Source organism: Vidua chalybeata, chromosome 18, assembly GCF_026979565.1.
Source record: "Vidua chalybeata isolate OUT-0048 chromosome 18, bVidCha1 merged haplotype, whole genome shotgun sequence".
In the NCBI taxonomy this organism is placed as follows: domain Eukaryota; kingdom Metazoa; phylum Chordata; class Aves; order Passeriformes; family Viduidae; genus Vidua; species Vidua chalybeata.
Genome location: NC_071547.1, coordinates 10,296,405 through 10,551,145, shown reverse-complemented (window position 1 = coordinate 10,551,145; position 254,741 = coordinate 10,296,405). Strand labels below are relative to the sequence as shown.

General features: G+C 52.7%; 11 protein-coding genes and 1 long non-coding RNA gene across 23 annotated transcripts; 4 read left to right on the top strand and 8 right to left on the bottom strand.

Moving 5' to 3' along the window:
- Positions 1–78,595: 78,595 nt before the first annotated feature.
- Positions 78,596–81,805, bottom strand: LOC128797264 (uncharacterized). Its single transcript, XR_008434080.1, has 3 exons — positions 81,753–81,805; positions 81,158–81,257; positions 78,596–79,340 (listed from the first exon to the last, which is right to left on the bottom strand). It is a non-coding gene; the product is annotated as an uncharacterized LOC128797264 (long non-coding RNA).
- A 427-nt stretch (positions 81,806–82,232) lies between these two features.
- On the top strand, positions 82,233–89,993 carry LHX5 (LIM homeobox 5). Of its 3 annotated transcripts, none has more exons than XM_053959703.1 (6): positions 82,233–82,828; positions 84,535–84,758; positions 85,436–85,489; positions 85,966–86,243; positions 87,352–87,517; positions 88,522–89,993. In XM_053959703.1, the coding sequence occupies exons 1-6, from the start codon at positions 82,656–82,658 to the stop codon at positions 88,887–88,889; spliced, it is 1,263 nt and encodes a 420-aa protein (XP_053815678.1). In that variant the 5' UTR covers positions 82,233–82,655; the 3' UTR covers positions 88,890–89,993. The 3 variants fall into 3 exon arrangements, with proteins under 3 accessions (XP_053815678.1, XP_053815677.1, XP_053815679.1); XM_053959702.1 differs by having other exon boundaries at positions 85,304–85,489; XM_053959704.1 differs by lacking the exon at positions 85,436–85,489.
- Positions 89,994–90,674: 681 nt separating this feature from the next.
- SDSL (serine dehydratase like) lies at positions 90,675–96,070 on the bottom strand. Of its 4 annotated transcripts, none has more exons than XM_053959706.1 (9): positions 95,916–96,070; positions 95,098–95,468; positions 94,657–94,842; positions 94,514–94,553; positions 94,285–94,424; positions 93,947–94,035; positions 93,642–93,869; positions 93,436–93,560; positions 90,675–93,330 (listed from the first exon to the last, which is right to left on the bottom strand). In XM_053959706.1, exons 2-9 carry the CDS (start codon positions 95,245–95,247, stop codon positions 93,137–93,139), a joined length of 1,152 nt encoding a protein of 383 aa, XP_053815681.1. In that variant the 5' UTR covers positions 95,248–95,468; positions 95,916–96,070; the 3' UTR covers positions 90,675–93,136. The 4 variants fall into 4 exon arrangements, with proteins under 4 accessions (XP_053815681.1, XP_053815682.1, XP_053815683.1 ...); XM_053959707.1 differs by having other exon boundaries at positions 95,098–95,276; XM_053959708.1 differs by having other exon boundaries at positions 95,098–95,144; positions 95,916–96,067.
- A 1,529-nt stretch (positions 96,071–97,599) lies between these two features.
- Positions 97,600–101,995, bottom strand: PLBD2 (phospholipase B domain containing 2). The gene is made up of 12 exons (XM_053959840.1): positions 101,731–101,995; positions 101,478–101,571; positions 101,235–101,393; positions 100,730–100,830; positions 100,117–100,331; positions 99,954–100,048; positions 99,723–99,883; positions 99,093–99,188; positions 98,734–98,805; positions 98,482–98,634; positions 98,218–98,380; positions 97,600–98,120 (listed from the first exon to the last, which is right to left on the bottom strand). The coding sequence occupies exons 1-12, from the start codon at positions 101,931–101,933 to the stop codon at positions 97,953–97,955; spliced, it is 1,680 nt and encodes a 559-aa protein (XP_053815815.1). The 5' UTR covers positions 101,934–101,995; the 3' UTR covers positions 97,600–97,952.
- Positions 101,996–102,993: 998 nt separating this feature from the next.
- SLC8B1 (solute carrier family 8 member B1) lies at positions 102,994–108,904 on the top strand. The gene is made up of 15 exons (XM_053959191.1): positions 102,994–103,683; positions 104,150–104,302; positions 104,386–104,438; positions 104,543–104,601; positions 104,840–104,944; positions 105,037–105,204; positions 105,304–105,411; positions 105,494–105,550; positions 105,760–105,890; positions 106,065–106,206; positions 106,588–106,709; positions 106,886–107,039; positions 107,126–107,206; positions 107,681–107,745; positions 107,829–108,904. Exons 1-15 carry the CDS (start codon positions 103,546–103,548, stop codon positions 108,024–108,026), a joined length of 1,734 nt encoding a protein of 577 aa, XP_053815166.1. The 5' UTR covers positions 102,994–103,545; the 3' UTR covers positions 108,027–108,904.
- Positions 108,905–109,687: 783 nt separating this feature from the next.
- TPCN1 (two pore segment channel 1) lies at positions 109,688–150,399 on the bottom strand. Of its 2 annotated transcripts, none has more exons than XM_053959190.1 (26): positions 149,892–150,399; positions 133,001–133,125; positions 130,407–130,583; positions 129,438–129,551; positions 129,078–129,208; positions 127,777–127,865; positions 127,170–127,204; positions 126,556–126,614; positions 125,725–125,824; positions 124,697–124,813; positions 123,718–123,842; positions 122,485–122,533; positions 122,222–122,285; positions 121,381–121,425; positions 120,653–120,709; positions 120,509–120,562; positions 120,087–120,159; positions 119,796–119,903; positions 118,532–118,603; positions 117,648–117,737; positions 116,842–116,957; positions 116,145–116,191; positions 115,574–115,727; positions 114,141–114,277; positions 113,343–113,423; positions 109,688–112,301 (listed from the first exon to the last, which is right to left on the bottom strand). In XM_053959190.1, exons 1-26 carry the CDS (start codon positions 150,001–150,003, stop codon positions 112,179–112,181), a joined length of 2,454 nt encoding a protein of 817 aa, XP_053815165.1. In that variant the 5' UTR covers positions 150,004–150,399; the 3' UTR covers positions 109,688–112,178. The 2 variants fall into 2 exon arrangements, with proteins under 2 accessions (XP_053815165.1, XP_053815164.1); XM_053959189.1 differs by lacking the exon at positions 149,892–150,399 and adding an exon at positions 135,759–136,211.
- A 712-nt stretch (positions 150,400–151,111) lies between these two features.
- On the top strand, positions 151,112–160,784 carry DDX54 (DEAD-box helicase 54). Of its 2 annotated transcripts, none has more exons than XM_053959490.1 (20): positions 151,112–151,690; positions 155,741–155,876; positions 155,963–156,033; positions 156,116–156,301; positions 156,390–156,439; positions 156,548–156,589; positions 156,833–156,928; positions 157,038–157,159; positions 157,323–157,384; positions 157,511–157,642; positions 157,896–158,106; positions 158,395–158,529; positions 158,760–158,981; positions 159,070–159,143; positions 159,275–159,472; positions 159,634–159,779; positions 159,855–159,968; positions 160,055–160,159; positions 160,322–160,425; positions 160,503–160,784. In XM_053959490.1, exons 2-20 carry the CDS (start codon positions 155,822–155,824, stop codon positions 160,724–160,726), a joined length of 2,349 nt encoding a protein of 782 aa, XP_053815465.1. In that variant the 5' UTR covers positions 151,112–151,690; positions 155,741–155,821; the 3' UTR covers positions 160,727–160,784. The 2 variants fall into 2 exon arrangements, with proteins under 2 accessions (XP_053815465.1, XP_053815464.1); XM_053959489.1 differs by lacking the exon at positions 151,112–151,690 and adding an exon at positions 155,296–155,365.
- RITA1 (RBPJ interacting and tubulin associated 1) lies at positions 152,045–155,242 on the bottom strand. The gene is made up of 3 exons (XM_053959664.1): positions 155,022–155,242; positions 153,977–154,855; positions 152,045–153,549 (listed from the first exon to the last, which is right to left on the bottom strand). The coding sequence occupies exons 1-2, from the start codon at positions 155,240–155,242 to the stop codon at positions 154,321–154,323; spliced, it is 756 nt and encodes a 251-aa protein (XP_053815639.1). The 3' UTR covers positions 152,045–153,549; positions 153,977–154,320.
- Positions 160,785–160,872: 88 nt separating the features above from the next.
- CFAP73 (cilia and flagella associated protein 73) lies at positions 160,873–163,547 on the bottom strand. 2 transcript variants are annotated; one of them, XM_053959491.1, is made up of 7 exons: positions 163,262–163,547; positions 162,616–162,751; positions 162,375–162,479; positions 162,107–162,307; positions 161,795–162,016; positions 161,366–161,524; positions 160,873–161,270 (listed from the first exon to the last, which is right to left on the bottom strand). In XM_053959491.1, the coding sequence occupies exons 1-7, from the start codon at positions 163,318–163,320 to the stop codon at positions 161,181–161,183; spliced, it is 972 nt and encodes a 323-aa protein (XP_053815466.1). In that variant the 5' UTR covers positions 163,321–163,547; the 3' UTR covers positions 160,873–161,180. The 2 variants fall into 2 exon arrangements, with proteins under 2 accessions (XP_053815466.1, XP_053815467.1); XM_053959492.1 differs by having other exon boundaries at positions 160,873–161,252.
- A 400-nt stretch (positions 163,548–163,947) lies between these two features.
- VSIG10 (V-set and immunoglobulin domain containing 10) lies at positions 163,948–171,488 on the bottom strand. Its single transcript, XM_053959662.1, has 9 exons — positions 171,470–171,488; positions 169,910–170,164; positions 169,412–169,696; positions 166,447–166,728; positions 165,402–165,695; positions 165,194–165,304; positions 164,920–164,932; positions 164,647–164,807; positions 163,948–164,530 (listed from the first exon to the last, which is right to left on the bottom strand). The coding sequence occupies exons 1-9, from the start codon at positions 171,486–171,488 to the stop codon at positions 164,442–164,444; spliced, it is 1,509 nt and encodes a 502-aa protein (XP_053815637.1). The 3' UTR covers positions 163,948–164,441.
- Positions 171,489–171,492: 4 nt separating this feature from the next.
- On the top strand, positions 171,493–174,435 carry PEBP1 (phosphatidylethanolamine binding protein 1). Of its 2 annotated transcripts, XM_053959861.1 has the most exons (6): positions 171,493–171,633; positions 171,750–171,875; positions 172,084–172,295; positions 172,611–172,720; positions 173,316–173,416; positions 173,620–174,435. In XM_053959861.1, exons 3-6 carry the CDS (start codon positions 172,161–172,163, stop codon positions 173,835–173,837), a joined length of 564 nt encoding a protein of 187 aa, XP_053815836.1. In that variant the 5' UTR covers positions 171,493–171,633; positions 171,750–171,875; positions 172,084–172,160; the 3' UTR covers positions 173,838–174,435. The 2 variants fall into 2 exon arrangements, with proteins under 2 accessions (XP_053815836.1, XP_053815837.1); XM_053959862.1 differs by lacking the exon at positions 171,750–171,875.
- Positions 174,436–175,367: 932 nt separating this feature from the next.
- Positions 175,368–252,838, bottom strand: TAOK3 (TAO kinase 3). Of its 3 annotated transcripts, XM_053959859.1 has the most exons (22): positions 247,565–247,632; positions 244,050–244,117; positions 219,292–219,381; positions 217,890–218,100; positions 215,657–215,728; positions 214,676–214,777; positions 214,351–214,396; positions 213,623–213,719; positions 211,637–211,750; positions 210,306–210,397; positions 208,302–208,395; positions 206,822–206,903; positions 204,228–204,395; positions 201,255–201,461; positions 193,387–193,521; positions 184,763–184,999; positions 183,892–184,020; positions 182,995–183,198; positions 180,148–180,387; positions 178,848–179,060; positions 178,309–178,491; positions 175,368–176,885 (listed from the first exon to the last, which is right to left on the bottom strand). In XM_053959859.1, the coding sequence occupies exons 4-22, from the start codon at positions 218,007–218,009 to the stop codon at positions 176,724–176,726; spliced, it is 2,697 nt and encodes an 898-aa protein (XP_053815834.1). In that variant the 5' UTR covers positions 218,010–218,100; positions 219,292–219,381; positions 244,050–244,117; positions 247,565–247,632; the 3' UTR covers positions 175,368–176,723. The 3 variants fall into 3 exon arrangements, with proteins under 3 accessions (XP_053815834.1, XP_053815833.1, XP_053815835.1); XM_053959858.1 differs by lacking the exons at positions 244,050–244,117; positions 247,565–247,632 and adding an exon at positions 252,686–252,838; XM_053959860.1 differs by lacking the exon at positions 244,050–244,117.
- Positions 252,839–254,741: the final 1,903 nt, after the last annotated feature.

The following is a 254,741-nucleotide window of genomic DNA, read 5'->3' as shown; positions in this document are numbered from 1 at the left end:
GCCAACTTCGTGGAGCTCGGGAAGGCAGCATTGCTCCAGCTCCTCGATTCTCTTGGAAGCCACGGTGCTTCCTTCTGTCTCCCAGCCCTTGTTTTGTCTCTGTTCCCATCTCCTCTTGCATACACCGTTCGAGTGCCTCTCACCTGTTTATTTCCTCTAATGGCATCAGGCTACAAGTGGCTGAACAGTTAAAATGAACACCATCACCATGGGTTTCTCTTTTTTTTCTTTCCCCTTGCATCCACTCTGGAAATGGGGATTTTTTTTCTCTCCTCTAGCTGCATTCCCCAGGGATTGAGCCTGTCCCTTTCCCTCTGTCCCCTTCTGAAAGAATGTCAACCGAACTCCAGGAATGCAGAGAGGTCTGGAAATGCAGAGCTCTTAAAATGGGATGCTCCTGTGCTTTTGGGGTGCCCGGAGGGAGCAGACCCTTTGATGTCTTCACCAAATGGAGCTGGGGGAGCAGTGCTGGGGCCGGGTGCCCACCCCTCCTGCAGAGAGACAGCTCTCCTTCAGAACAGGGAATCAAACGGGGTTTTGAGGGAAGGGAAGGGGTTGTGTGGACCCCACCTACTGCTTGGTGCTCCCAGTGTTTTCCTGGCTTTCCTCGAAATCCCCCACCTCCCATCCTGCTGGGATGGAGGTGCTGTGCTCCCGTGAGCCATGGGAGCCACCGGGATTCTGGTTCTGGGAGCACTGAGTGGGCACAGAAATCAGCTCCTGGCTGGGCTCTGGGGTGTTTTGGGGGACAAAGGTTGGGGGGTTCAGGCTGGATGGGTGCTGGCAGAGGCTGCTGTGACCCCGAGCTTTCCCTGCAGCATTATATAAATCCATATCCACATATTCCAGCTGCCTGAGTGATTAATGCAGCTCAGCCCCTCCAAGTTTATTGCTCAGAAGTTCAGACCAGCTTCAGACCCCAAAAAATGTTGGTTTCCCCTCTCTGAACTGTTTTTCTCTGGTGCTGGCAACCAGCAACTGCAACATCCCAAATCTCGTGAGGAGGGTGAGGGAGCTTCCTCCTCAATCCAGGCTGAATGAGGGAAAAACAAATGAGATTGCAAACAAACCTCTCTTAATGTATGGGGTTAATAGAAACATCTCTGCTGGATTTGAAGGAAGCAGATAACATTGCCAGGACTCAATGTGAATAAAGTCCCCTTTCTGCTGTCCCTTCCTTCTCCCCACTGTCCCCAAACAAACCATGAGTGACTCCACAGCTACAAGACTTTAACACACTCAGAATGAAGTGATTCCTGAGGCAGAGCGTGTTTGGGAGAGGTGGGAGCCGCTGGAGGAGATCCAGCCCCTCCAGCCGGGTCTGCCTGACCCAGCTCGGGCTGCAGGGCAGAATCTGGTGCCAGGGCTTGGGGATCATGCCCAAGGTGGCAGCTGCTGGCCTTCCATGGCATCCCAGGCAGGCAGGAGCCCCTCACCGTGCCCTGGGGCTGGCTTGGGCATGGCTGTGGGGTGGTGCTGCACGCTGCACAGCAGGGACAGGGAAATCTCCCACTCTGCTGCTGGGATAAATGGGATTTGGGGGGATCTGGATGGTGCCGTGGGGGGTTCCCCACAACCTGAGCTCATAGTCCCCGTGTCCCCTCAGCCCAGACCCTGCACCCCATCTCTTCATCCATGCCCAGCCCTGGCGCTCCCAGCTGCAGGGTGGGCTGGAGCTGGGGCTGCTCCGAGCTATTCGTGCCTCGGGCCGCCCTGGCTGGGCGTGCTGCATCCCCATCCTCCCCCACGGCTCTGCTTTCCTGCTTCTTCCCTCACAGCTGCTTTCTCCTTCTGCTCCTGCTCCCCTCTCGCTCCCTCCACTCTGCCTCAGAGACACACATAACTCTCCCGTGAAATATATACAGTGTAAATATATAAAAAGCCGGCGTTTGCCTGCTGCTTATGTATTCATGAAATAGTAAATAAATTTTATGGGATAATGTGAAGGCTGCCAGGGAGCAGGAGGATGAAAACTAACCCCTAATGAGGCTCCGTGTCAGTTTGGCACACTCGGGATCGATCTGCCGCTTCCATTTAGCGCCCGAGCGTGGGTGGGGGGAGGAGGCGCTTCCCCGGCGTGGCCTCGGCAGCGGCGCCGCGGTGACGGCCACGGGGTCACGGGCTCGGCGGGGCAGGACGGGCCGGGGCTGCGGGTGCGCTCCGGGGGTGTCGGGCTGGCTCAGGGGGAGCTTTGGGAGCGCGCAAAACGGTGGGGGAGAAGCGTTCCTGGGGAGGGGATGCTCAGGCCGGCTTGGGGAGAGATGTGGGGGCAGAGGCAGGCAGGGATGCAGGAAGGGATGCAGGAAGGGATGCAGGAAAGGATGCAGGAAGGGATGCAGGAAGGGATGCAGGAAGGGATGAAGGAAAGGATGCAGGAAGGGATGCAGGAAGGGATGAAGGAAAGGATGCAGGAAGGGATGCAGGAAGGGATGCAGGGATGCAGCAGATATTAATGCAGGGATGCAGCAGAGATTAATACAGGGGTTCAGGGATGCAGCAGGGATGCAGACAGGGATGCAGGGATGCAGGGATGCAGCAGGGATGCAGACAGGGATGCAGGGATGCATGCAGGGATTAAGACAGGGATGCAGCAGGGATGCAGCAGGGATGCAGACAGGGATGCAGGGATGCATGCAGGGATTAAGACAGGGATTCAGGGATGCAGCAGGGATGCAGCAGGGATTCAGGGATGCATGCAGGCATCCCTGCACAGGCTTCCAGGCCGCAGAGAGGGCACTGCCCTCAGCAGGCAGGAGAGGAGCTCTGGGGTGCCAGCGTGAGGAGGGGCTGCAGAGCTGGGCACAGCCGAGGGAGAGCCAAAGTGCAGCTCCCCTGCCAAGGCTCCAGCCCAGCTCAGGAGGGGCTGGGCTCCATCCTTCCACTGAGACCCTCCCGGGGGAAAAGGCAGCTCCTGGGGCCTGCCCAGGGCTGAGCAGAGCTGGGGTTCTTCCCTGCAATCCTCCCCAGGGAGCAGCAGCTCCAGCAGGGATGGAGGAGGGTGATGGCTGCCCCAGTCACGTGGAGATCCCCTCGATCCCATTCTCTCCTCCCAGGAGGAATAGTGGGGACACAGGGTGTGGGGAGCACTGGAAGGGTTGGGGTTTGGGAGGACCCACAAAAGCCAGTGAGACCCTGGGCACCCCAGAGCCCTGTGGGGCTCAGCCTTCCCACAGGAACTGCCCTGTGTTGGAAGGGCTGTGGGTGCAGCCCACAGGATTTGCCCCAGTGCTGGGTCTCCCAGCCCTACCTGCTGCAGCAGGGGATGGTTTGGGGTTATTTGGGGTATGATACAGCTTTTCCTTTAATTCAGTGTTTGAGGAATAGGGTCATACATAACAGGGGGAAAGCAGGAAAAACGAGTGTGTGCTTCCAAACACCTGGGGATGTGGGAATCATCGGGCACACCAGAGAAGCTCCCTCACCCAGGGAGGGATTTTAGGATTTTTGTAGCTAAAAACCCAGCCTGGGTTGGAAAGGAAGCCGAAATGTTGGTCTGGTTAATACTCAGAGTCAGCTGCAGGTCAGCAAAGTGGGAACACCACACCAGGCACTGGGCTAGGGCTGCATCTTTCCAGGCATCCCTGAAAATTTAGGGCTTCATACAGAGAACAGCCAAAGCACCTGATGGAATACCAGAGGGGATGAGAGATATTTACACACATAAATACATTGAAGTTTTATCCTCTTTGGTGTGCCCAGTTTGAAGGCACCTCCTGGTGCAGCGTGGGGGAGTCCAGCAGTGCTGTGGGATGCAGGATGCTGCTGCTGCTGCTGCAATTTTGGCTTTGGATGGGTTTCCCATCAAGGAGCTGAGGAAAAGCAGACAGAGATGCAGGGACTTGGGTGAAGCAGCAGCTTTTCCCCTCCATCATCACCCTGCCAGCGTCCTCACAGAGCTGCCCCACGCAAGGCACAGGGCTTTGGAAAGTCACAATATTTGGGGTATTTACCGTGCTGTTTTATTCCCAATTACCATCCTCACCCGGAGGAGAGCTGGAGCCTGCATCTCCGATGTTTCTGCGCCTTGTGGGGAGCTGCAAACAGGACCGAGCTCAGCCCCAGCCCCTCTCCCGCAGCCCCCGCGGCTCCCACGGGGCGGGACGAGCTCCGGGTGCCGCTGGCTCCCCTCAGCATCCGGCTCCCAGCCCTCCCCTCCCTCCCGCGCCGCCTCCTCCCTCCCTCCCTCCTTCCCCCCTCGTATTTTTTTTTATGGACGGAATGAGATGGAGAAGTAAAAATTATTAACCCCGAGGTCAGCGCTGGCTGCCTCATTCCTCTCTAGCTTCAAGCACTTTCTCCCTCATCTGTTTCACAGACAGCGATGTTCGGCTCAACACATTTGCATATACTTATTGCATTTTTTTTAGTCTTTATCTATTTATTTATTTTTAAAGAGACAGAGCTGCTCCTGCCTCTTCTTTTTTTTTTTTTTTTTTCCCTCCTGTGAGTTTTCTCCAGCCGCTCTTCGGGATTTGATTCAGGCACAGCTCGCTGAGGGAGGCAGGGGAGTGCAGGACCTGCAGGGATGCTGGGCTTGGCTCTCCTCCTCCCACCTTGATTTCACCGCTGTTTTTTCCACGTTTTCCCTAGAAAATGGCTGAGTTGTCCCTCTTGGCTGCTGAGGGAGCAGGAGCAGGGTGGAGGATGGCCAGAGGGATGGATCCATCTTGCTCTTCATGGCCATGCTTGCCCCTGGAGAAGCGATGGGGAAGGGCCCCAGGAAGCTCCTGGTGGTCCAAAGGAGGGTGGAGATGGAAACTGCTCACCATTCCAAGGCCGTTCCTGGGCTTTTCTTGGATGCCATGGCCAAGCACAGCTGGCTCCTCCAAAGTCATCAGCACGTGGCAAAACCTGGACCCTCATTTAGGAGGCAGCAGCCTCAGGCTCAGCATGCTCCTCCTCTTCACCACAGCAAAGCTTCTCCCATCAACCCCAAGGAATACCAGGGAGGGGGGAAGGAAAAAATAAATAAAAAATTGGGATTGTTACAGCTTAAGCTCAGCATCTCCCCAAAAATCCCTCGCAGATATCCATAATGGTCCGGCAGCTATTAGAGGCGTGGGAAGGAGGGAAGGGAAGGAAATGAATGCCGGGTGAAAAGAGAAATTCATAGCCCAGCTGATACGCCATGATAAATAATTATGAGTTATTAATTTTAAATTACATCTTTAATGCGTTGCATGATTTTAATTCCCACCACAGTATTAATACAGGGACTGTGGGTTTGATTAATTTAAAGCGGAACAGAAAGGTGTCAATTCCCAGCGCTGCCAGCGACCTCACGGGGCTGCACGGGGAGGGCCCTTATTCCCTTTATTCCCTTTATTGTGGGATGAGTGTTGGGATGGCTACTCCTGCGCTGTGGGGTGGGTAGGAATAGTCCAAACCAGGGGGTGATTTGTGGGGTGGACAACAGCAAGGTGTTTAAGAGCCCGCAGCTGCTTTATTTCAGGGGGAACCCATGAGGGAAGAGCATCACAGGAGAGCTGGGAGCACCCATCCTGCTTCCCAGGTGGGTGAAAACCACCAGAAACCCTCCCTCAACCGCTGCATCCCAAATCCACCCCGCCAAAAACCAGGGACCGGCATGACCAAAACCCACTGGGTGCCTCCACCCTCCCCCCCACCTCAGACACCCCCTCTGCCGGGGCCAGGAAGCTGCTCCAAGTTTGCTTTGTGAGTAAACTTCCCCTAAGTGTGACAATCGCTTTAGCTCCCCAGCGAGGATTTACCGGGCTTCTGTTATCTCTTTGAAAGTCGGAGTTCTCCAAATGGCCATGAGAGAGCAGCCGGAGAGGTCAGAGCCAGTTAGGCTGCACAGCCGTTCAAAGCCCCCTTCCAAGCGGCATTAAAGACGGGATTAAGTCTAAGAGGGTTATGGAGGGAGGAGTAAACCAGCCTTGTCCTGCACACAGCGCCGAGATAAGGCTCTGTTCTCTAGGTGTGAATTCCCGCGTGTGCAAGCCCAGGCAGTCCGGGCTTTGCGGCAGAAATTGGAGGGATAATTCCGGAGGCGGGGGGATCAAGCGGGAGCCGAGGCTGGGCTGGGGTGGTGCCGCCACAGCCGCCCCACTATTTATAGGATTGCTTAATCCGGGCGGCCGCGGCACGAGCAGCCTCCTTTCCCTCTTGTTGGGCACAGGGATGGGGGCATGGATGTGGGGGCACACCATCCTGCCTCCGAAGGGAAGGCTGGGGATGGGTTTGGAGTCACGGCTGGGTTGGGTGCTGTCCTGAAGCACCACACGATCCTGAAGGATCTTCTTCTCCTGGAGCATCACGTCATCCTGCTGCATCCCGATGGCCAACACCTCTGTGGGGTCACACAGTGCCCCAGCGTGGGGGGTTTCACTCCCTTTCCCCCTTCTCAGGGCTGGAACTGGGTTTGGAAAGGCTTCCCACGTCCTCCTGCACCTTCCCAGGTGGTGGAGCCTGATGTAGCTCCTTGTGCTCTGCCCAAGAGGAGACACAACCCTGAAATCCCCAGGGAAGGGGGGCTTGTTTGGGATGGGATGGGGTGGGATGGGATGGGTTTGATGGGATGGGATGGGATGGGATGGGATGGGATGGGATGGGATGGGATGGGGCTGGGATGGGATGGGATGGGGCTGGAGCACCACTTGTGTTTTCCCTCCCAGCCCCTCAAAGCAGTCATGGGAAGGCCCAGCCTAGGGGGATGCTCCTCATCAAGCACCCTCCAAGGACAGTGGGCTCCTTCCCTGTGGGTTCCATCCACGTCTTGCTTCGCCACCCTCCGTGTGTTTCCCAGCCCCAGGAGCTGCTGCCGGCAGAGGGAGCAGGACCTGAGCGGGATTTGAGCCTTTCCCAAGTACAGCGTTTGCATTTTCCCTTTTTTGGCTGGGTCCCGAGGCCGCTCTCGGAAGAGCCAGGTGCCAGAGCTCTGTCTGCATGCTCAGAGCCTGTTCAATTAAACAGTTCAGGGAATTAACTGCGTGCCACGAGCTGCAGCAAACCCGCTCGCAGCCAGGGACGGCTGGATTTGCTCCTCGCCAAAAAAAACCTCGGAAAACAACGCTAATAAAGAAGGATAACCGAGTCCCTGCCTGCTGCACGGAGCCTTTTCTTTCTTCTTCTGCCTCGCTTCCTTTCTTTCCCCAGCTGGGAGGGCTCTGTGGTCAGGATGCTGCTCCCCCGGGAGATGACCGGGATGGGGATGCCCGGGGCTGTGGATGCCAAGGGCTGGAGCCTCCCTTTCCTCAGAGCCCAGGAGGGATTTGCCAGGCCTGGCAGGCGGGAGCGCTCCAGGCTCAGCTGGGAGCCCAGCCCAAGGTCAAGCCTGGCTGGGTCTGTCCCAAGGCAGGCAGAGCTCAGCTCTCCGAGGCCAAGCATTCGGGTTTTGCCTTCCCAAATGGTGTTTGGAGCATCTCCCGGGTGGCTTCATGCCCTGACTGCTCATGCCCCTGTCCCAGCACTTGGCCCCCACTCTCTCCTCACTCCTGATTTTTCTGTCCTGCATCTCCCATTGCTCTTCCCTGTGCCAGGCAGGGCTGGCTGCTCCTACTGCCCATCCCAAGGTTTTGGGCACACAGAGCATCCCCACCCTGCCTATTCCCAGCACATGAACAGAACTGGTTTTTTTCCAAGGGAACTCAGAGGCACCTTTCTACTTAAGTTTTCTCTCCAAAGACAAAAAATGACATTTTGAGTGATGGGTGGGAGCATTCCCACACCCACAAATCTCACTGAGAGGATTTTCCTGGGCAGGTTTTCCTTGGCACTGCCATGGGATGCAGTGATGGAGGCCCACTGGCTCCACACCCACCTTGTGATGCCCTTTCGCTGCATCCAGGGGCTTTTTATGCTCCCTCTCCCATGCTCAGATAAGGATCTCCAAGCATTTTGGGTTGAAGGGACCGGTGCAGCTCTCTGATTGCTTCCAGGCCTCCAAGCCCTGGATTTGGGATCTCTCCCCGCCTGGCCGGAGTGGGCTCCCTCCCCAGGCCTCTGTCAGCAGGAAGATGTAGAGCAATCACAGCTCTGTGCTGCAAATATTAATTATCCACTAACTGCTCTCCAGGCAGCCATTAGATCTCAGCTCTCCGACAGCTGTTCCCAGCCCGAGGGATGCTCCGGAGGGGGAGCAGCCGGGAGGTGGCGGGGGGCTGCCACGGGAGGGGTCCCCACGCTGCTGTGTCCCCAAGGCTGGCTGAGCCACTGAGGGCAGGGGGGATTTGGGTGCTGGCACTTTTCTTTCTGTGTGAAATATTCCCATTCCAGCGTTTTGAGGGTTCGTTCTTCCCGTCAGCTTTCCAGCCCTGCCCCAGGAGGATGAGGAGGATTTGCTGTCACAAGGAATTTCCCCTTTCCTCTTGTTTCATCTCACTGGATAGGGTGAGATCTCTCTGTGATCACTTGAGACCTCCTCATCCTCTGGCTCATTTTCCAGATGTTTTTTGGTCGGTCCCTCCTTCCAGCACGTGCTCCCACTCCCACCCTTTCCCTGGTGCATCACAAACCTCTTCCATGTTCCTACTTCTTGGGCAACTCCAGCACTTTTCCCCACTGATCCCCCAGGGTGGGAAGCTGTTGGCCACAGTCAGGGTGAGGCCACACCAAAGGGGAGCTGCCCACGGCCCCCCAGTGCCCCTGGAGCCCCCCAGCCCCAAACCCTCCATCACCTCACAGGTTTTGGCCCTGATTGCACCAAGGAGCTGCAAAGGAGGGTGGAAATTCCTCAGCATCCTCATTTTGGGATGAGAGGCATTGCCCAAGCCTTAGTGGGGCACACCGAGCTCCCAGGGCTCAGCAGGATGCACGCCCAGGGATGATCCCACCATGGATCCCATATCCCTCTTTCCACCCATCTTCCACAAGCAGAGACACCAATAAGGAGCTCGTTAACGAAATAAATGAGTGAGGTGGGCCCGTGCTCATATAAATCTCTCTGAGAGAGCGTTCAGACATTCCATATTTGAGCTGGCCATCATTTAAATTACTGCTCTGCCTCCCCTCAGCCCGGCCCCTTATTATCAGGGGTTTCATGCTCAGGGCTTAATTGCAATCGCTGGCGAGCTCCCCCTCCAAGCTCTCGTCAGGAATTAGCTGCTTCTCCTGCCCTCTCATTATCCACCCAACCCAGGGGGCTCCAGAGCCAGCCAGGGAGAAGGGCTGGGTGCTTCCCAAGGGGTTTTCTGGGCTCCAGGGAAGAGCCCCTTAGCATGGGAGCTGCCAGGAGAGCTCCAAATAATTCTATATACTTGAATGTTTCCCTGCAATTGCCCAGGGAGCACCTGGGAATGCCTGGAGGAGCTGTTGGAAGCAGGAGATGTCTTCTAAGAGAAGCTGAGCTGTGGGGATGGCTTCCACCTTCCTCTTCTCACTGTTTATCTCCTGACCTGGGTGTCCCACTGCCATCTCCCTTCCTGACCTACCAGAGACAGAAATTGTCACCCCAGAGTTGGAGTTGTCCCATCCCTGGAAGTGTTCAAGGAACGGGCTTGGAGCAAGCTGGGACAGTGGAAGGGGGATGGAACAAGATGGGCTTGAAGGTCCCTTCCAACCCAAAGCCTTCCATGGCTCTGTGATTCTGGGACTTTTTCCCCTCAAAAAGGAGGCAGAGAAAGGGGAAGAGGTTGGGAAGCACCAGGCTGGGAGCAAGGACCACCTGCTGGAAGGAGGGAGATGGGACCAAAAGGAAGCAAAATTTTCCCTCTCTGGAAAATGAGCCAGAGGATGAGGGGCCTGCAAGGGATCACAGCAAGATTTTGTGACCCTGGGAAGGTGAGATTGTTGAGCAAGCCAGGATGGAAAGCAGGAAAATTATGAGAAAAGGTTAAAAAAAATAGTTAGGGAATAATACATATATGAAAAAATACTCTGTGTGTTCATCTCTTGAGGGGGAGGATCCCAAAAGAGCTCATAAATTCAGGCCAGCTTTGTCAAGGGCTCCAGTGCAGCATGGAAAAAATCTGTGAAACCCCAGAAAAAGGCGAATGTTTTGGGTTTGGACGTTTTCCAGTGGAAATATTTGCCCACCTTGTTGCACCACCAGAGGTTTCCTTTACCAAACTTGCCTCTAACCCAACCCAAATCCCCCCAGGCCCCAGCAGCGATTTTTGCGTGTCCTGCAGAGCCCAGGGGAGCAGAGCCTCGTGCCGAGCGCCAAGCCCAAGGCCAGCCAGGTGGCAGAGGGCACAAGGGCGATGCCAGGGGAGCCTGGGGTGGGCAGGGGGTCCCAAGGATGCTGATCCCAGCTCGCCAGAGCCTGGCACGGGGGAAGGCATCAGTAATTGGCAGCGTGGGCTCGGCTGCCCTTTCGGTGGCATCGTGTTTAATTGCACTGGCTGCCGGTTCAGGGGAAGAGCTGCTCGGGGGCCTTATCTCTGCTTTCACCATTTTTCTTTCTGGGAAATGAAGTTAAAAATCCCTTCACAGCAGCTCCAGCGGAAAAAAAATTAGTCCCATATCACTATTTAACATGCACTGCTAAAAACTAGATAAACACAGGCCGTCACTTGGAGATTAGCTCCTCACATGACTAAATGATTTATTTAGAAGATTCCTTCTTTTCTCTCCCGCTCCCTTTCTCTCTCTCGCTCTCCCCTTTCCTTGGCTAAGAACATATTAATCAGAAATTAGAGGCAGGCTGAGGGATGGAGAACAGGCTGACAAAGAGCAAACAGGGGAAAGGGGGAAAGGGGAGCAGGGGCTGAAGGAAGGAAGGATGTGAAGAAGGTAGGGGTGAAAATGGGATGCAGGAAGGAGGCAAATAATGGAAAAAGAAGGAAATTTGAGAGAGGGGAAAGAGGACTTGGGAAGAAACAGGGACGGGGTGGGGACCAAGTAGGGAAGAGGGGGCTGCTGCAAAGGTGAAAGGGTGGAGGGCAGGAATGAAAGCGAGGGAAAAATGTATAGAGGGAGGGGGGAAAGAGCCCTAATTGTGTGCGGCAGGAATGCGCAGGGCTTAGCCCGCGCCCCGGGGGACTCCTGGCCCTGAATGATTAAGGTACTTATCAGGCAGGGAGCTCCGGAGGGGCACGGAGCAGCCCCCCGCCCCTCCGAGCCCCCCTGCCGGCCGGGGCCGGGGGGATTTGCGCCCCCAGCCCCGCTCCCCGCTCCAGGTGCTGGCGATAAGAGCATCCCTGCGCAGCCCTGGCCGCCTTGCTGCCTCCCCGCTCAGCCCCGGGGAGCCCGGCGGCCGCGGCTGCTCGCCGGGGATTTGCGAGAGGGGGATAAAGGGAGAAACAACCCCGGCAGGATTAAAGGGGAGGGGTCTCTGCTGGGATAGGTGCTGTGCAGTGTCCCTTTTCTTTTATCCACACAGATAACCAGGCCCGCAGGCTGAGGCCTACAACGATAAGGAGATTAGGAGGATTGGCTCATTTGTAGTGAGATCCTCCAGCAGGGATATTGGGCTCTCTATAGACCCACCAGAAGGTTATCTAAATAGGCTAGACTTGAACTAACCCCGAGCCGGGCCCTGGGGGAGCTCCCGGGACAAAGCAGGGCCGGCTGGCAGCGAGGGACACGGGCCAGAGCCGTGCCAGGGCCGTGGGGTGGGTGGGCAAGGGGATGCTGGCATTGCCCAGGGGTTTCCACGCGGCCGCTCCGCGCTTCAGTCGCACCCCTGGCTCTTCCCTGCGGCCCAAAGGGCACTCTGGGGTGCTCCAGGAATGGTGCCTAAGTGTTTGTCACCGGGCTGGGATGCTGGGAGAACGGGAATCCCCATCCCCGGGCACTGGGAGGAGCTGACGTGGTCACCTGGCCACGCACAGCCCTGGCACTGCCGCGGCTCTGCCCAGCCCACGCCACGCCCGGTGCCCGGAGTGCCCAGCACCTTTGGCCCCAAACCTGGCCCTGGGGGTCGTTATTGATTTTTCTGTCAGGCTGAGCACCAGCGAGATGGGGATCGGAGTTCAATCCAACATGTACAAAAATAGGACTTCACATTTTTTATATAAATTAACCAAATCTTGTATAAGCTGAATGGATAAGAATAAAAGGTCTTGCATTTCCTACACATCAAACAGGATAAATTCTTGGAAGACTGGGAATATTGTCTGCAGCAAGGGACCCAAACCTCTCAGCAAACCACTCCTCACTCAGCTTTATCCTGCTCAAGTGGAAAGACAAAACCACATTTTCCTGCTTTCAGCCTTCCAATTCCACTCCCAACTTGGACAAGCCAGCCTTTGAGCAGCACCCATGGAGGAAACTGAAATAAAATAAGTATTTCACACACTGGATGTTATTAGCAAAGGCCACTCTGGAAATTTGGGGTTTAGGTACTTAGCAGACAACTTTGGATGGTTCAGTAATTTAACTTCCTTTAAAATTTCAGCAGCAAATATGTGCAGCTATCTTTTTATATATGTATTTAAAATTGTACATATACATTTAATTTCAGTGTGAATAGATTATACTAACTTCAGGCTTTAACATAGGTTTACCATAATGTTAACTTTAATTTTAATTCAATTAAGTTTTTAAGGCAAATGTAATTCATTTAAATTAAAAACCCAGCTTCAATGAAAAATCAGGTTTTAATTATAGTATCCACCTTTTCATTTTTTTTTTTTAATTGATTTTGATCCCCCACTTTGCTCAGAATTATAAGCAACTGTCCTCGAGCATCACGGGGGTGGCTGTGGTCTCTGGGGTCAGTCACCAGTCAGAGCCAGGCCAGCCTCAAGAGCCTGTCCACCACCTCCACTGGCTGCACCTCCTGCAGTTCCACAGCCAAATGGGAGAGGAGGAGCAGGGATTGCAGTGATCCAGCCTGGCCTTGGGCACTGCCAGGGATCCAGGGGCAGCCCCAGCTCCTCTGGGCACCCTGTGCCAGGGCCTGCCCTCCCTCCCAGCTGCCTTCCCAATATCCCATCCATCCCTGCCCTCTGGCAGTGGGAGCCATTCCCTGTGTGCTGTCCCTCCATCCCTTGTCCCCAGTCCCTCTCCAGCTCTCCTGGAGCCCCTTCAGGCCCTGCAAGGGGCTCTGAGCTCTCCCTGGAGCCTTCTTCTCTCCAGGTGAGCACCCCCAGCTCTCCCAGCCTGTCTCCAGGGGGGCTCCAGCCCTGGGAGCAGCTCCGTGGCCGCCTCTGGCCTGGCTCCAGCAGCTGCAGGTCCCTCCTGTGCTGTCCCCGGGCTGGGGCAGCTCTGCAGGTGGGGTCTCACCTGGGCAGGGCAGAGCGGCAGAATTCCCTTCCCTGCTGCCCAGGCTGTGGGATCAGCGCAGCACAGGGCAGGACTGATGGGATGGTGACCCCCAGGACTGATGGCATGGTGACCCCCAGGACTGGTGGGATGGTGACCCCCAGGACTGGTGGGATGGTGACCCCCAGGACTGATGGCATGGTGACCCCCAGGACTGGTGGGATGGTGACCCCCAGGACTGATGGCATGGTGACCCCCAGGACTGACGGGATGGTGACTCCCAGGACTGGTGGAATGGTGACTCCCAGGACTGGTGGAATGGTGACCCCCAGGATTGGTGGGATGGTGACCCCCAGGACTGGTGGGATGGTGACCCCCAGGACTGACGGGATGGTGACCCCCAGGATTGATGGCATGGTGACCCCCAGGATTGGTGGGATGGTGACCCCCAGGACTGATGGGAAGGTGACCCCCAGGATTGGAGTGCTGCCGGAGCTGGCACAGGCGCTGTGGAGCGGAGCTGTGCCCCCAGCACCCCCTGGCAGCGCGGGCAGCACCGGAGGGCCCGGGCAGAGATCCCTGCCCGCCCGACAGCTGCCCTGCCGGTGCTTATCTGCACTTCTGACTCCAGGAGCCCGCTGAGGATCTTCTTCCATGCACACCAGGCCTTGCCATTCCTCCCACGGCGTTTTCCCTTCCCTCCTCCCCTGGCCGCCCCAGCCGGGAGCGCAGCGCTGCTCGGGCCGCCTGACAGCTCCGCACGCAGCCTCCTCCCTCCTCCCCCCGCCGCTCGCTCCTCTTCCCTCCTTCCCCCTTTTTTACACCGATTTTTTTTTTTTCCTTTACACTCCTTTCTCCTTCCTCTTTATTTTATCTCGATTTGCCACAAATCTGTCCCTCTCCAGAGCAGCTGCCATCTTTGTTCTGGGCCATTATCAGCGGCGGCGCACGGCCGGGCCGCGCTGGCGAGCAGACAATTGCTGACTAATAGACTGTCTGAGAGCCTTTGTGAGGGGTGGCCCGGGCGGATCTGTCACCGTGTCCTGTCACCCGTGCCGCCCTGACACCCGGCGAGAGGGCTGGGAATGGGGAAAAAAATAGGAGGTGGAGGAGGGATGGATAGAAGGGGGAGGAGGAAATGAAGGAGGAGAAGGAGAAGGAGAAGGAGAAGGAGAAGGAGAAGGAGAAGGAGAAGGAGAAGGAGAAGGAGAAGGAGAAGGAGAAGGAGAAGGAGAAGGAGAAGGAGAAGGAGAAGGAGAAGGAGAAGGAGAAGGAGAAGGAGAAGGAGAAAAAGAAGAAGAAGAAGAAGAAGAAGAAGAAGAAGAAGAAGAAGAAGAAGAAGAAGAAGAAGAAGAAGAAGAAGAAGAAGAAGAAGAAGAAGAAGAAGAAGAAGAAGAAATGAAGAAGGAAATAAAGGGAAAGAAGGAGAAAAAAGAAGAAAGAACAAGATCAAAAGGGGAGGGAGAAGGAAAGAAGAAAGGAAAAAGAGAAGAAAACCAAAGAAAGAAAAAGAAAGGGGGGGGGGAAGAAAGGGGGGGGGGAAGAAGAGCAAGAAGATCAAAAGAAAAGGGGGTGGGGAAAGAAGGGGAAAAAAAAGAAGGAAATGAAGAAGATCCAGGTAAAAGGAAGAAAGAAGAAAACAAAAGGAGGAAAAAAAGAAGGGAAAAAATCTTCTCTGAGAAGCTAGTGGAAAGTGAAGGGAAAAGAAGCAGTGGGGCAAAGAAAGAAAGGGGAAAGTAAAAAGAAGGAAAATTTTAAAAGGAAAATAGAAGAAGAAAAAAATAATAAAGCAAGAGGGGGAAAGGAAGGAAAACGACGGAAGATAAGGGGGCAACGAAGAAAAAAGAGAGAAGACAATTCTAAAAGGGCAGAGGGAGAGAAGGGAAAAAAGGAAAAAATGAAAAAAAAAGCAAGACAGAAGAAAGCAGAGTAAAAGGGGCAAAGGGGCAGAGCCCGGGCGGGCTTTGGACGCTCCGGGACAGGCGGGCACAGCTCGGGCCGCGCTCCCCGCTCCCTGTGCCGGGCCGGCGGGGGCGGCGCTGGGACATCCCGCTCCCGATGGATGCCAAGGGGGGGTGGCGCTGGGACATCCCGCTCCCGATGGATGCCAAGGGCGGGGGGGGCGCTGGGACATCCCGCTCCCGATGGATGCCAAGGGCGGGGGTGGCGCTGGGACATCCCGCTCCCGATGGATGCCAAGGGCGGGGGTGGCGCTGGGACATCCCGCTCCCGATGGATGCCAAGGGCGGGGGGTGGCGCTGGGACATCCCGCTCCCGATGGATGCCAAGGGCGGGGGGGGCGCTGGGACATCCCGCTCCCGATGGATGCCAAGGGCGGGGGTGGCGCTGGGACATCCCGCTCCCGATGGATGCCAAGGGCGGGGGTGGCGCTGGGACATCCCGCTCCCGATGGATGCCAAGGGGGGGTGGCGCTGGGACATCCCGCTCCCGATGGATGCCAGGGGCTGCACCGGGCTCTCTCCATGCCAGGGGCTCTTTTCTCCCCTCCGAGGCAGCTGCCGTGGGTGGGAGCCAGCCCAGGCTGCTGGGGGCCCCAGCTTTTGTGGGGCCCAGGCTGCTGAGCTGGGCTGAGGTGGCCGGAGTGGTGTCACCCCACAATTTTCCAGTGTCCTCCCTGGCTCCCACCTCCTGCCAGCCTTTGAGCCCGTCAGCTCCTCGGCCAGCGCAGGGGGCAGGGCTGATGCCCCGGTTTCAGCCGTGCTGAGGCTCAGCAACCCCCCGGGCAGTGCTCGGGTGACATCCAGGGAGGGCAGCGGGTGCCAAGGGCAGCAAAGGGCAATCCGAGTGCTCCTGGGGGTGCTGGGGGGGTCTGCGCCTGCCCTGGAGTGGGGTGATCCCAGTGCCCACAGTGATCCCAGGCTGGGAACGCGGCCCCAGTGCCCGGTGTAAAGTGTTGTGGCAGAGGAGCGGCGAGGACCCTCCTCCAGCAGCACCTGGGGGTGCTCAGGGGCTGAACCCCACCCTCGATGGGGTGATGTCCCGAGCCTGTGCCACATTCTGCCATGGGAACGTGGCACGGGAGCCCCACTGGTGCCCCCAGGATCCCCCCAGTGCCCCAGCTGTTCCCTGTGCCGGAGATCCCGAGCAGGGTGAGGAGGAGACAACCTTTTGGGCTGAATTCTTTAAAGTTTGGGGTTTCAATTCCCTCCCTCACCCCAAGGGCCCATGAAAGGAGCAGTTCAGTGCCGACACCAGCCCCGTGAGAGGGACGCTGCCTGCAGGGAGGGAGCGGCACGGGACAGAGGGGACACGGCAGGGCTGGCAGGACACGGTGGGGACAGAGGGGACACGGCAGGGCTGGCAGGACACGGTGGGGACAGAGGGGACACGGCAGGGCTGGCAGGACACGGTGGGGACAGAGGGGACACGGCACCCGGGAGAGCTCCGGCGCTCCCTGCGGGATGCATCCTGCGGGATGCGCCGGGGCCAGGCGGGAGCGGCGAACGGCAGAGGGGGCTGCAGGTCAGGAGGAGCGGGGACACGGCAGGGACACGGCAGGGACACCGCTGGGGACAGGCACGGAGCCGCTCAGGGCTGCCAGGCCGTGGAGAGGAGGGGGCTGGATCTACCCCGGGCATCCGGGGGGCACGGAGGGCACCAGAATCCCGGGATGCAGTGGCAGCGCTGCCACTCCTCGCTGCAAAACGCTGCCATCTGTCCCCCACGGCTTCGCCAGAGTCGAGCTGGACCCCAAAAAGCAGCAGGGTGGTGGGAGGCAGGCCGGGGAGGCAGCTTGATGCCGAGCATTGCTGCTCCGAGCGTGTGCACACAAGGTGAGAGCAGCTGAATCGGTGATTTCCCCAGCGGGTTTTGCTCCCGCTTGCTGCAAAGTTGTGAACAAAATGACCGGCCATGCATTGAACGGGCTTACATCGCTCTCCATATGGAAATGAAGATAATCCAAGTCTCAGCTTTGTGTTCTCCAGGAGGGAGCAGGGAGGGAGCGGGGGCCGGGGGGATGGGGCAGGCTGGGAGCTGGGGGATGTATCCCGAACCTCCCTCCCTCCCTCCTCAGCCAGCCTTCATCCGAGCCAGCACTGCCGCACTGGGGTGGCAAAGACTTTTTGGGGACGCATCAGCACCAGTTCCCAGCGCCTGGCCAGCCCCACTTAAAGCTAAGCTGGACCGTGCACACAGTTAAATGCGAGCCTCCTGTCCTGACATCCCCTTGGAACATTTAGTTGCATAATTCAGCTGGTCTCTCCCTCTCACACACACACATCCCACCCACCCACGCCTATTTGTTCCAAATAATAACAAAGAAGGATTATTCTCCCTAAACAAAGTCTTGCTAATTAGAGAGACTTTTTTATTTGTCACTTGTAAAACCCTTGAAGTGCTGTTAACAACTCGTTTAACAAAGGCAGAAAAAACCCAATGAGCAAATAAATAAATTATTTGGGGTTACATCCGAAATGAAATCGTCCTTCACTGGGCAGTTTTTGAGGCTGTGGTTTGTGTGTTTGCCTCTGGATGGTGGCTGGAGAGGACGGCATCCTGCAGTGTTGTGTTGGTTTATGCACTTTGCCATTTGTGTGGCTTGGTTTCAGCTCAGTTCCTCTCTTTTGGGTCTCTTTTTGTTGCACAAACCTACAGGAACACACCAGTGACATCAGCAAGAGCTGCTGGATCGGCCTCGAGGGGTCGGAGGGGGTCCAGGGGATGGGAGGTCAGGATCCTGCCCTGCCTCTGTGTATTTCTGATCTGTGTCACATCTTTTATTTCCCTTGGCCACCCCACAGGTGCCACGGAGACCCTCAGTGGCACCAAGAATGCTGAATGCCCACGCGGCAGGGGTCAGGGATGGGGACATCCTGCCGTGGTGGGAGTGTCCTCACTGCGGGATGCGGCTGCAAGGTGGGCACGAGAGGTGAGCACCTGGCTGGGCGACCTGCCCCAGCAGCAGGGAGAGCTCTGCCCTGCAGCAGCCATTCCCCGGGGCACTGGGGTGCTGCACTTCCAGCGTCACCCCAAAAAATCCTGTGCATTCGGCAGCTTTTCCCCGGCAGCAGGTCCCGGTGGGAGCACGTCCTCAGCATGAGCTTTTCCCACCTTCCTGCGTGGATAAAATGCACATCCCGGCTTAGCTCGATGTCTTGGCTCCCCCTGTAGCCGGTGGAGAGAGAGGCACCCCCAGCCCCCCCCCGGCCGGGGGTGCCCGCTGCCAGCCAGCTCAGCCAGGGCTTCCCCGTGCCCTGCCAGCCCGGCTCCTGCCCCGCGGCTCCTCTGCTGCCACCAGCTCGGGCTGCACCCCAAACCCCTCATCTGGGGGCTCCCTCTGCCCGCCCCAGCACGGAGACACCTCCTTGGGGAGGGGAGCTGCAAGCGAGGGGAGCACACTGTGGGGGTGGCTGTGCGCCTCAAACAGGGCCAGGGACAGCGCCGTGCCAGAAATCCCCCACGGCGCGGCTGAGGGGCAGTCCTGCCGCCGCAGGTGCCGGTGCCACGCTCGGGGAGCCTTGGCAGGATGGCAGGGACACGGAGCTGGCTGGAAATGGGGACAGCCTCTCGATCACACCACGCCGCGCTGGCAAATTGCCGTGACTTAACAAATTCCCGCTGCCGAGCTGAGCTGTGGAAATCGCTCCAGTGCACGTTCCCAGCCCCCTGCACATGTGCAGGCAGCGCTTTTTGCTTAAGCCACATTTTCCTGCGCCGCTTGCAAGGTGCCCGAGGGGTCACCTGGCTGCAGGGGATGGCGGTCAGTGGTTCCCCAGGCAATGCCACCTCCCTCAGGAGCCAGGACCTGGCAGCCCCTGCACCCCTGGGGACGCCCCAGCCTCGGCGTGGGCTTCAGCTGAATCCCATCCCCATCCCCATCCCCATCCCATCCCATCCCATCCCATCCCATCCCATCCCCATCCCCATCCCCATCCCATCCATCCCATCCCATCCCATCCCATCCCATCCCATCCCATCCCATCCCATCCCATCCCATCCCCATCCCATCCCATCCCATCCCATCCCATCCATCCCATCCCATCCCCATCCCCATCCCCATCCCCATCCCATCCCATCCCATCCCATCCCATCCCATCCCATCCCATCCATCCCATCCCATCCCCATCCCCATCCCATCCCCATCCCCATCCCATCCCCATCCCCATCCCATCCCATCCCATCCCATCCCCATCCCATCCCATCCCATCCCATCCCATCCCATCCCATCCCATCCCATCTCATCCCCATCCCCATCCCCATCCCCATCCCATCCCCATCCCATCCCCATCCCCATCCCCATCCCATCCCATCCCATCCCCATCCCCATCCCCATCCCGTCCCATCCCATCCCATCCCCAGGGAGCTGTGTCCAGCCTGGCAACCCCCTCACCCTCCCCAGGCATTTGGGATTTTCCAGGATCACTTTGTGCCTCATGTGATAACACAGCAAAGCTTTGTAGTAGATCATGGGGTTTGGAGCAGAATCCCTCCTCCCCATCCTGAGTTTTATTTCCTGTGGGATTGTCCCGTGGGATGAGATCTGCCCACACGGGATGGGCTGCGCCTTTCTGTCCTTCCCCAGAAGAAAAGGGGACAAAATCGAGCTGAGCATGAGACTTTACCCAGGGCTGTGGCAGCTTTTGTGGCCTGAGCAATCCCCATGGAAAATCCCCGTCCCTCAGCAGGGAGCTCGTACCACTCCGTGACCCCACACACCCAGGGCCGGGAGGGGACTGACAAATGACCTGGGACAAGAGTGTCAGAGATACTGATAAAAGCCATTTGTACACGTTCCTGAGCCCGTGGGCACGGCAGGATCGCTCTCAGTCATTCCCACTGAGCTTGGGATGGAAGGAGAAGGGGATTTGTGTCCAACAAAACCCAGAATTAATGGGATGAGTTTCCAGAAATTAAGAGAAATGGACCAGCTCCTCCTCCAAGGGCTGAGCTCTGGGGGCAGCAGTGCTCAACCCCTCCTGTCACCCTGACTTTGGGGACACGAGTGGCAGGGCCAGGCTGGCACCTGCAGGCAGGAGGGGGCAGGTTTTGCAGAGGAGGGGGAGAGCTGGTGGCTCTGAGGTCTGGGCCACGCTGTGACAGCGTGGGTGTGCGCTCAGCCCTGCTGCAAAAATCAAGGCTGGCTGGTTAATTAAAGACTTGGGCCCCGAGATCTGCTTATTCAGGTCTGTGGTAGCACTGCCATAAAATTGTCACGCCCCATTTCCCGGCAGGGACTGAGGCAGCTCCTGGAGGAGCCGCTGGCCTCGTGTGGAAGGGGCTCCTCTGATCCCCGGGGTCATTTCTCATGTGCTGCAGCATCACAAGCAGCTTTCCTCCTGGACAAGCTCAGCAACAGCTTTTACCCTCTCCGGGCGGACTTCAAAGTCTGATTTTGGGCATCCATCCTTCCCTCCATCCCTCCATCCATTTGTGAGGAGAAAGCAGCCAGAAAACCTTGGAGCTGGCCGTGATCTCCTCTCAGCACACCCAAAAACGCCACATACAAACACAACCCCCCGTGGGATGTGCCCACCGCTGAGCGGCACCCAGAGCTGGGGAGCTCTGGCTCCTCATGCACCCCAAACCAGGGCGTTTTCACCCAAATCCGCCTCGTTCCTGCAGAAGCAGGCAGCTCCCTCTTCCTGGGCATCCCCGTCAGCATCCCAGCCCCTCATTCCTCGGCTCCAGAGCCGCCCCCAGCCCCGCTCCGCACCACATGGCCCCGGGAGGGGCGATTTGGGGTGGGGGAGAGCAGAGCAGGGGAGGTGGGGGGTGGCTGGGGGGGGTTGCCATGTATGCTTTTTATTTCAGTAATTCTTTTATCTTGTTCTCACACCCTGAACAGTATAAGCGTTCATCAAAGTAATTGACGTGGATGAAATTAGCGCTTCCTGCTATGTCGGACAGATAAACTTTGCTGAATATTGATTTTGCACAAAGAAAATGACATGTGCTTGGTCCTCACCCTTTATCTGGACGGAGCAGGGAGATGCTGGGGGAGGCAGGGGGGAAGGAGGCGAGCCTCCGCTGGAGAAGCATCCATAAGAATTACTTTTATCTCTTCTTCCACGAGAAGACAACAGAAGATAAGGCTGGGAGACAGTGGGGAGGGAGGTGAGGGGGGGGGATAAGGGAGAGGAGCCCAGCAGAGACCTCCGCCGTGGGCTGGGCGCCGAGCTGGAAGGGGCTGGGGGCTCTTTGTGCGTGGCTGCCCTGGCGGGCGCAGGATTTGGAGGAGATAATCGAGCTTTTCAGGGATGGGAGACGCCGGGGAAGAGCAGAGAGAAGCGCGGGGTTGTCTTTCCCCTCCGCAGACGCCTCCGCGGTGTGTGAGAGGGCTGGGGCTGTCCTCGGGGGGCAGCGGGGTTCTCCTGGAGCAGGGGCAGCTCCCTCGGGGTGGGACACCCTGAGGGACATCGGAGGGGGAGGTGACAGCCCCTCCGTGCCCCTTGGGCTGGGTCTGCAGTGCTTGGGAACGCTGGGAATGGTGGGAACACCTCCAGTGGGAGCAGGGGGGCTGTGGGGAGGGAAGAGAAACCCACGTGTGGGCAGGGAGCGCTGGAATTTGGAGCCACTGAAAAGCAAAGCACCTCTGCTTGATCCCATCCTTCTGCTTCCCTCTGCCAGGGGTCACCCAAAAAAAACACCCCAAAAGGTCCCTCTGCTCCCTCAGGGACCAGCCTCGGCACAGCAGAGCCACATCCAGCCCTGAGGTTCTGGGGAAAGGTGCTGCGGGGAACAAAGCTTTGCTTTCCCAAAGAAAGGGGCAAAGGTGGCCTTGGAGAAGCACGTGGGATATCTCACGGGGTGAACAACAAACCAGCCTTTGATTTTTTTTCAAAGGCTTCAGGGAAATTCATTCATGCCCCTCGGAGGAGGCAGCCAGGGCCACCCGCTGCCAGGCTGCAGCTCCCGGGGGCACCACCTGCCAGTGGCACCCCAGGGCTGCTTCTGCAGAGTCTGGCACCCCTGGCAGCAGAACCTGGCTCGGGAAGTGCTCGGGGCACTCAGGGAAATGTCCAAAATCTCAGAGAGCCGTGAGGATGGGTGTGGGGAAGGAGAGCCTGGGCAAGGAGCAGCTCCTGTTCCCTGTGGGCACCACTGGGGATTTTATAGCTCATTTGTGGATGTTTTATACAGAAAGGCTGAAACAGGGGCATAGAGAAAGTGATTATCCTGAATTTCCCACCTCTGAGTAGAGCTGGGCATGGAGCAGAAGGCAGGGGGGAGAGGGAGAGGCCAGGATTTTGGGGGGAATTCACCCCTTCCCTGAGCACATCCACCCCCATGTGGAGCCATGAGTAGAGCTGAACATTTTGGTTCAGTACTGAGGGGAAAGTGTGGCTCAGATGAGCTTCCCTGGGTGCTGGCGGCAGGTTCTTCACTTTGATTTGCTGAGAGGTGGTGGTGTGAAGCTCCAGCAAACCCCTCTCCCTCAGCAGCTTTGCAGAGGACAGGTTCTTCCTGTACAAGGTCCCCTTGGCCTTTAATTATTTTCTGCAAGCTAAACCACAGGTGCTGGAATCTTTTCCAGACATTTCCAAGGACCTGGGCTCAGCACCTCCTCACACTGAGCTGAAAAATCTGTGTTTAATGGCTAAAAATCCAGTGTCAGTGGTGGCCTGGGGATTCCCCAGGTGGAGCTGAACCCCCCAAAGACCCTGAGACCTTCCTTCAGTCTGGCTGTGCTGGTGAAATTCTCTGCTGGGTCAACACCACCCCCCAGCTCCCCCGTTCCCCCAAATCCTGCTGGGGGGCGGTTCAGATCTTGCCAGTGCAGAGCCAATAAAATCGAGTGGTTGGTGTCCCAAACCACTAAAAATGAATCTCTAAAACGCCGTGGGGATGAGCCGGCCCAAGCCAGCACTCATTTAACCTCCCACCATGCCAAGGGCAGCTCAGGTCACCAGCAGAGCACCCAGCTCCTTCAGTTTTCCTGGGAATACCCACACCCGACCCCGTACCACAGATCACCTTCCATCTGGGGAATAAGGAGCTGTGACTGTTTCCCCAGGGTGATGTTCTCCATTTAAACCCTTTGCACCAGCAGAGAATCCACACTCCTGGTGGATTTGTTCTGCTTCCCACTTCCCATGGGAGGTTTCCTCCATCCCTGGGAAAAGGGAAGCTGGGTTTCATCTCAGCTGGATCATTACAATTTCTGACTTCTCTTTTTTTTTTATTTTTCCCCCTCCCTGGATATATTAGGCCTTGGGAAAAAGAATAAAAAATGCAGCCTTTGGTTGCCGCCTGTATTTTCTAGACACAGTGCCCTGACATTGAGAGCAAACAGTTATTAAATAAACGCATTGTTAGGCATGCTTTTAGTCCTGACACCTCTGGTAAATCTGCATTTATTATTTAGTGAATTAAGTGGTTTTAAATCAAGTTATAATCGGTGGGTGCCCTTGTGCTGGGTATTTTATATCCTCCTGTGCATGCTTTGTTTGCAATTTCTGTACTATTTCTTCAGGTGCATCATATATTTTCCTTGAAATAGCATCACACACTGCTCGTGTGGGTCCCCAGCTTCCCAGGAATGCTCCTGCCATTAACAGTTTGATGTCCAGCCCTGTCCCTTGTCCCTGTCCCTGTCCTCCCCTCCCATCCAGGCCTATCCCATGAAAAGAGACCTTTGTAAAATCCCCTTGATTGCTCAGTTTCATTGGCAGCTGCCCAGTTTGTGGGCTCACAGCTTGGAGAGGTTTTCCTGCAGGAGACAGAGGATGCTCAGGGATGCTCATGGACCCCAGGACAGGTGACCCCATGGCTCGTGATGCAAAGGGGAGGTGTCACCTGGCACCAGCCCGGCTGAGCCTGACCTCAGCAGCCCTTTGGGTCTCTCACTCCACTTCTGTTGAGAAGGTGCTGGGGAGCAGAAGCTCAGTGAGAACTGGGTCACTTCAAGCTCAGGGTGATGTTTTGGCCCCCTCAGCAGCACCACAAAGGCCACCTGCCACCCTGCCCATGTATGAGGTCCCTCCTGCCTCCTTGGGCTGGAGGATTTTTCTCTCCCACATGCCCAGCAGCGATGTGGCTTCCCAAGGAAGGGGACACTCCTGCTGGAGGGCTCTGTCCCCTCCAAGCCTGTCCCAGTGTCCCTGGGAAATGCCAAGCACAGCTGAGGAGGAAAGAGCTCCCAGCTGCCCTGTGCTCCCTCCATCCCATCGCTCCCCAGGCTGCAGCCACCCCTCCTGTCCCATCCCTACATCCTGAGATCCTCCCCAGTTCAGGCTGGAGCTGCACCTTCAGCACCAGGTCCTGCCCAGAGGTGCCCTGCAGCCAGAGCTGGGCCAAGCACTGCAGCTCCTGCCGTGGCCCTTCCAGCCTGAGAGCACCGGGCATCCACCTCTCCAGGGGGTGGGGTGTCCATCTCTCCATGGCGTGGTCATCTCCAGCTGCCCAGGATGTTGTCATGTCCATCTCTCCATGGTGTGCTCACCTCCATCTCTCCATGACATGGTGACCTTCATCTCCCTATGGTGTGGTCACTCCCATCTCTCTGTGGTGGGGTGACCCACATTTCTCCATGGTGTGGCCGCCTCCATCTCTCCATGGTGTGATGATCCCCAATTCTCCATGACGTGGTCACCTCCATTTTCCATGGTATGTTCACCTCCATCTCTCCATGGTGTGTTCACCTCCATTTTCCATGCTGTGGTCACCCCCATCTCCCCATGACATGGTGACCCCCATCTCTCCATGGTATGTTCACCTCCATCTCTCCATGACATGGTGACCCCCATCTCTCCATGGTGTGGTCACCTCCATCTCTCCATGACATGGTGACCCCCATCTCTCCATGGTGTGGTCACCTCCATCTCTCCATGGAGTGATGACCCCCATCTCTCCATGGTATGTTCACCTCCATCTCTCCATGGTGTGTTCACCTCCATTTTCCATGCTGTGGTCACCTCCATCTCTCCATGGTGTGGTCACCTCCATCTCTCCATGGAGTGATGACCCCCATCTCTCCATGGTGTGCTCACCTCCATCTCTCCATGTCCTCCTCTGGCCTGGAATGGTCAGGACAGAGCCTGGACACATCACCCAGCATGGCACCACCCTCTGCGCCCAGGATCAGGTGTAAGAATCATCTCACCCAACTTTCTGGTGTCCTTAGTGAGCTACCAAACCCTGACCTAGCTGAGCCCTGCTTTACAACCCCACCCGTGGTGTTGCTTGACTCACAAATGTGCAGAGGAAAGGGCTTGACCCAAACCCCATCATTTTCCAGGCTGATTTCCCAGCAGCCCGGCAGGAAACCCTGCCCTGCCTCCCCTCCTGGGCCCTGCCATTGCCCAGGTGCTGCTCTTCCTCCCCTCTGTCCTGGCACCCAGCTCAGCCCCACCTTGGGCGTGCTCCTGGTGCCTGTGCCCACACGCTGCCCCTCCTCATCCTACCCTGGGGTTGCTGCATCCCATCCTCCCCCCACGACCTCCCTCCCTCCCCGTCCCCCTCTGCGCCTGTTTTCCCATTTATCTCCTTTGCCTGGTGAATATACATAAATATGAGCAACTGTGTCTGCCAGTGACCTTACCTGCCCTGACTAAATTCATGTAGTGTCTGTGAAGATAATTCGAAAGCCATAAGAAGATAATAAAAAAAGAAAGATAAAAAAAAAAAAAAAGAAAAAAGAAAAAAAAGGGCAAGCATTGTGGTTTGTATTCTCTTATCTAACCTTCTGCAGGCCCCGGGTGGGAGTGCAGTCCCTCGCTATTTAAAGGGATGCTGCAGTTGGGAACTGCACGAGGCAGCTGCTCACAGGGAGAGGGATGGCACAGCCACGGGTGCCACCAGAGACAGGGCTGGTCAGGTCCTTGTCCTCCCTGCAGCGCTCATGGTGTCCCTCTGGGTGGGGAGGGGAAATCCTACTGCCAGCAAAATCCCTCCAGGAATATCAGCCTGGCCTGATCCTTCCCCGTACCCAAATCTAAGGGGACATCCCAGCAGGGAAGCCCATGGAGGCAGCAAATAGATGTAGCACCCCCAGCTGTTACAAAGACCGAGCTTGGAAAGAGAAAAAACACATCTCTGGGTGTGATTTTTATGGGATTTTTCATCTAAAAATCCCGCTGCAGCTGAAGGCAGGAGAGGGCATTGATTGCAGGGACAGAGGGAATTATCGCAGGCGTCATCGCAGCGGTGTCATCTCGGAGCAGAAGGGCTTGTCAGATAGACGGGAGCCAAAATGATCCCTGGGAACAAAATACAGCAACGAGACCCCGAGGAGATAAAGCAGCAGGCTGGAGAGAGAAATCCTGAGATTTCCCCAGCTCCAAGGAACGCTGCAATCTCTGAAATCGCTTCCCCATGGAATTAAAGCTCTGCTGTCTGAGCTGTGCTGGGCCTGGCTGTGCCCATCCTGCCCTGTCCTTGAAGGCACGAGGCTCACATCAAAACCAACCCAAGCAACCCCCAAATCCCTCAGAACTTTGCCCAAAACTTTGGGTTTTTTCCCCCCCTGAGCTTTGTGCCTTTGCGCTGCTGAGATCTAACCATGATAAGCCAAACCATCACGGAATAAAAAACTTTGGAAGAAACAAAATAAAACCTCAGTGTGCAAATAAAATGTGTGGTTAACGGGGTCACCACAGCTCTGGGTCTTGGTCTAGCAGGCCTCAGCCGTCAGGAGCAGAGGGATGCTTGCAAGGAGCCAGGTGCTCATCCTACGATGCTGAAGCATCCAGAGCTCCCTGGGTGAAGCTTCTCCCTTGGTCTGAGCTGCTGCTGCAAACCCCAATTCCTGGAGCAAGAGGAGGTGGGGGAACACAAAGCTCCCTCTCCTCACCCAGGCAGCAGGTAGCACCTGACAGAGAAGATCCTGATGGGAAAAGGAACAGGGACAGCCCCGGGCAGCGAGGTGAGGGACACCCAGCCGGGGGACACGGGCACATCCCCCGTCCCCGCGCCCACCCCCGGACACGGCGGGGCCTTTCTGCCGCCTTTGTTCGGCGGCTCCGGAGTGGTGTCGCCACAAAGGCGGAGGTGAAAGGGGTTAATTCGGGGGACAGAGGTAGGATGTGAAGATGCAGAGCGGGACAATGGGCCGCCTTCCTCTTTTGTCAGCACGGCCATTGTGCCGCGTGTGAAAAATGAAATCTGTTTCATTTTCCTCCCAGATGCGATCGGGCGCCTCTATTTAGAAGCCATCAAAAAAAGCAATCCAAGTGCTCCCGGGGGTGGGGGGAGATCCAGGGGGGAGCGGGCCTGCCAGACACGGGTGTGCCCCACCCCACAACTGCCTTCCTTTTTCTTTATTTGTTTATTTATTTATTTGGCGTTTAACATTAATTTGGATTTAACCCACTCCCTGCCTCCGGTGCTGAAGTGGCTGAAACAATGCTGGAAGTCAGCAGGGCGAGGTCTGGGGAAGCACCAGGGGCTGGCAGGAGCAGGGCAGAGAGGTTGGGATGAGCCCAGCTCCCAGCTCTCCATGCTCATCCCGTGGCTGTCACTCTGGATGTCCCACCTTGTCCCCACCCTCAGTGCCCCTCTATTTTTGCAGCTCCGGAGCAACTGATAATCAAAAATTCCCCTTCATCCTTGCAGAAGCAGATGAAAGTGGAAGGAAACCCAGTCCCACTGCTCTCTCCCCCCTCCTGTCTCTCCCCAAACCAATCCCTGGGTTTGCTACCAACGTGAGAAATTTTCACCTCCAGAGAAGGTGTGAAACTTGGCAGTTTTGTTCCCTCCAAAGGGAATTACAGCCCTTGCAGAATGCAAACAAACAAACAAATGCAAATTAACCAGGAAAAGCACGAGGGTTTTTTTTTCAATACACGTTTTAACATTTGCCTCAAATTAACAAATCCAGCTGGAAACTCTCGAGTTGTATTTTTTTCCCATCCAAATCCACAGCTGGTTGTCCCTTGAGATGCTACTGTGGGTGACACTCACCTGGCAGCAGGGGAGGAATTTGGGTGGTGGGCAGAGCAATCCCTGAACCCCAATCTGCTCCAAGAATCAGCCCCCCAATAAAACACAAAAAAACCAGAAGGGAAGGTGGGCAGAGCACGGGCAAAGCAAGGGATGCTGGAGAGGGGAGCTGGAGTCACCATCCTCCTGCTGCTGGGAGCTCCCTCCTGCTCAGAGCAGCCATCTGAGACCAAATGGACTCTTTCCAGCCATGCCAGGGGGCACTGCCAGCTCTCCCCTGCGTCCCCCAGGGTCCCATCCCCTTTGGCCGGGCATGGCCTTGTGGACAGGACCGTGCTGGTCATCTTTTCTGCACAGCCACCCTGGCCAGCCCCATCCCTGGTGTGGTTTGGGATCTTCCCCTGCCACTGGGTGATGAGGGACACTGGGCTGGGGTCAGGGCTGGTGGCAGCTCTGTGAGGGGCAGGTTTGGTAGCCAGGACGCCTCCAAATGTCCTTTCAGGTCTGTAGTCACCGTGTCAGTGTGGTGATGGGTAGGGAGGGAGGCTCTGTGGGGGTGACAGACATGCCCAGGGCTGTGCAGGGATCCTGGGGGATCCTGTCCAGGGATGCTGGAGCAAAGAACAGGATTTATCTGCTGCTGGGGCCACCGGGCCTCTCAGCAGCTTCAGTCCTAGTCAGGGGACACATGTCCTGCTCCTCATGCCATGCCCAGACACCCACGGACACTCTGCAGCCACCACAGGCACAGTTTGGGGCTGGAGGGTCACCAGAGGATGTGACTCAGATCCAGCCTGCGACAGCAGGTGGGACTGGAGGGAGGGAGCACAGGCCAGGACCATCCTCCTCCTCTCCTCCTCCCTGGCTCTTTGTGCCAGAGCCGGGCAGATGGGTGTCCCTGCCAGCTCGGTGGCCACAGCCCCCTCCAAGCCCGGCTTCATCTGCCAGCCAATAACCCCGTGCTCCCCCGCACCTCGGCATTGTGCCCCACACGTGTCCCAGCCTTCTGGCAGCCCCGGGCCGGCTCCATCCCCTCGGCATCCCGGGATAGGCGGCGGCCGGGACCCCGCGGCCGGGGGAAGGCAGGATGGCAACTTGGCGGAGAGACCGTGGGTGTCAGATCACATAAATCAAGCTCTGGAGCCTTCCTATTTAACACACTCTTCCCCTTCGAGTTGTCAGTGAAACCGTTAATTAATTAGCTAATCCCGCAATGAAGTGGATTCTAAATGGATCTCCCCTCCCTTCCCCCCATTTAGGTAATTACTGCTGAGGGAGCTTTTGTCAGAGTAATTTTCCAGCAGGGACAGCCCCGGCTGGCGGAGGGAGATGAATTTAAAGAGGGGGGGAAATAATAATGCAGGAGGGGGGATAAAGGAGGGCTCCTCCTGCAGGGCAGTGCACTTTGGAGCCACAGCAGGGCCAGGACACCTCTGCCCTGGCCTCTCCTGGCCGAGGAGGTGACCAGCACAGGACATGTCCAGCACCCACGTGTGGGAGACAGCAGGAGAAGGTCATCCCAGCCTGCTCCAGGCTGCTCCCACACTGGTGCCACTGCACCAGCCCAGCTTCTCTTTGCTCACACACGGGCTCCATCCTCTCCCTGCCTCCCCCAGGACATGTGCAGGCTCTAGACAATATCAGAGTGCTCCATCCAAGGCCACTGAATGGCACTCTGAACAACCTGGTCCGGTGGGAGATGTCCGTGGCCATGGCAGGAGGGGTGAAACAAGATGATCTTCATGGTCCTTTCCACCCCAAAGCTCTCCATGACTTCCTGATCCCTGCAATGACAGTGGTAAAGTCCCTGCAGGCTTCCCACACCTGTCACACCAGGTCACACCAGGTCACACCAGGTCACACCTGCCTGTCCCCCCTCACCCAGCACCTCCCAGCTACACCTTAAGCCCCTCTCAAGAGCTCCCCACAAGAACCTGGGCAGTAGGAACGAAGGAAAAACCCCAAAGCCTCCAAGGGGGTTTCTTTTCCAAGCCAAGCAAAATGGGGATGAGGCTTCCATGGCCGAGCAGAGGAACCAGCCAGGAGGCCTTAGCCCAACAATAAATGTTGGACATTTATTTCAGAGTCAAGGCACCAAAATGGCACTGGCACATCAGGAGCAGCACTTCTCCTTCACATCTTGCTCTTTCCGTGCCCCTGCACAGCTCCAAGTCCTTTTTTGTTTCTCACTATGTCAAGCAAAGTTTCTGAGTGAAGATTTTTCAAAGGCACGCCGGGTTTTAGATCCTCAGCTTCGTGTCCCCAAGTTGAGCTGTGTCCAACAGAGATAGGGCAGGAGTGGTGCCAGCTGCCTGCTGCAGCCCAGCCGCCTTTGAACTGCCAGGCTCTGCTCCGAGCCGTGCTCCAAATCAAAGGATCCTGCTGCAAAATCACAGCTCGCCTCTCATGTGGGGGCAGAGAAATCTCTGGGTGCTGACAAATCCCACAAAGCTGCACATCCGCCCTCCCCCAGCCCATTCCCGACCTCCAGGCACCCGGGGAAGACTGATGGCTGGCAGGAATAAGAGTCTTGGGGATTTCTCCCTCACCCTAAAAATCTCCCTGGAGTATTTCTGTGTGCTGAGCTGAGGGAAAAGGGTGAGAGCCCCTTCCAGTGGGTACCAGAGCTTCCAAGGAGAGTTTGCTCCTCACTACAGGAAAATCCGTTCACTGAAGGGAGGTTGTTCGGATTTAACAGGTGCCTGCAGCCTGTCTGTAGGGCAAACATTCCCTTCCCTTCAAGAGGTTCCCTGAGCAGCCAGCCTGCACCTGGCAAAGAGAGTCACAATTTCCATCCTTTCCCACATACTGATTTCCCCAGGGACGCAGAGCAGCCACATCTCCTTTTGGAAGCTCGCTTTATCCAACCAGGCTCCCAGAAGAACCTAATTACTACCCAAAATGACCTGAGAGAAGCATAGGTGGTGAAGGCAGAACTCCTCTTTCTGACTTTGGGGGCGCAACCAATAGGGTGGTACAGCTAAAAGTGTTTTAATACCCTGTTTTCCTAAGGTTGTCCCCAAGTACAGCTGGGGGGAAACAGGGATGCAGCTCTGCAGTTTGTCATGGCTTAGTTCTGCTGGTGGTGCAGGATTTCCCATCCTTTCATATGGATTCTTCTCTTCCAGCTGCCTGCAAAGTCTGGCAGGGCCAGCTCTGTTTCTCTTCCCAAGGAATAGATTAAACCTCAGCATTTCATTCTAGATACCAAAAATGAAATTAAAAATAACATCCCAGGACAGCCTGGAGAAATGCTGGAGGTAGCCTGGGCACAGGAGCTGCTCTGGGGTGTTCTGGTCCAGTAGTGCTGAGGACCCCAGAGATGCTTGGGAGGGGATCAGGAGGCTCTGGAAGATCTTTTATAAGTTGTCGTAGAAAATTTGGGTGTTTTCAGAGTTAAGGCCAGGACATCTGAGAGGCTGAGCAGGACACAGTGGGGTGGTCACTCAGATTTGGGCTGTAAAATCAAAAACTAAAACAAGGCAAGGGCTTGACACTGCGCTCAAGGGATGCTGTCCTGGGCAGCAGCATGGATGAGACGGTGTGAAGGGCACTGCTGACTCCTGCTCGGAAATGTCACCCAAAACCCCACCCCAAACCTCACCCCGAACTGCAGCTGGGCCAGAAGTGCCTCTGTGGAAGGGTTGCTCCCACCAGGACAACAGGAGGAGAGTGAAACCCAGCCCAGTTGTTCTCCATCCTCCAGCCGCAGTGCCAGAGGCTGTGCCTGGTTTTAATAACCTGCATCTCCCCTCTGCCTCCTGACAGAACCGAGGGCGCTCAGCCGCAAAATGAGCGCCCAGGGCTGAACCCGGAGGGGCATTGGGAGCCAGCAGAGAGGCAGAGCAGCCTGGAGCTGCTCCGTGGCACCGCTGCCGTGCCCACCGCGGCTGTCCCTCCCTCGGGGGCAGCCCGCTGTCCCTCGCTGCCGGTGCCCGGCCCCGCTCCGCTAAATCCGCGCTCGCTCCGCCAAATCAGCGCTGCCAGCCGCGCTCCGGTAAATCCGCACTGCCAGCCCCGGTGCTCCTGCCCCGCTCCGGTAAATGGCTCTGCCAGCCCCGCTCCGGTAAATCTGCACTGCCAGCCCCGGTGCTCCTGCCCCGCTCCGGTAAATGGCACTGCCAGCCCCGCTCCGGTAAATGGCACTGCCAGCCCCGCTCCGGTAAATGGCTCTGCCAGCCCCGCTCCGGTAAATAGCTCTGCCAGCCCCGGCGCTCCTGCCCCGCTCCGGTAAATCTGCACTGCCAGCCCCGGCGCTCCTGCCCCGCTCCGGTAAATGGCTCTGCCAGCCCCGGTGCTCCAGCCCCGCTCCGGTAAATGGCTCTGCCAGCCCCGGTGCTCCTGCCCCGCTCCGGTAAATGGTTCTGCCATTCCCGCTCCAGTAAATGGCTCTGCCAGCCCCGGTGCTCCTGCCCCGCTGCCGGGCAGCTGGCGCGGGCAGAGGTCCAAGGTCAGTCAGTGTTTGATGGGCCTCCTGCGAGGAGCTGTGCTGAAAGGCGGCTGCACAGGAGGCCAGAAGGGAGCACATGTCACCGCCCGGGCTCCGGGCTGGTTTCGGTGACACGGGAATGCTTCCCGTGCTTCCCGTCGCTTTCCCAGAGCCATCTCCCTTTCCAGCAGCGTGGCAGGGACTGCTGTGGCTTCAGCACCCGTGTGCCTGTGACTCGAGTGTGGGTGACACACACCTGGGTGCCCCTGGCACGAGGTCCTGCCAGGACAAAGGAACTGCTGCCCTCCACACAGCTGCGACCACAGAGCCAAGCAAACCCAAATCAGGATCGGCCCTGGCTCTGACTGGGGTCTCCTGTACTGATTTAGACCCAAGCAGGTGAAGGCAAAGGTCTGTGCACACTGATAGCACTGTGATCAGGAGAAACACAGTGAAAACACAGCCCCAGGACCATCATGGTCCTTCACATCCCGTGTCCAAGCACAGCTGGAGCCAGGCAGCCGTGACACCTTATCACTGGGAAAACACATTTCCAAGCCACAAACGGCAATTAGAGGTCAATGGTTGGACTTGGTGATCTTAGAGGGCTTTTCCAACCTTGAAGATTCTCTGATTTCAGCAGAATGGCCTCACTGCCATCCCAAAATGAAAAGGGTCTGACTCTGACTCAAATTTAACATTTTAGAGTTGCTGAAGCATTTTGGCACCTGAGTGTCCCCTGTTAAATATACTGCATTTCATTACCATTGCCTCTTCATTACCACAACTGTTACAGCCTGTAGTGCCTCCACACAGCTACTGGTGACTCTTCTGTGTAAAACAATGTCTGGGGAACTTGGTGATTTCAGGTTGGTTTCCTGTGTCTGGCAGTTTGATAACTTCAAACAGCCACTCTTTTATCGGGCACCTTCCAGTCAAGCAAGAAAACCTTTTCCCACTGCCGCAGCCAAGGGCTCAGGGTTGTGTCCTTACCAGGGCCACTGGTTACAAAGAACCATCCAAATTTAAAAAAGGCTTCTGAGCCCTATCAGAGCTGAAGTCTCACTCACTCCTCTGCAAAACCTCTCCAAAGGGAAAAAGGAGCCACCTCTGCCTCTGTCCCACAGCAGCCCCCCTCCATAACCTGGCTCTTGACCCGTCTCATGGCCAAACCCACAGGGAATCAGGGCTGTGCTCACCCTGATCAGCTGCCTGGAGCCTGGGAGACAGCCCAGGAGAGCACTGCCCAGGCTTGTGCTTTGCCACGTTTCTGAGGGCTGGCAGCAGAGGAGAGCTTGGCTGCAGGGGAGGCTGCTCCATCACCGGCCCACCCTGTGCACCTCAGCTCCCGGATTTCGGGGGAAGAAAGGAAGAACGGGGGATGTGGGGAGAGCAGAGGGCTGGTGCTGAGCTGCACGTCTGGGGGTGAAGCAGCAGGGAGAGGAGGCCTTTGGGGACGTGGGATGCGAGGTTTGCTCTTGCAGACTGAATCAAATGTTGGGAAGCTGGTGAATTAGCTCTGTTTGCTGAGCAAACGCTGCCAGGGAGGGATAGGCAGAGCAAGAGTGTTTAAGCACACAGTCCTTTATTTGCTAGCAAACATCTCCAGCTCCTCCTCTCCCTCCCCTGCTCCTCTGCATGCCTTCCCCAGCTTGTGCTCCAAAGAGGCTGGATGATGCCTTCCAAGAGGAGGAGGAGGAGGGGGGAGATTCCCCTGGGAGAAGCAGTTTCTTTCACCAAGGCACCTGCACCAGAGCAGCCAAGGGGAGAGTGGTGGCTTGTGCTCGGAACATTTTGTCCAAAATAAATGATTCAATACACTTGTGTTCAGCATGACTTCTCGGGGCTGTGTTTTCCACCTCAAACGAGGGCTGAGCTCTGGATGGAGACACTGAGGGTGCTGCAGGACACCAGGCAGCCACAGGGACTTGGGTGAAGCTGGCACTGCTAAAGACTTGGGGCTCAGCTGCAGAATCTCCCCTTGACAGTCAGGAGTGGATGGGGTTTTTTGGCCTCCATTGGGTTCTGATGCTGATCTCAAATCCCTCTCCCAGCTGCAGTTCCAGTGGGAGAAGGAAGTGAGCTGTTCTGGAGCTGCTGTGGGAATATGCCCTTGTCCCTTGGCTAGAAGCAGCTGTGCCAAACTGAAGTGCCAGGTCCTCTGTTGTGCCGGGCCCATGCCCAGGTACAAGATGAGAAATGTCATCTCTCTGTCACTGGGACTGGCAGGTGAGGGTGGGGCTGCACAAGAAGAATCTGGAGGAAGAGGTGAAGGCACCAGAGAGGTGAATTCTACCTCAGGGCCAGGGGCTGATCAGCATTCAGCTCAGAGGGAGCTGCCGAAAGTGCTTTCCTTGAGATGTTCATCATTCCATCTGCTCTGGAGTGCCTGCACAGAGTGTGATCTTCAGCCATCCCCGGCTGGGCTCCACCAGCCCCTGTCTTGTGTGCACAGACCTGAGCCTGCAGCTGATGGGCTGAGAGCACCACTGGCAGCTCCAGAGTGACCTCAGCCAGACCCTTGTCCTGCTGCCTGGGACTTCTGATGGGTTTTCCTCAAGGAAGAGGAGAAAAGATGGAACCTGTGCTGTCCATCATTTTCTGGCTCCTAAGCAAGCCCAGACACATCTCTGGAAATTCTGGCTGCCCATTCACCCTGAAATTCCTCCCAGTTACCTCACGATGTCCCACATCCCCCCACTCCTGGGTGTTCCTAAACCTCCTCCCACATTCCTCAGGCCTCCCCACCACGCTCCAGCCTGCTCCAGCCTTTGGCCAACAAGCACGTGGCACAAATCATCCTCCAGCTCCTGCAAAAACGCTGGGGCCAGTTGCCACCTCCATTCATAAAACATCCCCCTGCCACCAGCAACTGCTGGACCAGCTTTTATGGAGCAATCTTAATGTTCATTCACCCTTTGAAGGCCAGGTGCTTGGACAGCAGCTGTGCTCCACACGCTGCTGCCTGAATTACTCCTGGCTGGCAACGTGCGAATCATTCATTATTAAACTGCTCATGTGCTCGGCCCGAGGCTTAATCCAGTGCCACCACCGTGGATACAGGAGAAATCCAGCCATCTGGAAAAGCAGGAACAGCCTTTGTGCCTGCCTCGGCCAGCACTGCCACTGCCACTGCACTGCCACCACTCATGGTGGTGGTGGTGGCAGCTTTAATGTGCCTCCAAGGGAAAGCTGTGCCCTGGCACCTCCCGTGGTGCTGCCCTGATTTTTAAAAGTGTTAAGTTTTCTTTTATAGCTCTTTTGAAAGTTTTTAAAGTTCGCATAAAACTTCTTCAGCCTTGTGATCTGATTACATATTTCTACTGGAGTTCTCACGCACTGTTCAAGTAAATAATGATTGTTTTGCCTTCTTCTCTGTGGGAGGAGAGAATTGATGGGCTGTTGGTTTGACCAGTGTGGTTGGAGAGGTGGTAATTCCATCCTCCAATCCACAGTCACCTCTGGAATTCTATAAATATCAGATGCTCGAATAAAAGGCTCTCTCTTTTGGCCTTTGAACTTACCAGGAGTTTGTGTACTTACTTCGTGTCCAATAGCGGCACCGTGGCACACCGGAGGAGGGCCATTAGAGATGGAAATACACCAAATGAGGTTTCTGGAGGTGTAGCTTGGTGGTGGTGGCCAATCCTCAGTGCAGAAGTGGAGCGGTGCTGGTTTGCACCGCCCGGCAGCTCGGCCCAGCGTTGGGAGCTTTGTCTGGGATTAGTGGGAGGAATTGTTGGGGAGGGGAAGAGCCTCATGACCCTGTGCTGGCTAATGCTTTGCTTTTCTCTGGTGGATGCTGCTGTTGGGAGCTGGATCTAATCAGTCATTGCAGGAAATGCCTCGGCTTCTCCTGCTCGGAGGGGAAGGGAGGAGTTAACCCAGGCCAAGGTGGGAACAAACCCTCTTGTGAAAGCAGGTCCTGGTCCATCATTTGCTCTGCAAAGGAGCACGTGCCCAGGCACACCAAACCATCCCAGCAGGCTTGGACAGGCCACAGAGCTCCCTCAGCACAACATCCACAGTGCTCTGACTGTCCCAGGCAGCACCAGCCACACCCTGAGGGGGCAAAAAGGAGCAGGGAGAAGGAATCTTCCCTGTGCCTCATCACTGCTCTGGCAGGGGAAGGGGCGACAGGAACCTTCTGACCCCCAGGCAAAGGGGAGCTCAAAGCACGGCCCTACAACAGCCCCAGGCACAACCAGGGTGTGAACCAGACCCAGGCTCCACCCGGGGGCAGGGGAGAAGCTGCTTAGAATAGATCCAAGGTCGATGCAGGAGGAAGAACCAGAGACAGGCAGACCTACAACACAGTCCAGGGAGGAAACAAAGGCACAGGGACATCCTTAAGTGGAGCTCCTGGGCCTTGGGCAGAGGTGGGTGACCCCAGTGAGGCTGGTTAGAGCAAGGAAGGGTAGGCAGTGCTCTTGGGGCCCTGTGAAGGCTCACCTCTGCATCCTCACTCCCTCCCCATCAGGTATCAACTCAACAAAGATATGACCCCCACCATGAGATCTTTTCAGTTGGTCCCTGGCCTTATCCCCTTTTCTCTTCTTTTCTTGCAGGGCAGCACATTGAAGGGGTCTGCTCTTTCAGGGCAGAGGGCTTGGCTTGCAGAGGGAGCTCAGCACTGCCATGTAGCCCACAGTGAGATGAGCACTGCAGGAACCCCTGGCCCCTTGTGTGCGTGACATCCCTGTTTGCAGGATCCCTCCTCACAGCCCATGGTGGTCACTCCAGGTCTCTCTGCCCAAGTCTGTGTCTCTCACTGTATTTATTAGCTGGTTGGGACTAATCAGCTAAAAACCCTGAGTCCATTCAGTGCTGGGGCCGTGTCTCCAGGCTGAGCTGCTCAGCTGAGCTCTGACAGCAGGCATTGGTGGCTTTCACTCAGAGCTGCTGAGCACGGCCTGTTTCGCTCCAAACACCGTGGTGGTGCTCAGTGCTCAGACAGCCCCAGGAGCTCCTCCCCATGAGGATGCCTTTGGTTCAGTGCAATGCATTCAGCATTACAGGCAAGCCCAAGGCTCTGATTTACTCCGAGGTCAAAAGGTGGGACAGGAGAAGAGGAAGGAATTTATCACCTCCTGTGCAGAACCAGCACTGGGAAATCTCTCCCTGTGCTCCATCACCTGCAGTGCACAGCTGGCCATAAAGGCACATCTCCCTTTCTGTGCTGGAGCAATGCCCTCCAGCACCAGGGCACAGCACACACGTGTTTTGGTGGCCTGTCTAACACCTTTACAGGTCTGAATCATGGCATGGTTTGGGATGGGACAGATCCTAAAGCTCATCCAGCTCCAAACTCCTGCCATGGACAGGGAAACCTCCCGCTAGGTCAGGGTGCTCAGAGCCCCACACAGCCTGGCCTTGTCAGTCTGCTCTTCCTCCTCTCCCTGTGCCTCCTCCAGGCTTTCCTGATGCCTCCACCAGTCCCAGCTTCCCAGGCAGAGCTGGAAGAAGGGAGCAGTGACTGGAAGGTGAGCAGGGACAGCGCAGCTCAGAGAACTGCTCCACAAACACCAGGTCTGGTCCAAATGTTTTTGCTGCTGACTGGCTGTTTGCAGATCTAGTGCCGGTTTAGAGCACTGGTTTTCACCAGACTCAGGTACAGCTCAGAGAGAAGCCCACTGGGAGTGGGTAGAACACTCCACTGCCCCTGGGAAGCAGTGCAGGAGCTCACCCCCACTGGTGGATGAATCCCTTCCCCTGTTCCAGGCTTTCTATCTCCAGGAGAGCCAGCTGGGTCTGGCAGCAGGAGCATCCCCCGTCCCTGAGCAGAGCCGTGGGCCAGGATGGGGAACTGCTCCTTCTGCAGAGAGCTCAGCATGGTCACTGCTCTTATCAGCTACTGGAGGCTGATAGCCAGTGACCCCAGCCACAGAGATCACGCCTGAGGCTTCCTGTGGATAAACCCCTGTGGGCTGAAAGGGCGAATGCAGCAGAATCAGTCTGTTTGCTGTTCTTGTTTCCAGCTGAAGCTCCTGGGACTAAATCATGGGCAAATGAGCCCTTCTGATCCCAGAGAGCTGGTGAATGAGAGCCTGGGCATTCCCACCCTGAGCTGGCAGCACCTTCCCTGAGCTTTGCAGAGGGTGCTTCACAGCTGCTGCCCCCCTGCAGGCAAGTCTCTCCTGGCTAAAGGTGGCAGAAGACCGACCTCCTCCTCAGTGCCCAGTGCCTGGGGGGCCTCTGCTCTGCTGGCCTGTGTGCCTGTGCAGGCACACCCACCCCGGGTCTGTGGTGGAGTCTCCAGCCCATCCTTGTGTCCTGGGGACACTTCCCAGCTCCAGCAGCCCTTGGACAGCCCTTGGTGTGAGACCTGTCTGCATCCTCCAAGGCTGCCTGGCTCCTCAGCCCTTTCCTCCTGAAGGACTTTGCCATGTGCCCTGCACCTGGAGCTGAGCAGACTGTGGATAAAGCTTCCTGGGATCAAAACCCACATCACAAAAAGTCAGGGAGAGCCCCCGAAGCCCTCCAGGGTGGCTCAGGTGTGTCCAGATGCACACACACACACTCTGCTCCCCGTCTCCTCTCCCTCCTCCTGCTCCTTCTCCCTCTTTCATCCTTCTGAAAGGAAACCTGATGGTTTCTGGGCTTTGTTGGTGGCTAGGAGGACACTGGATAAAGAGTCTGAGAAAGTGAAAGAGGGTGCACAGGGCTGCAGGAGGAGAAGGAGGGCAGAGCAGGAGAAGGAGGGATTCTCGGTATCTACAAGGGAATTAAGGCGCTTTTACCAGAGTGAAGAAATCAGCTAAAGAATGGCAGGCGAACAAAAGCAGCAAGGCTATGGACAAGTCGCTCTGAATAGATCCAGATCCCCTTAAGTTTGTAACACCCCCTGCACACTTCTTTTTTCCCCTTCCCCCCCTTAAGCCTCTGCTCCTCACTCCTTCCAAGAACAAATGCGGAGCAAGGGGAAAGAAAAAGAGAGAAAAAAAAAAAACCCACACCACCACAAGGGAGGGGAGGAATGGAAGAAAGCTAAAAAAAATCAAATAAAATAAAAGGTAATCCTCAGCCACTTTGCCCCTCTGGGGGCTGCTCTGGGCCAGATTAAAGGTCCGGTGTGAAACCATTCTGCTATTCAGATGCGATAAGCAGGATTTACAAGCAAAGAGAAAGAGAGAAAAGAATGGGCGAGAGGAGAAAAGGAGAATTATTTGTGTCTCTTAATACTTGTTAAGCACTTCTCTTTTGCTAGACCAGACAAGACACAGCTATGCTCAAAGTCCGTGCACAATCCTGCCCGCTTGTCCAACACCCCCCTCTCCCTCCCTCCTGCCCTCCACTTTCTTTGCTCTCCCCCTACCCCCCTCCAAAGCAAGCAGGCAACACTTTGTTGCTACTGAGCTGAAATTGGTCTCCTCTCCGCGCGGCACACAAAGAGAATGGCAATTAACCTTCCTGTTCCCTGGTGACAGCGATCTAATCAGGGCTGCGCCCAGGCACTGCCAGCGGCCCCAAGGCAGCGCCTTTGTGCGGGGCGGGGAGCGGGGAGGGGGCTCCGGGCACGGGCCGGGCGCTGCCAGCCTGGATTGTGCCAGGCTTGGCTGGGAAGAGAAGGATCCAGCACTCGGTGGCTGCTGTGGGTGAGAATGGGGGTCAGCAAGCTCCCCCAGAAATCAGAACCCTCCTCTCCGGCCTCTTGGAGCAGGCCACAGATGCGCTCCAAAGGCTGGAGCAACTCTCGGCCAAAAATTCCGACAGAACCGGGGCTCAGCCTGGAGGAGAAAAGGAGATCTCGGTGCCTGAAGGGCTCCAAGAGAGCTGGGAACAAACTTCAGCAACAGGACGAGGGGTTGTGGTTTTAAACTAAAAGAAGGGAGATTCAGGAGAGACGTAAGGAAGAGTTTTTTTGTGCTGAGGGTGATAAGCGCTGGAGTGGTGGCAGATGCTCCATCCCTGGGAACACTCAAAGTCACTCATGGGGCTCTCAGCAGCTGATGGTTGGTCTGGGTGGCCTTCAGAGCACACTTCCAACCCAAACCACTCCTTGATTCCATGAAATTAGGTGCAGAAAGCCAGCGCAGACCTGGGTTGCCCCAGTTGTTGGTGGCCCACTGGAGGCAGAGGCAGCAGCACGAGGCTCCACAGGCACTGCAGGAGGTGTCAGGGGGGACCTGGTGAACCCCAGCTACAGCCGGGACCATCTGAGTGGTCCAGGTGGTCCTGAGGTCCAAAACCAGAGTGTTTGGCCTCTCCTCAGCGCTGCTGCTCATGGGAGATGAATCAATCCTCGCTGCCTCTCCACGTTCCTGGGAATTGGATGATGGGAGAACAATCCGTGTGGGAGGAAGGAGGGAAAGGCCAGCCCAGCCTCCCACCACCAGCACTCTTCTCTGGAAGAAGAAGGTGCTTCACAGGCAAGAACTGCATGCTGAGACCCGCAAACAAAATCCTTGGGTTTAAAACTTCTATAGAGGCTTTTTCCTTTCCTTTCCTCTCCTTTTTTTTTTTTTTTTAAGTCGAAACTAGGGTTGTTTGAAAAGCCACAACCATCCTTTACAAAAGAACCACTATTCACCAGTGACACTTTTCAGCAATACTCCTCCACTCCATGCTTTTTTCCATTTTTGTGAGGACTGGGGATGAGGAACAGCCAGTGCATTACAAAACCACCAAGATGTAAGTGCTGGGTTTGTGCTGCATTTGAGGGGGAAAACATGAACCTCCTGAAGGTCACTCAAAACCAGAGAAATGTCTTATTTCCTTTTTTTAAACCTCTGAAAAATCTCTCTAGTGACCAGCTCTCTAATTGTGACAATGAATGAGGCAGAGGTCTCTGGATCAGCCTTTTGCTTTCTGATTAGCCTTACCTTAGATCCCAGCAAAGAAGGAAAATGATAGTGAATTGTCCTTTTGCAGGCAAAAAAAAAAAAAAAAATCCACCGACCCAATAAATACCACCACTACCACCTCAAAAAAAAAAAAACCAAAAAAAAAAAAAAAAAAAAAAAAAAAACCAAAAAAAACCACCTCAATTCACTTTTTTTCCTTCTCTTGTTAGTTCTAAGAAAAAAAAAAAATCTTGAAACTGTTGCTAAACCAGCTCTTCCTCATGTATTAGAACTAAATTTTCCTTCTGTGGCCAAGCAGAAGACCTGCACCTACAGCTTGAGGACAAGCTGATGGGTGATGGATATTGGATATTCCAGCTTGGAGATTTGGAGGACAAGCTGATGGGTGATGGATATTGGATATTCCAACTTGGAGATTTGGAGGACAAGCTGATGGGTGATGGATATTGGATATTCCAGCTTGGAGATTTGGCATCATTGCCCATCCCACCCACCTAGGAAATCTTGTCCATAAAAACCAATTCCTGATAATCTTTGTCAGGTGGAGCTTAAAGTTTGGAGCCTTCTGGTGGCGAGGGCTCCTCTGTCTGTCCTCTCCAAGGCCTGGCACACCTCAATGACAGCTCCAACCCAAAAAGGTGCCAACAGCTGGAGTTTCCTAACTTGTTTAGAGGCCTCCCTGCTCCCTCAGAGCGGATTGAGGGAATTCTTCCCCCGAGCTCAGCCAGGACCGACCATTCGGGAGGGGATCGAGCCGCTGCTCTGCCTCTCTGCTCCGCAGCGCTCCGGGGGATGATTGCATCCACCTCCGAGAGACGGGCACAAACATCTCAATTACACCTGGGGAGGAGCATCGTTGAGCCTAAATTGATTCAAACACAGGCAATTAAAGCAAAACTCGGCCCCCCGCTGGGACGCCGAGGCGCGGCTTATTTTGAGCTCATAACCACCACAAAAATAACCAGTACAGGGCAGGGTGGCACCGCTGCCCCCGAGCCGGGTTAAGCTGTCGGGGGGGATGTCCGACCCTCCCCCGCAGGCTCTCGGGGCGCGGAGGGGCCGTTCAGCACCATGGCCAGCGGCGGGGCTCTTCCCTGTCCTTGTCCTTCCCTCTCCTTCCCTCTCCCTGCCCGTTCCCTGCCCTCTCCTTCCCTCTCCCTGCCCTTTCTTTGCCCTCTTTCTGCCCCCTCCCTGCCCTCTCCCTGCTCTCTCCCTGCCCGTTCCCTACTCGTTCCTTGCCCTCTCTCTTCCCGCTCCCTGCCCTCTCCCTTTCCCTGCCCATTCTCTGCCCTCTCCCTGCCCTCTCTCTCCCTGCCCGTTCCTTGACTTCTCTCTGCCCATTCCCTGTCCTTTCCCTACCCTCTCCCTCTCCCTGCCCTCTCCCCACGCTCTCCCTGCCCTCTCCCTTTCCCTGCCCTCTCCCTCTCCCTGCCCTCTCCCTTTCCCTGTACATTCCCTGCCCATTCCCTGCCCTCTCCCATTCCCTGCCCATTCTCTTCCCTCTCCCTGTCCATTTCCCTGCCCATTCCCTGCCCTCTCCCTGCCCTCTCTCTCCCTGCCCGTTCCTTGACTTCTCCCTGCCCATTCCCTGCCCTTTCCCTACCCTTTCCCTGCCCGCTCCCTCTCCCTGCCCTCTCCCTGCCCTCTCCCTTTCCCCGTACATTCCCTGCCCATTCCCTGCCCTCTCCCTGTCCTCTCCCATTCCCTGCCCATTCCCTGCCCTCTCCCTGTCCTCTCCCATTCCCTGCCCATTCCCTGCCCATTCCCTGCCCTCTCCCTGCCCTCTCCCATTCCCTGCCCATTCCCTGCCCTCTCCCTGCCCTCTCCCTGCCCTCTCCGTGCCCTCTCCGTGCCCGCCGAGCCCAGCGCTGCCCACAAGGCACGCTGCTCGTCCTGCTGCACCCCGAGCCAGCGGCGCTCCCAGCGCGGCTCCTGCGGAGTTTCCTCCATAAAGGCTGAGGTCATTGGGATCGTTCTGCCTGGAGGAGACCAAGGAGAGACTCACCGAGGGCTGCAGCTTCCTCGGGGGGGCAATGGAGGGACTGCTCCCATCTCTGCTCCCTGTGAGCCGGGACAGGGCCCAGGGAAGGGCTGGAGCTGTGCCAGGGCAGGTTTAGGTTGGAGATCAGGAAAGGTTCTTCCCCCAGAGGGTGCTGGGCACTGCCCAGGGAATGGGCACAGCCCCGAGGCTGCCAGAGCTCCAAGGGCATTTGGAAAACACCCCCAGGGATGCCCAGGATGGGATTGCTGTGCAGGAACAGGGGTTGGACTCCATGATCCCTGTGGGGCCCTTCCCACTCAGGATACCCCGTGGTTCTGTGATCCCTCCGTCCCATCCCAGCGTCATGGCCAGGGCTTGCTGAATGCTGCTCTCCGAGGGTGTTCCTCCATCCTGGGCCGGGTGGAGATTGGGTGGATCCCCAAATCACCAGATCAAAGGCTGGGGCTGGGAGGGACCACTGGGGGTCACCGACCCACCGCCCTTTGCTAAGCAGAGCCCCCAGAGCACCGCACTCAGAACTGTGTCCCCACACCTCTGGACAAGGAGACTCCGCCAATCCCTCTGGACAACCTGAAGGAATTCTGAGGGAATTCTCCCCAGCGTTCAGGTGGAACTTCAGTTTCAGTTCCTGCACCACCGAGCAGAGCCTGGTCCATCCTCTTGTCACAGACACCCATAGGATCCCCTCCCAGCCTTCCCTGCTCCAGGATCGGATCAGCGTTGCTCTGTGTAGAGAGCAAACAAGAAGCATCAATTAGCAGTAATTACCACCCCCTCCCCATAACTTAAGAGGCTAATATTAGCCTTCATTTTTAAGAAAGGTAATTTGACGACCATAAATTACAATTATAAAAACTTCATTAGAGTCGGTAGCAATCCATCCACCATTGTTCTAATTACACACTGTAGGAGTAATGAATGCTAATGGTTTAATGTACAATAATTACCACAATTGAAAAATAATAATAATACAGAACAACCTCAGTTACCCAAATGTCATGGGGGACGTGGAATGGGTTGGGGTAATCGTGGTTTCAGATAATTGAGGGGCTCTTCAGCGTGATTAATAGGTGGTGTGACCTCTGGGTGGGGAATGAGGAGTTTTAAATGAATGCAGCGTGGTCAAGTGAGGGAAGGCACCGTGCAGGGAGGAAAAATCAGGCATCTTCTCTCTTAGCTGGGATTTCACTGGACATTTTCGACTTGAAGTAAATTCACTGGGTTTGCAACTGAACTGTGCCACCTCCTGAAAATTTCTGGGCGTGGTTGGCAGGGTTTTAAAGCAGAAATTCGGGACCATGTTCGAAATGATGGGCAGAGCACAATTCCAGCCCCTTGCAGCACAGAGACCACAGTGGATGTAGGTTTCTCCAGGTGGGATGGGGCTTGAGGAGGTCTGTAATCCAACCCTTTGTCCAAAGCAAGCCCAGCACTGGATTCAGACCAGGTTTTGCAGGCATTTGTCTATAACTTCCAAGGATGGGGATCCCACAGTTGCCTTTGGCCCCTGTTCCACTGCTCATTTATTCTCATGGTGAATTTTATTTCCTTGTATCCCATCAGATCCTCTTGGAGCAGCCCAGGCTCAGGCATCAATTCCCACAGCCCTTTAGCCAGCCCTGGTTTTGTAAGACACCCCTGGAGGCTGAAAGAAGATCCCATCCGTGTCCCAGGGACTGATTAGGAACAATGAATTCTTGATGCGCTTCCTCTTTAATAGCATCCTAATTTATAAAAACGCAGATAATATATCAATGGAAATTAACTTCACACTTTCCTTACCCTGGCAGGTTGAGCTGCAGGTGAGTGCAATGTAATTAAGAAATTAAAAGGTAATTTCCACATATGCTTTCTGCTAATCTAACTCGGCAATCATTTAATTTACAGCAGGGGGACTGGCAAGGAGGGAAGCCAAAATAAATAAGATAATAGTGGGTTTAATCGCTCCGTGGAACGGAGAAGGAGTCGAGAAGTGTCTGTGTGGAGCCACAGGGAGAGGTGAGGTGACCCTGCCGGTGCTGCTGATTGAAAGCCAGGCTTGCTTTTAATTTCACTTCCCAGAGTTCAAACTCTGAGCCACCCAAGTTTTCTGATTTCTAAAATTAATTTTTAAAAAGTTAGTTTTACATTTCCTCTTCAAATTTTCTATTTTGTTCTATTTCTATTTTAATTGTGGAAACAATTAATTGTTTCCACAGCACCTGACAATTTTGACTTCAAGATCTCCACAGAAGAGCAAAAACTATTTTTTTTTCTGCATCATTGAATCCTTTTCCATTCCCAGCAGCTGAGGTGTACAGAGCAGTTAACAAGGAGTAGCCTTGCACTGGGAAACCCCTGGGGAAACTGAGGCACGGATTGACCAAACACATTTTCTCAGTGGCTTCAGCCCCCAGCACTGCTCACAGCCAGCGGTTCCCCTCCCTGGCCCCTCCATCCCGCACCTCGCTGTGCCCCGGGGAGGATGCAGGGATGCAGGGGAGAGGATTTGGGCTGGAACACCTGGAGCCATGCATGCCACAGCCACCTCAATGGAGGCAGCAGCTCCAGCCGCGGGGCCTCAGCAGGGGATGCTCCTCGTGGAACTCCGGCTTTTTGTTCCCAAACCTGAGCTGGGCAGGGGGGCTCCTTCCCACCCCCCTGCTTGAGCCCGTCCCCTCCTCCACCCCCTGCGCCCCTCCGTGCAGGAGCTGAGCTGCTTCCTCTCATTCCCTGGGGTCCCAGGAGCATTCAAATGGGAGCTTAATCCTCCAGAGATGTGGGGACACGGGATTAGCGGTGGTCCTGGAGAGAGGAGGCCCAGCTCCCCTCCCAGCAACCGCACCACGGTCCCAGACCCTCCTGGAGCCCCTGTCCTGGGACAGCAGCATGGCACGGACCAAGGGACCTGTGCCTCCGTGCCAGGAGGGCTTTGGTGGCTGCTGTGCCACCCCCGAATGGGGCTGCATTAGCCCCTCTCAATAATTTATCTGATGAGTTGCAGCCTGCTTTGGCCGAATGAATTATTCCCCAAGCAGAGGGAGGTTATATTTGTACTCTTCAGGCAGCTCTAGAAATGGTCAAATAATATTTGCCCAGCAAATTGTTAAACGGCAATTCCTCTGTCACTCAGCGAGTAAATTATTCACTGAGCATTTGTTTACCTGGGGCCGGGGCTCCCTGCCTGCCTCTGCCCTGTCCGTGCCCAGCCTGTGCCCTGCCTGTGCCCTGTCCGTGCCCTGTCTGTGTCCTGCCTGTGCCCAACCTGTGCCCAGCCTGTGCCCTGTCCGTGCCCTGTCTGTGTCCTGCCTGCTCCCTGCCTGTCCCTGCCTGTCCCTGGAGCAGGAGGGCACCTGAGCCAAGAGGCAAAGGGCTGCACATCTGCCTGCACCCCTGAAACCTGGCCAGAGTCTGTGCTTCCTTGGGAATGGGGATGGGGATGGGGAAGAGCTTCTGGGAAGCATGTCCAGAACTGGACAATGCCTTCAATGGCCCCTCCATTCCATCTCACTTTCTCCCCCTTTTTCTCCCCCTTTTTCTCCCCCTTTTTCTCCCCCTTTTTCTCCCCCTTTTTCCCTTCCCTTTTTCCCTTCCCTTTTTCCCTTCCCTTCCTCCCTTTCTCCTGACTTTCAATTTTCACCTCTTCTGCTGCTCCCCACTTCCCCTTCCCCTTCCATTTCCCTCTTCCCTTCCCTCCACACACACACACACACAGGTTCCCAGCACACCGGGCTCTGTGTGGGCTCTATTTCCCCTGCATGGCCTGGGACAGCCTGGCCTCTCCAGCCAATAATTCACTGATTGGAAAATGTTCCAGGGGCTGAGGAAGGAGAGGCAGGAGCAGGGAGCCGAGGGGAGGGGGAGCCAGGAGGGATGAGATGGGAGTTCTCAAACTGCGAGCCCTAATACCAAGCATGTGGCCATATATTATTTTAATAAAGCCAGCACATCCTGCGCTCACGACAGCTGCTCTTCCCTTTCTCTCATCCTGCGAATCTCATTTATTCCTCATTAGCAAAATCACCTGTTTGTCAAATAGGGACAGAGCTGGAAGACATTAAATTGTGTGAGGGCTGCCAGGGGCCTGCGGAGCGCAGGGAGGAGCGGGAGGAGGAGATCCAGTGCACAGATTGAAGCCAGCACTGCACGAAGATCTCTTGAAGGTTGAGATGGAAACGAGGATTTGGGGAAGTGGATTATCCAGCAGCTTCAAGCACTCTCATTTGCTTTTCCCTCTGCCTGCTCTCAGCATCCTGGGGAATGCTGTGCCCAGCACCTGTGTGCAGGGGGGTTCAGTGCACCCACTCTGTGCTCACCCATCACCTCTGGAGCAGCAAACAATTTAAACCCATGGTCACCCACCAGCAAACAATTTTCCCTTTCAGAAGAGGTCAGGCACAAAATTTCTGAATCACCATTATTGGTTTGGGTTTTCTCTAAATTGAGCAAAGGCACTGGTGGGACCGACCTGTTCTCTCTGAGAACCGGGGTTTTGATGAATCAGGATTTTCCACTAACATTATAAAAAAAAGTCCCTGGACTGCACTAAATTAAGTGTCTGTCTCCCCCCCGGCCTGGCAATGGAGCCTTTTTCTGCTGGTTTTGCAGCTTACTCGCTGCTTTTCCTAATGCCAGCCCCAGCTTTTCGCTTTATCAGTTGAGTGACACGAGGAGAAACAGCTGGCTGCAAACCAAGCTTTCTGGTTTGCTGAAATTCTCCCTGTTTTGGGGAGATTTGGAGGTTTTGGTTCAAATTGGATCCCACCCAACCATGTGTATGGGAAAGATACAGGGGGAAACTTGGGGAGAACAGGGAGATTTCAGATCCCAGCCCTCCTGCATGGTTTGGGTGTTCCTGGGCCCTCCTTGCCAAATGCCAGAGGACAGCAGCTCCTGTGACTTCAGCCTCTTCAGGAAGGCCTGAGACTCCACATTTTTCCCAGGAGGCTCCGTTGCACTTTGGAAAACTCCAGCTGGCGTGGGAGGGTTTGATCCCAGCACTGCGATGAGTTCAGGGATGTGCTGTGGGAAGCACAAGGGCTGGCCAGGGGACATCTGCTAACTGCAGTCCTCTGTCCCCCGGTGAGGTGGGCCTGTCTGGGGTCTGCAGTGGGCATCACCAGCTCTCAGGATGGTCATTTTTAAACTTGAGGGGAAATAGGGATTAGGAGGTGAAGGAGAGGACATTGTCTGTGCACCATTTTTCTACTTCTTTTTTGTGTACTACTCTCTTTGCTCCTCTTTTTTTTTTTTCTCTTGTTCTGACCATCCCTCCATCCTCTCTTCATCATCATCATCATATTTTTTTTCTCACATTTCTTTTCCCCAGCACACTTTCCTCTACTTCCTCCCCATTTTCCACCCTTTTCCCCATCCAGCTCCTCTCCCCACCTCTTCATCTTCCCCCTGCTGTCGAATCCTTCCTCTTGGCACATCTCCCCATCTCTATCTCACAACCTCTTTCCACCTTGGGGGACACGTGTGGGGACACCCAGTGTCCCAGCCTGGTGGCCCACAAGTCCTGGAGCCTCAAGCCCAGCTCACTCCACATCTCAGTCCTTTGGGGGAAGCTTTGTGAGCCGCCTCCAGGCTGCCTGCAGGACAGGGGTGACAACAGCGGCCCCCTCCCAGCTTCCAGCTGCCTTTAATGCACCTTGCAGAGCAGGAGAGGCAGAACCTGCCTGTGCATGAATCCAGAGGTGGATGTGCTGCCTCACATCCAGAGGGATCATCCCACAGCCCCTCATCCCCTCCAGCCACTCTGCCCCGGGTGCCAGCGGTGTCCCTGCTCTGCAGAGCAGCCCCACGTCCCCCGTCCCCACCCGCGTGGCGATGCCACCGTGTCCCCCCGCCCTCGGCCCCCCCTTCCCTCCTCTCTCTCTCTCTCTGAAAGTCATCAGGCCTAGCGAGGTCTTCTCCCACTTATGCAGCTCATGAATATTTAACAGCATCTGCTCTGGAGGCGATAAAGCCTACCAATCCTTGACAAATATGGCCTAATCTTTTCAATTTCGGGGTGCAAATATTCCTTCAGAGTCCTGTTTGTCACCTAGATTAATGACTCTGGCTCCCATAAGCCTTTGGTGCTAATTCAAGTGGTGGCTGCGCGGCCGGCGCATGGCGAGGGATGCCGGGACACATCTGAAGGAGAGATTACTCACTCGAGGGCCCTTCGCTGCAGGTTTTGTTCCTCCGGTGCCGGCGGGGACCGGGAGGGGGGGGTCTGCCTGTTTGTTTGTTTGTTCCTCTCCGTAGCTCCTGAATATCCGCCCTGGATCCGGCGTGGTCCAGGGGGACGGAGCCGTGGGGAGGGGAGGGGGGTGGCTCCCAGTTCCCGCTGATTTCCCCCGTGGATGGGCTGTGGCAGGAGCCACGGGCTTGCCCCCAGTCCTGGCTCCTCATTGTCTGAGACCTGCTGCAAACAGCAGCTACCAGGCCGCCCAGCTGGCTCCGGGACTGGGCTCCGAGGGGAGCTCCATCACAGGGGTGTAGGGCACAGCCTGGGGGTGTAGGGTACAGTGTGGGGTGTAGGGTACAGTGTGGGGTGTAGGGTACAGTGTGGGGTGTAGGGTACAGTGTGAATGTGTAGGGTACAGTGTGGGGTGTAGGGTACAGTGTAGGGGTGTAGGGCACAGCCTGGGGGTGTAGGGTACAGTGTGGGGTGTAGGGTACAGTGTGGGGTGTAGGGTACAGTGTGGGGTGTAGGGTACAGTGTGGGGGTGTAGGGCACAGTATGAATGTGTAGGGTACAGTGTAGGGGTGTAGGGCACAGCGTGGGGGTGTAGGGTACAGTGTGAATGTGTAGGGTACAGTGTGGGGTGTAGGGTACAGTGTGGGGTGTAGGGTACAGCCTGGGGGTGTAGGGTACAGTGTGGGGTGTAGGGCACAGTGTGGGGTGTAGGGTACAGTGTGGGGGTGTAGGGTACAGCCTGGGGGTGTAGGGTACAGTGTGGGGTGTAGGGTACAGTGTGGGGTGTAGGGCACAGTGTGGGGTGTAGGGTACAGTGTGGGGGTGTAGGGCACAGCCTGGGGGTGTAGGGTACAGTGTGGGGTGTAGGGTACAGTGTGAGAGTGTAGGGTACAGCGTGGGGGTGTAGGGTACAGTGTGGGGTGTAGGGTACAGTGTGGGGTGTAGGGTACAGTGTGGGGTGTAGGGTACAGTGTAGGGGTGTAGGGCACAGCCTGGGGGTGTAGGGTACAGTGTGGGGTGTAGGGTACAGTGTGGGGTGTAGGGTACAGTGTGAATGTGTAGGGTACAGTGTGGGGTGTAGGGCACAGCGTGAGGGTGTAGGGTACAGTGTGGGGGTGTAGGGTACAATGTGAGAGTGTAGGGTACAGCGTGGGGGTGTAGGGTACAGTATGAATGTGTAGGGTACAGTGTGGGGTTATAGGGTACAGCCTGGGGGTGTAGGGTACAGTGTGGGGTGTAGGGTACAGTGTAGGGGTGTAGGGCACAGCCTGGGGTTGTAGGGTACAGTGTGGGGTGTAGGGTACAGTGTGGGGGTGTAGGGCACAGCCTGGGGGTGTAGGGTACAGTGTGGGGTTGTAGGGTACAGCCTGGGGGTGTAAGGCACAGCCTGGGGGTGTAGGGTACAGTGTGAGAGTGTAGGGTACAGCGTGGCAGTGTAGGGTACAGTGTGGGGGTGTAGCGCACAGCCTGGGGGTGTAGGGTACAGTGTGAGGGTGTAGGGTACAGTGTGGGGGTGTAGCGCACAGCCTGGGATACAACAGCCAGAGGGAAGAGGGAAATCTTTCTCCCGCCCGTTCCAGGACCGCTCCTCACATGCTGGTGCTGCCCAGGGCCGATGTGGGCTGTGGGCCGGGCAGTGCTCAGCTCTGGGCCGGGGTCCGGAGGTTTTGGCCGGGATCTGGCCGGGGCTGGAGCTCTCGGAGCCGCAGCAGTCCCAGACGAGACCAGCAGCATCCCAGGCACCTCCGGCACCCGCTGCTGGTGTTTGTTCGTTCCTGATCACGAGAGAAAAGTACCGAGGGGAGCGAGCAGAGCGGGGTGGGAGGGGCTGGAAATCAATGCCGGAGCTGATCAGCGCTATTGACAACTTGGCCGAGGCGCTGGAGGCTCCCGTTGCCTGTCCCCGTGCCCGCAGGGGCTGTCCCCATCACCGGGGCTGCTGCAGGGACGCGCCCAGCCCGGCTCAGCGCAGCCACGCGTCAGCAAAGGCATTAACGGCGGCCAGAAATCGAAGATTTGTTATTATCCAGCAGGGGAACAATGGCCTGGCTGGGTGTATCCATCACCACTCCGGCCCTCGGGGCTGGAATACGTTGAGATTGCAGGTTATTTATTTATAGTGGGAGATGGGGGATGGCACAGAAGAAGGAGTTTGCTCCTCTGTGCTCCACCCAGATCTGTCCAAGGGTTCTGGGGATGCCCTGGCTGATGGCAGATGGAGGTCCTGGGCTTTGGAGCATCCTTCAGGTGAAGAGGGGAAAGAAATGTCGAGATCTACTGGAAATTAGCAGGTGAAACTCCCAGCACCATCAGTTTGTGTTGCAAGGAAGCTCCGTGGGATGTGAGACTCTTGGTCAGCAGGTCCAGAGAAACCTCTGGTCCTCTTGATGCAAAATTATTCATTAAATTCTCTCTAATGGAAGTATCTAAGCAGGTCCAGTCTGGAGGGTGTGAAACCTTTAAGGTTCTCGTAAATATAATTTTTTTGGCTCTGAATAAGTATTGGTAAGGGTAGAACACCCCAAAACTGACAGCTCAGCTCTGCACCAGGGACCTGATGTTGCCCTGAAAAATGACCTGACTTGGGTGGAGGAATGAAGAGATGAAGAGATTGAACCAAAAGCCTTTTTCCAATGGTGGCAGCAATCCTGGGTGTACACAGGAAAACGATGCTGAGTAAAATGTCCTTGCTGCTGCTAGATGGGAAAAACTTCCTCCTGATACAGGGAACTGCAAAGCACGGTGAATATTTACAGCTCGTGAGCAGTAAGGCTTTATTTTTAGTTTTGTTTCACATTTCTGTAGCAGAAAATGCTTCCTCAGCCAGAGAAAAATACAATTGTGGATGAAATGAAAGTGTGAAAACTTTTTTCTTTTTTGCAAGCAATAATCAGAAAAAATGCTACTTTCACTGGTTAGAAACAGAAGCAAGACTTCTGAACTTTCTGAACAAAGCAAAAGAAAATTGTTTCCACCTCAAAATACTTTGGGAGAAAAAAAAAAAACAAACCCTTCAAGCCTTGTTTCCCAGCTCAGCTCCTCATTTGGGCTTTGCAGCCGATGGTTCTTGTTTTTCCTCGGCTGATCCCACCCCTGCTACCGATGGAGGCTCCGTGCTGGGAATTCAGGGCAGCGTTTGCAGCCCCAGCTCGTGGGGGTCGAGCTCCCCAAACCCCCCGAGTGCCCATCCCAAGGGCCGGGAGGGGGGTGCAGCCACCCCGGCTCCCAGCACAGCCCAAGCCCAGGGGCTCGATGGAGTTTGGGATTGAACGGGGAGGGATGGGGGCCACCACAGGCAGCACCAGCAGCTCCAATGGAAACTGGAAAGACCGGCTCAGCGGAATAAAATCTCACTGCAATGCAAGGGGATGGTCCAAGCAGTGCTTCCTCCACCTCATCCCCTTCCCTACCCCCACCATCCACCCTTGTCCTTGGGGGAAAACCAGAAACATCACGGCGGCCTCTGGAATTTGCCCCGCACGCTGCCCTGCCGCGGTCCCTGTGCAGGGAGCGGGGATCTGCCCTGCCCTGCACCCACCCCTGTCCGTGCCCCATGCCCGGTGCGGGGACCGCGTGCTGGGCACCATCCCACAGCCGCCTGTGCTGGCATGTGCGCGCTGCTTCCCGCTGCTCCCTGCCCCCTCGCCTTCTATTTTTTCCCTCTGAACGGTCTCCAAACGCCTTTGTAACGCCGCGGCATCGTTAGGGCCCTCCTCAACCGGGGCGGGGCGGGGGAGAGCGGCTCATTAGCCGGCCGCTTTGAAGTGGGCTGTGTTTGGGGTTCATTTGTGTGCCGGCAGAAGGGAAACCTCTGTGTTTCAAGGATGTTTTTCTGGAGGGGCTTCCTGGAAACATAACAAACATGACCCCGAGGAGCGCTCCGCAGCCCGCGGAGGCGGCGGGAGGCGCAGCGCGGGGCTGCGCTCGCCACAAAGGCAGCGCCCTGCCGGCACCAGCGCGGCCGGGCTCCCGTGGACAGCACCGAAGCTGGCACGGAGCGAGGTGATTTGTCGCACAAGCCACCTCTGTCTGAGGGATGCAGAATTCGTGGCTCAGCCCCGCATCCTCCCGCCCCACCCGTGCCCAAAGGCCATCTCCTTCCGAGCCCCCGACGTGGGCAGGGATGGCACTCACGAGATCAGCCTTGCCTCGGACACTTCCAGAGGTCACAAATCAGCACAAAGAGGTGCCAGGTCGGGCCCCTGCTCTGTGCCACAGATCCTGACTGTGGCAGAGCCAGGTGACTCCTGAGAGGCCATCGCCTCCCCCGCCTTCAAGTCTAAGGAATCCTGAGCTTTGGGGTGTTCGGAGGGATCTCAAAAGGCATCCCCAAGGTTCTCTGCCTGCTTGCTGCCCTGCGAGGATGAAGGATGGATACCTCCATCCCTCCCCAGCCAGCAGCTGCCCTCAGGGCACGGCTGGTGGGAATTTCCAGGAGAGGAAGAAGCAACCCTTGATAAACGGCACATGGATGGCTGTACCACCTCCCTCACCCGCTGTGCCTCCCCTTCTCCGCCTGCTTCTCCCTGGCTCCGTCTTGCTCTGCCTCCCCTTGTCCCCCCGCCTCTCCCGCGGCGCTGCCGGTGACAGGGAGCAGGGCAGAAAGACGGATGGGAGTGACACGCGAGCTCCAGCGTGACCGCCGCCTGATGCATGGGCAGCCGTCACTGGGTGCTCGTCCCGGGTGCCACAGATGACGGCCTGACCTCCTCTGCCGAGGGGTCAAGGAGGTTTGAAGGGCAGCGTGGCTTCCCTCGGCGAGGAAAACAGTCCCCTGTGTTTTGTCCGTGCTCCCGCCGGCACCTGGAGCACCTCGGTGGTGGTTTAGAGCATTGTCGCTGTGCTGAGCTCCTCATTTCTGCCAGCAGAGCAGCAAAGAGTCATCCCAGATCTCCTCCTCCTCCTGCACTGACAGCCCTGAGGGAGCGCTGGAGCTCCGACAAGGCTCTGTCAGCACCGGCATCCCAAATTCAGAGCACGGCAAAAGCCAGAGCTGACAGGTGGAGAGCTCTTCCATCCTCGGCATCCCTGCTGAGGTCCCTCTCTGTCACCTCCACCGGGCTGAGGTGTCTCAGGGCAGCCTGACAGCAGAGCAAGCCCTGCCAGAGCCACCAAGCTCCCTGGATCCTGGATCCTGGAGCTGCTGGACTGGCACAGAGGACCACCGTGGGCTTGTGGAGTCACCTGATGGGGAAATGATTTCATCCTTGGGATGGATCTCTGGGGGTCACCTGCCTTCGACTTCCCCAAGGCAAACCTGACCAAAGCCTTCAGCTTCTCCTTCGGCTCAAGTCTGTAGCACTGCATTTCCAGGATGCAAGGGAATTCCTCTGGTATTTTGTCACATCCTTTGGGTTGAAGATCCAGGGGGCTCCAGCCTGGGAAATATTGTCAGATAAATCCACTGTTCTTCAGACTGCTGTCTCAGGATGGCTGGGAAATTCAGTTCAAAGCCACAGACTCCTGTTACATTTAGCAAAGCAGCTTGCCTAAATAAATGTGTTTTTAACAGAGATACCACACTGGAGAAGTTGGATCATTTCAACTTGATGTTTTCAACTGAAGTGAAACAAATTCAGATCTTTCATTTTCCTTTGATGAAAGAGTAAAAACACTTTAAAAAATAGCATGACCTGCTTTATTTTTAACCAATATTTTCAGTCAACTCAAATAAAAGAAGAAAAAAAAAAAAAAAAACATGTTGAGGGGGGGGAATGAATTTTTTTCCCCCAATAAACCAGCCAAGATCAGCCAGGAACGGGGAATTTGTTGTGCCAGGTCCTGTTGCTTCCAAGGAAGCTCAGGGGGAGGTACAGAGGTGACAGGCCTGGGTGGGGGCCCTGCCCAGCCATGGCCATAAACCCAAAGCAGTGTGTGCAGTGAGCAGGTTGTGCGAGCTGGCTCTGCCTCCTCCCCAGGCTGTAATCCTGCCAGGAGGAGTGCTTGGAAAAGAGCAAGGAAGGAACAGCCATCCAAGGCTGGACAGATGCGGCCAGTTGGCAGCAGCCACTAAATTAGCAGCCAATTTCCCGTGCACAACCTGGGGACCTGGGCTTTCAGCTGAGCACATTAAGGCTGGAGCCCCTTTTAATTGCTGTAGATCTTAACATGTGTCCCTCAACTCTGGGGTCCCTGACAGCCAGGACAAAGGCAGCTCTGAGAGCGGGGGAAAAGCTGTCACCTGCTTTATTTAGGGTCTTGCTCCAGACCTGGCGCAGTTGGGGTGGGCAGATTCAGGGTTTGGGGCTGATTTCTCTCCTACCCCAGCACCATCCCTGCATTTCCAACTCCATGGATGCCAAGAGTTGAGGAGAAGGCAGGAGTTAAGCAAGGCTGGGGGTCAGCAGGGATGCGGCGAGGCCGGGATGTGCCGCCGGTGCTCGAGGCAGGACACTGAGCTGAGAAAGCTGAGAGACCCTTAGCAGGTCCTGTCAGCCTTATTCACACCTTATCAGATGGGGGAAGCCCAAAGGGCTGTGAGGGAGGTAATTAATCTTGGTCTCGAGCAGAAAGGCTCCTGGAAAGGAGGGGGGAGGTCAAAATGAGGCACGGTTTGAGGAGAGATGGGAACTTGGCGAACGCTTGAATGCTTTTTTTGCCCTTAATGTGAAGTTCACCCCAGATCTGAAGACACCTTTGTACTTCCCCCCCGATTTAATTTGGATTTTTATTTAGGATCATCAGTTTCTCCTCACCATAAAACACATCATCATCACTGTAAAGCACTTTTATGACACCTTTATCTGATTATCTGAAAGCACTTAATCAGCATTAACTCATTAAGCTTCCCCAGGCCGTGGTGGGAGGGAGGGAGGAAGGGGTTGGTGCCAGCAGCGAGCATCCCTTGGTCCTCACCTGCACAAGAATTCCAGAGGGAATTCCCTGCTTTCCCCCACGGATGGAGGCTGAGGTGGGCAGACACAAGGGCTGCTTGGTGGGCCCACTTGCAGCACCTTTCAGGGGTCAAAGGAAAACCGCCACACAGAGATTTTCAGAATCCCTAAAGAGGTGCTAGGAGTGGTCCTTGAGATGGAATTGGGGTTTGCCCACTGACACTTGTCCCAAAACAATGCAGAGGGTCTCAGAAGATAACACAGAGAGTCTCTGTCTGCAGAGCAGGACAGAGTTGGTTAAACAACCTCCCCCAACTCACGTGTTTGTGGCAAAAATGAAAATGTCGGAGGAAATACCCGTTTGTTTTGTGTCAGCAAAGAACCAATCTCACCTGGGGAGCTGTGGAACTTGCTGAGCCCTTGCAGTCACTGGATTTGGCCCTGAGGATGAAGGCCTTGAGCATCCCACCCTCAGCAGGCTTTTGTGGAGGGGGCAGTGGGTGTGGGATGCTGCCAGCCCCCTCACATGGACACCTGGAACCCCTCCGGGAACATACCAGGACAAGGCCACCCCTACCCACAGCAGCAGCCCTCAGTTGTTCAGGGATGGCCATTCCCGGGCTTCCACGGCAAATTAGACCCCTGGAAAGGGGTGGTGGGCAGGGCTGCCCATCTGCTCCTGGTTTTGTCCCTCAATTAGGGCTCATTTCCCGCGTGCTCACTGTGGTTCATTGGTTTCCGCTTCACGTTCCGCGTGGTTTGCAGACACCACCACAGAGCAGCTCTGGGCTGTCTCCAGAGAGCTTTTGCCTCTGGATTCTGGCCATCCTTTTTTCCCCCCACCTTTTCTTCCCTCCTCTTTCCCAACTGTTTTTGCCCCCCAGGCTCATTCAGACAGCACTGCCCTGGGCCAGCTCAAAGAGGAGACCCTGACCAAGCGTGCCAGGTGCTCCAGGATGCCAGGGATGCACCAGCAGCACCCCCCCACCCTTCATTTCACCCCCAGTGTGCTCTCAGACAATTCCAGACCTCTCTGCAGAACCTCCTCTGCCCCCAGGGCGCTGCTTCTCCCCCACAGCCATGTCTCCCTGGCTGGCAAAGCCACAGTTCTCTGCCATTTGCTCCTGATCCAAATCATTCCTCCCTCCTTGCTGCTGAGCTCCAGCAATCCCATCAGGGATTTTCCCTGCACATGTGGAGCAGCTCCTTGCCCACGCCCAGGGAAGGTGGCACAGCCCACGTGGACCTTCAGGGTGGCTGGGCTGCCCCTGAGATCCCCCCAGGTCCCTCTCAATTCCAGAGTGCCCAAATCCTCTGCGCTTTTCTCCAGCAGAAACTTGATGCAAACATCTCTCCTCAAGTCCAGGGCAGCAGGGATGAGGGGAAAACGCTGCTAGGAATGACACAGGACAGGAAACCCAGAGCCCAGCAAGGTTAGAGGGTTTGGGGTGAGAAGAAGGGGTTAAGATCAGCCATTTCTGAGGGGAAAAACATTTGCATCTGGACTCAGAGGGGCGGCTGGGTTTTGACTTTTGGCCTAACTGAATAACATGGGACTGGATTACAAGTCCAGCTTTCATGTCCTGGGAAAATCTGCCTGAGTTTGTGGGAGGGAATGAAGGTAGATGGGAAAAAAAACCCAGATCCTGGTGATGGAAGGACTTTGGGTGCATGGCTGTGCCCCCCATCCACCCAAGGGAGTGGGATGCCAAGGACCCAGCTCTGCCAGGCTACTTGTGCTGGGAACTGCCCCTGGGTGAGCTTGGGGACAAGTGGGGGGGTCTCCCACCCAGCCCCAGCTGGCAAAGCTGATGGGGAGCAGGAAAATGGTCTGGGGGCTTTGCCCTCCTCGGGTCACTGCTGCCAGGGGCCTTGGGGGCCACGGAGAGGTTTGGGTACCCGTCCCACAGACCTCATAGAGAGTCAAAGCACCCCTTTGTCCCCCCCAGATCAAACCATTAGAGATTATTTGGTTCATATAAAATAGATTTTAAAGCCACCTTGGCATGTCTGTGGGTTAAGTCTGTGTTAGGGAGCAGAAGTTCATGAAGGGATCTCCTCCCTATTTGAGCTCTTATCCTGACTTTTCCTTGGCTATCTGGATGGTGGTGCTGCTCCATTCCATCCAGGCATTTTTACCTCCCAAAAATATCATTATTTCATTCCCTTTCCTGCTGTGTGCAGCTCTCAATGGCCAAGCAGTTCTTTGACTGATAAAAAAAAAAAAAAAAAAAAAAAAAAAAAAAAAAAAAAAAAAGTTGAGCATCAGTCAGTAAATCAGCAGCAAGAGAAATGCTGAATCGTTAAATCTTACACTGGAACCTATTTTAGCTGGCTTTAGAATATATATCCAGGGTTGTGCATGGAGGCAACAGGCTTTAAAGGCAAAACCAAAATAAAATACTCTAGAGAAAGCAGAGCAATCCTTGGTTCTCATGGTTAAGGCCAAGGTAGCTCCAGTCCCTGCCTGAAGGTAAAAATCCATTCCACTGTGAAAAACTGTGGATTTTGAATTTGTCCTGAGTAAAAATTTAGAATTTTTTTTTTTTTTTAATGGGGGTTTTAAGTCAGGGCCGGAAGAGAATAATGCAAACTCAGAGCTGGTTTCTGAGGCCTGGCTGCACCTCTGGGTCAGGCAGGTGTGAGAGTGAGCCAGCACTTTGTGTAATCCTGCTTCACACACACGGGGAGAGGTGACCCCTGTCCCACACTCAGGACAGTCTGGGGACACCAGACAGGACACAGAGACTTCCAGCAAGGGCTCACCCTCCCCATTCCACACCCCATAAATGGACACAGCAGCTGCTCTTTCCCCACTCACAGCTGCCTTTTTTCTCCCTCTTTATTAGATGGAGAAGTGAGTCTCTAGAAGATGTTGGGCAAAATACCCCTGAGTGATGCCATCCTGGGAAGCTGCTGGATCCAGCCATTATTCACAGCTACTCTCACTCTCTTTGGCCTCTCCAGTAAGATGAAAGTGGGGGAAGCCCTCAGCGAGCTGCAGGGAGGTGGTGACACTGACAGGGAGCTCTGTTCTGCCACGTGGCCGTAGCCAGAGGCTCCTGGCCCATGGGTTGGCCTTCAGGAAGAGTGCCTGCAGAGATGTTTTCTCCCAGATTTGCCCTTTCCCTCCCCACAAAGCCAGCCAGCCCTGCTGCTGCTTTCCAGAGCAGCCTCACCACGTGGGGAGGGTCAGCATCTCGCCAGCTGCAGCACCACCCTGGACAGCAGCAATCCCCCTTGGAAACTGCTCCAGCAGAGCCATTTTTATCCCAAATCAGGCCATTTCTTGCCATGTGAGAGTGCTTTCCTGCTTGCTTGCTCCCAGGTGAAGGGAGCCCCTCATTTTTGGGGCAGCAAGGCAGAAGAGCGAAGGGCAGAAGCTCCATGGACACAAAGCACGTTCATCCAGCCCCATCCTCGTGGTGGAAGCATCCTGCTGGGCACAGAGCACAGCCAGGGCAGCTCCCCAGCTTCCTCAGGACCCTCTGCTGTCACCTCAGCAGGCTTTCAGCAGCTCCAAGGGATGGAGCAGTGGGGAAGCAGAGGTGCCTGCTGGCTCCCAGGGGAGCTCAGTGATGTTCAGACTCTTCCAGTTCAGGGCTCAATTCCAGCCTGGATGAGAGGATCTCACTCCTGCAGTGCTTTCCTCAGAGCAGTGACTTCTGTCGAAGAGTTTTTGCAGTGTTTCAGAGGCAGAGAGCTGCAGGCTCTCTGACGGGGACACTCCTCCACGGGGACATTCCTCCGGGCTGCTGCTGCAGGTCCTCAGGGAGCGCGCAGCCAGGTGTCACACCAAACCCTAAAATCAGAGACAAACAGGTGAGCGGGAGGGGAAATGGGCTGCTGGGTGACACAGAAGATGAAGGGAAGGGTGGAAGGGCAGTTCAGGGACAGGGATGAGCGGAGGGCACGGCGGCACGAGGTGCAGCAGACACTCGACTGATGGGTTCAGTAGCCAAGAGGCACATCAGTGCATTATTCCCTCCTTTTCCTCCTCCCTGGAGCAGAGGAGAGGACAGCCAGCCCTGGGGCCACGCAGGGGAGCCCGGCAGCATCCAGGACATGCCTCAGGGACATGAGGCAGCAGCAGGGGGAGGCCGGGCGGGGTCCCAGCCCTCCGTGGGGTGCCCGGCCGGCCCGAGCGTCTGTTCCCTTTGAAGTGGGGCACTGGCGGAGGCGCCGCCGGAGAGGATTTGGCAGGTCGGCACTTCTGCTGTGCGGCAGGCTCAGAACAAGAGGATTGGCTCCCCTCCCTCCGGCACATGGCTCTCCCGCCCCTCCGCGCTCCCCGTGAACGGCAGCCCAGCCGGCAAGCCCCGACAATCTCCCGTCCCCCCCAGCCCAACCTCATTGTCCCCGGGAGATGCCTCCTTCCCCCCTCCCCACCTCTCCCTTCGCTTCCTGGCAAATTCTCCCCCTCCTCCTGGATCCAGCCGCTCTCATAATAGCATCCTTTTCATGGAGACAAATTGTCCAGCCGGGGGCTGCACCTGAGGGCTTTCGCCCTTTAACAAATAGCCTTTTAATTTTCTGCCAGAAGGGCATGGAGAGGGGGGGAGAGGGAAAAGGGGGGGGCTGGAGAGGGGGCTGCACAGAGGAGAGAGAATCAATCAGACATCCATCTTCATCATTGCTGCCAAGGGACCATTTGCACTGGCTGGATGCCCCTGGGGGAAGGTGGGGTGAAAAAGAGAAGAGGTTGGGGTGAGGGGGAGGCAGGAGGCGGCGAAGGGCTGGGGAGGGAGGGGGGGGGGGGCGCAGAGCTCCGTGGCTCCCGAAATCCACATGGAATGGTCGCTCTCCAGAAAAATAAACAGCAACCCTTGGAGCCCAGGGAAGGGAGCAGAGGGGTGTTTTCCAGCTCTCCCTCTGCTCTCCAAAGAGGCTGGGCCAAACCCAAAAGGAAGCCAGTAGCTCTGGCCCAGGGCAGAGCAGCAGCCAAGGGGAGCCAGCTCAGGCCTTGGGAGATCCCCATTGTGGAATCCCTGGAAGAGGGGAACTCCAGGTGAGGTGAAGAACAAAGAGACACGGGGAGAAGCTCCACCAGCACCTTCTCCTCCCAGGATGGGCTTTTCACAAGCAGCACACACAGCTCCTACAGCAAGGCAGAAGGGTCAGAAGGGCTCGAAATTCTCCTCTCCCTGGTGTGTGAACAGCAAGGAGGGAGCCAGCAGGTGAAACCACCACATCATTTGCCTCTCCTCTCCTCCAGATTCTCTCCTGCAAAGGGAAATCAAGCCACAGTATCAGCTTTAGCTGGAATCTGTCGCCTCTCCCACCAAAAAAAAAAAAAAAAAAAAAAAAGAGAAAAAAAAATAAAAAAGCAAAGAGGTTAATTAGATGTTTGCAATCCAATTTACGTCTTGTTTGTGAAACCAGCATTTCAGCTGTAACCCAGCCTGGGAGCCCCCCGTGCCCTCGCTCTTTTGCTAAATTTATTTCACAGCTTTGCAGGACTGGCTCAGCCGGGTCAGAACTCTTCCATTATCATTTTATCGCTGCCTCTTACTCTGTAATTACAAGCTGCTTCCCTCGCCCCCTCCCTCCTCTCCTCCCCCAGCCCCCTCCCAGCACAAGGTGGGAGATGCTGGTCTTGCTTTAAGCTTCTTGCACGATTTGTCTCACCCGCTGAGGCCGGGGACAGCCTGGCCCTGGTTTCAGCAGATAAGCCAGGGAAGGTGGCTGGGAAAGCAGGGGGAGGATGCTGCTCTCCAGTCCCCCCTCCCCAAGGATTAAAATATTCAGATGCACCGATGAATAGCAATGAGAGCTGGAAATGAAGGCCTGGGAACTCAGCTTAGGAGAGGTTGGAATCAAGCTGGCAGGAAGGAGATGAGCTGCAGAGTCATGGGAGGCTGTGGCACATCCCCTCCTGTGTCCTGGGCCGACCCTCAGCTCTTCCCAGGGACTGGCTGGCAAGGTACTGCTTGGAATGGGACAAAATTGTGCCAGGAGAGACACAGAGGTGCCCAGAACTCTGATCTGTGTCCTGTGGAAGTGTGCAGAGAGGCTTTGGAAGCCCTGTTGGCCAACATTCCCAGCAAATTCCAGCGGGAGGGAAGGGTCCTTGAGGAGCATCTCAGATGCAGAGCCAGGAACCAGCATCTCCTGGGCTTCCAGCAGCTCCTGTGTGCACACAGCACCGGAGTCCCAGGGCTGGCAGGGCCACCAGAGGACTGTCCCCAGCCAGCTGGGTCCCTGGGCCCCACTGGGACACACGGAGCAGCAGCAGGAACCCCACACCAGGCTCCCTCTCCCCCAGCCCCCCTTGGCATTAAATCCCAGACCCTGCCCAAAGCTCCAGGCTCCAGCAGGGGCAGGGGGTCACATCCTCCCCAGGGAAGGACCAAAACCCAGGCTGAAGGGCTTCCCTGGGAAAGTTCAGGGCGAGGAAGGGACAGGCAGAGGGATGTCCACATCTCTGGGGCTCTGTAAAACCCTGGCCATGGGGATGAGACATCACAGCACTCCAAAAGTGAGCTTGGGATGGAGGTGGCCCTGTCCCTGTCCCTGGCCCTGTCCCTGTCCCTGTCCCTGTCCCTGCCTGGGAGAAAGAGCCTCTGCCTAGCTGTGGACAGGGCCCGGATGCAGCTGGACACAGCCAGCAGGGCCCTGCTTTGTTGTAGAATTTGGCTGCTTTTCAGTCACCTGTGACACGAATCAGACAAGAACTCGCAGGCAGCATGAATACACACACACAGGGCCAGCTCAATTGCCCATGAGAAGGTTCATGTAATTAACAGGCAGCCAGCTTTTCTTTCATGTGACAAAGAAAGGATGGGGAGGGCTGGGGGGGTATTTTTCTGTGCCCATCCCCTGAGAGCAAGTTCCAGCAGGACTGTTCACAGGAGCAGGGAGCACAGCACAGCCTGTGGCCAGGCCCTGATTTCCCTTCCTGCACAAACTGGGTCCTTTCCCATCCTTGGGGGAGTTAAAGCCTTTCCTCTGCTGCAGCCACGGTGTTTGATAAAAAGGCACAAGGATGGATCTTTCTGCTGTGCCACACTGTGCAATCCCCCACCCTGTACTGGAATCCCCCCAGCATCACCGGGGCCAGCATTTAACTCACATCCATCACCACAAACACCCAAATTCCAAATTCCCAGCCCTGGAGCACCCCTGGCCCTGCCTGTGTCATTCAGCCCACAGTGTCCAGAGCCACACAGCCAGCACGGAGCACAAAGACACCTCCCTAAAACGGAGATCAAAGCCCCTGCTCGGAGCTGAGGATGCCACCCCTCCCGCCGCTGTGGAGGAACATTAAAACCCCATTAACCCAGGGCTGTTAATCACGCAGCATTGCCCAGTGGGGACGGCCCTGACGCGGGAGAGCCCGGGCTGCCCCAGCCGGCTCCAGGTGACACGGGAGAAGCCGAGTTGGTTTATACCCGAGCGGGAGCGCCAGCCCCGCATCATGAATTTCCTGCGAGAGGCAGAGCAGGAGAGCTTCGCTGAGATTGGAAATAATCAGCCCGAGGCGAGGCAGGGAGCGGCCTGCAGACGCCTCTCACCCCGCGGAGGATAATCCCCTTTGTGACTGGGCTGAGGGCAAGGCGAGGAAACCACGATTTATCATCTGCTTGAACCACATCCATCCTCTGGAAGATGATTTCCAGTCGTGCTGCTGAGCAAACCCAGCGGCAGGCAGAGATCCCAGGGCAAAACCAAGCCCGGAGCTCAGGAGCTGGTCACTTTGGAGAGCTCCTAGGACACGGAGGGGACAGCTCCAGCACACACCGGGCAGGGGAATGGCAGGAGAGCAAAGCCTCTGCCTGCACGTGTGCGTGGAGGCTGAAGCCCCATCAAGCCCTCACAGCTCCGTGATATTAAAGCTTTCCCCTCATGCATAGAAGCAGGCAGGGGGGCTAATTGCTTCTTATGACACTATAATGGTAGGACTATTTACACTAGATTAAAATCCAATTCATAATGAGGTATAATAACTTTGCAAAAGCCAGGATTTGTCAAAGGGTGAGGGAGCGCCACTGAGACAGAGCTGAGCAGCCTCGGACTTGGGGTCCGAGCCCTGCCGTGGGAGGAAGGGGCTCTTGGCAGAGCGAGGGTGGGTTTTGTTGAGTTCTCCCTCTTTGGTTGCTTCTTCCATAGCTTAACCAATGGTGGAAGGGAGCATGGGGATGAGCACGGCCCTGGAACAGCTTTACAGCCAAGCAGGCAAAGGCAGTGCCTGGAGAAAGGAGCTCTGCACTGCCTGGAGAGGGCAAAGGGGTCTGGACAAGGGGTTGGAGCTGCTGGGCGTCACCTCTGGATCAGAGCTCTTCCCCAGGGGAGTTTTGTTCCAGACACAAAGTCCTGTTGGGATCCACCGGGTACCAGAGGTGCTCAGGTGGCCTCTGGACCAGGATCAGGCACTTGCATGGAAAACCTCCCTTGCTGGATGTCACACACCAGGCCACACCCTCAGAAACTCACCCTCCCCGCCCAGAGGCCACCGACCCTTCCCAGTCACCCCCAGCCCCGTGCCAGCACCCCTCCAAGGACAGAGCACACCCCCCAGCGCTGCCCTCTGCCCCAGGGGTGCTCCTGCAGCCGGGGGGGACGTTTGTCCCGCAGGAAAGGCGGGATTGGATCCAGCCTGGATTTGCTCCGTGCCTCCCCATTCCGTGTTTACGGATGTGACCTTGAATGAGCCCAGCAGCACATCACTCCTGACGCGCTCCAAGAGGTGTTTATTTATTTATTCCTGCCAATGACATGGACTGATGGTGCCCTCTGAATTCCAAACAGGTCCCAGCTCTGTTTTCAGTCTGGGTGGCTCTGTTGGAGAGCGGAGAGAGGAAGGAGCCCAGGGAGCTCCGTTTGCAAAGGGAATGCTGCTGCCAGACCCCAGGGCTCTGTGCAATCCCCGCGTCCTGCCGAGCGGGTTCCCTGCACTGCTGCCCCTGCACGGGGCTTTGGGGCACGGAACTCGGCTGTCCCACGGTCACAGAGGTCTCCTGATGGATATCAGCCCCAGAGAGTGCTCCAAAGGCTTGCCATCACCACAGGGGGAGCTGCAGAAGACAAGTCCCAGGCTAAGTGGAGGTGCAGGGGTGCTCAGGTAAGTGTGAGCTCCGGTGTGCTGACAGAGCCACTCTCCCAGTGCCACCAAGCTCTCCGAGCCTTCCCACACCTTTGTTTGCATCCAAAACCGGCCATCTGCTAAAAACCCGATGGCAAAGCCTCCAGAAAAGCAGTTCTTCAGCACACAAGGCTGGGGGTTTGTCGCTGGTCCTGCTGGACACTCATTACCCCCAGCTTGTGACTGCTGGGTCCCACACACCAAGGACAAGGAGAGCTGGAAGGAATATTGATTTCCTGAAGGGTGAGGCCCTCTCCTCCAAATAAACTCTTCCCTGATGGGATGACTGGAAGAGCTACCCTGTGCACAGGAACACAGGAGGAGAACTGAGTTATAAAAATAGCAGAAACCTTAGCACACTTCGTGCTCAGAGGAACATCAGCTGAGCCTCAAGTACAGCATAACCAAACTGAATTGCACCAAACTCACATTCAAGCTCACGTTCAGGGCTCCTCCTGGCTCCATGGAGCACTCTGCCAGTGCCCAACAGGAGCATGTCTCATCAGCAGGGCACAGCAAGCCCCAGTCCAACCTCTCCACGAAATGTGAGTGCTTTTGGCTGGCTTGAAGCCTTGTCCTCAGCAGCTCCTGGTGGTGGCAGAGCCAAGAGAGTCCTGGCAGCCACAGGACTGGCCGAGGAACCCTCTGTCCTTGGAGGGCATGAGCTGCCCACAAGAGCCAGGGCTCTGCAGGCTACAAGAGCTGTGGGAGAGGGGAGAGCAGGTTTAGGGACAGGCCTGGTCACCGCCACTGTGGAACGGGCACCTGGCCAGACCCTGCCTCGTGGTGGGGCCGTCAGGTTTGAGGGAGAACCCGAAAAAGCAGAGCTGCTCCTCACAGAAGAATAAAGATTGGGGAGGCAGGAGATGCTCATAAGGCCACCCTCCAGCAGAACACGAGGATGTTGGATGCATAAATATGTTCAGGCTGTAAAAGAGGAGATGTCAGGAACCCAGCAGAGGGAATGAGGCCCAGGAACACCTCTGACCGCATGGCACCTCCAGTATCAATCCAAGAATCTCCTTGGCCAGAGTTTGAACCAATTATCTTCTGGCAAACGTGCTGCCCTTTGACTCACCAGCACTGAAGAGAAAAACACCATTTTCCCCATTCTGGTTTTGTTTGGGAGAGGGAGAGCGAAGCAGAAAGGGACGGAGGGGATGGCACTGCATCCCAAATGGAAAGAGCCAGTGGCCACTGCCCAAGTCAAATTCCAACTTTATGACATAATGGGCTTTTTCTAACCAGTGCTTGCTATTAACTCCAGCACTGGCTTAAACCCCTTGGCCTCAGGCACAAGCAGAGCAGAGCTCACACACTGTAAATGTTAATACTGCTTTAGCACTGTAATAAGCTAAAAGGTGGATGCAAGATCTGGCACATTAATTCCTTTTTTCATCTTTTTAGCACATTTCAGGGTAATATGAATAATAAATATTTGAGCTCATGAAGGTTAACGGATGGATAACCCTGGAGACTGGGACTCCCCAGGTAGGAAGGCAGCAGTTCCTTTGTACATGTCAGTGTCTCCAGCAGCGAGCCAGGGAATTTGCCTCCTCCTGAGAAGTCAGAGTTTCTTTTTGGCAGGGAAGTGTTTGACATTAAAACTTGCTGCCCGGCACATTTGTTCACACTTCAAATGTTTGGCCTGGGGAATGAGTAGAGGTGGATGTTTCCAAGCATCACAGGGCAAACCTGTGGAGAGAGGGAAACCTCCTCCCTCCCAGCACAAGCTCTGCTCCCACTGAACAAGAGCCAGGTTTGGTCAGCAAAGGGCTCTCAAAGCTTTTGAGGCTTTAATTAGGTCTAATTCCTCCTGCAGCCAGGTGTGGATTCACCTGGCCTGAGGCTTGGTGGTAGAGCAAGGGAGCTGAGCATGCACCTCCAGAGGTCTAAACTCCAGCTGAGGGAATGTCCCGAAGGCAGAGCACTGCACAGACCATTCCCAGATGTCACCATCAGCCCCAGGGCTCCTGGCCTTGTTTTGCAGCTACTGGGTCTAAATCACAAGGCTTGGATGTCTGTCAGGTGACAGCCACACAACGGCCTGAGGGGAGCAGCTGGCTGAAAAGCTCTGCTGGAGCTGGCACAGCACCTCTGGATGACAAAAACATGGAGAACTGGTCTTTGGGAGAAAGTCACACTGCTTTGGCATCAGTCAGGTGCCACAGGAGTGCCCCAGCTCATCCCAGAGCCATGGGTGAGCTTCCAGGAAGCAGCCTAGAACGGATGAGGAAACTCTTCTAATCCCAAACAAGGACCATGTCAGGAGAGAAAGGACAGGTCTGGTGACTCAGGGAAGGGTTTGAAACCTGTGCTTAAAGAGCAAACACTGGAATATGAGAATCCCCATTGCTTATCTGTCAACAGAGACCTGGCAGGTAGGAGCACTTACTGGGAGAAAAGGGTTGAGGATGAGCAGGAGTGTGATCCCTTGGGATGGAGGATGTGGGGCTTTCCCAGATTCCATCTGCTCTTGCAGCTTTGTCCTCCTGACCCTCACGGCACAGACACTGCCTGAGGTGCCATGTCTGACAGGCCACCTTGCTGGGAAAGCCCCGATATTCCCGCAGAAATCCTACTGCCGCTTCCCTCTGTGCTCCCAGGCAGGAGGACACGAGCCCTGCGGGACGCCGGGACAGCCAGGGCACAAACCTTCCCGGCGCTGGCCCGGGTGTCAGGATGTGTCACCGCAGGCGAAGCTGCGGGAGGAAGGAAGGTGCTGGCTGTGCAACAAACGCGGTGCAGGGCTGGGATCCCCGTCCTGCCCCGGCAGGCGGTGCGGGGGCTGCTGGGGGCGGAGATGCTGCATCCCCCCTCAGATCCCTGATCCTTGCGTAGCAGGGAGCTGGGACAGGCAGAGAGCACTGGGCCGGTGCTGCTCAGAGGGGACAGCCAGGGGCTGGCAGGGGACACGGGAAGGGCAGGCTGGGGGAGCCCTGCTGGATGGCGAGGGGAGCCAGGAGGGTATTGGGGTGAGCGCTGCCGATCTCTGGGACCCTCAGCGGGGAGCGGCCCCTGAAGAGCGCGGCCGGGGAGCACCGCTGGAGCCGGGGAGCACCGCTGGAGCCGGGGAGCACCGCTGGAGCCGGGGGGCTGCGGGTGCTGCCCACCCTCCGCCGGGCGCGCTCGCATTTGCGCGCTCCGCGCTCGCCAGGCACGGCTGCGCATCCGCACCCAGCGCCGCGCAGCCCGGCCGGGGAGAGGGGGCTGCCCCCGCGCTTTGGGGGTGCGCGCCCGTTTGCGGTGCCAGGGCAGCCCTGAGCCCCCCGGCCCGCAGCCCCCCTGTTCGCCTCTCGTTCTGCTCGCTGTTGCGTGGCCGCCGAGCCCCCCTCCCCTGGCGATCCTTGGGGGATAGCAAGGGCAAGGAAGAGAAGGGTTACCTGGAGGAAAGGGTTGCTAAGCAACCCCTCCCCCCCGACCCCCCCCAAAGCACCGCAAACCCAAAACTCGTTCCAGGCCTGCAACCAGATTAGCATATTAATGAGGCTGTAATTTCCCCGGAATTGTCTGCACGTCTATGCCCGCTCACAGCACACTGGCCCAGGAGTTTGCTATGCAAATAAACTGGTTTTACAGGCTGTGGCTTAATTAACTCATCAAGTTCATCTTCCTAACAAAAAAGGCAGACTAACTGCGGATTAATGGACCTGTGTTTGCTCTTCTTTCTCTCCCCCTCTCACCCGCTCCCTCCCGGAGGCACTGCCTCCCTGCAGATCCTTCCATCCCCGGCCACTCCAGCCTCAGCGCTGGGGAGATCCTCCAGCCTCACAAGGAGATAAATCCTGGGAAAGGAGATGGGGAGGGGGGAAGGAATCTTAACACCGCTTCCAGCAGAGTCGGGGAGGTTTCCTCATCGACTTCAAGGGGAATAAGATGGATCAGGCCTCGAGGATGGTAATTACGCCTTCAGTCGAAGCTGGCAGGTGACCACTTATGAGAAGGAGGTGGCACATCGTGACACTGTCTCTTTAAAATGGTTGTCTCTGTGCGGATCAGGGGTCGGGGATTTTGGGGAGGCGGATTAAGGTACCATTTCTGGGGGAGCTCTGGCAATCCTGCTCCTTCCCTAACGGTGCAGGGTCAGAGCAGGCAAGAGGGATGCTCTCCCTCCTGGGTTAATTAGAAAGGCCCTTCCTGCTGCATCCCACGCTCAGAGGCAAGGTGTCTTTTGAAAACGACCCCCAAAAAAGGTAAGTATAAGGATTTGCAGAGTCACTGAGGGAAAGTTCACGCGGCCAAAAGTCTCTATTCAACGGCAAATCCCCGGACTGGGGAGCTTCCTTTGAACATCAACATCATTATGATTTCACCTCCCCTTCCCCACTTCTCTGGTGCCCTCTTCCTTCCCTGGGAAGAAGGAAGGAGCTTCCTGTGGAACAGGGACAGGGCACAGATGTCCCCGCGCGGCTCCCACCGAGGCTGGAAGCAGGAGGAGCTGGCTGGGAGTGCTCAGCCTCCAGGCTGTGTGGGAAGTGGCTCCAGTCGGAGATGAAATGTCTGAGCGGATCTGTTCCCCTTTAATTCCGCCTGCATTGTTAGTTAATTGTAGTTTGACCTCCAGGGAGGTTTTCCACGGCTCAGAAGGTGGCCTGGGATACCGAATTCAGAGCCTGGGGTGGGAAGGGTTGCTTTGCCATTCATAGCATGGATGGTGGCAGCCCGAAGCACAGAGCCCTGAGCAGGGCAGAGCCCCGACCCCTGAAAAGGCAGCGGGAAAGGGAGGAGCAGGTAAATATCTGCAGGGAGGGGCTAAGCATGGACCAGGCTCCTCGTGGAAGTGCCAGGCAAGAGGACAAGAGGAACAGACAGGGACTGATGCCCAGGAAGTTCCACCTGAACACGAGGAAGAGCTTCTTTGTTGTGACCAAGCACTGGAACAGGTTGCCCAGGGAGGCTGTGGAGTCTTCCTCTCTGGGGATATTCCAGAACCATCTGGGCACAATCCTGTGCCCTGTGCTCTGGGATGACCCTGCTGGAGCAGAGAGCTTGGACCAGCTGACCTGACTGTGGTCCTTTCCAGCCTGACCTATCCTGTGACTCTGTGGTGACCCCATGGCCACCCATGCGGGCCCTGGGCTTCCCACCCGTGGTGGTCACAGCAGATCTCTGCCCATCACCCCACAGCCACACTCCCACAGCCCCTCCCTCACTCTCAGGCCGCTGGAATCCCCCCATGCAATCCCCCACAGCTTTGAGGGGTGGGAAGGGGCAGGTTTCCAGCCAGGTGAGCTGCCAAAGCCCTGCTGGCTGCTCCAGGCACTCAGCTCTGCAACTTCTCCTCAGGAAAGAGCTTCACACCTCCCTTGAAAGTTTTAGAGCATTCAAATGACATTCAGCTGAAGACCATCCCTCTTCCAGCTGCAGCTGCTTTGGAATGGATTTAAGTTGAAGCTTTCTTGCTAAATTTGGTTTAGACTGGACAAAGTCCTTGAAAAAATCTAACTGTACTCAGAAGCTTCTCTGCATTCACAGGAAAATGGACTGGCTGACCTAAAAGGTCTTTTCCATCTCTAATTTCTGTGGTTGCATGATTCATCCCTCTTCTTTGAAAGTGTTTCCTACATGAAACGTCTCATCAGAGAAGAAAAAAATATACTAAATAATCTTTTTTTTTTATCTCCTCTCCTCATTGTCGGAGCCTGGGAGAGGTGAGGGATGTGTCTGCTCCCACATGAACCGAGCAGTGGAAGAGAAAAGGCAAACCAGGATTCAGCTGAGCAGCCGAGAAGGAAGCTGCTCATGCCAGGTGGGGTAGGAGGAGTTCTGCTGGAGACGTCCTTCCCAGGAGCACAGCTGAGCCTCACTTTCTCAGATCAGGAGAAAACACTGAGCTGGAGACCAGCAGCCATGTCCCCAGGACAGAGGAATGGCCACATCCCAAGCGAGGAGAGGACATCCCTCAGACTGCTGCTCCCAGGAGACAAAATCACAGTTCCTCGGGATGTTCCTGGGGCTCAGCCTTCTTAACACCCTCCCAACAACCAGGAATTTCTCTCCTAAGAGCTTGCCCAGTTTCCTCTCAATCCTGCAGCGGGGAGTTCTAGACATAACTGCTTCAAGAAGCAAAGTTTGTCTTAAATCTTGCTTCTGCCAGCTTCACCTGAAGTCACGAAATGGGGTTTGGTCCCATTTGGTGCCCCACTGTCTGTTTGGAAATTCTGCCAGAGACATCGCGTAACCTCAGAAAGGAAGCAAAAAACTCCTGAGGTCAGCCAAGACATCCCCTGGGAATGCACAAATGCATCTCTCCATCCTGCAGCAGCCCTGCATGGGAAGGAACTGGGAATTACCCCAGGCCAGGGCACGGGACAGATCCCTCGGCTTGTGGCCACCAGGCCACTGCCCAGCCCCTGTGCCAGTCCCTGAGGCACTGCCCCTGTCCTGTACAACCCCAGGGAAGTTCTCCCATCCCTGTATCCCTCCACTGCATCTCTGATACCTCACTGCTGGGGTTGTCTCTTCTCCCATAGCTCTCCCTTCTCATGAGGGACAAACTGAAGATCACCAAATTATTCCTGTTTTTCCGTTGGATAACGCCTTTCAATCCAACCCACCAGCTGATCATTCCTTTCCCACGTGTTCAGCAGTAGACACGGGGTGATATTCCTGGAAAATATCTACTTTCAACTGGTTTCTGCTTTAAAATTAGAGTATGAAGTTGGATACAGGCTCACACGTGGTGATTTCCAGAAAGGCTGGGGACCCGCTGTGTTTTGGGGCTGGCACCCCACTTGAAGGCACCAGTCTGATGGCATCAGGATGGGAGGGCAATGGGGGACAGAACTGCTGCCCCAAAATGAGGGGCAGAAGGGAAAACAAAAGGGACAGACCCCTGCAGGAAGGCAAACTCAGCATCTGATCCTGGCTCACTCTTCAGTGAGGTTTTGCCAGGGATTTGGGGATCAGAGGTGGTTTGAATGATAATTACCCATCTTCAGCTGTCACCCAGGAGGTGTTTATGTGAAGAATTGTTGTGACCATAATATAGGACTTTCATCTCTTTTTATTTCGTTGATTTAGTGGATTTTCATTCTCTCTTTGCTTTCATTTTCTGGAAGCACTATAAACCCAAAGTCCTCCAGCATCACCCCTCTCTACAAAATGCAGATTTATTTTTTTTAAACAAAGACTAAAGCTGAAGTGCTTACAGTCAGGGAATCACCCAAAATTTGAACACTTGCCAGGTACCATTTCCACCCTTAAGAAGTACCAATCATTTTCCCAGACGACATTCCAGGACATTGATTTTGTTGGTTTGTTTTTTTTTTTTTTTTCCTCCAACATCGCTGCTACTTCAACAAAAGCAAGAAAATGGGTTTTCTTATACAGAGGAGGCAACCCAAGAGGTGGAAAGCTGGACCTACACAAGCTGAGCTTTGAAATTAAAATCTGCCCTTTTAGGATTAACGAGGAGAGTGATAAAACAAGGGAACAAATTTACAGAGGGAGACATCAACCCTCAGCTGGCAGCCGGCCGCAGGGGAGGCTGCTGCCTGCCCACAAGTTGTGGGGCAGGATGCAAAAATCACCCCCAGCTCACACTCCGTGGGAGGTCAGACTCCAGGCTCGCTGGGGTCCCTTCTGGCCCTAAAATCTATGAATCTATTGATGCTCTGAGGCTTAAAAAGCAGCAGCTGCTCCTACGCAGCACCTAGTTCTCATAAGCATTTGGAATAATGGATCCATATTGTGCCAATGCATACTAATGTTAATATACATTTGCAGCACACAATGTGATGGCTTTGGAGACACCCAGGTGTCAGATGGAATCAGTGTCACTGACACACCGGACCAGGACTCTGCTGCAGGTCCCTGTTGGCTTCTCCAGAGGGAAGCTTTCGCTTCTTGGAAATTATTGTGTTTGTCCCTTGTGTTTCTGTAGGGGGAAAAAAAAAAAAAAAGTGAATTATAAAGGAATTGTAGCAGGCCCACTGCAGGGTTGGTGCCTGAGGTCTGCAGCCAGCCAAAGGCTTGCACAGGGTTTGGGATGGGGATGTGAGGGAAAACAAAGAGAGGAGCTGTACGAGGTGTGCCCAAGGAGTTCAGAGGTGCAGCCTCCTGCTCTCCCTGGTAATCTCCCCTCATGCACCAACACGAAGAAATTCGGAGCCAGGGCTGGTGCTGCTCCCAGCTCTGTCCCTGCTGAAGTCTGGAGGAGTTGTACAAAGAATTAGTGAGCCAAAGACCTGAGCCTGCCTATGCCGGGTTTAACCCCCCCCCCCCAGGTTTCAAGTGCAGGCTCGGGCTGAGAGCCTGCAAAGGGAAAACGGCCTCTTTGGGTGCTGCTCCGGGGCTCTGGGGCACAGGAGGAACAGGCTCCCCCCTCCAGCCCCGCTCCCTCCACACCCACACACCGTGAGTGGGTGTGCGAGTGGAGAGAAGCACTCTGGGTGTGGGGTCTCAGGGGTTTGGGTGCTTTGTGAGGGTTTAGAGCACGTGTGGAACACTTCACATTCACATATATACACACAGATACCTCATCTTCTCTTAATTAGCACCAGCCTGGCCTAAAATCCCTGCCCAAACTCCCCTGTCGTGCTGATATGAGCCCTCATGGGAAGCTGCCCGTTTCTTTTTGGGAATTCAGGACAGCAGCACAGCACCCAGCAAGTCCTCAACTGTTTGGATGCTCATTATTCCAATTGTCCAATCCATCCCAGTGCTTGGGACAAGCGGATTTTGTCATCACCCAGGCACTGCAAGTGTTAAGGTCCCTGTCTTGGGACTCAGCCAGGCTGGACTGATCCTTGGCCATCCCTATCTCCCTTTGTGAGGAGTTACTTGCAATGGCAAAGCTAAACCTGTGTTCTTCTCCTGCTGGTTTTTTTTTTTTTTTCTTTTCTTTTCTTTTTTGGTTTTGTTTTTTTTTTCCCTCTTGTTGTTAAAAAAAATTAAACCTATCAGAAATATTAAAAGAAAAATTAAAAAAAAAAAAAAAAGAAAAAAAAAAGAAAAGAAACCAACAGCTTCCCAAGTCCCCAAGGATTCTGAACCCCTTCAAACCCTGCACAACCCCACAGAGTACCCTGCTTCTGGATCCTCTGTCTTCCAGACACCCTGGGAAGCCCAAGATACCCAGATATCATTGGGATAACCCCTCAGTCAGAGCAGGTGGAGCTGTTTTCGTGGTCCTGACTGCGATTAAGGGAGGCAGGTGTGCATTTCCAGCGAGGACTTGTCAGCAGAAGGAAGCGGGGATGGAGGAGAGGGGAATGCAGGAGAGAGAAAGCAGCGTGACCCTGTGCCCAGGTGACAGTGACAGTCGGAGCACACCCAGCACAAGTGCACATTAGGCAGCTGATGAGGTTAGAGAGGTCCCGTGCAGCCTTCCCGTTCCCTGAGGCCATGGAGGAATTATCCCATCCCTGCCCAGCACCCGGCGCTTCTGCCCCGGCTCCTCATGCGGGCTCTGAAACCGCTGCTGGAGCGATCTAGGCCGAACTCTCAGCCCCATTCCCGGTCCCAGAACACCCCCAGAAAGGGCTCTGTCCCCTGACCTGCACGGAGAGAGAAAAACCTCATCCCCTGATATAAAAAGATGGGGCTGAGGGATGGCTCAGCTCCCCCGGAGCCTGGGTACGTCAGAGAAGGCAGGGCCACGGAGATGGGTGTTGCAGGGGGAACGTGCGTGTGCAAGGGCTGGTTTTGTGTGTAACGTGGCACAGGGATGTGCTTCCGAGCCGCGGACTCGTGGGGAGCGAGGATTTGGGGCGCGCGGGTGTGAGCAGGGGCCGTGCACACGCGTGAAGGAATGCGGGGATGTGCGGGGCGGGCGGCGAGCGCAGGGAAGGGAAGGGAGGTGCGGGAGAGGATGAGGCAGACAAAGAGCTCTGCGGGCGGGCAGGGGGACACCCCCAGCCCTTCCCGAGGGGGGTCCCGGCCAGCCCTGGTGGGGACACCCCGCAGGCGGCCCCTGCTCGCTGTGCTTTGAGCGTGTGAGCGTGCAAGGACAGGAGCGTTCGCACAAACGCCCGAGCGTCGCCTCTCCGTGACACTCGGGGCTCCCCCCCTGCGCTGGCACCGCTCGGGGCGGGCAGGCCCCGGCTTTTTAGGGGTCGTTTTTAATCGCAGCCGCTGTAAAGTGAAAAAGAAAAAAAAAAAACCCGCGCTGAGATCCCGCCTGTCCCAACGGATCTTGGGGTCCGCAGCCAGCGGGGTCCTGGGCAGCGCAGCCCCCTCCCCTCGGGATGAAGGGCTGGGGGGCATTGCGGGGGTCCCGTGGGTGTCTGAGAATTCTATGGCGGTGTTGGCAAAATTTCCAGTCTTTCTGGCCGAGGAGGTTTTCTGTGGGAGAAGGGAAACGGGAAGTGAGAGAAAAACAGAGAGGGGTAGAGAGATCGGAAGGGAATGTGTGTGAAATGAGAGGGGGAAACGAAAAATAGAGCAGCAGAGGGTGTGGGGAGAGAGAAAGGAGGAGAGAGAAAGGGAGGAAAAATCGAGAGAAGAATAGAGAAAGAATTGAGGGAGGAAAAAGAAAAGGAGACAAATAAAAAAAAGAAAATGAGGGAAAACGGGGGGGGGAAACAAAAGGAGAGAAACAGAAAAAAATAAAATGAGAAAAACACAGGAAAAAATGTGAGAGAAATAGGTGGAAAAATAAAAATAACAACAACAACAAAAAAAAAGAAATAAAAGAGAAAAACAGGGGAAAACACAAAGAAATACAGAAAACCAGGAAAAATAAAGAAAAAGCGGAGAAAAGAAAAAGGAAAAAAGGAAAACCAACCAAGAAAAAAAAAAATAAAAGTAAAGACGGGAAGATCGAGATGGAGAGGACGAAGGCGATGGAGAGTAGGACAGGGTGACGGGGGCAGCCGTGTCCGGTGCCCGCAGGACGAGGCGGGGGCCGGGGCCGGGGGCGGCGGGGCCGCGCCGTTCAGCACCCTGGAGAGCTCCGCCGGGACACCGGGGACACCGAGGGGGACACGGCGGGACCAGGGCCGGGAAGGGCTCGGCGGGACCCGGCGCTGCTCGCGGCCGCGATCCCAGCAGGGTTCTCCATCCCGGGGCTCAGCCCTGCCGAAGGCATCGCTGTCACATCCGTCCTGGCGCGGGACTCCTCTGCCACTCGGGACGTGGAAGGCAAGGAGCGGCGTTTCTGCTCCACTTTCCCCCTGCAAACCGCCCCCCGCCCCTCCCGTGGAGCTGCCCCCCTTCCCTTGCCGGCGCCCTTGGCTCCGCGTGGCTGCGGGGAGGCTTAGCCCCCCGTGTGTCCCCCCGTGTGTCCCCCCGTGTCCCCCCGTGTCGCCCCGCGGTGCCCGTGAGCAGCGCGGTGGGAGCGCTGCTCGCCCCTCATCCCGCCCGCAGGTGCGGCCCGAGCGCTCCCCCCTCCCACTGCCCAAACAATCCCAAGGGAGGGAGGAGAACCCAGAGGGGCGCAGCCTCAGGGGGTCACCGCACGCCCCGAGCAGCTTTGGGGGTCCCGTGTGCGGGGGGTACCGGGGGTGAGACCCTGCCAGTGCCCCGCTCAGCCACGACCCCCGACGGGAGCACCGGGGCGAGCTCCCTTCCCCTCCCTGCCTCGCCAACAGCTCCACAGCCCCAGCTCCAGCCCTGCCCCCCCGTGTGCCCCCCGAACCCCCCCGCTCCGGGGGCTTCTGCCCCGCCGGGGCGGGCTCCCCACGCACCGGCTCGCTCCGTCCCGCCGCTGCTGTGCGGAGCTCCGCGGTTGCCGCCGGCTTTTCTCATGCAGATTCCCTCTTTCACACCTCCCAAACAAAAGCAAACGGGGGCATCGCCTCGCCGTGTCAACACACACGCTCATTAGCGGGGAGGCGGCGGGGGGAGCGGCTGGGAACGGCTCGAGCAGCCCCTCCGGGGGGGCGGTCGCATCGACGGGAGCTTGTAGCGGGCCGGGGATCACCCGAGGAAATTTGGAGCGAGTTCTGTGCCGCATCCCCCTCAAGTCACTAAGTTTCCGAAGGTGTGGGTTTGCCCGTGCCCGGCTCGTTCCTATCAGCACAGGCTGCTCACGGCCGGGCTTTGCCCACCCGCGGTTCGGCAGCGCGGGGAGCGGCAGCCACGGGCGCTCCGGGCGGCTCCGCGCAGAGCGGGACCCCGAGCCAGGGCCGGCTTAGCCCCGGCGAGCCCTCGGGGCGGTGGGAATGGGGGTCCCGGGATCGTGCTGGAGCCAGGAAGGGCAGGGGGTGCAATTAAAGCTTCGCCAATTACCGCAACCCGCAGGAAAAAAAAAAAAAAAAAGAGTCTGGTTAAAATGGCTGTGGAGTGACTGTGGAAAGGTCGAGGGGAGCAGGGAAAAGCGGCACCTCGCTCGGCGCTGGCTGCCCCCGGACCCGGGAGCGGCAGCCCCGGCCGGGATCCCGCGGGTCTCGGGGCGCTCTGGGGACCGCGCTGCGCACCGAGCTCGCACCGACGGCTTTCCGATCTCCGCGACCGCCGGTGGCACCCGTTTCTCTGCTCCTGCTCGAGATTTTTGTGTCTTCACTTTGGTTTGGAATTTATTTTCCCTTTTTTTGAGTTTTTGTTTTTGGTGGGGTGTTTTGGTTTTTTTGTTGTGTTTTTTTTGTTTGTTTGGTTGGTTTTTGGGTGGTTTTTTTTGTATTTTTTTTTGTTTTGTTTTGTTTGGTTTTGGTTTTTTTTTTTGGTGGTGTGGTTTTATTTCGCTTTTTTCCCCGTTAAACGGCCTCAACAGAGCCCGGTCCCGCGGCCGCTCCGCCTCTCCCGGGGCTTCTCCCTGCCGCCGGCATCGCCGCTCGTTTTGTGCCTTTTCTTCCACCGAAACCCCGTGCCGGAGCTCGGAGGAAAGGAAACAAAAATTCGTTAAAATGAAGTAAAAAGGGTAAAAACCCGAATTAAAAATCCCCCGGTTGGTCGTTCCTATTTGAGCTGCGCTGCGGCTGGAGGGCTTGGTTTGTTTGTTTTCTTTTTCACACCCCCCGGCGGTTCCAGCAACACCCGTGGGGAGCGAAGAGCTGGGGCATCCCCTGTCCCCGGCACCTTCCTCGGGCCCCTTTTGCGGGGTGGGGAGGAGGGGGAGAAGGAGCCGCGGGTGGGGGGGCCCGGCTGGCGGCGTGGGGGCTGCGTGGGGCTTTGTGCGGGCCGGGGGGGCCGCATTGTTCGCCCGCGCTGTGCACGCTCGCACTCACACTCACACTCACCTCGTGTCCCCCCCGCCCCAATAATACGGAAATTTCCATGTCCCAGCTGTCTTCCCCTTTTAACCTTGGTATTAATTTAGGACGGATCTTTTTAAACAGCTCTGTAATGCATTCAGACGCTGCTGGAGGTTTATCTTTTTTTCCCCCTTTTTTTTTTTCTTTTTTTTTTTTTTTTTTTTTTTTGTACCGTGGGTTATATTTACACCCAAAACAAAATAATTACACTTTTGTTGGCGAGAGAAAGCTGGTGATTAGACTGTGGCTCTTTGCAGCAAACCCTTTCTCAGTGGTACACCAGGACAATTTTTCACGGCTGGGTGAAATCAGACGCGGGAGGTAATGAATCCTGTGAGCTATTTAAATTTACAATTTGTAACGCAGTCACTCAGAAACGCCTATGGCCCGGCGAGGAGATGCTTGCTGGGTTTGTTTAATGTTAAAACCTGCCCCGTCCCCCCTCTTACCAGGGGAAAGGAGGGGAGCGCGGGGGGAGCAGCCTCGCCCGCCGGCAGCGGCCCCGCGGAGGAGCGCGGAGCGCCGCGGAGCCGCCGCCTCCCACCGCGCCCGGGCTCGGCATCCTCGGGCCGGCCGGAGCCGCGGAGCCCGGCCCCGCTCCGCGCTCCTTTCCCGGCGTGATCACCGCCTACAACCCCAAAAATAGTTGGTAATATCTACGGAGTCGGCGGCGGAGCATCCGAACAGATAGATAATTAATTACAAAACACAGGGGGAATATGCAAACCGCGTATTACAAATTCTACAGGGCTTAACTGATTGGAAACAGATTATTATCTTGTTTGTCTTTTGTCTGTTTCACTTATCCCTCTGCCGTCTGTTGTGTTGTAAGTTGATACACTTTATTCTTGAAAGGGGATTTTTTTTTCCTTTAATAATATAGTAAATTCCATCAACATCTTGTATAAGCGACGCTGCTTCTCCACGCATTACCCTGTTAAAACACAAAAGGTTTATTAGTTACATATAGGCGGTCTTGTGGGCCCTGAATTACCATCTGTTACCATGGGGGAATGTGGCTGGGGGGAGTTTCTTGGGGCTCGGGGTGGTTTTTCCCCTCCTCCCTTTCCCCTTGGATTTATTTATTCCTTGACTTTCAAACGAAAAAGGGAACCGAGGGCGGCCGCGGGGAGCAGGGGACGGGCTGGGGGTCCCCGGCTGGGGGTCCCGGCTCGGTGGAGGGGAGCAGAGGGAGGGGAGGGGACCCACGGGGGAGTGCGAGGCCGCGGGAGAGCAGCGCGGGTGCCGCTCCCGCACCCAGCACGGGCTGTCCGTACAGCCCAGATTATCCCTAGGTTTATCCCTAGGGCGCGGGACGTGGCACCGCCGCACTCCCGCTCTCCCTGGCACGGCCCTGAGCAGCCCGCGGTGCCTCAGCCCTGCCCGGGGACACGCGTGTGCCCGCGGCTCTCCAGCCCCTCAGCATCCCGGCTTTTCTCCGCCGTGCCGGGAGCGGGGCCTGCCCGATGCTCCCGATGCGCTGACCCCGCTCCCGTGCTGGCTCCTGCCCCGAAATCCGTGGAGGCTGCGCTGGGAGCGGGCCCCGCACACCCCCGCACACCCCCGCACACCCCCGCACACCCCCGCACCGCTCCGCGCCTCCCAAATTCCTCAGGAGCGCCCAGGGAATCCCGCAAACTTGGGCAGAGCCCGCGGGAGCGCGGCCGCGATCGGCCGCGGGTCCGGTCCCTCCTCCTCCTCCTTCCCGTGCCTTCGCCTCTCTTGCCCGCTTCTCCCCTTTTTAGCTCGCTGCAGTTTTCATTTCCTTTCTTCTCTCTTCCCTGGCTTTTTTTTTTTTCCTTCTGTCTTTGTTTTCTTTCCTTCCTCCTCCTCTTCCTTGCTCCCTCGCTCTGGAGCTTTACCTTCGCCCTTCCCTTCTGGTTTCCATTCTTTTCTATTCTAGCCGTTCTTTCTGTCTTTTTATTTCTTTCCTCCGTTTGTTTTTCCTTTTCCCTTATTTTTCCTTCATTTTTTCCCATCTTCTTCCTTGCCTTCATTATTTCTGTGTATTTTTTTTTCGTTCCTTTATTTCTTCTTTATTTGCTTCTTTGCCTTTCTCTTTTTCCCCCTTCGTTTTTCTGTGGTTTTCCTCTGTCTCTTCTTAGTTCCTTCCTTTTTCGTTTCCGTTAATTTATTTTCCTCATTCTCTCTCTCTTTTCTCTCTCTTTACCTTTCCTTTCTCTATCTCTTTTTTTTTTCCTGTATACATTTTCTCCTTTTCCTCCTGTGCTTTTTCTCTTTTTATTTCCCTTTTCCTTCTCTTCTATTTTTCCTCCCCGAATCTCTTCTGTCTGTGTATTTTCTTATTTCGATTCTCCCTCTCTCTCCGCACACATCCCTACACACAAAACCTGCTCCACTTCCCGCCGATGCCCTCGTGCCGTGGAGGATTTGTTGGAATTTTGACGTGAAGCTTTTCTGGATTTTTTTTTTTTTTTTTTTTTTTTTTGTTGTTGTTGTTGTTGTTGTTGTTTGGGGGTTTTGGGTTTTTTTTTTTTTTGCCTCTACCAGGAGCATTTCTCAGCACCAGGAGGCTCCACAGCCACGGGTTATTTCGGGCCGGAGCTAGGGAAAATATATATTTTTTTTTAAAGTATATTTTTTTAATATAAAAATACAAGGATTTTGGCTAGAGGAAATGACGGGGAATGGGAAGGAAGGTTCGGCCTTCACCTGCCCCGCCGCTTTCCTCCTCCTCCCCGCACGGCCGGACCCGTCCCCTCCCGAAACCCCCGGGGAACGGAGGCAGACCTGCCGGCCCCAGGCTGGATCTTCCTCCCCGAACCCCCCTGACCCCAGGCCGGGGCCGGTGCTGCCCCGTCCCTCCCGCGGGGTCTCAGCTCCGCCGCACCTGGAATTAAAGAGAAATCTCAGTGTGGGAGGGGGAGCGGCCTCCGCCCCCCGGGACGCCCCGGCCCCGCTCCCCCCGGCGGCAGCGGGGAAGGGCCGAGGGGGCGGCGGGCCCGGGGGACAAAGCCCGGGGTGTTCGGGGGGGCCGCATACCTCCGGGGGAACTTTTCATCCCGCTCCGCTGCGGGAAGGAGCCCCCGGCCTCCTCCCCATCCCCACCAACCCCTCCCCCCTCCCAAATAAATCCCCCCCCTTCTTTTTCCCACTTGTTGCTCTTCCAGACAAAAGCCTCTCTTCCCCTTGCTCAAAACAAATATAAACCTCCCAAAACCAGGTGAGGCTCTCGCCCTGAGCAACTCGGGACCCCCCAACTCCTCCCCGAGCATCCCTTGAAAAGAAATGAATGCAAATTAAAATTAAAATTAAAGGAAAAAAACGGTGGGCCAGCGCTTTTTCGGCCTTGCCCCCCCGGCCCCCCAGCCAGGTGCGTACTCACTTCGCGGCCCAGGTACAAGCCACCCTCAACAATAGAGGCGCGTTGTTTTTTTCCCTCTGTGCCAAGCACAAGGCTGGAGCCAATTTAGATATGCTATAAATTAAGAGGTTGCCATGGTTACCGCCCTGCCATTGGCCGCATCCCGGCTGACGCGGCCCTCGGCGTCACCAAATCTGAATAAGGATGCGCGAATTACTAAGGCGGGGGACAAAGCTGGCGATGGGGACAGCATGAGAGTGGCGGCGCGGCGGCGGCGGAGCACAGCGAGGCACCGGGGCTGCCGGCTGCAGGGGGGGGTTCATGCACCCCTCCCGCCGCGCCCGCTGCCGCAGAGCCCGCCAGCAGCGCGGCCGCCGCTCCGGCGGCTCCCGGGCCGCTCCGCCAGCACCGGAGGGCGATTTGGGGGGCTGTTTAGTATTATTGTTATTATTTTTTCTCGGGGGTGGTTTGGATTATTCTTGGGGGGGGCATCGTTTTTTCCCTGCCGTCGTCGAGGCTCCGGAGAGAAGAGGGGGAAGAACTTGACAGCCGCCCCGCTGCCCTCCCCTGAATTTTTTGTTATTCCTTCTTCTATATTTTGTTAATTTTTATTTTATTTCGTTCGATTTTATTTTCCTTTGGGGTTTTATTTTTATTTTATTTTTTATTCTCCTTTATTTTATTCCATTTTAATTTATTGGATTTCTTTTCATTTAATTTAATTTGATTTTTATTTTTTCCTGCCTTTTTTTTTTCTATTTTATTTTATTTTTGCATTATTTTCCCCTGCTTTTTGTTTGTTTGTTTGTTTGTTTTGGAGGTTTTTTTGTTTGTTTTTTGGTTTCTTTCCTTTTTTTTGCCGCCGCCGTGTGCCGGCGCGGGCTGGCTTCTCCTTTTGAGCGTCTCCATCCCCCGGCGGAGGTTATGATGGTGCATTGTGCGGGCTGCGAGAGGCCGATTTTGGACCGGTTCCTACTGAACGTCTTGGACAGGGCATGGCACATCAAATGCGTCCAGTGCTGCGAGTGCAAGTGCAACCTGACCGAGAAATGCTTCTCCAGGGAAGGGAAACTCTACTGCAAAAATGACTTTTTCAGGTGAGTCCTCACCCCCACCCCAGCGGGGAGCGGAGGGTGCGGAGCTCCTCACGGCGCCCGGCCTCCCCTGCCTCCCTGGGGTGTCCCCGGAGTTTTGGGGAGCTCGGGGGGGGTCCCCCTCCGGTCCCTCCCTGCCGGGGCTCCGCACCGCCCCTGCCCCGCGGCTCCGTCGGGAGCAGCCCCCGGCCCGGGGAAGCCCCGGGGGGGACCCGGCGGCAGCGCTGCGACCACCGCTGCAGCCCGAGGTGGGGGCGGCGAGGCTGTGCCCCCCTCCCCATCTCCCCACCACCTTCCCCCGGCAGCCCCGGGCCGGTGCCGCCGCCCGCCCCGTCGCGTCAGGCCTCGGTGGGCAGCGGGGGAGCCGCGGTGTGCCCCGCTCCCGGCCCGGCCTGGCACCCCGCGCTCCCCTCCCGGCACCGCAGGCCCCGGTGAACACGGTGCCCAAAACCGCCCCCCCCCCGCCGGGGGTCCCCCGCACCTTAAACGCCCCTAATGACCGCGATAAGGTGCCGGGAGGAAATTAGGGGCCGGCGTGGCGAGGGGGGCCGTGACTTATGACTCCTAATGCTCGCACTACATCAACGTCACGGCGAGCAGCGACACGGGCACGAGTTGTGCCGCGGCCCGAGGAGAAAAAGGGGGGACCCTGCGTGGGCGCCCCCAGGCCTGGCAGCCCCCGGGGACCTCGGGGACAGCCCCTGCTCCCTGTTCTGCGGGCAGATTTTTTGTTTCTGGGGCGGTTTTTTTGTTTGTTTGGGGGGTTGGTTTTATTTTTTGCTTGTTTGTGGGGTTTTTTTCCTTGTATAATTTTCTTTTTGGTTTGTTCGGTTGGTTGGGGGGGGCTTTGTTGGAATTTTTTTTTTTTGTTTTATTTTGCTATGGGTTTTATGTTTTGTTCGTGTTGTTGCTTTTTTTGTGGGGATTTGGGTTTTGTTTTGTGGGGTTTGTGGCAGGGTTTGGTTTTGTCTCTTTTTCTTTTATTTTTTTTCCCCCCCTTGGGAGATGGTTCCGATTCGGATTCCCTGGAATTTTTTTTTTTTTTTTAATCTCCTGGGGGGGAAAAACCCAAAAACACACCTAAACCCAGACCCGCTCTGGGAAGGAAGGGAGATTTACAAAGCACTCTTCCCGACCTGAAAAAATTCCCCCTCGGGAGAGCGGGACGGGCTGGGGACAGGATGCGGGGCTTGGGACTACGGGACGCTCCGTCCTCCGCCGCCCGTTGTTCTGGTCCCCGCACCCGCCGCTCCTTTTTCCCGTCTCTCTGGCCGTGATCAGCCCCGTTTTCCCCACGGGATTTTCAGGCCGGAGCCCCGCGTTCCGCTCCCGGGAGGCACCGGCTGAAACGAAATCCTGCCCCGCGGAGTGCGGAGGGGACCCCGGGCCGCTCTCCCCTCCCGCGCGTCCCTTCTGGGGCCAAATCCGGGCGAGGATGCTCGTGCGTGTCCCCCGCGGGTGGGGACACCCCAAACTCGCGCTGTGCCCGCAGCCCAGCGCCAGGGCTGCGCGGGGATGAAGGCTCTCCTCATCCTCGCCCCAAAGGCGCGGTTCGCCTGTTCCCCCAGATCTTCCATCGGGACGTGCTGGAGGCCCGGGGCTCCCGCGGTGGGGTTGGAGGAGCGGGGCTCGGCACAGCGCGCACACACAGCCCCGCCGCAGCCCATCTTCGCCGGGGCTCCAGCTCTTGCTTTTCTCCCCCTTCCCAGGAGGTTTGGTACCAAATGCGCCGGCTGCTCCCAAGGGATCTCTCCCAGCGACCTCGTCCGGAAAGCCCGGAATAAAGTCTTTCACCTGAACTGTTTCACCTGCATGGTCTGCAACAAGCAGCTCTCCACGGGCGAGGAACTCTATATCATCGACGAAAACAAATTTGTTTGCAAAGAGGATTATTTGAACTCTCCCAGTTTGAAGGAAGGCAGCCTCAACTCAGGTACGAGCGGCTCAGCCCGCCCACCGCTCCGTTCCCGCCGTCGGTTCCTCCCGCCGGGCAGGAGGTTTGGATTTGTGGGGTGAGGGGCTGCACCCCGCGGCCAGCCCGACCCCCCGGTAATCCCTGCCACCGGCACCGGCCCGAGGGGCAGCGCCGAGAGCGCCGGCACAAGCCCCGAGCTGCCGGTACCTCCCGGTGGAGGCACCTCCGGCCGGGCAGGAGGTTTGGATTTGTGGGATGAGGGGCTGCACCCCGCAGCCAGTTGATCCGCCGGGGGAGGGAGTGATGTGGGCTGAAAGGCTTGGAACCGGGTGAAAGCCTCCGTGACACCCCGCGTGGGACGCGGACACGCGTGGGATGAGCTCCCCGCTCCAGCCTCGGCTCCTGCCCCGCGCACGGCCCCTGCGGCAGCGGGGCTGCGGGGCGGGGGGAGCCACGATCCCCCCAAGGGCTGCCTCGGGAGCCCCTCACTCCCCAGAGCCCCCCCTGCGAGTGTCCCGGTCCCCCCGCGCCGTGGGCCTGATCCTTCGCCTCCTTTCACCCAGAGGCAAAGCTCCCATTTGACTTCCTTGGAAGCTGTCTCTGCGTCAGGAGAGCAGGGCCAGGCCCCCTCCTGCTGTCCCAGCCATGCCGGGCGCCCCTGCTCACCCCCTTCCGTGGGCTCTCTCTCCGTCCAGCACCCGGGGCCGGATCCTGCCACGCCAGTCAGTGGGGCCGCTGCTGTGAGCGAGGCGAGTAGAGCTTGGCCTTGGGGGGGTGCTGGCTGCAGGGTCCCCGGGGGGAACACGGTGGCTGGGGGCGGGGGGGGTGAGCCAGGCTCGAGGCAGCGACCGGGGGACTCCCGAAACCTCGACAGGGCCCGGTTTGCGTTTTTCCCAGCGGCGCATCCCGCTTCCCGGCACGGGGAGTAGAGGGGGAGCGTGGGGGGCAGCGGTGGGCCTGGGGGTCACCCCCTCCCCAGCTCCCCCCGCCGGCACGACGCGGTGCACAGGGCTGGAGCGGGCGGCGCCTGCCCGGAGCTCCGCGTGGTGTTGGGGGGCGATGCTTTAGGGGAACCAGGGGGGCAGAGGCCTCTGCAGCCCTTGCTGCTCTCCAGCACCCCCCAGCCCCTCTCCTGGAAAGCAGGCGGAGGGCAGAGGAGAAGGGGGGGTCAATCTCTCCCCTAAGTCACCCACCCCCCCCTTTCCTCTCTGGGTCTCCTTTACAGTGTCCTCATGTACAGACAGGAGTTTGTCCCCGGATCTCCAGGACCCCATGCAGGACGACACCAAGGAAACGGACAACTCGACCTCCTCGGACAAGGAGACCACCAACAACGAGAACGAGGAGCAGAACTCGGGCACCAAGCGGAGGGGGCCCCGCACCACCATTAAAGCCAAGCAGCTGGAAACCCTCAAAGCTGCCTTCGCCGCCACCCCCAAACCCACTCGCCACATCCGGGAGCAGCTGGCCCAGGAGACCGGCCTCAACATGAGAGTCATCCAGGTAGGACAGCCCAGCCCACCGCGGGGGAGGACAGCGGGTCCCGGGAGGAGCCCGGACGCTTCAAGGCTGTGGGAGTGGGAGCGGGCAAACCCCATTTGTCCCCTGCCAGCGCCCCCTCAGGCCCAGCCCTGCAGCCACGCCACTCTCCCGTGGGTCAGCGGGGATCCCCCAGCCATGGGAAGGGATGAAAACCATTCCCAAAACACGAGGTTTTGCGCGGGGCCGAGCAGGATCCCCGGCGTGCCGGGAGATGGATGCTCCAGCCTTGCGGAAGCGAGGAGCATCCACCGCGCTCTGCAGGCAGCCGGCACTTCCTCACCGCACTGCCCCCGTGAAGAAAATCCCTGTGGAAATGTAGGGATTAATGGGCTTTAATAGAGGCATTAATAGGGGAGGACTCTCCGGCTTTGCCGGTAGCGGAGCTGCGATTCCCGGCTCCTGGCAGAGGGGAGCACAAGTCCCGCAGGACAGCGCTGTGCTCGTACCCCTGAGCTGCCCCATCCCTGGGGGTACGAGACAATAATCCAGACGCCCCACCAGGCTGCTGAGGCGTGCGGTTCGGAAGAAGCAATGCCCGTGGAGAGGCGGCCACATCCCCCCTTTCCCTTTTATTCCCGTTCTCACCGCCGGCTGTTCTGAATCCTTGCCTGCTGCCGCAGGTGCTCATCCCCCTGCTCCCCGCTTTCTGCCTGCTTCTGCCATGATCCAGAGCCCTATCCCCTTTTTCCTTCCCACGTTTCCTCCCTTCTTTCCCCTATCCATAGGGGAAATTTCCCCCTCCTGCATTTTCCAGCTGCAGGGACAGAGAGGCTGAGGATGTGCAGCTGGGGGAAGGAGGGGCAGGGTTTTAAATAACCTGGTTATTTGTGGGGTGAGGTGTCCCCATGTACTTTTTGAGGCAGCAGCAGCAGGAGGAAGGGGGGGGTCGGTGTCGGTAAAAAAAAAAAAAAAAAAAAAAAAAAAAAAAAAAAAAAAAAAAAATCAGATATTGGAAAACCCGTGTGGGTGCAAGATTTCCCCGCGCAGACTTTGGGGACGGGATGCCGCTGACCCAGAGGGGTCCCTGCTCGCCCATCCGCGGTGGGCACTGACACCAGCCCGGCCACAGGTGTGGTTCCAGAACCGTCGGTCGAAGGAGCGGCGGATGAAGCAGCTGAGCGCGCTGGGCGCCCGCCGGCACGCGTTCTTCCGCAGCCCCCGCAGGATGCGGCCCCTCGGCGGCCGCCTCGACGAGTCCGAGATGCTCGGCTCCACGCCCTACACGTACTACGGAGGTGAGGCACGGCCCGCGGGGTCCCTGCCCTGTCCCCCCTCTTGTCCTTTGTTCCTCCCATCCCGTTCTCCGCCGCTTTCCCCCTTTCCCCCGCCCATGCACACACGCGTGCCCGCAGCCGCGCACACGCAGAGCCGGCCCCACGCACCCCCACGCCCCCCCCCCCGGCATTGCGGGGCCCCTCTCCCGCGAACAAAGCCCCAGCTGCGGGGCTTTTGTCCCCCTTTCAGGCCGCATTTGTTCCAATTACCTCCCGGGCCCGCAGCATATGGAAGGTCAGTGCGGGCCGGCCGCCCCCCGCTGCCCCGACGGGACGGGATGGGCGCAGCGGGGCGGCCCCGCGCCTCCCCTCTCCCCCAGCTCCCCGCAGAGCCCCCCCAAAAGCTGCATTTTCAAAGCCTCCCATCTGACCAGGGGCTTCCCAGGCACCCCTTGTTGCCCTGCAGTTAGTTTCTAGATCCCTTCCAAGCTGCTTAAACATATATATGAATTCCACATTATATGTATTTTTAATGCATTTTTTCCTATTATATATAATTTCTCCAATGTGCACATATATTTTCCCATTATATACATTTTTCCCGTTTTATGTTTATTTTTGCCCATCCTTTTTATATCTATATTTCACCCTTTCCCTTTTTATATGCATATACATAAATATATGCACGTTCTTTTTTCCCCCCTCCATTAATTAAGCACTAAACTGAGCCCATTTTCCCGGCCCCCTCACCTCTCCCAGACCGGATTCCCTGCCCTCCCTCACTCCAGGCTGGGCAAAGAGAGGATGATGGGCAGTGCAGCTCTTAGGACGGGCTCATTCCTCTCAGGCTGGATTTAATCCCCACCCGCCCTTTGGGTCGCTCTTTGGGAGCCAGCAGAGCGTTTTGGAGGGGACAGCACAGGGTGGTTTTGGAGGGGACAAGAAGGGTTTGGGGCGCAGCGGGATTTCGGGTGGTTTTTAGCTCCAGGAGACCAGATCCAACCTTTTTCCCTCCCTCCCCACAGATTACCAAGGTGACTACTACGGGCCGGGAGGCAACTATGACTTTTTCCCCCACGGGCCGCCCTCCCAAGCCCAGTCCCCGGCCGACTCCAGCTACCTTCAGAACTCAGGACCCGGCTCCACACCCCTGGGACCCTTGGAGCCCCCCCTAAGCGGACACCACTCCTCAGAAAACCAAAGGTACACGGATATGATCTCGCACCCCGACACCCCCAGCCCCGAGCCGGGGATGACCGGCTCGCTGCACCCCATCCCGGGGGAGGTCTTCAGCGGGGGGCCCAGCCCGCCCTTCTCCATGTCCAGCAATAGCGGCTACAGCGGGGCTCTGTCGCACCCCAACCCGGAGCTCAGCGAGGCGGCGGTGTGGTAGGCCCGGCCTGGGCACGCGTGTGCGTGTGCGCAGGGGGAAACCCCCCCTGGTCCCCCCAGCCCACGCGTGTCCCCCTCCTCGCCCCGCAGCAGGGGCCAGTAAAGCCCCCCCCCCCCGCAGATGCCGAAACGCATCCCGGCATCCGCCCGTCCTCCCCATCCCCGCACCCCCCGGGAGCTTGGGGCCACCCCGCTACCTCCCCCCTCCCGGCACCTTCCCCCCGACATTTTTGGGGGGGGGCAAGGAAAGGTGCCCAGCCCTGCAGACCCCGCCGGCGGCGGGACCAGCGCCTCTCGGACCAAAGCTGAACTCGCCTGGACACGGGTCCCACCGCCCCGGCGGCACCGGGGGAGGGGGCTGCGGCAGGGCTTCCCCCTGCTCATTAGCATCCTTTTTAATTGCCCCTACCACAGGAAGGGGGGGGGAATGGGGAATAGCAGGAATAACCCTCCCCGTGGCCCCTCCCTGCCCTCGTTTTTATTGTTCCCGTTTCACCCCCGAGGAGAAGGTGGGCTTGGAGCCGGCTTTTGGCGGTGGGGAGGAGCGGGCTGTGCGGGGCCAGGCCCGGGGCTGCCCCAGTGACTGGCTGAGATTGGGCTCCCACGTGGTGGAACAGGCACCAGAAAGAGGCAGAAACAGGAAAAACAAAAACACAACAAAACCAACAACAACAAAATAAAACCCCAAACAAACAATAAACCCCAGAACTAAACCAACCCAACCACAGCAGCAGAAATTTCACCCGAGCCTCGACGCCGAGTCCCACCCCAACGATTCCCAGAGGCTCCGCCAATTTAAGGATGTATTATAGTTTTTGCTTCTAGTTTCTTTATTTTGTATAAAGGAGAAACAAATAAAGTATGTTTTTGTGTTTACTGATTATTTATTGTACTTTAGTCATCGGAGGCTCCGAATTTTTCTATTTTGAAGGCAGGGAGGGGATGGCACCGGGGAGGGGGGGGTGAGAGCATAGAGAGAGGGGGGGAATAAAAGGAAGGAGAATGGAAAAGGAAAGAAAAAAGTTGTTTTCTGAAAGCGTCGTGGGTTTCCTGTCCCCGCTGCCTCTTGCGGAGGCTGTTAGTGTGAATGGCTCTTGTTGTTCAATGTGAATAAAAAACCTTTTAGTTACCTACTGTTCGGTCACCTGGTCCCTTTCATTTTATTTTATTTTAATTTGTTTTAACACAAGCCCGTGAGAAATGCTGCCCGGGCTCCCCCACCGTCCCCCAGCCCTGCGTGGGCTCTGGGGGAGCACCTCCCACGGCTGCCCTGGGTGAGCGATGTGCACCTGGACAAGGTGATGCTGCTGCATCCCCCGCCCCGCACCCCAGCGCTCCCCAGTCCCAGAGCTCCGTGGCACTGGAAAGGGGCACATTGCCCAGCTCAGCCCCTTCCCCCACAGCGCAATGCACAGTTTCTTTCTCCCGGGGGGCACCCAAGACCCTCCCAGAGCAGCCCAGGGGCACCTGCAGCCCTGCTGGCAGAGCAGCCCCAGGCGGCAGCCTCGGGGGTCAGCTGGGGGGGGACACCCAAGTGGGGGTTCAGCAGTGCCATCAGCATCTTTTGTCCCATTTTCCCTGGGCATCCTGGTGCCAGGAGGGGGGAGGGTCTCCTCCCCAGCACCCCAGCACACTCCCCTTCTCTCCTGCTTTCTATCCCTTGAGATATAAAAATAAAAAGTCCCAGGCTGGCTGCAGCTCTGAACTAATATTTAAAATGCAAAATCATGGCAGAGTTTTTCGCCCCCCCCCCCCACCCCACCCCACCCCCCTCCCGCTCCTTGTCTTGCAGTAAAACGATATAAACAGAATAAATTACCTTCCCTTGCTGGCTTACGAGAGTCCCTCTCTCCTGACCTGAATTTTAAGTCCTGGCTCGGTTGTAGCACGGAGCACCGATGATTTATGGAAAGCCAGCCACATCTCTGCATATTTTCGCTGTTCAGCCAAGTGGTGGAATTTATCCTTCCTATACCATTACTGGCATTAATAACGGGGTGGCCAACGAGCCACACGGAGCCCCGAGCGAGCCCTCAGCCAGGAGCTGGGGCCAGCACAGACATTGGGGTTCTCTCACCCCCCAAGAAAAACACCTTCTCCCCTTTTCCCAAATGGAGAAACTGAGGCAGGAGCAAAACTGGCTGCTCCTCTGGGCTCCAGCACTTGCAGGTTGTCGGTGTTAGCAGGTAATGAGGAATTTTCATAAGGACAGGGCGATGTGGTGCTAAATAACCCACTCACAGCATCATTTTGAGTATGAAATGGTCAATCACTGGGTGAACACTGGTTGCTATTATTATTATTCATATTATTATTATTACTATTATTATTATTATTATTATTATTATTATTATTATTATTATTATTTCGAAATTCAAGGCACTGAGCTGAGGGTAGTTTTTAGGCTGCCGGGACACCCCATCTGTGAGACCTGGACAGAAGAGGCTGCAGGAGGGATTGGGGATGATGCTCCAAGCTGCCACCTCCCAGGCTGGGGGCTCGCAGGAGGATGGGACTCAGCAGGAGCAGCCATCAAAGCAGGGAAGAGCCCAAGGAATAATTGCCTGGCACAGAGGAGCTCTGCAGGAGCCAGACCCGGGGTCCCCATCGCCCCAGAGGTCCCGGGAAGGCAGCAGCACTCAGGATTCCTGCCTGTCTCCTGCCACCCCTTAGGGGTGTCCTCTCCACCCTGCACCGCACATCCCTGCCAGGGAGATCCAAAGCCCCCAGCTGGCACCCAAAGGCCAAGTGCCCCCTCCTGAAGGCGAGGAGGGGAAAAGCTCCCTGCTGGGTCACCCCAAACCCCACAGTCACGCCCATGCCACTGCCAGCAGTGACCCTTCTGTGCTGAGGAATCCCCATCGTGAGATCCTGACTGCCCTGACCACTCCCCCCCCTCCCCGAGCAGAATCAAGGGAATAAATTCCTTTTTAAAAGCTGTTGGGCAAACACCAATGCTATTCGGTTTGGGGTTTTTTTCTTCTCCTGACCTTCTTGCCTTTTTTTTTTTTTTTTCCTGAAGGGGGAAGGTCTGCAGAAGGTGGAAAGTAATCAGGTTTTGGACCTGGGATAAAAAATAGCTGGAGTAGGTTGGGCTGACTCCTTATAATTAATAGTGTGCCTCGTAATAGGATTCTCCAGCCTTCGGTGCTCCCTGGAAACACCTTTTTACATAAGATATTGCTCACGATGGAGTGGCAGAGTTTTGATTTATGGGGGTTTGGCCTCCACGAAGCACCTGGGAAGGTGGCCCGACCGGTGGGAGGTACAGGGCCACGGGGCTGAGGGCAGGGGTTTTTGGGGGGTTGGCAGCCAGGTCAGGGAAGAGGGCTTTGTGGGGGGATGTGGTGAGCTGCTCCCGGGGCTGACACCTGCCCCAAAAGGGAGGAGGATGAGAGGGGTTTGGGGGCAGCAAAAGGCTTCTCTCCCTGCCCAGCATCACAGGGCACAGGCTCAGCAGGGGAACCAGCTGGGGCTGGGGAGCACCAGCAGGAGCAAAGCTCCGCATCACCCGGAAGGGGAGGAAGGAGAGAGGAGAAATGTTGGGAGGACACAAAAAATACCCCAGGAGGCGCCACAGCAAAGGGCTAAAAGCGAACACAGCGCTACAGAGTGGAAATGTGGGAGAGCAGGAAAGCCTGGGGGAAAGGGAGAATGGGAAAAAGAGTGGGATGGGGGGAAAAGGGATCTCAGGGGGTGTAGGATGGGGTATATCCCCTCCACATGTTAGAGCGCCTCGGAACCCGCAGGTGTTAAACCCGGCCGGGGATTCCCGTGGATAAATCACCGTAACAAGAGCGTTGTTCTCGTCTGGCCACAGCCAATGTGGCAGGAATGGGAGAGGATTGTAATAATTAATAATCATTACAATAATAATGCAGAAAGACAGTAGCAAAGTAATTAGTCAGAGAGGGAGCGCTTGCTAATTGAGGTGGGGAGCTGCAGCCCGAACAGCCAGGGGAGGAGCAGGGGGAGGGAGGAGAGGGGGGCGGAGGGTTGCAAGGAGAATACCTGGCATGTCCCAGGGGAAAAACGGGATGTGCGGGGCCCGGTGCCGCCCTCGGCACAGGCCTGCAGTGCGACCCCCCGTGCCTCAGTTTCCCCATCCCTGCATGGGCGCTGCGTGCTGCAAGAGGCAGCGTGAGGAGCCCGGCCCCACGTCCCCAGGCTTTATTTCGGTTCTTCGGGAAGGAAAGCGAGCAGAGCGTGCCAGGCGGGCTCTGTCACATCCCGTGCCCGGCGCGGGTGTCACTGCAGCCCCAGCCGGCTCTTCAGGGCCCGCAGCTGGGCCGTGTGGATGTTGCTGCCGCCGCACAGCACGAGCAGCACGGAGCGCAGCGGGCTCCGCAGCCGCCCCTCGCTCTGCAGCCGCTGCAGCCGCCCCGAGTAGAGCACGGCCAGGGGGGCCCCGCACGCCGGCTCCACCAGCATCCGCTCCTCATCTGCGGGCACCGGAGCAGCGCCACATTGGGGCACCCACGGAGCGGCAGCTCGCCCGGCCCCCTGTCCCCAGCAGGACCCCGCGGTGTCCCCGTCACCCCGCTCACCCAGGAACTGCTCCACAGCCCGCACGGCCTCCGCGTCCTCCACCACCTGCGAGAGCACCTGGCACTCCCGGGCACACTCCAGCGCCCGCGCCGCCACCGTCTTGGCTCCCAGGCACGTGGCCACGCTGGGACAGCCGGGGACAAGGCGGTCAAGGCGAGGACAGCTCGGCGAGCCCTGCCAGCTGGCTGCACGCGTGGCTGCTCACCTGGTGATGTCGGGCAGGGTGACGAGCCGGCCGGCTTTGAGCGCCTCGTGGAAGCTGTGAGCTCCCAGGGTCTCGGCGGCGACGATGGGGACATCCTGCCAGCCCACCTGCTGCAGGCCGGCCACGACACCGGCCAGCAGCCCCCCGCCACCCACCGCCACCACGATGGCGCCTGGTTTGGCCTCCAGAGAGTCCTTCAGCTCCCGGACCAGGCTGGCGTGACCCTCCCTGCAGGGGTGGGGGCAGGGGGATGCAGCCTGGGGGCTCCCCTGGATCCCGGGGACGGGGACCGGGGCAGCACTCACCACACCAAGGGGTGATCGAAGGGGGGGATGCTGACCCAGCCCTCTGTCTTAGCCAGCTCCTGGGCTCTGCTGTTGGCATCATCCCACACCTGGGTGGGGCAAGGGGGCGCTCAGCAGGGCTCCACAGAGCCCTCACTACCCCGGGATGGGTCCCTTGTCCCTGCGGGGCTGGGGGACACCAGAACGAGCGAGGGCTCCCAGGGTGACCCTGCTGTGATGCTGGGGTGCAGGGGATGCAGGAGGGCGACATTTCGGGACGGGGTTTGCCAAGCACCAGTGAGCAGCTGAGGTCGGGCTCAGCCCCCTCTGGACCCCCCGGACCCCACTTTTGGGGGTACCTTGCCGTAGACCTCGACTGTCGCCCCCAGCTCCTCCAGTTTGCGCACGGGGGTGGGGCCGCTGCTGCTGGGGACCACCACGGTGATGGGCAGCCCCAGCTTCCGGGCTGCGTACGCTGCTGCCAGACCCGCGTTCCCTCCTGGGCAAAGGGAGGGCTCAGCCAGGGCTCGACCCCCTGCACATCCCCAGATTCCTCAGGAGCATCCCCCCAGCTCGGGATGCAGTTACCTGAGGAGCAGACGAAGTGGCGGCAGCCCTTCTTGGCAGCCTGAAAGGCAGGAGAGAAAGAGGGGAGGGGACGGCTGTGTTCCCTCCAAGGTGCCCCCATGAGGGCAGGCGCAGCCCCTTGCACACACCGCGCCCACACTCACATCCTGGCACAGGTGCCCGATGCCCCGGATCTTGAAGGATCCCGAGGGCTGGACGTTCTCCAGCTTCATGAAGACCTTGGTGCCCACGGCCTTGGAGAGGGACATGCTCTCCAGGACGGGTGAAACGATGTGGAAGGGCTTCTGGCCCCCGACTGGCTGGGCTGCCATGGCCTGACAACGGATGCTCTGCCAGGGAGAGGCGGTGGAGTCACCAGCTGCTCCCCACGGGTCCCTCCCGCAGCCCCGATGTCTACTCCGGGCTCGGTGCGGAGCACTGGCAGGGACAGGGCTGTCCCCAGTGTCCCCTCCCATCCCTAGGATGCAGCAGCTCTCCCTGGAAGATCCCAGGACAGGCTGTGCCACCCCCTCCTCCATCCTCGTGGTCCCGGTGTCCCCAGGTGCCCGCGCACAGCCTGTCCTGTAACCCGGGCTGGGCATTACCTGGTGGCCCGTGGGACCTCGCGGTGTGTCCTCACCCACCGCCGAGCCTGCGCGACACCAGAGGGAGAGGTGACGTCCGAGGGGCCGTGCCGCTGTCCCCAGGTGGCCGTGCTCAATCACGCAGCCGGGCAAGGGGCAGGGGTCGGACATTGCCCCGGCTGTTTGCTGTTTGCTCAGCCCTGGGCGGGTTTTACAGGCTGTGCTGCTGCCAGGGCCACCCGCGGGGACAAACACGTGTGGCCCTGCCAGCCAGATCCCGGCAGCTCTCACATGCCCGGGAGATGGGATGTGGGCTCCCAGGAGATGGGGGAAGAGGAAAGGCAGCTCACAAATGCTTTTGGGGCCCCTCAAGGGTTTGCACTGGGTATTATCTGGTCCGGACAAAAACATGTACCAGCAGATTTTAGGATTTTGTCCCTGAACCCCTGGTGTAGCCAGGGCAGCCTGCACACCCCAAAACCCCAGCCAAGACACCTCTCATTGCCTCCAGAAGAGCCATCACACCCCTCTGCTCACCCTGCCAAGCCCCCGCCCCATGGCCACCCTTCAATCCTCTCCAAGGTTCCAATCCCAGGGGGCTCAGCCCCTCCAGCTGGGGGAGACCCCCGGGATGAGCCCCCCCCCGCTCCAGCTGGCCATGCGGGCACCCCATGGACAGAGATCCCTTAGGGAGGGGCTATCCCAAGTGACGCAGCCAGAGGCTGGCCCAGACCCAAGGTCCAGCAGCCCCCAGGCAAAGCAGGCAGAGCCCCCTCCCTTCCTCTGGGACCCTTCCTTGTCACCCAGCCGTGGTGACACCCCCAGGGTAAAAGCCGTACCTCTGCTCTGAGGGGCTGGTTCTGTCCACAGCAGGCAGGGAGGAGGAGGAAGGTGGGATCTGGAGGAAGGGCCAGCCCTGGCACGCAGCCCCGCAGCCGCAGGAGGTTCCTCTGTTGCTCTGGCCAAGCTGAAGCAGCCTGGAAGCAGAAGGCACAAGGAGTCCTGAGGAGGGGACACTGCACTGGAACCAACACACCCCAAACAGGGTGCACTGGGAACCCCACACTGTGCCCAGTTCTGCCCCAGTGCCAGGCACACAGCAGTGAAACCAGAATATGGGATTTCAGTGCCCTGACCCAAACTGTGCTGCAAAACCCCCAGAGCACCGCTGCTGGCAGGCAGCGAGCAGGGGGAGAGCTCTGGGGCTGCCCTGTTCCTCACGGAGCTGATCTTTGGTGCCAACAAAACATCCCCGCTTCCCACACCCTCCCTGGGCTCCCGAGAGAGCAGCACAGAGCACAGCACTGCCCCTCGGCAGAGCCACGCTGCTTCTGGGACACGGGGGCCTGGAAAGGAGGGCAGTGAGGAGGATTTCTTGAATGGGGGCATCGGGGGGGACACAGCTCCAGTCCCTGTGGGGGCCTTTGGAGTGACCCCCCCACCTCACAGTAGGCAGAGACTGCAGCCACTTCCATGAGGGTGGGACAGCAGCAGGAGCTGGAAAGGGGTGCAAGAAGCCTCCCCCAGCTCACAGGGATGAGGCTGGAGACCCCCTTGGGAGGACACCACATCTCAGCTCAGCCCTGGGGTGCTCCAGAGTCCCTTTCCACCCCATGCCCACCTCCCTGTGCCTCTTCTGCTCCCCTTTGGCTCATCCCTGCCATGAGGAAGGCATGCCAGGATGTCACCTGGTCACTTCCCTTGGCCAGCGTCCCTGGCTGACACTGTAGCAGCAGCTGGGATGGTATTTATCAACTTTTTGTTTGTTTTTCCACTTTTAAGGAAACAAAGGAATCAGCAACACCGCAGCATTTCCAGCGTGCCCTGTTCCTCCTTGCTGCTCCCTCACCCAGTGATGGCGATCTGTCTGGGGAAACTGAGGCACAGAGAGCCCAAAAGCAGCCCCCCCCCCCACCTCCACAGTAGCCCACACACCATGGGGACACGAGGGGACACAGGCTCTGCCATCTCCAAATCACCTGCAATCTGTCCCAGCACAGTGGGGTACGGACACCCCAGCTTCCCCAGGGCACCCATCCCAGCTTTTGGGGTGCCAGCACCCCAACTGCCCAGAGCTGCTCCCTCCCATACCCCACACCCCCCGCGGCCCCCAGGGGCCCCCAGCCCCGGTGGGAACCTGGTGCCTTCAAAGCGCTGCCGAGGCACAGCTCATTAATCCCCCAGTAATGACCTCGTTATTCCTAACGAGCCAGAGCGGATCAAGGGAGCTGCCTAAGAGGATTTTGCACCGCGGGTTTTTGGGCACACAGGTGCCAGAGGAAAGGAAGACAAAAGGCGTGAGGATGGTGTCCCACTCCTGGGGGGTGAGCAGTGGGGCTCCCCCATTCCACAGCAGAGAAGCCTTCACAGCCTGCACCCCACAAGCCCCGGCCCCACTGGGCACAGAGCCCCCCACCAGCAGAGAAGCAGATCGCCCCGTTAATGGCGAGGGGACAAGACCCCTGCGTGAGCCCAACCCTAACAGAAGCCACCAGAGAACCTCAGCAGAGAGCAAAGCACAGCCACCAGCACAGAGCACTTTATTTACCACAGCCAAACCAGCTCGCTGCCCTCCTGCCTGCGCTGAGGGCGAGCCCCAGCCTCCCAGGATGGCCCTTTTCCGGGAAGAGCCCCCCCAAACCAGGCTTCAGCACCCAGGGAAGAGCCTGGAGAGCCCCATGGCAGGGAGGGGACACGCTGGGCTTGTGCAGCACAGCCAGGACCCTGAGAGGCAGAGAGAACAGGGAGGGACCCTGTTACACAGAGCTGAGAGCTGCTACAGAGCTGAGACCCCCCCCACAGGAGCCGGCTGCCCCCACAGAGGGATCCCCCACAGGACAGACGCCCACGGACGGACGGACGGGACCAGCGCCTGCTCAGTCCCAGTGGACCTTGACTGGGGGGAAGGTCCAGAGGTCGGGGTGGCCCATGTGGAGCAGGGAGCTGCAGGGGGACGCGCTCCAGCGGAAGGGTGGCACGTCATCCCAGGCGGGGCCGCTGACCGCCACCAGCCCGAAGGTGGGCACCATGGCCGAGGAGGTGACCTGCAGGTGGGGACACAAGGCAGGGCAGCGAGTCAGCAGCGGGAATGGGCTGCACAGCCCCAGAAGGAGCCCCTCCAGGGCTGCCTGGCTGGCACACCTTCATGTCGATGCCGCCGTGGCAGCGCTGGCGCAGGGCCGGGAAGGGGTAGGTGCCGTTGGAAGGGTTGAGGTCGGAGCGGGCGGAGATGGCGTTCTCGGCGTTCTGGGGGGGGTCACAGCCCCTGCACCGCGACAGCGGGTCCTGCAGGTAGTTGTTGGACCTGCAGAACGGAGGGGACAGACGGTGAAGACGTGGAAAAAGCCCTGGATGACGGGAAATTCCTTGGGGGAACAGGCAGGTTTGGGGGTGCCCAGCACACACCGCATCAGGCGGATCATGGAGTCCAGGTCGTGCACCAGCGTCTGGTTCCGGCGGAAGATCTGGGCACGAGGGTTCTTGTCATAGGTGAACCAGTCGCCGTATTTCCTCACCAGCTCCAGGTTCCCACTGGCGTTGAAGATCTCCTCAAAGTACCTGGGGTGGGGGAACCCAGCAAGTTGGCACCAAGGGGCTGCAAGGTGAGCACCGCTGCCCCTCTTTCCAGGGCAGGCCACGGGGAGGGGTGGCACTCACGGCACGTTGTAGCTGGCCCAGTAGCCCTGCTGGTACAGCAGCTTTGTCTGATCAGCCACCACCACCAGGCCCCTGTGCTGGGAGGAAGAGCACTGGTCAGAGCAGAGGGGGGAAAAAGCCACTAGGGATAGTGGGGGACATGCTGGACTGGGGAGAACACATCCTGGGGTTCCCCACTATGGGGTTCCCCTCCCCAGCCAGAGGTGCCAGGCACCCATCACCTCAGTACCGGCACCGACAGGCCCCACTGCCCTGTGACCACCCATTGGGCTGGGCAGGCACCACCCTCAGGGCTTTCCCAAAGCCACAGGGATGAGAGAGGAGACAGCAGGGGCTCAGGGAGGAATGGAGCCACTCACGGGATCTGCTCCAGCACTGTCAGCACGCCCGGTGCCGGGCTTGCTCTGCCCGGTGTGAAGGCATTGTAGTCCACCACCATCCACTGGTTGTTGTACCTGGCATGGAGAGCAAGGAATGCATCCCTCTGGCAGCCTGGGCACCCTCCATCCAATCCCACTGATGTCTTAAGTTTTAGCTTTTCTATTTTTCAGATTCTGTGCTGCTTTAGTGTGTAGTTCTGAGCTTCATATTAGGGGATGGTGAGGTCTCTTCACAGAGTAGGGAGACAAAACAATTCCTTCTCTACCTTGGGACCAAGGACAAATGATCCAAATCTCAGGCCCAAGAGCACAAACAAGGTGGGCTGAAGAGAGAAAAACAAGCAGGATGGGACTGCATGGGCTAAAGCTGTAATTGGACAATGAACTCCAATATGCAAATGGAACAGAACTGATCAAAGTGAGAGACCCCGTGAGCGGTCGTGATTTTGTGACCATTTTGGTTCATCTTGGATGCAGCCCTGGCTGGGCTCTTGTGCTGCCCAAGGTGGATCCATGGAGGCTTTTAATAAATCCCTGCTTTACTCTTTAATTACATCTAGCCTCTGTTCTAGCACCACCATCCCTCCAGGCCCATCCCACCCCACTCACGTGCCGCTGTTGAAGCGTCGGAAGACCGTGGCCCACTCGGGCCCACTGCGGGCCAGCCGGTTGGCCACGATGTTCCTCAGCCACTCCAGGACGCTGCCCCGGGGCTCCAGGTACTTCCACAGGGCCGGGTTGTTGTTCCCAATGGTGGTTTCCAGCGTGACCTGCAGGGCAGGGAGCGATGGGGAGGGCAGCAGGGCCGGGGAGAGGTGCCTGAGGACCAGACCCACTCACCAACCCGCTGCTGAGGATGTAGAAGTCATCCATGGAGAAGATGGTGCCGGGGTAGGAGGAGAACACCTGGACGCTCCCGGGGATCTGGGACTTGCCTGGAGGGGGGATGCAGAGCATCAGGAGGGGGGCGTGAGGCGCAGCCCCCCCAGCCCAGCCCACGCACCGCCGGCCGAGGCGCGGAAGGGCAGCGTGTACTTCTTGACGATGCGCAGCATGGCCTGGTAGGAGCTCCAGGTGTCGTGGGCCACCAGCAGGTCCCGCTGGGCCGGCAGCAGCTTCACCAGAGCCGAGCAGGAGCCCGAGCCCAGGACACGCTGAGGGGAGGAGCGGTTCAGGGCAGACTCCAGGTCCTCCAGGTCACCCCCCAACTGCAGCAGCCTGAGGGGAAGCAAGGCATAAGATGTCAGGTGAGGGATGCCCCAGGCCTGGAGCTGAGCTGGCTCAGAGCTCTCTGTCTGTCTGTCCATCTCACCACACCCCACTTGTGCTGGCAGCACCCTGGTAGCATGAGCAGAGGAAAGGGGGAACACAGCAGTGGGGAAACTGAGGCAGGGGCTGTGGGGGGAACCCAACACCCAGCCCATGGGGTGGGGAAGAGGACAACCTGCCTTGGCTCTGACCTGCCCTAGCAGCAGAAGACAAATGCCCAGAAAGGTGGACAAAGTAGACTGGGAGTAGAACTGGCTGTTCCTGGACATGCAGGAATAGTCCCCACAGTTCTCCAAACCCTGGGACAACCCTCCCCGACTCTCCCCCACCTCTGAGAAGGAGCTTACAGGAAGCCGAAGGGTGCCAGGGTGATCCTGCCCCTGGGGAAGTCCAGGCGCCCGTTGTAGCTGTCCTCCAGCCCCTTCAGCTGCAGCAGGGCCAGGCGCACCTGGGGACAGGGGACAGAGCTGGCACCCGGCTCCTGCGAGGAGGCAGCCTGAGAGGTTTTGGGGCACAGGCTCCCTCATTCCCCCAGGGCACAGAGCAGATCAGCTGGGTCTCAGTGCTGCTGCAGAGTCATGAGGGGAAGCATCACTGTCAGCAAGGTCATGACTCTGCACTCATGGCCAAGGGTGACAAAGCCACCTCCTGTGCACCCCAACTGCAGCATGCGAGGCTCTGGTGAGGAGAAAGTCACGAGTCACCTCTACTCAGCCCAGGAAGGAGGATGACCACATCCCTGTCATCCTACCTGGAGCTCGGCCAGGACAGCTCGCTGCCCTGCGCTGTCCTCTGGGTTAAAGGCGCAGGAGGATCCAGGGGGGTCCCCTGCTGGGGGTTCCCCATCCTCACCTGGTGCCAGTACTCGGTGTCGTGCCCTTCCGCCATCTGCTCCTCCATCCAGGCCAGGTTGGCCTCCAGGTAGTCGCGCAGCTTCTGGCAGTACTTGCTCTCGTACTTGAAGGGGCCGCAGTAGCCCACCATGGTGTTCATCCAGTGCATGTACATCAGCTGGGGGACAGGGCCGCGCTGTCACCGCGGGGGACGGCCCGGGGAGCGGGCACGGCACGCACTCCTGCAGGGTCCCCCCCTTACCTGCTCGGTGACGGCAGCCTCGGCCAGCCCGGCAGCGTAGGCCTGCAGGCTGTCATTGTACGAGGCGTTGGTGGCCACCTCCAGGAAGGCCCAGCTGTGGGGACACGGGCACGGGTGGGACGAGGCACCCCACCGACCATGGCTGCCCCGCGGCCACCCCACCCCCGCTCGGCTGGCTCCGAGCGGCCCCGTCCCGTCCCGTCCCGTCCCGTCCCGTCCCGTCCCGTCCCGTCCCGTCCCGCCCGGGTCATACCCGACGTGCGGGATGCGGTCATCGAGGCTGGCCCAGGCGACAGCGGCGGGGTGGCGGCCGGGGAGGACGCGCAGCCGCTCGGAGCCGGGCTCCAGCAGCACGGAGACATTGCGGGGCACCGGGGACAGGGCTGCGCGGGCCGGGAGGGCGGAGAGCAGCGGGGACAGCAGCGAGGCCACCAGCAGCGCCCGCGGGGCCGCCATGGCGGGGACACCGAGGGGCGGGGCTAGGGAAGGACCACGCCCCCGCAGCGCCGGCGCGCGTGGATGGGCGGGGATGAGGCGGGGCTTAGTGTGACCCCGCCCCGCAGTGCCCGTTTATCAATGGGGCGGGGCCGGATTGGGGCGGAGCGTCAGTTTGGCCACGCCCCTAGCGGCCCGGCCGTGCAGCAATGGGCGGGGCCCGCTTTGGAGCGGGGCGTGTGTTGGCCACGCCCCCTACAGCGCTGCCCTGTATGAACGCCTCACACGGGGCGGGGCCTGGGGCGGGGCTTCTGGCGTGGCCACGCCCCCAGCCGCTCCGGGGCCGTGGGGACCCCCGAGACCCCCCCATAGCACCCCTGTTCCCCCCATGGCGCCCCGCAGCCCCACACTCGCACCCACGCTCCCATCCCGCCTCTCCCAGCCCCACGCCCTCAGGAGACGTGCGCAGGTTCCTCCTCCCCGCCTTCGGGGGACACGCGTGGGCCCCTCGTGTGAGCGGCCCGGGCGCGGCGTGTCCCTGTGCTCGGGGCGGGGGGCGCACACCGGGTGCTGCTGCTTCCCTCGGGCCCGGGGCCGCGGCAGCCCCGGCCTTGCGCAATCCCCTTCACCTCTCTCCGGGGAGAATGCGGAGCGCAGCTTCGGGGGCAAACGGGCCAGGGTGGGAAACGGATCCTTGCATCCCATGAGGATCTTGGGGCTCCGGCCGTGGGGGCCAGCCTGCACCCCACAAACAGGGCACGGCGCTTGCACGGGGCACGCTTGAGGCTGGAGTGTCCTGGAGCTGGGGACACGGGTGCGGAGAGGGGCACCGGCACCCCATACCGACTGCGGCACGTCTGTGGGCTGCGGGACCGCCGGCACCGCGGTCCGTGCAGCCCCGGTGCCGAGGCTGCCCCAGCACGGGACACCGTCCCCGGCCGCGGCTGCGCTGAGCCCGCCCGTCCTCAGAGGGTCACCCCTGCGGGGGGCTGCGGGTGGCCGCAGCACGCAGGGTGGGTGTCCCGGCCTCAGAGGGACGGCACGGAGCGGAGAGCCGCGCGTGTCCCCTCTCGGCCGCCAGCCGCGCGGGAAAGCGTCGCTGTCGCTTTAAGGGCGGAGGGTGGCGGCCCCTTTAAGGCGGGGGGGCCGGCCGGGATCAGCTGCCCGCGCACGGCAGCGGGGCCGCGCCGACACGGTGGGGCCGCGCCGCGGCTGGGGTCCCCGGCTACCCCCATCCACCCCCGCATCCCCCGCCCCTCCCCGGGGTCCTGTCCCCGCCGGTCCCGCGGCCTCTCTGTCCCCTCTCTGCCCTCGGGGGTGCCCCCCGGGTGCCCCGGTCCTTGTCCGTGGGGTGTGGGTGCCATTCCCCCTCCCTCTGCTCGGGGTGGCCCCGGGCTGAGCCCCCCCGGCGGGGACGTGGCGCAGCCTGCCCGTGGTGGGGGGGGGGGGGGGGCTCTGCTTTTTATCGGTTTTATTATTTTTAGCGTTAATTATAATTTCCAGTTTTATTATTAATTTTTAACCCCTCCTCGCCCCGCCCGGCGAGCGCGGGATGGGGCTCCGGGGGCAGCCCCCGCTCTCTGCCCCCGGGGACCGCTGCCGGTGGTAGGTGTCCCGCCAGGGACCGGGCACCATGGGGCAGGGGGCCACGGGGCTGGCCGGGGTGCTCAGCCCGGCCGGGGCACTGCCAGCCGGGCCCCCGCTGCTGCTGGACGTGGGGCACACGCTCCCTCCCGGCCGGGATGCTCTGAGCCACGCACGGGGCCTGGATGTAAGTCTGGGGGCTGCGGTGGGGTTTGGGGGGCATGCCGGGAGGGATTTCGGTGCTGCCGAGGTGGTGGGGTCCCGTCCCGCCCCTGTTCCCACGTCCCCGCCATCGCAGCAGGGATCTCACCAGGATTTCCTCCGCTGCTGCTTTTTCCTCCGAAAGCCTCTCTGCTTGCCAGGCCGGCGCCTTCCCATGGCCCGGGGTGGGTGTGGGCTGTGTGGGGACATGGATGGGGTGGGGACAAGGGTTTCCACCTCTGCTGGCCCTGGCACAGCCCTCGACCTACTCACATGTGTCTCAAGTAGGGAAACTGAGGCAGGGCTGACAGCGACCTGCCAAAGCAGCCCCACGGCAGCGCTTGTGGGGGCGGTGGGTGGCAGTGTCCCCTCGGGGTGGCCGTGGCAGCCCTCGGGGAGGGCGGTGGGTGCTCGGGGGGGCCCGGCCAGGCACCCTCCCCTCTGCTCCGCAGTGCTGGGAGGTTCGGAAGCGCAACAGCTCCGAGTGGTGCCACTTCATCCGGAGCAACCCCGACTGCCGGCTGGACGGGGGCTTCCTCGACTACCTCGATGGGGTCTTCTGTGTCTTCCCGCCCCAGCTGCTGCCCCTGGCTGTCACCCTCTATGTAAGGATGGGAAAGGGTAGTGCTGGGGGAGAGTGTGGTGGGGACCCCAGTGACCCCGCTCTGTGTCCCACCTGACCCCACAGGCTCTCTGGCTCCTGTACCTGTTCATCATCCTCGGTGTGACAGCAGAGAAGTTGTGAGTGGCCCACAGAGGAGGGGACTGTCCCCAGAGTGACCAGGAGCCCCGTGGTCCCCAAGTAGCCCCATCACCTCTCTCTGTCTCCATTTCTGCCCTTCCAGCTTCTGCCCCAATTTATCAGCCATCTCCACCAACCTGAAGCTGTCCCACAACGTGGCAGTATCCTTGGCAAATCACAGGGGCCCTCAGGCAGGAGGGATGTGGGGACAGGGCAGGGGAGGTGGCCATGACAGGGTCACTTTTTGTCCCCTCAGCACCGTGCCAGGGGAAACCTACTGGGAGGGTGAGCTGGAGGTGACAGCGGGACAAGTGGTCATGTGCTGGCACTGGACAGGAGTACACAGCACCCCCACGGGGAGGAGGACACCAGGGCTTTTCCTTGACGTCCCCTCTCCATGGTGTCACCTTCCTGGCCTTTGGAAACGGGGCACCTGATGTCTTCAGTGCTGTGGTGGCTTTCTCTGACCCCCGGACAGCAGGGCTGGCCATCGGGGCCGTCTTTGGTAAGGGAACCGCGGTGCCACGTCCTCACGGGGTGACGCTTTGGAGCTGTGGGATGTTCCCGTGTCCCGAGGGAGTCCCGCTGTGTTGGCAGGTGCCGGTGTGTTTGTGACCACGGTGGTGGCCGGGGGCATCGCCCTGGTCAAGCCCTTCACGGCCGCCTCCAGGCCCTTCCTCAGGGATGTCATCTTCTACATGGTGGCCGTCTTCCTCACCTTCGTGGTCCTCTACTTGGGCAGGATCAGGCTGGGAGAGGCTCTGGGTGAGCGCTGCGGGAGCTGGGGATGGTGGGAGCAGCCTGGGGGTGACGGGGGCAGCCTGGGGGTGCCGTGACCCCCCCCCCTTCACTCCCCCATCTCAGGTTACCTGGGGCTCTACGTGTTCTACGTGCTCACCGTGGTGCTCTGCACCTGGATCCACCGGCGGCAGCGCGGGGACGGGCTGGCCCCTCCCGGAGCCTGGGAGCCAGGTAAGGGCTGCCCAGCCGGGACGGGACCCCCGGTGTGTTGGGGTGCCCTTCCAGCGCCCCTGCTTGCTCCTCTTCCCCGCAGAGATGCCGACAGACGTGGAAGCACCGGAGCCCCTGGGCACAAACAGCGGGGACTATGGTACGTTGTTCCCTGTGGGCTCAGGGCTGGCTCTGCTCCGTCCTCAGCGGTCCCAGAGCCCCCCAGGCTGCTGCAGGTGTGACCGAGCCCGTGGGGTGACAGCGCACGGGGCAGGGGGAGCTCCCTGGGCACACACAGGGAGCTGCAGCCCCGTGCTGGAAGGCGCACAGGGAGCCCCCACCCCGCTGAGTCCCCGTGGCCCCTCTCAGGGGAGGAGTACCGGCCCCTGCTGCCCTCCCGGGAGACCTCCCTGCGCATCCTCACCTCGGCCCTCAGCCCCTTGGACTACCGCAAGTGGAGGAGGAAGCCCTGGTACTGGCGGCTCTTCAAGGCCTTCAGGGTGAGTAGGGGGCAACAGGAGCCAGGAGGAGCCCCCCAAGGGGCATCCCCATCCCTGCTGGAGGCTCTGTCCCCCGGGGCTTGGCAGTGGGGATGGTGGGATGGGGGCAGTGGGGTTGGGAGCAGGTCATGGGGCACCTGGCAGGGTGTCCCAGGTGGGTGTCCCCCATGCCAGGTGCCCGTGGAGCTGCTGCTGCTGCTCACCGTTCCCGTTGTGGACCCCGACAAGGATGACCTGAACTGGAGGAGACCCCTCAACTGCCTGCACATCCTCACCAGCCCCCTGCTCTGCGTCCTCACCCTGAAGTCAGGCGCCTGTAAGAGCCAGGGCAGGCCCAGCTTCCAGAAGGGGACAGGACTGAGACGGCCACCAAAGCCCTGGGGACTGCAGGAGCCTATCAGAGCTGGCTCCCTGTTGTGGGGAGGAGGGATGGGCAGGGAAGAGCCAAGCTGTGTTTGCAGTTGGTTTGCAGCTGGATACACCCTCACAAGGCTGGGAGGTTTGGGCCCCCAGCATCCGGGTCCTGAGGGGAAGATGGAGCAGGCCTGGCCTGCTTGGGAAACTGAGGCACGGAGGGAAGCAGCTCTGTGGGGGCGTAGGGCAGAGGTGGCTTTAGCTGACAAGGCTTTACCTCCACCTCAAGCCTGGCGGGATCCTGTCCCAGCCTCTCTGTCCTTCTTCTCCCCACCATGTGCAGATGGGCTGTACCAGATCCAGGGCATCTTCCCAGTCTGGGGACTGGTCACACTGGTTGCCTCTGCCCTGGCCCTCATCATCTTCATCACCACAAGCAATGAGGAGCCGCCCAAGTATCACTGTGTGAGGTGTCCCCCAGCCCTGAACGCCCACCAGGGACCGGCACAGCCTGCTCCAGACTGGGCTGAGGGTGCTGGGGCAGAGCAAGCTGGAGCTCTCTCCCAGTTCCCAATGTCCCAGGAGGTGTGCAGGGTCCTGTGGGATGCACACAGGGACGAGCTTGCTCCTCTTCCTGTCAGGTGTTTGCCTTCCTTGGGTTTTTGGCCAGTGCCATGTGGATCAACGCCGCGGCCACGGAGCTGGTGAACATCCTGCGCACCCTGGGCGTCATCTTCCAGCTCAGCAACACCGTGCTGGGCCTCACACTGCTGGCCTGGGGCAACAGCATCGGGGGTGAGGGCTCTGCTGCTCCCAGTGCCCCCCTGGCACACCCTGGGGCCCCCGTGCCGTGCCCAAGGTCTCCTTTTGTCCCTCCACAGACACCTTCTCCGACCTCACCATGGCCCGGCAGGGCTATCCCCGCATGGCCTTCTCCGCCTGCTTCGGGGGCATCATCTTCAGTATCCTGTGCATGCCAGGGCCAGCGTGCTGGCACGTGGGGCAGGAGCTGCCCGAGGTTCCCTGCCTACAGCCCAGGGAGGGCCCCGTGTGCTGTGGGATCCCTGGAGAGCAGCTGGGATCCATCCAGAGTCCCTCCAACGCTGGCAAAGCCCGCAGTGTTCCCACAGTGCAAGGGGATAGAGGGATTTGGGAGGGGCAGAGACAGAGCCAGCAGCACCCCCCTGTCCCCACAGCCGCCCCAGCTGGGCGGGAGTTTGGGCTGGAGCGTGGCAGATTTGGGATTTGCCAAAGGGAAGGACGGGAGGGGGCTGTGCCTTGCTCCGGTGGGTTTTGGGTGAAGCCTTTCCTCGAGTGCTCAGGGTTGTATTCAGCCATGAGGTGCAGGAAGGAGGCTGTGGGGCAGAGGGACGGGCTCAGTGCTGTTGCCCCCTCGAGCTCTCCTGTGCTGTGTGTCCATCCTGAACGTGCTCCAGACATCCTGGTCGGCGTGGGGCTGGGCTGCCTGCTGCAGATGACCAGCAGCCAGCCGCTGGTGAAGGTAAGGCTGTGGTGACACGGTGACGCAGGCCAGGCCGGCAGCAGGACGCGTCGTCACCCCACATCACCCTCCTCTCCCCACAGCTGGAGCCTGACAGCCCCCTGGTGTGGGTGCTGGCCGGGGCGCTGGGGCTGAGCCTGGCCTTCTCCTTGGTGACGGTGCCGGCGCAGTGCTTCCAGCTGGGAAAGGCCTATGGGCTCTGCCTCATCGCCTACTACCTGCTGTTCCTCAGCGTGGCCCTGCTCACCGAGTTCAGGGTCATCCGTTTCCCCACACCCTGAACGGCCCCAGCAGATCCAGCCCTGGAGCTCGCTCTGCCTCCCTGCCCTCCCCTGTCCCTGCCAGGGGGACAAGGGCACCTCGACCTCCCCGTGCTGCTGGAGGTGCCAGCCCAGCCCTCGGCCCCTGCTGTCCTTTGGGGAAGGAGCTGTCAGTGCCCACATCCTCTCCTCATTTGGGGAACTCTGGGCAGGAGCAGCCTCCAAAGCTCAGCTGTGTCGGGTGGCAGTGGCAGGAGCAGAGGATGGGGAAGCTCCAGCTCAGGGGTGCAGCAGGGGAGGTTCTGCCTCCTCAGCTCCATCTTGCCCTCCTCAGCTCCGTGCCATGCTTTGGGACACATGCTCTGTGCTGCACAGGTGACACTGCCACTGCCCAGGTACACGTGTGTCCTTGGGAAGGACTGTCCCCATTGGCACCGTGGGCTGGAACAGCAGACAGGGCACAGCCAGACAGGGCTAAGGGCACACGGTGCTCCAGGGACGCACTGGGTTTAGTGCAAGCAAAGCCTGAGGGAAAAACAAACACCAAACCAAGGGAGGCTGGTTTCCCCTGCTTTTTTTTAGTAATGTTTTTCAACCTGAGTTTCAGATCCTACTTTTCTCCTCCTCCTGGGGTGGGCAGAGCTGTAGGAAAGGACTTGGAGGTTTCCACACACAGTGTTGACCTCTGGCAGGACAAGATTTAGGCACTGTAAAAAACTGCAATAAAAAAAAAAAAAAAAAAACCAAAAAAAAACCAAAAAAAAAACAAAACCACAAGCCCGACCTTGACTTTTGCCTGCTGCAAGGGCCCTTCCTCCTGCTCTCTGCTGCTCTGACTCAGCCCTTACTCAGCACAGAGCCTTGGAGGGCACAGGGAACAGCCAGGGCCGAGCCCTGGGACACCCAGAGTGGTTTTTCCTGAGGCAGTGGGGAAGTGGTTTCCAGTAGCTGATGTCCCCAGAGCAGTCACATGCTGCCACACTGGAAACGGGGTCAGCACAGCTCAGTCCCTGGGAACAGGGAATCCTGTGTCAGCAGGATGGAGGGGCGGGCTGGTGGCTCTGCTCCCAGCTGGAGGGTCCACAGGACACAGGCTGGAAAGCAAATTATCATTCCAGAGGGACACACATATCCCTGCCCCAGGGGAGAAGGGGTGTTGAGCAAACACCACAACTGTCAGACCTGGTTCCTCCTCCTTTCCTCCTGGGCCTGGAGCATTTCTCCTTTTTCTAACAGATACCAGCAGCTTTCACAAAAAAAAAAAACAACACTCCTTGTGCCCACAGCCATTGGCTGTGCCTTGATCTTGCTCCAGCAGCTGCCAGAACGATCTGGGACACAACGCCCACTTCCTGCCACAGGCAGGGCTAAAGCAATCCAAAGCCTGGCCAAGGTCCCAGGACAGAGGTGCAGGGTCAAACACCCCTTCTGGCCTCCACACTGCACTGAGGCAGCCTTAAAAACCTGACTTTGAAAGCATTGATGTTTAGGGGAAAAGCTGGCAGGGGGAAGGCAGGCTTTGAAATGTCCTGGAACAGGAATGTGGAGCAGCAAAATATTCCCAACACAAGCACTTGCCACCAGAGAGGGCAGGCAGGCTCCTCTTCAAAGACTGGAAATGCTCCAGCTTGGCCAAACCCACCTCTGGAATAACAGGGGAAGGAGGAAAGGAAGCCGCTGCCTTTACGAAGCCGAGGATGCTCTTTATTAGTGCGCCTGAAAAAAATCTAGAGAACATCTGACAGACACGTCCAGAAAATCGGGATTTTTTATAAACAAAACGCCAGCATACAAAATCCTGCAGTGCTTCCTCCCGTGCTCCCTACAAAATGATTGTCTCTGTCGTCAGTCTGTGGGTGGGGGAAGGGAGAGGAGGATAAATAGAAGGGGATGCCCCGTACTCAAACTTTGTTTCCTTCCAAAGTCATAAGGAAGAAGCAAACTCCTGCCGCCCTCCTTGGTTTTACAAAAATAATGAACACAGCGGGTATGTGGGGGAGGATCAACACCTTGGAGGCAGCACCCTGACCCCCAGCCCTCCAGGGAGCCCTTTATTGCATGATCAGCCCTCAGTGCCTTCCTCAACACAGCTTAAAGTCAGTCTCCTTTCACACCCAGAAAACACCCCAAAAAAAAAAAAAAAAAAAAAAAAAAGGTCACTGATAGCCCTGCCAGGAGAAATCGGCTGTAGGGGAATGTGGAGATTAACCACAACCACATTTTTTTTCCCCACTAACCTTCATAATGCTCATTCATTCTGCCCACATCTTAAAGCACAATAAACACCATCTCCTGCAGCCCCAGGGCTAAGCTGGATAAACCTCCCGGGCTGCGACTCCAGCAGAGCAACTGCAAGAGCAACAACTGCACTGCTCCTTAATCTGTGGTTGAATTCATGGTTTGGAAAACAGCCCTTTAAGGTCCTTCATGGGTCAGCTCAGAAGTAGTTTCATACCTGCAAGTATCCAGAAAGAAAACAAAGAGTTGCCGTGAGGCACCCAGGGAGTTTGGCAAGGGTTGGGAGCAGCCACTGGTGCGTGTGTGCTGCTCTCCCGCTCCTTCCAAGTGCTCCCACCGTGCCATGGAGGGAGAGGTTTCCAGAAGTAGCTCTGTCTTGCCTCCCTCTGGAAGTCTCACCCACCCAGGAAATGCTCCTGAGCTGCCCAGGTAGGATCAGTCCTTGTGCCACGAGGCGAGGCCACCAAGGAATGAGAGGCATGTGGGACAAAGGGGACAGGGACACAGATCTCCCACTGCCTGGGGCACCTGGAGAAGGGGGAAGCCTCCTCAGGAAGCTCCACTCTTAGTCTGAACCTGAGGAAAGATCAAGCAGCAAGAGGTGAGGGAACCTCCCAGCTGCCAGGGACTTCCAGTGCTGACAGGGAAAAGAGACTTGGAGAGACTTGGAGAGACAGGTTCAAAGGATGACACAAGTGCCACAATCCCACAAACGTGGCAGAGCTGGGAAGGGAACCCTTTTCCCCCTTCCTCCTCATCCCTCAGCTCTCAGGTGCAGAAAAAGCAGACAGGTGAGAAGAATCCTTGTCTTCCACGTTCCTCCTGCATCCCAAATCCAGGGGAACAGTAGAGCTCTTCAGTGGATCTTCCCAACACCTGACTGAGCTGACCTTTTCCAGCCTGAGAAACATTCCTGCAAGGGAGGAGCCCCACTCTGTGCTGGGACTTGCTCAGCTGGAATGAGGACTGACCAGCAGGACTGTGTGTGATGCCCAGGAGTTCTCTTTAACCCAGAGCCAGGCAGAAAAAAGCCAGACTTGGAGCTGCAAAACCTTCCACTCTTCTTCCCAGTCATCTATCCCAGCTAAGGACCAGGCAGAGAGGTTTCACAGAGCAGGTGGCCAATGGCAGAGCCCAACAGCCACGTCACCCTGCAGAATCCCCCTCCCTGAACACACACAGGAGCTCTGGGCTTTGCAGAGGTGACCCCAAGCCCAGGCAGTGCCACGGGCAGGACTGACCAGCAGTGATGCAGACACAGCAGAGACAGGGTCTCCAAAGCCCTGCCCCACCTATGGTCACAGCATGATGAGGTGCTGGCCCTCACTTCTGCCTCAGATCTACTTGGGGACAGCAAAATTCAGTAATCAGAGCTGGAGCTGCTACAGGGAGTGCATTTAGGAGTGCCAAAAAGGAGGGGGAGGGCAGGCTGCCCTTCCAAAAGTGCTGAGATTTCACACCACCTCCCCTTTCTTTGAGCAAGGAAGGTGGAGCAGAAACAAAAACTCACTCCCTGCTCTTCTGTCCCTAGGTTAATGGTACCCTTTGAGCAACAGGGATCTTCCAAAAGGGCCGAAGTTTTACTGTTAAGCAGGTGACTTCAGCCAATTCCCTGCTGTTAATGGATTACACATCCCTTTCCCCGAGGTCTGTTAGTGGTAAGACAAGCAGCAGCAGCTGGAGCCTGGGGAGGGGCTCAGAGGGACAAGGGCTCTGCTCTGCCCAGATGTGCTGAGCATGGAAATCATGCTCAATCTGTGTGCAGCAGCCTTCCCCTGAGCCCCCTGGGCCTCTGGCTTCTCAGCAACCACTGCTGGGGGCAGGATTTGATCCCTACACTGGTACACTGACAGATCTATATACAGCCTCCCAAAACACAGGCTGGGGAGGAATTCTCTAGGTTATTGCATAGAAGGTGGCTCGCGTTAGCTAGGCCTAAATGACAGTCTGGGAGCGCTGTCGGAGGCTCAGGGGCTTCAGAGAGCTGCTGGAAGCAGATGCAGGCTCTTGCAGTGGTGTCTGAGATTCCTCTTTCCTGGAGTGCTCCTCATACCATTCCTGCAGCAGGGGAGTAAAGAGGCAGGGATCAGGCTGTGCCCCACACACCCCAAAAGGGCAGAGCCTGCTCTCACTGCCATTGAGGGCACGTTTTTTCAGGCACAGAGGGCTCTTTCCAAACCCTGGGTACAGCCCAGCCTCCTGGAACAACCCAGCTAACTGCAGCATGCCTGTGGTGGATGCACTGAGACCTTGCCAGCCACAGCCCAAGGAACTTCCCAGCCTTGGGATGTCCCTCCTGAACACCCAAGGCTTGAGGATGGCTGTTCCCATGATGTCTGGGACTTGCAGGGCAGCTCCTGGTGCTGGGCAGCACCCAGGGTGTTCCAGGATGTCACAGACCAAGCACAACAGGCAGGAAGTTTCTCTGCAGGTGACCCAGCCCCATGGTAAATAATGTGCATTTTCCTTAGGGGAACTCAAGACTCATCCCCAATCTGTCTGCTCTGGGGACAAAGGACAGATTCAAACGATTACAAGATTAATTTTTTCAGCACTAATCATTACATTAGCCCATGACTTTCAACTACCTTTGGCAGTAACCAAACCCATGGCAGAAAACTCCTGACCACGCATGGCACTGGCAGGAAGGGGCTAAAAATCCAGGGAATCTGCTGATTTATTTGTCTCCCATCTTGCTCAGCCTGCAAACCAGGCAGGCCTGCCTGGCACAAGCCAGCCTTGGTTTCTGTGTCAGACAGACACGCCTAAGCTCAAACACAACCACATTCCAGAGGTTTAAGAGCTCTGTGCTCAGCAGCCAAGCCCCAGGCAGCACCAAACTGTGCTCACAGCCCCAGCAGACACCTGGGGAGCCCAGGGCAGCTCAGCAAAGCAGGAGTGCCTGTGCACACCCCCAGTGTGCTCTCTGTGACTGGCCTGACACACCTGCACCCACTGAGGAGCTCTGAGGTGCTCTGTGGTTTAACAAACCCCCGGGCTCAGAGGAAAGCAGCCCCCAGTGCTTGAAAGGATGGGTTGCTATTCCAGGGAATGCTCTCAGCACAGACTTGGTGGCAGCTCCAGCTCAGGCCCACATACCTGTATCTCCTCCTCGTACATCTTCATACTCAGGTCACTCTTGGTCCTCGACCTGCGTCCCAGAAACACTGTTGACATTTGCTAGAGAGTTGGGGCAAGGAGGAGGAAACATCACAAAAGCCATTCATCAGTCACTGAGCAGCTGGATCTGTCCTGGAATTTCAAGCATCCTTCCTGTGGACACCCATCACCCACTGATGAGCTCAGAGCACCCCAGGCCCGTTCTGTTGTCACCTGAGAGGCTGCAGCACCTGCCCTGTGGCATGGTGACAGGGCTATAGTGGCCATTGTTAAAACAACCACTTCAGCTCTTCCCAGATGCATGAGACAACACTTCTGAGACAAGAGCTCCTTTTCCCAATTTAGAATGTTTTAGAATGGAAGCATAAGCAGTGCCATGGAGAAAGGAAGGAGCTGGAATCAATGCCATCATGCTGCTGCATAATGCTCTAGGACTGTCCAAGCCTCAGTGTATGATGGCACAGAGAGACAAACAGGAGAATTATGAGATAGTGGCTCATTTAGAGGAAAAATAAATATGCTTTTTTTCCAGTCAGTAGGGGCCAGGACAGCTCTTAGGGAAGTTTTCAGGTAGCAGGGACCAGCCTCTGTCAAGGCTATTCAAGGAGTAGCTGCTGCTTTTCCAGAGCAGCAAAATTTTGTGATGCTGCAGAGTTCCTCCAGCAGCTCAGCCCTGAACACTACACAGGCAGGTGGATCTTCTCTCTCCAGACAGACAAAGTGGCCCTGGCACACCTCCCTCTCCTGGAGGTGAGAACTGACAGTGTTTCCTCTTACCCCATATTTGTCCATCTGCAACACGATCTTCTGCAGCTGGGCTGTTTCAGTGGCAGCTGAAGTCCTCTTGTACAGCTCAATTATGCCAATCACCTCCTCCTTGGAGATCTCCTTCTCCAGCACAATGCCATTATCTTCTGCAGAGGCAAGAAACAGAAAGAGGGGGAAAAAAAAAAAGCCACCAAGATGAGCATTGCTTCAACAGCTGCTACCATAACCCTGGAAGGCAAAGCCCAGAGCACACAGGACCAAGCCACAGGTCAGGTACAGTCTGTACCTGCCCTTGTGACTAGAACATGGATATGTTCAACCCCCAACAAGGCAGGGAGAAAGTTAACTAGTGTCTAGGGCCAGCAAACCTTCTGACTCAAACTATTCTCATCAGGCTCCTTGGTGTCTTAAAAAAAAATAAATCTTGTAGCTTTTTTGCTGGCCTGTAAGTTAAGAAATCAAATAATCACATAAGAGTTTCTGCCTTTTGACCTTCACCTGCCTAAGAGAGCTTGGGAGTCCAGGGCTAACCAATGTCCTTCACTGCTCCCTTCAAACTGGGTGCAGGAAGGATCACAAGTGTTTCCCTAATTAACAGCTCCTGGGCCACACAAATTTGATCTTCTGGCACCTAAAAACCCAGGGGGGTGGGGCCTTCACCTGAAGGAACAGCAGGAGAAGGGCTGTGAGCCATTGGCACCTGAATTAGCAGGTCAGGAAGGTGCCTGCAGCTCCAGACCCCCCAGCTCAGGAGGAAAAGGACAGTGAGTAATTGATGAGGGGGATGCAGAGCCCAGTCTCTACCAGTTCCTAGAGGGAAAGGCATGTCCAAAACCAGCACAGAGTCAGCAGCCTAAGTACAACCAGAAAATGTGGGAAGAACTGGACAGGCAGTGTCTGTTGTCCTCCAGGTCATGGCAAAAAGTGCTGGCAAATCACCTTGGAGACACATCCTGCCAGCAGTGAGTGCATTAGTGAGGAAGGGAAATTGGTTAAAAAAAATTATCAACCTTCCCTGCCTGTAAGGTCCCTCACTGAACTTTGATACACCATTGCTGCGATGCTTCCCAGAAATCTTGCATGAAATGCACACGGACTTCCTATTCTCAAAGAATTTGGTTGAAATGGCTCAAGTGGTTGAAGTTTGTATGTGTGTGTGCACACAAACATATAGACATATATAAAACCCACATAAATACACCCACCCATGCTTTTTGGGGAATTCTGGGGGAGAGATGAGGGGCAGAGCACAAAGACCAGACAGAAATATCACACAAAGAACAAGCTCAAGTGAAAGTACAACGAGCAAAAGAATTAGCTCAGGATGTCAGTTAAAAAAAAAAAATCTGTTTTTTCCTGGCCAATCCCATTTTCTCCTAGAGACATAAAGTACCAGGGAGAGAAGACACAAGGCTGCAGGTCAGCCAGGCCTCAGTTCTGACCTTCTGAATCCTGGTTCTTTCGAGTGTAGTTCATGCGGAACACAAAAGCGTCCAGGATGAAAGCCACGATGATTGTCATCACCACCATGGTCACAATGTAGAAGATCATGAAGTACAGACGGCTCCAGTGAGTGGTTTGGGATGTCACCCCTTCCTAAAGAGGAGAGGGAAGAAGTGAGCAGTGCACCAAAGAAGGGAGAGGCAGCGTTAAGTGCTTGTCAACAAAAGCACAAAGCAGCATAAACACTCTGCCCCAGGGACTGCTTGTGCAATGCTCAATGCCCCAACAGGTCCTTGCAGCTAAAAAGAGATGTTCCTACAGGCAAACACGCAGAACATCCAAAGCTGGTGGCTTTGGACAGCAGGGTGACAAACTGGAGCACAGGGTGACTTCATTTGTCCAGCCTGTGAAGCCTGAAATGTGCCCAGCAGCATGGCAGGGGTCAAATGCCCCACAACAGTCAGGACCAAAAGCAGCTGGCGACAAAGCCACGGTGGGAAGAAAGCAGGGGTGGTGTGGAAGGTGTGCCTGAGCTGGCAGAGTCTGTGCTGCCTGCAGGGGGTCACTCACCATGATGATGTACCAGTCGTTGACCACCGTCAGCTCAAACAGTGTCACTGCACAGAAGGGGGAGAAAACACACACAGGCAATTGTTTTATCCATCCTGCCCTGTTTTCCTGTGATTTTTAGATAGAGTGTTTGACAGTTTGAATAAAGACAGCAATTCCAGAGAGAATGCAGACCCTCCCCACTGCAATTCCTTCAGACAAAGGGTCAGACCCACAGGACCTGCAGCATGGCTTCATCTCTGTTTCTTAAACAAACCAGGCCTGACTCCTCACCAGAGAGCATGGAGACCTCTGAAATCTCCAGGAGATAAGCATTCTGCTCACACATTAAGAAAAATCAAGGAGAGCAGTCAACACATTCAAATTATTCTTCATCAGAGGGTTTAAAGAGAGGCATCACTGTTGGTTCTTTAGAAGGGCAGTGCCTTAATGCCCTCCTTGAACACCTCTGGTCTGATCACCAGCCAGAACAGACCTGCTGGCTTCCAGCTGGCTCTGAGAGACCTCTGCTTGCCCTGCAAAGCAGTCCTGGCACAATCAGTCAGCTGGAGCTCTCCAGACAGAAAGAGCAGGATGCAGAGTGAGCTGCATTAGCAGGACTGCCCTGGGAGAGTCCCAGGCTCACATGAGCATTACAGAGCCATGCAGCTCTGCAGCAACACAGGATAATCTTTTCTAGGGACAGAAGTGCCCTTACCAAAGCTGTTCAGAATGTTGTCAAAGTTGTTGAGATAGTAATAACCTTCTTCCACAACTGTTTTGTTGCCAACTGTGTGGTTCACCCAGCGGTAGGAATCTGCGACTGTGCTTGTGCTGATTGGAGAAAACAGGACAAAGAATCAGCAGAGACTGGAAAAGCAAGGAAAATCTAAAAAAGTTATAAATACCAGCCCCTCTAGAAGGTGGTAAGAAGAGCAGCAATTTCTACCTCTTGGCCAACACTTGTACTTTTCCTCTGGAAGGAATGCTCTCTCCTTCACAGCTCAGCTCAAGCCCAGGGAGCACATGGAGTCTTTCTAATCATTCAGCAAATATTATACCAGAGAAACTGAGAGTTTGAGTTCCTTGGCTCACACCCTTTGAGCTTGGCATTTCCAAGAGGTCTGCCATCATTAAAGGCACAGCACAGCTCAGAGTTCAGGACCAGGTGAATTTATGTTGGGTGAATTTGTTGCTGGACAAGCAACTCTGGCATCACAGAGACAGAATGGTTTGGGTAGGAAAGGACCTTAAAGCCCATCCAGTTCCACCCCCTGCCATGGACACCTTCCACCATCCCAGGTTGCTCCAAGCCCTGTCCAACGTGGCCTTGGACACTTCCAGGCATGAGGCAAGAGGAATGAAGTATCTCCTGGATTTCTGCCACGTGTTGCCTTAGCTACAAAACCCCATTCAGCCCCATCCTCTGGCCACTTCTCCACATGGAAATGGAGCTGCCAGAGCTCCCTGCTGCTGGCTGAGCCCCAAAAGCACTGTTGAGGGGGCTGGATTTGAGGTACTCACTTGCAGCAGTTCGGGTAGACCACGCCAGCAAAGAACTCCATGCCAACAATGGCAAAGCAATAATAGAAGATCAGCAGGGTTAAACCCAGGCTGGAGGCAGAAACAGAAAGAGTACTGTGTGTTGAAGAGTTGCTAAGGCAGGGAAACACAAAATCCTAGGCTGGTTGCTCTGGGAGGAATTTCCAAAGGATGGGAAGCAGCACTGGAGACCCCAGGCCACCCTCCCCGCTGCTGTGGCTCTGCAGCTCTTGGCCTGCTCTCATTCAGGGGGTCCTTGGACAAGGAGTTTGCCACTCACTGAAGAGAGAACCCAAAGAGCAGCCTGGATTCCCTCCCAGTCTGTCCTTTTCTGTTAAATAAACATCTCTCCACAGCTCCTTTAACAAAGAACACCACACACTGTTCCTGCCCTCTCCACATCCTTGCACACAGGGACAGTGCCAAGGGCAGGGCTCTCCAGCCAGCTCAGGCCTCCTGCGAGGGAAGCAGGGCTGGAGGAGCACTCAACACCAGGCTCCCTCTGCCCCAGCTTTTCACAAAAATGCTCTCAGGGGCTCTGCTGAGGACAGGGAACAGCTGGGGCCCAGGGGATTCGTGCCAATGTTCTTCCCACAGGGGCTTTGTCTCTCAGCAAGAGCTGGGATGGGGGAGAAAAACTAAAACAAGTTATCCTCCTACCACCAAAGCAGGAGGAGCCCAGGGTGCTGGAGTGTTGCTGTTCCAAGGAATTGGAAGATGAACACTCCACTGCTTAAGAACAATCAGTAACTACCCACTGACAGACCAGAGCATAAATCCCTGCAGCAGGTTGGACAGGTCCCTACCCTGACCCCAAACCTTCACTGCCCTCTCCCTGCCACCACCCAAAGAGCAGAGGATGGTACCTGGCCATGCGAGGGAACAGCTCAAACATGGTGTCCAGGACGTTCCTGTAGCGTTTCTTCAGTTTGAACAGCCTGAAAGGAGAGGCCAGGAGTTACCCACAGCCTGCAGCTCTCCTGGGGCTGGGGGAAAGAGCTAAAAGGACAATCCCAGCTCTCTCTGCCTCGCAGGTCAATGACAGTGAGGTTTCCTGACTTTCCTGACTTCTTGCTCAAGCGGTCTCTGCTCACCTGCTGTCCCATCTAAATGTTTATGACACATTCAGCTGTTTACAGGACTGAAGATCTCAGGGGATAAAAAGGCTGTCTTTTTACATGGCATGATGCATAAACAGCTATTTAAAACTCCTAAAAATTATAAGAACTTACAGTAGGCCTGTGTACAGGGTCAGGATTCATTCCTGCTTCCCCCAGACACAAGCTTTTCTGTGTTTCCCCCATGACCCAATAAAAATTGATGAAAGAAAACTACACTGTGCCTGCTAATTTAAGATTTGGCAACCCCATCAGCCTTTACAGAGAAACACAGCTGCCAAACAGGCTTTGGAAGGGGAGGAACAGAGAAAACATTATTTTTTTTCCTCTCTTGAGTGTCATGAAGTGTTCTTAGAATCCTCACTGGAAAGCTAAATTACATCAGCTTGTTTTTAATGAAACATTTCACCTCAAATCTCGTTCCCCTGTGGCTCTGGAGGTGTTTGTGAAGGTGAGTGTACCTCGACATGAGAGGGTTAATCAGCCCCAGCTCCCTGAACTGCAGAGAGGTTACAGGCCATGGTCTTGCTCCAAGTGTGAGGTGCAGTTAGAGCAGGGCAGTACTTCACCCTAGAAAGCAGCATCCTTTGAAAACTGTAATTTCTGGTAATTCAATGGAAATTATTAAACTGGCTCAGACCATCTCACCCTGACAGAAGAGCTTTTCTCTGAACAGCATCAGACAATTTAGAGGAGGTGTAAGAACCCCACGAAGGCAGACACAGGATAATCTGCCCCCAGTAAATCCCTTGATCTCTATTAGAGATCAGCTTAAGCTCCAAAGCACGGGGTTTTCATATCCCATCCCAAGTTTTTGTTATCGCTCATTTCGATAACTCGGGCTAATCCCATTAGCCCACGCAATTCCTGTTTGCCACGGTCACATTCCCACAGAGCAATCCTTGCCCTCTCCTGCTAAGGAGCTCAGTCCCCAGTGGGACTGATGGAAAACAAGGCTGTTTTCTCCCTCCTGCTCTCTGGAATCCCCCCTTCCCAGCCTTGCCCAGCTCACCTCAGCAGCTGGAGGGGTCGCAGGACCACGATGAAGTAAAAGGGCTCCATGTTGAATGCCAGTGCCATGAGCCCCAAAAATGCAAACAGGGTGACTGAGAAGTCAAAGCTGGAAAGAAAAATAACATAAAATAAATGTAAGAGCAATTATTTATCAGCAGTGCTTCCGCAGAGAAGAGGGATTGGTGCTGCTCCAGCCTAACAAGATGCACAAGGCCAGGGGCAGAAGAATTATAACAGGCTTGGCTCAGGACTTGGTGTTTCCAACCCAAAAAGATGGATGTGCACTTACAGATTCCAGCCTGAGGACAGGTACTCCACAGGCCCCAGCCCAGTGGTCTTCAGGAGCAGCTCCACGCCATAGACTGCAAAACAAGAGGGGTCAGGAATGAACAGCCTGACAGGAAAGGCTCACGGGAAGGCTCATCCCCTCCTGGATGTGTGGGGATTTTAAAGGATTTCTGAACAGGGGTTTAACAGACCCCACCCATCCTCCTCACTCTCAGTGAGGTGCCAAAGAGACTTTTCCCCTCCAAATCAACACAGTTCCCTGTGTTCATGGAGATTTCTCTCTGGAGAAGTTTGCAAAACAATCCCTGCCAGGCACATCATTGTTCTGGGTGGAGACTCTACACCCATGGTTAAGTTATAACTCCAATTCCCTTCCCAGCTCCTCAGGAAATGACACAGCTCTGTTGGGAGGCATCAGCTTACTTGTGAGGAAGACTATGTAGCTCCATGGGACATTCCTGGAGAAGAAATTCCCTCCTGCAAGACACAAGAACAGCTTTCTCAAGTCCTCCCTTTTTTCCAATCCCCCAGCACCACAGTTAAGCAACAAGCTGTGATGTTTCCTACCTTGCAGCATGAAGGTTTCAACAAGAATCCAAATTCCATTCACAGCCACCACAGTGTCTGGAAAAGAAAGGAAAAACCCATAGCAAAACCACATCTGAATATCCATCTCTTAGGCCAACAAAAAGAATACAATACAGGACAAGTGGCAGGGTCACTGGTTCCAAGTCAATGAACAAACTGAACTCATAAATTGTGAGTCTTCCCCCACGTCTTTCTCCAGGCCTTTAACAGATGCAGTGCCTTTATGTTCAAAAAGAAACAAAACTAAAAGAAAAAACCAAGAAGCCCAGCCCCCCAATTACTGAGTAGGAATAGATCACTTAGAAGCCAGCAGGTAGCACCAGGAGGAAGCACACATTCCCTGTCCCAGGCAGCTCAGTTGCCAAGCAATCCCTCCAGCACTGAGGATGCTCACAGCTCCTGGAGAGCAAACAGAATGTGGCTGACTGGCAAGGCATCCTTCAGCTGCAAGATAAACCCCCCAAGGCTGGGAAAGCTGATCACCAAGCCACCTAAATGCACCAAGCTCCACAGGGCTGCTGTGCAGTGAGCCAGGGAGCCTCTCCAGAACGAGAGCTCAGAGCCCAGGCTGGTGGTACAATGAAGCAGTTCCCTCCTTCTCCACTAAAACTCCAAATTTTGTCCATGAACCACAGCTCAGACCACACCAAGTCCTTGAAGGGCTGGCAGACCCAGCACAGCAGAGCCACCAGATTATTCCTACTCACACATAGTGTACTGGAACACACGGGACTTCACCAGGATGTTGATGCCTGTGTGGAGGAAAGGATGATAAAATAAACGTTTACACTGTCCTCCACACCACAGATCCCTCTGTCTTCTCCTTAGAGACATTTTCCACACCAATCCTCAGCACAGAAGCTAAACAGATCAGCAGATGATTAACTGTCACTTTTTGGGAACAAGTTTAAATATCCTTTAGAATTTTAGCAGCAATGAAGTCATTATCCTTAGCCCCCAAGATGCCCTGTGCTAATTCTGGGGTGGACAGAGGTAAATGCTCTGTCTGTGTTTGGAACAAGGAGGGTTGAGAACATCAGCAGAGCTCTGAGGGCTCCTGTGGCAGCTGTATTTGGATCAGAGGGTGTCAGCTGTTCCCCAGGAGCACACAACACCTCAGAAGAGCTGCAGGTTCTTCATTCTGAATGGCTACATCCAGGCAGGGAACTTGGGACACAGGAGGTAAATTGGCAAGACATGACTCTGATGGGGGTTTCAGGCCTCTCTTCCCTTCCCAAACTGCTGTTCTTGACCTGAGTGGGAGCTGCAGCCACATCTTGGGACCAGGCAGCCTAACAGCTTTTGTGACAACCCAAATCCCAGTCCACAGTCACTGCAGGAATATTTACAGGACAGAAATCTTCCCTGGAGACTCCGAATCCAAGTCTCTGGCTTCAGAGGCTCTGGACACACAGGGAGTTGGTTAGAAGGCCTTCCCTCAGGTGTTTGCCAGGGACACAAGAGAAAGTCCCTTCAGAGTGTCCTGTCTTTGTAAAGAGTACACTTCCTGCCAGCTGAATACACGCTGCCATGAAAAGAGAGTGTCACCTTTGAAAATAAGGAACGCAGTCCTTGGCAGGTCATCAAACCAGTGCTCGCGGCTCCGTTTGGCCTGGAAGCAGAACAGCCACGGTCAGCAGCAGCCAGAGCTACACCCATGCAAATAAAAAGGGCAGGGATGGAGACCCACCCTATCCCCATCACCTGCTTCTCTTAGATTGCCTTTGTTTCTCACCCAGCTCCTCTCCAACCACTCCTTTTCTCTCCCTCCCACACATGGTTTCCTTCCTCTCCACCCAAAGAACTCTTACCTTCCATTTTAAGCCAACAACTTCATAGAAATTGTAAAAATCCTTTAGACTGCAAAACAGAAAGAAACATCTGATCAGAGCCTTGAGGGTGAGCAGATCCCTAATTGTCCCTGTCAGACATCAGCAGTGGAGAGTCCCTGGAAGTTATTAACTCCTTATCAGCGCTGCAGCCACAGCTGACAGGACTCAGCAGTGACCTCTTCCCAGCCTGGCCAAAGGTTCCTGACTGACAATAGCCAGAATCTCCTTTCTGTAATGCTTCAGCCCTTAAGGGAAACTCTGACTCTTCTGAACTCCAGAATTTTACCACTGAGAGGAAAGACCTGAGGCTCAGATGCCAACTCCAAGGGATGGAGATTGCACTGCTCTTCATGAAGAAGTCTTGGACTGGCTTAATTACTCGTACAGTCCTCTTCTAACATCTTTGCACATTTTCTTTTCAAGGTAAAAATGAAGTTTGAAAAAGGACATGAAAGCAAAGAAACTCATAGAACATGAGTGCCTGTCTAAGTGCCCAGGGTCAGGCCTGTAACAGCTTTTATGTGTCTGGAAGTGAGGATGCTGAACTTCTCAGACTCTTACTGGTGACATTGGTGCCTAAATTTCACAACTCAGTCTTTCTCCCTGTGCCATTTTCAATACTTCTCTGCAGCACTTGACTTCAAGGAGAAGCATCAGCACCAGTTTCATAGGAGAGTCACTTGGAACCTGTCTGTGGCTAGAACAAAGGAAAAGGAAGAGGAAGAGTCTCCTGCTCTAATTCCCTCTCTCCCTTGCTGGCTGGAAGTTAGCTGCACCCACCCCCCACCAGAATGGCAATTCTCTGCCTCATAACACAGAGGATGGCCTCCCTGAAAGCACCAGCAGAACCAAATTTTAATTAACAAAACCCTGGGGGGGACAGCCAGCTGCTGGAAAAAAGCAAAACTTGTTAAGCTGCGAGGCTGCGCTGTGCGAGGAAATGCTCCTGGCAGGCTCCAGTGCTGCTCCCCAGCTCCTGCCTCTGCTCTGCCAGGGGAGAGGGAAGCAGCTCCTGCCCGTGAGTGCCAGCACAGCGCCGTATCCACAAGAGGGCACGCAGGAACTCCAGCACCTCAGCTCTCAGGGTACACACCCCTCCCAGCTCCCTGCTTCCCAGAAAAACCCTTCCCCGACGCTCATCCCATAAACCCAGCCATCCTCTGCAAAGCACAGCAACCTCCCTGCTCTGGTGCAGCAGCAGGAGCATCCTACCTGACTAAAGGGGTATTGCTCTGATTCAGTGCTTTGAAGGTGAGATATCTCTCCCTGGCACACATCCGAGGCTTGTAGAACCGCAGCAGCCCTTCGAAGTGCTTGAAGGAAATTCCAGACGGCCTCTGGCAACAAAGGAACGCTGTCAGAAACAGCAGCATCGGGCAGGAATGCACAGAGGCTTTTAATTCTCACTCTGGATTTGTTTTAAGCAGGATTTCATACATTATAACTGAGCCCACTAAGTACCCTGAGCTATTACTTTCACACACCAAGCTCATCCCAGGGCACAGAGATCAGAAAGCTTTGCTGGCAATGGGTCCCTCCAGCAAATGCAGAACTGTTCCCTGCTGCTCCATCACCTGAAAACTGTCCAACCAGACACCCCAAGCAGAGTTCAACCTCTCTTCTTGGGAAATTAGCAGGCAGCCTAACAGATCCCATCATGGCACTTTTTAAAGACCATCAGCTATGTGCACTAAACATGAACTAATCTACTAGAAGTGGGTTAGTTATTTTTGGATCTTATTTCTCTTGCTGCTCCAACAAGTTAAGCAAGAAATCAACCTTCTCCCCACAGTGTTTGTCCCTGTAAAATGCTGTTTGTAGGTGAATTCCTTCTGCTTCTGCACTGCTCACTTGTGCAGGATCTAGAAAATGGATTATATTTTCAACTGCACAACCCATCCCTCCTCTCAGTAGTGATTGTTGGTAAGCTAAACAAGTCCCCAAGTGACCCAGACTGATTCAGAGAGAAATCAATGATCACATGCTCTCCAGAACAAATCTCCCTCATTTTACCAGGCCATAACCTCACGCAGGGCTGAAATTCAGAGCACTCTGCTTTTTCTCCACAAACAGAGAATGAAAAAACCACCAGCCCGTGGTGAGCCTGATCACAATCAAGAGAGATAAAAGCCCTTTTTTTGGAGGTGCTGTTCCAGCAGCCAGCCCAGGGGTGCTGCTGGCACAGCTGTACCTGCTTGGTGACCAGCAGCCGGTACGCGTGCTGGATGGCCGTGCGCTTGTGCAGCAGCAGGGACTTGAACTTCCTCTTCTCAATGTCATTGAAAGTGTCAAACACAACAGCCAGAAGCTGAGAAGACAGGGAAAAAAAAAAAGGGCTGTTTTGACCCTTATACTCTGCAGGGTTTCAGGGAAGCAAGGAGAGGCACTGCCTGCAGCAGGAATGCTGGATGGAGTGGGTGAGGTCGCGCTGGCACGAGGGATCCCACAAAGGGATCCCCAAGCTCACAGCTCTGATCCACTTCTTGGAGGAGGCCCAGATGTTTCTGGCCTCTCACCACTTGCTAGTGGGTTTTAAGAGCTCCACAAATGCCAGCAGAAAACCATAGCAAAGGATTAATTAAAACGCCCTGATCTGTTCCTGGAAAGCAGAGTTTGAGGGCTGCTCTTTGGATTCACCCTTCCTGGGAGCTTTGGCTAGCACATAGCAAAGCTAACCCTCCATCTGGGAAGGCAGTGAAATCCAACCACAAGCATCAAATCCCTCACCTTGGGCTGCAGAATTCCTCAGCTCCTTTGGCAAGTCCTTTTCCAGCACTCAAATCCTCCCCTGGGCAGCCGTGCTCTCCCTCTGCAGTGATCAGCACTGCAGTCCTGCCATCCTGAGTAATTCCATCCCCTTCAAACTGATTTACAAAGTATTTCGGGCAAGTCCAGATAATAAAATGCCATTTTATGATAAATAATTAAGACAGAGAAGGATAATAAATTTCCTGCAACCGAGTATGTCACTCCAAGCACGATATTAATGGGAGAGTAGTTGAAAGATGCTCATATAATTTGGTTTTCTGTGATTTAGTTCAATTCCTCATGGTTAGAACATTAAAAGAGTTCTATCTGTAGCCAAGCTGCCATTTCTAGAAGTGTTCTGCCAAAGGGTCTGAGATGATTGCAGAGCAGTTCTGGGAATGGGGAAGACTCTGCTGAGCAATGAGCTCCAGAAGCAGGCAGAGGGAATGAAGTGCTGCCCTGGGGACTCACCAAGTTCATGATGAAGTAGAGCTCAATGGAGAGGTACACGATGAAGAAGACACAGGACCAGGGGTTGCGGGCGTAGGACGGCATCATCACATCAGGGAAACTGCATCCCAAAGGACACAAGGGTGAGCACCAAAAAAACTCGTGGTGCACAGCCCACTGCACAGGCAGCAGGCACAGGGAGGGGGGTGTGTGTGTATGAACTCACATCTAAAGAGCTGCACATTTTGTACAAAACTCCTGGAGTGAAAATAAATGTGGCGAGCACATTCCTCACACATCCCAAACACCAAATGGGATTTGTGGTGTGGTTAAGGGCTATGCTTTGATACTTAACAACAGCAGCACAGCCTCAGTGCAGGTGTTACAACCTCAGATTCCTTCCATCCTTTGCTAATTTCCTAATCCTCAGGGCTCTCCCTGACAGCAGATCAATATGTACCCACTGCTGTTATCCCAATTTCCTAGCAGACAGGTAACTGCAGCACAGGAATAGGAAGTTACTTCTCAACTGCGAGCTGTTGGCTGACAAAGGAGCACAAACACACATTTTCCCTTCTTGGACCAAGGCCTAACAAAGCTGTTTCCCCCTTATTGCCCTCACAGTGATGAAGACATCTGAGTCCTTAGAGATAACTGCAGCTGAGGTCACAGTGTCCTAAAGTAAAATGAAATACCAGCTCTTCCCATGCAGGCTGACCCTGGACATCTCTCTCAGGCAGAGGAAAGGGGTCACACATTTGCAGAACAGAGCATTTCTGCAGATAAACCCTTGGCTCTGCCAGACTCCTTTGGGATAAAGGGGAAGACTGAGACAGAAGAGCATGAACTTACTTTGAAGTTGTCAAAAGCACAAAGAGATTCACCAGGCTGTTCTCTAAGGTATTGAAGTACTGAAAGAAAAAATTCCCATGACAAAATGCAAGCAGGAACTCATAGGGACATTTTGTTCAAAGAAACAACCAGTCCCCCCAGCCCTTTGGACACAGGCACTCCCACAATTCCCTGATGCCTTCCCTAGGGAAAAGTACTTCAGCACTTCTTAAAGTTCCCTGAGGAATGGTGTGTGAAGGGTTAAACCAAAAGCACATTTTTGTTAGTACTTTCTCCCAGGCATCCACAGCCTGGGCAGCAGCAGGAACCAGTGACTGCTGGACTCTGACCACAGCAGTGGAAGTGGCTGAGCTTTGCCCCAGACACCTCCTCCCCTGGGGACAGTGGCAGGTGGCTCTTTTGGCTGAATGAAGGCATCAAGGACAAGGAACAACTCTGAGAATGTTCCCTTTGGGACATCCTGTCTCGGAGGAAGTTCCTTCCACAGTCTTCCTCCCCAGCAGAGGGTAGAGCAGGGTGACACTGCCAGGAGCAGCCAGAGTTTGGTCTCACATGGAATAAACTATGACTGCACTGTAATGCTGAACTCTTAATGAAAGAATCAAGATACTCACTGGATCCGAGTGGTTAGGAGAAAACAAGTAAAAACCTAAAGAGGTAGCAGGGAAAACAGAGGAGGAGAGAAAGGAGAAAGAACAAACAAAAATAAAGTCAGTTCAATGTCGAGCAGTGGAGCAGTTCCCAGAGGGAAGGTCCCACTAACAGCAAATCCTCTCTGACACCCTGAGGATGGGAGTATCTGGAAGACTTTCTCCACAGATATTTGCCAATAGATGTCATTGGCATTTCGCTGCTCCTTTTGGAAAATAAACTTTCTGGGGATGGTTTGGACTGTAGCAGGTTCACTCCAGACAATGCATTTGTGGGGATGCAGAGATTAAAGTGTCAGCATTGAGCAAGAGCTGGTGGAAGCAGAGCTTGAAAACACACACCACTGACTGTGCTCTGGAAGAGGTCAAAAGGACTTTTGTCTCAAAATTAAATAGCCAGCTTTCAGATTTTAACTCTGCCTTCCAGATGACTGCAGATGAAATGGGATCAATGGAAGATCCTGGCAACACTTTGGATCTGATCAGCTTTATATTCATCCAGGCTGTTCATGTTGCTTTTGGACAATCACTGGTTAAGAGCATCACTTCTCCACCCATAAATACAACTCACCTAGAATAGCAAAAATTACCATGAAGAAAAGCAGGAGGAGAAGGATGTCAATAAATGGTGGGAGGGACTGGAAGATCTGTCGCAGATTTCTGAAAAATAAGAGAAAACATTAATAAATTAAAATTTGCACATTTACTCCTCCAGGTTGTCAGGGGAAAGAAAAAAACCCACCACCACCACTCCACACTCGAGGGCTTTCTTCCCACTCCCTCCAAGGATTAAAAGTAGAAAGCTTGCTAAATTAGGATCATTTCCAAGCTACCCATCTGTCCTTTGCAGTCAGCTCTCAGGTATTGCAAACAACACTAATGTCACGCTGTCAGCTCTCCTTCTGCAGACTGAAGAGCAGCTCTGATTCACTGTGCAGTTTCCAGGCAAGCCCAGGAGCAGAGCCAGTGCAGCCACACCCTGTGCTGGTCTCTCTGAGGTGGTTTATACACCCAAGCCCTGTGCACCATCAGCACATCCACACTTAGCTCACACTGGAACCATCTCCAACACAAATGCCAGTGAAAGACACTGACTTTCCTGGGATGCTTGCAGGATTTTGCTGGAATGCATGAAATAGAAGCCTCTCTGAGTCCCTCAGAGAGAGAAAGGAATGCAGGGATTAAATTGGAACTTTTAGAGAAAGTTAAATATATTAAGCCACACAGACATGAAGTAAAAGTGTAAGTTTTAGTTTTAAGTAAGTAGAAACGTATTTTAAGTGCCTTAAGAGACTGTGTTAGCTAGTTAAAAGCCCTAAAGCCTAGTTTAAAGTTCAGTAGTGTTACCTTTCACAAAATTAACTTAGCTCCAGACATAATGAAAACACAGCAGAACACTGCTTGCATTTCTAGATAGAACAGACAGAACTATTTGCATGAACAGAGAGAACTACCTGTGTAGACTTTGGGTAAGCACTGACACTGCTTTCACATGTTAGAATCAAGCTCGGATAGGTGCAGGAAGGATGTTTTAGAATATTGTTTTTAGCTGACTGGATGATTTATTAATAAAATCCCCCTGTACTGGGGTGCAAAGGGGAAGAAGAAAAAAAAAGGGATAGTAGCTGCTAGCTGCTGCTGCTTCTGCTCAGAACACCAGCACTCTATGCCAGGAAGCTTTTAGCATGGACTTCAACACCCTGAACTCTTCGAGACCGATGTGTTCATGCAATAAACAACTTTACAACAACCAACAGCAGCTCCTATCTTTTTGAAGACCCAAGAGCCACGCCCAACTCGACAGGACGTGAGTGCTTTCCCTCCAGCCCAGCCCAGGAGTGAGGGCAGAAGCCCCAGGCAGCCCAGCATCACCTTCTGACAGCCCCACAGTAGCGGCAGTCCACGAGGAAGATGCAGCGCAGGGCGCGGGTGATGCGCACGTGCGAGGTCTGGCGCACCAGCACCACGATGGCCTCGATGAACTGCACCAACAGCACACACGTCTGCAAGAAAGGGGGGATCAGAGGCAAAGCTCTGGCTGAGCACCTGTTTATCTGCACATTTGAAGGATGGGAGGTGTCCCTGAGAGTTGAGGGATGTCGCACGAATCATCTGGCAGCTGGGACACCGCGGCTACGTCACCCTGCTGCGGTGCAGGACAGCATTTCATCTGGCTCTTTGGTTCTTGGAGGTGCCACAGGAGAAGCCCTGGCAACCAAGCAGACAACTCACCTTGACCATAGTCCTTTTGTGCCTGATAAAGGTTTGGAAGCCCAGCCACCTCATCTTCATGGAGAGCTCAAAGACGACCACGATTAACGCAAACAGCTCCAGGGTTGCGTGGACCTGCCGCAGCACAGGTTTGGTGAGAACAGCAGCACAGCAGAGGCCACTCTCCTGCCCCTCCTTTTCCAAGGAGCAGCTGGCCTTGACAGCAGTCTGAGCATTGCCTTGTGGCATGCAGGAAAACCCCAAGCCACTCTTTTACAGCTAACATAGCAGTGTTTTTCAAAATTTCTGTATCTACTGCTTTGTGCTTTTATTAAAGCCTGTGCAATTTTCTTTTAAGCAGTACCAGGGCAGAAATTCCTGAAATCCATGTCCCTTCTGGGCTTAAGCAACACAGAAAAAAACTTATTGATACATTTGAAACAAAAGGCCAAGACATCAACAACTTGAGAAGAAACACTTTGAAAAAAAAGATGGATACTGTAATTTTTTTTTAGAGGAACACAGGAAGGAGAGCTCCTGGGCAGAGGGAGTTTATACAGAGAGGGTTTTCCCTTGAATTAGACATTCTGGACAATCACAGGGAAGATCCTGATCTGTACTCTAGGAACCAGAGGTGGTGCTGGGGTAATGGCACCAGCCCTCACGACAGCTCTGAAACCACCCCATCAAAGGCCACAGACTGCTGAGTTATCTGACAAAAATGGGAAAAAAACACCAATTTCTGTTACTAAATGAAGAACTGCACAAATTGATAATGCAAAATGAGTATCACTTTCATTGTGGTCTGCCTAGATCAGATGGAAAAGGGAAGTTTTGCTGTCTGGCCTATCTGCTGTCAACCATTTACAGAACAAGCCAGGTGGATTTTTTTCCTCTTACTGCCTCCTCTTCCTCTGTGTTTGGCCATCATTTTCCTGTTACCCACGCTGCAGAGCAAGCAGACTTTGCCATTTAGGCCCAGGTACTCACAAAGATGCCCAGCCGGAGCATGGGGACCGCTGGAGCCTCGCAGAGGGACAGCAGCAGCAGCAGCAGGGCCGTGCTCAGCTCCATCAGGTAGAAAAGGTGGTTGTGTGCAAAGAGGTAGGCAGCGAGTGCTTTGGCATTTTTGGGGTGAGTGAAGAACTTGTCGTTATTTTCTCCTTCCTAGGGCAGCAGGAATAAAGAAGGGATCAGCATTAGTACTCTTGGTACTACAAAAGAGTGAAGAATGCAGACTTTTTTAGGGATTAGATACAATTCCCAACATACTCCCCTTTACAGCCTGTTGTTGATGTGTTTATTGAGGAATGGACTCCACACACATGGGACATCCCCTTCTGCTCATGAGTAATGAAACTCTTTAATATCCACAAACTCCTGCTTCAGAAACCCCTGAGCCTTTTCACAATGAGGCAGAGAGCTGGGAGAGTTTACAAAGACAGGCAAAGAATCTTCAGCCAACATCCCAACATAAACACAGCACTTCATTTACTTGCAACTACTTCCACATTTTTACAGACTTATTTGATTAAACTTCTCCAGGACAGAACATGAAAACACCCAGATAAGCTCCAGGGCACCTGGCTGACAGTTGTTCCTCCTTATCTTGGCCTTGCAAAATGTCTGGGAGAAAACACTGGAGCACACACAGTGTTTTCTGCTTCAGGAATGTAAGACAGACTCCATGAAAAATTAACAAGTCACTGTGCTGATTTGTCATTCCCTCTTAACTAGAAAGCTTAATTAACATTAAAAGGTCAGATACTCCATCTTAACACTTTGCCTACAACTGATTTTCAAACAGCTACATCGTGACTATTTTTACCCCTAGGATGAAACTTAGTTTGGGGAGATTTTAGAGGGTTTCCATCAGAACCACCCAACAGCTTCTTCTCTTTCTCAAGTCAACAGTTTTGGCAAGGGAGCTTTTGTCACTCACAGAAACTTGCTGCCTCTTGGGAACTGTCATAAGAGATGGCTTTTCCCCAGCAGGGCCACACAGATGCACAAGAAGTGGTGAGGTTTTATTTAAATTAACATCTTCCCAGGCAGGCAATTACTGCAAGGACAGTCAAGCTATTACTATCAAAGCAGAATAGCTGTGATTGCAAATGGATAATGAGGTCAGGGAACTCTCCTTTAGGAAGTGAAGCATTCTCCAGACTCGCTCAGAAGAGGGCTCCCAGTGTTTCTCACTTACTCCAGCTCACACTGGGTTTCAGAACAAACACTGCTGGGTCAGAGAGCCAGGCTGGAGCAGGACAGAGCCAGCCCTGCAAAGAGCCCAGGCTGAGATCAGCAGGGTCGTTCCCATCCACGCCTGGCAGGACACACTTGTGGAATGACAAACAGCCTAAATCCTGCCTCTTGGGAGCCAAGCAATTCCAAACGTGCCCGGACAGCAAAGCCTCTTATCCAGACCCAACACTTGCTGCAGCCACTGCTCACAAAACTCTCTTTAATGATTCTACCTCATTTCAAGGACAGTGTCACCGTGGCCATTGGTCAAGGCAGCAGCAGCAATCATCCCCATCCAAAGGGCCAGGCCTGCTGTGCCCATTACCATCAGAGCTGCAGCAGCTCAATGACCCTTTGCAGAGCTGCTCCAATAATCAGGAGTTTAAACAAAAGCCTGGGATGGAGGCTGGAGCCACCCTGCGTTGTCAGAGCTGCTCCATCACGCCAAGGAGCTCAAGGGCTGCCAAGGTCCAGCCTACACTGTTTTAAAATATCTGAGAAGTGAGATTTCTCAGTCCTGTGGGGTCAAAGCATGGAGGAACAAATGGTTTCTGTCACCTTGCAGTAGCTTAAACAAAAAAAATAAACCCAACTGGGTCCAAAGCATCTCAGAGCTTTGAAAGGGAACAAAGAGAAGGAAGGACGGACAGTAATGGAACCAGCAACCATTTCAGACTGGACAGCTCTGGGAGAAGCTCAATGTTGGTGGCTGATTCCTCACACCAGATGTAAAGTAACCTTAAAAAAAGCAAACCCTTTGTTGCAGTAAGGATGGTGTTTCCGGTAACTGAAGCATGGGTGGGGTTTGATTCTTCGTTGTTTTAAATATTATAAATTTCACTTCTGGGCTGATCCTAATCCCAGCATCCTTTAATCCTGTAGAAATCAAGACCTCTGCTTTCTCTCGTGCCTCACATGAGCTGCAGGACTTGACTGACACTAACTGGGCCACCCCATGGCCTAGGCAGGACTGGGACCTGCACTTCCAGAACAGGAGACGTCCCCAGGAGAGCTCTGACCATTCCCCCAGGAGAGACTGCAGAGATGAAATGACAATCTGTGACCAGCTACAAAAACCTCCATGCCAAGGTGGCAGAACTGTGCACGTGCTGAACCCCCCAGCCAGCACAGTCCTTGGGAGAGGGTGGGGATTTTGTTGTTCAGTTGCCCCAGGTGAGTTCCAAAGCCCATCCGGAGGTGCCTCCAGCACCGCCCCACTCCCGAAGCAGAATCCCTGGCCAAGCACCCAATTTTCAGCCTCAAAACAGACACTGTTTGTTTCCCATGGCCAAGAACCACGGTAGCTCCTGCAGAGCATTCTCCCCCCATCCAGCAGGGCTCACCTGGAGGTAGATGGCTGCCTCTTGGTAGTTCATCTCCCAGTTGTGGCGGGCAGAGCTCTGCTGGGCGCAGCACTCCCTGGCCGCGGGGCTGGAGGCATCACTGACAACGTCATAGCTGCCTCCATCTGCAGCAGAGAAACAGGGATCACCATCAGGGAAGCTGGGCTGCAGCAGGAGGCTCTGGGATCACAGACAGCCAGAGCAGCTGGGAAAGTGGCAGCTGTACAGTGACAAATTGACTCTTGGCAGGTAGGAGCTTTAAAGAGACACTCAAAGCCAGCACTTGCACACGGGAATGCTCCCGGAAGATCATCAGAAGAGACAGCTTCCTACTCAGTACAGCAAGGAGCTCTCCTGGCTCAGAGCTCTGTGCTGTCATGCCTGAAGCTTGCCATCAGCATCAGAAACTACAACCAGGCGGGTGAGAGCCACCAGCCTCCCAGGATGGCCAGCCCAGTGAAGAGAAGAGCATTTGCTGATGGAGCAGGAAGCTTTTTGCACGCTTTTTTGTCCTTGGAGCAGAGGCCATGGAAGGACACACACAGCACTGCCCCTGCCCCTGCCCCTCACCAATGGGAGGAGAGAAGCTGTCAGTAGTTTGAGCAGAAAGCCCCATTTCTCCCAGCACTTCAGAGCCACTAAATAACACATCAACACTCGGAGGTGCTGATAAGTTTTGACACCCCTCTGATGCAAACAAACCGCAAGATGAATTTTCTGCTCACACTCCACACATTAATTCTGAAATTTCTGAGCGCCTGTCCTTCTCGCCAGCAAAGAACTATAGAACAATGCCATACTGAACGTGTGAACCAGATTTTGTAAATAAAGATTTTGTTTAAAAAAACCTAAAACAATTCAATCGCAAAAAAAAAACAACTCCCAAGCAGAGCCACACATACACAGTGCCCTTCCCATGGGGGAGTTATACAGGGCATGTATGTAAACTCCAAAATAATTACTATTTTTGCATTCTGCAGCCTCACTGCTATTAAGACAGATGAAAACTAAGCAAGGAAACAATTACTGTACAAAAAGGGAATGTCACTTGGTTTCTTCTTCTGGGACTGGGGGTTTTATTTTACCTTTGACAAAGAATACTGAGCAGAGAACCCCCAGCAGTGAGACCTGCTTAGGGCCTGTGGTGGAGCTAGCCACACTCTCAGTTCTCCAGAGTTTCAAACATTTCCCACATCACATGGTTGTTCCTGCTCTCAGAAGAGACTTCCCTCCTCCAGTGCCTCATGTTCCCGAAGTGGGTACATGTAAAATTGAGCTTGCCAGCACAGCAGTGCTGATTTCCCCCTTTTTTTATGAGCACAGGAGCTGTGGTGTGGCAGCTCGTTCTCTCTGTGTTCAAAGTTGTTATCTGAGAGTGGGCAAAAAGCACCACGAGGTTCTCTTCCCCTCTCATGACAGCCTGCTGAAGAGTTGCTGTGACAAAATAATCCTGGATGAATTACTGATTCAGTCTCTCCAGAACACCCTCTGGAGTGGAGAGGGAGTCCATGCCAAAAACTCTGCACCCGCCAAGAGAAATGGCACCATGTGCTCCTGGCAGAGGCAGGGAGTGGGAAGAAATCAGAACCCCTTCACCAGTGCACAGCCACAGCTGCCTCTTCCACCCCCAAATCAAATTAAGATAACATTTCTCTGGGGTTTGTGAAGACCTTCCAGATTGCACACTCAGGTTGCTGAGCATTCTGCAGCACGAAGCCTGTTTCTCTTCCTTGCTTCCCCCACACCCTTAAAATACCACTCAAAATCTGGACAAATGTTTGAATGAGGCCGGTTCCTCCCCCACACCCCTTGATTTAGCACAGCTCTTGAAAAAAAAAAAAACCTGAATGATGGAGTTTTTATTTATCCACAGAGCTGGAATGGCAGCCTTCTGGTTTGTCTGCTTTTTAACTAAGAGATGACAGCCATATGCAAAAATCAGAAGCGTTATATTGCAAGCTCTAAAAAGTTCTTAAATGTTATTATTTACAAAGCTTTTGCTGGGGATGTGTCTCAAAAAGACAGACTCCCTCAAACTGCAGCCTGAGGGCAAAACCTTTTCACATTTGATGCTTAACAGTTACAGAAGGAACATATCTACATCAGAACCTGGACTTTACATTACAGAATATACAAAATTTACGAGGATCAAAACACAGTGTGGCCAAAACAGCAAAGGTTTGTAGCATTAACCTAAACACCAGCACACTGGACCCTGCCAAAAGATGCCAAAATTACCTTTAACCCTGAAGCAGCTCTTTTGCAAAAACCTCTCTGGAAAGGCTAGACACTAGGAACAGACACACTCCTGCAAAACCCAGGACAGGACCCCGCTCTGTGCTTCCCACAGAAGAGCTGTCCCAGCTCTGAGACCAAGGTTGCAAATACAAAACAGCACGCAGAGATGCAAATCAGAACCAAAAAACAGCTCTAGAAATCAAGATTCTTTCCTGCTGTCTAAACCAGGCACGGACAACAGAAAATGCACTCAAGTGTTCCGGTGGGGAGCTGCGTTTTGTGGATCAGCTCCTTCCCCATCAGGTACCAGAAGGTTGATCTAGCATCCCTGAGGCAACAGCATCATCTGGGTCATAAATAATAATAAAAATAATAATAAATTTGAAGAGCAGCCCTCTGACTGTGTGCTTGGCAGCCCTCCAGCGAGCTAATTTCCTCAGCTGCTCCCATGATAACAATGACACAGACTAATGCAAGCTCGGCTCCGCTCGTGCTGCACAACATCCCCGACGGCGTTTACCATCAGTATGGAGCTCAATGAGATAGGAGGATCTCTCCACGGGGCTCCCGGGATCCTCGAAGTAGATGGCAGGCAGCTCCCTCCACTGCATGGCAGCCGCTGGCGCTCGCAGCCCGAAGTTCCTCCCTCCCTTCCCAAAGCTGCTCCTCGATTTCGCGGCTTCCTCAGGGGAAAGCTCCGCACAAAAGATTCTGCTCTGCTGCCTGCAGAACTGAGCGGCTTCTCCCCTCCCCTCTGAGGAAGGTGGCTCAGACCTCAGTGAGATCCCTTCCCTGGCTGTTTCCGAGGGCGAGATTTTGGAAGGTTTAGCTGCAGGACGAGGAGCTGCCAGGCACAAGCGTGCTGGCGAAGCGGGGATTCGTGTGCTGCGCTCTCGTGTTTTGGCATTTAGCACAACTTGCTCACGATGAGCTAACGGGAGAGGAGTCAAAGTGCTGAGCAGGCACTGCAAGGAATCTCCAGCACGAAAAAGAAAACAGATATTTCGTGAAGTTCGCGGCGCAAGGGGCGCGCCAAAGGAAGAGAACTGAGCCGGTCACAGATGGCAAAGCTTCCTTCCTTACACTTGTGTAACTTATCCCAGTCCGTCCCTGAAAAGAGAGAGAGGCAGGGAGGGAGGGGAAAAAAGAAAAGAGGGGGGGAAAGAAAAAAAAAATAAAAGGAAAAGCAAAACCAGCTGGCTGCTTACACAAGGCATCCAGAACGAGACTGCCGGGACTCCAGCATTTCCATTCAGTGCAGCCGAGCATGCTCCTGTGTAAATAGTTTCCATATGTCATCATTACAATAAAAAACAAAAAAACAAGGAAGAAAGAGAAGGAGCATAAACTTTCCAGAGCCCAAACCTCTCCCTCTGCAAAACAAATTCCCTGCTTAGGGGAAAGAAAAACTCTCCATGGGCCGAGAGCAAACAAACTCCTCTCATTCGGAGGAGCTCACGCAGCCACGGGGGATCTCCAGGGCAGAGCTGAGAGGAGAATAAGGGACAGAAAACATCCACAGGAAGCTGGGGTAAATCACCCTTCCCAGCCAGCTATTATATATCAAACTGAAGTCACTCTGGAATTCCTTGGTTTTTGGTGTCTTGCACTTCTTTAAATAAATAGTAATTTTTCCAAAATTCCAACAAACTAGTAACCTCCTACAAATTCAAAGAGTTATAAACCAGCCCTACGGGGCAGCTCTTCCATTTGCCTTGGAGCTCCCCCAGCCTGGCTCTCATTAGCCAGTTTGGCAGATGTTCTGCCTGCCAGACAGCACACACATTTTTTATGGCCTTGCACTGAAACAGACTGAGATTCCCTAACTGGCTCCAAAGCCTTTACTGGACTTACCAGGGCGTTCTCCTAAATGGCAGAGGATGGTTTGGATGTTAAGTTTCCATCCTGCCCAGATATTGTTATTTTAGCAAGTACACCCGTGCTGACAGAACACTGCAGAACATGTGAAGGCAGAAGTGACTTAAATCAGCAAAAAATATCCTTATTCTGTCATTCATGCTGTTCATGCATCACACGTGGAGTCGATGTAAGATGCAAGTTGCTCCAGTGAGTTCCATGTGTGAGTGATGTTTCTCTTGACAGGCAAAAAAAAAAAGAAATGCCAAGGACACACAACTTTGGAGACAGGACACAGCTTCATTCCTGTGGCCTTGCAAGGACCCTGATTCACCAAAAGAGGGAAGAGGAAGGAAGGCATCACCTCCTGCATGGGGGAAAGGTCAAACTCTCCAGGCACTTGGTCTGGGCAGCTCCAGTCACCAGTGTGCTCAAGGCTGGATGGGGCTTGGAGCAACCTGTTCTAGTGGAAGGAGTCTGCTCCTTCCAATCCAAAGCATTCTATGAATTTACCATTCTACCATTCAGTTGGAGTCATTTCTCTTCAGGCTTTGCATTCCTCACTGCCATAACCCCCTCTATTTCTCACACCCTCCATCTTCACTGGATCTGTAATTCCCAACCTCAGTCACAGAGCCCAAGTTTTTGGTTTAATACAAACATAACCAGGTATCCCACAGCACTGAACATGAGCCCATGGGAGAAGGCAGATCCCAGCAGGATCAAAGGTTCTCTTGGTGTTCCTGGATCTCCTGAGCTCACACCCAAGACCTGTCCCAGTGCAGGAGCCCTGTGCTGGCTGAGGTTTCTGGCTCTCTCAGCCACATTCCTCCCTGAGGCTCTGGTGAGGATGTTCAAGGAGAAGGACAGCACTCCAGAAGCACTCCTCTCTCCTGGAAAGCTCTCATCAGCTGAACCACAGGGAACACTCACTACAGAAGGTACAAATCCATAAAAAAAACCATGGAAACAAGGTAGATGCCTACCCTTCCCCAACACAATCTGTGCAGGCATCTTCAGTCCCAAAGCCAAGATTTTAGTCAAGTATTGGAGCTGTCCCAGCGCCAATGATGGCATTTTCCCTCCCAAGGGCTCACAGGCCATGTAGTTTCACCTCCAGAGGATTAATCTTCCCTCCCTCCTCCAAGGAGGCTGATAAGAAACTGCTCCTTGCAAGCACTGAGGCACAAACACTCACGTGCTTGTCTCTTCAAGGCCAGGCTCACCTACCCCGGAGAAAAAAAGCTGGGAGCTGCCTGGAAAGCACAGCTGGTCTGGCACTTGGCCACACATCTCAGAGGTGAGACAGACAGACAGGGAAATCACTGCCTCTGCTGCCTGATTGCCAGCTCAGCGCCGTGCCAACGGGAGCATCGCAGGACTGCTCCTTGCTGCCCAAATATCTCAGCGCCTGTTCTGTTTCAGGGGACATGGTGGGAAGGAAGAGAACAGCCATGGGCAAGTCTAAACAATTTGCTGTCAGTTTGTTGCCTAGGAAAAAAGGGCATCTCCAACAGAGAGCAGTGCCAAGCCCTTCTGCTACAGGAGGAATAATCTACTTCGGAGTATTTCGAGCCAGCGTAACTGAGTCACACTCTTCCTTGGAGACAACAGCACAGCAGAAACATATGCAAAGGCCTCGGGGCTCTTTGTCTTACTGTATTCTCACAGCACTCACTTGCTGTGAAGCTCAACAAATAAAGTCACTTCAGCTTTTTCCTATTTAACACAGGAAAGTTTTTTTAAAAAATACGGATGTTGCCACTTCCTGTGAGTGGTAAAAGGCGACCGTCCTCGCCTTGACTGGAGGATGCAGCAACACGAGCTCACATCCTGCCTCCATCACCACAGGGAGCTGAATCCTCGTGAAGGAGGAGCAGATGTCCCTCAGCATGGTAAGTCACATTTTATATACCATTGCCTCTTGTCAGTCGTGCTGCCGAGCCCCTTCCACGGCACGCAGCTTATGGCCAGCGCTGCTCCATCAGGGGAGCGCTGCATCCTCGCTAACAGCTGCACTGCACACATGGAAAACCCCCCGGGCACAAACCAGCACCGTGCCACAAGAGCTAAAGCGTGGTAGGACATGGTTGAGCCCCAGCAGAAACCCTGGCTCCATCCAGGGAGCTCTGAGTGAGGCAGAGCCAGTTAACCCTTTGCTCTGCGGCTCTGGAGAAGGGCTGCGATGATTCACTTGGATGTTCACTTCCTGCACCACCCTCCTGGGGACAGAGACATTTGTAAGGAAGAATAAAAAAAAAAAAAAAAATTAAAGACTTCCAGGAAAAGAAGGATGAGGATAATTTTCCCCATCTACAGCAGCCAAGCTCTTTTGGTTGGAGATCCTCATCTGTGCAGTTCACTGCCTCGTCTCCCCAGGACACCTGCTCTCCTCTGATCTCATCCTTGAGTCACTCCAGCTTTTTTTCCCTCTTGAAATATTATGTGGGAAATTTTGGCCAGGAACTGTTAGATCCTGGGACAACTTTCACGCCTGAATACACAGCAGCAAGAGGCAGAGGGGCAGATCCCTCCTTTTTGGGATGTTTGGAATCCATAATTAGGTTAGCAAGACTTCAGCAGCCGAAGATGAACTGACAGATGCAAACCATCCCCTGTCTAAGCCCTGTTCCACAAAGCTGCCTCCTGACAGATGTGGGATTAAATCCTCCTGCATCTGAGAGTCCATGAAATAGCACAGGGAGAGCTGGAACCAGGCACTCCTTCAAAATAAAACTGTGGAACACAGGAGTTCTTGCCTTAACAGAGCTGCCAAGTCAAATCCAAAGCATTTTTATCCAGTCAAAGTCCCACAAAATGAAAGGTTGCATTAGGAAGCTATAATTAAGAACCTCACTTGTGTCAAGCCAAATTGCTGCCGGTTTCATATCCTTTATTTCTTATCTCAACAAATGAACCACAACACCACCAAAAAGGAGAAGCCAATGCCACAACAGAAGGATCACCTACAACTCACATGATCCATCCTTTCAGCAGCCAATATGCTCCATAATCTCATCAGCCCGATCGTATCACGGCAACAAAGGCTTTACACACACTGAGCTGAAATGATACCATAACTGGAATTAAATATCTGAGTCATTGAGGGGCTCTATGGAACAGCTAATGAATGGAAAAAACAATTGGAAGCAGTTAAGGTTTTGCTGAACCGAACCAAAAAGGAAAAATAGAAGAGACAGCTCTGCCTAAGGCAGAGAGAGGAGGCCAGACGTGAAATACACACACACACATTTCTAATTCATAATTTTTGAGGAAGTTAATGGAAAGAGACAATATCAGAGTCCCTCAGCTCTAGCATTTCTTTAGCATATCCTGTTACATGAAGGAATTTCCTCTTTTTGTTCCAAAAAGGGAAACCAGTGTCTCCTGCTTTTAACACATTGAAGATCTGCTTTGGCTTCGGTAACAACACAATGTCAGCAGTTTAAGAGCACGTTCCTCATTTCAATTCTCCAAAGCAGAGCCTCTGGATTTCCCTGGTGCAGTTTGGAAAGATGTTTGATTAAGCTGCAATCTGGCCTTTTAAAGGAGAGCAGTGTGCTGCCAGGACTGACTGCCAGCTCCAGCCGCCAGCAGCTCTCCAGGGAAGTCACAAAGTTAGCAGTGGGAAGCAGAGAGGAAGCTTTGGGAGAAACCAGGATTAATTTGAGTAACAAACCTCCAGCGTGGCCAAAGCAGCACTAGAATGAAGTAGGCAGTAATAAGGTATGTGCTTTACTAACCATTTTTTCCCTGAAGAAAGAGGGATAGCAGGAAAACGACATGAATTTAGAAGTTAAATAACAAATTCTCAACATCTTCCCATGACAGGCTGAGACCAATTAGAGTTATTTGCTGTGGTGCAGCAATGCTAAGGAGGTAATTGTGTTTTGCAGTGTTAGAACACGACTCCACCACACTGATTCCTTTGAAATACAACACTGCCACATCTCCTCTGCCTGGTCCTTCAGAAGGGAAGAGGAGCTGCCAGCTTCAGAGGAAGACACATGGAAAGGAGCAGGGAAAACCCCAGCCCAAGTGCTGGGGAACTGTTCTCCATTAGGAAAAAAGGCTTCTGCACATGTGGTGGAAAGCACTGCTAGCAGCAAGTGGAGGTTGTATTTAATGGCTGGAGAGGAAGGAAGGAGTTAAACCATCAATGTGACATCTGCTGAACAGCTGATTTTCTGATTTTCCCTCAACTGGTCCTTACATCAAGTCCTATAGCCCTCACACAGAACCACATCTTCAGAAAATGGACAACTTTGACGTCAAAAGTCTTCCACACACACAAAAAAATGGCATTTGAATCCAGATTTTAGAAGAGCTACTGCTGGTTTCCCATTGTTTGGCCTGGAAATCTTGGCTGGCTGGCTGGCCTGCAATCTCCTGCCTGGTGCAAAACACCTTCTGGGGCTGGAAGAAAGTCACTCTCATGAAAATGTGCAGACTGCCTCAGCTGCAGCTTCAGAAAGCAAAAGTCATCTGCTGATTTTTAAATGCCAGCCTGTAGAATCAGCTGTTTAATCTCTATTCACTGTGGGGATGGAAGAATAGGTCATACAGTGACTGTGTCATCTGGCTTTTCAGCAAATATAGAATATATTCAGTATCTCTTGAGCTTCCCTTTAGCACTACTGGGGTGTTAAACCCTGAACTCCTGACAGGCTGGAATCATTTAATATGATTTTTTATTTCTCAAGTCCCTTAGAGCACCTTGAACTCTGCTGACTACATTTCTCTTCAGGATTTTCCTCCACTCCCAGGTGCTATTCCTTCATTTGATATATATATTTATCTAAATATCTGTATATCTTTTGTGTTTGCCAGCCCAGACATGTTGGTACTGTGACTTTTTGCTGCCTCTCCAACAGCTTTAAAGCTTCCATGAACATTTCTGCTTTCTAGGCATTTGTGCTGCCCCAAAGTATAGAAAAATTAGATTGTTTAAATCTTCTCCTTTCAAACCACTAGAGATAAGGTCCTGCCACCAGCCTTGTATTTGAAAGGAAAGGGCTTTGACTTGGTCACTTCACTCCCCTGACCCAAATGTTAAAATCTTCCTCAGTGCTCCCACTTCCAGGATTGATCCCTTAGTCTTAATTCTACAGGCATTTCTTCATTTGGTTAATGAAGACCAGGAAGATATTTGTGCATTCCAGTGAAATCCACTTTGCTTTTGTGCCATAAACTTTCCCATATCTGTGGGGGATAGTGAAAATGCTCTCTCTCTGCAAAACAGTGATAGCTGGAATAAAACACAGGCATTCCCAAGTGGCAATAGAGAAACACACACATTAGGTGGGAAATACAAGTGCAGCTGAGATGTCCAGCCCCACAGAACCAGGGGGTTTAACACAGCTGCGCAGAGAGACACAGCCTAAATTTTCTTCCCCCACACACAAGCAAGAGAAGAAAAGCCTTTTGTTCCAAACAGACATCACCAGATCGAGATTGAAAAAGCAGCACTGGATGCTCCAAACCCCCACAGTGTGATTCAAACCACAGCAGTGTCCTCTTGCCGTGCCCAGGATCTGTCCCCAAGCCCCCGGTGCTGCTGTGGACCAACACCAGGTCACCTCTGGTGCCTCCCTGTCCCCAGGTGAGGCACAGGTGCCCCAGTGTCCTGCAGAACCACTGATGGCCCAAACCCTAATGCTGCTCCTGCAGCTCCCAGAAAGCAAGCAGCCATGTGAAAACCAGCCTTCTTCTCCACATGCAAAAAGCAATTATGTTAAAGACACAGAGAGAGCCCTGCGAGGTCCAGAGCAAAAGCCAGAGACACGGGAGGCAGCAGAAAAGCCCGATCAAATTCACCGCGCTCTCCCCAGCTCAAGGATCAGAAATGGAGCGTTCTGGCTCATAAATTCTACTTCCAGCAAATTCAAGCCTAAATCCCCTGAAGGCAATAAGGAAAAGGCAATCAACAACAACTCTAACCACTTCACAGATGCTCCTGTTTAGTTTATACAGCACTTCTTACAGCACTGAGATGGGTAAAATGGGATTTCAACGCAGGGGGGCTGACGGCAGCAGGCAGGATTCCTCAGTGAAGACACCAAGGGCAAAGGAAGTTCTGAGAAGCCTCATATTGGTTATGATGAGTGAACTCAGCGTGCTCAGCCTTTGCTCATTTTAATCTGCCAGTACGCAGGCTTGGCTAAACTGAACATCCTGCATCTACAGTGCCTTAAAAATCCACAGGAACCACAAAATGAGGGGGGAAACGAACAAAGTGATGCGTTCCCTGGGAAGCCATGAAAAAACTAATCACTATTTGTTTCCAACTGTTGTTCCGCTTCCCGAGCCAAATGTTTCCAAGTCAGCTGTGGTGGCTGAGGAGTGACCGGTTCGAGCTGGAAAGTTGTCAATTGAAAATTGCAGCTCAAACACTTTCAAACTCCTTAACATCTTTTATAATTCCAGGACCACCTGTTCAAAAAAGCAGAGCCCCCTGATGACACAACACATGCCCTTATCCCACATTTTCCAATGAAAGCAATCAGCTCAGGGAGGAAACACCCCGTTCTTCGGCTCTCAGCCCAAAAAGATGGGAGATGTGCTGGAGAAGAGACACACAAAGGGCAGAGGCTCCCTCCCTCCAAGCACCAAGGTCATCACTCCCATCTTCAGGGAGTGTGGAGCTTCCAGACTCCTTGCCCCACTCTGCAGGATCCCCCCCGGATTTACAGTGTGGGATGATCTCCATCCCCAGTGCTCCAGGAGATGACAAAGGAGAAAGAACACTGATGGAACACTAACCCAAGTCTTCTCTACCTTGCAGATGCAGTTACCAGCTCAGATTTGAACAGCTTGGGGCATTCAAGACAAAAATCACTGGTTTTTTCTTTTTTTTTTTTTTTCTTCGCTGCGTGAAAGAGTCAACAGCGCAGAGATTCTGTTTGACAGAGCATCCCACTGTGAGACACACAACGTGTGCATTGTGCAAACCACTCTCCTGCAGAGCTCAGAAAACAAGGAAGGCTTGGAAAAAATACCCACAATGACTGCAGCCCTCGATACCTCCTGGTGCTTTACTGTGCTTGGGGTTCTTCCTCTACAGGCACCACGTTCACAGAGCCATGGTGAGAATGTCTCCACACAAATGCTCTTGAGTTTTGGACAACACAGGGCTCTTTCTCATCAAAGAAAGGCACCAGCTCTACTCAAATATTTAAGCCCAGCCCTGCCTTAAAACCTGAATTTTCAGGACAAGTGAGATTCCAGAGGACGGTTCAGAGCAGAAACATATTTTTCACTATTTCTAACATCATAGCAAAAGATCCCCAACATCTTCTAAAAAGCAGCATTTCCCTCCTTCCTCTGAGCTTACAGAGCTCATCACCCAGGGAAACGAATTGTACTGAAGGAGAAAACAATAATCTCCTTATGTTTTGGGTGTTCGTTTCCCTTTCCAAGATTTTCACCCCTCACTCATCTCAGAGGCAGTTTTTGCTTCGCTTTGCTTGCTTAAAACATTCATTTTAAGTGATCTAGGCCAGGAAAGGATTAGAGGAGCCCTGGCAGAAGTTGCAGAATGCAAGGCTGTTAGGTCAGAGAAATGAGACTTTCAGAGGCATAACCAACAACCCACCACAAAACCACCAGTCGAGCTTTGGAAAAATTCCTCTCTCTATAAATTTTAAGCAGGTGCACATTAAGAAAAATGAATCATGCACAGCAATGCAAAACAGCACCTCCTCATAACAAAGGAATGAAGCCTACCTGTCCACTCCTGCTGATTCCCAGGTGTAATCAGCACTCTCCAGGTGAGATTGTGACCCACAGTGGCATTACCTGCCTTACCCTAGGTGCAAGGAGGAGCTGCTTCCCAAAATGAGACCCCAGTCCTGTGCTCTGGCCATGTTTCACCTCCAAAGGCAGCAGCAGAAGCGCTGCTGCTGGAACTAATTAAAGGCAAATTGGTAGAACTAGGGGCCATGACGTGAGGAAATATCCTGCACAGCATCCAAGAAAGGCACCAGATAATCCAAAAGGCTGTTTAAGAGCCTGGCTGTCAGAAATCTTGGAATCTGCCAGGTCCAAAGCAAGCAGTTGCTTGTTCCCTCATCCCCTTCATTCCTTCACCTTAATTAGCTACAGCATTTGATACCCAGTGCCTCAGCCCAAACAGCCACCTCTGAAACAACCCTTGCTTCCACACAAGGATCAAAAGCTACAGATCCTGAAGGATTTACTAAATCTACCAGGTGGCTGACATTTGAAATGCCTCTTTTCCTCCAAGGGCAGCAAAGCCAGAATGCCTCCACAAGGAGCACAGGTCCCCAGAGTTTGTGTGGTTGCAGCATTTTCCCAAAGGTCAGGGGTTTATTCTCTGCTTCCTCAGCCCTTCAGGAATTGTTTTACACCTGGAAATCTCACCCATGGCATGATGGTGGAACAGGATGAGTTTTGAGGCCCCTCCAACCCAAACCATTCTGGATTGTCTGAGATGATTCCATGACCAGATGGGCTGAAGCTGTGGACCACATGGACAGGCTTAACCCTCTCACTGCCAATACAAACATGTTCTGGAGCCAGATCCAACACAGAAGAGATTTCTGTCACTTCAGGTTGCATTGGCTACCAAACATATCAAAATCCAGGTCATTCACATGCCTCAAAAAGAACATTAACTGGCCCAAATCTCAAGTGTCTAGCTGGGGCTTAGTAAAGGAGCTTTGGTTTTGGTTTTTTCTGGGTTTTTTTTCTTTTTTTAAGACAGGTTTGGTGTCTACAAGATCATTTAATGCTGTAATTAGACTCTGTGTTCAGAACCACCACCTGAGTCTCCAGCAGCCAGTTACAAAAGGAACAGCTCTGCTGAAAGCCCCTTCCCACATTCCATCAGGGAACTGTCCCTTCCAGCAGACCCCACACACTGTTCTACCAACAGGCCCTGGCTTTCCTTACCCACATTCCTCACCCAGCACTCCTGGGGCAGCCCCTCCTACCTCAACAACAGAGAAATCTCATTTTCTTCACACACCTTGGGCCACCTGCTCGTCTCCAGCAGTGCCAAGCATATATTCACCTTCCCAAATAATTCACCTTCCCAAAAGGCCAGGCTGGCTCTGGTTTTTCTGACAATTCACTTCTCAGGCAGCAGAAAGTGAGATTGCACCTCACTCAAAGTAGTTACAAGTTCCCATTTTCCAACAATCCTTCTAGAAAACATCGCTCTTGGCTGTTGCAGTTGCTTCCCCACCTCCCTAATAATTAGCTTTTACCTCAATAGAGATGCAGTTTGCTTTCTTGTAAAAACCCAGAGTTGAAAGAGGACTTCTTTCCCCCTGCCATCACCCACTGTGTGGGAAAACAGACAATATCCCATTGTTCCATGTACAACACTCCGAGCTGTACTTTCTGCTCTGAACACACTGAAACTCTACTTGAGGCTACAGCAATTTCCATGCAGGAGGCAAAGGAGAATCTCGTATCTGATCTAATACAGGATAAATCAATGTGCACTCATTTATTGTTTAGAGCTCCCATCAGCTCAAGGAGAGACACTGTCCTAGAGTTTCAAGGCTATCCACGCTGCCTTTGTAGATGGAAACAGACACTGCACTTAGGAGGTATTTTGAGAGCTCTGTTCAAACATTTCCCAGGAGTTCAGGAGGGATGGGAAATCACTAAACCCTGGCAGGTTCTCATCGCTCTCAGGACAGGATTTTGGGAAGGGCCACGCCAGGTTCACATCTCCCTTCTTGCCTTCTGTAGAAATTCAGTCTCCTATTAGTCATTGCCCTCGGGCAGGGGCTGGGGAGCTTAAGTGGAGTTTGCATGGAGATGCTGAGATAAGATGTGCTAGGGAAAGGCAGCTCACATCCACTACTGTGCATCCAGGTGATGCAAGAGCTTCTCCCTGTCTCCTTCAGCTGCTGGAGCTGCAAAGAAAAATTACCCAGCCCCTACACAGCACAGTCAGAAAACCATCAGCACCACAGGGAGCATGTTGCTCTGGATGTGGTCTGAACTCCTGTCAGCTTTGGATTCTGACCCTTTGTGGTGGCTGCAGATGGGAGCTCCCTGGAAGCCCTGTATCCCAGCACAAGCCAAGCAAGGCAGAGTTTAATATTCCTCCCCATGCAAGTATTTTCTCTCATTAAATGCTTAAGAGCTGGAGGATTTGGGAGATTAATTTTTGCAGCTGGACATTTTCTTTAAGAATGCAATTTTCCACACAATTTTCTCCTTTAGCTCTCTTTTATTCTAACCCCAAGACACCCTCTTACCCAGGAGAGGACTCTCCTGCAAGGTTTGGAAAGGAATTCACTCCTGCACTTCAGTCCTTTCTTTTCACATCTGCTACAGGCTTGCTTTCAGAAAACCTTGTTTCTACTTATTTCAACCCACAACTACAAATTCATTTATCCAAAGACCTGACTGGAACAAAGCCAGACCATGGATAGTGGTGGGGTTTTTTTTGTGGGTTTTTTTTTTTTGGTTGTTTTTTTGTTTTTTTTTTTTTTTTTTATTTAAAAGCACAAGAAGTTCCTTAAAAACCATGAGAGCTGATACACTGAACCCCACAGGTACAGAGCACTCAGTGACATGGTTGTGACAGGCTGGAGAATGGACTACAATGTAGAGGAGTTTGTGCACACAGGAACACAAAGCAAGGGTGAGATTTAATTATTAGCAGCCTCAAAGATGTGATTGAACAAGGGGCAGCTACAGCCACTTTGTCTTTCCCCAGGTGTCACCTGGAAGAGGATGGGGGGTCCTTCACTGCAAACAGCCCCAGCCTGTTCTGGGCACACAGCTCAGTGAAAGTTTTGAGTTTAATCTACCATTGAATCCCTTGGAGTTGATGATGGCCAGGCACAGTAATGAGGGAGCTGCTCCTCCAAATTCTGGCTGAATATTCAATTATGAGAGTTTAGGCAAAGGGAGGACAAAGCCAGAAGGAAAGAGCCTCCTGACCTTCCCTGTCCCCATGTCCTCACCTTCACCCTGGCAGGCTCTCTCTCCCCTGACAAGCACTTCTCACACTTTTTCCCTGGAAAAGAAAAGCTTCTGACTGCAAACATGACATCACACAGTTCTGTTAATGCCATTCCAGTCCTCAGCAGCCAAGGGGAGGCAGAGCAGAGGGGACACATTTGATTCCTCACAGCCTCCACGAGACACAACTTTGCTGCATTTCACAGCAGATTTTCTGTGCAGGCAAAGAGCAAAGCTGGACTACACATCCTGGTTTTTAAACAAGCTTACTTTTGCCAGTGCTGGTGTCAGTGTGCTCCCTCCCTGATTTAAGCTTCCCACTTCCCAGAGATAAAGGTGCCTTTCAAGTTGTTGATGCCAGCCTTCCCCTCCTAATCCTTCATCCCACCCTGACTTCAGAAAGCTCTGTATCATTCCCTATTGCTTCCATAGCCTAAGCTTTATATTTCTGCAGCAAATCCAACTTTAACAGTGACTAAAACATACAAATAACAGACATTTCATTTGAAGGATGCCAGGAAATGAGTTCTCAAAAACCACACACAGCGATCCTGTAAGAAGCACAAAATTGGTCCCTAAAGAACTTCCCTGTATTTCAATGTGGAGAATTTTATTTATTAATAGATTCATTCTCATGCCTCTGCTTTAACACAGTCATGCTGGCTTCAAGCAATTGTTAAGCCTCACAACAACTTCTTCTTTGAAGGGATGGGAGGCGGGGGAAAGAAAGAGGGAAGGGTGATTAAAATTAGTCACAAGGAATCCTATAAATACACCCATGGACGGAGGAAGAAATCTCTCTTCTATTTAACTTAAAAATAGAGGGCTCAACTTTAAAAGACAGATGGGATGAAGCAAGGATAAAAGAGAGCTCAGAGAAAGTCAACTGGGCAATTTAGTCAGGAATCTGTATTGTGGGGTGGCAGAGGAGGAGGAGGAGAAGGGAGGAAGAATCTTGATTATCCAAAATTAATTCCTGAGTTGGGAAGCCATAAGGGAACTCATCTTATTGCAAGAGAAATCAAATCTCAGAGGCAGTGTGGCACAGAGGTACAATGTGGAAAAAAGGGATGCCTGGCCAGGAAATGATGCATTTGTTCCAAATGTTCAGCCTGTGGCAGCACGGGCTGGAGCAGGATCACAAGACCTGTGTGTGTGCACCTGCAACTGGAAGTCACGGGGATGTGCTGGACAAAACTGCACACGTACATCCATGAGGGGTAGCACCAAGCAGAAACTCTCTGAACACGCTCAGACACATCTGCTGGCCACATCCAGCCCGCTGCAGGGTGAGGGCTTCAGTGAAGACACACTGAGGAGAAAAGCAAAGCTCCTGAAGGATGATAGCTGCTGTTTTCCCCCTGCCAGTGCTCACAGGCTGGCTATGCCCCACTGAACAGCATGTATTGTCTAAAAGTACTCCAGGTTCTTTGGTAAGAACACAATAAAGATGTGGAAGGGATTTATCAACGCTTCCCTTCTTGGAAAGATCAGAATGTAAACTAGAAACAGACAAAACGAGCCTCACAAAGTGCAGATGTTTATGGTGCTAGGAAAACATGAGATAACTGCAGTGGGACAGTGCCAAGGGAAGGAGACACTCTGGGACAGCGTGCAGGAAAGGGCTTAAGGTCACAGGGGAAAGCGCAAAGTTGTGTGTTAGAAACAGCACTGGAAGGACTGTCCGGGCCCCGCGGTGTCACACGGGGCTGTGAGCAACAAGCGGCACAAGCGGCGGCTCCTGCCCGGCTGTTACCGGGCAGCCCCGGACACCGAGCCACAGCTCTGGGAGTCTCACCGGGACAAAGGGACGAACCCCGGGCAGGCAGTGACAAAGGGCTCTTACTTTCGTTAGGCAGCTCCTCCCGATCCAGCTCATCCAGAGGGGCTGAGGCGCTGCTGCCGCTGTCGTCCAGGGTGAGGATCAGCGGAACATCATCGTCCATGCTCACCGCCATGCCGTCCCTGCCGCGGCTCCTGCTCGCGGAGCTCCCAGCAGCGTTGGGCAGTCCCACAGCGGCGGCGCGGCTGTCAGAGGCTGCGGCCGGGCAGCCCTCCGCCGGGGCTGTCAGCAGGGCACAGGGACACAGCGCTGCGCGCTCCCATCCCGGACACCGCGGCCCAACAGCACCGCGCCGCTCCTCCCCAGGCGCGGGGCTCGATGGATCCGAGCTCAGCTCACACGGCGAGGCCGGGGCTGCCGATCCCGGCCGGACAGCGGGCACGCAGCACGAACCGTTGCTCGGGCGGCTCCTGAGCCCGCGGCAGCAGCATGGCGCTACGAGTCCCGGGCACACGCGGCTCCGTCCGGGCCCGGGAGCGCCGGAGGCCGCCTGCAGTCCGCGCACGTGAAGTTCCCGGAGGGCTTTTTAGAACTGCGCGATGCCACAAGGTCACGGATTTCTCTAAAAGGTGATGGGAAAGGAAAATGAAGCAGGCCCGGGACACCGCCGCGGGGACAATTCACAGCCGCCGTCCCTGTCCGGCGAGAGGGACACCGGCCCGGCGCTGTCACCGCGATGGGGAGGCCCGGCCCGGCGTCCTCCCCGCGCCCCCCTCCCAGCCCTGGGTGAACCTGCTCCTCACCATCCCGCCGTGCCCGCGGCCCCGGGACTCCCCGGACCCTCCGAACCCCCCGGGAGCGCCCGGCCCGGGACCCCCGCACCCCCCGGCCCGGCCCGGCCCGGCCCCTCCGAACCGGCGCCCGCAGCGACGCGGCTCCTCCGCGCCCCGCCCCTCGCCTCGCCTCCCATTGGCTGCTATCGTCTGGTCCCGCCCAAAAAGGCGGGGCCTCAGCTCTCCCGCCAATCCGCGCACCGAGCCCGCTCCCACACCCTGCCAGAGGCTCCGCGTTAATGCCGCCTCCCCTCCCCGCCTCACGCACTTCGCCTCGCCATTGGATAGAAGCGCTGTCTCTCAAGACAGATGGGGGTGCTGATTGGTCCGAGGTGGCGGGGGTGGGCTCTGCGGGAATGAAGCGCGGGCTGCCATTGGCTGCGCCGAGGCCCCGCCCCAGGGTCAGGGAGGAGAGGAGCGGTCACCGGGCAACGGCGGCACGCGGGCGGGAGCGGCTCGGGGACCGCGGGGAGCAGGCCCGGGACCCCGCCGGACCCGGGCGGGACAGCCGCTTCTCCCGGGCGGGACAGCCGCTTCTCCCGGGCCGGGACAGCCGCTTCTCCCGGGCGGGACAGCCGCTTCTCCCGGGCCGGGACAGCCGCTTCTCCCCAGGCCGGGACAGCCGCTTCTCCCGGGCCGGGACAGCCGCTTCTCCTGGGGCGGGACAGCCGCTTCTCCCGGGCGGGACAGCCGCTTCTCCCCAGGCCGGGACAGCCGCTTCTCCCCGGGCCGCCCCCGGGCCGGGACAGCCGCTTCTCCCCGCGCCACATGGAGACGGGGAAAACGGAGACGGGGCCTCCCTGTCCGCAGGCCCGCTGGCGGTAGGAACGAGCCGGGCCCTGAGTGCAGCCCAGCCGTGCCCGGGCGCAGGAGGTGCTGTGAGGGGTATCCAGGAGCTCTCAAAGGCCCTGCAGGAGATGAAGCCTGCTAAGGTCAGGCTGCTGCCGCCATCAAGTTATCACCTGGGTCCTGCCAGCTCTGCTGGTTTTTGGAGTGCTCTGCCTGCAGCAACACAGCTTCTAGCCCCAAGTAAGCAACAAGTCAAGGAGTCAGGGTGGAGTCAAAGGTGGAGAGTGAGGTTTATGTCAGTGCTGAGCAGGCAGAAGAATGAGGGCAGCAGCAGGGAGGATCCCCAGCTTAGTTCAGGCCTCTGTATCAACAGCTCTGGCCTGAGCTGAGCACCAGTGACACTGGACGGGCTGGACTTGGAGGGAGGAAACACCTGAACATTTCCCCCACCTCATTTAATTCAGGTTTAATGTGGGTTTTCTTCCACGTGAGCACCAGCTCCAGCAGTAACAGAGCAGCTTTTGCTCTCGTGCTGGGCTGCACAGCTCTGGCAGAACAAGAGGACAGGGCAACAGTAAAGCACCAATGTGAGAGTCATGGAACAAAATACAAACAACCCGTTTATACTTAACCAACATTGTACTCATGTGTAAATAGCAAGGAAGTGCCAGTTCTGAGCTCCTGGAAGGCCTCAGTGACAACCTGGGCCAGTGTGGGACAGGAAGGCGTGGCTGATGAGACAGGCTCTAGTTTCCCCCACTGATTCCTTGGACCCTGACTGCAGCAGTGGGGGTAAAGTGGCCAATCCTGGCCACACAGGCCACTGTTAACTTGATTCTCAGATAAAATCTCTCGTTATTTTAAGAGGCTTCCTCTTTCAAGGACTCCAGTTCTCCAAGATCCCACTGGTTCAGTTCTCTGCTGCTTAGATTCCAGGGCAGTTCCCCCAGTTTGCTGACGACTCGCCTCGCTGGATCTCCCACCTGCTGCTGGAACAGCATTCCTGCTCCCGTGTCAATCCTCAACCCTCTTGTCTCCATCTAGCGTCCAAATCACATCTGGACTCTCTCCCAGCCCAGTGAGACCTGCAGCCTTCACAGCCTGCACGTCACTGTGCCCACAACCCAAACACAACCTGGATTGACACCAGCACGCCCAGCCCCTCCTCTGAGAAGGCCACGGTTGTTTCCTGTCCCTCCAATTTTACCCCAGGTGGAGAAGAGCTGCAGGATTGCCTCAGTGGGAAGCACAGGGGGAGATCCGAGAGCTCGGAGTGAATCACAAGGATGCTCAGTCACCTTCTCAGGTTTTAATGTCAGGTTATTCTTGCTACCTGTCAGGCCAAGAAATGAGCAGAAATTCCTCTCAGTGCGGGCTCCTGGCTGGCTCCAGCTCCACCTGCTGGAGTGGGTCAAGGGCCAATCCTGCTGCTGCTCAAGGTGCAATAACATCATTTCTGGGGGCAGAAGGATGCTGTTAACCTGGCTTCGTGTGTCCTTGGGTGAATTTGAGCGTTTCCCTCGGCATGGGCGTTACCAAACTCGCAGTAACCTCAGCAGCTCCTCGCTGCAGCCTCCCTCCCCAGGGAGCAGTGACTGCAAACCCCACGTCCTTTATCCACCTCCATACACACAGAGCCGCTCTTTCCCACCTCAGCAAAGGAAGTGGAGGAGCTTTGGACGTGCCCAGATCACTCAGCAGCATCCCCCAGATCCCAGATTTGTCTCAGAGCACTTATGTGGTGACACCGTGGCACTGCTGTGAGCACCTCACAACCCTCAGCCACGCAATTATGGATTTACTCAGCACCTCCTCATCACCACGAGCTGCCAAAATCCCTGTGCAGATCCTTCTCTGTCACAAACCCCATCCAGCCTGGGATCCTCCCACTGCCAGCGGGACGCAGGGCAATGCTTTCCTCACCTCTGTGCTCGTCCTCCCTTGTCCTGCTTTGTCAGAGGAGTCCGTAAGGTGTTGGTGGCACAAAGCAAGGACAGCAGGGAGACACCAAGGCACATGCTGTGCATAGAGGCAGAGGGAATGGAGCTCTTTTCCTGGAGAAGGGAACCTTTGGGAGGGCCTCAGCAGCCTCTCAATACCTGCAAAGAAGAGGAGGCCATGAGGGTTGGGCCAAGGTTTGTGCTCAGGTGCAGAATGAGAGAACAGACACAAAATGAAACGAGAAAGGCTTTGACTGGATAAAGGGAGAATTTTCACCCTGAGCACAGTGGAGCAGTGGGAAGGAGGCCAGAGAGGCTGTGCAGCCTCTATTCCTAGGGGTTTCTACCACCTTGGACTGCCTCGAGCAGGTCAGACTAGGGATGTCCTGCATTCCCGCAGACACGAGCACAGGCGGGATGGCGCAGGATGCCTCTCACCACAAAGGTCCCTGCCAGGGCCCTCCAACCCCAACTGCCCCAGCCAGACTCACCTGGGACCCCACCCCAGCAGCACCCCCTGTTCTGGGAGCTGCATGGCCCCTGCCTGTCTCCACGGAGTTGCACTGTCCCTGCAATGTCCGTGTACCTGTGCCTGGAGGGGCCGGGACTGCACTGTGGGCACTCGGGTCTCCTGCTGCTCCGACCTCCCAGCTGGATTTCCCAGACAGCAGGAACCTCCTCTGACACCCCCTGGACATCTCGGGAAGCAGCTGTTCCCACCAAGGCTCTGGTGCCGTGGGGGTGTGTCCTGAACCAGGACACACAGCTCCCAGCACTGGGGTCAACTCTGGCTCCTGGCTTGTCTTCCAGCATGGAACAGCTCCATCCTTCCTTTCCAGCCATGGAAAGGCCCAGGGTCCTCGTGGGCTTGGTTACAGGGAGGCCTCAGGTAGACTAAGGCTGTATGTACATCCAGAGGGACACCTGGCATCACTTCCAGGGGGGTCTGGCTGTGCAGCCACCTGCTGCCTTGGCATTCCTGGGCACAGGAGATCCGGACACGCTCTTGGACCGACCCCTCACCAGAGGGCCCTGGGGGGCAGCAGGGGTTGTTGGAGCGCTCCGGTTCTTCCACCTTTCTGTGCCGAGGCTGGAAGAAAGGTGAATCCTGTCCGGGGGGGTGCTCAGCCGGCTGACAGACTGGGAACGTCCTCTGCCAGGAGCACCCCAGCCTTCGGAGCGAGCATCGCTCCTGGGATGCCTCCAGCCACACAACTTCTCTTTGTGGCCGGGCTCAGACGTGGCCGGAGGCGCGGAGGCTGGCGGATGGACGGCTCGCAGGGGAGTCCCCCTGCAGTGCGGGGAAAGGCCAGGCTGGTTCTGGGGAGCAGGCGGGGGGCTCCAGAGCAGCGAGTGGAGCTTGGCTACATCTTCCTTCCTCATCCGCGGAGCTGCCCAGGCAGGACCCTGCGGCTTGGCACCAAACAGGGACTCGTCACAGAAGGACGGAGCGTGGCTTCGGGACCTTGGAGGGCGACAAGCGGAGAAACACGGGTTGGTTACAGCGGGGAATGTCAGAGGGGGAGTGACCGAGAGCCGGCGGGGCGGCCGAGCCCGGGCCGGGGGACACCGACGCGGAGCGAGCCCCGAAACCCGGGGCAGCGGCGGGAGCGCCCCGAGGCACGGCTCACCTGCACTGGCTGCCGGGCCGGGAGCCGCCGGCTGAGGGAGCCGCGGGAGCCGCCCAGGGCGGCGGGAAGGCGGGCGGCGGCGGGCGGGCCCCCGCGGGCCGGCCGAACAGCGACTCGTCCACGAAGGACGGCCGCACCCGGCGGCGGCCCCGGGGGCCCCGCGGAGGGCGGGCGGCGGCGGCAGCCGAGCCACCGGCCGGGACCGGACCCGCCGCCCGCATGGCCGCGGCCCCGGGGCGGGCGCGGGCCGGGCCCGGCCCCTTCCGGGCCCGCCCCCGCCACGTGGTTCCGCCGCCGGGACCGACATGGCGCCGCGCGCCCGCCGCCAGCCCCGCGGAGCGCCGGTACGGGACGGGAAAGGGGCGGGACGGGAAGGGAAGCGACGGGAGCGGGAGTGGGACGGGACGGAGCGGAGCGAGGCGGGGCGGGCCCGAGTGAGGCGTGTCCCTGCACCCCCGTGTCCCTGCACCCCCGGGCCGCTGCTCCCGGTACTGGGGCCCCGGTCCCCATGTGCCGGTGTCCGCAGTACCAGTGTCCTTAGTGCCAATGTCCCCAGTGCCCGTATTCCTGGTACGCGTGTCCGCAGTACCCGTGTCCCAGTGCCAGTGTCCCAGTGCCAATGTCCCCAGTACCCACAGTCACCGGCACTGGTGCCCCTGCCTGCCAGAGCTGCAGTGACCCTGACCCATCACCGCAGCCGTGTCCCCCACTGTCCCCAGGTGCCTGCCACCCCACTGCCCGCCTTCCCTACCACCGCCGAGGAGGACGATGGCGCTGATGCTGAGCTGGACACTCAGGCCATGGTGCGGGCCCAGAACCAGAAGAAGAAGAAATCGGGGGGCTTCCAGTCCATGGGTACGTGTGAGGCAGGGGACAACGGTCCCTGGGACAGGGACTGTCCCCACCTGCCCATGCCCCCTCACTTGTCCCTGTTCCTCTAGGCCTCAGCTACCCCGTCTTCAAGGGCATCATGAAGAAGGGCTACAAGGTGCCCACACCCATCCAGAGGAAGGTGAGCCTGGGGAGCGGTGGGTCCCCGTCGCAGGGGGTGGCAGTGGGACAGCGATGGTGACGGTGACAGTGGTGTCCCACAGACCATCCCCGCCATCCTGCGTGGCCGGGATGTGGTGGCGATGGCCCGGACGGGCAGCGGGAAGACGGCCTGTTTCCTCATCCCCATGTTCGAGCGGCTGAAGGCGCCCAGCCAGGCCGGGGCACGCGCCCTCATCCTCTCGCCCACCCGGGAGCTGGCCCTGCAGACCCTCAAGTTCACCAAGGAGGTACAGGGGACCTGGGGGAGAGTGGGAACAACAGGGGCAATGGGTTTGGTTCTGCATCCCACCGGTATGTTTATTCCTCACCCTGCAGCTGGGCAAGTTCACTGGCTTGAAGACAGCCCTGATCCTGGGAGGAGACAAGTAAGCTGTCCCCATGTCCCCTCCAATCCCTGCTACCCTGAGCTTCCCCAAAACCTGGTGAGGGGCTGAGCTGCCCGGTGCCACCCCAGCCTCTCCCCTCTCTCACAGGATGGAGGACCAGTTTGCTGCCCTGCATGAGAACCCTGACATGTGAGTGGGGCACAGGGAGGGGACCCAGTGGGGAAATGGCCACCAGCCATCCAGGGACATCACTGGTGTTTAGAGCTGGTGTGCCTGATGGGCATTCCTGGTGTTCCCTTGGAGCAACTTCCTGTGGGACAACAGGGTCTCTGTTGTGTCGTCTTTGGGTTGGACTTGGGACCTGTTCCCAGGATGGTGTGGGGACACTGCCTCCCCCTCGGCCTGGTCCTGTCACCACCTCTGTCCCCACAGAATCATAGCCACCCCTGGGCGCCTGGTGCACGTGGCAGTGGAGATGAAGCTGAAGCTGCACACCGTGGAGTACGTGGTGTTTGACGAGGCCGACAGGTCAGCAGGGCACAGGGTGTCCCCAGGGCTGGCAGTGTCCCCACACGGGTGAGAGGCCCAGGGAGTGGCAGGGAGGGACCTGCCATGTCCCATATCCCCTCCCCTGCAGGCTCTTTGAGATGGGCTTTGCTGAGCAGCTCCAGGAGATCATCGCCCGGCTCCCAGACTGCCACCAGACCGTGCTGTTCTCCGCCACGCTGCCCAAGCTGCTCGTCGAGTTTGCCCGGGCTGGTGAGGAGCTGGGGGCAGGTGGCACTGGGGACAGGGACACCACACAGTCCTGCAGCCAGGCCGAGCCCAGCACTGGGAAAACCAAGCTGGATTAATGCTGTGCCAAGCGGGTGTCCCCAGCAGGACACGCCGTGAGTGACCCATGTCCTGTGTGTCACCACAGGCCTCACTGAGCCGATGCTGATCCGCCTGGATGTGGAGTCCAAGCTGAGTGAGCAGCTCAAGGTGAGATGGGTGGGGGGAGTTCAAGATGGGCTTTGTGCCCCCTACCCCCTGCAAGCCACGTGGCCCTGAGGAGGGGACAAGGGTGGCAGTGGTGGCAGAGGGCTGAGCGCTGCCCTCGTGCTGCAGCTGGTGTTCTTCCACGTGCGCGGGGACGACAAACCGGCCGTGCTGCTCCACCTGCTCCGCAGCGTGGTGAAGCCCCAGGACCAGACAGTCGTCTTCGTGGCCACCAAGCACCACACGGAGTATCTGAAGGAGGTACGTGGCATTTGGGGGTGCCCCTGTGGGGTCTGCAGCTGTGGCAGGTCCCTGCTGGAATCTCTCCCTCTGTTTCACTGGGTTGAAGGAGAAACCCTACAATGTGTGATCGTGGAGGTGCTGCATCCATTCATCCCTCAGAGAGAGAAGGGAGCACAGCGGGATTTGGAGGTCCAGGTGGCCACTCTAGAGTCTCTGGCCCTGTCTCTCTGCTGAGGGCACACCCATTCAGTCTCTGTTCCCTCCTTCCCAGCTGCTGACGGCGCAGGGCATCCGCTGCACCCACATCTACAGCTCTCTGGACCAGACCGCCCGCAAGATCAACATTGCCAAGTTCTCCCAGGGCAAGTGCCCAGTGCTGCTGGTCACCGACGTGGCTGCCCGGGGGCTGGACATCCCCATGCTGGACAATGTCATCAACTTCAGCTTCCCTGCCAAGGGCAAGCTGTTCCTGCATCGTGTCGGTGGGTGCCAGTGCCCACCTGTGTTGAGATACTGAGGGACAGACTGGGGACAAGCAGTGTCACTGATGTCCCAGCTGGACTGTGAGAGCTCTTGGGGGCAGGACTGGTAGCTTTTCTGTAGAGTTTCCCCTTGTCCCTTTCCCAGCCACCCACAGCCCCTTGCCAGCCATGGCCTCACGGTAAATGTCACGTGTGTAGACTGCCAGGGACACCAGGGATCCCTTGCCCGGGTGGGGCCAGGCTGGGCTGGCTGGGTATGGTTTCCCATTCTCCTCTTGCCCATGCCAGGTCGCGTGGCCCGAGCTGGCCGGAGTGGCACTGCCTACTCGCTGGTGGCTCCTGACGAGATGCCCTATGTGTTCGACCTCCACCTCTTCCTGGGCCGCCCGCTCGTCCTCGCCGGAGCCCAGGAGATGCCTGCAGGTGAGGGATGGCTGTGTGGCCACTGGGGTGTTATCCTTGGCCAGTGCTGGAGTTTGTGGTCTTGTGGTGGGCCCTCACACAGATGGGGAGAATGGGGTGCTGGGGCTGTGATACACCCTGTGTGTGGGGGATGCTGATTGAACAGTGCCGAGCTCCCTGGAGCGGTCAGCTCTGCTCTGAGAAATCCAGGGTGGCTGCTGGGAGGTGACACGGTGTGCCCTGGGCTGCAGATGCTGGCGGGGTCCTGGGCCGTGTCCCGCAGAGCCTGGTGGACGACGAGGAATGCCTGCTGCTGACGGACCACGAGGGCTCTCTGGAGCTGCGCAGCCTCCGCCGCGTCGCAGACAACGCCCACAAGCAGTACCTGCGCTCCCGGCCCGGCCCCTCGCCAGAGTCCATCAAGAGGGCCAAGGACCTGGATGTGTCCCAGCTGGGCATGCACCCCCTCTTCAGTGAGTGCTGAGGGGGTGCTGAGGGAGGAGACCCCGTTGCCCTCCCCAGGAAACTGATCTGTGCCTCTCTCCTGCCTGCCTTCCCCAGGAGCTCGCTTCGAAGACACCGAGCTGCAGAGGCTGAAGTTGGTGGATAGCATTAAAACCTACAAGTCCAAGGCGGTGAGTTGAGACGGGAGGGAAGGAGAGGGGAGGGGAGGGGAGGGGAGGGGAGGGGAGGGGAGGGGAGGGGAGGGGAGGGGAGGGGAGACCCACGTGGCTCACTGGGAATCATGCTCCTGTCCTGGGGACAGACCATCTTTGAGATCAACGCCACATCCCGGACACCGGCCAGCACCATGATGCGATCGAAGCGGCGCCACGACCGTGCCCTGATCGAGAAGTTCCAGCGTGGGCAGCAGGAGAAGCGGGCAGCAGCACTTAAAGGGCAGGGGCTGTGCCCGGCCCCTCCTAAGCCTCAGGATGGGGAAGGAGAGCAGGAAGACCTCCAGGTAATTGGGTCACGGATGCAGGAACTGCTGCAGAGCTGCCTTGGCCCAGTGCTGGCAGCACCAGGGCCCTCAGATTGTGCTGGGGCTCGGGGGTTGGTGCAGAGACTTGCGGGGATGTTGGGGGGACGTGGCTCCTGAACCCCTCCACTGTCCCCATCCAGGACGTGTTCTCCAATGTGGGGGGCCAGAAGCGAAAACGGGGCCGAGGAGGGGAAGATGGTCCCAGGAAAAAGCCACAGCAGCCGGCACAGCAGGCTGAGGACTTCTACATCCCATACCGGCCCAAGGACTTTGAGAGTGAGCGGGGGTAAGTCTGGGGGGGCTCCTGCTGCTGTCCCCTCCCAGCATGTGTGGGGGCTGCTCTCATCACCCCCCTTTGCAGGCTGAGCGTGGGTGGCGAGGGCAGCGCCTTCGAGCAGCAGGCGGCCGGGGCCGTGCTGGATCTCATGGGCGACGAGAACCACAACCTCAACAAGAGCAAGCAGCTGCTCAAGTGGTGAGTGGGGTTTGCCCATGGGCTGGAGGGAGACTCAGGGCTGGGGGTGGCACTGCTCGGTCCCACCACCCTTCTGTCTCTCGCAGGGACCGCAAGAAGAAGCGGTTTGTGGGGCAGACGGGCCAGGAGGACAAGAAGAAGGTGCGGACGGAGAGCGGGCGCTACATCAGCAGCTCCTACAAGAACAACCTGTATCCTGCCATGGGCACTGCTGCCTGCCTGGGCTGGGCGCTGCGGGAGCAGGGCTGGACCCACGTGTCAGGGCTCCATCCCCTGCCACGGCAGCAGCCAGGGGAGGGAGCACAGGGTCAAGGGAAGAGTCACCACGTGTTCCCTTAACGCGCCCGTCCCAGCTATGAGAAGTGGAAGCAGAAGTACAAGGTTGACGAGCGGGATGAGGATGAGGAAGGGCCACGCAGCAGGGAGCAGTTCAGAGGGAAGCACAGGCGTGGGCATGGTGAGTACCTGAAGCAAGCAACAGAGCCCTGCACTGTTCCCCTCAGGCCGGCTCTGAGCACAGCCATGTCCCCGCAGGCCCCGCGCAGCCCCCGGCGCAGGGCAGGGTGCGCTCGGAGCTGAAGAACAAGCAGCAGATCCTGAAGCAGCGCAAGAAGGCGGCCAAGCAGCGCTTCCTGCAGAGCGGGGGCCTGAAGCGCCTCAAGGCCCGCAACCGGCAGCGCGTGCAGGAGCTGCGGCAAATGGCCTTCGGGCGCCGGGCGGGCGCTGCCAGGAAGGGCAAGCTGAGGAAGAGGATGTAGGGGACACGCCTGGGCTGGGAGCTGGGGAAGGGGACAGTAAATATTGGTTGGTTTTGCATCCCAGCTTCTCTCTGTGCTTGCTCCAAGCATCGTGCCTGGGGTAATTCTTTCCCTAGAGACGCAAGAACAAGCAGGTGCTGCGGCTGCACAGCTGGATGTATTTTGATGTATTTTGATGTGAAGCACCTTCAGAGATGCCAACAGCAGCTCCCTCCTCCTCGTCCTCCTGCCTGGGGTGCTCTGTGCAGGAGGGAACCTCAGGAGTGCCCTGACCCTGCCTGGGTGTGGTGCCATCCCAGTGTGACTGTGCCACTGCCATCCATGTTGCCTCTTGACATGGGATTTCCAGACTTGCAGGGAATTACCTCTATCTCCACGGGTCCTGTGGCTCCATGCTGGCCCTGGCAGCCTCTCCGCAGCCCCAGGAGCAGGCAGGTGTCCCCAGGGGCTATTCCTAGCCCCGAAGCAGCCTGGCACTCCTGTGGTGCTGTGGGTGTGTGCCAGTGGCACAGATGTCAGCCAGGGCCTGCATGCAGAGCAGCAGCTGTAGAGATGGGAGATTGATGCCACAGCCATCTAGGGATGTAAATGCCCCTGTGTGTCCCCAGCCCCACTGCCCTGGGAAAGTGTTGTGCTGACCATGTCCAGCTGGGCCTTCGTGTCCTCCTGGGCTCTGTCCGTGGGGATCCTGAGCTGTGCAGTGGTTTGCTGGAAGAGGTTCAGTACAGCCAGCTTGATCTGCCCCAGCAGCAGGGTCTTCTGGATGGCTGTGCTCTGGATGTGGGCCCAGCAGGACTCCTGGGGGACAGAGTGAGCCTTTGGCCACTGCCCTGAGTCCTTCTGCGCCCCCCAGGCCTGGCCAGGGGGACCCAGGAGTCCTGGCTGTGTATCCCCCCCTATGCAGAGCTGCTGCTTTTTCGGCATGTGTGTATCCTCAGCTCAGCCCAGAAGGGTGCAGCCCAACTTGGCACTTCCACCGCACTGGGCATCTCCCTTGTGCAGCACACCTGGGGTCTGTACTGCTGCCCCTCTCCCTGGGGGTCCTTGGGCACCCTACATCCCCCTTACCCACTGGAGCACGTCTTGGCGGGCAGCCTCCAGGCGTGCGTGGAGCCGGGCCAGCTCATTCCTGGTGCCCAGGAGCTGGATGCTGGTCTCCTGACGGTACCGCTGGAGCTGTGCCCTGCCCTGGGCCAGCTGCTCCTGCCCGGCTTCTGCCTCCCGTGCCAGGGCTGCCCGCACCCCCGCCAGCACCCCGAAATGCATCAGCATGGCCGGCACGTCCTGGAACTGGGCAGTGGGAGGCGGCAGCCCTGGAGGGATGACCCCTCCAAGGGGCTTGGGGACACGCGGGGTGGCACCGCAGGAGCCCACGCTCACCTGCCCCATGGTGGCCAGCACGTCCCGCAGGTAGTCCCCGAAGGGCCGGAGGCTCCGCAGGCGCCGGGCCAGGCGCTCCCTGTGCCGCAGCAGCCGCTCCAGCTCCCGCTGCAGCCGGGCGGCCTCAGCTCGCTCCGCCGCCGCCCGCGCCCGCTCCTCGCCCGCCCGGCGCAGCGCCTGCTCCCGCCGGGCCGCCACCGCCTGCGCCGTGGGCACGGGGTCAGCGGGCACCCTCCGGCCGGCCCGGCCCCGGCCCCCGGCCCGGTACCTTGAGGAAGGAGTCAAATCTGAGCACGGCGTCGCGGTGCTGCTCTCGCCTCCGGGCCAGCTGCTGCCGGCGCTGCGCCAGGCGCTGCATCCGCTGCTGGAACTCCTGCGGGATCGCAGGGTATCGAGAGCATCGCCCCCCCGCTTGTGCACTCCCCGGCCCGTGGGGAGCTGGGGACACGCCTGCCAGCCCCCTTGTCCCCACGGCACACCTGCAGCGCCCGGGGAGGGGACGCCCTCACCTGCCGCTGGTTCTGCAGCTCCCGCTCCGCCTCCGCCACCTCCCGCCTCTTCAGGAGCACACGGGTGGATGGCGGGAGCGTGGCGCGGTCCCGCGCCGCCACCGTCCTGCCACGGGCTGCGCGCAGCTCGGCCGGGCTGGGGAGGGAAAGCCTGGGCAGGGCATCTGCCACCGTGGCACGGGCAGGGCTCCCACGGGCCACCGCTGTCCGCGGGGCTCAGCGCGGGGAGCCTGGCCCGCTCCCCCGTGGGTGCAGGGGTTGTCAGGAGCCACACAGGCTTAGCCCTGTCTGCATTCATGTTCTTGGCCCAACCTCGTTCCTGCCCACCCCTCCCACTCCAGCCTCCCCTACTTGGAGCCCCCCAGCACCAGTGCTGTTCCGCAGGGAAGGACAAGTCACACCACAATCTCAGCTTTCTTGTTAGAACCCGGGGAATTCCCCTGCCTGCCCCTGCCCATGGCTGCAATGTCCTCTCCTCCCTGGGAGCCTCAGCTGGGGACACTGCACCCACCCAGTGGCACCCATCCTGGCAGTGGCACCCAGAGATGGGAACACAAACCGAGATCACAGGGCACGCAGGACATGCTGGCCCGGTTGCCAACCCTTTGGTCACCTGCCACGGGGAGGGCAGAGGGGTGTCACTCACAGCAGCCGCAGCTTGTCCCGGAAAGCCTCTCGCAACCGCTCCTCCAGCTCCGAGTCCATCTCGGCCGGTGCCTCCTCCTCGCCCAGGAGCCTGCGGGGAGCTGGGACGGGGACAGCCGAGGTGGTGGCAGCACAACAGAGTTGCCAGGGGCAGCCAGAGGCTCCTGCAGCTCCCTGGGATTTTCCTGGCTTGGCTCCAAGCGCCGCTGCGAGGGCACGGTGCGGGGCACAGGGAATGTACCAGCGCTGCTTGCAGGGAGGCTCCCACTCTCAGCCCTCAAACCATCCCATCCTTCCACCCACATCCGTTCCCTCCAGCCCTCAGACCCCACTCCAGCCCCTGAGAACCCTCTGGCCCTTCAGAGACCACTGTGCACAGCTGGACCACAACCACCGTCCCCACCCCTCCCTGTCCCCCTCAGCCTGCTCCAGCTCCCACTGTTCTGACACCCCAGGGATGGCTCAGACCCCCTGACTTCACCCACAGCGCAGACCCTGCCTCTCCCTGCGTGTCCCAGGAGTGCTTCCCTTCCACTGCACGGGCCATCAGATCCCCTGTGATCCCCTGTGTGCTGTCAGGTCCCCTTTGTCCCCTCGTATGTGTGCTCATGTCCCCCTTACCCTACACCCACACTTGACAAGGAACAGATTAACTCCTGACTTGGACATAGAGCGACACTGCAGAAGGAATAGGGGAAAAATATTTATAATACAAACAATTCAGCCTCCCCAGTCATGTCAGTCATTCATTCAGCCTCCCCAGTGTCAGCCATGTCCTGCCCACACAGCCCTCGTTTCTTCCCTTGTCACAGGACCACTGTGGCCCCGTGGTGACTTTGTCCATCCCAGAGCTCCTCATGGGGACTGAGCCAGAATCCCACACAGGAATTTGAGTCCAGCACAGGCATTGAAATGAAGGGGTGGTCCCATGCTCTGCCTGGGTTGGGTGTCACTTTGTTTTAGGGACACCCAAGATAAGAAGGGAAATGGAAGAGGAGAGAAGAAATGGAGAAACATGGCTGGAGAAGGACGGAGTGAAACTGTGGAAGGGGCAGGTGGAGAGAGAAGTGGGAAGGCTCTGCCTGAAGTGTCCTGGGCCAGGACACTGACAGCCTGTGCTCAGCCACACACAGTGATGGCCTGCTTGATGCTGGATTCCAGCTGGAGCTCCGTGTGCTTCCTCAAGGAGGGATAGAAGCTATGAGCCTCGTGTCTCTCTCTTCTCTCACTTCCTGTGCAGAGACCCCACCATGGAGCTCGTCATCGTCACCTACACAGGGCACAGAGCAGCAGCATCTCAGCTACAACAGCCATCAAGAATTCCTCCCTCCCTGGCAGCTGCTCTGGGAAGACCCAGAGCTCAGCAGGGAGCAGGTGGCTCCTCACCTTCTGTGAGGTGGTTCAGGTGAGCAGCCTGGGCCCTGCTCCCACCGACCAGCGCCATGGCCTCGTGCTCGCTGCAGCTGCTCGGGGCCTCCTCGCTCCCCTTCCCCTCCTCGTCATCTTCAGAGTCCACCAGCACTAAGACATCCCCTGAGTCTGCATTCCTGGGAACAGCAGAGCAAGCTGGATGAAAGGCTGAGGAGAGCCTGTTCCCTGCCCTACAGGAAGGCTGAGTAGTGATGCCATGAGGGACTGGGCTGAGGAATGTCAACTCACCTGAATGCAGCACCTGAACGGGAGAGAAAAGACAGACAGCATTAGAAACTGCCCCTCTGGGAGTGCCACTGGTTTTAGTGGACTGGACAACCCCTGCCAATCCTGCCTCCATGTCTGTGTCTCCCCCAGACGGTCACTGGCAGCCCCATACAGAGGCACAAACGTGGAGGTGACCTGCCCAGACACGGCACAGGCAACCCTGACTGACTCCAGCACATGGGGAGGGACAAGTGGGTTAGGGATAGAGCCCCAGGAAGGAGGAACCAATCCCTACCTCTGAGGCACAGGAGGGGATTGTAGTACAACACAACCCCGGTGACGGTGAGAACAGTCAGGAGGGACAGGACCACCACAGCACCCACGACCCCAACGATGTTCACCGGCTCTGCAGAGAGGGGACACAGACGGATGAGGAATTCTCAGTGCAAGCCAAAGAGCAGGTGTGCAGTGTCCCCAGGCCCTCCTGCCACAGCCCCACTCACGCTTCACCGTGAGGCAGACGAAGAGCTCCCTGAGCCCCACGGGGTTCTGGGCCTTGCAGACGTAGCAGCCACCATCCGTGCCCTGGGAGCAGTTCTGGATGGTGAGCCGGGACACGTTGCCCTCCTGGGCGATGAGAAACCTCCCCCCAGGCTGGATCTCCACCTCGGGCTGGGTGATGTCCCGGAGCCAGCTGAGCCGAGCTGCCGGGGTGCTCTCGGTCACCCGGCAGGTCAGGGTCACACTGTCACCCACAAAGCAGGTCTGCGGGGGCTCCGATTCCAGGGAAGGGAGTTCTGAACACCCCCGGGGAGAAATAAAACAAAAACAGGAGTCAAGGAGGGAATGGAGGCAATTAACATAACGAGCAATCAAGCTTCTGGCTGATTAATAATCATTAACAGAAGGGAGGCAGGCGGGAGTCTGGGAAGCAAGCGTTATGGGTTTGGCATTTGGCTCACTCAGGAGCCTCCCAAGCAGCGACCTGAGCAGCTTTCATGGTGCTCAGTCCCTTCTGACACCTGTCTTCATATCCCCAGGGAAAAATGGCCTGAGGGTAGCCAGCAGGTAGATGGCAGAGAGGAGAAGAGCAGCTCAGGCATTGCTTTCCTTGGGAACAGCAGAGCTCTTGTGAAGCCTTGACAACCCTTGGAGGATAAGCACAGCCCAGATTTCCATCAGCCACCCAGATCCCTGAGATGCCTGAAGGGCACACACAACCCTTAAACCCAACCTTACCAAACCTCATCTCAAGCTGCCCACAGCCCCCAAACCACCTCTCACTTTCACACAGGTGTGTGGGAGCTTTCCACAGGTGAAAACACTGCTGGGGTGAAATTTGTTGGCACCTAAAGATGGGCCCAAAACACAGCTCACCTACAACTCTGCCGTGATGGATGTCAGCTGCAGGACATCTGGGCCTCAGGTGCCCTGCCATGCCTTCCCTGACGTCCTCAGTGCTCTGGAGAGCAGGGAATGACCTGGGTACCCACCTCCCCCCCATTCACCAGCTTCATTAGCAGTTAATGAGGCAGCAAATCCACTCACTTATCTCCACAGTGCAGGCAGGCTGCTCCTGCTTCACCACGTGGCTGCCCACACACTTGAAGACTTTTCGGTGGGAGAGCTGGGAGCTGTTCAGTGTCTCCACGTGGGTGTCTGAGGAGCTGGTGGAGCTGATGACCCAGCTGGAGTTCTCCAAATCCTGCCCCTCTTCTCTCCAGTGCAGGGTGGGGTGGGGGTAACCCCCGGGCCAGCTGCAGAACAGCTGCAGCATCAGCCCTGATGAGGAGCTCTCAGCCCAGCACTTTGGGGTTGCCTGTGGTGGATCTATCAGCAAGGACAGCACGTGGTCAGAAACACTTGCAGGGCTGCAATTAATTTGTCGTCATTCCCCTTGAAAACTCTTTCCCTGCAAGTCTTGCTCCCTGCCCTGCATCCCGCAGCCCCAGGTGTGCACAGCTGTAAGTGACAGCCAGCAGGGACCACGAGGGGCTGTCACAGTCCCCACAGCCAAGCCTTGAGGGAGGGAAAAAATGATTGCTACAGCTTTATCCAATGGAAATGAGATAAACACAGCAGGACAATGAAATCCCACTGCCCTGGTCCTCCTGGCACAGCTACCAGGGAGGGACACTGAGTCATCACTTGAGAGCAAGGCACAGTCCTGGCTCTCTCCCAGCTGCTCCTTCCAAACGTGATCCACACACGTGCTGATTTAACAGCCAGAGGGATTCTGGACTCTGATCCCGGCAGAATTAACAGGCCATGCCCCTGTGTGTGCCTAATGCAGTGCTGAACAAGACCCCACCAAGAGATCAAACCAAAACAAGCCCCACACCAGAGGTGTCAGAGGGATGTCTGAGGCTTATTTTGGGGAGCATTTATTCAGAGGATTTTGAAATTACTTGAATTAATAAAAAAACCATCATGGCAAACCCTCGTGTGAGCTGCAAGAACACACCTTCCTGGGGCTTGTCTCTGCAGGAACTGTACACACACCTCAGGTGATCTTTGAAACCACCCAGCTCTGGCAAGAAAGTTCTCTGCAACACTCCCTGTGTCCTATCTCTGGGGAGGATCAAAGTGATCCCAAACCCTGGCTGTGGTTAATAGTCCTGTCAGCCTCAACCAGCAGAAACTGCCCCACATCGGTGGCACACAGCCCCTCCAGGATGTCCAGCCAGAGCTGCACTTTGTGTGCTCACCTCAGGAACAGTCTCCTGAAGCCATCAGCTTTACATCCTGAACTTCCAGACTCTCCCAGCACAGCTCTGTCTAAAAAAAACCTGCTCCCACAAAGTTAACAAACCAAAAGCCTAAAAATCTCCACCCTCCCAAAACACCAGCAAAAAGGTCCTGTTGTGATTTGACCCACAGAAGAGCCAAGAGTTCTTGCATCAACCCACACACAGATGTGCCAAGGAATCCCTGGAGGTGTGGAACTGCACGTCTCCTTCACAGGTGCTTCCCATCCAAAACAAACACAGAACCACAGCCCAAGGCAGGGCTGCACCTTTGTCCTGTCACTAGAATGCTTACTGCTTGTGAGGTTTTCAAAGTGCAGTTTTAAACAAAAAGAGAACATTTTGGTACCACCCATAGGATGGGCTGAAGACTGTCAGCTGGTTATTCCCACACAAAACCTCTACATATCCTGGGAGGCTCTCCCACAGCAGTGCCAAGTCCGTGTCCAAAATTTGCTCCAGGCCAGGATAAGATGTTCCACCAACAGGACCTGCTACAGGCCAGAGGTTGAACTTCTAACTTTTGCTGATGCTTCTCCTGCTGAGCTAAAGCATCTCCAGAAATCTCCTCCTCACCTATCAAAGGCTATGCCCACATCACCTCTGTTGTTCTTGGAAATTAAGTGACACAATGAATTTCAGACTAAGAAATGAAGTCCAGAGTGCAGCACCAACACTTGGCACCCCATAAATATGTTTTGCTCCTGAGCGTTCTGCCCCAGTGCTCCAGATTTGGGGCTCCCCACTCCTCAGCCCAGTGCCTACAGATCTGTTCCCTGAAGCAGTCTAGGGTTCAATCCTTCCACACCTCCACCTGCACATTCCTTGCTGCAGGAAGAGAACTTTTACTCCTGTGAACTTTCAAGAGGTTAATCTGTACAGAACAGGTGCAGTGTTTACACACAGGCAGAAGGAAGGAACACCCCGAAGGCAAACAGGTCTCACACATGGAAAGAACAGCAAGAAAGGAAAGGGCCAAGGGAGTACAGAGGGTGAAAATGCAGGGGATTTTCCCTCTTCTCAATCCTAAAGGGACTAAGAGTGGCACCAGATCTGGAGGGGGCTGTTCCCATGGAATACATGAGGCATCAGGGCAAAATAATGGTTCCCTGGCAGAAGCAGGAAGGATGAACTGGCTGGAGCACTTTCCAGCCTGACTTCCACCTGTGCTCTGAACATTTCTAAGGGAATGAATGGATGAAATAGAGATGGAAAAGGGGGAGAGCACCAGAAGACACAGAGGGGCTGACAGAACCAGCCTGTGCTGATAACAGGTACAACTCTAAGGACACTGCTCCCACATAAACCTGAGGAATTTTGTGCTGCCATCAATGTAAGACTTCTCAGCTGGGAAGAGTTCTCTCACTAAAAGGATGGCACAGCACATCTACCCCAAACAAGGGAAAGCAGACAGTGAGCAGCAGCCCCTACCCCAAGCTTTATGGAGACTCAAGTCAGCCAGACTCTGAGGCAAAGGGTCCCCGTGGAATAGCTACAGAGAATGGAAGATGTGCCCAAAAACTCATTTATCATCAGCAATGAAGAACAGACACAGCAAGGCCTTGAGAGCTGCCATTTCCCCTGCATATGTCAGACCTGTGACAGGCCACTTGGACACACATTTTGGTGCTTGTGAGCGGATGTGAGAGAGATTCTGCACCATAAAGCCATTTACACTTTCCAAATACTATTTTCCCACCGGTGCCAGATGAATTTGGGGATGTGGAAGGCGGAGGGGAGGAAGCTCAGCTGTGGGGATGACTTACTGGCCACCAGGAGCTGCACCCTGTGCTCATGGTCCGTCTTGTTCAGCACTTCCCTGCAGGTGTAGTTGCCCTCGTCCTGCGCACGCAGCTCCGTGATGCTCAGGGAGCTGTTGTCCACCAGGGAAAAGCGGACGTCGGGGGGGAAGGAGACCCTCGAGGAGAAGAGAGGAGGGAAGGAGTGCGGATCCCCCTGGAACCAGACCACCTCGGCGGCTTCCTTGGACACGTTGCGGCATAAGAGGAGGATGCTTCCTCCCACCTGCCCAAAGACCACTTCATCTGTTCCTGCAAGAGAGAAGGGACGGCGTTAGGGATGGAGGGAACGGGCAAAGCCGCCTTCTGCAGCAAAGACCCGGACTGCTCATCTGTGCCAGCCCTCTGAGGTGCTTGCTAGGGGGGCTGCTGGGGGACCTCTGAGGTGACTAAAATCATCCAGCGCACGCCAGGATCAGGAAAAGGGACGCAGCTCCCTGCTCCCCTCCCCTCAGCCCGCGCTACCTGCGGCCTCCCGGCGCGGCACCAGCCTCCAGAAGCAAAGGGCGAGGAAGAGGCGCGCCGGCGGCATCGCGCCGAGGCGCCGCACGGCCGTGTGCCGGCCGCAGGGCCCCGCGGGGGCGGTGCTGCCCGGCCGCCGCCCCGGCCGCAGGCCCGCGGAGGGCGGGCGGGCCCGGCCGCGGAGGACCCGCCCGCCAGGGCCCGCCAGGGGCCCGACAGGGGGTTTGTCCGTGTGAAAAATGCAGGTTTTATGACTGGCTTTTCGCAAATGTAGCAATGGGCATTATGTGTGTAATGTTGGAAAGTTATGCTTATATTAATTCTCTCGAGTAGTGTGTGTGAAAAACGCCAATCACTGGGTTTTTAAAAGTTTTAAAGTTTAATAATAATAAAATGGTTATAAAAATAGTAATGCAATTAGAGTAATAAAAATTTAGAGTTAGGACAATTACAAGACAATAAAAAGCAAAGAATTACGGACGTCCGGATGCTCTCGGGCACTTAAGCCACGACAAGCATGCTTTGTGAACAAAGGAATCACCTTAAAAGCAATGGCCTGTTGCATATACAAAACACTTCATGATTATGCATATATTTTATTTAAAACAAGAAATTTGTCTGGTTACTTGTCAAAAAGTTTCTGTTAATTCCCAGACGCTTTCGAGTCTAAGTCAGGCTTGAAGAAGTTCGTTTCTGTTGATAAGGAAAGCCATAAATTTCTCTCCTCTGGAAAATTTAGGGGTTTCTGTAATTGTTATCTTTGTGCAAAGAATTCCTTGATTATCCCATCTCTTTCTTGAGCTAGTTAAAAAGTATCTTACGTAGTATAGTTTCTATTTTAACATTGTGTTATAACCTAAAAATACATTTAACACACTGTGAAAAATGCATATTTTGATTGGCTTTTTGCAAATGTTACAATGAATATTATATGTGTAACGTTGGAAAGTTATGCTGTATTAATTATCTCAAGTAGTGTTTTGAATGTATTTTTAGGTTATAACACAATGTTAAAATAGAAACTATACTATGTAAGATACTTTATAACTAACTCAAGAAAGAGATGAGATAATCAAGAAATTCTTCTCACAGAGATGGCAGTGACGGGGCCCACAAAGAGTTACGGCCTCCTTATCGGAAAAGACAAACATTCTTCCACCTTCTCTCCATCTTTATGGAACCACCAGGATTAAGGAGAAGAAGTTGACAAAAACCAGAAAAGCTCTTAATTTGCAAGGAATTTATGCATCATGTATGGGATGTATGAATATGCAACAGGCTATTGCTTTTAAGGTTATTCCTTTGCTCACAAGGGATGCTTATGGGGCTTAAGGGCCCGAGAGCATCCGGACGTCCGTAATTCTTTGCTTTTTATTGTCTTGTAATTGTCCTAACTCTAAATTTTTATTACTCTAATTATATTACTATTTTTATAACCATTTTATTATTATTAAACTTTAAACATTTTAAAAAACAAGTGATTGGCGTTTTTCAGTCCATCCATCGGGTCCCGCCGCCTCAGAACCGCCGCTTTGGGCGGCCGCCATCTTGAGACCCCCCCACCCCCGGCGCCGCCCGCCATCTTGGGGTCCCCTCACGCCCCCCTCGGCCGCCCCAGCAGAGCGGGGCCGGCGCCGCCGCCCGGTGCCGCCCTCGGATCGGGAGAGTTCGAACCGGAGGGAGCGCTGTGTGCTGAGCGCTGTGTGCTGAGCGGTGTTCCCTGAGCGGTAAGCGACCCTCACATCCAGAGGGCTGCTCCAATCCACCCACTTAGGGACACCCCACCACCCGCGCGGCGGGGAGAGCAGAGATAAAACACTTGGTACTCTGTGTAACCCCGCAGCGAGGACCGTAACCACGCAACTATCTTCGGGTTTCTCCGGGACACCTTACACATGGCAGCTTGGAAGCACCAAGGCGTGCGTGAAGCAGAGCGCTGAGACCCACAGGGTTGGCCCACTGGGCCCTGGTACATTAATTATTAATTAACCTAATTAGCGGTAGGGGCGACAGTGCTGGCCCACGTAACCTGAGCTCGGCCGGCCCCCCTCGGCTCCGCCTGGGGGCGCCATACAGCTGGCGCGGGGGAGGCCGGCGGTGCGTCTCCACCAATGGGAGGGGAGCCTAGCGGCGTCTCCACCAATGGGAGGGGAGCCTAGCGGCGTCTCCACCAATAGGAGCGGAGCGGGGCGGTGCCTCCGCCAAGGGGCACGGGCAGCCCGGAGCCGCCGCCGTCGCAGCCGCAAGCGTCGCCATGCCGGTGGACCTGGCCAAGTGGGACGGGCCGCTGAGCCTCGCCGAGGTGGAGCAGAAGCCGGCGCACCCGCTGAGGGTCAAGTATGGCTCCGTGGAGATCGACGAGCTGGGCAAGGTGCTCACGCCCACTCAGGTGAGCAGACTCGGGCCTGCGCGCGGGGGTAGTGCGGCAAAATGGCGGGATGCGGTCGGGCCTCTTGCGCTGTCGCTCCGGCAACTGCCGCGGAGCTTCCCCGCGGAGAGGTGTAGGGGCAGAGAGAGGGGCTGAGCTGTGCGGGCGGCCGTGCCGCAGGAGAGAAGGCCCGTGGCTCTCACAGCCAGGGCGAGCTGGCGCGAATGGCCTTGAACCCCTCGGCGTGGCTGCCAGCGCAGGTCATGCCGGCCCTGTGTGCGGGGCAGGTGGCTGGCGCTGACAGCGGGGCCGGTGCTAACGCGGTCATCCCTGCAGGTCCAGCATCGCCCCACCAGCATCGAGTGGGACGGCTGCGATCCGCAGAAGCTTTACACCCTGGTTCTCACAGACCCTGATGCGCCCAGTCGGAAGGACCCAAAGTTCAGGTAACGGGGATGGACGGCTCCGTGGCTTGCGTGGGGAAAAAGGAGCATCTCTCTTGGGCTGAGCAGAGGCTCAAGGAGGAGATGGGACTGTGTTCTGCCTAAGGTGCAGCTGTGGGGCTGTGGCTTGTCATAGAAATTGTGTCCTTGCCTCTCTCCTTGAGCCAGGGACAGCATGGGGAGGAGCAGCTGCTCTTATCAGGGATGCTCAAAGGTCTGTTGTAGCTGGAGCAGCACAGCGTTTACTGCTTGCTCTAATTTAGTACGTATATGAGTTGGAATTAGGTCTTTGCTGGCAGCAGAATCTTAAATCTGGGACCAGCTCACCTTCCTCAAGTCAGCCTCAGCAGTGTGTGGAATCTCCACTCTCAGAGATCAGGCTGTGGGTTTCCTGCAGCCATGTGGAGCTTGTTTTGGCATGCTGTGCATCCCTACAAAGCGGTGCCTGCTCTGGGACTAGTGTCCTTCGGGTCTGGCAAACCAGCTCTTTGTTTACCCCGTGCTGACAGCCTCATGGAAAAGCAGCAGCTTGGAGTGACGAAGGGTGTTCCTATCTGCAGCTCTGCCACTTTGATTGTTCTGTACCTTCTCTTTTCAGGGAGTGGCATCACTTCCTGGTGACCAACATGAAAGGCAACAACGTGGGCAGCGGGACCGTGATGTCGGATTATGTTGGCTCCGGGCCTCCCAAGGGAACAGGTCGGTACCTGCAGCAGTTCCCAGGTGCTGCTACCTGGATCACACCCAGTGCAGAAGGGTGGGGGGGAAACTGCCTGTGGGAACGATCCGTGCGGGATCCAGCCTATCTAGTGCATCTGCCCTCAGCTGCCCTCGGCTCCATCACCCTTGGCCACTGTGGGGTCAGCTGGGAGCGCGGGCGGTGACGCTGTCCCTCCCCGCAGGGCTGCACCGCTACGTGTGGCTGGTGTACGAGCAGCCCCAGCAGCTGGCCTGCAGCGAGCCCGTGCTGTCCAACCGCTCCGGGGACAAGCGCGGCAAGTTCAAGGTGGCCGCCTTCCGCAGCAAGTACGGGCTGGGGGCGCCGGTGGCGGGCACCTGCTACCAGGCCGAGTGGGACGACTACGTGCCCAAGCTGTACGAGCAGCTCTCGGGGAAGTAGGGCCAGGGCCCTTGGGCACCGCAGCAGCCGTGGCCGGGGCTGGGCACGGCGCTGTAGTTCTGTTCTGTTAATGAGTTGAACCCCAGTGTCCCGCTCTGACCACTGGCAATGTCACCGTCCCTGCTCCGTGTCCCTGTGCTCAGGCCTGTGCTGATGCTCGTGGTATCCTAGCTAGAGAGCTGCTGATGGGTGTCCCTGGCTCCAAACTGACCTGCTTAAGGGAATTAAAAGCCTTTGTGAATTAGTGTCAATTCAGGGGGTCTCTGCTGTCTTGGGATGGCTTGAGGTGGCAGGGGTGTGGGTACACAACCACTTCGGGGTGGGTGCTGGCTGTGGAGACTCCCTTTTCCAGGAGAGGAGAGGGCAGTCAAAGGGAAACTTGCTCCCCTTTTTTTTTCTTTTCCCCCTCCTACATTTGGCCAGTGCCTCCACATCACCACTGCAGTAGTGAAGGTGCAGCTCGAGGGGGAGGCAGGAGCTGGCCTAGAGCACTTCCTTCTGTTCTCTGCTGCCGCTCAAAGCTGAGACCACTTTGTTCTGTTCAGTCCTGTGGTGACCTGCCCTGTGCTCACAGTGCAATTAAAAACTTCCCAAGGTGCTTGGTGTGCTTGGTTGTCTTCTTGGGGGGGATGAGGGCAGTGCTCAGGGAGCAGTGGGTGGTGGTGTGTTCCTGGGAGGAGGCTGGACCTTGTGCCCAGCACTCCCCATTCCTGGGACTCACTGATGCTGCAGGGACACAGCTCAAAGCCATCCTGTCTTTCTATCTTAAAAACATCCCCAGCCTTCAGTTCCTTCCCAAGGGATCTCCCCTCACTCCCAGACCCGTGGGGGTCCTTCCCTCCACAGGAACCCCCACATCACCACAGCAGATCTGACACCCCAGCACTCTGGGCACCCTGACCTGAAGCCACTTCCCAGCCCAGCTGCAGGTCCCATGTGCTTCCTGCTGCTCCAGCAGCTTTGCAGTGAGGCCTGGAGCAGAAATGAGCCTTTGATAGAGCCTGATGGCTATAAAAAGGTAAAAAAGGTGAAGGCAGTGCAATTCAGCTTCATGGAATCAGGAGCTTTCCCCCTTTTTTCAAGCTGCTGTATCAAAGCTCTGCAGTGAGATGGTCTGACAAACAAGAATCAGCAGCACCCCTGAGAAAATTGGGGATTCCAGAACTCAGGTGGATGGTGCTGCCCCCAGGGCAGTTTTATCAGCCCAGCAATTAAAACATTCCAAGAGGATCGATGGTTTTCCAGGAAAACAGCCCCAGCTACTCCAGACAAGGCCCACCGGAGTTAAGGCTGGAGCAGGGCTCAAAAGGCTGATCCATGCTGGGGCTGCTCGGGCTGGGAGGAGAACATTAAACAATTAAAAATCCATTCCCCTAAAAACCTCCACTGTCAGGAAACCAAGCCCTGCCCAGGCTCAGGGACACCTGGAGTGGGATACCAGTGGAATGTGTCCCCTCCCCATCCCCACCTTGCACCTGTGCTGGGCCACGAGCCGCCCCTCCCACAATGACACAGCCAGGCATTGTGATGAACACTTTTATTTACAAATATAATTAAAAGCTCTGACAGTTATTCATGCTCTTCCCTGGAACCTGAAAAATGTTTTTGTTGTTTTGTTGGTTTTTTTGTCCTTTTTTTGTTGTTTTTTTTTTTAAAGTGCATGCAAAAGAAGTAAAGCCTTTTTTTTTTCTCTTTTTATTGTAAGAAAATACACAGTTTGAAAGTGTGAATAATGCAATATTTATGACCAAGATCATGAGGTTGGGGGTGGACTTGGGGGAGGAACAAAAAAAAAAAACCCAAAAAACAAATAAAAGAAAAACTGAAAAGGGCTGGGATGATCTAACAGACAGTGTTGAGCTCCAGAACAGAACTGGAGAGTGGGGGGTGGCTGGAGCAGGAAGGGAGGGGGGGAAAGAAGTAAAAAAATTTTTGATCAGAGAAACAGTTAAAATACAATATGAAAATAAGTAAAAGCTCTCCTTAAATTCCTTCTATACACAAAATACACGATTTGACAAAGCCCAATTTGTGCTACTGGGATCCTGTGGGCTCATTTAAGTGTATTCACATTCTCTGCGACAGCAGAAAATGATTTATGATACAATCAAGAATATGCCCAGGGGCCAGGGCTCGTCCCTGCTGCCCCTGGCATGGTACTCCTAAAAATCACCACGTCATCACCCGCCCCTCCCCACCCCCAAAAAAGTAATAATATGTCACCACTGATATGTACAGCACGATTAAGTTTTTTTTTTTTCTGTAAAATGTATCAAATTTTTTTTTCAATCTTTAATAAAATTTTTTAATTATTATTTAATTATTCCTGATGAATAAATACCAAAAAAATAAAAATAAAATAAAATTATGCAGCAGCTAGTTAAGGTAAGGCTGCGGATTCAGTCTCTCTCCCCCTGGGATCGTAGATATCTTTTAATTATTAATATTTTTTTGCTTGTACTTTCATTGATTGGTGGTAAAATGAGTGATTGCTCAGAAGCAACATACATCCACTTGGTGGCTTTTTTTTTTTTTTTTTTTTTTTTTTTTTTTTTTTTCTCCATTAAAATTGTCTCCAAAGTTTTCACTGAAACATTTTTAATCATTGCACAGAGACATCAATACTGTGACATACTATGGAAAAGACTGCCAGGAGCTGTCCTGCACCGGGACGTGACGGGGGAAAGGGGCCCCTGATGGATAAGAATATACAGGCACTGGTCCGACACGATGTCAGTAAGAGAGACAGAAAGAGAGAGAGCACGCCCGTCAACATGGGGAATGTTGGGTTTGCAAGTTTTATCCTTACTTTGTTTGCTTTCTGTGGTTTTTGTTGGGTTTTTGTTGTTTTTTTTTTTTTTTTTTAAATGGCAAAGAAATTTAACCTCATCTATAGTCCTCCTTGGGATATTCTAATGTGACCAAATTCCCAAAGCCCATCCGCAGGCTCTCCATGTCGAACGTCTCAATCTCTCGCTCCTGCCTTTCCAACAGAAACTTGATCCTCTCGCTACGTTCCTTCTGGAGGGCGGCGAGCTCCTCTTCGATCTGCAAGGAGCACAGTCAGCAGCCCCCAGCACAGCTCCAGCCTGCCCGTGTCCCAAACCCCCTCTGCAAGGAGCAGTCACAGCCTGCCCCGTATCCCCAAACCCCCTCTGCAAGGAGCAGTCACAGCTCCAGCCTGCCCGTGTCCCAAACCCCCTCTGCAAGGAGCAGTCACAGCTCCAGCCTGCCCGTGTCCCAAACCCCCTCTGCAAGGACAGTCACAGCTCCACGTTCCCCGTGTCCCCAAAACCCCTCTGCAAGGAGCACAGTCACAGCTCCAGCCTGCCCGTGTCCCAAACCCCCTCTGCAAGGAGCACAGTCACAGCTCCAGCCTCCCCCATGTCCCCAAACCCCCTCTGCAAGGAGCAGTCACAGCTCCAGCCTGCCCCGTGTCCCAAACCCCCTCTGCAAGGAGCAGTCACAGCTCCAGCCTCCCTCCTGTCCCCAAAACCCCCCTGCAAGGAGCAGTCACAGCTCCAGCCTGCCCCGTGTCCCCAAACCCCCTCTGCAAGGACAGTCACAGCTCCAGCCTGCCTCCTGTCCCCAAACCCCCTCTGCAAGGAGCACAGTCACAGCTCCAGCCTGCCCGTGTCCCCAAACCCCCTCTGCAAGGACAGTCACAGCTCCAGCCTGCCCCATGTCCCCAAACCCCCTCTGCAAGGACAGTCACAGCTCCAGCCTGCCCCATGTCCCCAAACCCCCTCTGCAAGGAGCAGTCACAGCTCCAGCCTGCCCGTGTCCCAAACCCCCTCTGCAAGGAGCACAGTCACAGCTCCAGCCTGCCCCATGTCCCCAAACCCCCTCTGCAAGGAGCAGTCACAGCCTGCCCGTGTCCCCAAAGCCCCTCTGCAAGGAGCAGTCACAGCCTGCCCGTGTCCCCAAAACCCCTCTGCAAGGAGCACAGTCACAGCTCCAGCCTGCCCCGTGTCCCCAAACCCCCTCTGCAAGGAGCACAGTCACAGCTCCAGCCTGCCCCATGTCCCCAAACCCCCTCTGCAAGGAGCAGTCACAGCCTGCCCCATGTCCCCAAACCCCCTCTGCAAGGAGCAGTCACAGCTCCAGCCTGCCCGTGTCCCAAACCCCCTCTGCAAGGAGCAGTCACAGCTCCAGCCTGCCCGTGTCCCAAACCCCCTCTGCAAGGACAGTCACAGCCTGCCCCATGTCCCCAAACCCCCTCTGCAAGGAGCAGTCACAGCTCCAGCCTGCCCCGTGTCCCCAAACCCCCTCTGCAAGGAGCAGTCACAGCCTGCCCGTGTCCCCAAAGCCCCTCTGCAAGGAGCAGTCACAGCTCCAGCCTGCCCCGTGTCCCCAAACCCCCTCTGCAAGGAGCAGTCACAGCCTGCCCCGTGTCCCCAAACCCCCTCTGCAAGGAGCACAGTCACAGCTCCAGCCTGCCCCGTGTCCCCAAACCCCCTCTGGAACGTACCTTCTGTTCCAGGTGTGCCCTGCGCAGCGACACCCGTTGCTCCAGCTTCTGGAGTTCCCTTTCGTGCTGTGCTTCTGTCTGCATCTTTATTTTGCTCTGGTAGGCGTTGAGCAGCTCCATCTCCTGCTGGAGTTGCAGTCTCAGGGCTTGGCATTCTGCTTCCTGGGCCTCGTCCAGCCGGAGCTGTGAGAGCATCGGGAAAACAAGGCTCAAACCCCTGCTGGGAATTCCTCTGCTCCCACACAAGTCACACAACCACTCTATTTCTTCCCAAAGCTGCTGGTGTTGGTGGCAGAGGGAGAAAGCAGGAAAGGCTTCATGAGCAGCAGCTGCTCTGCTCACACTGAGGCAGAGCCTCAGAAGATCCAATCCTAAACCCCAGCACGCAAGGGGAGCAGGGGAAGGACGCGTGTTCCACAGGACACTTATTCCAAGAGGGAAAGTGGCACCTGATGTGTTGTTTAAAGAGTTTTTATAATTCAATGGCTGGAGAAGTACCCCCCAGGGTGCTGCCAGGCCCCCGAGCCCCCTGCACGTACCGCCTGCGAGGCCATCATCTCGTTGATGCTCTGCTCGTACTGCTCGGCCAGGATGGCGAGCTTCCGTGTCTGCTCGTCCTTCAGGCTCTTCAGAATTGTCTTGTGCTCACTCTTTGGAGTTACTTCCAGCTGGTGATTCTTCAGTGCTTTGTACTGCTTAGTTTGCACTTTGCATGTGTCCTGGAACTGCTTTTTGATCTGCATTTCCATAGCCTGCCAAGGAAGGAACGATGTGAAGAGCACGAAGGGCTTTGGGAATGGAGAGGCTGTGGTACGTCCACGTGGGTGGGGTGGTGGGAACCACAGCTCCCCTGTGTGTGCTTCCCACAGGGACTAACCAGCAGCAGCTCAGGCCCTGCTGCAGCCTGGCCAGGAACAGCACCCATTCAGCCCTCCTCAGCCCAGGGCACTGCCCACTTCCTGCAGATCACCCAGCCCATCACCTGCCTCCCAAAACGTATCTGCTTTTTCATAGCATCATTCCCCTTTCATGTCCTTCCCACCTCAACCTTGCACTATGTGGAGGCTGCAGACCTAAGAACTAGCAAGGGTGTGACTGAGTGACAGCAATGTGCCTTCTCTCTGGTGACCAGTGACCCCAGGGAACAGCTGGAGCTGTGGAAGGGAGGTTGAGGCTGGGTATCAGGAAAAGGTTCTTCCCCCAGAGGGTGCTGGACACTGCCCAGGCTCCCCAGGGAATGGGCACAGCCGTGAGGCTGCCAGAGCTCCAAGGGCACTTGGAAAATCCCCCAGGGATGCACAGGGTGGGACTGGTGGGGTGTCTGTGCAGGGCTGGGATTTGGACTCCATGATCCCTGTGAGGCCCTTCCCACTCAGGCTATTCTGTGATTCTGTGACACTGGGAGGAGGAACATGCCTCTGCCACAGAGAGCAGCTCAGAGGTCTGTAAGCACACTGGGGTGTGCACAGAGCTCAGCACACACTCCCAGTGCTCTGTGTTCTCTCTGGACTCTGAAAGCACCACAAACCCTCCATCCTCATCATCCTAAGCTGACACCAGCGAGGGCCTGAACAACACACAGCTTTGTCAGAAACAACTTCTGTAACACTTTGCTTAGGACTGGACTATTTTACAACAGCCTCAATTAGCACAGCACTTTAAAACCCTGCTGTGAGCTCTGGTCTCTCCCAGCCCACAACTTCCCTTATCCGGAGCTGCTCTGTGCAAAGGGAGGGATGCTCTGTGCAAAGGGAGAGCACAGGGTGGGGAGAGCAGTGGTCCCACAGCACGGGTGCTGCATGGAGGACAGAGCTGGAGGAGGAGGAAAGCCTGCAGCACCTTCAGGTTCTTTGGTTGCTGCCGGAGCTCCATGAAATGCTTCCTGTGCAGCTCCCGCTCGCGCCGCTTGTTGTACTCCAGCTGGTTCTCGAGCTCAGTCTGGTGCTGCAGCCGGATGAGGTCCATGCGCAGCTTCTGCAGCGTGTGCAGCTGCCGGTACTCCAGCTCCCGCGTGGACTCGTCGTGCCGGATCAGCATGGCGTGCTCCATCTCCTTCTGCGTCCGCTTCTTGTTCAGCTCCTGCACACACACACACACAGCTGAGCGGGCAGCCCTGGCTGCAGCTCCTGCTCACTGCTCGGCACAGCGCAGGGACTTGGTGTGTCACAGGGAAACACAAACCCAGCAGCACCATGGGGATGCTAGGAGTGACCACCCAGTGACCGACCATCCATCCACCCATCCGTATCCATCTCCATCCATCCATCCCTCCATCCATCCACCATCCATCCATCCATCATCCATCCCTCCACCATCCATCCATCCATCCATCCATCCATCCATCCATCCATCCATCCATCATCCATCCATCCATCCATCCATCCATCCATCCATCCATCCATCCATCCATCATCCATCCATCCCTCCATCCATCCCTCCATCCATCCATCCATCCCTCCATCCATCCATCCATCCATCCCTCCATCCATCCATCCATCCCTCCACCATCCATCCATCCATCCATCCATCCATCCATCCATCCATCCCTCCATCCATCCATCCATCCCTCCATCCGTCCATCCGTCCATCCGTCCATCCGTCCGTCCATCCATCCATCCTCCCCTGCTCAGGGATGGCCCCACGAGTCCCCAGCAGGTGGCACCAGGACCCCACACAAGCCCTCCGTGCCTGCAGAAACTCGCAGCAGCTTTCCATGAACACATCCCAGAGTGCTCAGGGCTGGGCTGATGGAATTGGGGATCTTGTCTGCTTTAAATTCCCCTGTGCCCCTGGTGGGCACTGGCAATGAGCTCCCCCTTCCATCACCTGCACTAGAGTGGCCAAAGCAGAGGTCAGTGGCTCTAACACCACCTCAGGTGAGAAGATGAATTGTCCAGGTGGCATTTTTACCAAGGTGCAGCTTGTGTTTAAAACAAGGCTGGAGCCCGAGGCTCAGAGGGTTTTGCAGCGTTCACCAAGAGCTCCTGCACAGGGTGTCCACAGCCCAGGATAACCTTCCCAAGCCACAAGCCCAGGAAGGGGCAGACACCAGTTGCCTCCCTGGTTATTGCACACATTTGTGTCTCAAGGTGTCAGCCACACCCTGAGCAGCACGGAGCTGACTCCAGCTGTACCCCTTCACAGATGGTGCCGGTGCATCCCTGATCCCGGCTCAGGTTGCAGCCTCAGGCTGTGCTCCGTGCTGCACCAGCCAGGCACAGCAGGGCTGCCCCACCCCACACCGTGCCCAGCCCACGCTGCCTCAGCCTAAGGGGTTTCTGCAGGAGAAGCAAAAAATGTAATTATTCTGAGCTGCTGCTCACATGTGCCAATCCTGTTTTAACTCTCAACAGGATCACCTGCAAACTTCAGCCCCTGTGGCTGCTACACCTGGGACAGGTTTGAGCTGAGAGGATGGGGAAGGAAACAGAGCCAGGGTTTCCCTCTGCCCTCTTGGCCCTAAGGGTGTAGCATGTGTTTACATTTAAGCAAAACTTGACCCCTGACAGCCAAGATTAAAATTTACATGTACTGCTGTGTCAAAATGACTTCCCACTGGCACAAAGGCAGGTGGGACACTGACCAGGCACAGCTGTGGCACATGTGCCTTCACCCCAGGATAGCTCAGCCAGCCTCTCCCAAGCCTATTCCACACCTGATTTCAGTTCATGCAGCATAAACACACACTGTCATTCCACTTCCCTCAAACACTTTCCCATTTGCACAAAAACAGCATCTGTGGTTACTTAAAATATGGAAAACACATTTTGAAAGTGTTATTTACTTCAGGTGATCCAAGTAGTTAGTACTGGCACATTTGAATCAGTAGGGATGTAATTTTCAGGGAATAAAAACTCAGATCATTCTGGAAATTAGGTCTCTCATGAGGTCAGAGGTGTGTTCCTGGTTAAATGCCATGCTAGGCAACTGAACTCTGTTCTCATCCCTGCCACAGAGCGGACATGCTGTGATAAGGGTGCTCAAATCTGAATTTTTGGAGTCAATAGTTTTGAGGGTGCCTGGGTTGAGATATCCGGATCTCAGCAAAGCAGCTGAGCAGCCCCTGGCACATTTGGACCCAAGGGCAGCAAAGCTCTGAACAAGTACAAATTATACTGGAAAGCCTGAGGAGAGCAGGTCAAACACAATTTTTGACCATGCCTTACTCAGTTTTCACTAGAACACCGTCTCATCTGACAGTCTTTATCCAAAAATAACATCACTGAAGAATTCAGATACTACAGTGATGGCCACAGGAACATTTCCAAGTGGAAACTCTTTCTCCAAAGTGGTGTTTGACCACAGGCAGCCTTGAGGCAAGGGGCAAAAACCAACGAGGGGAAGCAGGGTGTGAAAAGCTGCTCTTTGACAACCCACATCCCCATCCCACGGCTCTCCCCACAGCCCAAAGTGGGGCAGGACCCCCAAACCCAACCCTCAGGAGCTGGGATGAGGCATCAGGCCCAGAGGAGGGGCCCACAGGGCGTTTCTGTCTGCAGTCAACACTGCCATCCATCAGCTGATCACAGCAGCCACAGCTGCAGGGAAAACCATTTCCCAAAACATATTTTCTTACATTTTTCTCAGGTCTATTTAGCAACTAGAAACATGAAGACCTAAGTTCAGCCAAGACACGAAGCTAAGGCAGATAAAAAAGGCTGGGAGAGGAAGTGAGGAGTGCCATACTTCCCGAATGTTCTGCTGCTCCATCTCATGCCTCTTGATCATCGTTTTTCTCTTGAAGAAACGGCAGTTTTTGTCGTAGTAGAGTCTCTGCTGGCTGAGAAGCTGGGCCTCCTCTTCAGCCTGTGTGTGCTGCAGGTTCTCTTTGTGTTTGGATATCCTTTCTTGCTTCTCTTTCTTGGGTGTGCTGTGGTCCTCATTCATTTCCTGCAGGGTCAAAGCAAGGCTTCCCTTAGCACCACAGTGACACAGGACATGGGGGACCTTCCTGGCTCCTCCTCTGCCATTCAGTTCATGAAAGGACACCAAAATCCTGCTACAAACCAACAGAGCCAGACCTATCACCTGCCCATGCTCAGCCCTGCTGCCCCTACAGCTGCACCAGACCCACACCAAGAGTAGGAGGAGAAGTGGCCACTGAGCTCCTTGATTATCATTTTCTCACCTTTACCTTAACAGACAATTATTTTTGCAACATGGTGAAGATAAGTAAGGCATTTTGGTACATATGAAGTTACTTCTCTTCCTAATTTATGTAAGTGATCACAGAGCTTTTAGTCAAGGGACACTGAATGGCTGCTCTGATTACTTGAAAAAACAGATGAGGAGAAAGGGGAAGAAGAACTCTCTGTGAAGTCCCATTTTCCCTCATCACCCTTGGTTTCAAAGATTCTGCTCTACAGCAAATTGTGAAGGCACCTGTAGCCACCCTCACAAATTGCTCTGGAAATGCTGCCAGATGCTCCCAGCTCCTGAAAATTTACTTGCTGAGAATCCAAAATTTGCTTCCAAGCCTGACAGTATCCCTTAAACCCCTGGGCTGGCCCAGGTTTATCAAAACGAAAGACTGGTTCGTGTTCATTCCACACCCCTTCAGCCCCTAAAATGAGGGTTTCTTGCCTCTTTAATCTTTTCCTTGCAAAGCTTGTATTGTTTCTTCTGACTTTCTAAAAAGGTCGCCAGGTCTTTCTTTTGCTGAGCCAAAATCTGTTGCTGGAATTTCTTTTCATCTGCTGCAGCTGCCTTTGCCTGCAATGTACAGAGAGGAGAAAAATAACAATAAAAGAAAGAAAAAAAAAGGTGAGTGAGCAGGTGCAGAATCCAGCAGAAATCAATGTTGTGGTTTTTGGTCAGTCATTTTGGTGACTGTGCCAGACAAAGCCATGAGCACTCAGCCACAGCAAAGCTGCTTGCACAGAAAATGCTCCCATAAGTCTGAGGGCTTCCTTGTGCTTCTTAGCCCATCACCAAAACCACACCAGTTTCTTATGTGGATTAACTTGCTGATTTTTAGACTGAGTGACAGCTTTGTCACCCCCTCAGCTGAGGTAAAGCTCCCACCAAGGTGCCCACAGCCCCTTTTATGCAGCCGTGGCACTGGTGGATGCCAACGGAGTGCCCATCAGGCAGAAATGTGCCTCGAGGCTGCCCCAGGGAGCATAAGGTCACAGAATCACCAGGTTGGAAGAGACCTTTGAGATGACTGAGTCCAACCCAGCCCTAACACCTCAACTAAACCATGGCACCGAGTGCCACATCCAATCTTTTTCTAAACACATCCAGGGATGGTGACTCCACCACCTCCCCAGGCAGGCCATTCCAGTACTTTGTGTAAAAAACTTTTTCCTAACGTCCAACCTAAATTTCCCTTGGTGCAGCTAAAGACCGTGTCCTCTCGTTCTGCCCCTCAGACCACGGGTTTGAGCAGCACCTCCCACAGCCCCCCTTGAGACCTGGGTTCTCCTGTCCCTCAGATCCTCCCTGCACTCACCTCCTTCTCCATCACAGCCACTTGCTTCTTGGCCAGCTTCTCCAGCTCAATGGACGAGTTGTTGGCGTGTGTCTCCACCTCCTTCTGCAGCTTGAGGCGGTGCTCGTCCATCTCGGCCTTCAACTTGTTCTCCAGGGCGATCAGCTGCTTCTGGTGCTGGCGCCGCATCCGCTTATATCCTGACATCTGTTCCCGCAGCTCGTTCTCCTGCTCATGCTCATGGATCTGTCTTGTAACCTGCACTCAGGAACAGGGCAACAAGTGCTCCATGGCCTCGCTTCCCACACAAGCTGCTGCTGTGCTGGAAGCCAGGCCCTGCTCTGCTCTCAGCACTCAATGGGTTTTGGAGGTGCTGCCGTTCAATTTCACAAAGCCACAAGGTTTCTCTGTCCTAACTTTTAGCCCCCATCTTTTCCTGAGACTTAAGTGTTTTCAGTAACACAGCAGAAAATGCATTATTACAAATACAGGAAGGGACTGGTTACTCATGGATGCCTTGTGAAGGCTGCCTTAGAACAGAGACTAGATGGAGATAAAGTAGGTATTTATTAAGAGGCCTCAACAGATCTACCTTGGGCAGCACAACCCAAAATGGTCACAAAATGCACAACTGCTGACGGGCGCTCTCACTTTTGTAAGTTCTGCTGCATTTGCATATTGGAGTTAATTGTCAAGTTACAGCTTTAGCCCATGCAGTCCCATCCTGCTTGTTTTCTCTCTTCAGCCCACGTTGTTTGTGCTCTTGGGCCTGAGATTTGGATCATTTGTCCTTGGTCCCCAGCTAGAGAAGGAATTGTTTTGTCTCCCTACTCTGTGAAGAGAGCTCAGCATCCCCTGATATGAAGCTCAGAAGTACACACTAAAGCAGCACAGAATGTGAAAAATAGAAAAGCTAAACCTGAGGCATTATTATCACTCCAGGACACACTGGAGGAGATCTGGAAACAAAGGTGGCTGATGGACAGTGTTCTTCAGACACAAGGGAAAACCTTATTCAAACACAGGACTCACATCCTGAGGGTGGCATGGACTCCCAGAAGCAGCCAGAACCCCCCCAAACCCCCGTTCTTGCCTTCCTCCTCAAGTCACCCCCATGCCAATTCAATCCCTCAACATCTATTTTCTGCTACGAGGAGTGTCCTTCAAAATCTCCCCTTAAAATTCAAGATGATGGCAGACTGAGCTCATTCCTTCCCAGAATTGAAAGTTTTCTAACAAGAGAACACTGTTCTGGAACTGTGTGCTCTTAACAAGATTGATCAGATGGTCTAAGCAGATTTTAAACCCTGCTCAGCTGAAACAAACTCACAAGTTCCACATTCATTTCCATGCCCAAGCGTATCCATGTGAAAGGAAGAAAAAAAAAAAAAAAAACCACCAACAGGCTGTGCCAAAAATGTTCAGAAGAAAATGCAAATGGTGATGCTTCCACTTCAAAAGAAGAAAAGTGTCCAAGACTGGTTTTTATTTTTTAAAAGACAGTCTCAGGAACTTATGAAGATCTGCTGATCATTTGTACAACCTGAGAACCAAGAACTTTGTACATGTATGGAACTGCAGCCCCTGATTCTGTGCAAGGGGACCTTTGCTTTCCCACTGAAGTGTGAAGAGCTCAAGCCTTTGAAGGAGATCACTGAAGCTTTATGAACCAAGAGTCCCTCCTGCAGCCTTCCTGATGGATTCCTCCACAGCAGCCCAAAAAAACTGGCCCCTGTGACGGTGCTGCTGTCATTCAAAGGCAGTTTTGTGGAGATTTTTGCAGTTCAGATGTAGGATGGGATACACCTACAGAGGCTCAGGTTCAACAGAAGAGCAGCTGCTTTAGGGAGCTGCCATCCCAGTGCACTTGCTGGCTCCAGGGCTGGGAGGTGACAGGACGCCAAGTCAGAGCTCCAGAATCAAGAGATGAACACCCTGAATAAGGTCGCCCAAGGCAGGCAGCAAGTGCCACCTGTCTTGGTCCAAATGACCCCCAAGACTTGGGAGGAGTGCGAAGAGGAACTCAGGAAAAGCCTCCCAAAGACTGCAAAGGAACCAAAGAACCAGCCTGACCACAGCACTGTCAGACTCGGGCTGATCACTTCAGTGAGGCTGAGTACCCACCAGGTGGTGATGGACAAACACCTCCTTCCTACAGGAAATCTCAGAATGTCAGTTTGGAGTAGGCTGGATTAAATACACTTAAACCTCAGCAACTGAGGAGCCTGTACATGCTCGAGACCCAATCAGATCCAAGGCAGGCACCAGGAGCACGTGGGATTGTAGGAATGACCACAGAAACACAAACACTGTGTGAGCCCTGTGTTCTCCTACAGCTCAAAACACTTCTGGTTTTTCCAGAGTACCAAGGAAAGCCGTACTAGGAAGAAGTTGGGAAGTGTTCATAGGAACTTGCAAATTTCAGTCAAGTTCAGCAAGATTAAGATCTCTGCCAGAAACTTCCAGGTAAGGAAAATTTCTCTGAGAATCCAAGTTAGTGATAAGAGACAGATGCCAGGTAAGACAGGCAGACCACCAACACTTCACACATGCCATTGACAACATTCAGTGACATCCAGCTGGGAGAGAACAGCCTTGGTCAGGCACTTGAAGAGAAATGGAGATCTGGGAGCCACCAGCAGCACAAGATCTTCCTGGATGTGCTATTTTTGCCCTTTTGTGAGCAATGGGATGTTCTGCATGGCACACTCCGTTCCCTGACGTTGGCAGAACAAAGCAAACAGCAAAAGCCTAAGAAAAAATGGATCTAAGGATCCTCCAACAACTTTGCCAGTCTCCTTTGGTCTGATCTCTAATGAGATGTAGAATGTGCACTTGTTTTATTTACAGCAAAACTCATTAACTTTTATCCTTGTTTTTTCCCTGCTCCTCTGCACCCCATTTCCAATTTTGCTCAGCTTTATTGTGACAAGAATTCCATCTTGGAAAGATTTCCCATGAAATCTAGGATGTTTATCCCTAACAATAGGATGCAATTGCTAATTACAAGCCTAGCTGATAAAGCCTTCCAGTCACAACAGAAGATGAGATATTAAAAAGTCAGAAGAAAACAAAAGCAGTATCTCATCCTAAAGATGAGAGAGGAGAGCAGCAGACTTGGTGGACATCTCATGGATTTAATGTCTGTGTTCAGCAAGCTCATGATAAAGACTTCATTTGTCACCATAATCTCCACTCAAGTCCAACACTCAGGACAGTCTTCAGAGACAAAGCCTGCACATGGTGATCTCAGGAATGGGAGAATGTGGAAGAAATGAACATTAGTTACTGAACATGCCCAGTTCAGTGCCAGAGAAGTCCTTCAGACTATGAATGAATAAAGGATTATGGTTTTAAAGATTAAGCCCCTAATGAATGAACAGCTCCAGCAACCATTTTAACAAGAAAATTTGGGGATGTACCAGTAATCACCTTTCTGGTGTTCTGGGACAAAGACTCCTGGAACTCTATGAACTATTTGGAATATCCTGAGTGGGAAGGACCCCACAAGGATCATGGGAGTCCAACCCCTTGCCCTGAACAGACACCCCAGAAATCCCACCCTGGGCATCCCTAGAAGTATTGTCCAAGTGTTCCCAGAGCTCTGGCAGCCTCGAGGCTGTGCCCATTCCCTGGGCAGTGCCCATTCTTCCCCCAGAAGGGCAAGAACCTTTCCTGATATCCAACCTAAACCTGCCCAGCACAGCTCCAGCCATTCCCTGGGCCCTGTCCCAGGTCACAGGGAGCAGAGATCAGAGCTGCCCCTCAGGAAGAAACCCACAAACAACCCCACAGATTATCATGAGGCAAAAGGTGCTAACTACAAAATTTGTTCTCCATATAACCAGGAAATGTCTGGATCCTTCACAGCACAGCAGAAAGCTGCAGCTTCCTGGATCTCTCCCTGCAGCACACAACAATCAATCAGGTCATCAGGAAAACCAAAAACCTGTATAAACCAGAACAGCTTTTATTAAGGTATGACATTTTCTCAGTTTCTTATCTCTCTGCATCTTTGGCATACACAAAGCTGAGAACAGAGATGTCTTTTCCAACCTACTCCCACAGGCAGTTCATTTGCCATAAAATCCAAACTTTCTTTCACCCCTCCATGATTTTAGCTTTACGTAAGGAAGTTGAGCTCGCAACTTCTTCAAAGCAGCAGCTGTTTAGAGTTCCCTTTTCTACACTGTTTATCCAAGATACTGAACCTCTCCTAAAAGACAGGAATTTTCACCTCTAGATAACTGAAATTCCAAGCTCCCCTGTGCTGGAGGAAGCAGAGCTCTGAGCAAAACACTGCCAGCTGCTTCTCGCAGCAAGAGGAGATGAGAAAGAACAAGTCCAAAATTTTAGAGGAAAGGTCTACAAAGGCAGCAGCCAGATGAGTCCATTGGGAGAAACTCAACCCTCTGGAATAAAACATCAGTGTTTCAGCAGAAGAGGGTGCAGGGAACAGCTCCATGTGAAGGTACCTGGCTCTGGAGTCAGGCTGCCCTGGTGCCATTTTCCTGGCCACATCCAGGGAATCCTGCTCCCATGGACACAGACACTTGGTTCTGCAGGCCCTGGATGAGATCACACCATCTTTTGCTGGCATTTGGATTTCAAAGAGAACACCAAGGCCTTTGATAGAGTCCTCACGGTCTGATCCTTCTATGAAATGGTATATCACACATGTGAGGGAGGAATCCTTCCCTGGGAGGGTGGTGAGCCCTGGCACAGGGTGCCCAGAGCAGCTGTGGCTGCCCCTGGATCCCTGGCAGTGCCCAAGGCCAGGCTGGAGGGGCTTGGAGCAGCCTGGGACAGTGGAAGGTGTCCCTGCCCATGGCAAGGAGTGGAATGAGATGAGATTTAAGATCCTTTCCAACCCAACCCATTCTGGGATTCTATGAAGTTTTAACTACTTGATCATTGCCTTTGAAAACTGTAAAAGCAGCTGTTGAGGAGCTGCACGAGGAAGGGGGGACCTAAGGGGTCAAGCTTGAAAGACACCCAGAAGTGCAGATCAATGCATCTCTGAAGAGATTAAAAAAACAGCTTTCCCTTGAAAACATGGAGAGGTGTAGTCTCATCAACATGCAGAACCTCTGCCCTCCTTTTCAAACAACAGCTGGCTGAGCTTCAAGAGATTTCTGGTTGTAGCTTTTAATTTATGGATCACTGAGAAATAATAATAAATAATAAGAAGAAAAATAATAAGAATAATATTAAGAAGAATACGAAATAATCTGAGAAATAATATGGAGATGTAGATGCCTGGTCTCCATTTCAGATGGCAACTTTTACTCCAACAGCAGAAATATGCAGGGTATTTTCCACCACTGTTCCAGGTGAGTGATGGTTACTGTTACCACACAAAACTGATTAAAGTGGTCCAGGAAAAAATGACTACTAAAATTGCTGATTGAATTATGACCTCAGTTAAGCTCCTTCATCTTTCTTACTCACATTTGCTGATTTTCATTATTTTCTTTAATCTGAGCAATATTAAAGCACTACTGCAAGGTTCAAAAGGAGACATCCACAGCCTGTTTCCTTGTGGATAGTTCATTTGACTATTTTCTCTGGAGCTCTGTCCAGTTTCCTTCATATTCACATGATGCTTTTGCAGCCACTGGGTCACCTGGAGTGTTCAGCTGTCTAACATAAGTTCTTCTGTGACCTCTGCACTTCCTAAACTGCTTCAGCTTGTTTTTGGAAAGAGATCCAACTTGAACACTGGATTACTTTAAGGAATGCCAGTCTTACCTCCTGCAATATCCTGATCTATGGGGAGAAGAGCAAGGACTTGAGGGCCCCAGATCCTGGACTGCACCAGGAGGAACAGCTGTGGAGTGAACAGCCCCAGACTTGGTGCTTTTCTTCTAAAAACACTGCCCTGGTCTCATGTTTGGGGGTGGATTTCAGCAAATCCCATGAAAGGAAGTTGGAAAACCCAAATATCATCCCATATTATTGAGTTTGGGGCCAGAACTCCCATTTTTGATTCTCTGCAATATAGGCCACCTGATGCTCCCAACTGCACAACCCTTCTGTGCAGGGAAGGTGTTCACAGATGCTGAGGAATAGGAAGCAGCCAGCATGTAGGGAACCATCAGAGCTTGCTGGTTTGCTTGTTCTCAACCACTGTGGGATCTTGAGCACCCATTCACACAGGAAAAAATCTGCTCCAGCTGCCATTGAAAGAGTAAACACTGAGAGATGAATAAATCCTGAATTTCTGGGTTTGCACTACAAATTCCAGGCATGGTCAGGTCTTTCTCCCCGTGTCAGCTCCATGACTGACCTTGCCCTTCCCTCAAATATTGGACAGGGAAGCAGGAAGAAGTTCTCCCTTGGCCAGAGGAGCAGCAGCATCCAGCACCTCTCCCACTGACATCATCTGGGCACTGAATGGTGACAGTGATAAAAAGTGCTCCAACACAAGCACTGGCACCCTGATTCTGTGCAGTGGGTTTAAACTCTTTCCCCCCCCCCCCCCAGATTTCCATTTTGGAACATGAAAAGGTGGGAATGGAAGATTATTAAAGGGAAAGCTCATCACCATGAAATATTTCTGTGGCAAACACAGGGTCAGTTCTGCTCCACCACACAACCTCAGTTGTGTAGTAAGGACACAACCTGGAGTGCCCAGGTTGATGTGTTGGGATCTTCCCTCTACCCTGGGAAGAGGAGATGTGTGTGTATGATGGGGATAACAGAGCATGTGCCACAGAAAACCCAAAAAAGAGAAGCTCTCCAAAAAGCTTTCCATCTTCCTCACCCAAAATGAATTATATCTTTATCATCACTTGGCCATTGAAGCAGAGAGATTCAGCAAATCCAAGTGAGTAAGGAATTAAGGCAGACACAATCCCAGCCCCACAGGAGGCTGCCATGGGATTTAGGAGTGACCTTGGGATATCAGCTGTCTTCCCCAGAGCTCAGGGATCTGGGAATCCCTCACAGCCCATATTTTCATTGGCTCCCAAAGGGGCCTGGCCATGCAATCACTTCAAGCCACCCAAGTAGGCCAGAGGTGACATTTCCAGGGAAGACAGGAGTTCTGGGCTCTGCTGCTGAAGGCAGGCCACAAGGTGCAGCAGCTTTGCACAGGGAGTAAAAGAACATGAATATATTCATCACACATATCAATTTATCAATGAAATTGTATGTCTGGAGTATGACACATGAGTCATTCATTATTTCTGCCCTCCAGCCAACCTAACTGGGTCCCACTTTTATCTGCTCAGTGCAGGCAGTAGAAGTGCTGGCACTACACTGGGTGCAAACACACACACACAAAAAGGAAAAAATCCCAGGGCAGAGGGTCTCCAGGAGAGCAGGGATCCTGCCCCTGTCAGGGGTGCTGCATGAAGTCCTCTAACACACACATTTCTAGGTCACGTTAAATTGGGGGGAAGCAGGGGACACCACCCTGGGGGGCATTCAGGGTATGGACACCCAGAAATACACCTGCAAAAGATGGGATTCAGAAGCTCCCAGGAAGCATCTGGGCAGAAGCCCGAATGCCACAGCATCATTTTAGATTTTAACAGCAGCAGCAACAAACACACAGAAAAATTTGGGCTGCTGGCACTGCTGCTGCTGCTTCCCTCCAGTCAGCACCTTTAGCTGTGGTCACACACACACCCCCACACCCCGTGCCTCGTGCGTGCAGGAGTGGGAAGCGATTGTGGGGATCCAGAAATGGTGGTCTGGAAGGAGAACCCCCACGGTGGAGGCAGGAGCAGGCGGGAAGGGGAGGGCTCGCTGGTGTAATTTCGGGGTTGGTCCGGGATGATGTCATAGCACTGAGCAAGTGCCATGGCCAAACCGTGGGGACTTTCTAACGCTCCCCGTCCATCTGACCTCTAATACCAGCGGGCTGAAATATTTAACAGGACATTCCTTTTCCCTCTGAAGGGCCATTTTTCACCGCTTTCCCTGGAAAAGGCTGCTCCCAGCCCGGGTGGATGCGGGGTGGGGGAGGCGGCACACAACTAACTCTTCCGGCACACACCCCTTTCCCTACTACAAAGGCATCCACAGCAATCACATTTGCAATAGTACAAATCTTGATGGATTCATCCCATCCCCCTCCCCTTTGTAAGCCCACAGCCCACTGTAAGCCCTCTCTCTCTCTCCCTTATCACAGCCCAGCAATCCTTCCAAAGGATCAGGCTGGAAAATGCAGTCACGGTACAGTTGCTTGAAATAAATGAATGAATGAAATAAAAAAAAAAAAAAAAAAAAACAACCAGGCGGCAGCTCAGGGCGGGCAGCAGCGATCTTATTGTTCCCAAACCCATCTGCATCTGCATCTCTACGGCGTTCCAGCAGCTCTCACACACCTCACACACTCTTTATGCACATGCAGATAAATATATTAACAAAAGGGACAGGTGGGAAATGGAGCGGGGAGGGAATGAGATGATATTAACTTCACCCAGGAAGGTGGGCTATCTCACACTGGAAATGCACCGAGAAATTAAACATATTTCACATTTACATCTCTCTCACTCACACACACACACACACAGAGGTAAAACCTCTTTCAGTGCAATATCCAGTTGCTATGCCAACAGCACCAACAGCAGGGGAGGCGATGGCAGCGAGGGGCCGCGGGGTGGGGTGGGGTGGGGTGGGATGGGGGCTCTTACCAAAGATGCTGATTTGATTGTGGCAAAGCGCTCTCGGTTCCGGTAGTGGAGGGCCTGATTCTGCACTGACTGGGTAGGCCGCACCTCAGGCCTGCGATCCCTGTGGCCCACCTCATCCCTTATAAATACATGATCCTGCAGAAATGGATAAAAACAAGGAGAAAGTCCGGCTGTGCTCTTCCCGCGGCGGCTGCCTCTCTCTCACCCCTCTGTCTGCACAAGCGCGGCTGTAGGAGAGGCATAGTTCAGCTCTCTGCTTAGCCCCGGCAGCTCCCACCGTACAAAATGAATAAGCAACACATTGCAGCTCGGCTCGGCGCGTCAGCTGATCGCTAGCAGGATGCCTCTGAATCCCTGGATCGGGCTGCCTTTTTTTTTTTTTTTTTTTTAATCTCCTTTTTTTTTTTTTTTTTTTTTTTTAAACCTCCAGTATTACATATGTGCCAGAAAAAAGCGAGCCGGGAGCAGGAAGCAGAGCAGGGCGATCCGAGTCCTCGGGAAGGTCGGGTTCAAGCACTGCAAGCCAGCGATCCTGGTGAAAACGTGATTCCCATGTCTAGGCACGGAGATCCTGTTCCCTTTTAACACCACAGCAACATCCTGCCTCATTCCCTTTGCCGAGCGGTGTGTCCTCGATAGGGTTTCTTTGTCCCTCGTTTGCTATCTGCTGTGGGGGACGAGCATCCTGGCTAAATCCACAGCAGGCTGGAGAGCACCAGGAAAGCCTCCGTGACCACTCAGGGATCCTGCTTTCCAGTCATGATCCTGCACAGTTCTAGCACTTTCTCTCCACAGCCCACAAAGGATTTTTTTTTTTTTTTTCTTTTTAAAGCAACAGCTCCCAGGTTTTAGCAGGAATGGTTCCCGGTGCAGCTTTCCCCCTGCTCCCCGGCAAGGCTTCGCCGGGAGCGGCTGTGCCCTTCCCAAACGGCGCCGGCAAATTTGGGAGTGGAACAAAGCTCCAGGAAAAACCCTCCTCAGAAAAGCCAGCAAAAAAAAACCCCACACCACCAGGATTTTCCCAATGGGAATGGTGACTGCCAAACTCAGCACACCTGCAGGCTGCACCTTGGGGATGGAACAGCCTTTGGACACCCGGCACACCCTGCAGGGCCACACTGGCACCCACCAGGGTCATGACTCCCATCCTCAAACTCCAGCTCCTAAATCCTCACAGGAAGACAGATTATTCCTGAATTAAATCAAGTTTCCAGTTCTTTGAGGGGCAAAATAAAGGCTGCCAGTGCCTGGAAAGCCCTTGCAGGGAAGAGCTGCCTCCATGAGCAGGAGCAGCTCTGCCACCCTGCCATGCCCCAGCAGACACCAGGAAGGTCAGAGAGCCCCACAGGGAGAGAGCAGCCACCATGGAATGGTGTCTCCATCAGGACACTGCTGTCATCCCCGTGCTCCTTTCCCACCCCACAGACACCTGGCTTTCCCCTCTGCTGGCCTCCATTTCCAGCTGCTTCTCACCCCCACCGACACGCACTCAGCCCTTTTCAGTAGGATTCTGGAAATGAGTTCAAGCAAAAGCCTAACTAGGTGCAGAAATGCTGATATTAAGAACTGAACACCACACTGATTGAAAGTGCTTTAACCCCAAAACCTTTCCTTATCCTTCCTTTTGGGCATTCCTAGTCCATGCTCATCTTTGCTCACCTTCCTTGCCTTTGCACGATGCCCAAGGCCACCACAGAGCCAAGTCTGCACCAGCTCCTCTACACCCACACAAGGGACACAGAATGAGCCAAAACAGATAAAAAGGACAGTCCTCCACAGAGATATGGAGAGTCACAAAAAGTTGCAGTTTCATTTTACATTGGACAACCTTATACTGGGCATTTGTGGCACTGTCTGACAGGAAAGGCAGTGAGACCACGAGAGAAATCACTGAAAACTGGGCTGATCTCAGACTTCCAACTTGTGCACGTTGGTCTCATGGGCAGAGCTCTTGGACTTGCCCACATTCCTGAGAAAGGCACATCTGAGGCTCTAGAACAGCCATCCCCAGAAGATCCTGATTAAACATTTAAAGTCCAACAGCATCACTCAGTTTAATCTGACTCTCAGCCTCACCAGAGGGATCCCAAACCCTGTAGTGAAGATCTACCCCAAACTCACCCCTCTGAACCACAGAGGAAACAACAGCACACAGGAGGCACCTGGGCTGTACTCCAGCCATGAAATGAAGGTGGGGACAGGACAAATGTCACCCCTGGTCACACATCTGTGTGACCTGCAGCAGCACCTGTGAGTGCACAGGGTTCCCAAGGCCTGCTAAGCAATATCCCAATCCCTGGATCACCTTCCTTCTCTCCATTACGGTGGTATGGCAAATATTAAATCCAGAGAAGCTGCAAATCACTGAAAAAGAACCCCGAGCTTTTTAAATGGGAATTCAGACTTTCCAGAATGCTCCAAAACACCACCTAAAATAACAAATTTAAGTTGCAATTGCTCTTTCTGCTGGAAAAATAATCTGTGATTTACTTTTTGTTATCCAAGAGGTGGATTTTTAGAGGGCAGAGTGTCACCCTGGCCTTGTTTTATGGGGTCTCTGGTTACCTCAGTGCACATGAGAAGCTCAGAGCAGAATTAAATTGCCCTTCAGGAATGTGAATTAACCACATTCTGCATTTCAAACTCAGCTGGGCAAGGAATGGGAAAATTCCTTTGCAACTGAGCAAGCCAAAAGACCAATTTCAAGGGGACAAAAAACTCAGCTGGTAAGAGAAATACATCCATGGGTAGCCACATCTCCACCAGCCTTCCTCAAATGAGGTGACTGATGGCAAAGGCAAATATCTCCCTACAAACCCATAAAAACATAATTCTGCTACTTTTATTTAAAAATAGAATTCTTCTCCCAAGAACTTGCTAAGAGACACTGCAGTTGTAACTGTTGGCACAGATAAGGAAATTTTGTTTCCAGCTTTTAGCTTCAGATGTGTGGGAAACAAAGACACAAAATTGGCACCTCAGCACAAGGCACCCAATAAATAAAATCTGACTGAAGGAATCCCAGAAACTCATCAAGTTTGGGTCAGGGTATCTCTCAGCCCCAAATTTGCATCTCCAACCCTGGTTTGTTTTTAAAGTAATGCATCTTCTATACACACTTCATTTTCCACCTGTTTTCTGTGGTTTTTTGCAATATCTACCTTAAGGATGCAACTTTAGGCATGCTCAGCTCACAATTCGTTCATTAAAATCCTTTTATTCCGGGCCAACAATCCAGAATCTTCAACTTCCTACTCAAGGAGTAATTTGTTCTTCTGACTGTATCACCCACATGAACAGTTTTCAGGTTGATCAACACAAAGGAGGGGATTTGGCTGGGACGTTGCCAGGACAAAACCTTTCTCAAGGGTTCCCACAGCATTACCTGAGCAGAGCTGGTGGAGCCTCCAGTGGTGCTCCCAGCTGGATCTGAATGGCTGCTCCTGCTGAACTTCTGAGCACCTCACAATGAGTTTGTGGCAAACCACGAGCTCAAAATCCAACACAGAGTGGATTTTGCTCTGAGTCCCATCCCAGTTCTAGCACACACTGTCTTTTCCTCACTGAAAAAAGGCCTTTATCATCCAAATTCTGCCCAAACCAAAGCTGGGATACCTCCACCTTCTCCTCAGGAGGAACATTCTCTTTCACACTGGGTTTTTTTTTTGCTATGCACACCAAATAAAACCTCCAGAGACACAGGAGGACTCATTAACTGCAAGGACTGCCAGTCTCCTACACAAACAGGAAAGGCAATTTCCAAGCCACACTAAGGACTTCCATGGAATTGCAGCAAATCCCTGCTTTCTAAGAATTTAAAGAGCAAGGAAAACAACAGTGTGGCACCATTTGTCTTAATACACTGCTTTAAGTGCCTTGATAATCAACAGGGAGGTTTAAGCTCTCTCCATGCACAAAATTCCCCACAAATGCTGAAATAATTTGGAGCAGCAACAGGAGATGTGCACAGGTTAATTTACAGGATCTGGGAAGTCACTCAAGTTGCAGCAGTTATTGTAAATGTGTTTTATTATTGCAGACATTGGGCGAGAATTCATGATGATCAACTACAAAGATCCTTTTTTCCATGTTTTTGTCAAAAGCCAGATCTTAATCACAAGTTTTCCCTGACATTTTACTGCCCACGTTTCAGAAAGCACTGATGATTTTAAGCTTGAAGCAAGAAACAGCAACAACTGAGTACTGCAGTTGAAAAAAAACCCAATATTGTACTGGCTTTTTGTTTAGATTAAAAGATTACAACAACTTATTATTATAGTTTTGCAGAAATAAAAAATAATAAATTCATTGAGGACAATGAAATACTATTTCTGGGAAGCCACCTGTGCCCACACTGCCATTTACCAGCAGCTGAACAAAACAGGTGACAAAACATCTCTGATGCACCAGCTGATGCCTATACTCACTTTATTGTCTTACTCTGGGAGCCAAAAATCTTTGTCTTCATTTTTAAGATGAATTAACTGGTATTTATCTGACTTTAAAATCTGGGTTATGTGTCTTTGAAGCACAGTGTATTTGGAGTTTTACTCCCTGCCCCATTTTGTTGTTTTTTGGGGCTCTCAGACACAATTGGGTTTGCATCAGAGCTGTCACTTACTCTTCAGCTCTCAACCTGTGCAGCTGAACAACTGCTGAAGGGAGAGGGATGTGACATCCACATAGGCAAGATGACCCTTGCATGCAGTAGCAGAGTTATTAAACTATATTCAGAAGAGAGTTCTTACACTGGACATACTGAGATGTACATGGAGGAGCTCACCACCCTGCAAAAGGGCAAGGAAAACTTCCTCATCCAAGCCAGACATCTGAATTTCCTGAAAAGAATATGCTGGTGATTAAGGTGTCCTCCTGAGGGAGCAGGGTTTGATCCCAAGGATTGGTTTCCTGCCTGAGTAGTTCACTGATTGCCATTTTTTTCCTCCCAGGAGTTCAGGACACAGCTATAAACTGAATAACATGAAAAGCTCCACATTCAATTATGGCTTGTTATTATTGTCAATATTTTATTCCTGTTTGGTGATTTTTCTTCCAGCCTAACAGGTGCACTCTGACAGGTGGAAGTCACCTTTGTTCTAAGCTCAAGTTGAAAACCATGGAGCTCTGCTGTGCTGTGGAAGGGGTTGTTTTCCACAGAGGATTCATCCCAAGTGCAGCAAACCCCAAGCACCTTGGCTGCCATGAACTAGCATAGCCAGTGACGATTAACCAGATCAGAACAGGTCATTTCACTTACCCTGTGACCACAAAACATTTTTGGAAGTTACAGCCAACTAGCAGCTGTTAAAAAAAAGAAAGAAAATGAGTTGTTTACAAGTGCTTTTACTCCATCACCTCTTCCCTAAGCCTCTGCCTCAGGGTAGGTCACAGGACAGGTGCCAGGAGTGCTCCTCAGGTGCCTGAGGCTTTCTCCCAGCCAAGCACCACTCAGGGATGGGCTGCTCCTGGATTCCTGCAGGCCAAGGCCAGCCCAGCCTGGCTCTCCACACCAGCAGCAGCTGGAAGCACTGGGGGCTCAGAACTGCATCTCACAGAACTGCATCTCACACCACCACTGACTCCTCCAGCCTACGTTTTCCTTGCACGTGACATTCTGGGGCTGTGGCCCAAAACACCAAAAGGCCTCTGACTTTTTAGAGCTTTGAGCCATAGAAAATATCAACACTCCAAGCCATTTTGCCTTCTTGGACCCTTTCCACAATCTGGAGGTTGCTCATTAACACATTTGTGGAACACCACAATTTTATACAACACTTTTGACTTCACCCATGTCAAAACCATCTCATATGTGACCCTGTACCCACAAAATGCTGCTTATGTTTATCAGTATTTTCTTTTTAGCCTTTAAAGGCTGATTAAATACAAAACAAGAGCTTAAATTAAACTTGAACCCCAGGTTCTTCCCATTGTATTTGTGAGGGGCTCCAGAGTGATACCCAAAACTCAGCTTCATCCCAGAAATGTTCCCAGAAATGAAGTTAAAGCACAAACCGAAATCTTGGCAGAACTAGGAACTTTACCTTGAAAATAAAGTGGGATGTATGTGGATATAAACCCCCCTGAAATGTCCAGCTCCAATTTTAGTCTCTTCACATGCATTAATACACATGTGAAGCAGTTTTCCATTTAAAATTGCATTCCCCAAAGTAACAAAGAATAAAAAAATCGTGTACTAAATTAAAACAATATATTTGCAGACTGGAATATGTCCTGCTATGCAGAGTCCAAATCTGCTTTATGAATTACATACAGCAGAAGGGAACATTTTCCAAAGGAGAAGGAATCTACTCCAAGGATCAGCAGTCCTAGCCAATTGTTAACTGTTTTGTGAAGACCCTCAGTGCAGACCTGGGCTTTCTACTCCCAAAATTACCCTAAAACACCTGTGTTAAGTGATCTAGAGGTGATTTCTTTTATAATACTTCAGTTACAAGTGTGCAAGAAACCCTGGGTTTTTTTCAAACCAGATAAAAACTTCCATGTGGTGTCCTGTTTGTGCATCCTACACACAAGTCTAGGAGGACTGAATTTACAGCATCAGAAATCCTGTACTGATACCTTACAAGTGTCACACAACCATTATAAAAAACATAAAATTAGTCTTAAAACAAGCAGGAACTCTACTCCTTTCTCAAATGTCATTTATGTCTGGTGGGAGCAGCTGATGTTTTGTTTTTATCAAATATAACAACTCTGAGCAGTGATTATAACCTATGAATTCTGTGTAAATCAGTCCCTCAAAGTTCCATTTTAATGCACGAGTAAATATGGCTATGTAACAATGTGAAATTAAAGCTAACACACATTTTGAAAGCCTACACAAAATAAAGAAGAGCTCCAATCATAACCACCCAGAACATCCATCAGTGGTGCTGCTCCTCATTCAGGACAGTTCCATGGGCTGGCATTTGGTACCTAACACCTTATTTTCACCTTTCTGAACAAACTTCAATAAAGATGCTGTGAAGTGTCTTTAGGAAAGAAGCAAACCCCTAAAAGCTTTGCAACTTCTCTGCCAGTATCTTTAAAATACGTAAGACCACGTTTTGTTGAAGACAAAATGTTTCAATAGTTCTTAACATTCAACAACACAAACCCTGCACTTCAGGAGGAAAAACTGCTTACAAATATTTAGTTAGTTACAACCAAGCCTTACTGTAACCTTACAAACAAGAAATTCATACTTTTCATGCTGCTGCAATGTTTTAGCTCCTCTGGCAAAAAGCAAATGTACACTTTGAAGTTCCTTGCAAACGAAACCAACACAACCAACCTACATTTTGCTGCCCACTAGCAAATGACACTGCCAAGGCCAAGCCAAAACTATTTTAGTCAGACAAACAGTGGAGATGAGATGCTGGCTCACAGCTAGACAACCTCAGCTCGATATCCAGCCCTAGAAAAAGGAAAGGCATCAGATCTCAGTATGCAGCAAAGGAGCAGGAAATCATCGAGTGGGATTTGTCTCCAAACGTACCTCGTGGGAAGGGTCCAAAGTTCTGCACACTTCCACTCCTCACAAGGGAAATCCAAGTGCAGGCAGGTTTAATCACACACTGTGCCTGGCAGAGGGTTAGCTTGGCTGCCAGGAGCACCACAGAGCACAGGACAGGCATTCCCAGGGAAACAAGGACGTCCTAAGCAGAGCAAGAGGTGCACATGCAGGGCTGGGCATGCGGGGAGCCTGGGTGACCCTGCCTAGGCACTGACAGCTCCTGGAGTAGCAACCTCTTTCCATGGACAGAGGTTCTTTAGATGCTTTTAAAGACAAAAACCCCACAGAACTTGACTCTGGCAAGCCCAGCAGCAGCTCCTGCTCTCAGCACAGAGCACCAGGGCACACGTACCTTCTTGTGAACAACGGAGGAGGTGGAATTAATGGTGCTCTCGTCACTATGCATCATGACCAGCTCAGGGCTGCTCTCATCCAGGACCTCCTGCATGCTGCTCACACTGCTGCTCTGGCTGCCTGTGCTCACAGACATGCTGGGGATGGAATGGTTGCTGCCCAGACTGTCCATCTTCCTACTCAGGTTTGATCCATGCTCACTGTCCTATAAAACAAGGGGCATCAGTTACAGATCCTGCAGGAGATCACCTGCCCAGCCCGTGCCTGCAACGCCCAGAGTTTGTTTTAAAGGTGACTCTGCAGACTCCAAGGGTCTTTGGGCATTATTTTGCCAACTGCACATCTCAAAGGGCTGTTTGGGCTCTGGAATGTTCCATATCAGGCAGGCAGCTTCTGCCTTTTCCCCTGCAATCTGATTACATCAGGTTTCAAGCCAGTTTTTTTTCCACATATCCTTAAGTCTGGGCATGGCTCTTGGCTTGACAGGAGACATCCAGGAATACTGGATGGCTGGTGGAAGGAGCCTCATAATTAAGAAAAATTATCCAAGTTTGAATTAAAACAGTGCTTCAAGTCAGGATCTGCTATAACACATTTCCTGAATCAGAAAATGTGTAAGACAACGAATCCATTTATTATTTGATATATTCTGCGTGGTGTAGAGGTTTAACCTCCATGTCCCAAGCAGTCAGCAATTTGATTTTATCAAGCTAGAAAACCCTTGAACCTTGTTTTTACAGCCAAGATAAAGGTGAGTAAAGAATCTTAGCAGCTGACTCAGACCAGCCTGCATTATTTTAGGGGTTAAAACTTGGATATACATAAATAAAGATTCCTCATATAAGAGGTATTTTTGATTCTACAGCCAAATATCAGGAGTTAGCAGCCTTTTTTCTTCTTCCATACCCATAGGAGTACAGTAATGCCAGAGTATGCACTTAGTCTGGACTGATTTAGAGAATTTATGGAGTCCTTTGTAATTAACTAGTGGCACCAAAGAGGCTCGTAAGGAGCTCACAGTGAGGACAGAACTCTGAACATCCTTCAGCTCCTGGGGTGAAGCAGCCTTGACTCACTAAAATGAGCAGCCTGCTCTCAAACTGCATCCAGTTTGCCCTGGCCTCCGAAGGGAGCTTGGGGAGAATTCCATTACAAATCAATTAACGGGGAACTCATTTTGTTGGAGACTGACAGAAAGATAAAATTGAGACTTGACAGATTTGCCTTTGATTGTGTGATTATTTTTTAAGCAATCAGCAGATCATTCAGAGCCTGTGTGAGAGCACTTAAAATCCAGAATAATACTATTTTACAGAGAACACAGGCACAGGGGAATGAAAATATTTTCAGGATGCTTATGTAGAGTTGCAGAAGAAATCACATAATGAAGGCTCTGAGGCTGTGTCACTAATGAATGTTCATGCAGGAAGGACAGAGATGAGATTGCATATGCAACCTTAGCCCTGGCTTCCTGACTTCAACTTTCACCTTCTTGGAAGGGCTCTGGGGAAAGCATTAGTAGTATTTTGCATGTTAAAGATTTTTAGGGCTTATCTTCCACCTTAGAAAGCCCAGGGTAGAAGAAGGAAGTGCCTGGTGGCATTTCCAGTGGGGCAGGTTGTGTCCCCAGTTCAGCAGAACTGCAGCACGTGCTGGGTCTGCTCTCCCTGCCCAGTTAGTGACACACACGAGCAGTGACACCTCCTGTGCTGGGACAGGGGCAGGGGTCAGTGCAGAGCATGCTGTGCACATGCAGAGTGTCAGCTGCATCCCTGCCCTCCCTGCAGATACAACAGCTCTTCTCCCTGCTCTCTTCAGGAGTGGGGACAGGAGGAACAGAAGACACACCTTGGAACCAAACACCACCACGTGTTTCCTGCTGAGCTTGGAAGTGCTCAGCAGCCAAGTGGGAAACCATTCCCTGGCACTCTGCTGACAGCCTGTCACGTGTGGGGAGAGAAACTGGGATCAATCTGACAATCCCCCAGTCCCCAGCTAAGCTCCAGGTCTGGAAGCTGGAGGGGACCTTCAATCACAGCAGTTGCTGCTCTTGCTCCTTTGGGGCATGTTCACAAAGTGCCAGACCCCTCCTCCTGCAGCTCCACCTGAGACCCATGTGCCCATTTCTCCAACCAATTTAGCTTTCAAGGAGCATTTGACACCCTCAAACCCCAAACCAAGGCCCTGAAGATCCTCTGAGCTTGGGCACCTCGCTGTGTGTTACTGCCTCACTCCACTGGAGCAAAGAACACAGACATCAATTTGTCTGTCAGTGTTTTTCATTGAGAAGCAGTCGTGGATTTATTTATGCATTGTGCCTGCACCAAGTGGCATTAATTTCCATCTAAGCTCATCAATTGAAAAATGACTGGTTTCCTTCTCTCAGCCACAGTTAGGGTCAATTATCATACACTGATTAAGTGGGTTGTTTATTACAAGATTTAAACTGAAGCTGCATTTTAGGTCTTTAACCTTTTTCTTCTTTAACATTAAAGAATTAAAAAAAAATAAATCTCACTAATTCGGTGATTTGCTTTTCAGCTCATGAGAGGCCAATTACTTTACACTAAAGTTATGGTAATTGAAAAAATATTAACATTAATGGAGTTGTTTTGACTGTGCAGATGAGAAAGAAAAGCTTGGGCTTGTCAAAGACCCTCCTCCACACAGGCTGGGAGCCACTTCTCACAGAGAACCTCCCTCAGAATGAGTTTCTTCCCTAAGGCTTCCAGAAGAAAGGGCAGCACTGGAAAAAATCCAAAGTTCCACATGTACAGTAATTGGCAGCTTTAACACCGAGCAAGGACTACTTTCACTCATGATCCTCTCCTGTGTCTCTGCTGATCCAGATGATATTCCAAGAACATTCCTCACCTAGGCTGTGCTTGCTCTGCCACCCTAAGGACAGGAACATCTCCCTGGCCCTAAAAGGACAGGTAACAGTGCGAATGGGGTGACAAACCCCGAGTACCTCCTCCTCCTCCTGGGACTCGTTGAGGGGGCCGTTGCGGGTCTCCTGGAAGAGGATTTTCTTCATTTTCCGGTACTGCAGGTTGTCCAGCTCCCTCACTGCATCCTTGGTCCTCTGGATCAGGTCTATGAGCACCCTGGGAGGTCGCTCCCGGCGGACAAAATCGTGCTGGGTTAAAGGAGATATAGAACACCTCACTGCAGGCTCTGGGGTCAAACCAGGGACAGTGGGGGACTTGTCAGACCCCTGAAGTGACACCTCCCATCCTGCAATTTATCTCTTCATATTCAGTAACTGCTAACACCCTTTCTCAAAGGCTCCAAACACACTGAGCTTGTGCTGGGGTCAGGTTTTCTGAGCTCTCCAGGCTACAAAGATGATTTGTCTCTTCCTGAGTGAGCTCACTCAAAACACACGAGGTGACACTTCAAACCTTGGAGGCACAGGAATGAACAAAATGCATCCAGAACAAAGAAGAATCAACCTGAAAAGATTTATCCTGCATCCATCTATTCCAATTCACACATAAAACAAGCAAGGAGACCACAAAGTTTATTTATACCTAAAGCTTTTGTAGCCAGAGTTGAAATCAAATCAGGCTATTGCCAACTCCTGCACAGGTTTTAAGTGCAGACTTAATAAATTCTTTAATGGTATTTTAGGAATATGAGTAAAGCCTCTTCTGTGATTTATCAGATACATTCTCCTGCACTGTACAGCTGGCAGTGGATATAAAAGTCTCCAGCTTTCCCATTTAACCTTGGCTAAAGCAGACAACCTGAGTGTACACTTGCCAATACTTTTATGGGATCCCTACAGCTGGGTGTGCTGCTTAGTAGTTCCCAAGAGGGATGGCTTTAGGGCACAAACATCCTCTGCATGCTTGCAGAAAAACAGTGACAACAGAAAAATTGGCAATGGAAAAAAAAAGAAAGGGTGAAAAAGAGTTGTTCTCTACTGCACATTGCAAATGCCACAAGGGGCTTTTGTTAGAGCCTCAACAGCTGGACCCACCTGCAAGGAAATTCTCAGGAGGTCACCTCTGCCTGCTCGGCCTCCCAGCTCTCCTGTGGGCTCAGCTCAGGAGTGAACTCATCCCCTGGAGCTGGAGTGAGCAGCTCATGGAGCCCCAGCCCGCCCTAAAACAGGAGCCTTCAACAGAAGAGCTGAAAGGATGAGCTAATCACCTTTTAATGATTTGTAAATAAACAAGGAAGGCATCATGCCACAAGCTGATTTCTCGTTTTTCATTGAATTCAAACTGTTGTGCATTTGAGTTTTGCTACTGGGGACAGCCAGTCTTTTCAGTACCCAATTTTGCTTGTAGTGATGGTGTTTATTTTTGAATCAGAGCTAAAAGTTCTTAACATCATTTCACACAGAAACAAAATGAATCATTTCTGCTCCTCAATGCAGATAACCACCATTTATTTCTCTGTGAACAGTAACAATCTGCAGCTTATTTATGATTAGGAAAAAAAAGGAACCCATTTTTATCTCATTGTAGATCATTTTTAGAAAGCAGCAAAACATTTGGAACCATGATCCTGAACCTAAATCCATTCTATGTGTGCACTCAAATATTAAAATGTGACCACGTGAAAAGTGCAAGGCAGACATAAATATAAATAAAATATAAATATAAAAAACGGTATAGACAGGATTTCACACTCAGATCTCAGCTCTAATTGTTTGCACAGACTCCAACCTGAGGTACTCCTGAAATCACATCCTTCAATGAACTCAGCCTGTTCCTAGAGAGCAGCAAGGCTGCCAATCCCCAGGAATGAATCACTCCAAAACTCACATCTTAAACCTATTAGCTGGTCAGGGTGCAACAAGTAGAACCAGGGAACAAAACACTGATTATTTGCCACAGCACAAATGTACCACAGGAAATAAAAATATATACCAGGTGCCAAAGGGAGCACAAACAGCTCCTTCATCATTTACCTGGAGAGGTCATTGGCACCAGCAGCCAGAGGGAGAGCAGGGCTAATAATCAACTTTAAAGAAAGGCAATACTTAAAAGAAAAGCCAAAGCCTGATGGAAAAGGGGCTGGACAGGATTTCACATCCCCCTACTTTCTAATGGAAGGCTGCTCCTGAATTTCCCAAAAGCAAAGCCCTTGGAGCTGTAAACAGTGCCTCTATTTCCCAGGTAAACTGAACCCAAATGACTTAAACTGGACGTGATTCATGATTCACTGACAACACCTTGGCAAACTCTGCACACATCACTCCCAGGTCCCCCTCCTACAGCCTCTGGGCAATTAGGGACCTGTAAAAACCCCTTCCAGAATGATCCAGTTATTTCCAAAATGAGTTTAATTAATTGGGTTCAGTATAGAAACCATTAAAGGGATTTAAACAACTTTTGGGTCTGGTGGTTTGATTAGGGGAGGAAGTCAGCCTTGGCCTATTTTTAACTGCTAAGTGTGATGCATGAATGGAGGGATTAAAGAAAACAAAAAAAAAAACCCAAACAAAGAGTGGATTTTTGTAAGGGAAAATATTTGTTCACCATCTTTACAATTATTCTGGTAGACAAACAGATTTCCCCCCAGATTTCTGGAAAAGATCTGATAAATTACCCGTAACAAATCTGTTGATGATGGCCTTTCCTGAGGTATTTTCTGTAAGCAGTAATCAACAAATCCCCTAAAGGAGTCTGACCTGCAAAATCAAAAAATGAAAAAAAGAAAAAAAAAAAAAAAGAAAAAAAAAAAAGAAAAAAAATCTAAATTAAAAAAAGAAGCTCACAATCTGGAATACATTCAAACTTATCAGTGCAAAGCAAAAGAAAAACGCTGACTAATTTGTTCTTAAATTCTAAGGCAGAGAAAGTAACTGGGTTTTTCCAAATTCCAAATTGATCTCATCAATTCTTTCCCAATTAAAGGCTGTTGAAACAACATGGACACACAACTATCCCCAAGCACAAACTGAAAACCAAGTGAGAACTACGTGTACCTGTCACTATTTTTGATTTTACTTCAACTGCTTAAAAACAAAGGACTGTGGCATTTTTGGGATCTCCAGAAATGCACTCACTGATCTCTTGGAGTAACAGAAGGAACCCTGCCTCAATGCTCAGTCCAACACTTGAGGCTTTATTTGAGGTTTTATCCCAGCTGGAAAGAAGGAAACTGATTTTTTTTTTTTTTTTGTGCCACTGGACTCAAAAGGAGCACAAAAGGCACCTTGGTGACTCCAAGAGAGCAAACAGGGCACTGTAATTTAGTGCTTGCAACCAAGAGCACTGATGTGGTGCTGTGCTTCTTATCCACAGCTGTCTCTGCTCTGCACTGCAAATCCTGCACAGAACGTGGGGACCACGCTGCAGGCAGCAGAGCAAGCTCCTGGAGCCTTGAAAAATGGGCAAAACAGAGAGGATGAAATAAGGAAACTGGAGTGGTTTTGATACAGTGATCAGCAATTAAAGAGTTGTGCTGCTCAAATGCCCAGCAGAGAAATGGGGGAACTCCACACCTCACCAGGAGCTTTTGTGTCAAGGCTTCTGCAGACTCTGCCAAGCATCACCCAACAGCACCACTCCAATCCCGGGTACAGGGAACCCACAGAATGACAAAGTGCTCTTGTATCCAAGCTCAGATTCTGGAACAAGCCTGCAGCACAGGGAGCATTCACTGGCCACAGAGCTCTGAGGGCTTTTGGAGTCCTCCACTGACAAAAATATCCAATTACCTCCACATTCTCCTCCCTTTCTGCACATTTCAGCTGCACAGCAATGCTAACAACTCTTCTGCCAACAGGGATCTTTGGCAGCTGGAAACTTTGCTGATGCTGAGCCATGGCTGGTTTAACACATCTGAGAGTATTTTAATTCCTACAGCAGCTACACCTCACAATTAACACCTCCACACTTTTAGACTGTAGAACAGCCAGAGTAACAGAAGGTCAAAATTGAGCTAGCATACACAAGATTTGAGAACATCCACAAATCACTGCACTGCAATCAACATACTCATTGTCAGGCTTGAATTGTGCAGTGTCACAGGGCATTTTCAGAGAAATAAACAAAAAAAAATCAGCTGTTAATGGTTCTCTTACCATTCATTTGATTGTAACCTAGGGGAATCGTTCTGGGCTATGTGATATAAGGCACTCATTGCATTCATGTTGAAAAGTGGAGGCTTCCTTTCAGCTGGAAAGAGAAAAGAACAGAAAGGTGTGATAAGGCTGTCTGGAAAGAAAGGAGAAATGTATGGAAGTATGAGCAGGGTATCACTGCTAAACCAATACTCAGTGCTGTTGTCATCACCTTTAGGCCAATTATTTTGATATTCCAAGTTAGACCAGGACACCCACTCAAGGAAAACTGCTGTTCACTTGGAGAGGGATGACAAAATCCAAAGAGAGCAGGATACAAATTATAAAGGAAGAGTTTGCAGTACATTTTACTTTTAACTGCAGCATCTCACACCTGATCTGGTGTGGCAAAATCAGCTGAAGCTGAGTAAAAGTGATCTCAGGCAAAGTTCAGGGCCAGGACATGCTGTATCAGTCCCTACAGATGTTTGAGGCACTGCTGGAACATGTGGGTTACAGGAGAAAGTGCTGCCTGCCTCATTTGTCACTGCAAGTGGGACAGGTTACCCAATTCACTTGCCAGATGTGCCATGAACTCCCTCTCACTGAAATCCTTCCCAGTCCCTGCACCCAGAGGGCACCTGCCCAGCAGCCCCTGGCCTCTCGGGAGGGCAGAACTCACAGTGCTGGGGGAGGCTGCTTCTGCCCAGGGTCAGTGGTGCCAGGATTTCTCAGTTCTTTCAGGCCAGAGCCTTTGCCAGGCAGGCAAACCACCACTTCTGCTTTTCCTTAATCACTACTGACTTCAGCTGCACAAGGAATTAAGACATCAGCATTCAAAGAAAGCCAAGTGCTGCTCAACAAGAGATCTCCTCCCTGACCTCGTGCTCAGACAGGGAATCACGCAAAGGCAAAGTCTGAAGTTTAAGAAAGTTTAATGCTTCTCAAAAGGGTATTTTTAAGGAAAGCAAGTCCATCATCTTTGAGGTTCCTGAGCAAAAAGCTCCACAGAAATTCTGGTACCAAGACTGTGTCTACACAGGGCTGCACAGTCTCTCCTACTGCTGTGATTTACTCCTTGAGAGGCTGTGACACACCTGAAACTCCACACAAACAAAAATCATTGGCCATGCACAACAACAGAAGCCTGAAACTTCCAATTCTGGCATTCTTTATGTCACAATACAGACTGTCAGCATGCTGGCACATGAAATGCAGCCATGTTAGTTACTGGTTATCTACACCATCTCAGCTCTGGAGACAGCACTTCTGCACATCCCCCTCTTTGTTATCTCACACATTTCTGCTGATTAAACATTCATCAATGACATTTTCAGCGAACTCACCCACACAATAAGTTATTGGTGTACTGCTGTTAAGCAGACTCCATATCAAGACTGTTTTTTGAAAATAATCTACTCAGCACATGCAATGTCAATATTCAAACTTGAAACACACACTTAAGAGTCTACTCTGTGTACCTGCCATCACATCCACCTCTGCTCCAGGCTCTGTGGATGTGTATCTTTTGCCCTCTGAAGTGCAAACCCTTTTCTTCTCTTCCCATAAAGAACCTGTCCACGATGATTCATGGCACAAACTTTTCAGCTGAGACTGAAGATTTTTGTTTCAGAGAGCAGGGAAGTAAGAAGAATTGAAAATTAAATGTAGGTCCCTTCTGACACACAATCCTTAGGACACCAGTTCCCTTGGCACAACAGCTGGGACAACTTTCTCAGAGTGCAGCTTGGAGAACACAGATGACAAACCATGGTTTCCTCTCACTCAAGAGCAAAATGCTCTGGCTCTCCCAGGAATAACTGAGCACAGACTAACATGAAAGCACAGTGCATTAGTGGCTTGCTCTTGATTTGCCAGCAGAAAAAGACTGAACTCAACTGTCAGGGTGCTCCAAGTCAGGCGTTTTAAAGGGGAAAACTGATGAGGAGTAAGGATCTTCCCTTTTTGCAGCAGTTCCTAACACACTGCAGAGTTAATCGCCCCCCTCAGCTTGTGTTCACTCACCTAACTCGATGCATGTGATCCCCAGAGACCAAACATCCACCTTCCCATCGTACTGCCCCTCGTCCATAGCGAGGATCACCTCTGGTGCCATCCTGCCAAGCACAGAGCAAAGGCTGCGTTGGGGACACACAGGGACACTCCAGGCACGCCAGCTGAGGTGGCTTCATCCCCTTGAGCAAAGCCACAGACCAGGAGAGACAGCAGGCAGCTGAGGAAGGGTGTGCTGGGATGGAACAAGCACTGACCACAGCAGCAACTTGTCAGAGGAGGGGAAAAAGCAAAAGGGGAAAGGAGGGAGAAAAAAGAGGAAGGAGGGGAAATATGAAAGAAGGGAGGGGGGAGAAAAGAACAGGAAAGGGAGGGAGGGAAAAAAGAGGAAAAGGGGGGTGAAAAAAAAGAGGAAAAGAGGGTGAAAAAAAGAGGAAAAGGGGAGAAAAAAAAGAGGAAAAGGGAGAAAAAAATAAGAGGAAAATGGGGAGAAAAAAAAAGAGGAAAAGAGGGGGGAGGAAAAAAAAGATGAAAAGGGGGAGAAAAAAAAAAGAGGAAAAGGGGGAGAAAAAAAAAAGAGGAAGGGGGGGGAGAAAAGAATGGGGAAAGGGGGGGAGAAAAGAAAGCCCTAGAGGCACCCCTTGCACCCTCCCCCAGGCTTCCCTTGGCACACCAGGAGCATTTCCAGCAGACAAATGCAGCCTCTGGGGGCAGCTATGCATGGAACAGGGAAATTGGGAACAGCAAGGGGGGGTTGGTCCAGGATAAAGGGATGAAGTGGGGACAGAGAAGCAGCAGGGCCAGCCTGCAAAAATTCAGCCTCTTAAATTGTGTTCTTCAAAAAAAAGGCTCCCTGCCAAACGGCCTCATTCCAAGGCTGGGCCATGGTGACCTCCCAGCACTGCCTGGGGCCTCTGCCACAAAATCAGTGGAGCATGGAGCTGTGCTGGTCCTCGGTGCTGGGAATGCCAAGGAACTCGGGTGACCCTTCAGCAATTCCTTCAAAACAGGGCTGAAGTAGCTGTGTGCCTTCCAGTCAGACTAACAGGATCCCCTTTCTCCATGAATGTCTCAGCCCCATCACCTGTGGCACGTGTGAGGTGTTTTTAAGCCAATGGCATTGCAAGAGTGGAGCCATTTCCAAGCACTGCACAGCCTAAACCTCTCCTTATGGACCCTGAGCAAGGACAGACTTCATGGAGATGAAGATCTGGACACAGGGATGCCAGGAAAACTGCTTGGCCAATGAAGATTTCATCCAGGTATTGTTATTGTATTGTGAAGCACTGGAAAGGGAAGAGAGCAGTTTTATAAAGGACTAAAGCACTGCAGGCTTCACTCACCAGTAAGGCGTTCCCACAAAAGAGTTGGCAGGGGAGACTATAGATGCAGACCCAAAATCAGCCAGTTTCACCTGACCTGGTTCTGTTAGAAGAATATTTCCAGCTTTAATATCCCTTTAACAGAGAAAAAAAGAGGAAAAGAGAAAAAGTAATTCAGCATGGTGCAAACTCTGGTGAGATGCCTTTGTCTGCAATTCATAATGCTGGCAGAGACACAGAGAAATTCACTGACTGTTTCAGCAGCAAGCCCAGAGTAACCTCTACTCCCCCATTCCCTGGACAGCACTGCTTCAGAAGTAATTCTCTGGAATATTTCATCCACAAGTGCTACATGCTGACACTTCTGCTGCAGGACAAGTGCTGAAGTCTTGTGAGTGCAAGAATGAACACCTCAAAAGGACAAGAGAGACAGCACAGGCTGTCCCCTTCTCTGTCACCTCCACTGCCACCTTCCCTTCCTGTACAACAGCCAAAGGGATGGAGCACCTCTTCCACAGGGAAAGGCTGAAAGAACTGGAATTGTTTAGCCTGAATAAAGAAGGCTTCAGGGTGACCTAATTGTGGCCTTCCAGTACCTGAATGGAACCTAGAAGAAAGATGGAGAGGGATTTATTCCCTATTTACAAGGGATGGAGGGACAGGACACAGGGATTGGCTTCCCACTGACAGAAAGCAGGGTTAGATGGGAACTTAGGAAGGAATCCTTCCCTGTAAGGGTGGTGAGGCCCTGGCACAGGGTGTCCAGAGAAGCTGTGGCTGCCCCTGGATCCCTGGCAGTGCCCAAGGCCAGGCTGGACAGGGCTTGGAGCCACCAGGGATAGTGGAAGGTGTCCCTGCCCATGGATGGGGCGGCACTGGATGAACTTTAAAGTCCCTTCCAAACCAAACCATGCTGTGATTCTATACCATGGCTCAACAGCCACATCAGCTATCAGCAACATATCTGCCAGCCTTGTGCCTGCAATTAAATAATGAAAAAAAACCAAGAATTCTCTCCTTTTCCACCCCCAGCGCCACGCGCAATCAGCCGCGCGGGGCCTGCAGTGCCGCTCCCTCGCCACCAGGTGGCGCCCCCGCGCCGGGTCCCCGCGCGGGGTCGGAGCCGCGGGACCCGCTCCCAAAATCGCGTCCCCAACCCCCAAAATCGCGTCCCCAACCCCCAAAATCGCGTCCCCAACCCCCAAAATCGCGTCTCCAACCCCCAAAATCCTGCCCCTTCTCCCTCACAGCCGCGCCGTTCCAGCAGAGGAACCTCTCGCTGGGCTGCGCGCAGCAGCACGGTGCTGCTCCCCGCCCTGTGGCCTGTCCTTTTCTGCCAGAGCAGAGGATGTGTCGCTGCTCCTCATTCTGGGCGAGCAGATCGACCTTCCCACCTGAGCAGGGAAAAGGTGGAATGGGCTTTGGATGAAAAGCAGGTCACAGAAGCACAGGGTAGCTGGGGTTGGAAGGCAGCTCTGGAAGAGACCCAGAGCAACCCCCCTGGAGCAGGTGACACAGGAACGTGGCCAGGTGGGTTTGGAATGTCTCCAGAGAGGGAAAATCCACACCCTCCTTGGGCAGCTTTTCCAAGGCTCTGCCATCTTCCATGGATTTCTCTTCAGGTAGTTTTATCCTTGACTTACACTTCCATCACCTAATTGTGATTCCATCACACCTCTGTGATTTCCCCCCCGCCCTGCTACCAGAAACCAGGCCTTGCAAAACCAATACAGTTTTACTTATTCGCTTGTAAATATGAAAAATTATCTAGTCTTAGAAATAGTCTAGCTCAGTGAACTCCAATTTATTTGCACATTTAGGGTGGTATTTTTCTATTAGTGTTCAGTGCAGTATTCCTGGGTAGCCTTTGTTACCAGGGTCTGCACAGAACAATTGCCAACAAGGCAGAGAAAATGTTGGTAGAATAACTTTTTCCAAGGTTGGCAGAAAAACTTTCTAAGCAGCTTTGAGACTGCAGGGAGCAGCAGATGGAAGCTCCAGCCTCACCTGTGGATCCTACAGTGGGAGTGCAGGTAGGCCAGCCCCTGCAAGGCACCGTGGGTGATGGCAGCAATCTCCACTTCCTGGAGTGGTTTCTTGTGAACTACGGGGGGAAAAAATCAAGAAAATAAAACAAAACAGAAGAAAATAAATGGGATATTTTCCTGAGAAAGTGTTTTTTAAAGAAAGGAATCCCACCAATCTGCTACGAAGAGAAATTAGGGAAGAATTTTTCCTTGTGAGAACTTTTCCTTGTGAGGGTTTTAAGGTCCCTCCCAACCCAAATTGTGATCCTGTGATCTTGGCCCCCAAGGAACATTAATTTTTGTAAACTTTGGCTTTGATTCCCTATTTTGACTTGGATTCCTCTATTTCTTTGCAGGAGCTGTTCCAGTGTTGAGATCACATCTATAATTATTCCTGCACACTGCAAGGCAAGGACAAAGGTGATCTCTGCAGGATTTTATTGTGGATATTCCAAAACCAGGCAGCCTAAAAAGGCACAGATTACAGGAACACACCTGTACACTTTTATAGCTTCATTTGACAAAATCAAAACGTGCATGCCAACTATCTGTAGCACTGGGAAAGCCTCAAATTGTTCCTAGAGAATGGAGCAGGACAGACAGAGCACCTGTACCATCTGCAAAACCCCACCCTGTGAGGAAACAGCCTCCCATATAATCAGGCTGGGGGCATTGGCAAAAAGAAAATCCAAGATATATCAAACTTACCTTCTAGCAAATCAGAAGCTGATCCTAAACAGTACTCCATAACCAACTGCAAAAGAAAGAGAACATCATGCCTTCAAGTATCTCTGGAAGCATTTTGAAATTAGGAAACATTTTTACATTCCAGATTTAAATCACACGCTGGCTTTAACGCCCTGATTAAGGAGGGAAAAAAAAAAAAACAAAGCAAGTAGTAGGTTTTGTTAGCTTTCCATCAGAAGATGCAAAATTGGACTTTATTTTAGTTCTGTCCAGCACAACCCCAAAGCTGTTTCATAGCCTGTGCTGAGCACATTTTGTCCATGTGCTCCAAATGTCCCTCACTCACCCACGCCGTGTGCTCCTTCAGGTAACAGCCCTTGTACTCTATGGTGTTGGGGTGCTTCAGCTGTTGGAGAAACTTGACTTCTTTGATGATATCCTGCCATTTCTAATGGAAAAACAAAGCAAAAAGTATAAATACATTTCTCTTCTTAATCCTCTACATCCATTCATGCACCACACAGTCTGAAAAGTGACCATAAAACTAATTTACAATATGAAGATGGAAAGTCAGTGTTGCAAAAGCACAGCTGTAAATCAGTTTTCTGTCTCCCTCCTGCACTGAGATACCCTCAAGATATATTAAACAGCTTGAGGACTGCCAAAATAATTTTTTTCCTCATTTTAACTGCAACACATTTTACTTAAATGCTGCTGCTTTGCAAATTGAAGTGTTCAGTGGCCTCGAAGTTAGTAAGAAACTACAGAGAGCAGCAGTGAGCTGCTCACCTTCTGTAACACAGCACAGAACCACTGACATTTGCGAGAAAAAGCAAGGAAAAATGAGTTTAAACCACCTCTGTTTGCTCTTAACAAACAAACACACCCTGCACATCCACACACCAGTCCAAAGGATCAGTGGGTCCAAGTTCCACACAAAAATAAGAGGAACCATTAACACACAACAACTGAGATGAGACTGAGATTAGCAGCTCTTTGCCATTTGATAAAACCTCAGGCCTTTCAGAGAGATGTGCTCCAGTGGCCAGTGTGCTCTTAACACACTTCTTAATAACATTATTTCTGAAGGAAGCCCCATCCAGGCATTTTGAGTCCCCACTCACTTCCTTCAACTGAACTATTTGTCAAAATTTGCATAAACTCATTTTCTCTGCAAACCTCCACGGTTCCCATGGAAGGGAGCAGCAGCTCCTGCATTAAGAGCTGTTCTCTTGGGGTCAAACCAGAGCTGCAGCTCATTCCACTGCTCAATTTCCACTGGAGCTGCCACAGCTCCTGAATGCACAACTGCCTTTATTCCTCTCACCTCATTTGTTTGCTTTCCACTATAGGACATCTTCTTGACTGCCACCACCTCATTAGTGTGGGAATTCGTAGCCTGGAGTAGGGAAAGAGAAACATGGAAAAAAGCTAGAAATAGATTGAAAAAAGCTTCATTTTTTTCCCCCCTCTCCCCACAGAGTGAGCTGTGCCTGTGGCAAATGCAGGCTTTTTTCTCCTATATCCTTGCAAGCTCCTGCACCTCAGAGACATCTTCCTCAGGATATGACTTACCACACAACTGTTAGAACACTTTCCCCTGATTTTATCTGGCCATATCCACTGTTCCTTCCTCAGACTTTGTGCTACTTCTCTATTGATATGTAAAAGATACTGCACCTACTGAGAAGGCTCAAAATACAGTTCTATTGGAATTACAGTAGAAACAGTTTTAGATGAACCTCTGGCAAAATGTTTGCCAAAGAAACAAATAAAGAGGTGTATCCAAATCTCCATGACTTCATCCAAAAACTCCATACAACACTGACATTCTTAAATAGTTATTTCAATTTCCAGCTTCAAAAAGATGATTCAACCTGGAATTTATCTAAATTAAAAAAGCTTTCCTTTCACTGCACTAGATCTTAGTTTTGTTCTGAAGATTATGCAGCTATCAAAATTTTACTTTTCTGCAGCCTGGATGACACAGGGATGGTAATTAGAGGCTAAAAACTCAGGTTTGGAAAGATCTCTCCTTGCCTGGACTGGCACTGCCCTCATTTCTACTTGTTAAGGGTAAAAAATGTCAAGCTTTTGGTCTTAAAACAAGTTGCTGAAATCTCTGTACCTCCAACCATTTTTGGGACAAAAAAATTAGTGACAGTTAAAAGCTTAAGCTATAATAGGAGCTAAATGTGGTAAATCCTCCTTTCAAGTAATGTATTAACTAATAACATTTTCTGAGGCGTGTGGGGACTTCAAAGAAAAACTGTGTTGAGTGAACCAGTGGGGCACAGGAATTACTGAAAGGAGGTGACACAGGCCCCTCACAGCTCACACTCCTCAAACGAGGCACAGAAAGCTGAAAATGAGTAACTCTGGGATAAGGCAAAGCCCTTCCCCACCACTTGCCACCCTGATTCAGCACAGAGAAGATCAAGAGTGTTTTACTCAGATGTATTTATGCTTTCTTTCTGCCTGTCACATGAATTCCAAGCAGCTCCAGCTGACCATGCTGTCTGTCCTTCCAGCTGGGATTTATCACTGAAGGACACACTGCCACCTTCCCAGAGCTGTGGGGGAAGTTCTGGCTGCAAGAGCTTGGGATGCTCCTGGCTGAGACAACTGCCAGGGCTGTGTGAGCACACATGTGCTGAGGCAGTTTTGGGCCTCTTTGGGATGATATACCTTGAGAAATTATATTGTTATCCCTCAAAATACACATGAAATACTTATATGACAAAAAAATTTAAGGTTTGTCTGGTTACAACAGTTCCACCAAGAGCAGTATCACTTCACACAGCTCCAAACAGTGAATTGGAATGCTGGAAATAACTCATGCTACCTGTGGCCAAGCTAGAGCTGTCAGGGATCATACCTTAATGCTTTACTGCCTGATATTCAGAAACCCAGTTCCAGTGAACCCGATCCTCCTGAGTGGTTGACCATGGTTCCAAAGCAGCTTTAATTGATGATTAAATGATTTTTTTTCAATATTGATTCTATTTCAGTCTCATTAATGCCAACTGGATTATAATTATTTCCAATTCCAGTACTTTGGATTTGGCTTTGTTTGATACCAACTGTAAAAGCACTATTTTTCTCATTTCCAGATTAAATTCTCTTGCCTGTATCAATGAGTGTCACACATCCTGCCTGCCTGAATTCCCATTCCTCTGAGGACTCTCTCTTTGCTTTTGCCATAAAGGAATTTGTAGAGATTTCCAAGCATACGAACTCCAAGTATCTTGAAATTCCAGTTTGGCAAATTAATTTTCAACGGTTTAAATTCAACTTTCAGCATCAAACACCATATACTTGACCTGGATAGTTGGGTGCACTATTAAGACTATAGTAAACTGCTACTGTAAATACAGCTGGAACATTAAAGAGATCAGGAATGGTTTGGGAACACTTCTTTTTGAGATGTGTTCTCACCAAACTAATGCACACAAAGCACTAAAAACTCAAGGAACACCTCCTTCTACAAATGCTCTAAAGCCTCCAAAAGGTCACTTGAAATTATTCTGCTCTCCAAAAAATGAATGAACTCTACTTACAAAGTAAACTGCTCCAAAGCTTCCATGTCCAATTTCATGCAAACCCACGAATATTTCCTCAGGATCATCTTTGTAGAACAGGTCAGCTATTTCTGGGTCCTTTGGCACCCCTTTGCGCATGTTGAAGCGTGTTAGGAACTGCTTTGTGCTCTCAAGTCCCAGCCAATTCCTTCCTTCATCGACAAAGCCCTTTGCAGACAGCTCTCAGCACCTGCTGGGAAAGTGCATCTTTAATCTGCTTCCCCTGCACGTGGTTCTGTTCACACTTCTCTGACAGCAACACGAGAGGAAACACTTCCAGTAGCAATAGGCTTCACCATTGCTTCCTCCCTCCAGCTAATTCTTTTTAATTATTAGTCCTATTTAGATAGAGAGATTAAAATGCATTCAGGATACAACAGCTCTTTATCTCACACAGGAAGCAAGTGCTGCAGTGACACTGAAGTCCACTTGAATTCAAGAGTCCTGTTGCTATGCAAAACATCCTGTGACAGGAGTTTGTTATTCTTCACACCAGGCTCCCAGTGTGTCAGTTTTTAGACTCTCTCTGTTGTTCCTCCTACTTTCCTGGCCTGTTTGCTTTGTTTCTCTACTCCCAACTGCCAGCTGGTGCTGGTGGAAAAGTCAGCTGCTATTCCACAGGAACACTTTGCAGCCATGTAATTGTTACTTCTCATTTATTTGCTCAGTGCTGCATGACAGCCAGTGCTACTGGATTGTGATCGCTCCCAGCACAAGGAATTGCTTTTGAAGAATCCTAAACTCCATCCTATAGGGCACATCTTTGCCTCCCTAAATTCTTCCTCAGCACAGAACTGAGCTGCATCTAAATGAAGACTTTCAGTATTCATCCCCAAAATTTTATTTGTGTGGGAAGGAGAAAAAAAAAGAAAAAAAGAAGAAACATCCTAATATCAGGAAGTTTTCCATTTCTTAACAAAACATCTTGAAAAATCTGTATTGACTCATTAAATACACATATGCAAAGCACTGATGGGGGCCTTCACTCATCTGCTTTTGGCTCGTGAAATGCAGCAGAGGAGCTGCAGCTGAGTCACTTGGAGCAGTTTCCATCAGTCTGGAGGTACTTTCACACCTGTGGTTCAGCACCTCCTTTACTAGGGCCACATCTTGTCTGTGCACAACAAACTCCTGCAAACACACACCAGGACCTTCAGCCTGTATCATGATGCAAACCAGGGCAACATTTAATGGGAGCCCAGCTGAAATGTAATAACCAGACAAATTTGAAATGAAAACACACATAGAAAATGCTTTAGAAGGTTTTGGACTTCAAGTGCCATCTGGACAAAAGCAGAATTTTGGCCTGGTGCTGAGACAGCCTCCCTGGCTGAGGGTCAGTGATGGAGCAAGGAGGAGAGGTGCAGTGAGAGGAGCCCACCTGGATAGCTGTGGCACCAACCATGCTCCGTGGCTCACATTCCTTCCAGCAGCATTGTCCCGTGCTCCCAGCCCTCCAGACTCTCCTATTCTGCAAAGAAAAAAACAAGGAACTAGATTTAGAAACATGATTTTGAAGTTTTACACCTTACTCTAACACACAAAACCACCACATCCAGTAAAAGCCAGTGACTACAGGGGAAGCACAAGGAGAACTGGCTGAGAATGCTAATGGTGTGTCTTTAGGTGAGGATTAGCACTTCCTGTGCTCCAAAGCCCTCCGACTATACATCCCTGGAGGACAGAAAACCAGGAAAAGAGGTTAAATGCCAAGTTCTTTGGCTTTTATAAAGACTCTTAAGCTTGCTCAGGCACAAGAAGTTCCCTCTCAGACCCTGCTTTTTAGATCATCTTTAAAAAGAACAAAGTTCAGAAAAAAAATCCCCATCCCTGGCAGTGTCCAAGGCCAGGCTGGATGGGGCTTGGAGCAGCCTGGGACAGTGGAAGGTGTCCCTGCCCTGGCAGGGGTGGCACTGGATGGGCTTTAAGGTCCCTTCCAACCCAAACCATTCCATGATTCTGTCAGAAGCTGACAAGCCTGTGTCCATTGACTCTCTGAGTTCTACCTGATGACACACAAGATTCCAGGGAAAGTCCTGGCCATCAGTAAGTCAAACATTGCTGAATTCCACCAGGGAGAGTCTGAGCAATGCAAAGATGGAAAAGGAGTGCCAGGCAGTGAGCCCCATCAGCTGCAATCAGGTCACAGTGAGGGATGTCCCCCACTGCAGCCACCCACTCCCATGGGTGTAGGGACACCCCCAAAAAGCCACTGCTGTCCCCTCAGGGGAGTGGGACACAGGGAGAGCTGGGAATAGCCTGAACTTGTGGAAAAAGTTATCCTGTAGCTACATGCACAGCAGAAATGCTTCCAAGTTAAGCAGAGTGCAATAGTTACGTTGCCAAAATCTGAATTAATAGGCACCTGATTTAATGACACACTAACTCATGCTCTCCTTTATTAGGGAAAAAATAAATGAGCAGAAATCTTCCTGTTAATAGCTAACATTACCAAAAGTGTTATTTTTGTTACTTTATCTCACCACAGGCCAATAGTATCGAGCTGTTAAAAGGCTATTTGAAGAGCACCAAAAAAAGGTTCTGCACTGCTCTGCTTTTAAATAAAAAATATCTCAAGTATAAACAAAAGCCAGATGAATGAAATGCTTATTCATTTTCAGCTGATTGGCCTCACCCAAAGGTGCTATATTTACTACAGCCCTGCAGACAGGGCAAAGAATGCAGCATTTCAGGTCTGGCATTCTTCAGCCAACAGAAAAATCCATCTGGCTTTAAAAAAATAAAAACAAACGGATGGAGAAAATAGTTTATCCATCTCCAGTCAAATGAACCTCTCTGCCATTAAGAAAGGCTGTGCAGCTCCAGTATTCAAGGTATTTAAAATGGGAGGCTAAATGTCAATACTTAAGAGTTAAGCCCTAAGTGATAATGTCATTTTCCAATTAGGGCAGACACGAGTAGTGAGGCAAGTAAATCTTCCTGGTAAATCTGCTCAGCAGGGCTATTACTTCCCAGTAATGAATATGAAAAAACATAGGATGGAAAGTGTACCAACAGCAACCTGAGTTGTGTTGATTGAACATGATCACCGAGTGATCCACAGGATCCCACAAACCCTGAGAGCCCTCTGCAGACACCAGCACAGCACCAGAGCCACAGTTTGGCTTTTGGACAGTGTAAAACACCACAGATACACATCACACCTCTTTCATTTAGGCTGGCAAGGTCACAAATCCTTAACATCACAACTCTCATCTAGATATGTGGAGACTGAAATAAAAATGGTTTAAATCAAGGCAGAACACTGTAAGAGTGGAGTGCCATTAGTAGAAAAAAAACTTAAATTCAAAGTATGGTCAATTTGAGCAGGTCCCTTTCATTACCAAAGTGCTGAATTAATACACCAAAAACAATTTCTATTAGAAGCCTGATTTCTGCTTTTCATCCTTGTAAAGCAGCTTCTGAGACTCTGCATGCCCTGAAGACCTCAAAAGGAAACATCATTAATCACACTGGCAGTGACTTAGGGAAGTGACAAGTAACTCTGAATTTTGAGGGTTTGGGAGATCAGCATTCTGTTCAGACAGCAGAGTTCCCTCAATGCTAAGCAACCCTCGCATTTAAAAACCATGAATTAACTACTTTTGCTACAGGTGTGTGCACAAAGGTTCTCTCCTACCACTTACAACTTCCAGGTGCTGTACTAATAACAACAGAAAACACCTTGACCTGGATATAAAGAACCAAACACAACTGGAAGCACCTTTAAGAGGAGCTAAAGTACTGACATTTCACGTGGCTTGTGAAAACCCAGTTTGAATTGCACCTCACAGCACCATAGGGCTGTTCCAAATGCGCCCAGAAACTCACAAAATTAATTTTAGTTCCTAACTACACCAGGGTACTTCCCAAAACAAGGACAAAGTTTTCCACTCCATGCAGAAAAACAAACTACAGGAAACAGGGTGGACCAGCAGCAGATTCCACTCAGAGGAGGAGCAACATGACATGGCTCATGCACCCATTTTTAGATGCCTATTTTGAGGGGAATAAATTCACACCAGAATTATTTTCCCAAGAATGGCAAGCCCAGAGCCCCATTTCATCACTTCAGTCTCTCCAAAACCTGGAATACGACGTAAAGGAGGAAATTCTGAGATAAATTCAGCTGATAACTGTCCTGAGTAGGAAACCTTTTGAGCTTGAAGTAAGGAAGGTGCTCAAGTTCCCCTGCAGTCCCCACCCACAAACAGACAGGGTTTTGTTGGTTTGATTTGGGCAGTTTTTGTGTTGTTTTTAGGAAGCTGGAGCTCTTCCCCTTCCCTTTAATTGGTACATATGGCTGGCTGGCCAGGCCAAACACAAACACTTTGTCCTGGGCTGAATCTTTCACATGAAGACCACAGCCTTGGATGAACAGCCCATTATTTTAGAGAAGCTTTTTGGAGAACATTCTGGAACCTCCACATTTTTAAGCAGTTCAGTGTTATTTCTTTGATTGTTAAGAATTACTTTCCCAGCTAACTTGATGTAAGTGAACACAACATATGTGTTTTTTCCAGGCACTTCACCCATTTTAATGCTTAAACCAGTCAGATTCACGTATCTGGCACAGAAATTCGAACTATGAACAGGGCATACAAAAAGCACCTCCACGACAGCCTTTGTTTGCTTCAATTAATCACCAATTCCAAGACACTCAGGAAAGATTTCACTCTGGTCTAGAAGCAGCAAGTCCTCTCACGTCCTTCCCGCAGATTTCTCTGAAGCAAAATGATTCACTTGGGATGGAACTGGAACAGAAGGCACCCAGTGACCTCCAGCAGGAAAGACAAATATTGCTGAGCATTTGGGGCTCTGCAGGTATCAGGGCAGTGCTCCCTGAGGGCACACAGCAGGAGGAGCAGACTCAGGGCATGGGGACACAGCCAGGAAAGCTGGACAACGTGAGCAGAACCCCAGCAGTGGCACAGCAGCAGCTCCTCCAACCCCACCTCTAGGGATGGCTTTTCCAAGGAGTCACCCCAGAACATCCATCAATGTCTCCCCGTTCCTATAAACATCTGGGTGCAGCCACAGCTGTTCACCAGCTCCAGCCTCCGAGCAGAAGTGCAGGAATTTCCCTTTGGAGTGTTTGCTCTGCAGCACACCTGGAATTCCATCCCGGCGCTGCGCTCGGGGGTCAGGGCAGTCCAGAGCTCGTGTGTGCATCAGGTCATGAGGAGTTCACACATTACTCATGCTAATAAAACCCTGAATCACAACTGTTCTGACCCAGGCCATCGCTGCACGCTGCCCCTGGGGTATGAAATCCAGCTAATAACTTGCAGGGCTTGTTGTAGATAAATACCTTCACAAAATCAGCTTTTTTTTCTGATGAGGAGCAGTTAGTTTTAAAGGAAACATTCAATTTATAATTCCCCTACGGCCACCATTTATATAGCACAGGACAAACTTATTAAAAAAATAAAAGACAATCTTATTTAAAAAAAAAATTAAAAATAAATCAGTGGGCTTAAATTCAAGAAACAATCAGTTTTAGTCATCGGGAATGTTTCAACAAGTATGAAATCAAGCCACAGGCCAGCCCTCCCCAAAGGAATAGTCCCAGTTGTGCTCTGAAATTCCACTGCTTTGCTAAATATGTATAATCACAGCTACCCAAAATCATGGGGTACAGCCCAGGCTTTAGTTTAAAAGTCAAACAGCATCATTCTCACAATAGATATGTAATGAAAAAGCAAGAGGCACTGGGTATAGCATCCCAATAGTTTTCTTGTTGAATTTAAAAGAATTTAATGAAATATGTATGCCCTTGTTAAGTTTAAGGGTAATTAACATGTCTTGGATTAGAACCTGTATTTTACCATAAAATCTAGAGAGCATTGTTAAGAGTTCCTCAGCTTTATTTAACAAGATTAAGCACTTTCAGTCATCAAATAAACCTTGCCTAATTAAAAATAAAGGGAAGAAAAAAGGCTGCCTGCTCCTAGCAGCAACATTTCATAATATTTCATCATAGCACACTTGAAATAATTCAGCAGTACATCTGGAAGGGAGGAAAGATCTGGGAATCATTTTAAACCCTAACATACATAAGCCCAAGTAGCATCATACACAGAAATACAAATTTCATCAGACCTTCTCACCAAAACATCTCTAAAAAGCATCACAGATGGATCATGAAATTGAGAAAATTGCCTCCCTATTTTCATCATCTTTTTCTTCTCTTTAGTGTTTTTATCAGGCTCTTCATCATGCTGCTTAAAACTCCAGACCATTATAAAATGATGAGTATTATGCTGTGTGTGCTACTCAGAGGCACAAATAAGTCATTGGATTTGTTTGTGGAGGCCTCAAGAGACACCAGCACACTCAGAGTTTCCTACCTATTAATGTAATGGCTTCCAAAGAGCTGGATCCATTTTGTGGTTTAAAGCTATTTTTAGGTACTTTTAAAAAAAGAGTTTATTTTTTGACCATCACATAATCAAGAAAAAGAAAATAAAAAACCCATCCAGCAACTGACAAATCTATTCCCAGAGCTTTCCAGAGTGTCCAGGGTGATGGTGCAGTGAGATCTGAGCTGCTCCTATTCACCTGCATTCCAACTCAGAGCTGTAGGATCTCCAGGGACACTGAAGCCACCACAGTGGCCACCAGGTCATTTAAATAGCAAACGAGGCTGAAACCTCATCTCCAGCTCCAGTTCAAGTTTTCCTGAAGTGTAAGAAGCAGCTGCCACAATAACTCTGAACACAACAAAATTCTTTGTATTTTTGAAGTCGTTTCCTTATCATGACTTAGATGGCCTGGTTCCTGATTTGTCCCTTAAAGCCAGAAAGTGCAGGGACTGTGAGATTTAACTACCTGAGGTGAACATAGAATTATGTTACTGGACAGTTACTGTGTGCCAGTCAAGGGAAAGGTGTGCTTTGGGAGAGGCACATATTTACGTAAAAAAAATCCTGTGATGCCATTTGGGGCAAAATGTGATTTCATTATGCAAGTGCAGGGCAGTGAGTGAGTCCTGGTGTAGCTACGTGGATTTTGTCATAACATAAGTTGACTTTGAAAAAGGAGTTTTCTATTTAAAAATCCTGTTTATCCTCGTTGTGCAAGAAAACATCAACTCAGGTACTGATTTTCTGGAAGCTGCATCACAGTAGAAGTGGCCAGAAGGAGTCATGCAGGAGGTCCTTACACAAAGTAAGGAAACAGATAAAGGCTGTGTGCATGCAGGAGGAAATGAAAAGGCATTTGCTGGTCATGCAGGGTGAGAACACCTCTCACAAGAAACCAAATTGCAGGGGTTTAACTTTTTTCTTCTCTTTCAAGGCACAGGGGAAGGTATATGTGAAGCATCTTCTTCATGAATCTAAGAAAATCCAGGAATTTTCACCATGACAGACTATTAATAAAACAACCCTCATAAAACCACCCCAAACATCAATTTTACAGAAGATGAGTTGCACAGTGCTGTGCATGTTGTTCCTTCTCTCCATGGATAAAAGGGAAAGGTTTCTCATCCTGCCTTACTGCAGCTGGTTTATTAAGCAGAGAAAGCCACAGCACTCCAACACATTTCCACAACATTCCCAACCTGGCTTTCCACAATTCCATGATATATACCCCCCAAGACACCTTCTGTTCACTGTGTTATAGTTCCCCCTTTCTTTGCCCCCTCAATATCTCCCTGCTACAACTTCTCCTTTCTCAGCCCTCCTTCCTTCCTGCCTGCTCTGTGCTAGCCAGAGATAACACTTGAGGAAACAGCCTTTTGGACTGCTTCAGTTTATCATTTCTGCTCCACCTGCCCTCAGTGACTTTCCAGCACATCCAGCTCTCCTCCTGACCTATTTACAGGCACAACCATTAACATAAAGAACAGGAATTTGTTCCATGCTGGTATCTTCAGGAATGGCTACACCTGTTTCATTCAGGTGCCAAAGTCTGCTTCAGGAGTGGAGTTAAATGAGAAAAAGCTTATTTGGGAAAACCCAACAAACTCCATTTTACATGGGAATATTATTATTAAAGGATGATAGACTAAGTCTAGCAGGTACCAGCCAAGGAAATATCAGTCATTAATATTACATGAGTTATCCACTGGCTTTCTAAGTTTATTCTTTTTATAACCTGCAATTTTTATGACCATTAATAAAAGACACAGATAGAAGTGAAATATGAGTGGCTAACATCTAAAATCTCCTTATTATTATCTAATAACTGTGTCCAAGAAGAGAGTGTTTATGAAAAGAGCACTGGGTGGCTGAAAGTCTGGAAAGAAGAAGGCTCACGTGCTGCTTTTATTCACAGAGAACTCAAAGTTTGCTGTATCAGTCATCAGATGTATTTGTAAGACAGCCCCCTCATGGATCCCCCTTGTTCAGGATCATTTTAACACCCTTGTGACAATCACAGCCCTTAACTGCACGCACAAGTTATCACAGCTATCATGAAAATACTGAAGTATCATGGTTAAGAAAGTAATAAATCGATTTTTTCCTGCCACAATACAGCAAACCACCTCCAAACAGCATGACAGAGACTGTTGAGATGGAAAGAAAACCCACAGTGAATGATGCCAGTTTTCATGCAGGGTTATAACTGGGAATAATGAATGGTTCCTTCCAGGTAGGAGGCTATAATGGAGATCACACATGATGGGGGGGGGGGGGTGAAAAGAAAATAAAAGAAAACTAAGAAAAAAAAAGGAAAAACCTTGATCTATTGATATATCCATTACAAGTTCCAGAGTAAAGCTAAGGAAGAATACAAAAAAAAAAAAAAACCACCCACCAAACAAGCCCACAAACAAACAACAAAAAACCCAACAACAACAAACCAAACCAAAAACCACCCCCAACCCAAAATCCTGCAGAATTCTAAACTGAAATAACTCATTTGCTTTAGCAGATTAAAAAAAAAAAAAAAAATTGAGTTAAGACTGAAATTACAGCTACCACACCATGTCATTATTGCCATTATATGAGAATATACAACACCCAGAGACTCTTTAAATAAATGGATGAGAGGTACAGATCTGTGATTTCAGCCTTAAGTTTTGTCATCTTGGGTTTTATCAGGTCAGAAAAGGCCCTTAATGTTGCTTTAATGCAGAAAAAAACCTACAATTTTAAATTAGAACTGGAAGGCAAAGAAAAATCTGCTTCACTGAGCACTGGAATCAGATGTGCAAAATGAACTTAATCTTGCAGCTCAAGCCAAAGCCTTCTTCAGGCAAACACAGTTTTGGTTCCACCAAAGGGAGGTGGGCAGAGGCAGGGACAGCGAGAAAGTCACCTGGATTGGGATGCACCACCTGGCAGGTACCTGTCCCCTCAGCATTCCCTCTTCTCTATTTTTTAAATTAGCATTGCAGCATTGAAGAACCATTACAGAGTTTTAACTGACTTTTAATTCTCATTGTAAATAATCTATGCTTAAATTTCATTTTTCCACTCGCAATTCCACGTGCAAGTTTCAGCGCTGCATCCTTGTGCACAGGGACATCCTCAGAGGAGCTTTAATGTGCTGAGATTTAATATTTCAGAGTGTTAAAGGCAGAGAGAAAAAAAAAAAAGATTAGCAAACTCAAACTACTTGCTGTAAAGAAAACAAGGCAGAACTAAGGGGAAAATATGGGATGTGACTCATCTTCTCACAGGCAAAGAAAGTAGAGTCTCTCTCCCAGGACCTGGTGGGTCCTTTTAGGAAAAGTGGAAGGTAGATCACCATGGAAACAGAGTATTTTCTGGGGTACTTCAGCAGTGCCATTTGCTATGATATGAACATAATCAGGCGAGCAGCAGTTCCCTTCCAACCAACTAGAAAAGCTTTTAGCACAAACAGCGAGTGCATTTCTGTCTGCTGGAATTCCCAAAAAATGAAAAGCGGATGCAGCAGAAGACACCACGGATATCAGCTGGAGAAAACATTATCCAAGCTCCACTTTTCTGCTCACTGAGGGAGACATCTGAAGGCTCACAGAGCCCAGGAGAGGAAGCCATCAGGAGGGGAGGGTCAAACTTCCTTATTGCTGGCCCAGCTTCTGTGTCAAGTCCCCAGATCACATCAGATCACTGCACAAAAATACCAAGTGACAGCTTTTGGGAGGGGGCTGCGGGGACAAGGGGAGCTTCTGGGGGTGCCAGGGATGGGCATGCATGGCATTTGAGGGCAGGAGGGACAGGCAAGAGAAATTCAGGTCAGAGACATCATTAAAACAAGAAAATAGAACGGAAAGGATAGCAAAGCAAAATGAAAGGCCACCATAATTTAGAAACATCTCTATTTCTGTATGAGAAGCCAAGGAGCTGGCAGCTGATGTTGGAATGTGTGCTCAATGGCTAACAAAAATTCAGGCTTATTGGCAAACACTGCACAGAAGAACCATGTGGAGATTGCTCTAAGATATGACTGAGCTTTATTTTTGCTCTAATGATAATTTACTATTTTGAATCACCACCAAAAAAGCCATTGAGCAGTTTTCTATTTTTGAGACTGTTGCTGGAGTAATGGCACAGATTTGTGTATATTGAATTAGCAGCACCAAAAAGGTTTTGGTCACTTATCTCATAGATAACTTTAATTCATAGCAGAGGTGATAAATCATTATGTTAAAAACACACACAGCCAGGTCCACCTTGAGTGAGTCAGACCTGAAAGATCTCAGCAGCAGAACAGGGGCTGATGAAATGCATTTGGTACAAAAATAGGGTAACAGACAGCAGTAGTAATATTTTCAGCTATTCTACACATTGCTGAATTTTAAATTAATTGTAACCACACAGGAAAAAGACCTGGGGGCTGCTGCAGACAGCTCTCTGAAAACATCTGTTCAGCAGGCAGAGGCAGTCAAAAATAGGCAAATGGAGCGTTGGGATAAATGCAATGACAAGAAACCATGGCCAGAAGTATGGATGGACATAAAAACATTACGTGTTTCTATTCTGATTATAGCAACAAAACCTTCTCAATCGATGAATTCCCCCACCTGCAGCACTGAGTGCAAGGCTCAGAGTGAAGAGCTCAGGTACCTGATAGCTGCAGTGGAAAACAGAGAAGTTTCCCTTCCATGAGGAGCCCACGTGGCTGCCGAGCCCAGGACCAAGGCAGAGTCCCAGCAGCACCTCCTGGGGCTTGTCCCCACCCCTCAGGAGATGCAGCTCAGCATCCCCCTCAGTCACACACAAGTGCACCACACATTTCCCTATGGATTTACTTCAGGAATTCTCTCTCCACACAGAATTTCACAGTAAATCCCTGGCAGACTCCCACAGCAACCCAGCACATTCCCTCCTCACTTCACTCTTTTCTTTGCTTCACACACACCTGCTCAAACCATCTGACTCCAAACCTGCTGTTACCCTGACAAGTAACAAAAAACCTGGTTTAAGCCACGTTTATTGTTCCTGGTAAGAAACTATCCTTGCCAAATATTATAGTTCTGTTTGATATGGCACTTCAGTGTATTCCGACGTCTAGAGTGACAGCTGAATATAATGAATAAAAACTCTTGATTTATTTCATATTTCTGTGGCAATTTTCTGTAGCAAGGAGAGGAAAAACCTCTTTTTCCTCTCTGTAGATTTGTTTTCATTTAACAGACAAATTCCAGTTATACTTTCTAGGGCTCTTAGGAACTGTCAAACTTATTCCAAGGATATTCTGGGAATCAGAGCCATTCAAAGTATGGTTACTGTAGATAAAACACTGATCAAAACCTCAAGCAGCATTCCGTGGATCCTGTCACCACCAAGGCTGGCTCAGAACTGGTCCCCACTGACAAACAACTACATTTGACCATGGCCAGAGCTAAAACATCACAAATATTGCCATGAAGCATCCCAGGGTTCCACAATTTCCTAATTTGATCTAAACAACTTTCTCAGAGCCACTTGAGCAGCTCAAGCCCGGCGCTTTCCAGAGAGAGATGTTCAGGCATCACTTGATCACTTCAAGCTTTGTTTATTTGGACAGATATTGAGATAAAATAGCTCCAAGCTGTGTGAGCAAGGCCCCAGTTACACAAGTGCTTATTTACATCCTGTGCTGCAGCAAGGCTGTCTTTGCAGGGGAAAAAACCTCGAGCTCAACACCACCAGATAAGGCTGGGCATCCTTGATTTTCAGTCTTGTCTTTTGACAGAAATTCCCCCTTTTCTATTAAAAAAAATGCTCCGCTACATTTTTTTTCCTGCAAGCCTTGCCTTGAAAGCAATGCTAAACAAAGCAGGCTTTGAAGGTTGCAGTAGAATTTCAGTATTGTAATCTTAAATCTCATGCAATTAAGCAATTATAAACTTTCCTAAGAGAAACCAAAATGGTCTTTTTTGCTGAATAAAACATCTATAGTTCATTCACCGATATGATCTCGATGCCCTACTTGTTACCTTTTTAACCAGGGAAAAAAAAGAAAAAGCCTGAATGGAGATTAAACAAAACATGAGGTTTTTGTCTAAGGACAACTAACTTAACTGCTACAGTAAAGCTTTCATCACCAGGAAGGTCTCTGCCAACTGTGTTTTCCCCTGCAGGCGATGTTGTTGGACTTAAATCAGAAAAAAAAAAAATCAGTCATTTACGTCAGTCTATTCCAGTTCTGCTTTCTATTAAGACAAACTGGAGTCCTTCCCCAGCAGCAGGGCTGGATACTTCTCCTGTTTTCCCACATTTCATTCTCCTCTCAGTTCATGATGTGAACCTCACCTGCTTAGGGGGCGGATACTCAGCTTAAATTCCTCTAAAAATGTAGTTATGTGAGATGCAGGGGTCTAAACTACAAAAATACATCCTTCACAGCATTAAAGGCAAATTCTTCTGAAATAATCCAACTTTTTTTTTTTTCCCCATTAAAAATACACAAACATCTATTCAATCACTCCTACGTTGCAATTACAGATTCTTTTCCATTTACCTTCTATAACTTAGATTTTGGGTAAGTGTGTGTTGAGGAAAAAGAGCAGGGAAATGAGGTTTGGGGGGTTTGATACCTTTGTTAAGCAAGATGTCAATAGATGAAGCCAATTTTCTCCTGATAAAGAATATCACCCAACCCCACTGTAGCCCCAGAAGCACCAGACATGCCCACAGGATAAAGGTTTTCTGCTGTTTGATGATATTCTGCATAGCCCTGAAGATATTTGGGCAGGGAGATGTCAGTGCTCATGAGAAAATACTCATTTTTGGATCCATAACAAGTTTATGTACAAGAAAAAGATGTTCAGTTTCCCAGAGAAATGGTCCCCTCACTTGACCCTTTGGAGAATATAAATATTATTCTGTTTTGCAGATGGGAGAAATTAGTGTGTTTCGCCTGACAGTGAACATTTTCAGAACTATTTTATAAGGCTTAGCCATCCTTATACCACAGAGAGGAGCCTTCTTTTTTGTGACAGATATATACTTTAAATAAGGCCATTCTGTGGTTTTTATAACTTAGAATTGCTTTTAAATATCTAAAAGAAACTCCATGTGAGGGATTCTGCATACACACCTGCCAATTCAACACCCCAAATAACAGTAATTCTCCAAAAAACACAGAAAGGGTATTTTTAAGTGAGAGAATAGACACAAACTTACTCAACCCAAATGCTGCTGCATCCTTTGCCTTCCCATTCCCCGAAGCCAAATTCCCTTCTGCCTCCCCACGCTCCCTCAGCAGAGCTTCCCTTTCCACGACACGTTCTGTACAAGAGTCTTAAACGTTAATTAAGCCTAACAGTCCTCAGAGATGTTAGCACAGCTATAAAAAGGTTTCTGGATCGAGTGGCTACTGAAGGAACTGGCATCTGATCAAATTTTCAAGAGTTATTCTCCCTGCTTTATGAATAAATCAAGGAATTACCAGTTTTTGACAGTCTCAAACACTACTTGGTGCCTCGTGTACATATTAACAGCCCTATTTTATGGATTCAGCATCCAAGGCATAATGAACCTAAGGGGATATTTGTAGTAAAACTATGAAAGAATCCAATCCCATCATCTAAGCGAGGAATATTTTTAGTTGGGGACAGCTTCTCAATTGCAGAACTCATTATTTTGTTCTGGTTAATTTTAAGCACAGCGGAGACACTCTATGAACAAAATATGTTTTTCTGCAGACTGAAGCATATTGCCACTAATCAAAAGAATGAAAAATTCTAGTATTAATTAATACATTTGTGATAGTTCAGTCTTCTACTTTAAGGTCATGTCAGTCCAAAATGCTGGAGGAGCTCAGGTGACTTTAGAAAGTCACCTGGATCAGGGTCATGACTGTACAGGAGCTTCTAGGCTCCTAGAAAAGGATACTGTAGACAGGAATAATGGGGGGAAAATTCCTTTATGAGCCTTCCTAATGAATCAATAGCTAGTACAAATGTATAACTAATCTAATATGACAACAAGAATGGTCTTAGAAGAGCTACCCTGAATTTTACACATATAAATTTTAAAGCTGTTGCCTCCAAGGAAGGAAAGCTTTCAGGGGAAGTTGCACTGAACTCTTCTGCTAAAGCTTTTTGTATTAAATAACTATACATTTTGGTGATTTTTCCTCATAATGCTGAAAAGAATCAACATTTTCAAAAGTGTAACTACAGGGGAAAACCACCAAATATTTGTATACAAACAACACACACCAGAACTACATACTTCTAACCCAGCCAAATTTAAGTATTATGCCACTTTGGAATAAACAAGTATCAGAAATAACCACAGAATTTATCTTGCAAACTCAAACACAGAAGCTTCCGACCATTTGAGATGATGCTGTTGGAAAAACTCGGTTACACGTTACTTTGGGGAGAAGCAAACTTTCCCAGAGAATATGAGGAGCACAGCAAGGCTGCAGAGCAAGCCTATACTGTGCTTAAACTCTGCATTAATCATGGATGAAGCCCAGCAGAGGAACTGCCCCTGCTCATCTCGCTCTCTAGGGAAGTGCGGCGCGGCGAGGCTCCAGGCTTCCTCTTTTCCAGGCTCGGCAGGGACGGGGCCCCCTCCCTGTCCCACCTACCCCAGGCTGGGGCTGGGAAGCACCAGCTAGGCCTGGCTTTGCACAGCTGCCTCCTTGGCCAAACCCAAGGCTGCAGTTTCCCAGCGAGAGCTGCTGCTCGCTCCAGTGCCACTACAGCAAAAGTCATTTTTGCAATCCAGATCAGAGGCAAAAAAGCACTTAAGGACTCGCCCTTCTCCCAGGAAAACATCAAGTAACAATGTCATTCCATCCTTCTCAGATATTTCACTGTGTGCCCCAGATGATAAGGCACACGTTGCTCATTTCGTGTTTCTGAACAAAGGAACTGCCACCCAAAATGCAGGGCTGAGAAACCCAGCCAGTGTTTTTCTGTTCACTTCCAGATTAGCCCACAACACCAGGATGGGCAACCTTCCCAACCTGGCAAGCCCCATGTTAAAATACAGCCATAAGACACATCAGGAAGATAAACACCACACATCCTGGGCAGCCAAAGGAGTAAATTCAGGGAATATTCCCCAAGCATGAGATGGTCCTGTGTCTCCAGGTCTTACAGCTCCTACACAAAGGAGGAGGGTTAGGGTACAGCCCTGTACACCAAGAGCCTGGAATTCCACTGCCTCCCAAAGCTTTAGATTTTACTCTCAGCAAGCCAGCCCCCACTTAGCTATGGAAAAGGGCAGGCCATAAGGATCTCTTGGATTTGAAGTGGGTCTGGACACGACAGCACTCCACTGAGCACCCTGTGCCTCCAGGCAAGATCCATCCCTGCGTGGGAATCCAGACTTCCACACAGGAGGAAACAGGCACATCAGCTGCTGAAGCAGCAGGTTGGGTTTATTTGGATAATGCTGCAATGAGAACTGATCCCGAGGCTCCACAAGGCAGAGCTGGGTATCTCATCTGGCACGTTCAGCTTGCAGGAGAGCCACTCCCTTCCATGCCCCTTCCAACCACCTCTGTCCTCTCCTCCTCCATGGCAGGAGGGAGCTGTGTTCCCTGCCAGGCACCCCCAGCACCTCCAGCTCCTTGTCTCTTCAATCCCCAGCTCGTTGGACACAGATCTAGGACTGTGGGATGGTTAATCCCATCCCCCTTGTGCTGCTGCACACCCAGTGGGATGCCACTGAAGCCAAAGGTGCTCTGTGACACACCCTGCAGAGGCCCTGCTGAGCCTGCTGGCCATGGCACAGCACTCTGTCTCGGGCTGGAAATGGGGGTGTGTATTCTATTGCCATCTGTCAGAGGTGGGGCAGTTCTCTGCTGTTCATTGGGCAGTTTTCTTTATCTCTCCCACAGCCAATCCTCCCTCCAGGAGATCTCTTCTGTTCATGGGTCATTAATTATTAATTATCTTCTGCTTACGGCCAGTGAGTGTCCCTGCATGGCTCAGAAAATGCCATCATTCCATGGGGAGAGGCTCCACCCAGGGGAGGAGCCAAGCATTCCTACCTGGATCCAATCTGACCTTGGAACAGCACAGCAGCCTTTGCGCACTGCATTCCTAGAGGAGCAGCTTTCTGCCCCACTGCATTCCCAGAGGAGCAGCTTTCTGCCCCACTGCATTCCCAGAGGAGCAGCTTTCTGCCCCACTGCATTCCCAGAGGAGCAGCTTTCTGCCCCACTGCATTCCCAGAGGAGCAGCTTTCTGCCCCACTGCATTCCCAGAGGAAGCCCAGGCCCATCTCCAGCAGCCCTGAGCTCCAGAGGAAAACTCCAGCCTTGTCCAGGATCTTGTCCAGGGCTGAGCCCCCATGGAATGGGACTGCTGCCACCACCCTGACCTACAGGGTGCCAGAGCCTGTTCTCACTCTGGCAGTGTTTTGTTTGTTTGTATGTTTGTTTGTACTATTGCATATTTTATTTTGTTTGTCCTATTGTATTTGTATTTTTAGCTTTCCTAGTAAAGAACTGTTATTCCTATTCCCATATCTTTGCCTGAGAGCCTTTTAATTTCAAAACTATAATAATTTGGAGGGAGGGGGGTTTACATTTTCCGTTTCAGGGGAGGCTCCCGCCTTCCTTAAGCAGACACCTGTCTTTTCAAGCCAAGACACACTCCCAAACCCAATTCTGTATCTGGGATCAGCAGGTACCCAGGAACTCCCCAGGAGCACAGACCCACTGCCAGCGACACAATCTGCTGCTGCTACGGGACTGGAGCTGCTTGAGAGTGACATGTGGCTCGGGGATCACTTTCAAGAGTGTAAAAACCAAAAAAAGGGAAAGAGAAAACATGGGGAAGGTTTCTCAGAATTATAAAGTACTAAAAATAGAGTCAACCCCCCTCCGAGACAGCAAGGTAAAACTGAAATTTCAAAGCAGAAACACATTTTCACAGGAGTGCCACAGGACAGAAAGGGAAGAAAGCACCATCACCTTTATAAAGATTTTGCTTAAGCACCCTCATTAAAAAGGGATAAATAGTAGCAGTGTGTAATCATTACAGTAATCCAATATATTTTTGTGTCCCCAACACTCAATTAAATTTATTGAGACTCCAGAGCTACCATACACAGCTTGAGAGTGTGTAGCATCTGCTACTTCCAAGATGAGTCATGGTAGGAAATTCCCCTGTATTTTCTAGGAACCAGTCAGGCAGCCAGTGATTGAAACAGTGATGTGACTGTATACAACACCCACACAAATGAGAAGAAAGAACTTCTGTCAATAAATGTACATTATATTTAACGTACTCGCTGCAGATTTCAAATAAGAGACTGCAATTAGAAAGATTGTTTTGGGAAAATATTCCCCAGTTTAATTTGAATGCAATGTAGATTTTGCCAAGAAACGTTAAAGGTCAAAAGAGACTGGGAGAAACTAATTTAAATAAATTGCAGGAATTTGAGGACATTTTGAAGAAGGGAAGTAAATATGCAACAAAGCAACACCCCACAGCACTTGCCTCCATTTTCAAGTGCTGCATCACTAACTCTATAATCTCTTACCACATCTGTCCCTCCCCATACTTCAAATCATCTCAACTCTCCCCCTGCACCTTCTGCTTTAGACAAAACTACAGAGGACCAAACTCTTTTTCACCTTCTGATTTCACTCCAAAACAGCAGACAATAAATGCTTCATTTTCAACAGCCACGCTGCCTCCTGCATCCCCAGATGCTCCAAATCACAGAGATACTTTGTGCTCACTCTGCCAACAGCTGGATCTGTCACTGTCCCCTCACTCAGACGTGTGACAGCCCCACAAAAGCCTCTCCAAGGACACATCCACAGCAGCTGCTGTCTCTAGACTGGCCTCAGGAGTAAACCTTGAACATAACAGCATCCTGGCCATGTCCACCTCTCACTTCCAAACAAGTTACCACCGTAACACAGGCACTGTGATGTGCAAAATTTAAACTTACCTGAGGTTTGAGGTAAGCCAGAATAATTGGGATTTTAAGAGTCAGGTCACATTACCAGATGGCAACTAAGGAAGGAAGGAAGGCAGCCTGACAGCACAGAACTAGCTCTTACTTAGCAGGTATGGAGTCTTTTGCTAGGCAAAAAAAATTCAAAGTGCAAACTAAACTTAGGGAGTTATTTTATACTGCGTTGATCAATATATTTTTAGTCCACGATCAAAACAGCTGCAAAGAAAGCACATGGATGCAGGACTGTGATGAAGATCCACGCAGTTCTGGTTATGCATTTCAAGATAAAGGCACATTTTTGGGTTTGACTTCTAATCTGACAAGAGCTCAGACATTTGTGTGCAAGCAGCCAACTAATAACCCTTCCAGATAAGGCCTGGGGCTCCTAGAATTACCAAACAGCAGCAGGCTCACCTTCAGAGAGTACACCATGGCCTTCTTGAATTACCAGGACTCTTGATAAAAATCCAGTAGGACAAAAGAGAAATTCCACCTCACTTTTGAATACCTGAAAGTCACAACCTCATTGATCAATGGAGAGAGCCTAAAACAAATCCACCACAAACCAGCAACTGGAAGGGTATCTGCTTACACAAGACCGTGGACACAGAACAAGATTCACTCATTTTCACCACGGGACTGCAAAGAGGGTCACAAGCCCTTGATTTGAGGACAAAAAACTATTTGCTATCCCAGTAAAGGGATACATCCAGAAGTGAGAGTTTGGTTTTACTGAGAATGAGTCCCCAAACTCATGCAGGCTCCCTCTGCAACCCCAGACCAGTCTTCAGCTCTCTTAGGACAAAACTTTTGGTGAAGTGTAACACCACCCACTTATCTGCAATATTTATACTGACAATGAAGTTCTCCAAGCATGAACTTAAATATATATTTCCACCTAGTTCAGCTAAATGTGGCACCCCATTTGAATAGTCTGTCATGTTACTATAATAAATTAGCAGTAGTATGTCAACAAGGACAAAGAACTACTAATACACAGAGTTTTCCCCAGCACTCACAGAACCCCTTTGCCAGCATCAGACATCACCTAAAATGATTTTTTTTTTCCCTAGACATTGAATTTTCTTTAGAAGACTTCTGGTCAGGGCTTTTTCAGAAAACACCTGATGTAAAGTAAAGCTGGAATACTTTGCAAATATTTACACTAAATTAAGGGTTTGTTCTGAAGTATCAGATCACTACAGTTGGCAGCAATAAAGTAAGGCACAGACCAGGCTGCAGGAATCCACAGTTGGTTTTAGTTCTGAAGGAGAGTATCAATTTTATCAGAATTTCTTCCTTTTCAGACATTATATGGCCTTCAATTGGACAGCAGCACTCATTCAATACCAAAGCAGAATCCACAGATGTCAACCCAATCATATTAATATAGTGTCTTGTTTCTAGCTGCAATCAGTGCTACAAAAGAGGAGATGAAGACACAAAATCTGAATATTATAACCAAAGCTTCTATGTTCACGAGTCTACCCAATTCCCAGGTCCCTCCTGCTTTCCCAAAAACACAAATGCAAATTCCCTGAAGCAACAGGAAAGAGCATTGACAGGCCTGTGCATACAATGGCTTCCATTTGCCCTTATGCATTTTAAGTTATGCTACAGGAAGCACGACTGAAACACAAACCAAACCAGATTTGTCAGAGGTCCCTGGGAGTCTGAAGAGCAGCTCATGGGCAGCTGTTACAGGAAACCTGCTCAGCAAAATAGCCAGAACACATTTGTCATGTGTCACCTCTCTGGGGAAGTGCCAGCTGCATGCCCAGGAGTTGGCATCAGTAGGAGAAGTGTGGGTAATGTCAGTAATTATGTGCATTATATAAGGTGTGCTTGCAACACTCCCATTTCCTTCTCCATAAAGATTAAAACTGTGGCTTCTAAGTAGCTTAACTGTTCAGTGGAGACAAGCACAGCACTGCTGCTCCCATGAACTGCAGGAACTGATTTTCCAAACCAAGGGTTAAGATCCAGCAGTGTCTCCCAGCAATAAGGACTGCTGGGCACACAAGGTCAGTCGTGGCCAGAAGCTCCACCTCAGGAACATCTGCAGAATCGTGCACTGACCTGGCTGCCCCAGTTTGAGTTTCAGCTGCCAGTGCCCACGAAGCACAGCATCCCTGAGGGGCCCTGATGGGATGCACAAGGAGCTCAGCTCTCAGCACAGCATTGCACAGCCTGAATTACACTCACAGGAATTCTACACTGCACCTCAGCACTCACCTCACCTGGATAAAAGGAGGACCCAAACATTTCACCTGTGCTGGCACTGGATGAATAAGTAGATTTAAAATGCTCTTTTCCACAGAGGATGATTCAGCTACCCCACTATACACACACAGAACATGTATCACTTCAAAATGCTTTTTAAAAAAACAGCAACCCACCCAGAAATACATCTGCACAAATCCTTCAATGTACAAACCACCAGCTCTCAGCAGTGCATCATTCATAGCTCTGGTGAAGAGCTGAATGAGAGCACTGTCATTTTTATACCGTGTTTTAAAACCCATTTCATGTCCATGACTGCTGTGTGAGTGTTACTCAGGAAGACACAACAATTCCCACAGCGGGTGCAGAATAACACACAGGCAAACACCCCCAGCCTACCATGGGGACATGAACCAACCACTGCACTAAATATGACCACTGGCTTCTGTGTCTGCAGTGTAAAACAGCTTCCAAACCTGGAAGTGAAATGTCAATATCAAGCTTAAAGATTAATAAACGAGCTGAGGAAGCCCCTTTGCTGTGCAAGGGTGGGACAAGGAGTGTTTTGTCACCAAGGATTAGCCAATACACAGGAACACCAAGGGAAGTACAAGCAGAAAGGACATTTCACATCTGAATGATTAAGACATTTAACCATTTAATTCATTTCCATCATCACAGTACCTTTACAGCTCTTTCAATCACAGAATCAACACAAAGGCTAAGGAAAAGAATCCAAGCATGCACCATGAAGCACAGCATTCCAAACACAGGCTCCCAGAACTTCCTCATCCTCCCCTCCTATCACTCATGGCCAGAAGAGACTGGACTTACTGAGAAAGTGAGATAAAGCAACAGTCAAAACAAACACAAACCGCCCTGTAAATCTCAAAGGGTAACCCAAGGCAAACACTCAACAAACCCGAGAGATTTAAAGGCTGCACAGAAAATGTGTCCTTCAAAATGCTGCACTATCTTCCCAAACAGGGACACACAGAGCCCAAGCACTTTAAGGACAGGGAACAAGATGACCAGCACATACAGAGAAGTGCATTGTGTTCATTTGAAGCACATTTTTGACAGCCAATTAAAATATATCATCATTAAAATTAAATACAAGCCAGCAAAAGCTTTTCAAACAAATTCCATAGCAAAATTTGATTTGTGTTCTGGTATGGTTTGGGATTTGGGTTTAAGTCAGTCCCAACACAGGCAGCAGAGCTCTTTAACTACCTTCTCTGAGTTCCACAGAGATAAATTCTCCGAGTTCCTCAGCAGATAAATTTGGCAGCCTTACACATGGGCTCAAGACTTCCATTTGAACCATCAGAGGTTTCTTGATTCAATTCAGTAAAGGAATCATTTGGCATCTAATTTAGGAGGGAGGATACCATTTTAAAGCTGCTTCTGAAAACAGTGGAATATTCCCAGATTACTGTAGAAAGATCCTGGGAAAGCTGCAAGGAGTTCAGATGGTTAAAGGTACTTCTGCCACCGTCAGCCTGGAAATGCCTTTCTGCCCTGTCCTTCCTTCCAGCGTGGATTTATTGAACCCATAACTGAAAGCATTTGCCATCAGGTCTGTCTGATTTCAGATAACACACTCTAGACCTCATTGCAGCTTCTTAAACAGAAAATGTCAAAGTGCAACCACCAACACTGGCTAAGACAGACTGATCCCAAAGCTCAGCCAGTGAAAGGGTGCTTGGGGAAAGCAGGTCCTTCAAGATCAACATAAAAAATGTTTTAGTCATAGAGAAAAGCTGATTTCCAGCATACACCTGCTCTCCCATCAGAAAAAATACTTGCTCTAGATCACAAGACTTCAGCATTTTACAGCCAAACTGAGTCAGCATGAGACAGTTTAAAGCAGTACAAAAATAATCTCAAAACTCTATGCCCTGGTACATAAACTGCTTGTGTGGTACTTACTGTGGCAAGCAGAAGACTTCCATTTATGAAAATATCCTTAATTTTCTTTGAGAAAGCTGGAATAACCACTGTTAATGCTGCAACAAATGCACATGGCTATGCACTTGACCTAAAGATTGCTGAGTTTTGGTGGCATTTAATCATATTAATATGGGGAGGAAGAGGCAGGGAGCCAGGAAAACATCACCGTGTGCCTTCAGAAAACTTGTTATTTTTAACAGTGCAGTTTAAGATCAGCAACCCTGAAGCAAAATGGTCAGAACATTTTCTTCCACCGGTGTTGACAGCACACCAAGAGCTTTCAGAGGGCGAGGATTTTAGGCCAGTGCAGCAAAACAGAGATCCCAGGAAGGAAAGCTCACCTACTGTGGCAAAAACCATAAGAAGGGTGAGTTTATTCATCCATTATGCTGAAGAGCTTAAAATAGAAACATTCTATATGTCTCACCTCAGGCCAGGATGAACAACTGAACAGCAGTGAATCACTTCTGTTACAGCAAATGACTGGAAAACACTGATGGAAACTGAGGCAGTCTTCTGCCTCTCCCTCCAACCCAGGAAAAAGTCCTTATGCTGCATCTTTTTTACAAGGAGGGACCAAATCAGATCCACTAATTTTCCTTTTTTTTTCCTATAATTAAGCTGGAGAAACAGGGGCTGATCTATGAAGCCTCACCTCTCCCTGCAATCCCTACTATGTCTCTATCCTTACCCGTGGATGCACAACTGCAAAAATCAAGACAGGACAAGAGACACTTGGGAAATGCATCACACCCAGTCCTGCAGCTTTGGAGGTTTAAAAAAAATAACTTCAAATCTTTTGTAAATAAAACTGGGGTGAAGAACTCATGTGTTTAGTGCATTTTGGTAAGAAAAAAAACCTCTTTAAACCAGTAACTGAGAGCTTAATTTACCAAAACCTCTGATTAACAAGAAGAAAACAAAATTCACATTCAAAATGAGGTATTCTGAAGCTAAAAATACCCAGCCAGCTGCAATTCCCACCTTATGCAGGCAGGCAGAAGGGCTCTGCAGTCCCCCTCCCCAAGCAGACACACACTCACTTCCTTCTTCATTGCAACATCAGAGGTTCAGCTCGATGTTAACAAGCCACAAAGTCCTGCCCAGAACTTAAAGTCACGCCCCAGTAATTACATAAAATAAGCTCTAAGTACAAGTGGTTAAAAAAAAACAAAAACAATTTACTCAGCTTCAGTTTTGCTTTTAATTCCAAAATATTTTGACTTGTCATAAAACAGAAAAGCAACTTTCGTTCGAGGCTTGCTCCCTCCACCCAGATGTCTCATTAACTCTTTTTTTTTTTCCAATCTCACTGTAGAACATCAGCACATTCATTTATCTCAATGATGGGCCAATACAAGGATCAAACCCCTGAACATGCAACCATTTAAGGAGGACATTTTAAAGTGTGTTTGATCCTTATTTTTTGTACACAGATGATAGCACTAGTGGAGGGAGGAGAGGAAAAAGAAGGAAATGTAGGATAATATAAAACTCAGTTGTGCAGATGTCCCACTCAAAGGTGGTCCAAGACATCAGAGTAAGCTACAAAGGCAGCAAAGATCCTCCAAAATCTCTGCAAGCTCCCAATAAAAAGGCAAAGTGTTCTCCCCTGGCCTGACCTTAAAAAAAGGCAGCACACAAATTCCTGAACAAGAAAACCCCTGTACACTGCATACGGATTTTCCCTTGAGAAGACAGAATACATCACGTGACAGTTTATGGAACCAAAATTTTAACAATAATTAAATTTTTGTTCTACTGGTGCCCTGACACCAAAAGACCAACAAACCTCCACACAGCCCAGGAGAGGCTTCAGGTCATGGAGCTGAGCTCATCCTGCTCCAGAGGGAACAATACCTGCTGGGCACAGCAGCCTGGCCAGGGTGGGGACATCCCCAAACAGGAACCAAAACCTTCCCCAGTGCACACACACGCAGCTCCCTGGCCACCTCCTACCACCAGCTTTGGTTCTTTGGGGTTTAAACCCCCTGCTTTTTAAAAACCAGCCTGCCCCAGCAGCACAGAGCCCAGCACAGCCATCCCTTCACTCATTTAGACAACGAGCTCTGCCAGGTTTCTTCACTCCCTGCTCAGATTGTAGCAGGGGGATGTGGGGCACAAACAGCAGCAGCAAAGCCTTGTGGTTCAGCAGTTCCTCCTGCCAGGGTGAGTGGGAGCTCTTCACCTCCACAATCCCATCTCTGACACAACTTCCAAGCTGCTGGAATAGAGGCACAGGGGGGGTTTCATCCTGCCCCTCAGCCTTTCAGCTCTGCTTTGCAAGAGTTCCTAATTTATGAATGATGACACCAGTTAAACGTCCGCTTTGTTCAGAGACAGAGATCATAAATATGAAAGTTTCTGACTTCCTCTCTCCACGCCCTCGAGGCTCTTACCAACAGCTTCACTGACAGCAGCTGCAAACGCTCCCTGGAAGGGGAGGCCCAGGCACCAGCAGCCAAATATGCTCTTTAAACAGAGATGTTTTATTCTTCAAACACCCACCACAAATTCCCTGGATGGCTTTGGAAGCCAGGTGGGTTTAGCAATGCTCAGAAAGGCTTCTCTTGTGCTGCACTGTTTACCCTAAATAATGATTTTCCTGAAGAAAAACCAAACAAACTCTCCTCATTTGTATTAATGAAACAGTCTGTTTGTAGACAATGAAGATAAATTGGTGCTTCCTTCTCTAAATTTAGGATCTTGGTTATAAACTGCAAGTAATTCTCACACGTAAACAACAAATTTGATTTAATATTATGAAGTAACTTTTCACCTTCACTTTTCACCTTCCTCTCCTATGGGGACATGGCCTAACATTTTAAAAAGCCACTGTATACCTGAAATATGAAATACATCTTCATGTTTGGGAATACCTGTATCATCATCTAGTCAATATTGTCAGTGCCTCAATGCAAATATTCTGCTTGGGATTTTCCCCTACTTTTTAAGGCAGGGATAATTGTCCATGTAAATTTTAAACCACTGAGCAATGAACATACAGCAAATTGTGTCAGCCTTTCAGAAAAACCCTTCCTCTGTTAAATCTGAATACAAAACCTAAAAAAAAAAAAAAAAAAAAAGAGGTGCAAGTAATGTAAAGCATCAAAATTTGGTTTCCTAAAAAAAAGCACTTCAAATAAATAAAAGCCAGTGAAAGGAGGGAGTGCTAACAATGACTCGAGTCTTCCCCAGAACAACTCAGTGCTGCTAGAGCCAACCCAGGCTCAAGAAATAGAAACTGAAACTCGTTCATTTACTCATTAACTGAAATCCAACAGTGGCACTGGAGGGGTTTTGTTTGGTTTCTTTTTTTTTTTTTTTTAGTAAAACACTCACAGTGTAATTCAGCAGAAGTTTGTACCATCCATCCTCATCCTCTGTCTGTTCCTACCTCCAAACCCTTGGCTTTGCCAGCCCTGGTTATTTCACAGCTGGACCAGTTTGCTGATCTGAACCACCCCTGGTAGCACAAAGGTTTGTGCCAACCCAGCTCAGTGGGAGAAAGGACAGGTGGAATAACAGCTGGTTTTGATTCAGCACTAAAATCAGCTCAAAATTAATATTAATTTTAAAATCATGTAAATATACATGATTTTAAATTCACAATTTAAATTCACAACCAATCCATTTCCTGCTCCCAACCCCTGATCCCTACCTCCTCCAGCCCTGTGCTTCAATAGGAATCCAAGTTTTTATTTTTCTTTCAGTCAATACACTTCTAATCTGCCAAGACACAGAAAACAACTTTTGTATATAATAATGAAGAGATGAAACTGCAAAGATAAATAAAACTGTCTGGATTAGGACCTCCAGCTGTCAAGGCTGCATCTTGACTTTCAAGTGAGTGTGAATTTTAAGAAAGTTATTAAAGTTTAATAAGGTACTATTGCTAATGACTACTTGGTTTGGGAAATAAACACTGGTATCTAGCTTTCCCAAAAATGGGGATTTTGCCTTTCCTTGCACAGTTTATTATAATGGTGGCCAGAAGGGAAGAAATTCTGATAGATACTTTCTATATATACTATAAAATAATTTTAAAAGCCACAACGTCTGCATTCACACAAAAGCTTCAGAGATTGTCAAAAGACCTGAGCTTGAAGATCATCAGATTTAAGAAGTTTTTAATCATTGGTTTACACCTTTTAATACTAAAATTTCTGTTGCTAATACATTTTTCAAAGTGGTTTTTTTTGTTGTTGTTGTTGTTGTTCTATTTACAAAGCGAAAACAGGGCAAATTCCGAGTTAGGCAGACACACAGGAAAAACTCAGCTGATTTTATAGCATTTCTTTTGGCATGAAGGTGCTAAGGGCTCACTAGTGGCAGAAAAAGTCATCATGACCATGCTGAAGTGCCCAAACTCACTGAGGCTATGGCATGACCTGCATGCAAAGCCAGCCGTGAAATGGCAGCGAGGCTCCAGGCAGGCTCCAACATCCCTGCAGATGCTCCAGCTCTGCTCCAGAGCCCTGGAGCTGCAGCAGCCTGGATGTACCCAGGGTAATTGCAGGTGAAGGCAGGAACAGCCTCTATCAGAGCTTCAGCTATTAAGGCTCCTTAATGAATGCTCTAACAATAAGCCAGGCTTAACCAGTTCTCTCATTACAGGACCTTAACCATAATAAACCCCCTGAACATTCCTACAGCGTTTTTCAAAGATCCTACTAACTGTGCTCTCACAGCCTGTGAGGCAGGTATTAGTCAGCTTTTCTTTTTTTTTTTTTTTTTTAAGTACAGATAAAAAGTGAGGCAGAAAGCTGGCAAACAACTTCCCTGTGGATACACAGCTGACTAGTGGCATACAGAATCCAGATCTTCAGGATTCCAGCCCTGTCATCAGCCAAAAGGCCATTATTAGGAGGAAAGAAATTAGTTTGGTCTTATAAATAGCATTTGAATATAAGCCTTGCTAAAATATTTGCAAGGAGTTGACCTTAAACACCAGCAGAGCTGCACTGGTAGCCTGGGGCTCCAAGCAGCAGCTTGCACAGCACTGGGACTGGGATCCCATCCCTCTGCCTCCCTGGGTATCTCCAGAACCTGGATCCAGCACAAACTGTCCAACAGATCAGACCACAACCTTATTTGTGCACCTCTGGTTTGGGCTTAGCATATCAAAAAATGTAAGACTGCTCTAAAAATATAAACAGCGTTGCTCTAAAATACTCAGGTGCACAGGAAAAAGCAAATTTACAACAAGCCTGAGTCAGCAACTTTCTCCTTCTTTAAGGCACCAAGTCAGACTGGCAGAAATCTCCCTTTAATACAAGAACTGGGACCCTGCAATGTAGAAAAGGTGCCCAACACACCTAAAATCTGGAGCACTTGTAAAAGTTAATCATTCAAACTGTTCAGACTGCATTATCACACGTTTACTGTAATTTCTGCAGGTCTCAAATGCCTAAGTGAGATATATTTTGATTTATGGCATTTCCATATGGCCCTACAAAGAAGCAGATCTTTTTCTGCACTACAGCTTCAATACCTGCAGCAGGTATTGAAGTCTAACTCCTGGGCTACAATTCCTGCAGCAAAATACTAAAGCAAATATTATTTTTTGCAACAAAAAAACCTCTTATGTCTCATTCTGTAAGAGTCTAAGTTCATTTGAAGCAATGTACCTTCTAGTAAGGCAATCCTATGATACCAAGTGGAAAACTACAAAAGCAGAGTTAAAGCAAACAGAAGAAAAATAAGACTTTGTGTAGCAAAAAAAGTAATTGCTGTGGTTACTCATTTATTCTGGTTTTAGGTACCTGTGCTGCTCCCTCCCACCATGTGGGCCATGCCCAAGTGCTGAACACACAACCTCTAAACCACAGCAGGAGCTCTCAGTCCAAGGGAAGAGCTGGAAATGGAAAACTTGTTATCCTCTGTGGGGATCCCCCACAGAGGAAAGACAGCAGATGTAAAAAAAACCCAAGAAGTTTTGAGAAAAAGCTGCGCCTGAGTGGAACAACAAGTTGGAAGGTTTTTATATTTCTATTCCTCACTTTAGCAGCTAACTGTTGTTACAGGCAGGAGAGCCATAAAATCCTATTTTTGGCTGTCTGCCTCCCAAATGACAGAAAACTCCTGACTCTGAGAACATGAACATCTCACACTGGAACGAAAGGCTCGTGTCTCTTAATGAAAAAGCAGCAGAGAGAAAATTCCCTGTGTCCTGCCCAGGAAGACCAAACTCCCTGGATTATTATGCATTAAAGCACCACTGGACTGCGGCACAGCGGATGAGACCTGACTCTCAGCAGAGCCTGTTTCCATCCCAGCTCACATTTAGGGCTCAATTATCTTATCTGCTCTGCCACTCGCATACTTTCCAGATAAGAAATGTTTTTCCCCTCTTTTCGAGAGCTAAAACTGACACCACTGCCAGTGTTGAGATTAGAAATGCCCGAAATTAAAATTCATTTGGGCTAATGCTTTTTTAAAAATATTTAATGTGCAGGCTAAGGCTGGGAATTAAGAGTTAATTGAGGCACTGCATGTGAGTTTAACAGGAGTAGGATGTTCCACAAGGGGAATGGAAGTGTGGTCCCCACTTCAGTTTCCTCACAGGGTTTAGGTCACCAGTTCATCCCCAGTTAAGAAACTGCTCAAGAGTTGGAAGGGAGGGAGGGAGGGAAGGAAAAAAAGCCTGTTTTCCTCTTCCAATGTATGACTAAGGATGAGGCAAGCAAAGGGAGGATCTAAGATCCTGAAGGCGATGGTTAACAAGAGGTCATTAGTTAATTCCCTCAAGGGTAGATACAACTTCCTTTTATTAAATAACAGCAGTTTTTAATGATGTCAAATATCTGGTGCCATTCTAAAGGACACAGCATACCCAAACTTTACCTGAACCAGGCAGAATAAGCAGACACACACAAGAAACCCTGAACTGAGAAGCACATTGTCACTAACAAGTAAGGAGGAAAAAAGGCTCATCTGACCTTTATCCCAAACATTTACAATATATATTCTTTCTTAATTACGTATTTTTGGCCTAACAAAAGTAAATTTAGCATAACATCTGTTTTAATCAGTACTTTAAGATGTACAAATAAATTGAGTCATTAGAAAAAAAGAATAATACAAGTACCATTCTAAGGTTTACATGAAGTTTCTTGCTTAAATCATTCCTGAAAAAGCTTAATCAATGAAGATTTGTGACCAGCCATTAATTACCTGTATGACCACAGCACCTGGGAGCTTCAGTTACCCTGCAGCAAGACCCTACAGAGCCAGAGCAGAAGCAATGCCTGCTCTGGAGAGATTACAACCATCCAAAGATGAATAGTTAAGAAAAACAGGAGAGCACAAGGAAATAGGTGTCTGGAATTTATGTGCTCTGTAGCTGCACTTTAGTCCACTTTCCCTCGTGCACTGCAAGGACTAAGGTGTGTGTTTGTTTCCTCTCCCTGCCTCAGTAAAAAAAAAAAAAAAAAAAAACAACCCTCCAGAAGACACATAAAGACAAAAAACCCCAAACAAAACACAGAAAGATGTGTTTTGGATAGTAAGACTGGAAGAAAACTATTTACACATTTTAATACCTCTGCTTCCCGTCTGAGAGAGGAAGGATTTTTTTTTCCTTCAGGTTTTTTAAGCTGTCATCCCACAGAGCAAGACTGTACCACAGTAAAAGGGCAGACACACAACTTTTGGAAGCATTCTCTTGCCATTTAAAGGAATCCTTTGAAATTACCACACAACACAGTAGTGCACCCAACACAAACCAACAGCCAGAGCTGTTTACAAGCTTTCTGCTCAGTGTTAGACTGAAAACCCCAACCCTTTTTGCTGTGTAATAAATCAGTGCTCCACATTTAACAATTTTCAGTGGTACCATATGCTACGTAGTCCCATATGTTCCATTACAAGGGAGAAAAACATCATCTCAACATGAATCATCACTGACTGTGTTCCTGTAAATCTGGCTTAAACACTCACAACGTTCAAGGGCAACACTAAATAAATCTGCTCAATATTATGCCAGATTCTGTGCAACAGAATCACAGCTCACATATAAAAATTAGGGGAAAATGAGATTTAATGTAGGAAGTGAGCACAGTCTGCATCTCTCTAAAAACAGACTCACCACAACGTTTGACATTCAGCAGTTCCAATCTAATAATGACATCCTGCTCACAAAATGTTGATGGTATCTGGGAGTCCCAACATCCTGAACTGTTTGATATGTGTGGAAATACATACACTGCACACAAGACTCATTCCTCCCAGTGCCAGGTTCTGCACCACAGTGATCCTGGGGTACTCCCCAGGAACGAATTTTCTGTAGAAAAGTAACAAACCCAAACCAAACCCAGGTGTGTGTTTTAGACTCCAGGGGAATGCAGCTGGAAGTTTATCCAGGATTTTGGGTTAACATCTCCACTCTCACCGTGACAATTTCTTAGGGAAGTACAAACAGCTTTTTCTCTCTTCCTGAAGACAGCATCACCTGCTCATCCCAAACCAAACTCATGGAACACCAAGGTCATCATTTGCCCTTCTTTTGAGGAATTTCTTGGGCTCCCAGGTAACCCAGCATCATAATTAACAGTGACAGCAGGAAGAGGTACAGATGGAGGCCAAACTGGGAGATTGTCCCTATTTGAAAGCCTTTAGCAGCCAAGGAGGGAGCACGAGTGACCACAGGCTCCCACGGAATGACTGGTGTCATTAAATTCTAAATCAACCAGAGTCCAGCTTGACCTAATATTCAGGGTGGGGGAAAAAAGTAATTACATCAACATCAAGCTATTACCTGTCCAAGGGCATAAGTGCCTAGTTCATTAGCAACTCAGACAAACTTGTTTTGTAAGCTCCCTATATTAAATTTGAAATTTCCCTGCCCTTACAAATTAAACTAACAATTTGTGACACAAACATGAGTATATGAACAAGAAATCTTCCAGCCTGCTCAATCCAATGTGTACTTTGCCATCCTGAATAAGAACAAACTTATTAGTCAACTTCATTTTAGTATTTAATTCATTTAAATAAATTAAAAATAATTTAAAAATTAATACTAGCAGTACTCCAGATCTCTTAAATCTTAGAGCAAAACCTACTAATCTTTAAAATATATATATTTTTCATGTTTCCAGCAGGATGTTAGAAGTGAATTCCCATGGTTTAGTTCTACAGAATAAGGGCAACATGTCATGTTAGGAACACTGCTCTTTAATGCTGAAAGTGGGGCTTTATAACAATTAAGAAGCTGCCACAGTACCATTAATAACTCGGATATCCAACATCCTTCAGTAGCTTAAGAGATGGATGGCCACGCCCAATCAATTTACTTTAATTTCTATTTCAACTTTCCTCCTCATTAATGAGGAGCTGAGGCTCTCACAGATGACAGTTCCTGGCACACAATGCCAGTGATGACTTTTAAGTGATGCCCACTACACGGTCACAATGAAAAGTCACAACCTGGGCTGCCCATGTAAGAATCAGAGGGGAGATTGTCTTCTTTTTACCCAGAGGGAACCCTAAGTTTACCAGAGCAATACTTTCTAAAACACACTTCACTCAGAAAATTACAACAAAGCTGCCAGAGTGATTTCAGGGAGTGATGAAAAGACTGTCAGGAAAACTCACTGAGCTGCCCCTGGAAGAACTGATGACCAAGCAGGCACCAGGCAATTGCATCATGTTTATTACACAGCCAAGGGCAAGCAGATCCTTCTGGTTTAATCAATGGCCTCCAAATGAGGAAGCAGTTTGAAAACAGTAAGCATAAAACAAAATACTCTTTTGGGTTCACTTTTTGAATTTTTGCCCGATGTGTGAAAGCATGTCCATTAATAAAGCTGAGCAGATGCTGAAACAGAATTTTATAGAAATCTACTTCTTGAATACCTTTGATGCCAAAACTGCACTTTTATTCAAACTCAGTTTGGTGTAAATGCTGTGACTGAATTGCAGAGGGGTCCTGTTAAAAGACTCTGAGCTCTGTCTTAAAACAAAATATGTATTTCCTATTTTAAAACATTGATCTTGGACACCTTTTTTTGTGTCAAAGCAACAAATAAATAAAATGTAAAGTGTTCCACAAACACCCCCTTCCCTGGCATTTCTCATAACCTGGATGTTGCAGCATCCCACGAGGCTGCAGAACAACCTGGAACAAAAACCTGTAAGAGGAGAAAACAACGAGTCTGTGTTCCTGGTCCAAACTCACTGACCACTGCCCTGTTCCTGCTCCCCAGCAGTCCAGCAAGCTCCAGCCCTGCTCCATTCAAACGGGGTTTTTCCTTTAAAGGAAGACAGCAGGTTACTCAGAAGGAACAGAGCTCATGCCTGCTGAAAGTTTCCCCCATCCAGCAACACATGATGGAAAACAAATCTAACAGTAAATCCCTGTCGATGCAAGATGTGGCAAGAGCCACATTTAGAATGCACACAAGTAGAAATACCTCACCTTTAAAAGCTTTGACTTGCTAAGATCCTTTTTAACTGATAATGATGCAACAATGTAAAAGGGAAGTACTTAGAGGGAATCACTGTAAGCAATACACACACCCAAACAAGAATTAGTCTGCAATCTGAAAGCCCACAGTACAGAGGAGGGTGGATGGAAACAACCCAGCTCAAGGTTTCCTCAAATCAGATGCCAGAGGAAGTTATATGATGAGCTGGACAGCAAACAAGAAATCTGGATTTGATAAATGAGACATTTATGTAGATAGGAACAGTTTGCAGCGTCACTGTGGGTGCATGAAAGAATGGTCAGATATCTGTATGAAGCTCAAGTGTTAGAAGAGAGATTGCAGACAGGTATTTACATTTAAAACACGCCCTATATTGTTATATTAGCCCCTGAGAACACAAAAATAGCTACCTACCAGAAATAGCCCAATTTTTAGCTCAGAGAGAGGACAAGCACGGTGCATTATCTCTCTCCACAAACAATCCATCAACATAGAAACACCAACACGTGTCCTCTCACAGATCTGGTATGGGATACATCAAAGTAATGACCACTGGCAAAACCAGCTGCCTCACTGCCAGCACTGCAGCGTTCTAAACATTTGCTAAAAGATGTCAGCAGACCTTGGGGAACAGACTGGAGCCCAGTTATTCTCAAACAGCATAAGCACCACAAGCCTCAGCCAGCACTGCTGTACCCAGCAGCTTGAAATCACCCTGTGTTCTGTGGAACTGCATCCACGTGGATGCAGAGCCCTGACTGCTTCCACCTTCTTATGTGGATCACTATCCACAAAGATGGGCAGGGAGATTCCAAACCCTCCTGGCACAACCAGGGCTGGAATCAGCACTGCCTGCTTTGCTGTTTTTAAACAAACACGGAGCTGCTGCTGGACTGTGTGTGAGCCCAGCATTCCACACAGCTTCCAGAGCAGTGTTCCACGGGCTTCTCCCTCACCCTGGGGAGAGCAGTCCAGCTGGGGACAGCAAACCCAGCACCGAGCTCTGCCCAGGCAGCGACCAGGGAAAACCAGGGATCTACCAGGGCTACTCAGTGGCTATTGAAGTTTAGAACTGCCATAGTTGTAGGATTAGGGAATTCATTCCGCTCACGTTCCCGGGGAAGGGGGGTGAGGAGACACGAGGAGATGTATTTATAAAACAAAACTCTGAAGGCTTAGTACTTGCCTCGTGTCCTCCTTCCTTCTCCTTCCCACGCAAGTACGAGTGCTGCTCGATGGCATCCAGCACCTACAGCAAATCATTTCTCTGTGTCATTAAAAGGACAGAGACATCTGCTCGCACCAGAGCTACGTCATCGCTTCCAACTCCGCTCCGAGCTGTCAGAAGCGCGGCTCCCCCTTGCCCTGCACGCCGCGGGTCGCACTCGGGCTCGGACGGACCGCGGGGTATTCCCGGCGGAGCAGCGCCGCTCTCTCTCCCGCCGCTCCTCACGCTCCTGCCGGGGCGTTCCCGTCCGCTCGGGGCGGCTCTGCCGGAGCTCCGACTTCAGAGAGCTCCCGGGGACAGCTCCCGGCACAGCGGCAAGGCACGAGGGAGCGAAGGAAGAAGGGGAGGCAGCAGCGGCTGTTCCCGGTCCCCCGGCACGAGGCGCGGGGCAGCTGCCCCCGTCCCGCCCGGGCCGGGCTCTCTCGGACCCTCACAGCCCGCACCCCGCACTCGCAGCCCCGCGGGAGCTGCCCCGACCCCGAGCAGCCCCATGTCCTGCCATGAGGCACCCCGGGACAGCACCCGCAAAGTGCCTTTTTCAGCCCCAAACGCGCCGCCAGCCCCAGCGCTGCCCCCTGCCCTCCGCGCCCCGGCGGGACCCGCCTGTCAGCGGCGCCGCTCCCTCTGCCGGTGCCTCACCTGGTGCCGGCCGGCGGCAGCGGGCCACGTCCGCGGGGCCCGGGCGGGGAGGAACGAGGAGGAGGAGGAGGAGGAGGAGGAGGAGGAGAAGGAGGAGAAGGAGGAGAGGGGGACGGAGCGTGTCCGCCGGGCCGTGCCCGTCACCGCCGCTTCCTGCCCGGCCCCGCTCGGCGCTCGGCTGCGCCGCCTGGCAGCTCAGGCCGGGCCGCTGAGCGGCGCCGCCTCACCGAGCGCACCGCCCGCGCCATCGGCGCTCGGCTGAGCCGCCTGCGCGGTGCCGCGGCGGGAGCGGGGCGTGAGGGAGGGGAATGGCGGGAGCGCCGTGAGGGGCACGGCCACATTTGCATCCCCTCTAAGGTTTTCTGTGAGCATCCATCCCCTCACACACCTCAGAGTCCAGAAGGAGGAGGAACCCCAGTGCAACTCTAACCAGGCGCTTCTGTACTTTTGTCTCATTCAGACAGTGTGTTCCGGGGAGGGCAGCGGGATGTTGCGGTCTGCAGTGGTCTCAAGCGTGGGGAACAGATGTTGGGGGCCAAATCAGGCTCAGGTGTGTGCGTGGAAGGGTGCCCATAAATAATTCAGAGGTGTTTGTGTGCATTGTCAGGGTCTGTAGTGGTCTCAGGTATGGGGGGGTGTTGGGGCCCACAACCATCTCCTGTGTGAGGGGACAGTGCTTGGGCCCAGTAAAAAGGCAGCTCTGAGTCTTCAATCCCGTGCTGCAGGTTTTGGGGGAGCCCTGACAGGGGCTGTGTATCCTGTGGCACATCCCAGCAGAAAGAGAACCCTGGTACCCAAAAGGAGCAGCTGTGATTTGGCAGCAAAGCCCCAAAGGAAAAGGAGCTGTAGCAGGGGTTGAGAGCTCTGGGTTAGGAATTGCTCAGAGCAGAGGCAGGGTAAGGTGAGTTCATGCTGTTTCTGCCACACTTGGTGGCTCCCCACAGCCTCTGAACCTAAACACTTCTTAGTTATAGAGACTTACTTGACAGGGAGGGGTTAATTACTTCATTTTTCTAAATAAAACTGAAGGAACAGAGCTTTATCTGCCAGTGTCTCATGCAGCCTCATTCTGCCAACTTGCTCCTGACAGCTGTTCCCCTTCTTGGGCTTCTAGAACCATCCTCAGAGAGCTGTGTGAAACCACAGGTACAGAAACCTGAGAGCCCTGAGTCCCTGGCGAGGGGTGTTGGTGTGTCCTGTGCCTCAGAGGCCAAGGTACAATACAGCTCTTCTCAATGTAGTTGAGTAATTTCACACAATGAGTTTCCTGTTTATAAGCTGAGCTCCATAACCCTTTTTTTCCCCCTCTTTCTTACGAGTGGAAAGAAGAGCAGAGTGAGCACGGCTCATCTGTCAGCAGCTCTGTGAAGAGCTGATGCTGAGCAAGCAGGAGGCAGAGATCTCTCCCCAAAGTGAGCGTGCGTAGAGAGCACTGAGCGAGTTGTGACGAGAACAGCTCCGATGGAAGCAGGAGCCAAGAACAACAGCTCGACGGGGAACTTTTACACTTTCCCTGACAGCTCCTTGGGGCGGAGACAGTTAAGTTTCTGCGTTTGTAAGGGAAACATGGCATTCCTTAAAGCTGAGCCTCCTCCCTCGGGTTCCCACTGAATGCCTGAGAGATGACAGCAGAGGGTGTCTCCAGCAGGCTCCTATTAAACAGGAGGAATTAGCACGGAGGGAGCAACAGCTTTGAGATCCCAGTTTTGACCGCAGAATGAGCTAAAAAAGCTTTGCATCAGCAGCAGTTTGCAGTTTTTAGTTTTTTTACCCACTGGCTCCTGTTCAGGGGGTTCCTGTGCCCTCGTGCTGGTGCCTGCACCTGCCCGATGTGTGAAGAGTGCTGGGAGGGCAGATCGGCTCCAAACAGAAAGTGCTGAGGCAGCAGTGAGGCAGGGCAGATGATCCTCGGGAGGGCAGCTGCGGTTCAGGCACACTTAGAACTGGTTTGGTATCCCCAGCAGCACAAACCCGGCTGGCAGGGGAGCTGGTGAGCCGAGTGTGTGGACAGATGGAGCAGATACAGACAGGAAACGGGGGAGAAAGGGGAAATACT

Bases quoted from the DNA above. Each gene is read 5' to 3' on its own strand.
- DDX54 (XM_053959489.1), top strand. From the start codon at position 155,327: ATGGCGCCGCGCGCCCGCCGCCAGCCCCGCGGAGCGCCG. The intron at 156,590-156,832 runs GTGAGTGGGGCA...CTGTCCCCACAG, and splicing joins CTGCATGAGAACCCTGACAT to AATCATAGCCACCCCTGGGC. The intron at 158,530-158,759 runs GTGAGGGATGGC...CCTGGGCTGCAG, and splicing joins AGCCCAGGAGATGCCTGCAG to ATGCTGGCGGGGTCCTGGGC.
- PLBD2 (XM_053959840.1), bottom strand. From the start codon at position 101,933: ATGGCGGCCCCGCGGGCGCTGCTGGTGGCCTCGCTGCTGTCCCCGCTG. The intron at 99,884-99,953 runs GTGAGTGGGTCT...CCTGCCCTGCAG, and splicing joins ACATCCTCAGCAGCGGGTTG to GTCACGCTGGAAACCACCAT. The intron at 98,121-98,217 runs GTGTGCCAGCCA...CCCCACCTGCAG, and splicing joins ACGGCGGCATCGACATGAAG to GTCACCTCCTCGGCCATGGT.
- VSIG10 (XM_053959662.1), bottom strand. The intron at 166,729-169,411 runs GTAAGTCATCCC...CCTTGCTGATAG, and splicing joins GGTGCAGCTCCTGGTGGCCA to ATCCACCACAGGCAACCCCA. The intron at 165,696-166,446 runs GTGAGTGGATTT...GGGGGTGTTCAG, and splicing joins TGCCTGCACTGTGGAGATAA to AACTCCCTTCCCTGGAATCG.
- RITA1 (XM_053959664.1), bottom strand. From the start codon at position 155,242: ATGCGGGCGGCGGGTCCGGTCCCGGCCGGTGGCTCGGCTGCCGCCGCC. The intron at 154,856-155,021 runs GTGAGCCGTGCC...TCGCCCTCCAAG, and splicing joins CGGCCCGGCAGCCAGTGCAG to GTCCCGAAGCCACGCTCCGT.
- PEBP1 (XM_053959862.1), top strand. From the start codon at position 172,161: ATGCCGGTGGACCTGGCCAAGTGGGACGGGCCGCTGAGCCTCGCCGAG. The intron at 172,296-172,610 runs GTGAGCAGACTC...TCATCCCTGCAG, and splicing joins AGGTGCTCACGCCCACTCAG to GTCCAGCATCGCCCCACCAG. The intron at 172,721-173,315 runs GTAACGGGGATG...TTCTCTTTTCAG, and splicing joins CGGAAGGACCCAAAGTTCAG to GGAGTGGCATCACTTCCTGG.
- LHX5 (XM_053959702.1), top strand. From the start codon at position 82,656: ATGATGGTGCATTGTGCGGGCTGCGAGAGGCCGATTTTGGACCGGTTC. The intron at 85,490-85,965 runs GCGAGTAGAGCT...TCTCCTTTACAG, and splicing joins GGGCCGCTGCTGTGAGCGAG to TGTCCTCATGTACAGACAGG. The intron at 87,518-88,521 runs GTGAGGCACGGC...CCCTCCCCACAG, and splicing joins GCCCTACACGTACTACGGAG to ATTACCAAGGTGACTACTAC.
- SDSL (XM_053959705.1), bottom strand. From the start codon at position 95,487: ATGTTTTTGTCCGGACCAGATAATACCCAGTGCAAACCCTTGAGGGGC. The intron at 94,843-95,097 runs GTAATGCCCAGC...TCTCCCTGGCAG, and splicing joins GAGGTCCCACGGGCCACCAG to AGCATCCGTTGTCAGGCCAT. The intron at 94,554-94,656 runs GTGAGTGTGGGC...CCTGCCTTTCAG, and splicing joins TCGGGCACCTGTGCCAGGAT to GCTGCCAAGAAGGGCTGCCG.
- SLC8B1 (XM_053959191.1), top strand. From the start codon at position 103,546: ATGGGGCAGGGGGCCACGGGGCTGGCCGGGGTGCTCAGCCCGGCCGGG. The intron at 105,412-105,493 runs GTAAGGGCTGCC...TCTTCCCCGCAG, and splicing joins TCCCGGAGCCTGGGAGCCAG to AGATGCCGACAGACGTGGAA. The intron at 107,040-107,125 runs GTGAGGGCTCTG...GTCCCTCCACAG, and splicing joins CTGGGGCAACAGCATCGGGG to ACACCTTCTCCGACCTCACC.
- CFAP73 (XM_053959491.1), bottom strand. From the start codon at position 163,320: ATGGACTCGGAGCTGGAGGAGCGGTTGCGAGAGGCTTTCCGGGACAAG. The intron at 162,752-163,261 runs GTGAGTGACACC...TTCCCTCCCCAG, and splicing joins CGGGACAAGCTGCGGCTGCT to CCCGGCCGAGCTGCGCGCAG. The intron at 161,271-161,365 runs GTCAGCACAACA...CCATCTCTACAG, and splicing joins CGAAGGCCCAGCTGGACATG to CTGCTGCTCTGCATGCAGGC.
- TPCN1 (XM_053959190.1), bottom strand. From the start codon at position 150,003: ATGGCGGTGAGCATGGACGATGATGTTCCGCTGATCCTCACCCTGGAC. The intron at 116,958-117,647 runs GTGAGTACCTCA...TTCTCCAATCAG, and splicing joins GTCTACCCGAACTGCTGCAA to CACAAGCACAGTCGCAGATT. The intron at 114,278-115,573 runs GTCAGAACTGAG...TTGCCTCTGCAG, and splicing joins AAAGAACCAGGATTCAGAAG to AAGATAATGGCATTGTGCTG.
- TAOK3 (XM_053959858.1), bottom strand. From the start codon at position 218,009: ATGCGCAAAGGGGTGCCAAAGGACCCAGAAATAGCTGACCTGTTCTAC. The intron at 183,199-183,891 runs GCAAGAAACCCT...TTGACCCTGCAG, and splicing joins GCAAGGAAAAGATTAAAGAG to GAAATGAATGAGGACCACAG. The intron at 176,886-178,308 runs GTACGTTCCAGA...TGCTCCTTGCAG, and splicing joins GGGCACACCTGGAACAGAAG to ATCGAAGAGGAGCTCGCCGC.